Source organism: Lissotriton helveticus, chromosome 12, assembly GCF_964261635.1.
Source record: "Lissotriton helveticus chromosome 12, aLisHel1.1, whole genome shotgun sequence".
NCBI lineage: Eukaryota > Metazoa > Chordata > Amphibia > Caudata > Salamandridae > Lissotriton > Lissotriton helveticus.
The window spans coordinates 773,882,035-774,170,392 of NC_136073.1; the positions used below are offsets into that span (position 1 = coordinate 773,882,035).

The window sequence follows — 288,358 nt, forward strand, 5'->3', positions numbered from 1 at the left end:
TATGGCACTTTCACATCTACTTATAGTTAGCTGGAGAAACAATTAACAAGTCAGCTGCTCTATCCGTATTTTGTCTGTATACTTTTAATCCTGACGACGATGAATGAATTTGTAATTTCAAATGTAAGATGGCCGCCAAATTAGACTACGCTCACCAACTGCCATCGGTTGTAAGCAAACATGCCGGACTCCATTATGTGGGGCTGCTTTCTCGCAACGATAAACTTGAGAAACCTTAATTTAGAAGTCTAGAATTAATAACTTTGTTGAAAAAAACGAATATTGACGAAATAATCAAATTCAATTATTTCAAATATATTTCACTTTGACGAGCTATACCAGACATTTCAGAATACACAACACTGACATTTAAATATACTGAAATAAACGTATGGGGTGCGTAGTTTTATATTGCGTCTTTTAAGAAAAAGAGCAAAGTTTAAATTGTACAGGTTCTAGTAAAATTGCTACCGTTCAACTCGTGTAGTCCGTCTTTCATTTCCATGCCCACTTCCGTCTTGGCTAGTGCGTCATTGGCGTCGCACCGGATCTTCGCTCTGTAGCGTGTGTGGGATTGTCGCTAGCAGAGCCCTGTTGCCGGCACCTGGGCAGGGGAAACGGACAAAGGCGAGCCACTGTCTTCGGTTCCGGCCACGGCGAGAGGAGGGGGCAGCGGCGCCGCGGACTGGGTGAGCAGGGAGAGGGGGGGCCGAAAGGCGCGTGCACGAAAAGACCGCGGCAACGAGGGCACAGCGTATTCTAGAGGAAGCTGCAGGTGAAAATGGAGCGAAAGCCCCGTGTCGTAACCTCCAATCCCCATTGTTGTTCCGGGTCAGCTATCAATGTGTGCTCCGTCTCACACTAGCTGTAACGGGCACACTGCGACGCCCTAATCACAACTGCTTTGCTCAGATCATCAACGCTGCGGAAATGTGACCAACGTGACGACTTTTACCTCATACTTTCAAGACGCATGGCCTGTGAACGCCATTTATGTTACACTGGTAGCGAGTAAGACGTTTCCGTCAGTTATTGGGGCGTCTCGGAGAGCTGGGGGTGGCAAGAAAAGAGTGGGAAGGAAGGATGGGAAGACAGACAAGTGAACACTGCAGTGGGATCGAGGCCGGACGTTGGGAATAGAATTAACGTCCCCAAAATGGTCCTATCTTTCATATTGTTGCGTTGAGTCTTTTTCTTCCCTATCAGGCGTGATCATTGGGCTACAGGGGTTTTGCGTGTACGAGACAGGTAATTTACTAACTTCAGTTCGGGAATATTTGGTAGAAATTAAACCTCCCCCTGGCAATTGACGGCTTATTTACTATTCTTATTTCAGTGCAGGTGTATTTTGAAAACATGTAACCATTCCTCGAATAATGTAAACAGGCATTGCATTTCACATCTCCGCTCAATCCCAGGAGCTGCTTCATTTAATGCAGCAATGGAAATGAAAAATAACAAGTTGTGGCTATGTTAACAACAATTAAACATCCAAATTCCGTACTCTCTTTAGTGAATTTGTAACACACAATATATATTAATGTACGGTAAAAGCTGCTACAGTGCACACCCTGCCACCAAATGGTGTCTATCTGCCTAAGACAAATGTCCTTGGCGTCGATTATACAGTGTACTAAATACCAGAGCACATTCATGAAGTCCGAAAATAGATAAAGTAATCCAAAAGTACAGTCCATCAAGTTCTTGGTCCTTATTGTTGTACTGTGCCATTATTCCATTTGGAGATTCACAAATTCTTTTTTTTTTTTTTTAATTTTTTTACAAGCAGCCGACCTGTTTCGTCTGTTGTACTTCAAGGCTGTATGTCCCGCAGGGAGGACAAAATTGGAAAAAAACGTAATCTTGTCGGAATCTTAATCGCGTATGTGAAATAAGGAAATCTCTATTTCTTCCAAGTATAGCTTAAAGTAAGGTTTGTATTACATCCTCGGCAGCCAGTCTGACTAACTTAAAGGGTTCTGTCCTTTTGGTACGTGAAAACTTGTCTGAACCCACAAATGCACATACCTAACTAGTGTGTCCAAATGTATTTCCATAATGCTGGACTTTGTTAAAGTAACCAATTGCTGTGATTTATCTGCCATTGACTCTCAATAATATATGAAATCCTATATATATAGAGAGAATCCAATTTATGAGATCCTGCCTATAGCATCTTATGGGCTGAATGTGCAACTACTGTTGTGTGGCTAACACCAACTACACAATAGAAGCTCTGTCCCATTGACTTAAATCATGGCATGGCTCCAAATTCTTAAATCATGGAGAAAGCTAAAATAGGACCATTACTAACTTCGAGTGTTCTCCGCCTGTTGCCTGGTCTGACTAGTAGACACATGATCAGAATCGATAATGGTGCCGATTTTTAAAAAAGGCGACAGGCAAAACCCGGCATGCTACCGTCTCGTTTCCCTGTGGGATTCGGTGGGAAAAGTGTCTGGTCGTATTGTCCTTAACAGACTCCAACAGTGGGCCGCTGATAACAATGTATTGTCAGTTACAATTTTTCTTTAGGGAGGGTTTAGGTTCCCCAGAACAGGTCCTCAATCTAACCATTCTTGTGGGTAAGTATACAAAGGCAAGAGAGGGAAAAATCTATCTTGCCTTGGTTGATCTTTCTTCCTCTTCTGATTGCGTGTGCCATCAAAAGTTATGGATTATATCAGAGGAAATGGGGGTTGAGGTTCGTTTAATTCATTTTTTAAGAGCACTCTTTACAAATGCAAGAACCCGGGTACTTTGAGCTGATCAAAATTTACCAAGCCAAATGTGTCGGCACAGCCATTTATGGGGCTGCTATATGGGGGTACTGTAATGTCACTGAAATACTAAAGGTTGAGAACGCATTTTTAAGATAATTTTTGGCTGTTCCCCGATCAACATCAACCTATGTTTGCCATACTGAGCTGGGCCTCCCATATATTACAGATACAATAAAGGTACAACCAGTTTTATTGTGTCATCGGGTCTGGACCTCCCCAAAAACTACATTTAATCGACACATGCTTTGTGATAGCCTAAAGTTAGATTATCCCTTGGAGATTAGGTGGCTGAAATGCATCAAAGGATTTATAACCGATTTGGGCAAATCTGAATATTATTCTGATCCTACTGTGTTGGGCACAGTTTCAAGAAAGGTTTTTTAAAAATAATGCATGTCCCACATTGGGGAAAATAGATTTGCCAATGAGGCCTCCAGACCAACTGTTCAAATGAACCAGCTGATGTGCTCTACCTCCGCCATTCAACCATATTTAACATACACAATAAGAGGGTATGATAGATTTAGTTCTTACACTCCTCAAACTTGATGTATTTCATCGCTTGGTGAATCTTCCGACCATAAATGATTGGTCGAAGACCTTACCTAATTGTCCTTGCGATGGAGTATCATTACAATCAACTATACACGTAGTCCTGTTCTGTAAATATTATTCAGAGCAGCGGAGGAGGTGGATTAGACCCATCTTAAAAATATGGGGCTTGAGGCAATGCCGACCAGCTTATCTTGCTTTGCAATTTCTTGATATATGCATTGCAAGAAGTATAGCCACTTTCCCGAAATGTACGATTAGACATAGGAAACATCTCGAACTGTGTTTTTTTCTTGATAACATGGTTTTAGTCTAAAACTTCTGATCTGCAAAGGAGTCGTCTAAATATCTTTTAAAAGGCTGTTTTTATACAAAACTTTATAACTTTTATAATATATGTAATATGAAATTTTATAATACATGTAACATGCAATGTCAAAATTGTGCTTTTGTTTTTTTTTCTTGTTCCAAATTGAAAACCGAATAAAGCTAATTTTTCAATTTGAAATAGGGCTCTAAAATGTAATATTAAAGGGTGACTCTGAATCTGGTGTGTGGTGGAAACTATGTGGAAGATAACCACCATCATTAAAGCCAGGCCATAAACTATATAAGTCCAGTTATGCTCACAATTCTACAATCTAATACAACTATGGAAAAAGATTACAAAAGCAAATAAAGCTCAAAATACAATTTTACGTTAAAAGTATGGGTTGGAAAACCTAAAATAATACCGAAATTAAAATTGTTACTCTCCTGTTGTAAGAATTATCAAAAGTAGTATTGGGGATTAACGCTCCCAATCAACACTAGACACCATTTCTGATTAAACAGGATACAGTAACATAAATATGAGAAGTATCATCTTAACCATTGCCTCTACAGCCCCCAAAAAGCTCCCAATAATTTTAAGACAGTGCCACAGTTTGTTACTTCTCTCAAATTGACAGCATTTATTTTAATCATCGTACTTCAAAATGTTAGTTATTGTTTCCTGCGGACAGAAAAAAGGTCAGCATTATTTAGGTTTGTCAACAATTGTTTGCCAAAAGCTAGAATTGAATAGGTTTATTGTAAGAATCTGGGCATGAGAAAAAAATAGTTTCGATAGGAAACTTAAATGGTTTGCTAACTAATACTATTGTCAGCATAGCCCGTCATCCTTGATATTCTGTAAGCCCCCGCAACCTATCCTTGCCTTCTAAAAACGAGACACACATTATTTTTCTCAATAGTATTTTGAAAGGGGTGCTTGAGTGTTAAAGGAAAAATGGGCTCTGACACCTAGATGAGTGTTTCCTCTATTTTTCTAAATACCTTTACAATGTGGAATATGGATCTCTGCTCTTAAAGGATCAAATATTCGCTTCAAGTAATCCCTTCCTTGCATTCCTTAACCAGTTAAAATATTTTATAAGTAGGGCTTCAAGATTTCTGATATTTATTTTTGTAGACATTTCTGTCTGTAACTAAACACATCTGTATGTAATTTGCATTTTGTATAACAATTGACCCAAAACAAATATATTTCCACATTTATTCAACCAAAGTATATTTCCAAAGTATATTTCCAATGTAATTCCTCAAAGGCTTTTACCTCTATAAGAAGCTATATATAACACATCGCTCATATTCAATACACTGTTATAAATAACATTTACCACAATGCACATCTGCAACTGATTTTGGTTTGGTTTGCTTTTCTTTTTGTCTTTTTTACTACCCTGCTTGTGAGTCCACACAGCTGTTGGCCTAGTTGTAAAGATTGATACTATCAAAGATCTCTCAAAATACATATTTTCCTACATTTTTCATGTTTACAAATACGTGCAGACAGAAGTTGATAGTTTTCTACCTGTAACTTTAAAACTGAAAAACTGGGACTCTTGTTTGTAAGCCACATCTATTGACATTGGTATCTTAAGTATTGCAAACTCCATCCTTAGTTAACATTGTGTGGTACATTGGAGTTAAGAAAATAACTGTCTTAATGCTCTACAAATGAAGGTATGATCACAATGCATTAATCGCCCACAGCACGCCTACTTCTTCTACCACTCGTTGGCTACATGCTTGTATATATATTTGGCACACGTGGCCGAAAGACAGCAGGCACTCCAGTTCCTGTGCAACATATTTTATTTAATTGTAGCATCCAGTTTCCAGCCTCTGACTCATTTCGGCTTACACAGAAGCCTTTTAAAGTGTATATATTTACATACACACACAACTATCATAAGACCACGTTTGACATATTATCATCAGAGCTTCGTGCAATATTATTATTTCGGGTTTTGATTTTAATACCTTCAAAACAGTGTTACTATGGGTCAGGCCATTCTAGTCAATAAGACCCAAGTGCATAAATTGTAGTACAAAGTTCTAAATTTCATCAAATTATTGTACGCTTTATAAGCTGCTTTAACTTTCTGCAAAACCCCACATAGTTTTACGTGTTCACGTTCACTAAGATGTTATCGCTCATTGTCTACGTATAATGCCATGGGCTTCTTTTCTATTCAAGAATCTTAGGTTTGCCAAAGCTCACACTCTAACTGTTTTATCTAATAATAGGCATCCAGCACTACTAGAGCTCTCTGTAGGCACATGGCGTTTGGAGGTCTACCGTTCCGTCATTGGCATTTTAGAACAGGGGTATGTGTTGTGTTTTCCCAAGTCATGCCTCGCATTGTTTTCCCTGCCCTTTTCCACCAGTCTCCGCTGTGCCGAAACAGGAATCGATTCGCCTGTTCCCAGCAAAACATAACTGAAGCAATTTTCCCATTGAGCTCTTGTGTGGATGAAGCGTGCACTGCAGGTGCCTTTGCTGTACCTGTTATGTTTGTACCACTCTGCCCTGCTGTAACACTTCTTCTGTCTGTCTCGCTGAAGGTTCAGAAAACATTTTCTGCATACAAAGAAACAAATGGATTGGCATTGTCAATACTTGTGTTTGTTTGGCAGGCATCACACTCTCCATTTCTGATTTTATTTCAGTTATTTATGAAAGTGAAAAAGTGTTCTAGTCTAAAGCTAAGAGAACATACTTTTATATTTGCAATTTTTAAATAAATCGGTGGACATTGTACAACAGCCACGTTATTGCAGCCTCGCTAAGATATCTGTATTTTGCTCGTGGCTTTACATAGGAAAGATCATCCACGTACCTTTGTGTACATAGTACTTCCGATTCGAATATAGCGAGTACAGCTTGCATCCTGTTTCACTGTGCATCTTGCTGTGTTGCCAAACCGCTAAATTTGCTCTTCTCTGCTTATTCTTTATGCTCTACATGTTGAGAGCTGCTCCCATATCACCAGTCAGTGTAAGAACAGTGAAAAAGCAGGGCAGTTGATCGCAACAAGGTTTTCAGTGTAGAATAGAGGCAATCAGATGTGATTTGATGCTTGAAATATTTGGAGTTAAGGTTGGTATGATAGATTGTGGGTTAAGTATTACTAAAGCTTCCAGTTAGTTACTTTACAGATTTTGAAACCCAAATACACACAGAAAACAATCTGTTTAACTATGTTTACTCTTAAAAACAGACATTCATAATTTCAAACATTGTCTGAGACTCCGGGCATTTTATTGCGGCGTTTCTTTACAGCATTATGTTACCAATATTGAGGATCTCTAAGTGGGAGATTGGGTTGGACCCAATCCTCAAGTGCAAGAATGGATAGGTGTCCGTTGCGGTGTTACTGGAAGTGTAAAGTTTTCATGTAGTGTGTGTTCCAGGCTTATGCATTTTGTCAGTGCTGTACTCTTGACTCAGTGTGTGAGGGCTGGCGTAGCAGACTCTAGCCATTTGAGGTGATCTCTCACAGTTGGGGAGAGCCCCCTCAGTGCAGCTCACAAACACTAGGTGACTGAATGTTTGTATAATATCTTATTTAAAATAGGAAATAGAATATATTATTTATAAAGCTAAATGATTTCAGTGCTAACAAAGATAAAGAGGTATAAATAAACAGTTGACAAGTTCTGTGTGTCTTCTCTTCTTTTTTTATTTTTGTGTTTTGCAGTAATTCTTCCTAAAAGCCAACACGTGTTTCGTCTTTGGTGGTAATATACCACAGTCTTCAGGGCTAAACCAAGTTTTAGGTCTTAGTCTTGTAACCCAGGTAATAGCGTGCTTAAATGTACGATCTCAATAGCTCAAAATTGTATCTCTCCGGCTCCATACCACTGCAAATGGTCGCCAGTTTTCCGTTCTATACGAGACAATACTCTGTCTGCCGGAAGAACATATAATTACTCCTCACACTTGAGTTTGGCCTTTGATTTTGATTTGCAGTGGTATGGAGCCGGAGAGATAGGGCATGCCGCTACAGGTCAAATTCCACAGTCTGTCTTCGTCTCTCCTGGGAGGCAGATGGGTGGGGGGTTGCTGCAAGCACACTAGGCATTTTTTTGTAAATGTATACCGTGGTGGGAGCTGCCCAAATGGGCACCCCAAAACAAATCCAGTCTTTCTCCGCCCCCATACCCCCCCCGAGCAGATGGGGACGATAGCCCCTCGCTTGCCCCCGATGGTGGGGGCTGCCCAGAATGGGCATGCCAATGCCCCCACACCCAATATGTGTTGTCTCAAATCCAGTGAGAGTTTGTGGGTGTGTAAACTGGAGTTTGGTTGGCATTTGGCTGGTGGTGAGTGTGGACCTGCACTTGGCTAATGGTGTGGAGTGGGTAGACTCACGCTTGATGACTGTTTTAGATACATAAAAGCAAAGGTGCACAACACAATTCTTAAACTACAGTTCTAATAATCACAGACGTAGATTTTCTTGGTTGTGATTTTCTTTATTCCAAAAGGGTGTACAATCAAAACACTGGTTTTTGCAGCCGACGCGTTTCGTCCACTGGGGACTTCTTCAGGGTTAATTCTTTGGATCATAGACAGTCGTCGTACTGGATAAATATTTTCTTTGGATTACTTAAGTTCTTTGATGAACTAGCACTGTGACAGTGGGTGTCAGCCAGTGTGCACACACTTCGCCCATACAAACTATTGGGGGCAACTTACAATTGGGAGTGACTTGGGTTAGGTGCTATGAGTCAGGAAGGTTCCACTGTCTCCCTCTCGTTTTGAAGACTGTGTGTTTTAGATTGGTGCTTGCCTTGTGGTGTGCCCGGAGTGGGGCTTGGCTGGCGGTTTATGTAGAATGGTGCTTGGCTGGCGGTGTGTGTGGAATGGTGCTTGGCTTACACAGAATCTCCTGCAAACCTCAACGTTTCTTACAAAGTCACATTTTCCGTACATTTCTGTGTGGATAAGGTATAGGATCACCGCACATGCGCACATTTCCTACCACCCAGCATTCCCCTTGGTCTACTGAGAAAAATGATACCTCACGTGTGTGCCAAAATTAGTGTCAGCCTAAAACGTTTTTGGGCCAGGCTCCGCTTCCATTTAGGATAAGCATTGGCATAGCCAATAGGTCTCGCCTTTGGGACCTTATAAGTGTTTAGCCATGCAACAGTTGATGTTGTTGCACCAAGGATATTGTGCTGGATAACTAAACACTTATATGGTCCCACAGGCGAGACCTAATGGCTATGCTAAAGCTTGTTATAAATTGTTTGTGGGATTTTCGTTGTGTGGTGTTTTGACGTTATAACTATTTTGTTACTGATAAATACTTTACACATAATCCTGCATTAAGCCTGTGTGCTCTGTGCCATGGATATCTTGGAGTTTAGCCCAGGTTTAACTCACTGAACTGTGTTTTAACTTATCAAGTATGTAACCTTATTCTTTGGCACACTCCCACCCATCCCAAGTATTAGGCAACACACTTATAGTGGCCTTTTAGATATCACCCTAGTTTCCCAATTCAACTCCCTGCCTTTGTCAGCACAGAGTGGCCCATAAAAGATGTTTGAGTAAACACAGGAGTAAAGAGATGTAAAGATATCTGCACAATGGCTGTCTGGTCGTATTAAAAAAACGTATAAGACTGCACGAGGATGGAACAAACGCCCGGAACGTGATCTGATTTCTCTCTCCTACTGTCAAATAGAAGCACAAAATATCCACTGACCACTTTTACCCATTAATTTGTGGGGTCCGACTGAACAAGACGCAGCAATTTGGGGCCCTCTATGTCCTCATTAGAATTCCCTCCGATTAGAGGCTCATGCAGCCTGAGTTGGTGGGAGGGAAGTGTTAAACGTTGTTTATAGATTTTTGCATTTATCACTAAAAATTAAGCATTTAAAAAATAAATTACTCAGTAATAAAAATGGACAGATTATCTGAAAGGTGGAAAAGACGTTTTGAGATTCATGGTTTTTGAAGCTGCGAAATACACAAGGATATTCTCTAACAGTCAACTTTCTTAATTTCATTTCCACGTTTCAAATTAAGGATTTGTTGGAAGGAGTATCAGTGTAAACTACAATCCCTATTTCTTATAGTATATGCTTGGTTGGAAACTAGAAAAAGTGCAGAGTTATGTATCCTTCACAAAACCTTGCTGCCACAGATCAATTCTTAATTAGTATTTGAGTTTTGCTATACTTTCAGGTTTACTTAGGGTTAATAATGAAATGCCTGAATTCACTGTAGCGGATAACCGTGAGCCAATTCATGCATTGTTTTATAATCTGGTCAATGCGTTCGTACCCACCCCCACTGCCATAATTACCACAGGAGTAAAACACTGGACAGAACGCAACCAACACAGAAAAAGCAATATAGTGAAGCTTCATTTTAAAAGGACATCCGCTATTTCAAATAGGAGCAATAGAACGCGTCAGGCTCGTATGTAATACGCCGGCCTCATTTCTCTCTTATATGCCCGGTACCTTTTTCTGAAGAGCATTGCTAGGAATGAGATAAGCAAACAGTTACGCTCACGGTAACAGCAGGGTAATTATGTATTTTGCTGTTCGGGTTTCATTTGTTTTTTGTTGCTCATTTGGAGGTTAATGGTGACCCCCGGAAGAGGTGACTGCAGCAGCGCTGCGTAGGCGAGACCTAAAAAAAAACCTACCACGCTCAGACATTTTTGAAAATTGGACGCCCAGGGGGGTGTGACTTGCGTGGGTCAACCATTTTCCTACCCAGAATCCCCTGCAAACCTTAAATATAACTTTTTTATAAAAATCAAATTTTCCTCACTTTTCTGTGTGGGAAAGTTGTGGGATCACTGGGCTGCCGCACATTTCAGACCACCCAGCGTTCCCCCTGGTCTCCGATAAAAATGATACCTCATTTGTGTGGGTCGGCATAGTGCCCGCAAAAGTAAATGGCCCAAACGTATTGTGGATACATCAAAACAACCTATCCCAAAATGACCTGAGTTGGCAAGGGAGGGTCACCTGGGTTTTTGCCCCTGGGCTCTGCGGCCATCTATGGAAACCTACCAAACCCAGAAATTCCTGAAAACCAGACACCCAGGGGAGTACAGGTAATGGCTTGCGTGGATCCCCAACATTTCCTACCCAGGATCCTGTGTAAACCTCCAAATTTAGCTGGAAAAAAATCAAATTTTCCTCACATTTCTGGCTGGGGTCACATTCCCCGGGATGTCTAGTTTTCAGAAATTTCTGGGTTTGGTAGGTTTCCCAAGATGGCTGGCGAGCCCGGGTCCAAAAACGCAAGTGCCCGGGTCATTTTGATGTCTCCACAATATGTTTTGGGCCTTTCTCACCCACACAAGTGAGGTACCATTTTTATTGGGAGACTTTGGATGATTGGTGGGTGGAAGTTTGTGGATTTACAGAGATTCCAGAACTTTCCATCACAGAAATGTGAGGAAAATGTTATTTTTGACAAAGTTTGAGGTTTGCAGGGATTCTGGGTAACAGAACCTGGTGAGAGCTACACAAGTCCCACCATCCTGGATTCCCCTGGGTGTCTAGTTTTTAACAAGCATTTACAATGCAACGGTTTTGCCTTTGGAAAAGTTAGAGCTATTGGCATTGTAAATGACAATTTTTTATTTTTATTTTTTAAAACCGATAAATAAATGGCATTGTCATTTACAATGCCAATAGCTTAATCTCTCGCAAATGCCACACACACCCACACCGAGCCCCCCCCACACAGAGCCCCCCCACACAGAGCCCCCCCACACACACAGAGCCCCCCCACACACACAGGGCCCCCCACACACACACAGAGCCCCCCACACACACACCCACACAGAGCCCCCCCACTCACACCCACACAGAGCCCCCCCACTCACACCCACACAGAGCCCCCCCACCCACACAGAGCCCCCCCACACACCCACACAGAGCCCCCCCACACACCCACACAGAGCCCTCCACACACCCACACAGAGCCCTCCACACACCCACACAGAGCCACTCCACACACCCACACAGAACCCCCCCACACAGAGCCCTCCACACACCCACACAGAGCCCCCCCACACACCAACACAGAGCCCCCCCACACACCAACACAGAGCCCCCCCACACCAACACAGAGCCCCCAACACACCCACACAGAGCCCCCCACACAGAGCCCTCCACACACCCACACAGAGCCCTCCACACACTGCGAGCCCCCCTGTGCAAGTTATACACTGTTAGAGATGAACCGACCGCATAGGTAACCAACAGGTGTAAAAAGGACTTCAAAGGTGACAGACTGGGGAGGGAGATGATGATGTAGGAGTGAGAGAGAGGGATCGTGCAGATAAGAGGAGTGTGAAAAGGGTTGTACACAGCAAGAAGTCTGAGAGAGAGTGTGTAGATAATGGGTAGGTTTGGGTGCGAAAAGTTCTTTGTGTAACATCAGGTGTACAAGGGATTGTACAGGCAACAAACAAGTGTGAAAGGGGCTGCAATGATGTACACTGGTGAAAGGGAGTGCTGCAGACAATAGCGAGGTGTCACAGAGGAACAGCAGACAGTAGGTAGGTGTGAGATAGCTGGACTGTGAAACTAACTCAAAGGTGGGAAAGGGTTCTTCACAGGCAAGAGACAGGTGTCAAAGGGTGTAAAATACTTTTGCACAGAGCAGGCTGTGGGAGATGGGGGAAAGCAAGTCACAATGCACTTTATTTCCAACAGGCTTGTGTTATCTGCAGAAAATGGTCAGCACCAAAGGAGCTCAACATGAGGCCAAGTGAAGGCACCCAAGGGGTGCAGCAGTAGATTAACCACCCAAGAGGGGGATTTAGAAAGTACCACAAAGTCACAGTACATTAAGAGCACAACACAAAGCCTTGTCCGTGCCAGAAAGTAAGGGGTATAACTAAATGCATACGTACCACTAACGTCAATTTCTGTGGCTTAATGTGCAGTTTTCATGCCACAAAAACTATAACTGAGCCCTTTTTTTTAACTCTTTGTTAAACATTTTCTGGACTTTGGGTGAAAAAAAACAGTATTATAATGGACAATGCATCGCTTCCAGTTCACACTGGTCATTGTATAATTATGTAAGGCAGGGTGCCTATTTTGGAGGCGAACGTAGCAGACAATCTGTAACAAAACTATTTTTTAAAAAAAAGACATTTCTCATGTATTTCTTGCCGCTGAGGTATAAAGATGCTTGAAGAACAAGTATTGACAAAACCAACAGAAATGGCCTTTGGGACTCATTGATTTTGCCACTGGTTTTTAGCAATGATCTACAGCATCTCCGGAGCATCACATGGTGGGGGGAGTGGGGAGGGGGGCGGCAAGATTGATGTCACGCGTGAAGAGGAGAATCACAAAGGATGCACATGGATGGAAGCATCACAAAAGGAATTGGGTAGGGTGATACAACATGTAGTGTGCAGGTGGAATGAAGTATCGCAAAGGATGAGGGTGGGGAAACAACACAGAGGGTGCGTGCGGGTGGCAGAAAGTAACATGGAGGTCGGGGTTAGGGGGAAGCAACAGGTGAAAGGTCATGGAGCGGGTGGGGAGGAGCACATGGATTAGAAAGCAACTCTTGGGGGAGACGTACAGGAGGGCAGCATAACATGGACAGGCAGGGGAGAAGCGCACAGGTGACGGGAAACTACGTCCTCCCGGCCCCGCCCACAACCAGGCGGCGGGCCGGACATCATCTTCCGGTGTTTCCTCCGGGCTGCGGCGGAAATCAAAGTGTGACTCTGAATGTGTGTTACCATCGCCCCCTCTCTCCGGGTACCTCTTGCATCTCGCACTGCCATACTCCCGGTCAGTCCCACTGCCTCCCTTGTCTTAGTCCCGGAACTGGAGACTTAGTGGCTGCGCACACTGTAAACAAGCATTTACAAGTGGTGCGGGAACGGGCACATGGAGAGCGGGAGGGGGGGGCGGGAACGGGCACACGGAGAGCGGGAGGGGGGGTCGGGAACGGGATAAAAACAAGTGTTAAAAAATGCTGCTTACCTGATCAGCGGCCTCAGTGCACAGCCCACCCCTGCAAAAGACGGTGAAAATGAAGAAAACATGGCGAGACAAAAAAAAATTGCACACGCCCACCGCCGCAATGACGATCGGAAAGGGGTGGAGAGGGAAGAAATTGCGGGAACGCCCACGAATCTGGTCCGGCCATGTCGGACAGATCTCTGTTCCAATGGCTAGCCTCCATTTATGGAGCTAGCCAATGGAACAGAGGGCGGATTCCCAAGCCACTCTACTGTAAACATAAGGTTTTCGCCTGCGCGAAAAAGCTGCGCAGTGCGTAGCTTTCGCTTAGGCAAAACCTAAAAATGTATAGGTTTGCTAGGTTGCCCAAGTTGCCGGCTGAGCTAGGGTCCAAAATCCATAGCTAGGCACATTACGTAAAAGGGTCAAATTTCCCTGGAAAAATTTGATCTGTTCAGGTTGCGTTTTGGCTGTTTCCTGTCGCAGGCACTAGGCAACCCACACAAGTGAGGTACCATTTGTATCAGACTTGGGGGAACACAGAATTGTAGAACAACTGTTATTACCTATTGACTTTCTATGCATATCTGCTTTCCAAATGTAAGACAATGTGTAAAAAAGTCCCTTTGAAAAATGTCCTATAACTCACATGCTAGTATGGGTGCCCACAATTTCGGAGAATGCAATTAACTACTGCTTCTAAACTATGAATGTTGTTCCCATTTAATAAATACATAGGTGACCTTGATACCTACTTTTCACTTTTTATATCTTACCAAATGAATCGCTATAAACCCGGTACACAATGAAAACCCATTGCAAGACTCAGCTCAGTTATTGGCTCTGGGTTCCTCGGATTCTTGGTGAACCTGCAAGTCCTATAAATCCCCACAACCAGAAGGGTCCAGCGGATGTAACTGTATATTGCTTTAAAAAATCTGTCATACTTAGAAGTTACTGGTGAAAATATTGGTACAAATGGCTGTTTTTTTCCAACCAGTTTTCAATATTTCTTATTTTCAACTGTTAGTTTCTATTAAAAAAAATCCTTGAAGGATCTACACTTGACCCCTTGCTAAATTCCGAAAGGTGTCCTACTTTTCTGAACTCTATAGCTTTCCGGCATTCATTATTGCTTTCACATCCATTTTTACAACTAGCTGGAAGGTGTTTGAAAGCACAATTCTTTATTTAAATAGGCTATGTCCCAGTAAATGCCAAAACTGTGTAGAAAATGTTGTTTTTCTGGTAAGTCTGCCTGTCCCTGAAACCTGGGAAGATGGTGATGTCAGCCCTACAAACCCTTTGTTGATACCATTTGCAGGGTAAAACTAAACGCTTTCTTCTGCAGCTCTTTTCCCCCATTTTTCAAAAAATAAATGTTGCTGTATTTTGGCTAATTTTTGGATCCCCTCAGGGGAATCCACAAACCCTAGGTACCTTTCAAATCCGCGGCCTGTTGGAAGAAAATGATGAAAATTTGGTGTGGAAAAGATACAGGAGCCTAAGCACTAACTACCGCAAAAAGCCTAAAAAAGGATTAGCACAAGGGAGGGGAAATGGCCTAGTAGCGAAAGGGTTTATATGGAAATGTTTTCAAATGTTTGCCCACATATATTGTTGCAGGTTTTGCAATGTAATCTAAGCACCTTTTTTAAGGTTTTGAACAAAGCGTGTTTGCAAAGGGAAACGTCACAACCCCACATTGTCCACACCTCTATACTCCAGTTAGAAGTCCTCTTTAAAGCGAATGCTCTAATTTTCTATTGCATTTATGTGGCCTTCAACATTGAACATAGCAATGAACCACGTGAGGTTACCTTACATTTAACATGTGTCCTACCTAGACATGAGGAATTAGCCAAACACTTTCTCAGCATGGTTTACTCTACTTTTGGTGTTACTAATGATTTAAGTACACACTATGCTTCATTATAATACCCTCTATCGTATCCATTTGGTCTAAAGCTGTTCTCACTGTACCAGCTCTCTTGCATGGAACTTCACCTCAGAATAGAAATTCAAATTTGTCGGGTGACTTTGTTTCACAGGAAACATAGCTTATGTTGCACATTGATGGATGATGCCTGTCACTTTTTTTAGTGTTTTTTTTAATGGTTTGTAGTATTTTGCCTTCAATTCAATCTGAACCTAGACATTAATATTTGCACGAGCATGCTTCTTCAGGCCCGTTTATACACCGCCATGCAGACATGAGTGAAAACCATGAGCCCTTGCTTATCAAATAGAGTAGAAAATAATGGCACCTGATACCTGTTTTGTACATTAAAATACCAATGTTGCGTTCCATTCTGCAGGCGTTCCGATAGCCCCAAAATTAAAAAAAGTTAATATGTCCGTGATGTTTGCTCAGCTCCCGAGGTGGAAGTCCGCTGTATGGATATACACATGGTCGTATGCAATTACCTTTAACTCATGGTGAAAAGGAGGTGGTGGTGAAGAGCTGGCTCACAAGGTGTTTCTTTGTTCTTTTGTGCCCTATTGAATGCTGCGTCAGTGCAGGGGCCTCCTCCTTGCATAGGATGAAAATATATGTTCTTTTGTTTGGTTGATTGACCGGAAAGAGAGCAGGAGGGTAATGGCTGTACGTGAACGTCTAGTGTGTCATGAGCAGCGTGGAACCCATGGGAGGCTGCCATCGCCAAGTACGTTCTAAGGTTATGTTGGGAAAAATATCTTATGGTCTGTAATATGAGCATCCCTCTGGAACGCAAGAGTGTACTTGTTTTTCACCACGCACGAATAAACTAGAATGGTCGGTGACGACTGTCTGCATTATTTGAAACATTTTCTTTTAATGTTGTGATAGCAGTTTACAACGGAAGGACGTGCCTTATTCCACACGGCGCTGCACTAAAGAGTAGGGCATTCCTGTCATGATCCAAACTAATCAGTTCTCTAATTATAACTGTTGAAAAGTTTTGAAAACATTTACTTTGTTTTCTGGTCTCTTTTTGAATGATGATTCTGCCATTTCTGTTTTCAAGCTCTTGGCCATTACAATCCATATGGATTTAGGCATATATTCTGTGAGGCTCATTGTACATCAAGTACACAGTCTTATTTATTGGCAGAAATAATTTCCAGTGGTGAAATCTTAAAATGGAAACTGGGGTCTGTCCTATCAGGAGTTAATGGAGACATACAAAAAATCAATTTACTTACTGTAGTCATTGTCGAGGGTCAGCAGTCCCGGCAGAACTGCTCATGGGATTGTTTTATTGCAACTACAAGAGCACAAATGGCCTTTTGCCCCTGTCTGTGCTGGTTACAGTTTACAACCGGTCTTGGTGCTAAACACAAAAGGGTGTTTTGCCTCCTCTGACCAATAAATACATGTATCTTTAGTGTCCCGATTTTTAGAGAATGGAGATCTAGGAGAGTGCCAGCTGTCCTGTCTCTCTCTATGGTGTTGGGCTTCTGGGGAATAGGGACAGTGGGGGCTTTCGGTGCATGGCACCGACAGGCTGGGTGAGCGCTGGTAGCCATCTTGCTCGTAACGTAAGCTACAAGTGAGTCCCAAGAGGGCGAATTTTGTGCGCAGCGGCTGTATTCTGTTGAGTTTTCACTACTGCCACCTGTGCTGGTCTTATGCTCACTCTACCACCTTGGTGAATCTTGGCATATCATTTTCACAAAGAAAAGTCAAAACGTTTGTTTTTGGGGCCTGGTCGAATTTGATTTGTGCCGTACCATCATTTTGTTAGCGAGGGGCCATTGAGGCCTCTCGGCATAGTTTGAAGATTTTAAAACTGAGACTCGCACTTTCCAGCATACTGCTGCCTTTTCTGTCGTATAAGCGCCAACACGTGTGCGGCGCTGTAGTGAAACTTATGGCTACAAAAACTATAATTTTATTAGGGATGGGATTTTACAGTACGGACGTTGTACTTTCCAGGCTGCTGTGCTAGCGCTTATTTGGAGTGTTGTGCTATTATCTTGGCTCCTATATTTTTTAATGTGAATAGCGCCGCTTCTGGGCAGGTATTTGTTTACTGTTTTATAGAACGAGGACTCGGTCCAAGGGCATCGGCGCGCTTTACACGAGGACCAGTTAAATTACACAAGATCGGGTTATTTATTAGCACCGCGAGGTTGAGTGAGTTGTCCAGAATCACAGGCTGCAGAGCTGACGCCGGGATTCGAACCTGGTTTCCCAGTTCCGATGTCGCCTGTTCTTGCAGTAACGCCACATCCTCTCATATTGGTGCTCGGCACTGCCAGACCCTTTGGCGTAGGTTGCTGTCCTGTTTGGCACCGACTGGCCAGCTTCCAGCTGGAGTCCTGTCGGGCGCCGTTTACAGTTTGCAGTGCACGGGGGAGTTTGCCACTCGCAGCGGACACACCGAGCTGCACATGGCACGTATCCCCTAACTGTTTACGCTCCGTGTGAGTTTTAGATCCCCACGTTACGTTGAGGGATGCTTCCTTATTTGAAACCCGAGACTGCCAGTGAAAACCTCCCCTCTCAAGATGGCATCCGCTGCCGGCCACTGTAACTCCGCCCTGGGTGCACTCTGAGACGAGGAAACGAGAGCAGAGCCGGGAATGGAAACCGAAAGTTATCCGGGGCTGAGTTGTTGCCTGAGCCTCTTGCTGCCTCACTCGATGCAGGCGGGCACAGGGGCCTAAGAAGTCGGGTAATGTTAGTGCTATAGAAAACCGCATTAATTAAAAAAGAAAATAAAAGAATCCATGGCCACCCGATGATTACCTGGGCACAAGCGTCTATGCCCCGGACTTCACCGCGGAAGCCGTGGCCTATCACCAGCCTCCCGCCGACCCACCCGGCCCTGGTGTATGGCTGACATCCGGTTTGGGGAACCGGCAACCGGGTACAGCTTGGCAGTGGCCAGGACAAGCCCCGACTCGGAAGCCGAGAGGAGCACCGGGGCTTGGGTTCCAGCTCCCCGAGGCCTCCTTCATGACTTTCATGCCGTCGCCTCACACGGGAAGAGCTCAACAGGTAACTGGTGGGCGGGAAGTAAACTACGAACACAGAAGGTCCAAAATGGGTAAAATACTGACCACGGCAGTAAATCTATCCTAATGCCAATGCTCGTTTTTGTTGCTGGGTCTACCGTCCTAACGCAGAGAACCCTTGTCATGCAAGTATCTTCAATTGTCGGCTTAATCCTCCCCACCTGACCACCAATATCCATCCACAGTTCATTCACAGCAGTTCTTCTTAACCCATGGACTGTGGATCCCCACTTGTTCACAATTGGAAGTCCCGGACTCCAGCCACAGCAATTTCTACGACTTGATCCTCAAATGCACGAATCTGCAAAAAAAGTATACAACAAGTAAATACCCAAGCTATTAACTGTTTTCTAGAATTCACACACCAAATGACACCAATCGAAATTGTATTTATTGGGTTGGCTGGAGCCAGTATCCTAGGCTCCTAAAAAATGTATTTTGTTTTTTTTACTCCTGGTGCACCCTCTGCTTTTTATTTTTGTATATTCGTGCTTCAATTTAGGCCACAAATCCTCCATACTAATTGCTATGTCGTTCTCCCACAAACCAATCAAACTATGCCAACTTAATTTTTAAACTCCAATTTCACTTGCTTCATATTTGGAGGGCATCATTTCCAATTTTTCTTTTGTGTGTTTATTCTTTATTAATCTGCTAATATTATATAATTGTCTAAACATTCACAGACCCCCAGAGATGAAGTCAAGCACTTGTGGGGTCCACGGATCGTTGGTCAAGAACCACGGGTCAGCAGGAGAGCCTTCAAACCTCATTGTGACCACTTTTACTGGAATTGTAGATAAATTGCACACAGTTGGACATCTGAATTGAAAGTTCCAGCTTACTCCTCTCGCAATGTCTGATCCTGGCATGTTACATGCTATCTTTTTTTATAATCACTTTGCTGTCCAAATTGGGTGTACATACAAACCCATTAATACAAATTTCATGGGCTCTGTAAAAATTTGCAAGAGAGGAAGAAACGCTTGAATTAACATCAGCCTCTAGTGATTACTACATTCCAGACCATTTTTTTCCTCTCACTTTGCCACTCTACAATGTACCTGCTATATGCAAATCAGTCTTGGTCTTGCTCCAATAAGAACAGTCCAGCCTGAACTGCCAGGTAATGTCCCCTCTAGACAGCGGAGAGTAGCAACCAGAGACCGGTTTCTGGAGTGGATCTCACCTGGGAGTTTGGGATGTTTTGTCCCCACCATGAGCGGAGTACGTACCAATTTTCATAAGATAGGGCAGTATCGATAGTAGCAGAGTGGCCGAAAAATGATGACCAGAGTGGTTGCCATTGGTTATAATATTTGCAAGCATTCTCCCAACACCTTTCGTGTGTTTAATGTAAAACAACCACAACCTTTCCCTGATATATTGGTTCCTTTTTACTTTTTCAGCTCTTTACTTTATTATCCCACCTAGTATCATGATATTCATATACCACCTTATCTTTCCTATCATCTTGATTGCTGTGGGAAGTAGCTTTGGTTTTTTGCCTCATGTATGGCGATTTACCATTTTTCCAAATTTAAATACACTTCCTTGTATTCCCATATAACATAGTTTTTATTTGTAAAGCACCAAGTCTGACCAAAAAACTGTTTAAAGCACCGATCAAAAGTGTGTTTTGAGATCAGGCTGTCTGGTTTGAATTTGGTGTATTTTATTGCTCTTCAGCTTACTATGAAGTATTGCCGACTGTAGTTTAGAAAAGCACCGAAAACTAATCTGTGCAGATCTCAAGACTCTACATCAGATTGTGTAAGGAGCAATGGGGTGCCCATTATGTTTCAAAAGAGGAGCAAAGACCAGGTTTTTTTATGGTCTTGGTTGACCCCTTAGCTGTCACCAGACAGTTATGCGAGTATCACTAGAGGGGCTTTGGCTCTGACACATGTGCAGGGATATTTGCGTACGCTTTTCCTCCTGCACCACTCATTCGATAGCTGGTCAGGAAATTCAGGCAAGCATAACTCCTAATGATTCCCACAGTTCCAACATAGGCACAACAGCCATGGTACACAACATTACTAGCACTCCCATGTACATCAGAAGAAACTTCCCAACCTTCCAGATCTTCTCACTCCGCAGCAAGGGCAGAGTCGAGCACCCAAATGCACAACAACTCAACCTTGCAATCTGGATCCTTAGGTTTTAGAGCTTGGGCACTTGCAATTACCACCAGAATGTATGGACATACTAAAGGAAGCCAGGAGACCAACCACACAGGCGTGTTATGCAGCAAAATGGAAACTCTTTCTACACTATTGTCCTGCACACAATATAGACCCTTGCACTCCATGTGAACAGCAACTGATATGTTACTTGTTATCGCTTCAGAAATCACATTAAGCATATACTTCCATAAGACTACATTTAGCAGCAATTGCTGCATATCTGCAAAACGATTAGTCAATCTTTTTTTTGCATACCAGTAGTGAAAGCTTTCATGGAGGGACTCTAGTAATTCCACCTCTTTCACCTCCTGTACAGTCATGGAATTTAAACAGTGTTAAGATTGATGCCCACACCTTTTGAGCCTATGCATAAAAGCCGGTTGCACTTTCTAATATGGAAAGTGGCTTTCCTCATCGCAATTACATCCTTAAGGAGAGAATGAAATACATGCCCTAACTATTGAGAAACTTTATTTCCAGGTTTTCCAAGACAAAATTTGATTACGCATCAACCCAATGTTTCTGCCAAAAGTAATCTCACCTTTTCACTTGAATTGGACACTATATCTACCGGTTTTCTTCTCAAAGCCAAAGACCATTCAAAAAGGGCACCACATACACTTGATGTTAAAAGGGCCCTCATGCTAGATGGAAGGAGCCAAAACGTTTTGATAAACACAATTGTCGCTTTAACAAACCTGAGGACGGGTAATACCATCCCAAAGGCATGAACCGCGAGATGGATTGTTAAATGCATTCAAAATTTGGTACATAAAACCACTTTGGGCTCACTCCACAAGGAAAAAGGCAGTATCAATGGCCGCCTTTGGAATTATCCAGTTATTTGTAAAGTGGCTGAATGATAAACCCACACGATTTTACCAAACACGATTGTGTAGATGTAAAAGCCCGACAACAATCTCTAGTTGGACAAAAAGTTCTGCCGACAATATTTCAAGCAAATAAATACATTATCTGATTCTTAAAGCCACCGTGAGAGGAGTACCCCTTTACAGTCGAAGTATAATGTGTATCTGCACTCAACACATGCTATGAATGGAGTATGTTTCTTACCCTGTAAGCATTTATTCCTAGTGTGTAGCTCATTCACATACACACGCACCCTCCCGCCTCCCCAGCAGGTAATAAATGGCTTCAAATATACACCTAATTCAAGCATGTTAGACGGCAAACTCTACCCAAGCAGAATATGACCTTACTCCCCGCATGGCAGGCGAAAAAACATTGCCATTAAGGAACCATTGGACACGCACATTACCTCTGGGGAGGAGATACATTGCACTACGTTGTCTATAAAAGACTTTCTTGCAAAAAACAAATTGTAGAGACTGGGCGCATCACTATATGCAGGAGTGTGCACAGCATGTGAAACTGCAGCACTACACACTACAAATAGATGATTTTAGGGTAAATAACATGCACTTTAACTAATCATAGCACTTACTCGCCACCCGCACGATACAATGCGTTTTTTTGGAGGGGGTGGGATTTTCTGACCTGGACACCCACGTGTCACAGGGGTGGGGAATTCTTATATCCAGACGCCCGAGACATCTAGATTTCTTACAAGGGCAAGAAGGTTTAAGTTGTATTTTATCCGAAGGACAAGTAAACAGTCTTTTGGTAATTCGATACACAGCTGTTCAACCCTGTTGGGCACAGCCAGTTAATAAGTAGCTCTGAACAGCTTATTGGCAGTGAAAGGGTCAATGCAAAATCTGGGACCTGCACTTTCATTTCCCCATAGCAGAAGAAAAATATGATCGAGCAGAGCTCAAAGTTGCAGCCAGCTCCGTAGGCTCTTTTGTGGCTTCCGAGCCCTCCCTATGGTCCTTTTATTTTCTCCAGCACAAGATGAACATCGAGCTTCTGCAGCTTCAGTACACTCATAGCACTGGCATGTAAAAGGCTCTTGAGTGCCTCTTGGCCCCTGCTCTTACTTGAACCGTATGACACCCCCCAGCCTTTTATTCTCTGCTCCACCCTTGGGCCTCATACTGCCCCTACATCCCTTCACCTCCGGAGCCTACAGTAAAGCACCTTGCTTTCCCTTCTCATGCAGCTCGTGCTACCCACCCCCTTTGCCTTTTCTGTACACATTATTTTTTTTCTTCCATAAGCCTGTATTGAACAGTTGGCATGACACGAACATCATTTTGATCAGACTGCAACCTATTCTATATTCAGAAACTAAATTGACATTGCTATATAGAAGTAAAATAATGCACACCAAACCACAGCATATCAGATGGAGAGGGAAAAAGAGCAGAGGAGTAGTTTGTGTCTGTGGTTTGTGAGTGGTCTATGAAGCGTCCAGAGTGAATAGTGTCGCGAATCCGCATTGGTTGTATGGTTCCGGCAAGGGGAGAACCCTCTGGGGGTATGTCTGGATTGACAAACTGGTGAAGGTAGGATATGTCAGGGGGTCTGTTTGCGGTCAGCATCAGTTCCCAGAATTCACCCAGTAGCGTCTGACACTGGGCAGTGACTTAACCAATGTTTACCAATTATAACAAAAGGGGGGAGAGAGAGACTATTACCTTTAAATGGATTCGTTCTCCCTGGGTTACATTTGCAAACAAGAGGAATCCATTAGGAAGAGGGTCAAAGGTGTCCCTACTGTGGTTGGGAACACACTAGTTGTTTTTGGGTACCCCTCACACACCAACAGGCCCCTTGGTGTCATGCTTCATCATCAGGGTCATCGCATCCCTCTACGGGATGCGGCGTGCTGCGACCGACAAGTGCGTGGGAGCACTTGTTAGACTATGTGTGGTGTTTGTGAGGGATTTTATATGTGAGTGCTGTGGTGGGGTTTAGAAAGTGAGTGGAGTATAAAAAGTGCCTGGCTCGTGGGGTAGCAAAAAAACTTTAATTGGCCCCCGTGCTGGTACTAGTAAAAGGGTATAGGAGGAGGTATTGGCGTAACCTATGTGCGCCACCTCCTATGTGTGTGTCAACATGTTTCGATGTAAAAACATCTTCAGGACTGGGGTACACAAATCCCCACCTTACTCACGTTTTTCTATTTTTTTTTTTATATTTCAAAAAAAAAGTGGTATTTACAAGTGCAGGTATATCAATGTACCTACTGAACAACCGCTATTTAGCTGACTGTTTTGTTAGGAGTTTGTTACTCCATGAGACCGTACTAATGTAGGGGTTACCCGTGCATCCTTGCTGCGGGTCTATGAGGAGAATCCCTCTTCGCTGCCCCTTATGCCGGCTCCGATGGTTGTGAGCCGGCATAAGGGGCAGCGAAGAGGGATTCTCCTAATTGATATACCTGCACTTGTAAATACCACTATTATAGAAATATAAAAACCCCAAAATAGAAAAACGTGAGTACGGTGGTGATTTGTGTACCCCAGTCCTGAAGATGTTTTTACATCGAAACATGTTGACACACACATAGGAGGTGGCGCACATAGGTTATGCCAATACCTCCTCCTATACCCTTTTACTAGTACCAGCCCGGAGGCCAATTAAAGTTTTTTTGCTACCCCACGAGCCAGGCACTTTTTATACTCCACTCACTTTCTAAACCCCACCACAGCACTCACATATAAAAACTCTCGCAAACACCACACATAGTCTAACAAGTGCTCCAACGCACTCGTCGGTCGCAACACGCCGCATCCTGTAGAGGGATGCGATGACCCCGATGATGAAGCATGACACCAAGGGGCCTGTTGGTGAGGGGTACCCAAAAACAACTAGTGTGTTCCCAACCACAGTAGGGACACCTTTGACCCTTAACCAATGTTTAGCCTGAGGTGCCGGTCTGCCGGCCCAGTGAATCGCTACCCGTCTCTTGGCGAACACCAGCGGCATTGCAACAAGCTTGCGATTAGCGTTTGAGATATCTTTGACATGACCCAGAAGGCACAGCAGTGGGTTAGGTACAATGCGTTCCTGAGTGACATGGCTAATTATGAAGCACACTTCTAGCCAAAAGTCTGAAAACTTAGGGCATTACCAGGCGAGATGCTCAAAGTCCGTGCCGGGAGCAGAGCATCTCATCCATCTATCATTATTTATTAGTCCCATCCTATGCAGAGTGGCGGGGGTACGGTATAGTCGATATAAATATTTAACATGAATGAGCCTAAGGTGGTAATTGGGGGGGTGAGGCGTCAAGTTTGATTACAGCAATATTGCTACTGTGCGGGTGAGAGGTCGCCTGCCAGGTCTCTGCTCCATTCATTAAGAGCGCGATCTGTATCTATGGGGGACGCAGCCAGAGTAAGTGCATATAGTCATGTGACTAGTTTGCAAGGGGAGGTGGAGGAGTGCAGGTATTCTAGTGCTGCGCTGGGACGGGGGAGTAAGTGGGAAGGTCAGGTTGTCGTTTTTGCAGGTGGCACAGTCTGGTAATATAGCAATTTGTCTAGTGGTGCAGCGTCTTCAGACAATGCGAAAAAAGGTGTTGCTAGGGTATATGTCAGTGTTAGTGCGGATACTCAGATCTGCCGCCTGGTGGGCCATGCCAGCTGTCTGCAGCGGAGGGAATGCTCGCAAGCTACATTAAAGGTGCGGAAAGTGTTTTGGAGCTAGTGTATCTACGCAGCCCGTCCGAAGACCAGTGCACACACTCCACCTTTATTTCTTCCCAGGGTCTTTTATACAGTAGAAATAGTGCTGTTTGCAGCGGCCAGGGGGAAGCCAGGTCAGCCTCGACAGCGACGTGCGGCTGAAAGGGCATAGGGTGAATCCAAAAATGAAGGAAACTAGCTTGGGCGCAAAACGGAGATCGGGGGCTTCCATTCCACCTCTCGCTAGAGGTAGTGTTAGGAAGTCATAGGTGATGCGGGGCTGGCGTCCTGCCCAGATTAAGATAGCAATGTTAGACATGAAGTTTTTTATTAAAGTGTGAGGTGAGTGGAATGTGGATGTTTTAAACAAGTACAGGAATTTTGGGATCACACATTTTTGTGATGGCAATGGCACCCTGCCAGTGAAAGAGGACGTTAATGCCACATTTGCATTTTATTTCCAGACCGTTCATTTCCTTACCAAAGTTTGATCTCCATAACTCGTCCAAATCCCTGGTCAGCGAGATACCAAGGTATCTTGTAGAACCACCAGCCCAAATGAATGGCTAGTCCGTGGTGAATGGTTGCGTGGCATCTGTAAGGTGGAATAGAACAGACTTGCCCCAGTTAACCTGGACCCCGGATAAGCAGCCAAACCGGATAACCTCCCTGGGCATGGAAGCCAGGTTCTCTTGCAGTTCACAGATATAAAGCGTGAAGTCGTCGGCATACATAGATGTGACCAATGCTCGAGCCAAGAAACCAATGCCTCGCTGAGTGTGGTTCTGGCGTGCTGCCAAAGGCTCCATAGCGATGGCAAATAACATAGGGGACAGAGGGCAGCCCTGCCGTGTGCCCATCGCGATTACTATGGGATCAGTTACCTGCCCGTTGATTCTGATCCGTGCCGTTGGGAGTGTGTAAAGGAGCTCTATTTTCCCAAACAAAATCAACACTAAAGTCCAGGCGAGGAAGGCGGTAGAAAAGGAAGGGCCAATCGAGGGTATCAAATTTCTTGGTGGCGTCCAGGAGGGTGGCTGCCGCAGGCAGAGAGGGGTTGATTTGGTGAAGGACCGAGAAAATGGTGCGCAGATTATGCGAAGTGGCGCGTCCCGGAATGAACCCCGATTGGTCTAGATGAGCTATTAATGGCATCAATGGGAGGAGGCGATTAGCCAGAAGTTTAGCATAGATTTTGTTGTCGCTATTAATTAATGATAGTGGTCGATACGAATCGCAGCACTCTGACTTGTCCGGTTTTAATAAGAGTGCTCGTGGCTTCATGAAGGGAGGGGTGAGGGGAAATCCTACCCAAGGCCATAGATTCGTTCTACATCTCAGCAATGTGCGGGACAAGGAGGGACGTGTACTCTTTATATAAAGCAGGGGTAAGCTCGTCTGAACCTGGGGCCTTGTCACCCGGGAGACCTGCGATAACCGTAGAAATTTCTCTTGAGTTAAAGGTTCATCCAAATATTCCCGATGGCTCTTGCCAACTTCTGAGGGTCTCAAGCTGAAAAAGCACACGCACACCGCGTTGCTTAGGACTTCTCCGGGAACTTTTATGTTCCTGTGTTTCCAAACAGGGAGCCAGCTCACCTCGGGCCCTTGGGGTTAAGGACAAAGGACAGTCTTGTTCAAGAAGGTCGGGACACCACCCACTGCAATGTCCCTTCAGTCTCTTCCTTAGTAAAAGCTACAAACTCCAGGCCAGCCCCAGATCACGAAGCAAGGGTCAGTCCTATCCAGCAGTCTCTTCAGCAACTTCTTCTTTGGCAGAGATTCTTCCTGACCACGAAAGAGGTCAAAGCTTTTGCAGACTCGACCTGTCTATTTCGCCATTCAAAACTACGCCAAATTCTAGGGGGTTCAGTTTTCTTAGTTATACTCCTTCATGTCTTTGAAGTTCTTTGTGCTCAGGGGTCCCTGGCCCCTCCCTAAATCAGTTCTGGGTGTCTCCCTTCCAGTGTCACCTTTTTCCCTTTGGGGTCTGGATCCTTAAATCACTCACTCAGCAAGAGATGGGTGAATTGGTTTATAGCACCAGCCCAATCCTTTTCACATCCAGTGTCCAGTCCCCCCCCCCCCTTAATCTCCAGATGCAGGGCAGCCTGGTGCCATTTCAACCCCTCCCTGGGTCAAGACCTCTCCCAGCTCCTCTCACCTCTTGGATCCAGACAGTCAATCCACATTCAGCAGACACACACAGAAATGCTTAAAGCACAAAACTCAGCCACTTTCTAAAAGAGTGGTTTCTGAACACACCATGACAAACCCACTTTCCCAGAAAGATGTGTTATGACACTGAGTTCGAACATACTAAACTTCACCTCTCCATTTTAAACTGATAGGAAACTAGGCTAACAAACACCCAGCCTAACCCCATTCTGTCCTATGGGTAGGATGGCCTTTTAGCAGTGAAAAACTAAATGGAGTGTTTTTCACTGTCAGGAAATAACGCACACCTTTCTTACTTTTACTTACACTGCACCTTGCCCAGGGGTTACCTGGGACCTACCACATGGGTGCCCAATGTGTATGAAAAATAAAAGTAAGGCCTGACAAGTCGTTGCACTTGTCAGGACAACATGCTAACTTAGCAAGCTGTGGGCAGGCCTAAGTTCCCTTCTCCGCGCGCCTTTGCATACTAGCCCTGGCGCACACAGTGCACATCACTAGTGACTTTAAGGGAAACATACCAATCATGGCCAACCAATTACCATTTCACTTTAAACAGGGAACTCTTGTACTCTGACACTAATCAGCAGTGGCAACGCACCCAAAGCATCTAAAACAAAGGAGATAGAGGCAAAAAGTCAGGGGTAATCACGCCAAGAAATGCCAGGTCTAACCGTTTTTTTCACTTGCTTGGGGGCATAAGAGCTATGGTTCAAAGTGGGGGATATTTTAATTTTTCTTGTTACTCACTTGATCTGCACAATACTTCCTTTACCTGGGGCTTATCAGGTAGGCTTGGTCCTGTTTGCCAGTGCGCTCTTCCTAGAGAGTCCGTTTTTGGTCTCAAAAAGGCCACATTGCTATAGTAACTACTGGCATTGAACAAAACTGCTTTGTGTGCAGATATGTTCCTTGTACAAGAGCAGAATGTTGTCCGACACAGTGAAGCCAGCCAATAGAGAGAGCTAGCATTTTAATAAAAACAAAAGATCTTGGTTAACTCGGATTTAATTAGGGACTCCATTGTTAAAGAAAGTCATTACACCCATGATATATGTCCTTTTATTAATGCATATTTGTTCATGAATTCACATAAATTTCCTTAAGTAGGCCAGGAAACCGTACTCTTAGAAAATATTTGCGAACTGCATTTTAGCATGAGCAAATATGAATGTGTAGTTTTTCCCCTGCAAAAATCTGTTGACTGTTTACAAGTTCACTTTTTCAACAACTACATTTTTGCCAGCCCTTGAAGAAACTTTACTTCTGCTGTTGTCAGAGGTAAAATTCCAACCTTTCTCAGTATGGGAAAAGCTGGTAACCCCCCAGCCCCCCCCCCCATTTAAAAAAAAAAAACTTTTTATAATATTAGTCTTACATAACCAGAGGCTGTTATCCGAGCTCTTCAATAATGAAATTGCTGCCATTATTTGATGGTGCAATATGTGCCACCAAAGGGACAAATGACTTTTGTTACAGGACAAGTAGATTTATGAAGCTACCTGTCTCATGGACATGTAGATATTTTATTAAATGCCACACCCCTGCACATGTACTTGATTGTTGGATCTAATGCTGGCTTGGTCACTCTTAATCCCTTGGTGGTATGGGTGACTATTACAAGTCGTAATTTGTTATCATACCAGTTCTGAATTTTGTTAATCTGTGCCTGGTGCAAAATTCAATTAAAAACAAAGCAGTATTGATGACATTTAAAATCCTGTGCAGGACCTCCTAAGTATTTCACATTCATGTCTGTTTAAAACAGAGCTTCGGTGGTGCTGGTAGGAGCTGATTGCTCTTTCTAATTGTAGTTTACTCTGAGCCACCTTTGGACAATTCACTTCACATAAAGCTTCCATGCACATCTTCGAACCACCGTTTTGGCTTTTGTAGTGTAGAATGTCAGTTTTTAGTGTAAGATGGCACGTGAGGTTGAATGTGCTTGCAGAGGGCACTGGAGTGTCTCTGTGGAGTACATGCCATAACTAGACTGAAATGAGCAACGGTTTTGATACTGTTACAGGTAGTTCGATTGTCCTTGTGAGGATGTTGCACTTTGGAATTGTGATGGGCAGCCTATGCATTCTTTATGCTTATCAACTGTCCGGACTCTGTGCAGGTGCTTTTAATTCTGAACTGAACACTAATGCCTACAGCTCGTTGCACACACATCTATGGTAACAATTGTAGTCTTGCCAGTATTTGCACTATGAACAAGGATTGTGGTGGTCTCTTAGCAGCTGTGCCAAAATCTTCTCTAGCTCCAATTGTAATTCTCAGTTTTCTTTCTCTTGTTCCATAGGGATTCAATTCTGAAGCATTTAAAGCACAACAAAGAAATTTCCTGACTGGGCAAAATACAGGCTTCCCCACTAATCAAGCCGGAGTTTTGAGGCATGTACCTTTGTATAACGAAAGAACCTTCAGACACCCAGCGCCATTTCATTTAGGAAGAACTCGGGCACCTGTTTCCAGGAGTACAGCAACCTTCAACCCACAGGGCTATTACAGTGAAGCCACATCCTATAGGAATCAACAGGCGTATTCCCGCGGTACATCTTCTAGCAGTCCACATAACAACTTTGGAGGCCCAAGAACCAACAGCAGCCACCGGCCACAAACCCAGTATTCTGTGTGTAGGCCGCAGAACATCCAGAGGTGCTCCGAAGAAGCATTTGATAACATTTCACTTCATCTGCAAAACCTTTCTCTAAAGAGTGATCCTGAGAAAGAGATCTTGAATATTTTGCAACGACTTGGCAAAGGCCAATTCCTTTCAGCTCGTGATATTGCACACAAACTTAAAATAAAGAAGAAGGAAGTCAATCATTATATCTACAAGTTGCACCAAGAAGGGAAGCTTCAGAAAAGAGGTGATTCTCCTCCACGTTGGTCTATTGCAGACTCTTCTGTTGGGCACTCACAAGAAATTTATAGTAACATTAAAGGTCAGAACTCCAAGATAAGCACAGAGGAAGAGTCCTCTCAATACAGGGAAAACTCTACACACCATTATCCTGAAATCTCAGCAACTATCCATCAGGTGCAGAAGACTACAGAGGTTGGAAACAAAAGTGAATCCACATACACAGAAAGTTCAACTGACGAAGGAAGCTCTTCTGTAAACTCTGAAGAATTTGATTCTGAAACCATGGTTGTAAACAGGGAACAAATCTGTGAATATCTTTTTGGCGTGGAGCAATCGACTGCAATGAACATTGCAAAAAATATAGGACTTAATAAGGCCAAAGATGTGAACATCACTCTTTATCAAATGGAGAAGCAAGGCGACATTTGCAGGGAGGCCACAACTCCACCCAAGTGGTCCCTCACTGAGAAAAAGCGTGACAGGATGCAGCTGAAGAGAAAGGCTCATGAGGTGCTGGTAGCTGAATCAGTGAAAGAAGAGGATTTGGATCCATCTTCTGATGCATTTGAAGTAGGAGAAGAGGAGTCTGAGAACGTGGGCGCCGGTTTTGGTTCTGACGATATGAATGGAGGAGAAAAAGAAGCATTGAATGACAAAACTCTTGATTTGGATGGATCTTCTGGTGAGCCTCCGAAGAAGCGAATGAAGGATGAGGCACTGAATGGCAGTTTTGCCACAGATGATGTCACAGAGTTTGGAGATAATGTGGGAACACCACTGAATTTTGCAGAACCCCCAGTTGAGCGTATGCCACCGCTGGAGAAGCTGCTGCAGTGTATTGAGAAAAATCCAGTGAGTGGGTTGCTTGAGTACACACAGTTTTTGAATCAGACGTGTGATTTCATCATCTTGCAGCAAACTGGACCATCACATGATCCAAGGTAAATTGAAATAGTGACTACCTTCCTTTGGGGCTGGTTGGGTGAGTTCAGCACTGTCGTTTTCTTTGCATTTGTTATAGCAAAAGAATGAGGTTTGCTTGGTGGCACTAATTTGTTATGACTGCCTGTGTTAGTACTGTGCTTAGGTATGCTTCAGGCTTTGCTTTTAGAGGTGAAGCAGTTTGGAATAGAGTACTTGATGGATAGTACTGTTGGCAATGATACTATAACATAGCAGTAAGAGTGGAACTGTGTCTAACGCAGTTTACCTATACATGGCAAGTCAGTTAAGTGATGATATATCCTTTTAAACTTAGACTTGTTTGTTGTTCTGTTGACTGCTTGAATGGGTAACACGAGCGCAGTATAATAGGTGAGAAGTTTGACATAGTCCCCTGTTTTTAACAGTTTTATTGTTTTTAATACCTGGATTCCAAGACCTGGCTCTGTTTCTGCCATTTTCATTTTGTTTAGGTGCATGTTAGACACAAGTATGGCTTCTTCTTGTTGATTTGGTAACTGGCCTGCATGAGCCCATTCAAATGTAACGTGGCCATTTCTCATCCAGTGTTTGAATTGTTCAATTAGCAGTTTTCAGAGTTGATTCTCATTCATACTTTTTGTTTCTGTGGATGGAATATGGGGTGCAGTGACACAGCATTAGGAGCAGAAATGTTTGCATGCCTGTACACTTTGTGCCTAGTATGGTTTGGATGTTGAATGTCTGTATGGATGACCATAGTGCAGTTTACATGAACAGTAACTGCGTTTCCGATTAGGCAAGGGAAGCACCGAATGCTACAGCTTGCCTAGATGTTGCTCTTTGCAACTTTTGTAGTTGCTGGATGCCAGTACTATCAAGAAACATGCACTTGCCATTGGTGTCTGATACACGATTTTCTTCCTGTGTAGAACCACACTGCACTTTGAAAATTGCCACCCTTTTTACATAGATTTGTTGTCGTGCTTGATTTTATGACTGTCCTGTCATACCAGTTATGACTTTGCTGTTTGCACATACACTGATCGCTTCTTTGTGCCAGAGAGGTGTTTAATCACTGTTAGGTTTGAGATAACTGTTTAACTGCAGCCCAAGTTGTGTCTGAGAAGCTTGGGTTCTGGGATTGTTCAAAAAGGGGCCATAATGGTGGGTGTATTTTTGCTTGCTCTGAATAGAGCATTTATTTTCTAATTTGGCAAGGATGCAGCTAAGATCTGTTTAATGAAAGGCCAAGACCTGCAGTGCCAAAATATTGGATTCCTGTAGACAGATGGTTAATGCCCAGGGCATAATTCAAACAACCAAAGAGTGACTCAGCTAATGGGCACACAGTTTCTGTTGGGGTGTATTTGGACAGTGGACCATGCCCACAAAGTTTGGGCTTGTCTACTCAATATCCAGTAGACCAATATTTGAAACAATTGTAATGGAATATTCACATCTATGCCTTATTTGAGCAGTCAAATATGGTTTTGTTCTGTTTGTGTGTGTTTTTTTGGGGGGAGGGGGGGGTCTGTTTTTTGCATCTGAATTGTATGCCTCTGTTCATCCCTTTCCTTGTATTTTTTTTTAATTACCTACATACTTTCAAGATTTAAAATTCAGGCAGTTATTGAAGGTCGCCAATTTCCAGTGGTTGTAGCGGCAAACAAAAAGTTAGCAAGGAAAGAGGCGGCTGCCTGCACTTTGAAGATCCTGCTGCGTGAGGCACGTGGTGAAGAGGAAACGGAGGAAGCAGAGGAGGCTCCGCAGCCTGAAATGGAACAAGAGAAAATGAAAGTGGTACGTAAACTATTTTAATTTCTGAAATTAATTTTGGGGTTATTCTCCAGTGAGTGACACTGTACAATTATTTGTCACTTTGTGATTATTTACTGAATAAGAAAGAATATTGCCTTTCGAGTCTGAGGCTTTCAGGGCGATGGAGGATTTGATTTGCTATTAGCATATTTTACTGTATATTCACATACTGTGCATTCCTATCTTGTTTTTTCTTTTCCATTTTGAGGCCATCAATGCCTTTTCTCCTTTGTTCAAGAAACAGAGATGGGAAACGACTTTTAAGCTTGAGGGGTAACTCGTTATCTTACAACTGGTCATTTAAAATACTTAAAAAATCTCATTTTGGGCAGACAACAAATATAGACCTACTAGAGGCCCCTGGGAAGTAGCGGGACACTAGGAGAATGTGGTTGGGTGCAAGAATTGTGGTTGAAAGCGATTCCAGCCTCTACAGTGACATGATACTTTTTATTTCTGTTGTGTGTCAAACCCCCAATTTTACAGAATTGTTTGTATTTTATTCCAACAGTCACAACCATTAGCACCATTTCCCGCTGGAAAGAATCCAGTTAGTATTTTAATGGAGACTGCTCAAAAGACTGGTGAAAGCTGTGTGTTTCAGTTACTATCCCATGACGGACCAGCCCATGACCCCAGGTTTGTTCTTACTGTATTTTGTTAATGTGCTTCCGCAACAGATGTTCAAGTAACTTGATTTTGATTAGAACAATAGTGATGCAGAACTCAATCTATCATAGTATAAGGTATCAACTTTTCTGAGGGCAGTCTCCTCAAATGGGGAGAGGCTACATTTCCTACAATCGTAGAATTTATCTTCCACAGATTACTCTGTGATCTTCCACAGGTCTGTACCATTTGAATAATGCCACAAAAAGTAATTAAAATAATATATTATCAATGGTAAAAAAGACAAATGAAAACCTTTAAAAAACATTTTTTTTAAAGTGCGCACAATTCTGAGAGAGGCTTGTCTAGACTTTACGTATGTTTTCTTTGTCATCTAGAGTTGCATTGGCTCACAGAGCTTGGCGTCAAGGAAATCCTTGTAGTTCTTGTTTCTCTGCTGGCTCAGATCATGTCCTTGGAATACTATAAATACTATGCACTGTTTGAGCAATGTTTTTTTACTTCTCTGAGGATTCTTTTTTGTCTTTTGTAGTTTTGACAGCACCCATTTTCATCTGCATGTCACATATTTGATTCCACGAAGGGACCACCTCATCCTGTAACTTTTGGAGTCTTTTAGTTGGGGACCTTAGTGTGTGGGTTCTAGTAATAACTATTGTTTAGAGTCCTGCTAGAAGAGTAATTTTAACAGCCCCAAAGCTGGGTCACTTTCCCACTACTCTCTTCACGTTCAACTACTGAAAGCAGTACTGACGCTGAGCATTCTGTATTCTCTTACTCTCAGATGTTCAACAAAGACCCTTTATCGTCTGGACCTATACTATATTGCTAGTATAACTAGGACAAATACATTCACAATACACAGAAGTTAAATAGAAAATATGGTGGGTATTGTGAAAATCTGGGAGGACTTTGCACTCATCCATTTTTTATTTTAAATTTTTTTTTAGGGGTTGTCAGTTAACAACAAAGACAGTATCGCAGTGTCAATATATTGATAAATGACAGTATAGATGTTGCAGAACAAATATATTCACATACACTGAAGTTAAATAGAAAATATGGCAGCTGTGAAAAGCTGGTAGGATTTTGTACAGGTAGCTTACTGCTCTGTCCATCCATTTTTTAAAAACAATTTTTATAGGGGTCTCCAATTGAGAACAAATATACTATTGTAGTGGCAATACAATAATACAAGACATTATAGAACTTAATCACGATTACATGTTCATCAGAAACATTGGTATTGAATAGGAAGATAGGCGGGGCAGCTGTCCAAGCGTTCGAATTCTGGGTGACTTGTGATGGGGTGTTGCACGACAAGTCGAGATTCTGCCCAATGATGAAAAAATAACCCTGGAAGGGGGAGGGTTTCAGCAGGTGCAGAGTAAGAAAGGCAGAGCAGGTCCATCCCTGGTTGCGCGAGTAGGGACTCTGTTCGGGCAGCGCGCCGGGCACCGCCTTGTATGGGCATTGGCTGAGTTGGTTGAACAGAGTTTGAGCTGGGTGGACTCCCAATATGCCACCTGTGCTGTTTGAGCAGTCTCAAATTTGGGTGCCCAGTTCCGGCTTCAGATCTCTTTAATGGGTAGGGGAGTCTGGCGGGTAGAAATATGTAAATGCCATGGGTGGTTCGAGGAGGTTCACAGGGGTAAGTCATTGATGCAGATGTTTTGCTGGAATTGTTTGAGGAGCGTGTCCCTGGCCTTGGAGATCGGCTGCTTGCGAAGGTGACAAACCTTACTGTAGTGCAAGGACTCGCCCTTTGCCTTCCCCATTTTCTCAGCGCTCCATATCCGGGAGAAATCTGGGGTGCCGGTGCAGCGCTCAATTGCAAGGTCGGAGTTCTCTTGCCCAGCGAAGTATGTCTGCACCTTATGATGTTTCCTGCATTTTAAGATGCAGAGGGCGCAGGCCTTCCACGATTGGAGATCAGTGAGCTCTGTTACCTCCACTAGCACTTCGTAGACTGAGCGCCAATAGCAGGAGAGTGCGGGACAGGACCCCAACATGTGTTGCAGATCAGCTGACGATAAGTGATAGCGTGAGTAGCAGAGCTGTGCATTGGGGCAAAACGATTAAGCTGCTTGGGTGTCAAGTAGGCTCTGTGTAGAATGGAGAACTGAATGTTTTTTAATCGGATGTTTCTAGACGCCTGTTGGGGAACTTCAGTGCCTGTTCCTATTCTGAGTCGCGCAGCACTCAGCTGAAGTCATCCTCCCTCCTATCCCGCAGGGTGACAATTGGAGTACCAGTGTGTTCTCGAATAGCCCTGTAGATCAGTGTTATCATGTGCCGCCCTGCCCCCATGTGTAGGAGTTCATATGACTGGGTGTATTTGAGGTTCCTTGTTGTAGGAAAATGTCCCTTTTTGACATGGTCATCCCCACTTTTTGACTGGTATTTGTTGCAATTTTAACTGGAGTGCACTGGGTTCCTGCTAACCAGGTCTCCAATTGGGTATTAAATGGACACTAAAGAGGATCCCTCAGGGCTGCAGCTTGTTGTGCCACCTTAAGGGACCAACAAAAACTCCTGCAGACTGTCATTGCAGGCTGCTTGAAATGGTGCAAACAAATGTGAAAGCTCAACATAGCGCACACCCTGTGTAAATAAAAATGCCAGCATTTGTAAAGCGCACAGCTACCTCCGGAGAGGTGTCCCGGCGCTGGGAGCCATCGGGAAGATTAAACCAGGTATTGCCCAGAGTCACATGGCGCTGGGCTAAACTGCCGCTGGAGATCAAACCGTGAATCCTGTGGTCCGGAGTCGGCACCGCGGACTCTGCGCCACACCTTCATTCCATGCCCACACACGCACTGCATGAAATATTTGTAAGTCACCCCTACAGAAGATCTCGTATCCCTAAGGCATGGTGCATTATATCGCATTTGAGGACATAGCTGCATGTCCAGATATACCCTGATGCGTTCTAGTTAAATTGCAAGATTGTACCAGTGAACAGGGAAGCTATCTTAAGTATATATACACTGGGCACTGGTCATAACAAAATTCTCAGCTACATGATGGCCTTAACTGACACCGATGGTGTTTGCTATCAAATACCTTGTTTTAACAAATCTGCACCGACACGAGTAGTGAATGTATTAAGACATGGATCCAGAGGGCACCTTAGAGGTGCCCTCTGAAAACCCTACCACTATGTAGTGTGTTGTCTGACTGGCATCATCAAGCCTGCCACCACAGACTAGTTTCTGCCCCTGTGCGCCCCCCCCCCCCTTTTGAGGTAAGAGGCCATGCTCTCTGAGGCCAAAAACAATGTATGCTCCGGAGGAAGGTGTTCACACTACCCCCATGGCTTGTGATTTATCATATCCAGGCCTTCAAAGCCGCTGCTGCCATTTTTGTGTGACCCCGGCTTCCCTAGACCTGCGAAGTGCCACCCCCTGCCCTGAGGCCCATTTGGCACCAGGACAGGTGGGATATTGGCTATGTAAGTAGGCTTGATGAACCACCCGGCAAGTCACACCGCTGTGGTTGGCTGCATGGTGTTCTCCACCAAAGAAGGGTTCCAACATCTTAATTTTGGTGGAATTAGGAATTCTGGAATAGGGTTATGCCCACTCTCCACAGTAAGTGGTCATATAGGCGGTTTTGTGACCCCACTGGTAAGTAACCCATTGGCTACCCCTAAATTCAATATGTAAGTGGCCCCCAGACTCCAGGAACTCTGACTCGCCTGACTAAAGAAGGACCAAGAATAGCCCTAGAAGTGAGAACTGTGGACTTTGGCACCAAAACCTTGCCTGCCTGCTCATGTTCCGACAGTGGTGACAACCAGACTCGTCCTGCAGCTGTTCATTCTCCAAAAGCCTTGGTTGGCTGCCAGCACTTCACCAACCAGCCAGCATCTCCCTTAGGAGCCGCTCCCTGCAGGCACTGACCGCAACATTTGATACACCATTCTGCTGACCACCGGGTCCACCGATGCAGCAGCCACCCAGGAGGAGGTCTGTGTGCTGCAGAGCGTTATATCTGTTGACCCACTAAGTTTGGAGATACCAGTACCTATAGTAGGCCCCCGAAATACGATTGCAAATACTTGTATGCAGGATGCTTCTTTCTCCATAGGAAAGTACTACTGCGTAAAAACGCATGTGTGGGGTTTTTGCTTAACTGTAAACATTGGTAACTTGAAAAGTACTTACCTGATTACGAGCTTCTTGGTGTTCAATATTGTATGAAAACCTGTGTACTTTTTCTAAATTGGTGTAGAGTTTCTTCTTGAATATTCGATAAGCCTAAACTGCTCACCCACTCTACCACTAAAGAGAACATCTGAGATTGTTAATTTAAGCCCAATAAGCCAACAAGGGTCGTCTGGACTTTCTACATAGTGTACCTTATTTTGGTACACTACATAAAAAGCCTGATTCCTACACTTGTCACTTGTGAGAAAGTGACTCTTTTGACATGGTTATCCCCACTATTTGCCTGGTATTTAATGTGGTTTTGATTGTAATTCACAGGGCACCTGCCAACCAGGCCCCCTGTTCCAGTGCTTTTTCCTTAAAAACGACTTCACAATTGCCCCTTCAGGCCTCCTGCAAGTCCCTAGTAAATAGTTCTGGAGTTCAAAGGGCATGGGGACTGAAGAGGGTCTCCTCGCCTAGGCCCTGTAGACTTCCTCTGCAGCATGCATGGCCTGGTGCAGACAAAGACAGCATGGCACACTGCCTGTGTGCCATGCCAGCTTGCCCTGCCTAAGGTATAGGTACATCATCCCTCTAGCAGGCCTTCCAGTCCTAATGCTGGGTGCACTATACCACTGGTTTGGGCATATGTGCACAAGCAGATATGCCCCACCAATATTTAAATCCATTATTAGATATTGTAAGGGCTAGGGAAGCCATGGAGAGTAGAGTGCATGGGCTGGAAACTCAACAACTCTAGTTTTACAGGACCATGATGACTTATCTAAAACCAGGAGTGTTTGGTACCAAACTGCTCCTCTCAGTAAACCCACACCAATGCCAGTGTGTGATTGTGAGAGAGTGGCTCTATATATACTGGACAATAAGGTAGTACAGTGTATAGAGTCCACAAACCCCAAAGGTATAACAGAAGTTGAAGTCAGAACTGACCTTACTCTCCAAAGTGGTAGCTTGGTCGAGCAGTAAGGCAGTACCAGAGGACAGTGTAAAGCATTTGATGTACACACTCAGTCAGCAAAAGGTTTCACACACTCAAGGACTGAACTCCTGGCCAATTGTTTGTATATCCAAAGATATAGTAGTTTTATTTTTAGAACCAACAGTTATAAAAATATACTTTTCAAGCTACGAGTACTCACATAAATACTTTGCAGAGAAGCAAGAAGTTTGTACACACAATAATTACAGGATAGCTAATAAGCAATACAGTTCTGAAAACGCACTCTAGCATTGAGCTCAATGGGTTTTTCATTGGAAAGTACAGTTGATTACTTTATGGATTACTTTGGTAGTTCCAGGACTAGGTCTTCGATTCAGTCCTGGGGTCTAAGCTGAAACCAGATTAGCAAAAACGTTTTAGTTACAGGGATGAATATTCCTGAATATAAAGCTGTTTTAAAAGTTCACACTTAAAAACTTTTCAAGATGATTCTGACCATGTTATCCAATGGGAGGAAATTCAGGTTACAGATAAAGTACGATCGCGTTACTTTGTTAACCCAGCACTAGTCTCCTGGGGCCAGCACTGGGGGCTTAACTTAAAACAGGTAGCTAATTGCGTTTCAGTATTTTGTACGGTTTTTAAAGAATATTTGCAGTTTTCAAAAGTAGACAGAAGAAATTTCATAGAAAATCAGACAATGGGTTCCTATTGAGAAAAATACAGGTTACTAGTATACCTGCTAGGGATTACTTTTGCGGTTCAGTACTGGGCTGGAAGGTACAGTACTGGCTTCTCTCCTGATCACAAGTGAGTATTTTCGAATTCGGTCTTTGGCTGATTTTATAGGAATATTTTCAGTTTTCAAAACTTAAAACTTAAAAAATTTCGAGTCAAAATGGGTCAATGTTATCCAATGGCAGGTAAGTGAATTACCGGCCTTCAGGTGAGTACTTGGTTGGTGAAGGTAAGGTTCTGGGCACAGACTCAGGGTTCCCCCAGGATCAGGTAGGTACAGTTAGTACACCCTCAGCGGCACAGGGGTGGCCAGGTGCAGAGGTAGTTGGGCCCAATGTTAGTCAATGAGAGGCAGGGGGCCTTTGGTTGGTGGCGGCTGGCTAGCAGGCCACGCGGCTGTTGGAGCTGGGCTCCTGGTCACTTGCTCAGGGCAAGGGGGAAGTAGATTAAGACAGAGAGGTCACAGCCAGCGGCACTCGGGCGGCTGGGTGTAGGGTGCTTTTGAGCCGTCGGTCGCTCCATGTTATCCAATGAGGATCTTGTCAAAGGAACAAATGCTGCAGGCTCGGGGACGGCGACTCTCCAGGGCCGACCAGCACTTCGAGAGGTAAGTTGGGATCTTGGAGCACAGGTAGGTACTCCAAAGGGAGGCACAGCGGGCCGCTGGGCGCCGGGTGCAGGGGTGTCCTTGGGGGTCGGGAAATCTTACCCTCGGCTGGTTGCGGTTGGGATGGCCCCTGGTTCTGAGTCTGCAGGCGTCTGCTGGTTCGTCGAGGAGGGTCTTTGGGCACTGGACTTCGGGTCCCAGTCGCCGGGGGGACGTCCTCGTGGTCTTGGTTCGAGTTGGCCCGGCCCGGGCTCGGCTGGTTCAGAGTGGGCTGGTCTGGAGCTTCCTGGTGAGCAACAGGTGGGGTGTTGCAGCAGAGCCTCTGCTGATGGGAGTCCCAATCTTCGAGAGGGTCAAGGCAGGCAGGTCCTCTGGGTGTCCCGAGGTTGCTGTCCGTAGGGGTCGCCGGGATTATGCAGAAGCAGGTTCCTGGATCAACAGGCCGGTAGGGCTGGGGCCAAGTCAGTTGTTAGCAGCTGCGCGGCGGGTCTTCTTCTTCTTGATCTTCTTTCTTCTTTTCTTATCTGGATCTGAGGAAGGAAGGTTCAGGGAGCCCCTAAATACAAAATTTAGGGGCGTTAGGGCAAGGGCAGGGACCAATGGGTCCCTGTCCTGGCGTGAGGACACCCCCTAACCTGCTCCTCTCCTGGGGGAGGGGGCAGGAGCCTAGCTGGTATTGGCAGGGCTCCCCATCTACAAGATGGCCGGAGCCCGGGGTCGTGCTTCACCTCGCCTCCTCCACCTGAGGGGTGGAGTTGGCAGAGGTTGGCACCCCCTCCTTCCTGACGTAGTTTTTCCCGCCAGTCTTCCCGCCAGAGTGGGCGAGAACGGGTGGGGGGGTAATTTGCTGGGTACAGCAAATGGTCTGGAGAAGCTCTCAGAGGCGGTATGCCTTTGAAGCTTCCCCCTGTCCATCCTGGGGGAGGAGACATAGAACCTCGTCCAGGATGTGCATCGTTGCAGGCCCAGGAGAGCGGGGGGGGGGGGAGGCTCTCCACCCAGGGGTCCAGCAACATGTCTGCTGTGTGGCAGCCTCTGCAGCCACTCAGCCCAGACGGGGATTGTAGGTTAGGTTTCAGGGGGCATCTCTAAGATGCCCTCTGTAGTGCATTTTACATTAAATCCCACACTGGCATCAGTGTGGGTTTAATGTGCTGAGAAGTTTGATATCAAACTCGTCAGTCTTCAGTGTAGTCATTATGGTGCTGTGGAGTTCGTAATGACAACCTCCCAGCACCATATACTCTTAATGGCATCACTGTACTTAAAATGCCCAGGAATGGCCCTGGGTACTGTACCCAGCAACTGGCCCCCACCCGTTCTACCCTCACTCTGGCGAGAAAAACAACACCCGGAAGGGGGGTGTGCCAACCTTTGCCAACTCCACCCCTCACGTGGAGGAGGCGAGGTGAAGCATGACCCCGAGCTCCGACCATCTTGTAGATGGGGAGCCCTGCCCAATCCCAGCTAGGCTCCTGCCCCCCTCCAACAGGAGAGGAGCAGGCTGGGGGTGTACTCACCCCAGGACAGGGACCTATTGGTCCCTGCCCTTGCCCTACCTGTAACGCCCCTAAATTTAGTATTTAGGGGCTTCCTGAGCCTTCCTTCCTCAGATCCAGATACCGAAACAAGAAAGAAGATCAAGAAACAAGACCACCTGCCGTGCAGCTGCTAAGAAGAGGAAGACACCAATTGATTTGGCCCTAGCCATACCGGCCTGTCGACCCTCGAACCTGCTCCTGCTAAACCCCGGCGTCTCCAGTGGTCAGCAACCTCAAAAACCCCGGAGGACCTGACTGCCTTGTGACTCTGACTACCTGGGTCTCCCACGAGCAGTGGTACTGCGCAACGCAAGTAACAAGCCTGGGCATCAGCCCGGAACCGCGAACCCTGCACCCTCTGCACCCGCCAAGCCTGGCCTGTGCTGGAGTGAACCAAGACCCTGAGGACATCCCCCCCTGGCGATTCCGACTCTGAATCCAGTGCCCAAGGGATCTCCTCGACGACCCCTGCAGCCTCAGGACAAAAGACTCCTCCGACCGCAACCGGCAGGGGGTACGATCTCCCGACCTCAAAAGACACCACTGCACCCGGCGCTCCACAGCCCCCTGTGCCCAACTCCTGGGTGCCTACCTATCCTCCAAGATCCCAACTTACCCCTCGAAGTGTTGGTCGCTCCTGAAGATCCACCGTCCCCGAGCCTGCAGCCTTTGTTCTCTTTTCAAGATCCTCATTGGATAACATTGAGCGCTCGACGGCTCAAAAGCACCCTGCACCCAGCCGCCGAAGTACCCCTTGCAGTGCAACCTGTACCCTATTCTACTTTCCCCATTTGCCCTGAGCAAGTGACCAGGAGCCCAGCTCCCACAGCCGCGTGGCCTGATAGCCAGTAGCCACCAACCGAAGGCCCCTTGCCTCTCATTGGATAACATTGGGCTTAACTACCTCTGCACCCGGCTGCCCCTGTTCCTCTGAGGGTGTACTAACTATCTACCTGACCCTGAGGGACCCCTGAGTCTATGCCAAGAACCATACCTTCACCAGTCGAGTACTCACCTGGAAACCGATGACTCACTTTCCTGCCCTAGGATAACATTGACTGGTTTGACTCGAAAAATCTTCTAAGTGTGAAGTTTTGAAATGTTAAAATATTCACCTAAAATCAACCGAATATCGAAATCCGAAGTGCTCACCTGTAATCCGGAGAGAAGCCAGTACTGTACCTTGTAGCCCAGTACTGAACCACAAAAGTAATCACAACCGCTATTAATCTAAATTTCTGCCAAAGGAAACCATTGACTGTTTCTCTATGAAATTTCTTCGAAGTGTGAAGTTTTGAAAACGGAAAATATTCATATAAAATCAGCCAAATTCCGAAATAATCACCTGTGATCAGGGGAGAAGTCAGTACTGTACCTTTCAGCCCAGTACTGAACCGTATAAGTAATCCGTACCGGGTTTACTAGTAATCTGCATTTTCTCCGTAGGAACCCATTGTCTGCTTTTCTATGAAATTTCTTCCAAGTGTCTACTTTTGAAAACTTGAAATATTCTTTAAAAATCATAAGAAATACTGAAATGCAATTACCTACCTGTTTTTAAGTTAAGACCCCAGTGCTGGCAAAAGGAGACCAGTGCTGGATTACAAAAGTAACGCGATCGTACTTTACCTGCAACCTGAATTTTCTCCCATTGAATAACATTGTCAGATTTACATTGAAAAGTTTCTAAGTGTGAACTTTTAAAACCGCTTTATATTCATGAAAATTCACTACAGTAACAAACGTTTTTGCTAATCTGGTTTCAGCTTAGACCCCAGAACTGAATCTAGGATCTGGTCCTGGGACTGCTAAAGTAATCTGTATTGTAATCAACTGTACTTGCATGTGGAAAACTCATTGAGCTCAATGCTGTAGTGTGTTTTAGGATTGTGTTGCGTACTGTCAATACTGTATTAATTGTGTGCACAAACTTTATTGCTCCTTTGCAAAGTAATTACACGAGAATACTCATAACGAAAAAAGTATATTTTTATAACTGTTGGTTCTAAAAATAAAACTATATCTGTGGATATAAAAACAATTGGCCTGGAGTTTGGAGGGGTCAGTTCTGACTTTTACCTCGGTTATACCTCTGGGGTTGGTGGACTCTATACACACTGTACTCCATTCTAGTCCAGTATATATAGAGCCACTTTCTCACAACTCATGGCGTGTTCTACGGCATCGTTTGACATCACAACCTCTCAAATGACATCATCCAATGAGCGTGCTAGTTTGTTTTATAGTTTACATACCAGAAGGTAAGTACCATATTGCTTGTCTACCTAATTTTGTACAGCCTGGGTCCAGCTAATGGATTTAAGTTGTAACAAAACACATGTGCTCCTAATGCACTTACCCCGCCCCAGAGCATTTAAAGGCTCCGGGGACCCCATCCCCTGGGGCCGACTTATTTACTGTGTCTTGTCGAGCATGGCCCAGGGGCCGAGTATTTTCAATGCCCTCACTACTGTGGGCACGGAAACATGTTTGTTCTGTTTTCCTGCCTGCACTACTTCAGTACATGTATTGCTAATGCTCAGAAAGCACACTCCCTTCTCCCCTAGAATTGGGGAATTTGGCCCAGAGCCAATTATGGTTTTGGGGTGGGGGTGAGGGGTGCCGGTGCAGCACGCCACCCTCCGCTTAATATATTTGATTTGTCCCAGGAGGATAAGTAAGTAGTAAGCTTATAAAGTGCACGAATGCCGAGGCATCTTGGCGCTGAGGGAGGACACAGGTTTATCACAGGTGAGGGACCTTACTTCTGCTTCGCAAAGAGCCACGTCTTCAGAAACTTCCTGAAACGAGGTCTGGATGTTTGGAGTCTGACATTGTCCAGTAGCTGGTTCTATAGTTTACACGCTCTGTATGTCAGGCTCCTACCCCTTCATCTGGCGCTGTGAATCTGGACTAGACCATTGCTGGCCGATTGAAGGTTACGCTGAGGAGTGTACCGTAGAAACAGTTTCTGTAGATCTGCCGCTCCTTCCCCAAACTGGGTTTTATGTACCAGGCACAGAGCTTTATACTCAGTTTGCTGTTGCACCTGCATTCAGTGGAGGGTTTTAATGCTTCCCGATATATGGTGGAACCTAGGAATATTCAACCGCATTCTAGCTGCAGCATTTTGGATACACTGCAGTTTTGACAGTTGCCGCTTATTAATGCCAATGAAGAGGGCATTAAAATAGTCGCTCCTAGAAAGGATCAAGGCAATGACTACTGTTGTCTGCAATTTAGGAGGAATAAAAGGAAAGATTTTACGGAGGACTTTCAGCTGAAAGAAACATGCTAATGAATGTAAGCTGGTTAATTTAGCCTTGAAAGCTCGGCTGAACGTATATTAACATTCCCAAGTTCCTGACCTTTCCTGCGGGTACAGGGCAATTTCCTCCCTCTGCCGGCCACCAACCCTGGTTCCAGAGTGTTGCACCAGATCAAACTCCATCACTTCTGCTTTCCCGGTGTTAAGTTTGAGATAGTACTAGTGCATCCAGTCAATGATATGTTTTAGACAGCTGTGGAACTTCCCTGCAATAGTGTCAACATTGGAAGAGATGGAAATGACCAGTTTGGTGTCATCAGCCTATGACCCTAACGCTAAACCATGTCCTCTGGTTAACTCAGCCAGAGGTGTCACGTAAATGTTAGAGTTGGGGACAGTGCAGATGAGGGTGAAGCTCTGGTGGTTGCCCCAACAGACCCTTTGTTCCTTATCTGTGAGGAAAGAGGTCTGAAGACTGAGCACCTCGTGGACCGAAGGCCAAGCCTATGCCGTGCACACCAAATGCTGTGTGTGGCGTGGAGTTGACAGCCTGCTGGGGGTTGGCCACAGGGCCTGGCGGCAGGCCAAGCCCTGTGGCCAACCTCACTGCGCATTGGTAAAGGCTGTGCGCAGCGTGAAGTTGGTTGCCTTCAGAAAGTTGGACATGGGGTTGAACTGCAAGCTAGGCCTGGTACCAACTCCATGCACAACCAAAGATTAAACATAAGGTGCTGTTGGCTGCCTCCAGGTGGCTGCCTGCTGGTAGGTGGACCAGGTGGGTTAGACGGGTCCTGTTGCCAACCCCGTGTCGGACGCGGTTGAAGGCTGTGCGTAGCGTACGGTTGGCTGCCTGTACTGTTTGGCTTTACGTATAGGAATAAAATAGAAAGGTTAAAAAAAAAAAGATTCAGTGAAAAAAACAAGTTTCAAAAACTTTCTAGGTAGGTGAAATGTTCAGTAACAGCGTAACCTTTTAAACTCTGAAAACCAAATAACGTCATCAGTTATAATTACCTCAAGTAACTATAACACGTGCCCTACGGTATCTATGACTTGCTCCCTCGCCATGCTCTGCTAATTACCTCATATGGTACATCTTTCATGACATCTTCTCTGACTTTATTAATAGCATCACTGCAACATTTGCACTGAAATTATTGATGAGAAAACTGCATGGATGGGGCGCAGGTTATAGTTACCTTAGTCCACGAGTTATAGTCACTTCAGATAACTAGAACTGATTCATTTCTGTGGTTTTTAGAGTTTAAAATGTTACTTTGTTAATGATCATTTCACCTAACTAGAACTTTACTTTAACCTTTGGTTCTTTTCAGTGACTAATAAATTTACCTGGTGTAATGAAGGCGGTTTCCCATGGTGCAAGGCAGTGTGTGAATTGGCGCAAGGCGGAGTACAGTGCACTAGCGCAGGGATGGAGATACATGGTGCTATCTTACTACTTATGGTGCTGTTCTGTGCTCTATATTTTATGAAATGCAGCACAGCAAGTTTTATTGCTGCTCTAAATCACAGGAATACTTGGTACATTTGGTGCAGACAGTCTTGAAATTCCACATCAAGTATGAGAACATTTTGCTGAATATGGGTTTGCTATGCTAAACATTTTTCAATGTATGACATAAATTGCTTGAAATGTTATAAGGCTTTGCAATAAAAACAGATTGTCAAAGTGAAGTTTAAAAAAAGTTAAATCTTTGCAACATTTTATGACGAGTAGTACAAACCACTGCAATAGTCAATCGATTAATATAAGTAACAAAGCCGACAGTTTTTAGCACATTTCCTTTACCACTGTTTTAACAGACTGCAATGCTTCTCTGCTTTTATTGAGGCTAATGTCAGGAAATTGTGAGATTCAGACTTAACTGCTAATTTTGTGTTTATTCTACAAATCGTGAAAAGCTGGCTGGTCTGTCTAGTATGGCCACTGGAATTGGCCACGTCTTTAGCCTAACTCGTAATCAAAGCTTAAGCGCATGTGTGTTTACACTCTAAAGATTTGGAAAGGTACTGAGTTAGGGTTTGCATATTGAGTTAGTGCATTGAAAATAATGTTCTATTAATGGCAATGGTCGCCATCTGTGGAAATGTAACTGTTTTTGGGGTTAATTCCTCCTTTCGTTTCAAGAGAGGAATCTTGTCTAGGAGTATCAGTCTACCAAAGATAATGCCAGAGAGGCTGATGTTCTAATGAATCACTTTCTCTCCAATGCCTTCGATGTGCTTTCTAGTTAGCGACTCAGTGAATTATTGTAATTAAGTTCAAGTTTGTTTCAGTTAATAAAGACCATAACAATTTTGCATTTTAAAACAATAAAATATTAGTTAATAGCATTATGAAATAATACATCCTAAAAGTGCTGCCAATCATTTTCCCCTAGGATTACATGATTACTGCTACGGTAAATTGTTGTAATTCCTACCCTTTTTCAGTTTTGCACAGTTTTTTTCCTCCTCCTTTGTTTAGGTTTCTCTATTTTCTGATTTAAAACTTTTTGTATCTCTATATTTTAATGTTTATACTTCTCTCTTTACATTTGGCAGGTTCACCTTCAGCGTAAGATTGGGTGAAAAGACTTTTCCAGCTGTAACCGCTAATAGCAAAAAACTAGCAAAACAGCGGGCAGCTGAAGTTGCTGTGATGAAACTCTCTGAAGAGGGCACATTAAAAGTTCCGGAAGTGGTATGTGCCATGTTGTTTCTGTGCTTCCATTAGAAGTCATAGAATCATAACTGTTTTTTTTTGTCAATCTCCTTAATCTCATCCACAGCATCTTAGATTTCTCGGCCTCATAGATAACCTCCAAGTATACACAAATCTCCACAAACTCCTATATATTGGTAATCTCCTTCAACTATTCCTGATGCCCCTGGTGGCCTCTAAGCCACCAGCTTACACTGTAATATGAACATGATGGTGACAAAACGGTTCACTGTTTCTTTAGGTGCCACAGCCAAAACCGCCGGCGGAGAACAACACTTCAAAAGAGGTAGCATCTGAGGTGCCCACACTTAGCCCTGAAGAGCTTAATGCTGCTAAGTCAGCTCATGTTGGTGATCTCATCAAATACCTTAATGCGAATCCTGTCAGTGGACTGCTAGAGTATTCTCGTGCCAACGGCTTTGCTGCTGAATTCAAACTTGTGGACCAGTCTGGACCTCCCCATGATCCAAAGTAAGTCTAAATGTAAGAAGCGTTAAGTAGTGCTTTCTGCAGTGCCACAACCTGGCTGTCCCAGTAGGCTTCTGGTATACGTATTGAACCAGGTGCATTTGGAAATACCAGTGTTAACAGTAGCCTCAAATGGCTTCAGTAGTTTTTCTCTAAATCCAAAAGCGTTGTTTTGGTCTCTGTTTGCATGTTTCAAATACCTTTCAAGCCACAAACTCTAAACGTGCATTGCTCCTTACCTCCGACAATAGAGTAGACCCCCCCAAAAACCCTAAAGGTGGTAGAGTGTTATCGACCAATTTTCATGAATTTGATTGCTGTCCTTAATCTGGTTAAAACAGATGTGCACTGATCACTTGTTTCTTAATATTCTCATGGTAGAAATTTACTTTGTATATAATCGTTAATTGCCTTTGGGCCATTTTGCTGTTTTCTCTAACTGAATTAATGCACTCTGAATCTGGAACTATGCTGAAAACGTGCTCCCTGATTTTTGATCAGTGTTATGGATGTTTAGTGACTGATCAACTACATAAGATTTGTATGCAGTTGAATGCAATACAATAAGCAAATGTTTTTAGTACTTGGCCTCAAATGAACGTAATTGCTATCTGCACTGGACATTTGCACTAATTTTGAACCACAGTTTACACATACATTCACTCTAATCCGAACGGATGACACCATTTGTCCACACATCATACTTTTATATGGATCCAGTAGCATCACAAGTATCACCTCCGAATGCTCTTGTCCTTCAGGTTCGTTTTTCAAGCAAAGGTGGGAGGGCGCTGGTTTCCTGCTGTCACTGCACACAGCAAAAAGCAGGCAAAGCAGGAAGCAGCTGATGCCGCGCTCCGTGTGCTGATTGGTGAGGCAGAAAAAGCAGAGAGGACTGGAGAGCTTCCTTCACAGGTAATGAGCTGCCTTCGTTTTTTTGTCTGTTGGCACTGATGGCCTACGGAAACGACCATGTGCATGCCACCTGTAGTTCTCAAGCTGCAGGAAATGTACACATGTAACCATGCTCATTTGTAGAACAGTGGAAGCGGTGCTACGGATGTGAAACAGAATGTTTTATATTTGTCTCTACTGATTAGCACAAGTGTTGACTAATTATTGAGTATTGCATATATGGGACACATGTCCTCTCATATATACAGATTGCACATATTAATGCTACTTGATAGTATTTTACTCCAGTTCTGTGTGTGTAAAAACGTTTGATTACACAGTGCCCACGGCCACTTCAAGCGGTGGCTCGTTTTTTTGGGTGTGGAACACGGGTTTAATATTGTAAAGCAAGTCTCCTAGTCCAGGGAAGCAAAACACGAGCACAGTCCATTTATTTGGTAGCTGCGGAGCTATCAAATTCACCCCATTTCACTATATGTATGTGTATATATGTATGTGAGCAAAAAATGAAGTACGGAGCACTGGGTGGTTCCCAAATTTTAGAGCCGAGAGCAGCTCCTTTGTATGGAACACTACACTAGCGACGTTGTTTTTCTAGCCAAGATTTATGCATAGAATTAGCAAATGCCATCCACACCAAGCTGAAATGTAATGAAAATATTTTACTGTTCCAGGCATAGAATTAGGACTTTGGATTGGTAAATACCTCCAAAGCCTGACGAAAGTAACCCCGGACACCTGCATTGCTCTTATTGGAGCTCGTCTGAGAGATCTAGCTTTGCCCAGACACAAGGGAGCAACCAATTTAAGTAATCACAATGCCCTGTCTGGCTTACAGTGGCAAAAAAATTATGCAAAAAGAAAGCAGGGAACCATGGGTAGTTCACAAGGTTTAGGTGGAGAGCTGCGCCTTTGTGGCATTTTTTTACCACACCAACACTCCAAATCTGCTAGTCTTATATGTCTGTTTTTCTAGCAAAGATTTTAAGCATAGCATGAGGATTATAACATCTATTGCTCTGAAACGGATCTGTCCACTGAGCATACATTGTGCTGTACATTTACTTTTTTTAACTGGTAAGATTTATTGATCTTTGGAAATTAAAAGTCCAACGCTAGAAATGTGTTCACCGTAAGCAAAGCCCAGTCAAACCGCATTAATCCAGTTTGCAACACAGGTGTTGCTGCTTAAGAGAATTTGAGGAAGTTCTGGTGTTCCTCTGCATCTTTACTCTTGAGTAAACGGGCATCATCCTCCAGCAGACACAAAGTACCATCTCTGCTCTATGCAACCATGTATAGGATGGGCTAATTTGCAGTAAAAAATGTCTGGGGGGAGGGGGTAAAGTGGAGAGCGGAGAAAGACCAGCTTCCACAAAACATCTGAGTTTTAGATTTGCCATCGACAAAGCGCACTACCAGTTCACAGCCCTGTTCTTCGGACTAAAAATCTGCACCAAGGGTCTTCACAAAATGCCTCGCAGCTGGAGTGGCGCATCTACGGAGGGAGGGGATTCATGTATACTCCTACCTCGACGACTGGCTGATACAGGCAAGTTCCTACAAACAATGCCTACTACATGCAAAGTGTGTCACACAGACGCTGACAGAACTGGGATTCTCAATACACTGGGGAAATCCTCAATGGAACCAGAACAGGTGAAGATCTTCCTGGGCGCACAGATCAACACCATTCAGAGGAAGGTGTTCCCCAGCGAGGAGGTAGCGATTATGGCTTCTGGTGTGATTGGTTGCTGGACTGGTTGTGGGACTAAGAGTAGGGTTATGCTTTCTGTTGGAAGTAGGGACAAGGGCTTCCTGTGCCATTTGTTGCTTGGACTGGTTGTGGAACTACTGGTAGGGCTAGGGCCTCTATTGTACGTAGAGATTAGGGTCCTTGAACTGATTGGGTGCTTGGACTAGGGCTAAGATTGGCTGTAAGGTCCTGGTCTCCTATTGGTTCTAGATTTTTAGGGCTAGTGTTGTGAATGGATAGTGTTAGGGCTAGGGTTCCCTTTGGCTGACTGGGTCACCTGATTACTAGGGCTATAAAAGGCCAGTCTTAGGGCGTCTCAGCTAAGGGTGGAGAGGACAAGGGCAGTTGCCTGTTTGAGCCTGTTCGAGACTGACCAGGGCCAGCAATGCTGCCCAATATACATACCTCCATTATACATCTATATACTTTCAATGTACTTATGGATCTATATATTTATCACTTTCTTCTAATTTAGCATTTCCAATGCACATCCCTATTTCTCAGCCTATACTTCTCTCAATATATCCTCTACACCCACTCTCATTTAACGGCAAACCCCACACAACTACTATGATCCCCAAAATAACCCTCTCCTACTCTACCCCTCCTTGCATCATCTTACACCTCTTACTATACCGATCTCCCAAAACAAACCTTTCTAAACTCTTCCCTCTTTTCTACCCCTCCCCAACCCTTCTCAATCTAAATAACTGACTAACCTATCCACCACTAAAATTACTTTCATGTTTCACCATACTAATCCAACACTAATCCTGATGTTTTCCAGAGTAGTGTGCTACTTGCGCTTCAAAACCCCATCAGGCTTAGCAAGCTCTATATAAATACAAACCTCTTTCCCTTCACTATCCCGCCACCTACCCTTCTCTACCCAAATAACTGAATAACCTATCCACTACTCAAATTTCTTCATATTTTACTATTCTAATCTTCAACACCAATCCTTTGAGCTCCGGAGTGGCGTGCTACTCACCCGAAAAGCTCTTCAACATCCATCAGGGGTAACAAGTGCTATATGAATGCAAACCTTTCTTCCCCTTTTATCCCTCCGCTATCCTTCTCACTCCAAATAACTGACTAATATCCACCACTGATATTACTTTCATATTTCACCATATTCACCACTAATCCTTTATGGGCTTCCTGAATAGCAAGTTTCAACACCCCATCAGGGGTAACAAGCGCTATATAAATACAAACCTTTTTTAGGTTTCTCCTGGCCGTAGCACTGCGAAGCAGTGCTCAGCCCAGTCGGAATCTTATGATCCTACAGTATGGGGCTTTGTCCCGCCTCTGTCTTCCATTGGCTAGCTCCATAAATGGAGGCTATCCATTGGAAGAGATTGGCTGTCAATCACTATTTCCCCGTCGGAACGCGATTTGGGGGCGTTTCCGTGTCTTTTTTTAAGTCCCGCCCTCTCCTCTTCCCATTGGCTGGAATTTTACCTTCCAGCCAATGGGAAGGGGAGAGCACGAAAAACACGCCCCCGAATCTGCCGGCCCGGGACACCCCCGTGACGTCATTCCCCGGGCCGCGCTGTGATTGGCTGCCGGCCCGGGACCTGACTTGTTTTTTTACCTAGCACATTTCATCAGTTGAAATTGGTCTCTCTGGAATCAAAGGACAGTATCCTACAAAACCCCCTGCTGACTTTTATATAGGCTGTTTTATTACTCTTTAAGCAGCTCGCTGTAACCTTGTCAAATTTAAAGAGCGTTACTTGAAGTGGCCGAGGATATAAACGAATCAGTAGAGAGTCCTTGCAGCGGGGTGCGGGTGTCCACACGAGCTAGACAGCACTGCAGAGACGTCTCCCCACTTCCTTCAGCTGTCTGCAAGTCTCGCCCGGAAGCGGCGGCTCTGGAGCTGGAAGCTGTTGGCGGCTGCGGTGCACGCTGGGAGTTTGGCACGGGAGTTTTTGTGGCTGGATCGGAGTCCCACTGTGAATGAAGCGAACAAGCGAACACTGCGAGTCTGACTGCCGCCCACTGACAGAGGGGGCCTTAAGCTAAGGCACGAGACCACGCACACTAGCGGAGGCACGAGACCTGACATAGACTCTTAGAGGGGAGACCGAGCTGCCGGCACAAAGTGGCAAGTAGCTCAGCTCCAGCAGCATGTCCCTTCTGAAGATCCCACCCCGCTGGCTCAACTGCCCCCGCCGGGGGCAGCCCGTAGCAGGTACTGGAGGGATAATAATAATAATAATAATAATCCACATTTGTAAAGCGCACAATCACCCGTAAGGGTCTCTAGGCGCTGGGGGCCGTCGGGAAGTTTAAGCAAGCTATTGCCCAGAGTCACATAGTGCTGGGCTAACCTGGCTCCAGAGCCGGGGATCGAACCGTGATCCCCAGATTCCAGTGTTGGCATGCAGGCAGGACATTCCAAGAGTCTGATGCCCTGTTGTCTTTGCATGTGCGGTTTGTCATGTTTCTTGGGTGATTTAAATGTTCAGTTGTTCCCTTCTGCAGTTACCAGGATAATAGATCACTGTGCGTTTTCTACTTTGCTCTGCGAAGTTACCCCTTTTTGTCACGCACGACTCAATTAAACAGAGCTGTTGCGTTATCCACGAGTACCTTGGATAGTAGGACTCGTATCTTCGTTTCTGTTGCAGCTATTGGCTGTACGTTCCAATATGCTACTACTGCTGATTAACAAAAGACTGTCACGCGTCATAGAACTACTTGGCATCTGTGGTGCCTGTTGGTCTCAAGCTCTCACTTTTTATCATCTTAATTTTAAGTTTGCTGGAAACTAACAGTCCGCATTCTCTACAGCTTCGTGTTCAGAGCATCTTTATTTGACTAGAGGTCACCAAAATATTACACTAGAGAACACATTGCATCTTGGACTAAGGATTCGGGTGTCTGTTACCTTACTTCAAAATATTTTGAAGGGGTGAATTGGGGATTGTTTATGTAAACAAACCAACAATACATTTATAAATAGCATTCATTCGCATTTACATTACAAACGCACTACTTACTATCAAATCTTTGTTAAAAGGAACAAGTATGGATTTCAGGGGGGTTCAGAAACTAGTGATGGACGAGGCGAAACATAGCTCAAATTATCAATGCATTTTTCATATCTGTCGTGTATAGTCTTGCATCAACCATCTTTGAATTCTCCTGGGTGACAGGTCAAAGATCTGATTGGACCCTTTCATGACATTATATTGACAAGTTTGGTCCATAGCTTCTATGTATGGAGTTATCTTTGCATTCAACTATTAGACGCTGGCGTGTCCAGAAATTGCCCTTTGACTGCTTCAATCATATTGCACGAAGCTTTTGTAATCTGAAGTGGTTCACTCTTTCTTTAGAGTCTTATTCGTCAGAGCTGTTATGGCCAGTAAGACTTTTGAATACAGTGGCTTCTTATTTGCATAGGATTTTCATTTGGTAAATGGCTGAATTAAACTGTTTTGTTTCTCAGAGTTTGCCTAGTTTAAAATATTGTTTTTCGGAATGCAGATCTTTGTGATTTGAATACCCCACACCCCCACCGCAGGATCCTATCAGATTTGTTTTGGTTGTAAGGTTTATATTTTCCACACGTTAAATCGCGGGATATTTTCCCTGAAGCCTTTTGCTGATAACTACCTCCTCTGAGGGACAGCTGGCAAAGAGCTGCCAATTTGTCAGTCATTTAAATAAAGTGGGTGATTGAGTAAACTCATGCTCCTGATTTACGTGTGATCTGCACTTACACCTTCGAATTCAGGTAAGGCCAACTCGGCCTGTCATCCTTCCGATGTCATTATGCCGTAGTAACTCCTGCTGTCTGATACGCTTATACGCGAGAAACTGTTGCGTTAAGGGGACAAGTTATCAGTGTGTGGGGGCTCTCTGTGTGGCTGTGTGTCTGTGGGGGGGTGCAAATCCAATAGGTCTCGCATTTGCGAGGGATTAAGCTATTGACGTAAATGGCAATGCCATTTATTTATCTTCTTTCAAAACCAACACATAAATAAAAATGTTGTCATTTACAATGCTAATAGCTCTAACTTTGGCAAAGGCGAGACCGTTGCATTGTAAATGCTTGTTCCTCTATCCTTCTGCTATCATTACAAACTCAAATAACTGACTAACCTATCCACCACTTAAAATGTACTTGCATGTTTCACTATACTAATTCCACACTAATCCTCTGTGTCCTGAGTAGCGTGCTACCCACTGAAAAAGCGCTTTGAAGCCTCGTCAGGGGTAGTAAACGCTATATAAATGCAATTACAATACAATACCGGAAGGAGCAAGCTCTGACAGTGAGGGCAGCGAGCAAGCTCATGGAGATGATGGCGTCTTGCAAACACCTAGACCCCAATATACGACTCCACATTAGACCATTCCAGGAATGTCTGCAACAACAATGGTTACAAGCTACAGGGAATTTGGTAGATCTAGTGGTTGTAACGCATGCAGTGCAAGAGGAGATATCGTGGTGGAACAAAGAGAACATAAGGGGGAAGCCTTTAACACCACCAACCCCAACAGTGACCATCACCACAGACGCATCCCAGATGGGATGGGGAGCACACATGAACCAGCTCAAGGTGAGGGGTCCCTGGACTCCCAACAGATGCTATCAGACACATCAACTACCTGGAACTAAAGACTGTTCCTTGCCCTGAAAGCCTTCCAGAAACAACTGTACAGGCAGAGAGTGTTGATACAGAGCAACAACGCAACAACACCACAACGATGTTCTACATCAACAAACAGGGAGGAACACAGTAGCGCTATCCAACCTAGCGCAGGAAGTATGGAGATGGGCCATCCCACTAGGAATAGACCTCCTGGCAAGGACAATGTGGAGGCAGACAAGCTCAGCTGACAGATATCAGCATCCCACGAGTGGTAGCTCAATCCACAGGAAATGCAAAAGCTATTCCAGAAGTGGGGGACCCCAAAAATAGACCTGTTTGCAACACGCCAGAATGCAAAATGCCAATACTTCGCATCCAGACAGCCAGGGGAACAATTCCAGGGAAATGCCCTATGGATAAGCTGGTTGAAGACATTTGCCTACGCTCCCCCCCCCCCCCCCCCCCCCCCCCCCCCCGATACCACTGATGCATAGAGTGCTCAGCAAATGCAGAACCAGCAACATGACACTGACTCTGGTAGCACCACAGTGGGCCAGACAGTCCTGGTTCTCACAAATAGTGGAGATTGCGCAGGGCCCACCTCACAAGTTCGCAAGAAGAAAAGACTTGCTCTCCATGCAAAACGGGGAGGTGCTTCACCCAGAGCCAGAGAGCCTCTGCCTAGCAGCCTGGCTCCTGATGACGTAGAATTTGTGCACCTAAAACTCCCAGAGAGCACACTACGGGTGCTGTGGGAGGCAAGGAGGCCTACCACACGGAGGTGCTATGTAGCAAAATGGAAACGGTTCACACAGTGGTGCATCACAGAAAAGCTACACAAGAAAATCACCAAGGAATCAATAGTGCTAAAATATTTAACACACTTGCTAAAAACAAACCTAATCTGTACCTCGCTGAGAGTACAACTTGCAGCGATAGTCTACACAAGAGGAGACACTGGACAAAGCTGCTTTATATCCCAGGTGGTAAAGAGATTCCTGGAAGGGGCTAAAAGAATCGCCCCCCAAAAAGGATGCCTCCGCCGGCATGGAACCTTAATATAGTTCTAACAGAGCTTATGAAAGCACCTTTTGAACCCATCCACAAGGCCTCACTACTGATGCTCAGAATAAAGACAGCCTTTTTGGTAGCAATCACCTCGCTACGCAGGGTAAGCGAACTGCAAGCGCTAACACTACAAGAACCCTACATTCAAATTCACAGCGACAGGGTGGTAATGAGAACAGACCCACACTTTATGCCAAAGGTGGTGTCAAGGTTCCACATAAACCAAACAATACAGACAGCAAGTTTCTTTCAGAAACAATCCACAAGCTCGGAGAGAGCACTGCACACTCTGAATGCTTGAAGGGCAGTAATGCATTGCATTGAAAGAACTAAAGATCACAGGAAAACAAAGCAGTTCTTTGTGTCCTTTGCAAGCCGTTTCCTGGGAAGACCAGTAACAAAAGGCACCATCGCACAAACTATCCAATCCTGTCACAAGCAGGCAGGACAAGAACTACTAGGAGGGGCACAAGCCTACTCTACCAGAAAAAAAGGAGCAACAATAGCCTTCCTGGCAAACACACCCATCCAAGACATCTGCCTGGCGGCAACATGGGTTTCAGTGCACACGTTCACTAAGCACTACTGTGTGGATATACAGATGAACAAGGAAGCACAAGTAGGATAAAGAGTGCTTCAACATATATTCAACAACCAATGCTAGAAAGTCTATGCACAGCATAGTGAATCCAGAAAGATTCACGCTGCAAAACGAATAGTTTCTTACCTGTCTGTGTAGATTTGCAGCTTGAAGACTTTCTGGATTCACTAGCTAACTCACCCACCTCCGCCAGAAAGATGAGACCGGAGGAAAGACAAATAATATATATATGTGTAATTATAACATATATGTTCGAGGCATATGGGCTGCAGATGGTACATTTATGAATAGATCGCCATCTGGTGTTGGGCTCGGATGATTGCACTTGTTTTTCTTCTGAAGAAGTCTTTGTCGTCATAGATGACTCCTCCTCTTGGTGTTAGTGCGCATGGGCATCGGCTCCAGATTGTTTTTTTCCGCCATCGGGTTCGGATGAGGATCGAAGCGCTCCGGACCGACTTCGATAAAGAAGGCTATATTCGGCGCGTAACCCTTTCCAATTCGACGGTATTGTTATCGAACGCGACTTCACTTCCATACCGACGCGTTTCGAAGGACGACTACGAGAAAATCGACGTAGTCCAGCCCGGGGTCCATGGAAAGGACTCCATTTAAAAAATGTCCAACGTGTGGTGCTAAGTTCCCACACAAGGACCTACACGAGGTGTGCAACCTCTGCTTGTCCCCTGAACACGAATCCAGGGACTGTGAGGCCTGTGCAGCGTTCTCTTCAAAATCGACGATTAGAAACCGTCGAGCCCGAAGACACGAGGTATCGAGAATGCAGTCACAAGCAATCCCGGAGCTGTTTGAGGACCAGCACCCAGAAGAGGAGGAAGAAGAGGCCGACGAGGCGGGGTCTGAAGCGGACGAGTCCGACGTCGAGGAAATCGACGTCCAACAAACCGTGAGTGACGACGTCCCTTTACCAAAGAACAGACCCCGCACGGTGTCGACCCCGCCTTCGAGCCCGGTCAGACAACCGAAAAAAGTTTCCGACGCCCCGCCTTCGAGCCCGGCAACGAAACCGAAACACTCGGTCTCCCATCATGGCGGCTCCGATAAACGGACCACATCGACACCGAAGCTCCAAGTCAAGGAAAGCTCGAAGTCGAAGCAGTCCATGTCGACACCGAAACATGTTTCGACGTCGAAAACACCCTCGACACCGGGGACATCTTCGATACCGAAGACATCGGATCCGAATAAAATCTCGGTGCCGAAAATACAAATGGACAGTCAGAAGAAAAAACACCTTTCGGACCCGAAAACTGCGGTACCGACACAGGAATACAAGACCGATTCTAAACAAAAGACTCTGTTTATTGATCCAAAAACTGGCAAGGTAGTCACAGAACTACCTAAAAAGAGGAAGAATGAACATTCGGACGACAAAACTCATCCGAAGAAGAGAACAATGGGGACAAATACAACTCCTCCCCCTTCTCCAAAACCTAGACACACACCATCTTCTCCTCTTCCTCACAATAGACCAAATATTCCTCCCACACGACCATCTACACCTACAACAGATGTAGAGAGCGACACAGGGGAGGGGGAACATCCTGGGGATGATGAAGACACAATCCCAGAGGAGGCAGACCCATGGGAAGAGTACAATGTAGGGTCAGATAACGATAACGACCCTGAATTGTATCCTTCAAAACCCTCACCTCCTGATGATAATACTGGGTTTGCGCAACTCATTAATAACGCAGCAACATATCACAAGGTAGAACTACACGCAGAACCTCAAATAGAGGATTTCTTATTAGAAACACTACCTACTGCACAAAGGACATCAGGAACACTACCAATGCTTAAGGGCCTTCTCAGTCACACATCAGAGATATTCAAAGACCCAGTGAGGGCTAGGGTACTGAACCCAAGAATCGATAAGAAATATAGGGCAGCTCCAAAAGACCCAATATACATTAAAGGACAAATTCCTCTAGACTCACTAGTGGTCACAAACGCTCGTAAGAGAGCAAACTCTTTATCTACAGGAGAAGCTCCACCTCCTGACAAAGAGTCTAAGCTAATAGATGCCTCTGGCAAGAGAGTAGCATCTCAAGCGGCAAACAGCTGGCGCATAGCTAATACGCAAGCACTACTTGCAAGATATGACAGAGCGCATTATGATGAGTTAGAAAAACTCATCACACATCTCCCTAAAGAACATCAAAAGAGGGCAGATCAACTCATACAAGAAGGGAAGTTAATTACTAACACTTCAATAAAGTGCGCCCTAGACGCGGCAGACACTGCAGCAAGATCTACAAACACAAGCATCATGTTAAGGAGACATGCATGGCTCAGGGTATCGGGGTTCAAACAAGAGGTACAAACATCGTTACTGAACCAACCCTTTGATGGGAAAACACTTTTCGGCACAGGGACAGATGAGGCCTTAGAAAAGATGAAAAAAGATACCGAAACGGCTAAATCAATGGGAGCATTGCAACAGCCAACACAAAGAGGTTCCTTTCGTAGGTCCACCTATAGAGGAGGATCCAAAAATACAGGTACAAGCCAGCAACAAACCTCTTTTACACCTACATCACCCAGAGGTAATTCTAGAGGTGGCTACAGAGGTAACAACAACAACGGTAGAGGTTGCGGAAACAACAACCGCAACTCTCCAACCCCAAAGCAGTGACTTCATACAGCTCCCCCCCGACCATATAACACCGGTCGGGGGACGCCTATCACAGTTCCTACCTGTCTGGGAAAACATCACATCAGACAGGTGGGTGAGACAAATTATCCAACATGGTTATTGCCTGGAACTCACATCTACCCCACCAAACATCCCCCCCCAAACAGCGTCCAATGAAACAAGATCACCTGACACTATTAAAGCAGGAAGTACTATCCCTACTAGGAAAGCATGCCATAGAGAAGGTTCCACAGCACCAACAAGGAACAGGAGTGTTCGAGGCATGTGGGCTGCTAAATTCATATCTTAGCATTAGATCGCCGCCTAGTGTTGGGCTCGGATGATCGCACATTGTTGTCCTGGAAGAGTCTTCGAAGTATCCTGAGATAGGTGGCTCCTCCCCTGGACTACAGTGCGCATGGGCATCGGCTCCATCCCCAGATTGTTTTTTTCCGCCATTGGGTTCGGATGTGGTCTCGACGTCTTACTGTCGGAACCTAGAAAAACTAACTTTTAGCGGCCAAAAGGCCTCGATTTTCTTGCGTCGGTATTGTCTGCGCACGGTCTCGAGTCTTCCGTCTCTTGGAGCCGGAATAAGCGGAGTTTTCTTCGCTCTCGGAACTTTGAGGCCTTCTCATCGCGACACGACTGCAAAACTTTTCAGACATGGAGCGGAGCCCGTTTAAGTACTGCCCGCTCTGTGGGTCCAAGTACCAACACATCGATCTACACCCCGTGTGTAACAAATGCCTTTCGCCTGACCACGACGACGGCAAGTGCAAGTTGTGTGCACAGTTCCGCTCGAAGAAGACTCTCAAGCTTCGGCGCGCGGTGCGCATGGAAGCTAAACAAGCGGCCCCGGATCCGGAGAACATCTTCGGCGACCAGGACGAAGAGGACCAGGGTCATCATCTCCAAATCTCCCCACCCGAGACGGAGGTCGAGGCGGATCCGGGAGACGACGACGGAGTCGCGGGTCAAGGCCTTGAATACGTCGACGAGGTAGGAGACGACGATGAGATTTATGGGGCCGCGGCAGACAGCTCTGGGGACGAGCTCTGCCCCGAAGGTTACGAGGATACCGACCGGGACACGGGATCGCCTGTCGGCCTTACCCAAGACCCGTTGCCGCAAGCCACAGCCCCGCCTTCGGGCCCGGCCACGGACTTACTTGCTGAGCAGACTGTTTCGAAACCGAAACCATCGGGATCGACAACACCTAAAATGGCCGACCCGCAAACGAAAACGAAACTTAAGGACTCGAGTGTCCCTAAGATGGCTGCCGTGCCGGTGCAAACGACGGTGCCCGCTACCCCATCGACTCCGTCGACCTCCGGTCCGCAGAAGTCGAAGAAGTCCGTCGATTCCGATGCTGCAAAATCGAAACCGACGCCAGAGGAGGGGTCCTCCAAAGAAGATGGTCGGCACGGGTCAGCGGCTACGACGCCGTCCAAGCCCGCCAAAGTCGGCTCCAAGGAGGCTACGCAGGCACACGGAAAGAAGTCTGCGCCCCGAACACAGGAATCGGAGGCGGTTAAGACAGGATCCGCGCCCAAAGCGCACAAGGCCCACAAGGACGTCGGTTCCGAGGGAAAGATCAGACCATCCTCGTCAGCGCCGAAACAAACTGTGAGTGAGCCGTCCCTCATAGCCGAATCACTGCAAAGAATCAGGGAGAAGGCCTTTGCCCCGTCGGCTCCGATCCCATCGCCGCAGCCGCAAAAGGACGCTCCAGCGAAGCCTTCTGGGAAACTTCTCTTTATTTTGCCGCCGAAGGAGGCGCCGAAAGCATTTTCAACCAAATCGGCACCGAAACAGGTGATTTCTTCACCGACTGGCCCGCTTCCACGTCGGGTGCTCGAATCAGAGGACGATTCAGAGCATTTCATCGACGCTGACACAGGCAAACTGACCCTCTATAAGAGGAAAATCACTTCGGAGCCAGTGGACTCCTATGTCATCCCACTAAAGAAGAAGAGGGTGCCCCTTGACGCCTCAGGCCTCACGGAACCAATCCAGCCTCCTCCGAGACGGAGCCCTACTCCCTCCCCAGAACACTCTGCGGGTGAGGGGTATAATGAAGTCGAGCAGTACAATTTCCCTATCAATGAACCTGATGCACAACCGGATTCATATGATGACACTGGTGACCAGAACACCCAGGGTGTGGGGCAGGACCCGCAGCTTTTTAATGCACGTGCATCCCCGACTGAGGATTCAGCAGGTTTTCATGCACTACTCGAAAGGGCGGCAGCCAATCATGATGTGGACATGCATGCCGACCCGGTTGAGGAAGACTTCCTTTTCGACACTTTTTCAGTCTCTGAAAGGACAGTAAAGACACTGCCTATGCTTAAAGGAGTCCTCAAGCATGCGGGGGACATATTTAAGGAGCCTACAAGAGCGAGAGTGGTCAACCCTCGCATTGAAAAAAAGTACAGACCTGCGCCTGCGGACCCCGCATACATCCGAGGACAATTGCCACTGGACTCTCTGGTGGTCGCCAATGCCAGGAAACGTGCCAACTCCCAGACAACGGGTGAAGCTCCTCCCCAGGGGGCAAAAGAGTAGCTGCACAGGCATCAAACTTTTGGCGCATCGCCAATACACAGGCACTCTTGGCGCGTTACGATAGGGCGCACTACGACACCCTAGAACAGATTGTACAACACCTGCCTCCACAGTTCCAAGAAGCCACCCAACTGCTCATTGAGGAAGGGAAGCTGATCTCAAACGCAGCCATCAAGTGTGCACTTGACGCTGCGCATACAGCTGCTAGAGCTATCAACACTAGCGTTATGCTGAGACGACAAGCGTGGCTCCGCATCTCAGGGTTTAAACCGGATATTCAGACGACAATCCTTAATCAGCCAGTCAATCCTGAAAGTCTGTTTGGTCCAGATGTTGACACCACCCTAGAGAAAATAAAGAAGGACACAGAAACTGCTAAGTCCATGGGGGCCCTGCAGTCACAACAGTTTCGTGGCAGCAATTTTCGTCGCTCAGGTGCACGTGGAGTCACCAGAGGACAAATGGGTCAACAATCCCCGTTCTCTAAAGGTGGGGCACAATCCTCGTTCACAAAACAGAACAAGGGAGGTTACAGAAATAACAGCAACAGAGGTCGCGGCAGAGGAAACAACAGCTCCCGCTCCTCTGCTCCAAGCAAACAGTGACTCTCTGTCACTGCCCCCCGACCACCTAACACCTGTCGGGGGGAGACTACAGCAGTTCCTGCCCGTCTGGAGAAACATCACCACAGACAGGTGGGTGCGACAACTAGTCCAGTATGGTTATTGCCTAGAGTTGAGGTCCACTCCACCCAACATCCCGCCATGGCAAAGGCCTATGTCCGCAGAGCACTTGCTCTTATTGCAGCAGGAAGTAGTGGTGATGCTGCAAAAGGGAGCAATCGAGCTCGTGCCGGTGGGAGAGGAAGGCACAGGGGTTTATTCCCTGTACTTCCTTATTCCAAAGAAGGACGGATCTCTCAGACCCATTCTAGATCTACGTCCCCTCAACCTGTACATACTGTCAGAACATTTCCACATGCTTACACTGCAACAGATTCTTCCATTGCTAAACCAGGGAGATTTCTTAGCAACCTTAGATCTCAAGGATGCTTATTTCCACATTCCACTACACCCGTCACACAGGAAATACCTCAGGTTCACTATTCAAGGCAGGCACTACCAGTTCAAGGTCCTACCCTTCGGAGTCACCACAGCCCCGAGGGTGTTCACCAAGTGTCTGGCGACAGTAGCGGCGCACCTCAGGAGGCAGAACATCCATGTCTACCCCTACCTAGACGACTGGCTCGTGCAAGCCAAGTCAGAGCAACAGTGCGCCGCAGACATGTCGACTACCATTCACCTTCTTCACGATCTGGGTTTCTCCCTGAACTACCCAAAATCGCATCTTCAGCCGGCACATGTCCGGCAGTTCCTAGGTGCGACGATCAACACCCTGACGGCCATGGCTCAGCCAAACCAAGTCAGGATAGACAGCATGCAGGCTCTGATCCAAAGGTTCAGGCCACAACACTCGCTTCCAGCGAGAGTGTTCATGCAGTTGATAGGCATGATGGCCTCCTGCATCTTCATAGTCCCTCACGCACGGCTACATATGCGTCCGCTCCAGGAGTGCTTAGCGAATCAGTGGACACAGGCTCGTGGGAAATTGACAGACCTAGTGTTGGTTACCAGTCGGGCATACGACTCTCTGCATTGGTGGACTCCACACACCCTTTGCAAGGGCCGACTGTTCCAAGAGCCTGTGCCGCAGATTGTCCTGACAACGGACGCATCTCTCCAGGGATGGGGAGCTCATGTGCTCACTTACACGGTGCAGGGACTATGGACGACGCAGCAACAGAAGATGCACATCAACTATCTGGAACTGATGGCAATCTTCATGGCGCTCAAGTCCTTCATTGTACATCTGTGCAACAAAGTCGTGCTAGTCCGGACGGACAACATGACCGCGATGTACTACATTCAAAAGCAGGGAGGCACCCATTCGCCACAGCTGTCTCATCTGGCTCAGAGCATGTGGAAGTGGGCCATTCAGAGGAACATTTTCCTCATGGCAGAACACCTCCCAGGAAAGGACAATCAGATGGCGGATCTGCTCAGCGGGTACAGCCATCAAATGCACGAGTGGGAGTTACACCCATCTGTCCTCCACCCGTACTTCCAGCAGTGGGGTCATCCGGAGATAGACCTGTTTGCCACAAAAGAGAACGCAAAATGCCAACACTTTGCCGCCAGGTTCCCTCACCCACAGTCGCAGGGGAATGCGATATGGATGAACTGGTCAGGCAAATTTGCGTACGCTTTTCCGCCAGCCCCTCTAATACCGCTGGTCGCAAGAAAGCTAAGGCAGCACGAGCTGACTCTCATCCTAGTTGCTCCAACGTGGGCGCGCCAGGCTTGGTACACCACGTTCCTCGAACTCTCAGTGGTGCCGCATCAAAGACTGCGCCTCACGCCCAGTCTTTTGACGCAGAACCATGGAGAAATTCAGCATCCAGATCCGCAACAGCTCAACCTGGCGATCTGGCTCCTGAAGTCCTAGAGTTTGGATACCTTAACCTACCTCCGGAATGCATGAACATCATCAAGGAGGCGAGGAAACCAACTACTAGAGCATGCTATGCTGCAAAGTGGAAGCGTTTTGTCATTTACTGTACAGCCAATGACATCCACCCGCTAGATGCATCTATCCCCAACATCATCTGCTATCTGTTGCATCTTTACAAGTGCAATCTAGCGTACACTTCCATTCGGATACATCTATCCGCCATAGCGGCTTATCTCCAGAACAGGCAGCACCTCTCTGTCTTCAGAGTGCCCGCCATTAAAGCCTTCCTTGAAGGTCTGAAACGAGTCATTCCCCCAAGAACACCGCCAGCTCCGGTGTGGAACCTCAATGTCGTTCTCACCAGACTGATGGGACCACCATTTGAGCCACTGCACTCGTGTGAACTCCAGTTCCTTACGTGGAAAGTAGCTTTCCTTGTAGCTATTACGTCTCTGAGGCGTGTCAGTGAGCTGCAGGCGCTCACAATCCAAGAGCCATTCATTCAAATTCATCCAAATAGGGTAGTGCTACGCACTAACCCCAAATTCCTTCCGAAGGTGGTGTCACAGTTTCATCTAAACCAAACTATTGACTTACCAGCATTCTTTCAAAACCCGCAAACGGTGGCGGAAAGAATGCTCCATACCTTAGATGTACGGAGGGCGTTGATGTACTACATAGACAGAACACAACCCTTTAGAAAAACAAAACAACTCTTTGTTGCCTTCGCACCACAACACAAAGGCAACCCGATTTCCAAGGCAGGGATAGCCAGATGGATTGTTAAGTGCATCCAGATATGTTATCAAAAAGCCAAGCGCACTTTAACAATACCCCCCAGAGCGCACTCCACACGCAAACTGGGGGCATCCATGGCTTTCCTAGGGAACATTCCTTTAGAGGATATTTGCAGAGCAGCCACGTGGGTTACACCACATACCTTTACAAAACACTACTGTGTTGATGTGCATTCCAAGCAGCAAGCTGCTGTAGGACAGGCTGTTCTGAAGACACTTTTTCAGGTTTCTGCAGCTGGCACGGGCAACCGCCGCTGCTGGAGGGACTGCTATGTATTCTATGCTAAGATATGAATTTAGCAGCCCACATGCCTCGAACTGATTATGCTACTTACCAGTATGCATCTGTTCTTGGCATGTAGGGCTGCTAACATTCATATCGCCCGCCCTCCTCCCCGGTGCCTGTCGCAGCTGCAGATATACTATTGTATTTATTCATTAGCATGGACATCCTTTACACTTTTCACTCCATCTTCTGCCACAATGGCGAAAAACAATCTGGGGATGGAGCCGATGCCCATGCGCACTGTAGTCCAGGGGAGGAGCCACCTATCTCAGGATACTTCGAAGACTCTTCCAGGACAACAATGTGCGATCATCCGAGCCCAACACTAGGCGGCGATCTAATGCTAAGATATGAATGTTAGCAGCCCTACATGCCAAGAACAGATGCATACTGGTAAGTAGCATAATCAATACTCCCTATACTTCCTAATTCCCAAAAAGGATGGGTCTCTAAGGCCAATACTGGACCTAAGACCTCTCAACGCATACATAAATTCGGAACATTTCCACATGGTCACGCTCCAACAGGTACTTCCTTTACTGAAGAAAGGGGACTTTCTTTCTACACTGGATCTAAAAGACGCTTACTTTCATATCCCGATTCACAAAGCCCACAGGAAATACCTCAGGTTTGTGGTAGGACAACATTATCAGTTCAAAGTCCTTCCGTTTGGTGTCACAACGGCACCAAGGGTGTTAACAAAATGCCTGGCAGTGGTGGCAGCTCACCTAAGAAGACAACAAATACATGTCTTCCCGTACTTGGACGACTGGCTAATAAAGGCCAAGTCACAAGAGGAATGTCTTCAAAACACACAAAAGACAATTCAGCTACTACACCAGCTAGGGTTCACGGTGAACTACACAAAGTCACACCTACAACCAAGCAAGGTTCAACAATATCTGGGGGCTACTATAGACACAGAAAAAGCCAAAGTATACCCCAACCCAGTCAGGATCCAAACAATGCTAACAATCATTCAGAGATTCCAACCACAACACTCACTACCAGCAAGAGTGTTCATGCAGCTATTAGGGATGATGTCATCCTGCATACTGCTAATACCATATGCCAAACTACAAATACGTCCGCTACAAGAATGTTTAGCGACACAGTGGAATCAGGCTCAAGGGCAGATTACAGATCTGGTGTTGGTAGACGACCGCACACACCGCTCTCTGAAGTGGTGGAACACAACAAACATTGCCAAGGGACGGTCGTTCCTAGAACCAATTCCACAGGTAACAATAACAGCGGACGCATCGCTCACAGGATGGGGAGCACATATGGAGAAATAGACAGTACAAGGAAGGTGGAGTGTGCAGGAAAGAAGACTGCACATCAATCATCTAGAACTACTAGCAGTGTTTCTAGCATTGAAAGCCTTCCAAATGCATGTTACCAACAAAGCAGTCCTGATCAGAACAGACAACATGACAGCAATGTATTATATTCAAAAACAGGGGGTGACACACTCTCCAACTATCCAGACTAGCACAGGAAATTTGGAGACGGGCCATTCCTCAAAACATCTACCTGTTAGCCGAACACCTACCAGGAGTCCAAAACCAGATAGTAGACATCTTAAGCAGACAGTCGGAACAAATACACGAATGGGAACTGCACCAACAAATACTGCAGCCATTCTTCCAAAGATGGGGCCAACCAGAGATAGACCTCTTTGCCACTCATCAGAACGCAAAATGCCAAAGCTTCGCGTCCAGGTACCCACACCACCTGTCGCAGGGCAATGCGTTATGGATAAATTGGTCCAACAAATTTGCATACGCTTTTCCCCCTCTCCCACTAATCCCATTAGTGGTCAGAAAGCTGCAACAACACTCAATGACCATGATACTAGTGGCACCCACGTGGGCATGACAACCGTGGTTCACCACGCTCCTACAACTCTCACAAGTGCCACATCAAAACCTACGAATTCTACCCATGCACCTTACACAGAACCATGGAGAAATAATGCACCCAGATCCCACACAATTGAACCTAGCGATCTGGCTCCTGAAATCCTAGAATTTGTGTACTTAAATCTACCCCCAAATTGCATGGAGATAATTAAACAAGCAAGACGTCCTACCACCAGAGCGTGCTATGCAGCTAAGTGGAAGAGGTTTGCTATACACTGTACTAACAACAATATCAACCCTCTGGACGTATCAACAAGGGAGATTATTTGCTACTTATTACACTTACAGCAATGTAATCTAGCGTACACATCTATCAGAGTACATCTAGCAGCTATAGCAGCGTACCTACAAAACAGGCAGCACATATCACTGTTCAGAGTACCAGCGATAAAAGCATTTATGGAAGGCCTTAAGAGTCATTCCACCAAGATTACCACCTTCCCCAGTCTGGAACCTCAACGTAGTACTCACCAGACTAATGGGGCCACCTTTCGAACCTATGCATAGGTGTGAAATACAATTCCTTACATGGAAGGTGGCTTTCCTTATAGCCATTACCTCACTTAGGAGAGTAAGTGAATTACAGGCATTGACAATACAAGAACCATTCCTACAGTTACACCAGAATAAAGTGGTTCTTAGAACAAACCCAAAGTTCTTACCTAAAGTAATTTCGGCATTTCACATCAATCCGCCAGTGGAACTACCAGTCTTCTTTCCAAAGCCACAGACGGTGGCAGAAAGGGCTCTACATACACTAGATGTCAAAAGAGCCATTTTGTACTACATAGAAAGAACACAAAACTTCAGGAAAACTAAACAACTATTTGTAGCATTTTCCCCTACACATAAGGGCAATCCTATCTCTAAAGCAGGCATCGCTAGATGGATTGTAAGATGTATACAAATATGTTACATTAAAGCAAAGAGAACATTAACTGTTCCTCCTAGAGCTCATTCTACACGAAAACTAGGAGCATCTATGGCATTCTTAGGGAACATTCCCCTAGATGACATATGTAGAGCAGCAACTTGGTCTACACCACATACATTCACTAAGCACTACTGTGTTGATGTACAGGCTACACAACAAGCCAGAGTGGGCCAAGCTGTATTAAAAACTCTATTTCAAACAGTTGCGACAGACACTGGTGACCACCGCTAGGGAGGTAACTGCTGTACAATCTATTCATAAATGTACCATCTGCAGCCCATATGCCTCGAACAGAATATGCTACTTACCAGTATGCATCTGTTCTTGGCATAGAGGGCTGCAGAGTGGTACATGCCCTCCCTGCCTCCCCGGAAACCTGTGTCTGTCCCAACATTATCTTATTTAGATACACTTACATGGGCATATCTTTATGTATTATACTACACTACTCCATCTAACCCTACTATGGCAAAACAATCTAAGGATGGAGCCGATGCCCATGCGCACTAACACCAAGAGGAGGAGTCATCTATGACGACAAAGACTTCTCCAGAAGAAAAACAAGTGCAATCATCCGAGCCCAACACCAGATGGCGATCTATTCATAAATGTACCACTCTGCAGCCCTCTATGCCAAGAACAGATGCATACTGGTAAGTAGCATATTCCATCTATATATCTATATATATATCTATATATATATCTATATATATATCTTTGAGATAAAATTATAGTTGCTTTAAATGGAAAAAAGACTTGAAAACATTGAAAAAGGATAACCGGGGGAAGCGTGCCGACGTCACAGGAGGACACCAAATGGTAGGACGTCGACGCCCCATTGGGCTATGGGGGAAAACCCCCCAGAAAAATAAGATTCTGGACCCAACCACTAGACCGCGGAATAATGCACAGCATAGTGAATCCAGAAAGTCTTCAAGCTGCAAAACTACACCGACCGGTAAACTATTCATTACTTACCTGTAACTTTGGATCTCCGGTATTGGAAACTTTCATAGATTCCCATGCGACCCACCCTCCTCCCCTGGGAAAGCTCAGCCTTCAGCACAGTCAGTAGTATGGTTAGACAATGGCTACGAAAATCTGAGGCTCTGAGCTTCTCTCAGGAGGGTTCGAAGGGGTGAGGCTGCTCTGATTAGCTTATTTTTTTGGGTCTCTTTTACAAAATGAAGTGGATATGTTACAAAACTAGAATTGGCCTAGGCCTAGTTTCTGTTTTGGTAATGGTTTCTATTTCTATTTTATGGATACCAGGCACTCCCATTCCGACGACGGGGAATGATACAAGCATGGGAATCTATGAAAGTTTCCAATACTGGAGAGCCAAAGTTACAGGTGTGTAACTTGTTTTCTTTCTGTGCACCCCAATGCCGCGCATCAATAATGTGCACCTATGCTGCCACTCTGTATTTCAGCGGATGTACTGCATTTGCCGCTTGTTTTAGAATTTAAATAATAATGCTAACAAAGGCTGCGCACCTAAACGCCAGAGCATTCAGACTGAGCGCCAAAATCTGTCTTCAGTTTAACAATGTTCAGGTCTTGGGTGGGCTACACGGGTTTCCGTGTCTCCCTGTTGCAATGCGCACTGAGTTCAGTAACATGTTTAATTCACAAGAATTTTTGGGAAGAAAACCTTTTACAGCTACAAAACATCTAATCTGGATAACATACAGCATGGAGATTAGGACCGGGTATCATTTCATCTGTGAAAGTTTGTTGGAAACTATTTTGCACACCTATGAAATTCTGTGCAAAAGCAGTTTTAAATGGCTCTCCAGATCAACCTGTAATGTATTCTGATAAAGTGTACATTTTAAAAGGTACAAGCGATTCAAAGGACTACAGGCATCGAAAGTGTGCCTGAAGGATAGTAAAATAATAGACCAGGAGCAATCCAAAAGTAACAGCTGTAGCCCACTATGTAAATGTCCAGTATTTGTAAAGCGCACATCTACCTCCGGAGAGGTGCCCCGGCGCTGGGGGCCGTCTGGAAGATTAAGTGAGCAATTGCCCAGAGTCACATGGTGCTGGGCTGAGCTCCCGATGGTGCTGGGGATCAAACCATGAACCCCAGGGTCCGGAGTCACTCGCCCTGGCCACTGCGCCACACCTCTTCCCTAAGGTGAGAGCTTCCACAAAAGAGGAGAGGTTTACGCTTAGTAATATCACAAAATGTAATCTACACCTGAACCTGCTGATGCGCATGGCCCACACCATGATATGGAGACGACATGCCGAAGATAGACTAGGAAAGAGGGGGCCTGAGGAAGCGAGTGCTGTGGACTGAAATGTAGTCGTTGATGCATAAAAGTTGGGCCGCAGTACCACTGAAGCAAGGCCTGAATATCAGATAGAATGTGATAAAACCCTCCTCTCTCCCTTCCTATAGGGGCAGCTTTACCAACATGGAATGGGCAGTATGCACTAGGCACCACAGCCTACCTCTTTTTAATATAACGCTACCAAAATAGCAAAATCAAAACACCAACCCAGGGAGTACCTGAACCGGACAATTCGGTTGATGTGGGTACAACAGGAAAGCTGGTACGTTAGAAGGCAGCTTAAGTATCCAACCTAAGCCAATGATGATGGCTGTAACAAAACGAGGTGCTTCACTGCATCAAATTCTAGCTGGGTTGGATCTGTGGTGGCACAAAATCAGTTTCAAGGCCTTGCCCCTACCAGGAGGGATAATTATTACAGTAGGAAACAAAACGTCCCTTATGGAGACAACCCATCTGAATGGATGAGCAGCTGTCTGCAGCTGAACTCTGACAAGACAGAGGTCCTCATCCTCTGCTCCACCCCCTCAAGCTGGGACAACTCCTGGTGGCTAACCACCCTGTGAATAGCACCAACGCCCACCGACCACGCACGCAACCTGGGGTTCGTCCTCGACTCAACACTCCATGACCAAGCAAGTCCACGCCGTCTCATCTTCCTGCTTCAACACCCTCCGCATGCTCCGCAGGATGTACAGATGGATCACCACGGACACAAGAAAACTGTTACCCAGGCCCTCGTCAGCAGCAGGCTGGACTACGGAAACGCCCTCTACGCAGGAGCCCCTGCCAAACTACTGCAACACATACAGAACGCCTTGGCACGCCTGATCCTCGACATCCCGTGACACAGCCACATCACACCCCACCTGAGAGACCTGCACTGGCTGCCTGTCAACAAGAGGATAACCTTCAAGCTCCCCACGCACACAAGGCCCTCCACGACACCGGACCAACATACCTCAACAGACGACTCCCCTTCTACACCCTGAACCGCCAGCTCCACTCTGCCGACCACACCCTCGCATCCGAAGAGCAACCTCCGGCGGCAGATAATTCTCCTACCTCGCCGCCAAGACCTGGAACACCCTTCCCATCCTCCTACGGCAGACCCAAGACCTACTAACCTTCAGGAGGCTACTCAAGACCTGGCTGTTCGAGCAATGGCGATAACCATGAGGCACAGGGTCAGACTGATTTGCATATGGCCATGTCTGAGGTGGTGGAGTGAGCTAAAGAATGATGATGGATTAAACCCAGATCATTTGACTGGGGGTGAGTGTTTGATTTGCTCCAACGCTCCATCCATCATCCCCTTTGGTATTGCTTTGTTCGAGCAATAGGAGCATCCCCTCCCCCCTAGCGCCTTGAGACCTTCACGGGTGAGTAGCACACTCTAAACATTCCTTGAGTGATCTGCTTCAGAAACCTTATCTAGATATTTGATGAGTTTTATATAGCGCAGACAATTGTCCCGCAAGAGATGTCAGCGTTTTCTTTTCCAAAGCATAAAATGAAGGGAAAGACCAGCCTTGCTTGGTATGTGATACAGACGTACCTCAAGAGGAAAACTAAAAGCAAAGGTAAAAGTCAGAAAGCACAATTTACTCTTTTTTTGCAGAGGAGTGGACATCTTAAGGTTTTGATTAGTGCTTATGGCATGTCCAGTTGAAATGTAAGTATTTTTGTTTCATGTCTTTACTGACCATTTAAACAAGCATTTGCAATGCAATAGGTCTCGCATTTACTCTAGTTTGAGCTATTGACATTGTAAATGACAATGTCTTTTATGTTTTGATTTTTAAAAACCTGATTAAAAGGCATTGTCATTTACAATGCTAATAACTTAAACTCTCGCAAATGTGAGACCTATTGCATTCCAAATGCTTGTTGGTTTGTGAGGTGTTTCTGGGTACACCCTCCTGCACAGGTTTTTGGGGCCTACAGGGGACACTTTACTTGTATTTTTCTCAGTGGTCCACCACCTTCTCATTGGGGGCTTTTTGGCCTCTTTCTTTTGGTCTCTCCCTCCAAAACCTGTTTTGACACTGGTTCTCGCCCAATGGTCCGCTTTTCTCCCCAACTCCGGGGAAGAGACAGGTCCCAGGTCTACCAGGTATTGATGCAACTTTTCCTGCTCACAATTACTTAACGATGTTCTTTCATTATCAAATTATAAAACCCATCATAATCATGCACATTGTTACCATCTAACCAACATCCTAGTGTTTTCACTGAGTAGTCTATAAAATCTACCCCTGTCTGGCTCTGGGTTTTTTTTAGCCTACCTGAAGCTGATCCTATATTTCTCAGTATTAAATTCAAAGCCCTTAATCAGGGTATCCTGCTTGAGGTCATAGGATGTAGCGTCTTTCTCATGGAGTGACACAAATGTTAGTAATGAAACAACCAGTTTAGAACTCTCTAAAAAGTAAAGCTTTAAGTACATAAGCTATTTAACTTATTGATAATGGCAGATTTGGCTTGCACTTGGTGGATGGGTTACTGTTGTATTGCTGCATTTAAACCATTTATTCAATGTACTGAATATGGTGGGAAAAATAGTACAAAGCATGTGAGGCTGTGATTGGTGCCGATGTTGGAATGCTCTACTTACATGTACGTTTCTTTTCTGGGGTACATAGCTGTCCTTAAAATATTTGAATTCTAGCGGGGTAAATATGGTGCTCTTAAAGAGTTTCCTGAAGTTATTCATTATTTTGAGGCTGACCACCTCCTACCCATTCCGTGAAACACTGGCAGCTCTTTTGCTTGAGTGATAAGAGAACTAAAATTTGCTAGCAAGACTTCTGTTGCAGATTATAGTTTGTTACCTGTGGTTACCTATCTACATACAGACTAAGAAGAGTGCTTTGTATTTTCAGCAGCTACCAGTGTCTGGCAGCACTTTCCATGATCACATTGCAATGCTTAGCCACCAGTGCTTCAATTTCCTTACTTCACGTGTCCAGCATAGTCTTCTTGGCCGGAAGATTCTTGCTGCAATCATCATGAGGAGCTCTGAGGAGGACAATGGCACAGTAATCAGCATTGGAACTGGTAAGATTGCTTCTATGAATTCTTCAAATGGACTTTTACAGATGAATCTCTGGGCCTTGCTGCACAATTTCCTAAAAATAATGTATGTTGTATTTGAAGAGTTGACTGAGGCTGCAAACTCAGATGGGCCATTACATTTCCGAGGAAGCGCGACCGCTCAGCTCTGCTTTTGTTGATATATGCCATACATTCAGGTGCGATAAAGGTTATCTGTTAATCTGGAAAAGTGGGTGATTTTGTTTAGATCATACTTCTGTTTGTGCATTTCTGCTCTGGAGGTTTTGTGCTCTCTCCTATTTACCCCCTTAAACATTAACTTCCCTACAAATTAACTTAAAAAAATATATATATATTTTTTTAAGGGTATTTCTGGGTTTGTTGTTTTTTGTTGTGGGTTTTTTAGATATTGTCTCGTAATGGCTGTTGAACAGCAACTGAGAACTACCCTCTGTTTATGTGCTGTGGCAAACTGTTTGCAAAGGTAGATGATAGCTGGCCAGGCCCTTATCACTTAATTGTTTGGGTGAAGGAAAGTGGCCTGAGACTCCTGACACTTGTATCACGCCTTCATGGAATGCAGGTGGTTCATCCAAGGAGTCCATTTAACTTGTAACTGGCAGAGCACTCTTTGGATATTACGAAGAGTATTGTGCGCCATCAGTTTTGAGTCTTTTTCTTCCACTGGTTGTATGGTGAAGACACTGGCTGATTTTACTTGTGGTCTGTTGCACTGTGTACAGTTCCAAACTGGGCAGCGGTCACCTATGTAAGGCCTTTTGGGTAAAGTAAGATTAGGATTGCTTATTCCTTTGCTTTGTTCCCCAAGACAAACAAGCTAATGAATAAGTTTTCTGGTCTCCTAACTGATGTTATATATCCCTTCTTTTGGGTTATATAACATCTGCTTGTGTGTGTGTGGCGTATATGATTTGAAGCTGTTAGGGTATCTGTTGGTGTGTGTGGGGTCTGAATGTGGGCATCTGACTATCTGAGAGTTTGACTGTGAATGATGGTCGGTCATTGTATGTTGGCATTTGATTGGACATTTGGTGTGTCGGAGCATCTGATTGTGCTTATGTGGTCCTTGGGTGTTTGTGTGGAGGTCTCTGCTGTATGTGTTTGACTGCCTTTGATGTGTGGGTATATGATCGTTTATAGGGACCTGATCACACGGAATGGCGGCTGATGTGCTTGGGAATCTCTTGGTTAGTCTTTTTCAGAAACTATTGCACCAAAATCTCTTACCATGAAACGGAGAATGACTAAGTCCCTGCCCTCATATCATTTAAAAATTGTCGCTTTTGTTTAGCAGATTCAGACTGCTACTACAAAAAAAAATTGTCATGGCAAACTCATTTTAAATTTAAAGTCCTAGGTTTTGCCCAAACATCCCAAAATAAATTGTGAACCATTTGATCTGTCTTCACTTAATTTGGCACACTGATTTCTTCCAAGTATGATGCAAATTTGTCTCCTCATTGGACTTTTTCACCTAGTTGTAGTAATATTTATTTTGCTGGGGGAAGCGGAGGGGGGCCTTGTCGAGTGACTACGTTTCAAGTTGTTTGTAACCTTTCTGTGCTCTAATAGGGTTGAAGTTGTTTTTTGCATGTGTGAGGCGTCTTTCTTGATATATCTTTGTTAATATTGTTGCTTACTAGCTCAAAGATCAGGCTCATCTTGATTTAGCCGCATGTTGAGTGCTTACGTTTCTGCGTTAGTTTGAAAAAGCATTCCACCGGTCATTACAACTTTCCCTACTCCAGCCCAGAGTGTGGCCTTCGCTTCTCCTTTCGGTATCAGGAAACCACCCAAACCTGTAGATATTTAACTTCTATGCAATAGCAAGATTTACAAGGTTCATAAATTATGTGAACGTCTTTTAGAGTGCCCTTGTATTCATGGATTCCTTTTGCCGCTGACATGCCTTGGTCCATACCACTGCACTAGGCAAAGAGTTTTGCTTCACTGTGTTGCTCCCATTTTCTTGCAGGGTCCTGCCAGACACCCATTAAACCCACCACGAGCTGCTGCCATATCAGGACATCTCCTCTTGTGCATAATGCTGCTACCTTTTGGTTATAGTCTACACTACATTCTGTAATTCTTCATAGCTCAGACCATATCTTATTCCAGCAGTGACACTTTACTACAGCACCACATCTCATGTGTAAACACACTTATTCTTAAATTATATCAAATTATCCAGTCCTTTACAGTTGACTTTAATGTCCAGGAAATCAGAATTTTAACTACTGTCTGTCCGAATCGCCTCTTTTGTGCACATTACTGCCACATATTCCATAATGGCATAACTGTTGTGCAGGTATTTATAGAGTTCTTTCCAGTTTTGTTGGGAAGTCTTTTTGAGGTTTGCCTGAAGCATTTTATTTCATTTTAATTCAGAAGATCTCATTTTGAAATCCCATTTCGAAATTCCTGCATGCTGGCTAGCCCTTTTTGGTTTGGCGACCACAGTGATGTTTCTTTTATTGGCTTTCTCTTTCCTTCCTGCAGCGTAGACCATTATAAATTCTGCACAGATTCTGTGTAGCCCACTTTCTGGGTTTAAAGCTGCACTGGGCTGGGTGGATCATGGATCTTTCCCTGTGGTGGTTGAACCTTAGGATTGTGGAGTTAGAAAGTATATCCATAGTAGACTTTGAAAGGCTTGCATGCACCTCTTCTTGCATTGCCTGTGTACCCTCCCCTGTTCCCTGAACCACGTTTCAAAGGAACCTGATTTGCTACTGCATCCGATCGTGTGTGTGTGTGTGTGTAGTTTGCCTTACTGCTGTTCATGGTATATGTTGAATTTGTGTACAATGGAAGCTGACTTCAGCTGTACTGTGTGTGTAATTGACAGATGGATGGAAGATTTAGCAGTTGCTTTGTCGGAGTCAAAAGCGCAGTGCAGCTCAACCTGCTTGTGCCCCATGTGTCTGAAGAAAGCTTACATCTTACCAGCCCACGGTTTCTTTTTGCCTAGGTGTATGAAAGCTTGCACACCCACTTAGGTTAGGCTTGATATAACACTTACACTTGTTACAAGAATCCCTCAGTCACCCAACAAGTGTAAGTCCGCTGCCAGTCTTCCTTTGTTTGCGTCCTTATGTGTTGCACTTCGACCGCCAGATACCCATTATTTGTACATTACCAAAGCTTGGCAACGCCTTTTCATAATTAAAAAAGGCCCACTCTTGTTTTGGTCAATGTTAGTAATCAGTTCTGTTATAGTGCCTTCTCTGGTAGACCCGTTCAATGATGTCCAGTTGGGCCTTCTTCAGTGTCTGTTTTTTTTTCCCCATTAGAAAATCCTCAACATTGTAGCCTATTTTGATTAAGGGATGCAAAGATCAAATCTAACCTGTCCTGCCACACCATGTTTGGTTTCCATTTAATGAGGCAATTCTATATTTGTGTTTTTTTTGCACTCGCCACAGTCCTCCCATAATAAGGATTACACCCTTTTGTTATGCTTTTAAACATTATCGTCTTTGCCTCAGATTGACACTCGGGAACCGTTCAAAGGCCCCTTTCCTCCACATGTTTTAAAGTATCCAGAAAATGATTGCTATACTGGTGCCTGGTATTTCCGATACATCGCATCACCTCGGTGCTAGATTGCGCATCCAAACATACATTTCTGGTGTAGGAGCACACTGCAAATTCAGTTGAGTAAACGGACACTTGTGAAAATATCTTGGGGTGCTTCATCTGCTATTAAGGAGTGTTCTTGTAGTATTCATCTGTAAAGTGCATACTTCATGCTTGGAACCCTGTATTTGCAGGCAAGTATGTTTTTGTTACTTTGAAGACAAGATGGTAGATAAAGACTTGAGTTATTAGCATGTATTATCAGATAATCTTGGACTATTATTTAAAAAAATGTGTTTGCAGGTAACCGGTGTGTGAAAGGTGAAGAGCTCAGTTTGAAGGGTGAGACTGTAAATGATTGTCATGCAGAGGTCATTTCTCGAAGGGGCTTCATCAGGTAAGACCTAAGCTCATTTTCCTTTTCTGTTTCACTGTCTTTGTTCTCTATCTGACTTAGTGCTCAAACTCTACTCTATCTATTTTTTTTGTTGGTTTTTTTTGTCGAAGCTTTTGCATTCCTTTTACCTATACTGTGAACCAGTCCAATATAGTATTAGTTTGCATGGTATCCTGTCTAAATAGAAAGCTTGCACTGTTTTTAATGGTTGAAGTCACATCTCCACCCCTGATTTTGTATTCATGTTTTTAAAACCTTTTGAAAATGTCTGAATGATTATCGTGCTGCCGTCTTTCAGCATCCTTTAGTGAACCAGTGTGATTTTGATGTCTGACGGCTTGTATCGAACAGTAACACATGAACAGCCTTTCATGGCATCTAGTCTTCATGAAAAAGAAACCCAGAAATTAATGCTTTAACCATAGTCTTTTGCCTAGTTAGTTCAGTTTTCCTTTTGCAGGCGGGTTGCTTGTTTTCCTGAAACACTATATTTCTAGCTTTTTTTGAAAGACCCTTTAGGAAGTATAGTATTGCTCTGGGCCAATCAACTGAAAATTAGAGGTATACCGACCTGGGGAAAATTTCTCAAAGCATTATCCGATCTGGTGCAACAAGTTATTTTTCACACTTTTATAAAAGCAGCCCCCAAACAGAGGAATGTCGCTGCTTTTCAGGAAAATGTAATCCCGTTTTACTTAAATCAAATATCTACCGATGTTCTTCCGGTTCATATTCACCTTCCAATTGGTTAATTCATTGTCTGATTACGAGATTGCTCCTGACTTGTCACACACTTCTATCCAGGGGTGAACGTTTTGGTCAAGCTATCATATGCCTCCGGTATCTGAGACCTAAAAGATTTCGGACATCCATAATGCAGCATAGAGCATTTAAACCAGTGGCACTTGCCAAGGTAAATCCTGTCTACTTTCCCGCCCACATACAGTCCGGGATTTTGAGACTGACCCTGAACTCGTTTCTGCTAAACTGATATGTACCCACCATCCACTTCAAGTGCTGGCCCTCTGGGACGATGTTTGACTCTTACTTTAGCTACCTTTTCACAACGGATTTTAATCACATTTACAGCATTTGTCCTTGTATTATTTTCACCCGTTTGTGGAGAGGGACAAACAGTCCTTCCCTTGGTCAGTGAAGAGGCACTGAGTATTTCCAAAATGTTCGTGGCGACATTTTAGCTACATCATCAAAAGATAATTTCCCCATGCCTATAGATTCCTTTTTAAAAGGTATAACTAAACAGAAATATCACATCCACTTTTCTGTAGCTAACTCCCCACTTGTCAGGTTCATAATCAATACAAAGAAAATGTCTATCTTGCAATGACTGCAAATCAGAAGTCTGTAGAAGCCACTCTAATTTGTGAAATGACAGAGAATGTGTTTAATAGGCATAAACCACGTATTCTTGTGATGTGTTCTGGAATCCTACTCCTAAAAGTAGCTGTTTAGGAATTCAGTAGGGGTTCCCAAGATGGAGAACCATAATTTTGCTGACCTTGCCTAGTTTTTTTTTACAGTAAGTTGTGCCCGCCTCAGCTTTGTGTAGCTGGAAGCGGAAAACTTCTGTCCTAATATTTCTCCATTCAGTTTTGTCCTCACGTGGACATGCTTGGTCATGTGCCCTCTGTTCTGCAGTTGCTGTTATCTGTATAACAGATGGTGTCAGGTAATTGTTTTTGTAACTTTCAGGTTCCTGTTCAGTGAACTCATGAAGTATGATCCAGAATCTTCAGAAGGCATTTTTGAAGAGGCAGAAAGTGGAAAGCTGAAAATAAAGGACCATATTACCTTTCACCTCTACATCAGGTACTTACCGATTGTCTCTAGGGACTCCAGGTAATTTTCTTATCCGGTTTTGAATGCCATCCCATTATTGGATCGATCTCTCGACTTATCCCTTACTGCTTAAGAGTCTGCATTGGGTTTTTCTCACATTGTTTGCAGTGAAGCTGAATCTAAAGTATCTCCATTTGGAAAAATACGTTTAATTGTAATTTATTTGCATCTTGTGGCAGGTCAGTTTTGCCCACTATTTTGAAAAGGGCAGTTTGAGGTTTAATCACAAAGTTGAGCTGTTTCACTGTGAGATGCTTACATGTGGTCTCAAGTTTTGAGGTTAGTCCTTTATCTTCTTTTATGGGTACACTAGTCAGTTTAAATATTTTATTTATTTATCGTCCTATGATTTTGTTTAAATTCTAGTACCAAGGAACAGACATTCTGCCTAAAGATTTCTTTGTATAGTGTAATACGTCACTGATCTATACAAAACAGTCCTAGGTGTGTTACCTTTCGCATTGATATTACAAAGACCTTGTGCGTTAGGAATATCATATTTCTTTAATTTATTTAATCAACATAGTAAAGACATAACAAACACAACTTGTTCACGAAATAATACAAAACATCCTAAATTCCACACGCACACTCTTTCAAACAAACAAGCAGACACTGACTCATACGTACTTAGACATTCCATCACAAGAACAATACATAAAAATGTGCCAATCACAGTCTTATGGTACAAAACAGTGTTTACATCACATAGGAGCATCAAACAATGTGGGATGCTATGGAACATCCAGAATTAATTGTAGTTCTACAGCACTAGTACAGTCCATATTCAGGTTGTTTCTCCAAAGAAACAATTGTGAGCATAGTGGCTCCAGAGCTGACGCGTGTTTCGGTGTTAGACCCTTGTTCGGGTCACACCTTCAGGGCGACAAGATCGTGTTCAAGCAAAGGAGGAAAAAAGTGCCTGGGTTACGATGCCAGGACGGCGGCCCCAGTCCTAGAGCAATATTTTATACATAAAAATATATGGACATAGGCTTCAAGATTGCAGTCAGCATGGTGGATACTATCCAGGAGATAGTGGGGCCAGCCATGTCTTCAAAATGCCAGAAGCTCCCCATAGGGGAGATATTTAGACGATGCGGGGCAAGATCGAAAGGTCCCAATGTAGTGGCGTAAAGCTTTCACTATAATGTGATCGGGTCAAATGGGACCAATGGGTGGGTTGACAGCAGTCTCACAGCCTTTGGGAAGAGATGTAAAGTGAGAGCAGTGTAGTTTACCCATGCTGAAATTTGCAAGAAAATAATTGGTTACGTCTAAAGTTTTTGGTCTGATCAAGGTTGGACAGTTCCATTGAAAAACGTCTCCCTTCCAAGCCTTCCATAACACTCCAGAATATATGTGCATTCAGAATGAGCAAGCATGAAATGCTGTTCATTACTAAAAATAAGTGTAGCTTGATTTCTGTATGAGGTTAAGTGAGATGTATTTTGTGTTTTTCTGTAGCACTGCACCTTGTGGGGATGGTGCACTTTTCGATAAGTCTTGCTCTGATCCTCCAGCTGAAGAAGGGAGCACAGATCATCATCCAATCTTTGAGAATCCTAAGCAGGGGAAACTGCGCACTAAAGTGGAGAATGGTGAGTTCAGGTCGAGCAGACTAAACATCCCTTCCCCAATCATTTTTAACATCAGGTGGTAGATGTGGGGTGTTATTCTCTTTTCTAATGATAATGCCTGGTGGATTTTAAGAACCCTTGGAAATGTGATTTGCTCTGCTGTGTTGGAGTAGTGTGTAGTATTCTCATAACCCTGCATGCAGACATGTGGAGAAATAGAGGTTGGGGCTAAGTCTTCCATGAAACCAAAGAGTTGTTTGAAAAATTGTAGTTCTAGGCCAGATTCCCTGGGTCTGGTAACCTCCGTGAGAAGTGAGGCAAGTGGTTGTGGCCCTGGATTTCCTATTTAGTACCCTAAGGAGAGGAATGCTGTTTGGAACCTTTAATTTCCTTGGTTCAATGGACTATGATGCAACAACCAGAAAACAATTTGTTCAAGGCATGTGAGCTGTAGATCACATTCTTTGCATACTCCTGCCTTCTAGTGTTGAGTCCAGATGTTTGAAACAACGACTTAGAAGAAAAACAACTTGCAGTCACGAGGTAGGTGACTCAGTTCGGTGATAGTGCGCATGGGTATTGACTCCTTTTTATTTTTTCCCATCATTGGGTTTGGGTGTGAATTGCTGCGCTCCGGTTTGACAGTTTCTCGGGTATTGTTTTTGAATGCGTATTTCCCTTCTCCGTGTATTTAATAAAAAACCTCTTTTCGATCGGAAAACTCATGGAAGGCTATTTGGCCCTACCCGCGTCGGTCCGCCTCGCAGTCGATGGAACGGACTCTATTCAAATTCTGCCGTCTGTGACATGCGAACTTGCTGCGCACCGACTTGCACGAAGTGTGCAACCTGTGCTTATCTCCGGAGCACAACGAAAAAGACTGCGACGCGTATAAATCTTTCCGCTCTAAGAAACCGCACCACGACGATCGGGCTCCATGTCGCGACAGGCTGAGTCAGAACACCAGCTCCACTTTTGACCTCTTCTGGGAAGATTCTGAACAAGAAACCGACTATGCCATAGGGGGTGAGGAAGAACAAGAGGACTCTGTCTTCGTCTCAGTCAGGCTCCGATGTGGATGAAGATTTTCTGCAAGGTCAGCATATCGTGAGTACCGATCCTCCCTTGCCCCAAGATTCAACTCAGCCGAAGAAAAAGGCTCCGGTTCCACCTCTGCCCTCTGGCCATGGTAGGCACTGAGAACATGTTTCCAACACCCCGCCTTCGGGCTCGGCACCGAAACATAAGTCAAAGCATCCCGGCGTCATCCACACTCGGGCACCAAGCCAAAACCGTTGGACTCAAAGCATGGCCCCTACAGTGCCCAAGTCCATTCTTGGGTATTGTAAGTGCAGTGATGCCATTAAGAGTATATGGTGCTGGGAGTTTGTCATTACGAACTCCACAACACCATAATGGCTACACTGAAAACTGGCAATTTTGGTATCCAACTTCTCAGCACATCAAACCCACACTGATGCCATTGTGGGATTTAATGTAAAATGCACGACAGAGCGCATCTTAGAGATGCCCCCTGAAACTCGACCCACTTCTAGTGTCCCGACTGAGTGGCTGCTTAGGTTGCAGGGGTGTGGAATTTATTAAAATATCTACTTGTCCATGGGGCAGGTTGCTTCATAAATCTACTTGTCCTGTAACAAAATCTACTTGTCCCTTTGGTGCCATGTTGTGTGGGGACAAATTATGGCAGCAATCTCATTATATAAGAGCTCTTACATAGCCTTTCTGATTATGCCAGGGCTCATACCATAGTAGTGTTTGAATACTAGCAATCCCTTTATGTTGCTACGTTTCCGCAGATCTACATACTGGGACTGAAGGTAGTGGCAAACAATAGTTCCAGGGTTGGAATGTCCTTTTGAGTATGTGCAAACCTACTAACTTGCATGTTTTAAGGGTTTTCAACAACTCTTCTCTAATCTTTTCCAATACTGAGAAATGTTGGAAATTTACTCCTGACAATGGCAGATGTAAACCTTCTTCCAGAGTTGGGAAAAAAGTGGTTGGAGGGAAAAATAAACTTGCAAACACTCAGGTGTTCGCATGAGCAAATCTACACATGCATATTTGCTCATGCTAAAATGCAGTTCTCAAATATTTTCTAGGAGTACTATTTCTTGCTCTACTGCTGTAAATTCTTGTGAAATCACGAAAATCATATAGCTGCCCTTAATGCAAGGACATATACCAAGGGTGCACTTTTGAGACTCATTAATAATTGGGCCCCTAATTTGGTCTGCCGTTAACCATGACCTTTGGTGTTTATTAAAATTATTTCTCTGCATCGGCTGGCTTCACAGTGAGTGACCGCATTCTGCTCTTTCACAAGGAGCATATCGGCACACAAAGTAGTTTTGTTCAGTGCCAGTAACTAATGTGGCAGTGTGTGCTTTTTTGAGACCAAAAAACATTTTTGCTTTTGCCAATGTTTGTTATATTAGTGAGGGTCCGGCAGCTCTATCAATAAGGTTTTACAAAAACCATGCCAAAACAAGTCACGCATTGCCAAAACTAAAAAGCTGACTACCATTTCAGACCTACTGGTTTTGCCAATGCTTATTTATTTTTGTTTCCCAAAATCTTATTGAAACTGGTTACCCTGATTTTCTAATATGAATATTCTCTTTTATGCTCGGCACCATTGCAGGCGCAACACTATAAAACGCTATATCATTTATACTATACTCCTGCTAAAATAGCACAATGGGGGCCACTGTGGGTATCACTTGCTATAGGTGTGGAAGCTTGGACGCAGATTTAAAACATGTATTTGCAACATGCCCTAATCTAGATACACTGAAAAAAGAAATAGAAGGTTTTATATATAGCATAATAGGAACTGAAATTGTGCTAACTCCCGGAACTATATTACTAGGAGTGATTATGGAGGAGGAACAACAACTATCAACCGGGAGGGAATTCTTATTTGTAGCACTATCAGTTATGAGACTATGCATAGCCTCTGCATGGATCGATCCTATTCCCCCTACTTTTCATAACTGGTTGGCCAAATTAATAACAACATACAATGTGGAGAAAGAGCTATATGCACGGAAAGGGAAAAGGGGTAGGAAGCTTGGTGAGTTAATCTGGGGCCCTATTACAAGATGGAAAGAGGGTGAAATAGATTAAAAACCTCATCGGAATGATATGAGACTCAGCAAGGACATCATATAGGGTATTAAAGAATATTATTGTATTATTATGAGGGATATAAAAGAGTGAGACTCAATAGAAATGAGCCTGAATAAATGGTATATAAGTAAGAGTATGGAACATTGTAGAACAGAATTTTTTTTTATTTCTGTGATTCTTTAATTAGGAGATTACTCTACTTGTACTTTTGTTTTCTCTCTCAATGTGTTATAAGTTGTTTTTTGTAATAATGCCGTGTCCTGTATGTAACAAAAACTTTTAATAAAAAGAATTAAAAAAAAAATATGAATATTTTGGGGAAATACTAGCATGCATCAACACATTTTATAAAATGATGCTGAAAAGTGGTAACTGAAATTTTACAGTAGTTTGGCAAAAAAATGTTTTTCCTACTTTCATTTTTTAGGAACATTTTATATTGAAAGCAAAGAATCATTAATCTTGCTTTCAAGCTTCTGCACATATTTGCATCTAATCAGAGAGCATTCTGGGAGCATTATGCATAGCCTCATATTGCTAAACTTAGAAACCGTGTGTCCACATTTTTATACTGGAAGCACTGTCAGTAGTGCAGTCAGAACTTACATTTTACTGAGAGGGCTCAGCCTAATAATAAAGGCACTCAATTAATGAACCATAAATACAAGTTTGAACAGCATTAACATATGCACACAAATATTAACTTAACTGCAGGCAGTGCCCTTCCCTGATCCTTAATGTGGTGCTGCAAACTGGCTGCCAAAGGGTTTGCGCTGCAGGGGTTTGGGCCTGCTTGTCCCAAGGACAAAATGCACATTAAAACTTGTTGCCCTTGACCCCAAACAATATGTCCTGGGCGTCGGGCTATAGGAATTCCACATCCCTGGGTTGCCATCAACAGACATGTTTCTGGACCCCTGGGTCGAGCCCCTGCTGCTCTCGGGGGCCTGAAACCAGGCACATCCTGGGACAAGGTGCCAAGCCTCCTCCCCCAGGATGGGCAGGGTTTACGAAGAGGAAGCTTTAGAGGCATACCACCTTCGTTCGGGCTGGACTGTTCCCATTGGGCGCTGGGTCAAGACTGATTTGCATATGGCTGGGTGTAAACTGTAATGGCATGGTGAGAAAAAAAAGATGGTGGTAGGCCCAGATCTCTGTACTGGGGTGAATGTATGACATTGTATTGCATTCTGTCTATCAGTTCTTTTTACCTTTTTGTTTTTAGGTCTCGCCTGTCAATGCACATGCGCATTGAGCGGAGCGAGTCTATAGGGGCTTAAACAGAGTTTAACCAGACTGGCGATTTGATGAAGTGCATGTGCGCTTTTAGCTCAATGCGCAAGCGCAATGAGTTAAAATGCGCGTGCACAGCATCAAATCGCCAGCCATCTGTTGCCCAGCTTGGTGCCGCCAGCAGCTCTTCCCACTCAGCCCCCTGCTGCATCAAAGGCTTTCCCGGCCGGCCGTGCTTTCAGTTTCACGGCCGGCAGGCCGTGTCTCCTTTTCTTTTAACTTGTTCTCTTTCTCTCCACTGACGTGCCGCCTTTCGCTCCGTCTTTCATCCATCTCCGTGTTTCTCGCCCCACCCATTTTTCCCTCTCACAAACTGCCCCTTCTGTCTTTCACTATTTCCTCTGCCTCTCTGTTTGTATATATCTCTACCCACCTCACCGTTACCTCTCGCTGCCTTCCCCTCTGCGTCCTCCTCGTCCCTACATCTTCCAACCGCCCTCTCTTTGTCTCTCCACCCCACCCTGTTTTTTTTCTCAGTCACCCTCTCCCCTCCCTTGCCTTCTCTTACAAAGTCACCGCATGCCTGTGTGGCTCGCTCTCACCCACTCTCTGCCCCTTTCCTTTTCCGTCCCTCTTCTCTTAAAACAAACTGAAAGTGCCTCCCAGCAGAGCACACAGGCATCCCAGCACTTTAAGGTAAGGATGGCGTTTTGAAAGTAGCAAGAACGTGTCTCGCAGGCACCCCTCCCTCCTTGAAAAACACCCAGAACAGCTGCGTTAATCAGCATTTCGCAAATGATGCCACCAGAGTTCACTGCCCAGCAGTATGACACGGAGACATTATGGCTTATTTCAAAGATTACTGCCTCTCTACCCACTTCACCGTTACCTCTCACTGTCTTCCCCTATGCGTCCTCATCCCTACATCTTCCAACCGCCCTCTTTCTGTCTCTCCACCCCACCCCGTTCTCTTCTCTCCATCACCCTCGCTCCTTCCTCGCCCTCTCTTACACAGTCACCGCATGCCTGTGTGTCTCGTTCTGTCTCACCCACTCCTGCTTCTTTCTCTGCCCCCTTTCCTTTTCCGTCCCTCTTCTCTCAACACAAACCGAAAGTGCCTGCCAGCAGAGCACACGGGCTTCCTAGCACTGTAAGGCAAGGATGGCGTTTTGAAAGTAGCAAGAACTTGTCTTGCAGGCACCCCGCCCCCTTAATCTGCATTTCTCCACCTGAGTTCACGGCCCAGCGGTAATGACACACAGACATTACGGCTAATTTCTGAGATTACCGCCTGCGGTAAACGAGCCTGCACGGACGGACGCATTTGTGCATTTTATGCACACTGCATCTGTGGCGTGGTTTTAGGTCACAAAGAAGTATTTTTTTGCTTTGAAGCCAACTGGTTATTTATTTATTTCTTTTGAACCCCGGCAGTGAGGCAGCTTCTGATGCGGAGAGGCGTGGTGTAAAAAGTTCATTTTCCTCCTCTCAGACCCACCCACCGAAAAAAACAGCTTCCCACTTGATTGCAACTATGATTTGACGTGTGATAGATCGCCTGTCACCCGGCTGCCTCTGATCTAGTCAGTCTTGATTGATATCAATAAATCACTCGCCATGGTAACCCAGGCAAGAGTGACAGGGCTCGCCCTCTAGATACTGTGATCCAGACAGGCACAATTATCTTGTTTGGTCTAATGTGGGTATCTTCATTCCTCCGTCTTTATTCCTATCTCGAAAGTTTCTACCTTTCACGCGCTCTGCAGGTCACCATTTGGCAGCAGGCGGCCGCTAGCGCTTTCATCCCTATCACTCCCCCCTCTCCTACTTCCCCTCCCACTTCCCAAACAGCAACGAGCCGTGAAGACTTGAAGGGAATCCGCTCCCCGCCATATGCTTCACGCTTGTTTTCGTTGTTTTTCAGCTCAGCCCGACTCCAGCGCGTGCTCAGTGACACAAAATGGTTTCACTTGTTTTAACTTTTCGATCCAGATAATTTCATAAATCCATGAAAAAATAAATCGCTGTGGAACGCACAAGCTTATCTTTGTGTATTCATTTGCTCTGGACTGAAAGTATTACTGGCCTCACAACTCCATAAAGTTGTTTTTATTTCAGTGAACATGAAAATGCAGTGAGCAGCAGCCAGGGGTTGGCCGCGTGGGGGCTCTGAGTATCCCAAGCAGCAGTAATTACAACTAATCTGCCAGAAATAAAAACAACAAATGATACTTTAGTCCAGGCTCCTGTTTGCAAATGATTGTGAGAGGTCTCGGGGTTTAGCTGCCTCACCTAATCCTACAGCATGTTACATTCCCAAGTTGGAAAAGAGATGGTGTTCTGTAGTAGGGGATCTCTGTGTATAGTCATAATCTAGTGAATAGTCCCGCCCATGTGCGTGGACCCCGGCAATCAAAAATAATCTCTTAAGTTGTCAGAAAATTGCAGAACTGCAAAGACACTTAAGAGAAAATTTAAAGACAAATAATGCAGCCTATATCCACAGGCTACACTGTCCAGTACTTCAACTAGAAATTCCACCAAAAATCCACAAACAGCAAAGCCTGTCCAGATTTCCCTTGCTTTTACTGCAAAACCCCTCAGAAATGATAGAGAGGAAGACCTGGACAGACAAGCCCCATAGGCTGCCATTATGTGGCTTAAATAGGATACTGTGCCTTTAAGAGAACCTTCCAGAACCTTCTCTCAGTATCCCAGAATGCATAGCAGGTCCAACTTACTTTCAGTTCTTTTTTCCGGCTCCTGCTTACAGGACCCTGTGCATTGAGCTCTCCCCTTTTCAGGGGTTTATTGGAGTTTTTTGACACTTTTTGGTTTTAAAAGTGTTCTGCTTTGATTCTTGGTGTTTCCTGTTCACTTCTGTGTGTTTGTTCAGGCTTTTAGGGATCTAAAATGCCTGCCTTGTTCGACAAGTGCCCAGCATGTGGAAGGAAGAAGGCCAAGACTGATCCACACGACGTCTGCATTATTTGCCTCCCTGATGAGCATGTCCCTGAAGGTTGTGACATCTGCCAGGCCTTTTCTACAAGGACCCTGAGGGAAAGACTGAAGATTAGGCTCCAAGGCCTGGAGGAGAGGCGTCTGCAGGCTGCAGGTGGGTCTGGGCAGGCTGGGAAGGCTCCCTCTGCCCCTGCTGAGGCCTCTGGGGGGCTCCCCAGAGGCAGGAAGACCAGCAAAAGATCCCGGTCTCCGTCGACGTCGATAGCATCGACGACGACGTCGAGAGGGATGACGTCGGTGTATTCCCCTTCTCCCCGGGGCTCCGGCTCGAGACAGCGTGGGAAATCGACGTCGAGAGGCCTGGCCAGGCCGCCGTCGAAGTCGTCATCGTCGTCGAGGCATCGCCGTAGACACCGGCGCTCGCCGTCGAAGCGACACCGCCGTCGACAAGTTCGACGTCGAGGGGACCCTCGGCGTCGAGGACAGTGAGGAAGCGGTCTTCGAGAAAGAAGAGTCGACGCTCGCCGTCGAGGTCTGGCCGCTCGTCGTCGAGGGGGCGACGATCGGCGTCGAGGAAGAAACGCTCAACGTCGAGGAGGCGGCGTTCGACGCCAGAGCCTAGAGATAGCCTTTCCACGCATGGGAAACGCTCTACGTCGAGCAGGAAGAGATCAGCGTCTCCTGGGGTCTCAACCTCCTCTGAGAGGCGCAAGAAGGATTCGGGCGCCAGAAGTCACGCCGGATCTGGTGGCGGACGTCGGAGGCGTCGCTCACGCTCGGGAGGGTCTGGCTCACAGGCCCCCTCCTCGAAGAAGTCATCGGGCACAAGGTACTCGGTGGTATATACGCCACCAAGGCCTGTGACCCCTCCTCCTCTACCGAAGGAGGCTCCTCCGGCTAAGCCGCCTCTCCCCTCCCTGCCTCCGCCGTCAACTGAGGGGCAGCCTCTGCCGCCAGTTCCTACTCATAGGCCTCCGAGGTCAGTGTCCCTGCCTCTGCTTCCGACACCTCCTAAGGGTACGCCTACCCCGAAGCCCCGGGACAAATCACGGATGACGCCTCCACAGAAACCGGTGGAGCGCCCACGTGCTGGGAGGTCACGCTCCCGCTCCGGGCGAAGGGAACGTTCGCGTCATAGATCTTCGACGCGATCTAGACGGCGCCACCGGAGACACAGGTCTCGTTCACGGACCAGGTCGTCTGGGACCAGGGACTACTCCCCGACCTTGTCAGATTCGCTGGACACGCGGGTCTCACCGGTCGACGATCTGGTGTCCTTCCAGGACGTGCTGTTACGGGGTGCAGCGAAACTGGGCATTACTTTGACAGTGCCCACTCCGAAGACCTCGGTCATCTTTGAGACGCTCCATCAGAAGCACTTGTCTCGGCCGTTACTGCCACTGGTGCCCGGCCTGGAAGAACCGGCCCTGGATCTTTTCCTTACTCCTGCGGTGACTAAGGCGGCGCCTTCCAGACTGCAGAAGAAGTACCGGGCTCCCGACTCGGACCCAGCCTTTCTGCGGCTGGAGCCCCCTCCAGACTCGGTGATTGGGACGGCGGCGCGCAAACATGCCACCACGCCTTCCTCCACTGTTCCGCCAGACAAGGAATCTAGGTGGTTGGATTCCTCTGGGAGACGAGTTTGTGGGACTTCGGCGACCTCAATGAAGGCGGCTTGTGCCACGGCCTTGCTGGGTCGGTATGACAGAGCCCTCTAAGAATCTCTTCAACAATTTGTGGAACTTCTTCCGCGGGACAAGCGGGAAGACTTCCAGGAGGTGCTTAACGAGGGGATGTTGGTGGCGAATCAGGTCATCAGCGCTGCAGCCGACTCCTCTCTTCTGGCGGCGCATGGTTTCTGCCACGGAATAAACCAGCGACGACATGCCTGGCTCCGCCATACGTCTCTGAAACCGGACGCTCAGCAGAGGGTTGCCAATCTACCATTCTCTGGCGAAACCCTGTTCGGGAAGCACGCTGACGACGAAATGGCCCGCATGAAGGCGGAGGCTGAGACGCTCACAGCGGTGGGTTTGGAGAAGCCCAAGGAGACCAAGAAGACGTACCGTCCGTTCCAACGCCGGTTCGGTGGTCAAGGTAGAGGGTGTGGCCAGTCTTCTGGACAACAGCAGCAACAACAGCAGCAGTTCAGAAGACCATTCCAGAAACGCCAGAGGGGCAGAGGCGGCCATCAGTCGGCACCAGCGACTAAGGGCCAGGCCGGGTCTAGGCCCTGAGCACTTACTTCCCCGTCAACTGTTACCCGCTCCGGTGGGGGGAAGCATTCAATCTTTTCTGGCAGAGTGGAGAAAAATTACTCAGGACAAGTGGGTGCTGAATATTGTTTGCAATGGATACAGTCTTCGGTTCACCAGCCCCCCTCCATCGAGCCCTCCGGTCAGCTCGCAGTATCAGCTGCGCGAGCTCCAGGCGGAGGCCGATATCCTGTTAAGGAAAAGGGCGCTCGAAGTCGTACCTCTGTCTCAAAGGGGAAGAGGTCTGTACTCCCGCTTCTTTCTGGTTCGCAAAAAGGACAAGAACGAGTTCAGGCCCATTCTGGATTTGCGACAAGCAAACAAATGGATTCGCAGAGAAAAGTTTTGCATGCTGTCGTTGCATCAGATTTATCCTCAGCTGCAACGGGGAGACTGGCTGTGTGCCATCGACCTCCAGGATGCTTACTTCCATGTGCCCATTGCACACAAACACAGGAAGTTCCTGCGGTTCCAAGTCGGCGCCAATCACTATCAATACACAGTACTGCCATTCGGACTGAAGTCTGCGCCGAGAACATTCTCAAAGTGCATGGCGGTGGTAGCAGCACACCTAAGGAAGAACAAGGTGTTTGTCTACCCTTACCTGGACGACTGGTTGATCAAGGCCTCCTCCTTCGCGGAAGCGCAAGCACACTTCCAGAAGACGTGCGTTCTCTTGAACAAGCTGGGGTTGCACATCAACATGTCCAAGTCGGTTCTGGAGTTTTTGAACCCGACTATCCTGTTTTCAGATAGCCGACACATCCTCGTGAACTAGTACCGGGAGTTCCTTGCTATCGGCTGGCTACCAACAGTCACGTTTTCTGTAATCTGCATATTTTCATCTGATTCGAACTCCTGGAAAACGACAGATCACCATTTTAAAGTTCCGTTGCCAACCATCTATAAAACATCTGCCTGAGCACAATGTCTGAAATATAATAGATCATCACATCTAAGGTGATCCATAGACAACCAAAGACGCTACAGAACCTTTGCAACATTTCTCTACCAACTATGCTTATGTGAGAAGAAGGTATAAGCATTCAGAGCAATAGACGGTCACCTGAAGAAGGCCACAGAGCCGAAACGCGCGTAGTGTTATCTACCGTATTGCCTTCAACTCATTTGTTGAGTTTTTCAAGTCTATTGAATGTCTTTCTTCTTTTTTTCATATGTTTTTAAAATCTTTATTGAATGTAAATGAATATGTAAATACACGGATTCTATGTACAATATTAGTCACTTTATACGGTGCATTGTTTTTTATAATATATTTCACAAAAAAAGAGAAATATATAAAAGATAAAAAATATATAAACATTTATCAAATGCAAAACATAAATCATCAATAAAATCTAATATCTAACGAGCTATCTTTTGAAGTGTTTTACTACAGTTGGACTATATTTGTCAATATATCCAAACACTTAGATATCACAACAAAAGAGAATTTTTGTTACTTAGCTATAGACCTTTTCCAAATTTCATGTTCTTTCCCTATGTATAGCAAGTAGAACCATATTATATAGGGGTCCCCTTTTTTCAAAATACAAGTCGGTTCCGACTCCAGTCCAGTGCATTCAGTACTTGGGAGCCTCCATCGATACGCTGTCAGCAAGCGTGTCTCCTTCGGAGGAGCGACGATTATCACTACTTCGGAAGGCTCGGGCTCTCATGTCCGCTCCATCCACGACAGTGAGGACGGTGTCTTCTCTGCTGGGATCGATGGCCTCCTGTATCTTCCTGACGCCACATGCACGGCTGCACATGAGACCGTTGCAAGAGTGCTTGGAGGATCAGAGGAGAGGATCTTGGGACGACAAGATACGCCTATCCCTGCATGCTCTTCATTCTCTGAAGTGGTGATGTTCAGCGGAGAATCTCCTCAGAGGGGTTCCCTTCCACAAGGACATTCCCGCTCAGGTTGTCGTGACGGATGCTTCTCTCCAGGGCTGGGGAGCGCATTCTGGAGACCTACAGATTCAAGGGACGTGGTCTCCGGCGGAGTCCACGTACCACATCAATTTCCTGGAACTCAGAGCTGTTCACTTGGCACTGAAGGCCTTTCACCCGTCCTTCCAGACCGACTCTCTCCTTGTGCAGACGGACAATACAACCACAATGTATTACCTCAACAAGCAGGGAGGATCGAGGTCACGCACCCTGTCGCAGGAGGCGCAGGCGATCTGGCGCTGGCTTCTGGCTCGAGGACTGACGATAACGGCTACCCATCTGCCAGGTGTGCAGAATGTTCAGGCAGACGCGCTGAGCAGACTGATTCAGGAAAACCACGAATGGGTCATAAACGACGAAGTACTAGGAGAAGTCTTCGCAAGGTGGGGGACTCCAGACGTAGATCTGTTTGCCACCGCAGAAAACAGCAAATGCCGAGACTTCGCCTCCAGGTACTACCAGCTGGGGACGCTGGGGAATGCGTTAAGGATCAACTGGTCGAACAGCTTTCTGTACGCTTTTCCACCCATTCCCCTGATTCCGACGGTTCTCATCAAGCTGTCCCAGTCCAGGGCGCGGATGATACTGATTGCCCCGGAATGGCCCAGACAGTGGTGGTTCACGGACCTGCTTCACCGGTCTCTCCTTCCTCACATTCGGCTGCCGTGCAGGCCGGACCTTCTCACAAAGTTCGGGGGGCTGATGTTGCACCCCAACCTCTCTTCTTTGAGTTTGGCAGCATGGCTCCTGAGTTAGTGCAATATGGTCATCTGAATCTCCCTGCAGATTGCATGGACATACTGAAGGAGTCTAAGAGACCTTCCACTAGGACTTCCTAGGCTTACAAGTGGAAGAGATTTTGTATCTGGTGCAAGTCTAAGAACTATGATCCGACGACTTGTAAGGAAGATGTCATCCTTCCTTATCTTCTACAGTTGGCGCAGTCTGGCCTTAATGTCCATTCTATTAAGGTTCATCTTGCTGCTTTGACTGCCTACAGGAAATGCCCTTCACAGACTTCCTTTTTCCAGATCCCTGTGATCAAAGATTTTTTGGAAGGCTTGAAGAAAGTGTTCCCTCCTGTCAGGCTTCCTTCGCCTTCATGGGAATTGAATGTGGTGCTGTCCAGATTGATGAAGGAGCCTTTTGAACCTATTCATAAGGCTTCGTTGCAGCACCTGTCCTGGAAGGCGGCGTTCCTCGTGGCCATTACATCGGCCCGCAGGGTGAGAGAAATTCAGGCGTTGTGTTGCCAAGAACCTTATACTGTATTTCATGCTGCTAAGGTTGTTATGCGTACTCACCCTAAATTTCTTCCCAAGGTTATTTCTGATTTTCATGTCAACCAGACCATAACTTTGCCTACGTTTTTTCAGAATCCTTCATCTCCAGCGGAAAGGTCGTTACATTCCCTGGATGTTAGGAGGGTATTGAAGTTTTATCTGGATAAGACCAAAGATATTCGTAGGTCTGACCAATTGTTTATCAATTATGGATCTGTCAGGACGGGTCTTGCGACCTCTAAGCAGTCTATCTCTAGGTGGATTGTGTCCTGCATACAGCTGTGTTACCAAAAAGCTAATAAGACCTTAGGAGGTAAGCCTAAGGCTCATTCCACCAGGGGCAAAGCTGCCACGACAGCTTTGCTCCGTAATGTTCCGATTGCAGAAATCTGCAAGGCGGCCACTTGGAAGTCGGTTCATACCTTTGCTAAGCATTACTGCCTGGACACTGATGCCAGGGCAGACGCTCAGGTTGGGCAGGCTTCGCTGCGAAATCTGTTCGCACAATAGTGGCGTTAATTCTTTTTTCTCCACCGCCGCTTTGATGTGGGGATGGGCTTGCCATTCTATTCACTAGATTAGGACTATACACAGAGATCCCCTACTACTGAAGGAGTAGTTTCTGTCCTGTAACTCCAGTTCTGTAGTAGGGGTATCTCTGTTATAGTCATAAGCGCCCTCCCGCCTCCCCGGTGGAGAGAAATGTTCCTTAAGGAATGCGACAGGTCTGGCGTTTTACGCCTTCAAAAAGAACTGAAAGTAAGTTGGACCTGCTATGCATTCTGGGATACTGAGAGAAGGTTCTGGAAGGTTCTCTTAAAGGCACAGTATCCTATTTAAGCCACATAATGGCAGCCTATGGGGCTTGTCTGTCCAGGTCTTCCTCTCTATCATTTCTGAGGGGTTTTGCAGTAAAAGCAAGGGAAATCTGGACAGGCTTTGCTGTTTGTGGATTTTTGGTGGAATTTCTAGTTGAAGTACTGGACAGTGTAGCCTGTGGATATAGGCTGCATTATTTGTCTTTAAATTTTCTCTTAAGTGTCTTTGCAGTTCTGCAATTTTCTGACAACTTAAGAGATTATTTTTGATTGCCGGGGTCCACGCACATGGGCGGGACTATTCACTAGATTATGACTATAACAGGGATACCCCTACTACAGAACTGGAGTTACAGGACAGAAACTACTCCTTTTTTTACATGTGCATAGATATTAAAGTGAGTTTTTCGAAGAGGCTTAACAGATATCAGAACATTAATCAACCTGTTTGGTTGGACATACACGGCCTTCTGTGCAGGGCTGGTAGAAACATGGCTTCCATACACTGGCTGCCACTGAGCAGAAAGAACTGAAGGGGGGTGTGACAGCACGTGACAGCTACCACTGGTCATAGCAGCAAAAAACAAAGATGGATTCCATACTCCTGCACGTGTCTGCTCTCTTTCTATACCTGCACTAAAAACTGAACGGGGAATCTTATTGCACGTGCTTGCTCGCACTCTTGATTAACGGGAAATATCTAATCAGGGAATTTCGCTCACATATATATGTATGTTAGCAGTCTACACTAGAAGTTAAAAAAATAGACACCCCAGAGCAGCGGTGAACCACATGAAATAGGACTGCACAAGTCTGCTTCCACCTTACAGCATCACTCCGCACCACCACAGCACCACTCAGGGGTACCACAACATCACTATGCTCTACCACAGCATCACTGAACACCACAGCATCACTTGTCGCCACCACAGCATCACTCCGCGCCATCACAGCATCAATCTGTGCAACCATTCAACAACTGGTTCAAATATGTTCTCTCAATGTTTAAAGCTTTATTACAAATGTCACAAAAATGTCAATATTTCACTTCTGTTCTTAGATTTTCGTCACAATAAAAAACACTGAACATAATCTTCACAAAAGTTATTTACAAAAGTTTAAACTATTGCCATTACAAATTAAATAAATTATTTAAGTATTAATTATTTAAAAAAATTAAAAGCCATTGTTTGTAATATCAATACATCTAAGTCACGTAAATACAAAACATGTTGCATTACAAATGCTATAGGTGTCACATTTGCGAAAGTTTTAACTATTGGCATTGTAAATGACAAAGCTATTAATTTAGCTATTTGACAAGACAACACATAAATAAAACAAATGTCATTTATAAGACCAATAGCTCAAACTTTCCTAATGCGAGACCTATTGCATTTCCAATGCGTGTTACCTTTGTGAGCTTCCTCAGACCATTTCCTGCTTTCAGCAACTGGTTCCTACTGTTTTTGCCCCCCACTTTGGGCGGGAGAACCGGCGGGGAAAAGAAGTGAGGGAGAGAGATGTGCCCACCTCTGCCAACTCCACCCCCCAGGTGGGGAGGCGAGGTGAAGCACAACTCCAAGTCCCTGCCATCTTGAGGATGGGGGGACCCAACCAACCAGGGACAGGCCCATGCCCCCCTCCCACTAGAGGGTGAAAAATTGGGATGTACCCACCCCAAGGAAGGGGGGGGAATGCTCCACCTCCAAAGAGTCTTAAGTTGATAGACACCTCTGGGAAAAGAGTAGCCTCCCAAGCTGGAAATTTATGCCGCATTTCTAACACCCAAGCCCTTTTAGCTAGGTTCGATAGGGCGCATTGGGACGAAATGGAGCAATTGCTCCAATTCCTGCTTGATGAGCACAAGTCCAAAGCTCAAGACCTAGTGCAAGAGGGAAAGCTCATCTCTAACAATTCCATTAGGTTTTAGGGTTAGATGCGGCTTAGATGCGGCTGACACTGTGGTTAGAGCCATTAACACCAGTGTGCTACTAAGAAGGCTTGCATGGTTAAGAATTTCTGGGTTTAAACCAAAAGTTCATGCTTCTATTCTTAACACGCCGTTTGACAAACAACACCTCTTTGGTCCTGTTTTAGACACCTCTTTAGAAAAGATGAAAAAGGACACAGAGGTGGCAAAATCTATTGGAGCCCTACAGTCACCTTCTGGCTAGGGTTCCTTTCGACTCTCCTTTCGTGGGGGGTCTAGGAAAACTGCTGTCTTTCACAATTCCTACAAGTCTGGCAATCAAGAACTACAGACAATGGGGTGCTAGGAAAGATCTGTTCTGGTTATTGCCTGGAGCTTACCAACAATCCTCCAAACATCCCACCACGTTCACACAAAATGTCACCAGACCGTTTACACCTCCTCAAACGAGGTTCAATCACTCCTTTTGAAGAGTGCCATAGAGCCCGTACCACTAAAATATCTGGGGTCTGACGTGTACTCCATGCACTTTTTCCTCCTACCCAAAAAAGATGGTTCTCTCAGACATACTTTAGACCTCAGAAAATGAAATCTTTACATAGAATCAAACCACTTTCACATGGTGACGCTTCAAGTGCTCCCACTGTTACAACAGGGCGACTTTGTCTACTCTAGACTTGACTCCTATTTCCACATTCCAATGCATCCCGTTCATCACAAATTTCTCAGATTTGTAGTAGCGGGGCAGCATTACCAGCTCAAAGTACTCCCATTCGGAGTAGCCACTGCTCCCAGAGTATTTACGAAATGTCATCCATGTCTTCACGTACTTGGACAACTGGCTCATCAACGCCAGTACTTAACCACAGTATCTCCAACACACTCCAATAACACTGCACCAACTGGGGTTCACAATCAATGTGTTAAAATCGCATCTTCAGCCTTCCAACACTCAAAACTATCTAGGAGCCACTTTACTCAAAACGCTCTGGCTTTCCCCACTGCAGCTAGAATTCACAATGTTCCGTCTGGTTCTTCAGTTTCACCCCACTCACTACCAGCCTGAGTGTATATGCAGCTGTTGGGAATGATGACATCTTGCATCATGATTGTTTCCCATGCCAGGCTTCACATTCAGACCCTATAGGATTTTGTGTTTTGCCGCGAAATCGGCAATTTTGTAAAAATGCCGCCATTTTTATAAAAGTGCCTGTGAAATTGAAGGGTAGCGGCTGCCGACCCAGGCTGGAGGAAGGGCTATGAATGCTCAGGCTATATGGTTTAACACACAGTATGCCCAATTACAGCGGCTGGATGAAAGAAAATCCCAGCGGGTGACGGTGGTTTATACAGGAAAGAGGACAGCCAGCAGAGCAATGGGCAACATTTCTGGTTGACAGGATGCGGATGAGAGTGAGGCGTGGGCTGTATGGGCAGTTGTGGAGGATGAATGGCGCACTTACACTCCCGGTTCCATGGGCTGGGCATGAGGCAGAGGCCAGTAAGAGATACTTGCGTTTCTGAACATTGTGCGATACTGTAAACCTTATTTCCCTCAGGGTTGGATGGTGACGCTGTGCTACAAGTATTGCCTTAGCAGAAAGAAAACAGACACACTCCAGGATGTTTTGAGTTCTGTTTATACTTTATCACAGAACTATACAACTTAAGCCGGGTTACTGAGTTATCTCCACTCATGTACTAAGAATTTGCGTCGGTACCGTCCTCCGCATGAGCGTCGTCCTGACACTCCCCAACGGAGGGCACTGTGCTAAGAGGTGGCCGACAATGCCATCCGACCCCTCGAACAAATACTGCTTTGCCCCAGAACCGTCCCCCGCAGTGATGCTGGTCCCAGCACCTTCCAACGTGGGGTACAGTACGTCCTCGTGAATAGCACCAAAGACAGTCTATAGTTCTGTTTATAAGGAGTGTTCTTCCCCTAGTGTGTGTGTTCGTTGGCCTAGCCAATGCTTGTTTGTAGTGTGAAGTTCAATGAGCTCAATCCCTAGCAAGTCACACCCTCACCGTGGAATCAGTGTCCTGGGTGCACAGCTTTTAAGAGCTCAGCTCTGGATTGTCCAATGCGGGTAGTACGGCAGGCGTTGCGGTGCGCTAGTGACAGGGTTTCAGCGCGAGCAAATCGTTATTCCAAACAGTTCCCCCCCAGGCTGTAAGAAGTGCTGACATACTACGAGGCACTCTCTCTACGGTTCCGCACTGGGTAAACACGGAGAACAATGAAAGGGGAGCCCCTTACCTCATGGCGTCTCTTCTCCGGAGTTCGTCAATATCCGCTGGGGTTTCCCGGCTCTGCCACTGTTTTTAATCGTCATGAATGTTCGCGCATGCGCGGCGCATGGGCTCACGGGAGTTGTAGTTCCCTAGGCGGCCGATATTGTAGTCCTTTCGTCGTCTGTCTGCCGCGACCTATCTCCTAACTGGAGATCTCTTGGAGACGGAAGCGGAACTTGACAGTTACTTATACCATAACTCAATCTCTTGATTAATTAAGTCTCCAAGTGCTAGCCATGTCCTACTGGAAGGAGTGCGAGTAACACCAACCCCCGTGCTCCTTTCCATGCCCAGCTTTTGGCAGTCATAAATTGAACTGCTCAGAAAAAGGGGTTGCAAAACTAACTTTGCGCGCCGGCCAAAATAAGATAATCCTGGTGGCTTAAAGAAAGATCCACCCCAATCTACAGTGCTCGGAGACTCGTGTGCAAAACCCTTTACTGAGGGTATGGGGGCAGTACAAGAGAGGATCTGAGGGGCTCCCATTCAGGAACCAGCTGTTTTAGTGCACGAATGCTGCTTCCCGGTGCCAGAAGTAAAAGTATTCAATGGTGAGGTGCAACTGCTCCCCCTAGTGGAGATTGGTAGCGTGAGGCGATGGAATAATGACAAAGGCAGACTCTAGCCTGAGAAGAGACTGTAAACCAATAGCATTTGGATTGTTTTTATTTTTTATGCGTTTTTATATAGCGCAGACTTTTACCGAAGGTGTAAGAGCGCTTCACAATAGGAACGTTACTGAAAATTACAAGTGAACCAATTACAAAAGCAAACGTTAAGTTAATGTAAAAGTGACAATTGTGAGCAAACAAAATACAAGAGGTAGCAAACGGTACATTACAGGAGGAAAAAAGTGACGTGTGCAAGTTACAAGGCGTACAAAGTACAAGTAGAGGTATAATACTGCAATAAATGGCAGACACTCAACTTCACAAGTGGTCACAGACCTAGTGACCTCTTTTGGTGGATTTGGTCTGAACGGTTGATTCTCACCAGGATGTGCCTAAACTGTTAGTTGGGATGCAGAGTCAAGAGCGCCCCATTGCGGACTGTGCTGGGTGTGGCAAGGAACAAACTAGCCACTTGTCATGGCAGGGCGGTCATGGTTGGATATAAGATTTTTCATAAAACTTCCAAGTACCATAGAACAGCATTGACTCATAGAAAGCATTAAGGGAGTGTACACTTTAATAACATATCAATGTCATTATTTGGTCCATATTCCAGACAATCAGGCTGGAGCACCCTCTAGAACCTTATCAGAAGCTCAGGACCCCAGATTTTCTACCACACGTCGTGTGAAGGGAGTCTCCTGAGCTCTGCTCAGTTTTTTCTTCAAAATCTTCAACAATAGGTCTTCTTCAAAAAAGTCTTTGTTCCGGCTGTGTGCTGCCTGTGGAAAACTTCACCTTTTTTCTGAGGACCCTCATAAGAAATGCATCTATTGCTTATATCCGGATCATGAGGTGAGGAATTGCAAGTTGTGCAGGACTTTTTCAGCAAAGACTTTAAAGGATAGAGAGGCCCGTCTCCTTCTGTGGCTACAGAAGTTGAAGACTTCAAACAACCCTGTGTCTGACGTGGAGAGTGTCTTCCCACCATTCAAAGGCCTCTCTTAAACGTGGGTGTGAGACTGAGATTCCTTCTCCTTTTTTCAAAAAGAAGCTGTCTGAGGTTCAAAATCCAGTTTCCCCTCAGTCTGCCGGCCTCCACGCCTACGGGACCTAGTTCTCTGGCGTCGCAGACTCCTGCTGTGCCCTTTTCCTCTAAAAAAAGGTGCCAGCCCGTCGACGGGCTCGTCGACATGCCCGACGACGACAAAAATCTTCGAAGCCATCTCCATATCGACCACGACCTGCTCTGTCGACGAATACGCCAACTTCTACCTCGTCGACGACGGTTCTGGAGGTTCGACCAATCTCGTCGACGATAAAGATCACTTCGAAGATAAAGATCACTTCGAAGAAGTCCATGTCGTTGACGTCTCCTCACAAACCTGGCTCGTCGACGAAGGCATCTTCGACGCGTACTTCGTCGTCGATGCTAACATCGTCGTCGGCAGGTGCCTCGTAGTCTGCAGTCTCGTCGGCGGTATCCTTGCCGTCGACTGTGGTGCCGTCGACGTCTAAGACCTCGTTGACGCCAGCACACTTCTTCAACGCCAGCTCTATCGTCGTCGACAAAGACCTCGTTGACATCGACGAGCTCGTCGACTGGACCGTCGGCAGTGCATTTTTCTTTGGAGACTGCAACCACATTCACAGTGGCAACAGCTACGACCACTATCTCTTCCCAGAAACGACGACCAGTACCACTGGTTTTGAGCCCTGTGCAGCATTCCGCAAGGCTGCCTGCTCAACTGTTTGCGTCCGCAGAGGAGGATGCCTCCGATGGATCGGATATAGATGACAACTTTCGGGCTGCAAATAGCCCGTCGGACCTCCATATAAAATGCCAAGACTATGATGATGTTGTTTGATCTGGAGTCCCATGTCTCCATTGCAGATGATAATGATAACGATCAAGGAGTTCCTGTGGCTCAGTTGCCAATTTCATTGATATCAAACCTGCAATATATGCTGGAAGACTATAATCGTCGTTTTCCACCCTCTACGCTGGCCTCTCCACCGCCATCATCGACACCAGTATCCGTTCCGGTTGCACCGGTACAGTCTCCAGTTCATCAGGACCCTGATGAGGATGATCATAATATGGACCAGGATGAGGACACTGTTCTCACAGATTGGGACAATTATCAAGCTCATACTCCGTCCCCTCCTCCCGATTTCCCTCTGGCATCTCCTCCAGTGGATATAGGAGGATTCCACCTCTTGATGGAAAGGGCGGCAAAACGTTTTCACTTACCTTTGGTCACCAGATAAGAGGATTGCTTCCTTTACAATTTCAAGAATCAACCTTTGAAACAAGTGCATGCCATACCAATAATAGACTTTATTTGGCAAGAATGACTAAAACTTATGCAGCGCCCCAATTCAGTTCCGGCCATTTTGCCAGGCCTCGACAAAAAATATAGGGCGCCTGACAATTCTCCTGCCTGCCTAGTTTCCCAACCAAAGCCGGACTCTGTCATTACGCAGGCTGCACAGAAGAGGTCCCGTAATCCAGCTTCTCCATTAACATCCCCGCCTGACCAAGAGGGGCGACGACTGGATACCATAGGGAAAAGGTTTTCCACAATGTCTGCGACTACAGTAAGGGCGGCAAATTCCTTGGCCATCCTTGGCCGGTATGACCGACAGATGTGGTCAGAGATGTCTGCATTTCTTGACCTTATTCCTGAATCATTTAAGGCGGAAGCCCAGAAGATCCTGCAGGAGGGTGAAAAAATGTCAAATTATAGAATGCGTAATTGACATTTCCGCTATAGGATTCAGACAGCTGGCAGGAGCTGCAGTTTTGAGGAGGCAGGGGTGGTTGAAGGCCACATCCTTTCGACCTGAGGTTTAGGCCAGAATACTTAACATGCCTTTTGATGGGGAATCCCTCTTCGGCAAGCATGTAGATGACACCTTGGAGTCCATCAAGAAGGATACGGACACTGCCCGTGCCTTAGGATCTCTCCAATATCAGAAACGGCCTTTTCGTGGTACATTTGGTCGAGGCTCCTCATCTTCCTTTCGTGGTTCTTCCTCTCAATACCGCTCCTACAACGACAACAGACAGCATTACTTGAACCAAAATCTGACAAGACAAACTAATTCTCGACAGTACAGGAGAAAATCGACATACAGGGGAGGCAATCCCTCTAAGAAGCAATGACTTTTTAAAACCCAAGTCTCATCCTACGGTGAAGATTGGAGGTCAAATCTCTCTATACTCCTTCAATTGGTCAAAAATAACGGCAGATCGTTGGGTCTTGGACGTAGTTTCAAAGGGCCACTCACTAGAATTTGTCAAGTTTCCTACCAACCGCCCTCCAAAAGGTCCCCCTCAAGCACATTTGAAGGAACTGTTTGCGCAAATTACTGTTATGATCCAAAAAGGAGCAGTGTAAGTGGTTCCCCGATCACAACAGGGGACAAGTTTTTATTCCCGAATTATTTTTTTTTAAAGAATTTTTTTTTTCTTATCGGAGAGAAATCAGGAGTGGCGCCCGATATTGGACTTAAGAGCACTCAACAAGTACATCAAGTCTCAGAACTTTCGCATGCTGACTCTGACAGAAATCTTACAGTTCCTAAATCCCAGCGAGTTTCTCTCTACATACGACCTCCAATTCACATATTTTCATGTGCCAATACATCAGACACAGAAAATACCTTTGCTTCTAAGTAGGATCAAAACACTTTCAATTCAAGGTCTTACCTTTCTACCTTCGTTCTGCTCCAAGAGTATTTACAAAGATCTCTGCGGTGGCAGCTTATCTACGCCTGCAAGGCATACAAATTTACCCCTACTTAGACGACTGCCTGATGAAGGCTCCAACCTTTCTCGCAGCAAGACAACACACTCAAACTTGCCTGTCAGTCTTCAAAAACTTAGGTCTTTGTATCAATCGCGAAAAATCACAAGTACTTCCGGAACATAAAAAAGTTTTTCTGGGAGCATTGATAGACACAAAACTGGCAAAGGCATTTGTCTCAATACGCATCTCCAAATTGGTGGATCTTCTACGATCAAAAAGGTTGGTTTCAGTCCGAACATTGAAATCCTTTCTGGACATGACCTCATCTTGCATTCCGTTGATCCCCAACTGCAGGTTCCATATGAGAGTAATTCAGGAAGAGTTAGACAAACAATGGCGACAGGTCTCAGGCACGTTCAATGACATCATCTCACTGTCGCCTCAGATACAGGGAGCATTGGACTGGTTGGCTCACTGTCCCAATGTCGCCACAGGACGCTCTCTTCTAGAGACAGCTCCCACACTAACCCTTACAATAGACGCCTTCTTGGAGGGTTGGGGCGCACACCTCCAGGGACTGTCCGTCAACGGCAAATGGACTGCGGTCCAATTTAAGTGGCACATCAACCTTCTAGAGCTCTTGGCCATTTTTCTCGCTCTAAAGTCCTTCCGTCTCCTAGTGGAAGGAGAGTCAGTGTTAGTGCGTACAGACAACACCACCAGTATGCCCTACATAAACATGCAAGGAGGTACGAGAAAACTGCTGCTCTCCAAGCAGGCGCAGCAAATCTGGGAATGGGCAATAAAACATAGAGTCCAGTTGACTGCAGTTCACGTACCAGGCATCTCCAACGCCCTTGCAGACTCTCTCAGCAGAACGACCACCGGCAACCACGAGTGGGAGCTACACCAACCAACCAACTCTAGAGTATGTCTTTCGCCTGTGGGGCCAGCCGTACCTGGATCTTTTTGAGACTCCACTCAATCGCAAATCCCTACACTATGCAAGCTGGCAGCCCCCCAAAAAGGGTCGAGAAGGAATGCTTTTTCGATCAATTGGTTGAGAAAATTTGCATACGCTTTTCCGCCGATCCCTCTTCTGCCTCGCCTCCTGCACAAGATGAGATCACAGCCATGTCACATCCTGCTGATTGTGCCCAGGTGGCCGCGTCTACCATGGTTCACAGACCTCCTTCTCTCTGTGCCCACCAATAACTCTTCGTCCACTGTCAACTTCTCACCATGAACCACGGACGGATTTGCCATCCAGACCCGGCATCTCTCCAGCTCACTGCTTGGAACCTGAGCACCTTGAGTTTGCCCATTTAACTATCGCACCTGACTGTAGGGAGGTCCTAGCTCATGCCTGAGCACTTTCCACCATCAAGACTTATAAATTAAAATGGAAGCGCTTTTGTATTTGGTGCGAATCAGTGAACATTGACCCTATGCTTGCTACCCCTGAGCAAATCCTACCTTTCTTCCTCCTGGCGAGATCAGGCCTTTCTCATTCCACTCTGAAGGTCTTCCTGGCTGCGATTTCTCGCTACCGACACAATGGTTCCACAGCTCCATACTCCTCTCAGATCATTCGCCAGTTCTTTAAAGGATTATTCAGTATGTTTCTGCCCATCCGACGTCCTCCGCCGTCATGGCGCCTGAATCTCTTATCGGCCCAGCTTCACAAGCCTCCATTAGAACCAATCCACTCAGTGGATTTGAAATTCCTTACTTGGAAGGTTTCCCTCCTACCCGCTCTTAGTTCATCTCGGCGAGTGAGTGACATTCAAGCTTTTACCATTCAGCCCCCTTTTCTACAGTTTTCAAAGGACGCTGTCATACTACGTACAAACCCAAAGTTTATACCAAAGGTTTCTTCAGACTTCCATCTTAATGAACCTGTGATACTTAAAACTTTTTTCTCTAACCCTCAGTCTCCTGCTGAGCGTACACTTCATTCGCTTGACCTGAAGAGATGTCTCAAGTTCTATATCCAACGGACTGCGGCATTTCGAAAGTCAGACCAACTCTTCGTGGCATATGTGCGAATGCGCAAGGGACATCCGGTCACCAAGCAGACCATCACCCACTGGATTTCTTCGGCCATTTCCTACTGCCATCAACGGGCTGGCAAGCCTCTTTCTGCTCCAGTGAGAGCACATTCGACGAGAGAAGTAGCGTGCTCTACTGCCCTGTTTGCTGGAGTTCCTCTGCATCAGATCTGCAGGGCGGCAACTTGGTCCAGCAGGCACACGTTCACAAGGCACTACTGTCTGGAGACAGCTACCGCTGCGGACACTGCTGTGGGTCAAGCGATTGCTACGAAATCTCTTCAAGTAAAGGTGAGCCTCTGTTGCTTCCCGCCTCCTGTCATAAAAGTTTTTATATATATATATATATATATGTGTGTGTGTATATATATATATATATATATATATATATATATATATGTGTGTATGTATATGTGTGTGTATTTTTGCAGCATGAATCTTTCTGGATTCACTATGCTGTGCATTATTCCGCGGTCTTGTGGTTGGGTCCGGATTCGTAGTCTTTTCTTTCTTTTCTTTTTTTTTGTATCCCAGGTGGGCGTCTACGTCCCACCTTTTGGTGTATTTCCGGTGACGTCGGCACGCTTCCTGCGGAAGCTCCCACTCTTGGGCACCATCTTCAGATCCTTTTCGCCGCGGTTGGGTCTGGATCGTTCCCGAAAGGGCTCCAGACATTTTGGGAGACAGAAGAAGAAAAATAAGCACCTTTTGCAAGTAAAGATATTGAGAAGACTACATCATCGAAGAGGGCGACGGAGAATGGGAACTTCAATATCTTCAAGAACTTCGACGTCATTCGGAGAATGCAAGCTCAGGGGGCCCCCTAAACGCATGAGATGGACAACACTCCTTTCAAATTCTGCCTTAACTGCCACCGCAAGTACGCGCGGAAGGACCAGCACCTGGTCTGCAACCTTTGCTTACCGGTCGACCACGAGAGCGAGGACTGCAACGCCTGCTCCACCTTCACGCCGAAGACCCTTCGAGTGAGAGAGAGACAGAGGATAGCCAACGCCACCATGCAGGGCAGGGGACAGCCACCGTCCCTTTGACACCTGGGGCTATCATCAGACGAGGAGGACAACGCCGCCGCCGAACACGACTGCTACACTGTCGTAGAGACCGATATTACGAAGACTCCAAAGAAGGTAGGAGACTCTACGGCCCTTAAGGCACCGAGAGACCCAGAGTCTCGAAAAATTGAGAGCAAACCCTCAAGTGCCTACGCCGAAAACTACGGTGTCCGCGGCTGCACCAAGTCACAGCGGATCCTCTGAGAGAGACTCCCAGGCGCCGAGAGCTGGAGAACAGCAGAAGACGTCGAAAATCGCCCCCGAAAAGGCGCGTTCCACGCCGAGGGAAAAGGACCCGAAGGGCGCTCCAGTGCCAACGAAGGACCCGAGAGCCAGCTCGGCACCGAAACCTTAGCCGATGAAAGTCGGCTCGGCGCCGAAAAGAGCGGCCGATCCATTCGACTCAGACCACGCGGCCGAAATGGAGAAAAAGAAAAGACGGCTCGAGGCCGAGATGGAAAACATCCTGCAGCGGAAAAAAGATTTCGACGCCAGGATTAAGGAATACACAATCCTGACGAAACCTAGGCTACAGGTGGTCGAGGAAACGAAGGAGGAGGACTACGACGTCGAAGGACAGTCGGTGGGCGTCGAGACCTTCGACCAAGAAGAGGAGGAGGCCTCCTACTACGAGGATGAAGGAGACGACCGCAGGACACTCCTCGGGTCTGCATCCTCGTAGACTCAGGAAACAGATTGGCAGGACGTCGACACAGAGAGCCCAGAAGAAGCCGTCGACACGTATCCCTAGAGGCCCTCGCCACCGGATGACATCAGAGTCTACAACACAGTCATCAGGAATGCAGCTGCAGTTTTCAAAGTAAAACTCGACGAAGAGAAGCAGAAAGCAGACTTCCTTCTCGAGACGCTGCTCCCTACACAAACAAGGAGCCAGTTCCTGCCCATGCTCGACAGTGTCATGGCACAGGGGAAAGAGGCTTTCAAAGAACCAGCTACATGCAAAGTCGTCACTCCCAGGACGGAGAAAAAGTATAATCATTCCTCCAAGGACCCACCCTACATTCAGGGATCGGTCTCAGCAGACTCCATCATCGCAGCCACGGCAAGAAAGAGGGCCAATGTGCCTACTACTTCTGGGCCATCTCCAGACAAAGAAAGCAAGAGGATGGACCTGGTGGGGAGAAGAATTAAACGGAATGCCACAATGCACTGGCGCATGGCAAATTCCAATGCACTGCTCAACAGGCACCAATACCAGATCCTGGAAGAGCTGGGTCTGTTAATAAAGAACATGCCACAGGAATTCAAGCAAATAGCTGAAAACCTTGTCGAAGAAAGGAAGAATGTAGCCAATTCTTGCCTAAAAACTGCCCTGGACGGAGCAGACACCTCCAGCAGGCTCATGATGGGCATCACGGAAAGAAGGCAGGCCTGGCTCAGAATTTCGGGCTTCAAGCCAGAACTGCAGCACAGCATCCTCAACACACCGTTCAACGGAAAAACGTTTGGGGCCCAGTTGACGAGAAACTCAGGCAACTGAAGTAGAATAACAAGACTGCAAGATCCACGGGGGCATTGCAGTTCAGGGGTACTAAAAGGGGCACCCCGTCACGAAGACCTAACGAGAGGGGAGGAAACCAGCCAGGAACGTCAGGCGTTCCAACAAGCCCACCAAGCAGACACCCAGACAAAGCAGGGGCAGCAAAAGCAGTCCTGGCAGTACCAACCAAGAGGCCAGTCCTTTCGAGGGAGAGGAAATGGACGTGGACAGAATGAGAGGGGGACAGCAACCTGCCTCTAAGTGACTCAATAAAGCTCCATGTGCCTACCCGAGCAAAAACTCCCAGGGTGGAGCACAAAAACACCAGACAGGAGTTATGCGAATTAAGCACCTGCGTACATGTAAGACCACTGGAGGAAGACTGAAACACTTCTTCAGGGAGTGGAAGAGTATAACATCAGACAAATGGGTACTCCACATCATACAGTACGGGTACTGCATAGTTGGAAGGAAAGCCAACGGTCAGAAAGCCAAAAAGAAGGCCACTAGCAAGGAAAGACCTAGAGCTCCTTCGGGAAGAAGCAAGGGAGCTCCTGCAAAAACAAGCCATAGAACCAGTACCTTACAGGGAAAGGAACACGGGCGTATACTCCACATACTTCCTGGTACCAAAGGTGGACGAAACTATGAGACCCATCCTGGACCTAAGATTCTTAAACAAGTTCGTAAGAACGCAAAAGTTCAAGATGACCTCCCTACAGGAGGTACTTCCTCAATTGCAAGGTGGGGACTTCATGGTCACCATAGACCTAAAAGATGCCTACCTGCATATCCCAATGAACGGGGGCCACAAGCACCTCCTCAGATTAATCATCGGAGAAGACCACTACCAGTTCACAACCCTGGCGTTCGGACTCAAATCGGCACCAAGGGTTTTCACAAAGTGCCTCGCAACAGTCGCAGCACACCTACGAAGGGAAGGGATACACGTGTACCCCTACCTGGACGACTGGCTGATCAAAGCAAGCTCATACAAAACGTGCAAGCAGCACGCACAGTGACCAGCACACTGATGAACCTAAGATTCTCCATCCACTGGGGAAAATCCTCCTTGGAACCAGAACAAATAAAAATCTTCCTGGGAGCACAGATCGACACCTTACAGAACAAGGTGTTCCCCAGCGAGAAGAGAACTAGAGCGCTCATGAGGGAGACGCAGCTCTACCAGAAGGGGCAAGCTTGGACAGTGAGTACAGCGAGCAAAATCATGGGCATGATGGCATCATGCATACACCTAATGCCAAACGCACGGCTCCACATGAGACCTTTACAGGAATGGCTACAGGAGCAATGGTCACAAGCTACAGATCGTTGGGAGGATCTAGTGGTTGTAACGCACGCAGTGCAGAAAGAGATGGAATGGTGGAACATGGGGAGCATAACAAGGGGGAAGCCTCTGACGCCAACAGTGACCATCACCACAGACGCATCCCAGAAGGGATGGGGCGCTCACATGAAGGAACTCAAAGTAAGAGGCCTGTGGACACCAGCAGATGCGGTCAGACACATCAATTACCTGGAGTTAAAGACAGTTTTCCTAGCCATAAAGGCCTTCCAGACAAAACTGTACAACCAGAGGGTGTTGATCCAGACAGACAACACAACAGTGATGTTTTACATCAACAAGCAGGATGGGACACAATCAGCCCCGCTTTCAAAGCTAGCGCAGGAGATATGGAGATGGGCAATCCCACTCAAGATAGCCCTGCTAGCCATACATCTACCAGGAAAGGACAATGTAGAAGCAGACTGGCTCAGCAGACAGACATCGGCATCCCACGAGTGGGAACTCAATGCACAAGAAACGAGAAGGCTCTTCGACAGGTGGGGGACACCGTTGGTAGACCGATTTGCAACACGCTAGAATGCAAAATGCCGAAAGTTCGCATCCAGGCAGCCCGGGGAGGGCTCCCTGGGGAATGTCCTATGGATAGACTGGTCCAGGACATTTGCCTACGCTTTTCCCCCGATACCGCTGATGCACAAGGTACTCAGCAAGTGCAGAGCGAGCAACATGACCCTGATACTGGTCGCACCGCAGTGGGCCAGGCATACATGGTATTCGCAGATCATGGCGATGACACAGAGTGCACCCCACATATTCGGGAGAAGGAAAGACCTACTCTCCATGCAAAACGGAGAAGTGCTGCACCCGGAGCCAGAGAGCCTGAGCCTCGTAGCGTGGCTCCTGAGGACATAGGGTGCTTTCTGGCAGTTTCAAATGCGCAAACTCGAAGGGTGCTTCGGGAGGCACGAAGACCCAGCACACGGAAGTGCTACGTAGCGAAATGGAAGAGATTTACACTGTGGTGCAGGAGGGAAAAGCTACACAATAAGATGCAGAAGGACTCGACAGTGCTAAAGTACCTCACGCACCTGCTCGACAAAAATCTAATCTCATCCTCAATGAGGGTTCACTTGCCATAGATAGTCGCTTACACGAGAGGAGAAACGTGCAAGAGTTTCTTCACATCACAAGTTAAGAGATTCCTGGAGGGAGCAAAGAGGATCGCACCACCAAAGAGGGTGCCACCACCTGCATGGAACCTTAACCTAGTCCTAACGGAACTCATGAAGAAACCTTTCGAGCCAATTTACAAGGCCTCCCTAGAAATGCTGACCATGAAAACAGCTTTCCTGGTAGCAATCACTTCACTGCGCAGAGTGAGCGAACTGCAGGCACTAACGCTACAAGAACCCTACATACAGACAAACAACGATAGGGTGGTGATGAGAACAGACCCACACTTCATGCCAAAGGTGGTGTCAAGGGTCCACATGAACCAGACTATTCATATAGAGTTGCTTCCAAAAACCGGCAACAAGAGCTGAAAGAGTGCTGCACACTCTGGGCGCCAGAAGGGCAGTCATGCACTACATTGAGAGAACGAAGGAACACAGTAAAACAAAGCAGTTCTTTGTGCCCTTCGCTAACAGTTCCATGGGGAAACCAGTAACTAAAGGAACAATTGCGCGATGGATCGCCCAAACAATACAGTTCTGCCACAAGCGGGCAGGACAGGACCTAACAGAGGGGACACGTGCCCACTCTACCAGGAAAAAGGGAGCTACAATAGCGTTCCTAGCTAACACACCCATTCAGGACATATGCCTGGCGGCAACATGGGCTTCTGTGCACACGTTCACGAAGCACTGTGCACGGATATACAGACGAAGATGGAAGCTTAAGTCTGACAAAGGGTGCTTCAACACATATTCAATAACCGACGCTCATCTTCCACCCAGCCGCCACAAACATGAGAAACTGCTACAAAGTCTATGCACAGCATAGTGAATCCAGAAAGATTCACGCTGCAAAACGAATAGTTTCTTACCTGTCGGTGTAGTTTTGCAGCTTGAAGATCTTTCTGGATTCACTAGCGAACCCACCCACCTCCGCCAGAAAGATGAGGCTGGAGAGAAAAGGTGGTTGAAACAAGGACAAATACTTGGAAAAGAAACCTTAAAGGTTAAAGCGGTGAAATCACTTTAGTTGAACATTGCCATAACTTCGGTAACAAAACTAACACGAGAAAAAAGAATCTGAAGATGGCGCCCAAGAGTGGGAGCTTCCGCAGGAAGCGTGCCTTGGTCACCGGAAATACACCAAAAGAAAAGACTCCGAATCCGGACCAAACCACAAGACCGCGGAATAATGCCCAGCATAGTGAATCCAGAAAGATCTTCAAGCTGCAAAACTACACCGACAGGTAAACTATTTGTGTGTGTATATGTATGTATGTATATATATATATATATATATATATATATATATATATATATATATGTGTGTGTGTGTGTGTATATATGTGTCATTACAATATATCTCTATATGATTGCATTTTCATGAGTTACCTTTTATGATACTTATGGTTATTGCTTACTGCTTTCTTTTCTTATTCAAGCATGTGAAATCTATGAAAGACACCCTAATACTGGAGAAGAACAAAAGTTACTTACCTGTAAACTGTGGTTCTCCAGTATTGGTGTCTTTCATAGATTCACATGCGACTCACCCTTCCTCCCCTCAGAGGCTCTCTTCTCCTCATGCACTCTGTGGTCACCCTTGTACTACTAAAATCTGAGGGCCTGAGCTTCTGAGGAGAAGGTTCTAGAGGGTGCTACAGCCTGATTGGCTGGAATATGGACCAAATAATGACAATGATGTTACTAAAGTGTACACTCCCTTAATGCTTTCTATGAGTCAATGCTGTTCTATGGTACTTGGAAGTTTTATGAAAAATCTTATATCTTTATGTACATTTTAATGTATATTTTTATTTATACATTTACATATGTATATGTACTTTATGTATATATGTTTTCTTACTACTATTTTATGTACCCTGGGACTCCCACTTTGACAATGGGGAATTATTCAAGCATGTGAATCTATGAAAGACACCAATACTGGAGAACCACAGTTTACAGGTAAGTAGCTTTTGTTCTTCCACATCAAACGCTGCATCTCACATCCAATCTCCTCACACAGAGCCATGGAGAAATCAAACACCCAGATCCCAAAGAACTAAACAAAGCGATCTGGCTCCTGGAATCCTAATTTGGTTATCCGAATCTTCCATCAGACTGTATGAAAATTATCAGAGAGCCCAGAAGACCTACTACAAGAGCTTGTTACGCAGCAAAATGGAAGCATTTAGTTATTGTAATATCAATCCTCTTGATGCTTCCATACAAGATCTTATTTGTTACACTTGCAGCGGTCAGAATCAGCTTACACTTCTATCCATTTACATCTTGCTGCAATAGCTGCTTATCTGCAAAACATGCAACAGTTATCTCTTTAGAGGACCAGTTATTAAAGCTTTTATGGAAGGACTAAAAAGAGTTATACCACCAAGACTTTCACCTGCCCCAGTGTGGAATCTGTGAACTGCAGTTTCTCTTGTGGAAAATCGCTTTCCTCATTGCAATCGCTTCACTGAGGAGAGTGGGTGAGCTACAGGCACTAATCATAAAAGAACTTTTTTTTTTTCAACTTCACAAAGACAAAGTGGTTCTTCGTACCAACCCTAAAGTTCTACCTAAAGTAGTTTCTGCCTTTCACATCAGTCGGTTGAGTTACCGATTTCTTTCGTCAACCAGTTTCAGTGGCAGAACTAGCTCTACAAACTTTAGATTTTTGAAGACCTCGCTTATACTACATAGAAAGAACAAAGTCATTCCGTAATACTAAACAACCTTTTGTTGCTTTTGCTCCACTTCACAAGGCAATCCTGTTTCCAAATCAGGTATTGCCAGGTGGATTGTTACATTTATTCAAACTTGTTATGCAAAAGCAAAACGAACTTGTAACAACACCCTGTAGAGCGCATTCCACTTGCAAAATAGGGGCTACTATGTCTTTCTTTGGAAACATTCCCATAGTTGACATTTGTAAGGCTGCAACATGGTCTACAACCCACACACTCACTAAGCAATATTGTGTAGATGTGTTTGCAAAACAACAAGCTAATGTAGGCCAGGTGGTATTTAGAAAACTTTCAAACAACTTCTACTGGTAAGCCATCACTTGGGAGAATACTGCTATATAGTCTATGCAAAGCATGTGATCTACAACTCGCATGCCTCGAATGGATAATGTTACTTGCCAGTAAGCATCTGTTCTTGGCATGTAGAGCTGTAGATTCACATGCGTTCACCTGCCTTCCCGGGTACCTATGCCTGTAGCAGTTCTCTTGCTTTATATACATACGCATGGACATCTGTTTTACTCTTACTAACTCCATGCTCACTCTCTGCGGGGAAAACAATCTAACAATGGAGTCGATGCCCATGCACACTATCACCAAAAGGAGGAGTCACCTACCTCGTGACTGGAAAGACTTCTTCAAAGAAAAACAACTTGCAAACATCTGGACCCAACACTAGATGGCAGGAGTATGCAAATCATGTGAATCTACAGCTCTATATGCAAAAACAGATGCTTACTGAGTAAGTAACATTATCCTTTCTTTACTTCAAACCTGCAGGTAGTTGTGATCCGGGAGTTCCTACATCTAAGGGATGGAAGTAGCTTTAGTAGGTGGTATTTTGGTGTGTTAGTGGCTGCATGTTTTTAAAGGGTTGGAAAAGGTGTCCTAGCGGTTTGTTGGGAATGAAAATTGAAAATTATTGTGCTGTTTAACACATCTCTTTTATAACTCCTACAGGAGAAGGTACCATTCCTGTCGAGTCTAGTGACATAGTGCCAACATGGGATGGTATTCAGCATGGGGAAAGACTGCGCACCATGTCCTGCAGTGACAAAATTCTACGTTGGAATGTGCTTGGCCTACAGGGGGCGATCCTCTCTCACTTCATGGAGCCAGTATATCTCAACTCCATCACACTTGGTATGATTTGCTGGCAAGCCTAATGTGTCACAAGTGGGACTGGGAAAGGTTTTTGAGAAACTTATCACTTCAGATCTTAAAAAGAATGCTTCTCCGGTTTCATACTGTTGTGCACAAATCACCCCTTGTACACTTACATCACTAACATCACAACAAACTTGTGTTTATCTATACAACTACCTTTGTCTCATCCTTTCTTAAAAAACATTCCCTTCTTTCAATGAATGTTCTTTTAAAAAAAAGAAATTAATTTGGATAAACAAAATTGTCTTTTTTTCCCTCCTACTTTGAAAGTGGTTTCAAAAATCCTAAAAGCAGTGCATCATGTTTAGTGGGTTATTCACCGTTTGACCCTCATTGTTCCTTCATGTGACGTGTTGGGAACTTTGACTGTTGTGCTATCTGTAGAACTTCCATAGAATGAGTTGTGGCCATCAAGCCGTTTTCCGTGCTTGCTAAAGAAGGGTGAAGTGCGAAACATGCCCCTTGTGGCTGTGTCAAGTGTGCTGCCTCTTTCTGCTGCCCTTATCTGGTCTTTTGGGCGGTGTATTTGCCAGGCACTAAAGTATTGCTTGAGTACCTTCTTTATGGAAATATTCTAGGTCAACTAAAGTTGCCCTTCTGTGTAGACTGAAGTTTTTTATCTCCTTCTGTAATTTAGTGAAGGTACCACAGATGGATGCATGGGATTTCCTACGAGTTTGTAAGAGTTGGAGCACTTGAGGGTGGTCACACTTCTAAAGCCAAATTCCCAAGAAAGCTAGATAGGCATTCGATCAAGTTCATTTTCACTGGTTGAGCCAAACTGTTTCCATTGTCCTGTTTTTTACCACGTGTGCTTATGCTTCCCGAATCTAGTGGAGATGTGCAGGGAACCCCAAAAAAGCCCCTGGGAGGCTGGAAATGGGAAAGGCATGGTGTCATAAAAAAAAAATAGTATGCAGACTTGTGGTGCACCCTATCTCAGACAAACTGTATTGTTCTGACTGTTCTAAATACAGAGCGCTAGGGAATAACTATTTAACAAATGGCTGTTCATCATTCACAACTTTAGTGCGAACTTGTAACTAGCTCAGAGATGTCAACTCCATTGGCAATGGCTTAACCTACTGTGTCCAAATTACCAGATAGAGGTCATAATTTGTGCAAGAAATTATCAATTGCAATTCCAATCAGTTGCTCTTGAAAAATGCATTACTCTAAGGAACTCTGGGTAGCCTCCCATTTACTATGACTTAAGTTGATATCTCCAGTTTGCTGAAAGATGCTTAGTAGGGCTCCCTGAAAGCGTGTGCTAGTACGTCAGGAAGAAAATGAAAATACTTCACCTCCAAACCTTCCGCCTTATACACAACATGGCCATATGATCAGGATCCTCCAGAGAAGGAGGTAGGGATCCAGCATACTTCCTTTATCCGATATGCTCTGTATTTATTAAGATGTTTTATGAAGTGTTGTGTGCAACCTTTCAGTTACTACAGGGTGATGAAAGTGGTAATGAAAATTATAGTTCGAAAGAGAATTTTGTTGAAAGTTGGAGTTTGATTCGGTATGTAATTAACCTTGCCTGGTGCTTCTTAGTCCCAATTTATCTTCCTGTGCAGTTCAAATGGAACAAGTGTAAATAGATTCATTTTCAGAAATCTCCTGGACTTCTTGTTTTGCAGTTGGAATCCTTTTCTGGATTCACATGCTGTGCATAATTCCGCCATCTAGTATTTGGGTACAAAATTGTGGTTGGGGAGGGGGGGGGGTGTTATGGTTCAGACATCCAGATCCTCAAATGGGACATTGAGAGGAGGCGTACTGCGAAGAAGACTGCAAAGGACGCAGAGAAAACAAGGTAAAAAAAACCTTCAACCGTTGGAAACCAAGGTCCCCGAAAAGGAGCAAAAGTCAGCCCAAGCGTCTTAAGAAAATGAAAACAGAGGGTCAGCCACGACAGAAAGAGACCCACGGATCCCACCCCGGGGATATCGACTAGGGAAGATCGTCGAAATTGACAAAGGCAGGTGGCGAATATGAGGCTGCAAAGTGTAAACTATACCCTCGGAGACAGAATCCTGCAAACCCAAGAAGAGGATCTCCCTGGCCTCATGTGCCAAAAGGGCCCTCGAGGGTGAGAAAGGAAAGACGCCTGGACGCAGACATGACAGCACTCCTGCAACGAAAGGAGTTCGAGGCGCTGAATGAATTCATAAGTCCAGTGAAACCCTCTGTGGCCGCAGATGCCCAAGAAGAGGAGCATACCCTCGAAGTTCCTACAACCCCCGAACCGCACGAAGAGGACATCAAAGAGGAACTCATCCCTCAAGAAGAGGAAGCCTCTAACTTTCGAGGAAGAATGGAACAACCTCGACACACAAAGCCCAGAAGAGGTATTTAGATCCCTCAAAGGCTTCGCCACCTGACGAAATAGGCTTCTACAACTTCCTCATCAAGTGAGCAGTTGATACCTTTGGGATCCCCTTAGAGGAGGAGAAATAGACTCTTGCTTCCTTCTAGAAACGTTAACTCCATCCAACAAGGGAACACATACCTCCCAATGCTACCAAGCATTCTGGACAAGGGCAAGGAGGCTTTCAAGGAGCCTGCCTCAGCAAATGGGGTAACTTCAAGGTTTGAGAAAAAAACACAAACCCTCATCAAATGACCCATAATACGTTCAGGGGAACACAGTGACAGTCTCTATCATGGTCACCACAGCAAGGAGGAGCTAGGCTCACTCCTCCACTGGCCCACCTCCAGAGAGAAAGTCAAAGAATGGATATGGTGGGGAGAAATAGGCTGCAACGCAATGGCGCATTGCAAACACTAATGCCCTGATCAACAGGTAAGACCACCAACTATGGGACGACATAGAAGAACTGATGTACAAGCTCCCAGAAGAGGATAAGAAAAGAGCAAAATCCATCCTAGAGGATGGAAGAAACATAGCATACGCCTGCCTGAATCTGATCTAGACTCAGCCAGCAGCCAAATGTGCACAGGCACAATGTAACGTTAAGAAGGCATGCCTGGCTTCGAATTTCAGGCTTCAAGCAAGAAGTCTGAACCTCAATAATTAACAAGCCCTGCACAGGAGACGCCCTGTTTAGAAGTAAGGGAAATTAATCCCTTCAACAAATAAAAGAGGACAATGAGACTTCCAGGACTAAGGGATCCCTGCAACAGAGGGACACCTTCAAGAGAGGAGGGTTTAACCTCAGAAAACTCAGAGAGGAATCTTAACAGGTCAACGGCAGCAACATCAAACACAGGAAAGCGGACAGCAGTCAGACCGGCAGTCCGGCTACCAAACATGGCAGCAGCAACCAAAGCAGTCCTTTTGTGGCAGAGTAAAAGCCAGGGGACAACCCTCGAGAGGGAGAGGAGCAAACTCAGTGACTTGCCCACAACAGAAGACCCCCACACAACACCAGTGAGAGGCAGAATAGCGCATCATCTACTTACATGGAAAAACATCACCACAGACAATTTTATTTTAAACGTGGTACGCCACGGCTATTGTATAGAACAAACAAACCCCCACCAAGAAAGAAGAGGTTCCAAGTAACAGAACTCTTACGATTAAGACAGGAAATAACAGAACTCCTACAAAAACAAACAATAGAGAGGATACCAAGGAGGGAACACAACAAAGGAATCTACTCGCCTTACTTTTTGGTACCAAAGCAAGATCTCACTCTAAGACTTATCTTAGACCTTCGATTCATAAACAAACTCATTCGCATGCAGCATTTCAAAATTTCAATACTACAGGAAGTAATCACACAGCTACAGAAAAGGGGTTTCACGGCAACAATAGACTGGCCTCGGGGTCAGTCCTTTCGCGGGGGGGCGAATGGATGAGGGCAAACAAGAAGAGGGGGCCTACAACCCACCTCAAAGTGACTCAGTCATGCAAAGCGTGCCCACCCACATGACCCCTCCAAGGGTGGAGCCCAACAAGGCCAATAAGAGGGGGGTTACACGGACCAAACCTAGACTACCATGTAACACCAGTAGGAGGCAGGCTAAGACACTACTTCCAGGAGTGGAAGAAGATAACTACAGACAAATGGATACTCAACATCATACAGTTCGGATACTTCATAGAACTGGAAAAGAAACCACCAAACAGAAAACCAAAAAGGAAGGTGCATTCAGGAAAAGAACTAGCGCTACTCCTAGAGGAATCACAAGAACTCCTCCGAAAGGAGGCCATCGACCAGTTCCATTTAGAGAAAGGAACAAGGGAGTGTACTCAAACTAGTTCCTAGTTCCAAAAGTGGACGAAACGCTAAGACCTATCCTGGATCTAAGGTTCCTAAACCAATACATAAAGACACAAGTTCAAAATGACATCCCTGCAAGAGGTCATTCCTCCGATAAGGGACGGAGACTTCATATCCATCTTAGACCTCAAAGATGCCTACCTGCACATTCCCATGAACAGGCAGCACAAGCATCTACTAAGATTTACCATCAACAAAGAACACTACCAGTTCACAGCCCTAGCCTTCGGACTAAAGTCCGCACCAAGGGTGTTCACCAAATGTCTAGCAGCAGTGGTAGCGTACCTGCGCAGGTAAGGGATTCATGTATACCCTTACTTCGACGACTGGCTAATAAAAGCAAGTTTATACAAGACATGCAAGGAACACGCACAGCGGATCAGAGACACTGACCGATTTGGGATTCTCCATACACTGGGTAAAGTCCTCAATGAAACCATAGCAAGTGAAGATCTTCCTTGGGGCACAGAACAACACCATACAGCGCAAGGTGTTCCCCAGCGACAAGAGAACACTGGCGCCTTCTGAAGGAGACACGCCGCTACCAGAAGGGGCGAGCTGACAGTGAGGACAGCGAGCAAGATCATGGGGATGATGGCGTCCTGCATACACCTGGTCCCCAATATACGGCTCCACATGAGACCATTCCAGGAGTTGGCTGCAACAACAATGGTCACAAGCTACAGTAAGTTGGGAAGATCTAGTGGTTGTAACGCACGCAGTGCAGGAGGAGATTACATGGTGGAACAGGGAGAACACCACCAACCCCAACGGTGACCACCACCACAGACGCATCCCAGAGGGGATGGGAGCCACACATGAACAAACTCAAAGTGAGGGGTCTGTGGACTCCAGCTGATGCAGTCAGACATATCAACTACCTGGAACTGAAGACAGTGTTCCTCGCCCTGAAGGCAGTCCAAAAACAACTGTACAACCAGAGAGTGTTGATACAAACAGACAACACGACAACGATGTTCTACATCAACCAACTGGGAGGAACACAATCAGTCGCACTATCCAACCTAGCACAGGAAATATGGAGACGGGCCATCCCTCTCAAAATAAACCTGCTAGCCATACACCTACCAGGGATGGACAATGTGGAAGCAGACTGGCTCAGCAGACAGACTTCAGAATCCCACGAGTGGTAGCTCAATACACAGGAAACGTAAAGGCTATTCAGGAGGTGGGGAACACCAACGATAGACCTATTTGCAACACACCAGAATGCAAAATGACGTTACTTCGCATCCAGGCGACCAGAGGAACGATCCCAGGGGAATGCCCTATGGATAAGCGGGTCCAAAACATTTGCCAAAGCTTTTCCCCCGATACCGCAGATAGACAGGGTACTTAACAAGTGCAGAACCAGCAACATGACACTGATCCTGATGGCACCTCAGTGGGACAGGCAGACCTGGTACTCCCAGATAATGGAAATGTCACAGGGACCACCCCACAAGTTCGGGAAAAGAAAAGACTTACTTTCTATGCAAAACAGAGAAGTACTGCACCCAGAGCCAGAGAGCCTCAGCCTAGCGGCATGGCTCCTGAAGACATAGTTTGCACGCCTAAGGTTACCTGAGAGCACCCTGCGGGTGCTATGAGAGGCAAGGAGACCTAGCACACGAAGGTGCTATGTGGCAAAATGGAAGAGGTTCACACAATGGTGCAGCAAGAAGGTACTACACAAGAAGATGACATGGGAATCAACGATGCTAAGATATCTCACACACCTGCTGAAAGCAAAACTAAGCTCATTCCCGCTAAGAGTACACCTAGCAGCGATAGTAGCCTACACTAGAGGAAAGACAGGAAAGAGCTTCCTTACATCACAATAGTAAAGAGATTCCTGGAAGGGGCAAAAAGGATCGCACCACCTAAGAGGATGCCGCCACCGGCATGGAACCTTAATGTTCGAGGCATGTGGGCTGCTGAATTCATATCTATAGCATAGATCGCCGCCTAGTGTTGGGTCCGGATGATTGCACATTGTTGTCCTGGAAGAGTCTTCGAAGTATCACGAGATAGGTGTCTCCTCCCCTGGACTACAGTGCGCATGGACATCGACTCCATCCCCAGATTGTTTTTTTCCGCCATTGGGTTCGGATGCATATTTCATCACTCAAGTTCGGATTCGATAGAAACTTTTCTTTTCGGCCCAAAGGCCCTTCCTATATCTTCTGTATTGTATTGCGTTCGGTGCCCAGCTCTGTTCCGGCTCAGTTCCCGAGTCGGACATCCTGAGGAGTCGCGTGGCTCTTCGGTGCTCGAGGCCCGGTCAACGCAACAGGCCTTATTCGACGACACATCATGGAGCGGAGCCCGTTCAAGAGGTGCCCCGTGTGCAACTCGAAGTATCCCCATATCGACATCCACCCGGTGTGCAACAAGTGCCTGTCGCCGGATCACGATGAAGCCAACTGTATGGCTTGTTTTCGTTTTCGATCCAAGAAGACTATTCGACTTCGGCGCGTGGCGCGCCAGGAGGCCCAGCAGACGGCACCTGACCCGGTGAACATTTTCGATACTGAGGGAGAAGAGGCAGACGAGCAGGAAGATCAAGAGCCGATTTCAAATCCAGCGGCAGAGATCGACTCCAACTACGACGCAGATGTCGAAATGCTCGATACAGAATAAGTCGTCGACTAGGTAGGAGACGACAATGAGGCCTATGGGGCCACGGAAGATAGCTCAGGCGAAGAGCAATGCCCCGTTCGAACAATAACTAAGGCTCAGGTCGAGGGATCGCCACATGGCCTTACCCAAGATCATGCACCTAGATCCACGGTCTCGCCTCCGGGCCCGGCTACGGACACTTCTACGGCGCCGCCATTAGTCGAATCGAAACCGAAAGAGAAAGCTTCGGTCTCGACAGACACTTCTACGGAGCCGCAATTGGTCCAATCGAAACCGAAAGTGAAAGCTTCGGTCTCGACACAACCGAAAGTGATAGAGGCGCCGTCGACACAGAAAGCGCCTGCCCCCTTGGTCGGCTCCACGTCTTCGGACCTGTCGGTGCTGACGAAGCCTAAGAAAGTTGTCGACTCGGTGAAGTCGCTCAAGGGCGTCGAGCCAAAGACTGGGGCACCAAAAGCGCTTGCCAAGGCCGCCGACCCGAAGCCGTCGGCGCCAAAGGCCGTCGACACAGTTAAAGGACTCGGAGCTCCAAAGGCTGTCGATCCTGCATGTCGGCCCGACAAGGCCAAAACTACTGCTTCCCTCGACTCCACACATGGTAGTGGCTCGAGAGCACCTGTTGAGTCGACGAAACCGTCCGCATCCTTCACGAAGCAAGTGTCGGACTCGTTGCAGCGCATTAAGGACAAGGCTTCCGCGGTCGATCCGAAGGATGCTTCCACCCCGAAGCCAGCCGCCAAACTGCAAAAGTCGACGGCGCCGATTCAATTCACGCTGCCGCCGAAAGTGGCGCCCGAGGCGTTCGCGCCAAAGTTCGTCGAGGCGTCCATGCCGGTGTCCACCGGGCCGAAGCCTACCCCTGCAGTTGTAGGCACAAAGCATCGACAACCCCTACTCGAGGAGCAGTCGGACATTTTATCGACGCCAACACCGGGAAACTTTCCATTTACAAGCGAAAGATCACACCAGCACAGCCTATGGAGTCCTATACAATTCCTTTGAAGAAGAAAAAGGATTCCACAGATTCCCCAGTTCTTGTTGAACTGATTAATCCACGTGCTCAGGACACTGCTCCAATCTCGTCCACTTACTCTGATGTGGAGGCTGGGGAAGGTGACTGAGGAATACAACTACCCTGCCGACACTGATCCTGAAGATCAGCATGACACATGGGCAGATGCTGCAGACCCAGGGGATCCACAAACTGCCCCAGACACTCAAGTGTGTGCTGTCAAAACCTCCCCTACTGAAGATTCTGCGGCATTTAATGCGCTTATTGAGAGGGCAGCCAAGAATCATGACGTCCAGCTCCATGCTGACCCTATTGAATTGGACTTTGACACCTTTTCCACCTCTGAAAAAAACGTAAAAACTCTGCCTATGTTGAAGGGTGTCTTAAAACATGCTGCAGACATTTTTAAAGAACCCACACGTGCCAGGGTTCTGAACCCCAGAATTGAAAAAAAGTACAAGCCGGCGCCTGGCGACCCTACCTACATCAAGTGCCAGTTGCCGTTGGACTCTCTGGTTGTTTCTAATGCCCGGAAGAGGGCAAATTCACAGACTACTGGTGATGCTCCTCCCCCTGACAAGGAATCTAAGGTGCTAGAAGCATCGGGCAAGAGGGTGGTGGCCCAAGCAGCCAATATCTGGCGCATTTCTAACACGCAGGCACTCTTGGCTAGATATGACAGGGCACATTATGATACACTTGAAACCCTGTTGCAACACTTGCCAGATGAATATAAGGAGGCAGCGGAGATGCTCATTCAAGAAGGGAAACTCATCTCAAATGCTTCTATTAAATGTGCACTGGAAGCAGCAGACACCGCGGCCAGGGCCATTAACACAAGTGTGATGTTGCGGCATCAAGCCTGGCTCAGAATCTCCGGGTTCAAGCCGGAGATACAAACCACCATCCTAAATCAGCCAGTAAACCCTGATCACTTATTTGGACCTGAGGTGGACACCACTCTGGAAAAGATCAAAAAAGACACCAAGACTGCAAAGTCTATGGAGACTCTCCAGTCCCAGCAGTTCAGGGGTAGTACTTTTCGTCGCTCAAGCAATAGAGGTGTTTCCAGAGGCCAGATGTCCCAGCAAACGCAGTACACAAAAAGTGGTGCACAAACCTCATACAACAAACAAAGTAGAGGTGGCTATCGCGGAAACAGCTCCAAGGGCAGAGGTCGTGGAAACAACAACTCCCGAGCCTCCGCAGCCAACAAACAGTGACGCCTTGTCACTGCCCCCCGACCATACAACACCGGTCGGGGGGAAACTCCAACAGTTCCTGCCAGTCTGGAAATCCATCACCACAGACAGGTGGGTCAGAAAGCTTATCCAGTACGGTTATTGTCTGGAGTTAATATCCACTCCACCCAACATACCTCAAAACACCGTCCTATGTCCACAGAGCATTTGCACTTATTGCAGCAAAAGGTACTAGTCATGCTGCAAAAAGGGGCAATCGAGCTTGTACCAGTGGAACAAAGGCACGGGAGTGTACTCCCTGTACTTCTTAATCCCGAAAAAAGACTGGTCCCTCCGACCCATACTGGACCTCAGGCCCCTAAACCAATACATTCTCTCGGAACACTTTCATATGCTCACGCTTCAGCAGGTTCTTCCGTTGCTCAATCAAGGGGACTTCCTCGCAACATTTGATCTAAAAGATGCATATTTTCACATTCCACTACATCCGTCACACAGAAAATACCTCGGATTCACCATTCAGAATCCGCATTACCAATTCAAAGTCCTCCCTTTCGGAGTGACCACAGCGCCCAGGGTGTTCACGAAGTGCCTGGCAACAGTGGCTGCGCACCTCAGGAAACAAAACGTTCACCCTTACCTGGACGACTGGCTTGTCCAAGCAGTCGGCCCAGCAGTGTGCTGCCAACATGTCCCACACCATTCACCTTCTTCACGATCTGGGATTCTCACTAAATTATCCAAAGTCACACCTTCAGCCAGCCCATGTGCGGCAGTATCTGGGCGCGACCATAGATACTCTGGCGGCCACAGCGCAGCCAAATTCTGTGAGGATCAACAGCATTCAATTGCTAATCCAGAAATTCAGACCGCAACACTCGCTTCCGGCACGAGTGTTCATGCAGTTGATAGGCATGATGGCCTCCTGCATCTTCATAGTCCCGCACGCGAGACTACATATGCGTCCGCTCCAAGAGTGCTTAGCACGTCAGTGGAATCAGGCTCACGGACAGTTAAAAGACCTAGTGTTGGTGACCGGTCTTGCATACAACTCTCTGCATTGGTGGAATCCACACAACCTTTGCAAGGGCTGACCGTTCCAGGAGCCTGTCCCACAAATTATCCTGACAACGGACGCTTCTCTCCAGGGTTGGGGAGCTCATGTGCTCCACTACACAGTGCAGGGGCTATGGACAACGCAGCAAAGGAAGATGCACATCAACCACCTAGAGCTGATGGCAATCTTCATAGCAATGAAGGCTTTCAAAGTGCATCTGTGCAACAAAGTCGTGTTGATCCGGACGGACAACATGACAGCCATGTACTACATTCAGAAGCAAGGAGGTACACACTCTCCACAGTTGTCTCATCTAGCTCAGACCATGTGGAAGTGGGCCATTCAGAGGAACATCTTCCTCATGGCGGAACACCTCCCAGGCAAAGACAATCAGATGGCGGATCTGCTCAGCAGGTACAGCCACCAAATGCACGAGTGGGAGATACATCCATCAGTACTCCACCCGTACTTCCAGCAGTGGGGTCATCCAGAGATAGACCTGTTCGCCACAAGGGAAAACGCCAAATGCCAAAGCTTTGCCCCCAGGTTCCCGCACCCACAGTCGCAGGGCAATGCGATATGGATGAACTGGTCAGGCAAATTTGCGTACGCTTTTCCCCCAGCACCTCTAATACTGCTGGTGGCACGAAAGCTAAAGCAACATTCGATGATGCTCATCCTGGTTGCTCCAACGTTGGCCCGCCAACCATGGTACACCACGTTTCTAGACCTTTCCGTGGTACCGCATCAAAGGCTGCGCCTCACACCCAGACTTTTGACGCAGAGCCATGGCGACATTCAGCACCCAGATCCGCAACAGCTCAATCTGGCTCCTGAAGTCTTAGAGTTTGGCTACCTCAACTTGCCTCCTGACTGCATGGATGTCATACGGGAAGCAAGAAAGCCCACCACCAGAGCATGCTACGCAGCAAAATGGAAGCGGTTTGTCATTTATTGCGTAGACCACAACATTGACCCGCTTGACGCGTCCACGCACGACATCATTTGTTATCTCTTACATCTTTACAAACGCAATCTAGCCTATGCTTCCATTCGGATACATTTATCCGCCATAGCGGCTTTTATCCAAAACAGGCAGCATCTCTCCCTTTTCAGAGTGCCTGCCATTAAAGCTTTTCTTGAGGGGCTCAAACGAGTCATTCCTCCCAGGACACCACCTGCTCCTGAATGGTATCTTAATGTGGTCCTCACCCGACTGATGGGTCCACCTTTTGAGCCTCTGCATTCTTGCGAAATTCAGTTCTTAACATGGAAAGTGGCTTTCCTGATAGCCATTACGTCACTGTGGCGTTAGTGAGCTCCAGACGCTCACTGTACAGGATTCAAACAATTAGAGCCTCACCTAAATGCAACTGCATCCGTATAAAAGACCAACAAGATAGGAATACTTATTATTAATACTCCCCGGAATATGTCCAATAACATAAGTCCTTAGGTCTGGATGCGTTCTTCACCAATATAAAATCACACAGGACCACATACAATTCACCCAGGAAAAAGTGTGAAGAATAGAGAGTGTACCTCACGGTAGAACAACCCGAGGGGGTTCCCGGTAAACAATTGCCGGTGTACCCACTTCTCATCATTGGCCACTCTCTCTATGTGAAAAGACAAACGTGCACTAAAAAGGAAAGTAGTGCGGACATGAGAATAGTGATGGAAAACACATATAGTGACAAACGTATCAACACTGACACCCACTTGTAGTGTGCAGAAACATATAAATAGACCCCTAACCAACCACAAAAAGGTAAATTGTGTGGCAGGGCTTTGCTTGCTTTACCGTTTTATTCTGACGCAGCAAACCCCACTAGTTAAAAAATGGTTACTTGTATACCATCATGATTTATGTCCTCAAGCCGACATGTTTCATCGCTCCTAGTTTTAGCGATTTCATCAGGGCATAAGAGGGGTTGTCTATTCTCAGTCTTCTCAGAAAAGTGTGGACCTTGAGTATGCTATGTCAGCATGTACCAGCACAACTCATTAGGACACCGTGCCAAATATTCACGTGTCCAAAAAGTGACCAGGGATAGTCGCAGCCACTGTTGCCGAGTCCCTCCGGCGCTTCCGACGGTTTGGAGGACCTTGGTCACTTTTTGGACACGTGAATATTTGGCACGGTGTCCTAATGAGTGGTGCTGGTACGTGCTGACATAGCGCACTCAAGGTCCACACTATTCTGAAAAGACTGAGAAAAGACAACCCCTCTTATGCCCTGATGAAATCGCTAAAACTAGGAGCGATGAAACATGTCGGCTTGAGGACATAAATCATGATGGTGACATAAATCATGATGGTATACAAGTAACCATTTTTTAACTAGTGGGGTTTGCTGCGTCAGAATAAAACGGTAAAGCAAGCAAAGCCCTGCCACACAATTTACCTCTTTGTGGTTGGTTAGGGGTCTATTTATATGTTTCTGTACACTACAAGTGGGTGTCAGTGTTGATACGTTTGTCACTATATGTGTTTTCCATCACTATTCTCACGTCCGCACTACTTTCCTTTTTAGTGCACGTTTGTCTTTTCACATAAAGAGAGTGGCCAATGATGAGAAGTGGGTACACCGGCAATTGTTTACCGGGAACCCCCTCGGGTTGTTCTACCGTGAGGTACACTCTCTATTCTTCACACTTTTTCCTGGGTGAATTGTATGTGGTCCTGTGTGATTTTATATTGGTGAAGAACGCATCCAGACCTAAGGACTTATGTTATTGGACATATTCCGGGGAGTATTAATAATAAGTATTCCTATCTTGTTGGTCTTTTATACGGATGCAGTTGCATTTAGGTGAGGCTCTAATTGTTTGAATACTGTGTGAGTGGGGGGCTGCCTCTCCTATTCCCCTCCCCCTCCACCCCTTGAGATTGTGCTCACTGTACAGGAGCCATTCATACAAGTTCACTCCAACCGGGTGGTGCTGCGCACTAACCCTAAATTTCTTCCAAAGGTGGTTTCACAGTTCCATGTCAATCAAACTATTGAACTGCCTGTGTTCTTCCAAAATCCTGAGACAGTGGCAGAAAGAATGCTCCACACTCTTGACGTCAAAAGGGCTTTGATGTACTACATTGATAGGACCAAAGATTTTAGGAAGACCAAACAACTCTTTGTTGCCTTTTCCGCACAACACAAGGGCAACCCCATTTCCAAGTCGGGTATAGCCAGGTGGATCATTAAGTGTATTCAAATTTGCTATCAAAAGGCTAAGCGCACTTTAACGATCCCCCCCAAGAGCCCACTCCACCCGCAAGTTGGGGGCCTCCATGGCTTTCCTTGGAAATATCCCTTTAGAAGACATTTGTAGAGCAGCCACGTGGTCTACCCCACACACATTTACCAAACACTACTGTGTAGATGTGCACTCCAAGCAGCTATAGGGCAGGCTGTTCTAAAAACACTTTTTCAAACGTCTGCAGCTGGCGCAGGCGGCCGCCGCTAATGGAGGGACTGCTATATATTCTATGCTATAGATATGAATTCAGCAGCCCACATGCCTCAAACTGAATATGCTACTTACCAGTATGCATCTGTTCTTGGCATGTAGGGCTGCTGACATTCATATCGCCCATCCTCCTCCCCGGCGCCTGTAGCGTCTGCAGATTTTACACTTACTCTTAGCATGGACATCGCTCACACTGTTACACTCCATCTTCGCCACAATGGCTAAAAACAATCTGGGGATGGAGTCGATGCCCATGCGCACTGTAGTCCAGGGGAGGAGCCACCTATCTCGTGATACTTCGAAGACTTCCAGGACAACAATGTGCAATCATCCGGACCCAACACTAGGCGGCGATCTATGCTATAGATATGAATGTCAGCAGCCCTACATGCCAAGAACAGATGCATACTGGTAAGTAGCATATTCATTAGTCCTAACAGAGCTCATGAAAGCGCCCTTTGAACCCATTCATGAGGCCTCCCTACAAATGCTGACAATTAAAACAGCCTTTCTGGTGGTGGCAATCACCTCGCTGCGCAGGATAAGCGAACTACAAGCGCTTACACTGCAAGAACCCTACATTCAAATACACAATGATAGGGTGGTAATGAGAACTGACCCACACTTTATGCCAAAGGTGTTGTCAAGGTTTCACAAGAACCAAACAATACAGATACCAAGTTTCTTTCAGAAACCATCCAAAAGCGCAGAGGGCACTGCACACTCTGGACGCTAAAAGAGCAGTGATGCATTACATGGAAAGAACTAAGGAGCACAGAAAAACAAAGCAGTTTTTTGTGTCCTTTGCAAGCAGTTTCCTGGGTAGACCAGTAACAAAGGGAACCATTGCACGATGGATCGCACAAATTATACAATTCTGCCACAAACAGCCAGGCCAAGAAATAGCAGAAGGGGCAAAAGCCCACTCTACCAGGAAGACTGGAGCAACAATAGCCTTCCTGGCTAACACACCCATTCAAGACATATGCCTGGCGGCAACATGGGCTTCGCTGCACTCGTTCACTAAGCACTACTGTGTGAATATACAAATGAACAAGGAAGCACAAGTAGGACAGAATGTGCTTCAACATATATTCAACAACGAACGTTCATCTTCCACCCAGCGGCCACAAACATAAACCGCTACAAAGTCTACGCACAGCATAGTGAACCCAGAAAGATTCACGCTGCAGAACGAATAGTTTTGCAGCGTGAATCTTTCTGGATTCACTATGCTGTGCATATTCCGCAATCTGGTGGTTGGGTCTGGAATCGTAGTCTATTTTTTTTTCTCCTTTTTTTTTTTTTTCTTTTCCGTAGCCCAGGTGGGCGTCGACGTCCCACCATTTGGTGTACCTTCGGTGACCTCGGCATGCTTCCGGCAGAAGCTCCCACCCTTGGGCGCCATCTTCAGATTCTTTTTTCCGCCGTTGGGTCTGGATCGTCGCATGAAGCTCCAGAAGTTTTGGAGGAGAAAAGGAGGAAATACAACAACTCTTTGACGGTAAAGACCTGAGAAGACCATCAGAGAGGAGACGACGAAGAAAGGGAAGAACTTCGAGATCTTCGACGTCGTTGGAGGAATGCGCACAGAGGGGGGCCACCTGAGCGCAGGGATGTACAAGACACCCTTTAAATTCTGCAAAAATTGCCACCACAAGTTCGCGCAGAAGGACCAGCACCCGGTCTGCAACCTCTGCCTGACAATCGACCACGAAAGCAGAGACTGCAACTCCTGCTCCGTCTTCAAGCTGAAGACACTCCGAGTTCGAGAGAGACAGAGGACACCTCACCACACGATGCAAGGCAAGGGCCAGGCACCGACGCGTTACGAACTGGGCCTCTTCGACGACGAGGACAACATCGCCGAGGGTCCAGATGACTTCACGGTCGCAGAGACTGATAAGAAAACGCCTGACAAAGTAGGAGAGTCTACGACCCCGAAAACACCCACAGGGCCTCGAAAGCCAGAGGCAGACTCTCGAAAGTCAGAGCCCAGAGCCTCGAAAGGAGCACTGGCGCCGAAAACTTCGATGACCGAAGCTGCATCCTCCGAAAAAGAGCCCAGCGGATCCTTCGAGAAGGACTCCCGGAGGCCGAAGACCGGCGAAAAGCAAAGGTCGTCGAAGCAAGCCCCCGAAAAAGGGTCTACGACTTCGAAAGAAAAGGAGATGGAAAAAACTTCGACGTCGATGACGCCGTCGAAGAGAGCAGCCGAAACGCTCGACGACTAGCAGGCCGCAGAGATGCAAAGAAAGAAAAGAAGGCTTGAGGTCGAGATGGAGAACATCCTTCAGAGAAAGAAAGACTTCGATGAAAAGATGAGAAGTTACAGGATCCCCTCGAAGCCAGCGACGGCCGTCGCTGAGGTGCAGGAGCATGAGGAGTTCGACGTCGAAGAGCCGCCGAAAACTCCGGAGCCATCGGAGCACGAAGAGGAAGAGGACCTCTATTACACAGAAGGGGATTATGGGGAGCAGCAGTCGAACTACGGCTCAGGATCCTCGACGGCCCAAGACCAGGAATGGCAGGACATCGATGCCGAAAACCCGGAGGAGGCTGTGGAGACATACCCCTCGAGGCCTTCGCCGCCGGATGACATTGGGGCATACAATGAGGTCGTCAGGAAGGCAGCAGCAGCTTATGGGGTTAAGCTGGAAGAGAAGCCAAAAGCAGATTTCCTGCTGGAAACATTGCTCCCCACACAGACAAGAAGCCAATTCTTGCCCATGCTCAAAAGTGTCTCAGACCAGGGGAAGGAAGCTTTCAGGGAGCCAGCTACATGCAGATCGATAACGCCGAGGACGGAGAAGAAATACAAATTCTCCTCCCAGGACCCGGCTTACATCAAGCAGATTCAATAATCGCTGCAACGGCCAGAACAAGGGCCAACGTCCCAACATCTGGGCCTCCACCTGACAAGGAAAGCAGGAGGATGGACCTAACGGGCAGGAAAATAGAGGAACGCCGCAACGCACTGGCGGATGGCGAACTCCAACGCCCTCCTGAACAGACATCAATACCAGCATTGGGATGAGATGGGCCAATTGCTCAAGCACCTCCCGGAGCAATACCTTGAGGGCATCGCACCTTGTGGAAGAAGGAAAAAGCATTGCTAACTCATGCCTGAAGACAGCCTTGGATGGGGCTGAAACATCCAGCAGACTGATGGCTATAGGCATCACAGAGAGAAGGCAAGCCTGGCTCAGGATCTCAGGCTTCAAAACTGAGGTCCAGAATAACATCCTGAATACACCCTTCAATGGTGAAACACTGTTCAGAGGCCCAGTTGATGAGAAGCTCACCCAACTGAAGAAGGACAACAAGACGGCAAGGTCCATGGGGGCCCTGCAATTCAGGGTGATGAGAAGGGGCACTCCTACACGGAGGCCGAATGGCAGGGGTGGAAACCAACATGGACAATCGCACCAGGCTTTCCAACGGGGGCAACAGAGTGACAGCCAAAGTCACCAGGGCCAGCAGAGGCAAAACTGGAACTATCAGAACAGGGGCCAGTCCTTTCGATCAAGAGGAAACGGACGGGGCCAGAGAAGGAGAGGCGGTGAACAACCCCCCTCTAAGTGACTGCACACGGGAAAAGGTGCTCACCCACTCGAACCCTCCGGAGGAGGAGCACGGAAAAACAAAGCGGAGAGGGCTACACGGACAAGACACAAAGGAACATGCAACACCAGTAGGAGGCAGGCTAAGATTTTTTTTCTCCAGGAGTGGAGAAAAATAACCACAGACAAGTGGATACTCAACATCATGCAGTTTGGATACTGCATAGAGTTGGAAAAGAGACCACCAAACAGAAAGCCAAAGAAAAGAGAGCACTCTGGAAGAGAGCTGCAGTTGCTCCAAGAGGAGGCTCAAGAACTCCTCAAAGAGGCCATCGAACCGGTCCCATTCAAACAACGGAACAGGGGAGTGTTCTCAAGCTACTTCCTGGTGCCAAAAGTGGACGAAAGCCTAAGACCCATCCTGGATCTACGGTTCCTAAACAAATATGTAAAGACTCAAAAATTCAAGATGACGGCCCTACAAGAGGTCATCCCACAGATAAAGGCCGGGGACTTCTTGTCCACCATAGACCTCAAAGATGCGTACCTGCACATCCCCATGAACAGGCAGCACAAGCACATGCTAAGATTCACAGTAAACAAGGATCACTACCAATTCACAACCCTGGCATTCGGTCTAAAGTCCGCACCAAGGGTGTTCACCAAATGCCTCGCAGCAGTGGCCGCACATCTGCAAAGGAAGGGGATACACGTGTACCCCTACCTCGACGACTGGCTCATAAAGGCAAGCTCTTACAGGACATGCAAGGACCATGCAGAGCAGGTCACAAGAACGCTAACAAGCCTGGGATTCTCCATACACTGGGGAAAATGCTCAAAGGAACCGGAGCAGGTGAAGATCTTCCTGGGAGCTCAAATCGACACCGTCCAATGCAGGGTGTTACCCAGCGAAAAGAGAACACTCAGCCTACTGAGGGAGAAACGTCACTACCAGAAGGGGCGAGCTCTGACAGTGAGGACAGTGAGCAAGATCTTGGGAATGATGGCGCATGCATACACCTGGTCCCCAATGTACGCCTACAAATGAGACCACTCCAAGAGTGGCTGCAACAGCAATGGTCACAAGCTACAGGAAGTTGGGAGGATCTAGTGGTTGTAACGCACAGGGTGTAGGAAGAAATAAGGTGGTGGACCAGAGAAAGGATAACAGTAGGGAAACCTCTAACACCACCGGACCCAACAGTGACCATCACCACAGACTCATCCCAGAAGGGATGGGGCGTACACATGAACAGGCTCAGAGTGAGGGGTCTGTGGAGCCCTACAGATGCAGTCAGACACATCAATTACCTGGAACTGAAAACAGTGTTGCTTGCCCTCAAGGCCTTTCAGAAACACCTGTACAACCAGAAGGTGCTGATACAGACCGACAACACCACAACGATGTTTTACATCAACAAACAGGGGGGAACTCAATCTTTCCCTCTGTCAAGCCTGGCACAGGAAATATGGAGATGGGCAATACCACTCAAAATAGACCTGCTAGCCATACACCTGCCAGGGAAGGACAATGTAGAAGCGGATTGGCTCAGCAGGCAGACTTCAGCATCCCACGAGTGGGAACTCAACATACAGGAAACAGACTATTCAGGAGGTGGGGCACTCCAACCATAGATCTGTTTGCAACACCCCGGAATGCAAAATGCCAATACTTTGCATCCAGGCAACCAGAGGCACTATCACAGGGGAATGCCCTATGGATAAGCTGGTCAAAAACATTTGCCTACACTTTTCCCCCGATACCACTGATCCCCAGGGTTCCCAACAAATGCAGGACGAGCAACATGACGCTCATCCTGGTGGCACCGGAATGGGCCAGGCAGACCTGGTACTCACAGATAATGGAGATGGCACAGGGCCCCTCCACAAGTTCTCGAAAAGAAGAGACCTGCCCTCCATGGAAAACGGAGAAGTTCTACACCCAGAGCCGGAGAGCCTCAACCTCTCAGCCTGGCTCCTGAGGACTTATAGTTCGCACATCTGAAACTACCAGAGAGCACTCTGCGGGTGCTGCGGGAGGCAAGAAGGCCCAGCACACGCAAGTGCTATGGGGAAAAATGGAAAAGATTCACTCAATGGTGCTGCAAGAAGAAGCTCCATAGAAAACTGACCAGGGAATCTACGGTGCAAAGGTACCTCACGCACCTAATAAAAGCTAAGCTCATCCTCACTGAGGGTACACCTGGCAGCGATTGTGGCATACACAAGAGGAGAAACAAGGAGAAGCTTCTTTACATCTCAAGTCGTAAAAAGGTTCCTGGAAGGAGCTAAAAGAATAGCGCGACCAAGAAGAATGCCGCCACCGGCTTGGAACCTGAACGTGGTACTGACGGAGCTCATGAAAGCACCTTTCGAACCCATCCACAAAGCATCACTGCAAATGCTGACCATGAAAGCGGCCTTTCTGATAGCAATCACCTCGCTACGAAGGGTGAGCGAACTGCAGGCACTGACACTACAGGAACCCTACATCCAGATACAGTGACAGGGTCGTGATGAGAACAGATCCGCACTTCATGCCGAAGGTGGTGTCAAGGTTCCACATAAATCAGAGTATTCAGATTCCTAGCTTCTTCCAAAACCCCACGACAAGCGCTGAGAGGGCGCTCCACACTCTAGACGCAAGAAGAGTGGTGATGCACTGCATTGAAAGGACGAAGGGACACAGGAAGACAAAACAGTTCTTCGTATCCTTCGCAAACAGTTACATGGGTAAACCAGTGACTAAAAACACCATAGCTCGATGGATCGCACAGACAATACAATTCTGCCACAAGCAAGCAGGCCAGGAGCTAACTGGAGGGGTACAGGCCCACTCAACCAGGAAGAAAGGAGCAACAATAGCCTTTCTGGCCAACACACCAATTCAAGACATATGCCTGGCGGCAACATGAGCTTCAGTGCACACGTTCACTAAGCACTATTGCGTGGATGTACAAATAAACAAAGAAGCACAAGTAGGACAAAAAGTGCTTCAACATATATTCAACAACCAACGCTCATCTTCCACCCAACCGCCACAAAAGTAACAAAAACCGCTACAAAATCTATGCACAGCATAGTGAATCCAGAAAGATTCACGCTGCAAAACGAATAGTTTCTTACCTGTCGGTGTAATTTTGCAGCTTGAAGATCTTTCTGGATTCACTAGCGAACCCACCCACCTCTGCCAGAAAGAGGAGGCAGGAGAAGGTGGTAATACAAGGACAATTTATTTATTTATTTAAGGAATTTGTATGGTGCAACAGCTACCCGGAGGTTCCCCCCTGGACCTGCACTAACTTAAGGAATAGTCAAAGAAGTTATTGATTAAACAACCAAGTCTTAATGCCTCTTCTAAATTGTACATAGTTCTTTTCAAGTCGGAGCGGAAGGGGTAGCGATTTCCACAGGACAGGAGCCAGTTGAGCGAAATGAGCGGCCACCCATCCGCACTCGTTTGAATCTAGGGACCACAAATTTAGCCTGCTTCAATGAGCGAAGATGACGAGTAGGGATGTATTGTTTGACCAGCTCACAGAGCTAGCTGGGAGCCTTTCCAGTATTGACTCTGAACATGAAGCAGGGGGCTTTGAATTTAGAGCGGTTACCAATCTGGGACGCGATATAGCAGTCTAGCTGCTGCATTTTGGATCCCTTTCAGCCGACGAGTGACCTCTTTATTGGCTCCTAAATATAAGATGTTCCCGAAGTCCAGCCTTGAGATAATAATGGCCTGGACTACTGTCTTGTGCCCCTTCTGGTAGTTGCCAAAGAATTTTCCTCAACCATTTTAAAATGGCAATGCATATTGAGGCAGTCTTAGCTGATTGTTGTTGCATGGACAAATGGTCACCAATAATGATGCCCAGGTTGCGAACAGACTGCGCTGGTTGAGGGGTAGGACCCATTTCGATTGGCCAATGTAAAGGACCCCAGAGCTCCTTCTCTTTGCCAAAGATAAGAAGCTCTGTGTTGCCGCTGTTAGGCTTCAATTTATTGGAGTGCATCCATTCCGCAATCTTTTGGAGTCCTGTAAGAAGGGGTGACACCTCAGCCTGGTCAACCGTCGATAAAAAGAAGACAAGCTGGGTGTGGTCTGTGTAGGAGAATATAGTAAGGCCGTCTTCTTCTGCTATAGTCGCCAAAGGACTTATATACATGTTAAAAAGCAGAGGACTTAAGATAGAGCCTTGAGGCACTCCATAAGGGGAGACCAGAGTGCTGGAACTATTATTCTTGGAGAAGACTTGAAAGGTTCAATTAGATAAGAAGCTCACCAGTCATTCCAGGGCGGAGCCACCAATACCCTTACATTCAAGAGTTTGGACCAGGGTCGCAAGCGAAATGGTATCAAAGGCGGCACTCAAGTCCAATAAGGAGTGCCACCCTTGTCCAGACTGTGGCAAATTGTTTCTGCCACTCCCAGGAGTGTAGACTCCGTTGAATAGCTTGCTCTGAACCCGGATTGAGTCGGGTACAGAAGATTGTTGGAGTTCACAAATTCCGACAATTGATTATTCACATGCTTTTCCAAGATTTTGGAAAAAGCAGGTAGTAGTGAGAAAGGGCGAAAGTCAGAGAAAACTTCTGGTTCCCCGTTCGCTTTCTTCAGTAATGATAGGACCATTGTGTGTTTCCATATGTCAGGCATCACTGCTTCCTCCAATGAGGCATTAAGAAGTTTCCTAATATCGTTTAAGATTTGTGGATCCAATTGTTTTAGAATGTGTACAGGGATGGGGTCTTTCGGGGATCCCAACTTAATGCTCTTTAATATCTCCATAAAGGGTGCCGGATAGAGCAATTGCCAGCTGGTAAGTAGATTCACCGGAGATTCTGCCATCTCCTTGATGGAACTAGAAATAGTTTGAGTGGATACAGGGCTCTGCTCTTCATTTCTCCTAAAGTCGGTATACGTTTTCTCAATTTTATCATTGAAGTAGTTCGTTAGCTGATTGCATTGAGTTACCGACAGTTTAGGGGGTTCAGTTGATGTGCTGCACCCGACAAGTCTTGTACCACCTTAAACAGAAGTTTAGGATTATTTTGTGCAGCGAGGATATTTTTCGTGAATTCCGCCCTTGCCATCTTGCATGATAGGTGGAAGGCTTTAATAGCTTGTTTGTAAGCCAGTTTTTCTGCTGATTCATAATGTTTCCTCCACTGCCTCTCTAGTACCTTACATTTACTTTTTTCAGTTTTAAGTCTCCGAGAACCATGGAGCTGGAGGTCGATGATACCTTTGTTTGTTCTTTGTTAATGGGATGATAGTATCTGCTGCGTCAGTTAGCCAATTATTGATTGTTTGTGTCCGAAATTCTAACCTCTTTTAAGTCTGGCTTAGAGTTAAGTAGGTGAGCGTTTAGGAGGTCCAGGTTAATCCTTTTCCAATTACTGGACCAGATGGCGTCTGCATCTGCCAGTGCTGATTTCTGGGTCATTGCCAGCTTGATCTTAAAGCTAACCAAATAATGGTCTGACCAGAATAGAGGTGTATTAGGCTCACAAGTTAGGTTGTTAACATTGGGAAAAACAGGATCTAACAAGTGTCCTGCTTTATGCGTGGGGCAGGAATTACATAATGGCAAGTTAAGAGTTTCTAGATCTGAGATAAGTCGAACCGGTGGAGCAGTTGTGATCGTCACGATGTAGGTTAATATCTCCTAAAATCGAGAAATTAGTGGCTTCCAGTAAATATGGAGCAATAAAGTCCGGCAGCACGGCAGCCCAGGCTCCTGCTGCTCCCGGGGGGGGCGATAAATCAGCATCCCTCAGAAGGTGAACTGGGGGGGAGAGAGTGTTAGTTTAAATAAGCCAGCTTCACAATTTAGCGGTAGTTCCTCCCATTTACAGATAAATTCCTTTCTAAAAATAATGCCTATGCCTCCACCTATTTTATTCTTACGATCCATCCCAACGATCGTGTAGTTAAGCGGGATTGCAGTGGCTATATCAGGTTCAGAGCTATCATTAAGCCAGGTTTCCGTCAGGAAAATGGCATCAGGTTGGAGGTCACTTATTGAATCATAAATATTGTCTTTGTGTTTAGGCAGCGATCTACAGTTTATACTAAAAAATCGATATTGTTTGGTCATAGAGGTCTTTATGCTTCCCATAAAGAGTAGGATTGTTATACGCCAGAGTATCCACTCTCAACGTTTGTGAGCTCAGAGCGAGGGAGAAATTGCAGCCAGGACAAGGGACCGAAGGATTCTCTAGGTTAATCAGCTTACAATTCTGATGGATGTTTGGTCGTAGTTTAAGATCATCGCGCGTGTATTTAAGGGACAGCGTATTTCAAATAGAGGGGGGTGGCTCCTGGTCCCGGTCGGGCGCAGACGGGCTTGCCTTTGGCGCGCCGCGCACATGAGCTCTCCAAGTACTGAGGCGGTAAGTAGTCCAGTCCTTTAACCCGGAAAAAGATGTCTGTACCGCCTTCACTCTTTCCACAACAACCGGGACAGACCCGTGGTGGACCGGGGAGTTGGTGGACTGAACTGCGGGTGTCCGAGAAGCAGCGGTAAGTCAGAGAAGTAAAAGTAAAATAGTGTGCTCAGAATCAGTGAATTATTAAAAGCAATTCATGTCTTAAAAGCATTTAGAGCAAGTTAGATCAATCAGCGCCCGTACCTATGGCTAGCGCGAGTCCAATGCGCGTCGCCCACAGGAGCTCTCTAAGTACTGAGGCAGTAAGTAGTCACGCCCCCTGTCCTCTAACCCGGAAAAATGTCTGTACCGCCTTCACTCCCTCCACAACAACCGTGAAGACCTGTGGTGGACCGGGGAGTTGGCGGACTGAACTGCGGGTGTCCGAGAAGCAGCAAGCAGTGGTAGGTCAGAGGTAATAGTAAAGTAGTACGCTCAGAACCAGCAAATTATTAAAAACAATTATTCATGTCTTAAAAGCATTTAGAGCAAGTTAGATCAATCGGCGCCCGTACCTATGGCTAGCGCGAGTCCAAGGACAAAATAGAAACGGACACCTTAAGGGACAAAGCGGGAAAAAAAACACTTAAAGAAGAAATAAAAAACATTTCCAAAGGATTCACAAACCGACACAAAAACAAGAAAAAAGAATCCGAAGATGGCGCCCAAAGGTGGGAGCTTCCGCAGGAAGCGTGCCGAAGTCACAGGAAGTACACCAAAAGATGGGACGTCGAGGCCCACCTGGGCTACGAAAAAATAAAAGGAAAGAAAAGACTACGATTCCGGACCCAACCACTAGACCGCGGAATAAAGCACAGCATAGTGAATCAAGAAAGATCTTCAAGCTGCAATACTACACCTACAGGTCGTTTTTCAAACCACTGCAACACCCACTGGTTAGCCACTGCTTTCAGGGGTACTGCTATACAATCTATGCAAAGCAGGTGTAGCTATAGCACACATGCCTCGAACGGATTGTGTTACTTACCCTGTAAGGATCTGTTCTTGTCATGTAGAGCTGTAGATCAACATGACCCATCCCTCCTCCCCAGACACCTATGGTTGTTGCAGTTGTTATTCACATTACATATGCATGGGAATCTCTGTACTACACTTACTCCATTCTCACCCTCTTGTGGGAAAATAATTGACCAATGGAATCAATGCCCATTCGCACTATCACAGAGCAGATGAGTCACCTTACCTCCTGACTGGAAAAGGCTTCTTCAAAGAAGCAGGAGTATGCAAAGCATGCAAATCTACTGCTCTGCATCCCAAGAACAGATGTTTACAGGGTAAGTAACATAATCCTTTTAGCTGCTTTTATTATTTGGCGCTGTTTTGGGATAAGCTTGGTGTTCTGGCTTACATTTGAGATCCAATGATACAGAAAGAAATGGTACTTTAAAGGCTAGTTCTGAATCATAGGGATCTTTACAGAAGTTATCAATAACCCATCCTCCATCCCGGCTGTTAATTATTCAAACAGCAAATTAAAGTGCTAGTTCAAATATTTTGTGCAACTCCTTCGAATAGAACGTAGGTTGTGAGGCAAACTTCAAGTGCACTGCATGCTGGGAGATGTCATCTGCTTGCTTTTTTTTGTGTTTAGTTATTTATTTTTTCTTTTGAAAGTTTTTCTTGAACATTTGGCACAGAACAATCAGTAGGCGATACAATAATGGAAGAGTTTTTGCATACATCAGTGATAGTCCAGGAGAATTCAGATATGACATAGGAGTGTGTATAAAAATTCCAACTACCTCAACCCCTCCATGTCGCATGGGTGAGCAGAGTGTGGCTGACCCTGCCTTAGTGTGATATGTACGTCAGTCACTATCGTCTGATTTTTACTCCAGCAGGGGAGGTTTGCATGTGTCACTCCGGAAGTGATTCCACTTGCCCCAGATTCGCGTCCATTTCTTTGGACAGCCTCTGTGTATGTAGACAGACTTCTCCGTTACCATTGTGTGGTCCATATCTCGACACCACTGCTGCGGCATCAGGGACTGATCCGAACCCCATCGCTGCGCTATGTTTCGTTTGGCTAGTGTTATCCCCAGTGTTACCCAGGCTTGGTCTGTGCGGTTAAGATCTGTGGGTTCCCAGATGTTGAGTAGGCAGCATTTGGGCCCGGTTGGACAACCACGCCGGAGACCCGGGACATGGTGCGCAGAACTGAAGTCCAAAGGGAAGCAAACCTCGGACATTCTCAGAGTGTGTGCCAGAAAGTCTCCTCGGTCTCACAATTACGTAGGCAGTAGGGAGTGTCAGTTTTTCCTATTTTATATAGCAATGGCTGTGTGTAATAAATTCTGTGTAGAATTTTTAGTTTGAATAACCTGAGGGTAGAGGGTATTGCGACCTCCCTAGGGGACTTCAGGGCCATTTGCCAGTCTTCCCCATCTAAGTCTACCATCTCTGCTTCCCATCGTTGCTTCAGGACTGCTTTTGGGTCTGGTAGATTTTGTTATTTTCTGGTAGGTCAATGAAATGGCTTTCATTTGAAGATGGTCCGTCAGTAATCTGTCCTCTAACGGCGAGGAGTCGGGCAGTTGTGTACTTACTGGGATTGCCGCTTGTAGTGCGTGACGTATTTGAGCGTACCTGTAAATTTCAGTGTGTCAGTCCGTGAGTTTCTTGCAACTGAGCAAAGGACACCATTCCCCCTTCTACCACAAATCTCCATCTGATTGCTTTTTAAAGGAGAAGTGTAGTTTTTTCAGCCTTGTTGACTTTTCTGCAGACTGGTTCCTTTTCCTTCATGTTTGTCTTTCATCAATGGGTTTCAAGGACTTCACTTAGTTTCTACTAAATCCTTCAATGTTATTTAAAATGGTTTTACTTGAGAGAAACCTGACCTTGTTCTGTGTAGGTAGGGCCTGCACCATTGAAAATAGCAGCTTTTACCTCCATTTCAAGACATGAATGAGGTTTGTTACTTTAGGAAGGGGAAAAAAGTGGTTCGAGGCATGTGGGCTGCTGAATTCATATCTGTGCATAGATCGCCGCCTAGTGTTGGGTCCGGATGATTGCACATTGTTGTCCTGGAAGAGTCTTCGAAGTATCACGAGATAGGTGGCTCCTCCCTCGGACTACAGTGCGCATGGGCATCCTCTCCATCCCCAGATTGTTTTTCTCCACCATTGGGTTCGGATGTACTTTCCTACTCTCCAAGTTCGGAATCGAAAAAACTTCTCAAAAGGCCTTCGGATCAGTCGGTATTGTTCAAGCGCTCTGTGCCGATACATCTTCTACTACTCGGTTGCACTCCAGTCGTCGACTCTGGCCTTGAGGCCTTCTCGACACCACGTGGACCGACCGTCGATGGAACAAAGTCCATTAAAGTACTGCCCTCAGTGCAACTCGAAATTCCCGCACACAGACAAGCATCCAGTGTGCAACAAATGCCTATCTCCAGATCACAATGAAGATAGTTGCCTAGCCTGTGCCCAGTTCCGATCCAAAAAGACTATTCGGAATCGACGGGCGGCGAGGCAAGAAATGCGACTGGCGGCGCCAGAGCCCGATAACATCTTCGGGGATGACGAAGATCTAGCGAGCGCCAAAAACTCTGATCGAGACTCCGTACAATACTCTGAGCACGACTCCGAATATTACCCCGAAGAGGGAGAACTGATAGTCGATCTCGATGAATATGAACAGGACATCGTAGCAGTTGAAGACAACTCCGATGACGCCGAGGGGCGAACCGTGAGTACACCACCCCATATAGACACTACACCTCTATCAGAGACTCGGGTCGAGGCATCGCCAGCAGGCCTTAGCCGAGACCAACAACCTCGTTCTACAGCCCCGCCATCACGCCCGGCTAAGAACATATCGAGAGAGCCCTCTGAGACACGTCACACCACATCGGTTCCATCGAAACCGAAACTTGTCGACAATACTGTCTTCGGACCGAATTACGTCGACCCGAAGGTATCGAAACCAAAAGGCATCGACCAGAAGGCCACAGTACCACTGCAACCTTCGAAACCATAGCAGTCGAGTCGAGCTCCAAGTCGAAGGCAGTCGAGTCCACCTCGAAGCCAAAACACGTCGATTCGACACCAAAACAAAAGCACGTCGAATTGAGAAAATCAGCCTCCGGTATCGACAAGGGGAAGAAACAAGTTGACGACAGAACAAGGCCTACGCCCAAACCTGCCGTCGAACCGAAACAGAAACCAAAGGTAGACGAGAAAAGAACAGTCGAGCCGAAGCCCATCGACCCGAAGAAGGGCGTTGACCCGAAACAGCAGGCTCCAAGACAACATAAAGAGACTGTCGAACCGACAAACCCGCTCGGTCCGAAAAAAGTTGTAAAGCCAGCAAAAGACGTTCAACAAACAAAACCTGTTAAAAAGCAACCGAAATTGATACAGCCACCAAAAGCGGTCGAGGCACCAAAACCCATCAACCCAAACAAACAAAAAGCAAAGGTTGTAACACCAAAACCAAGGACTGTAGAAGAGGAACTTCTACACCCAGATCCCTCCACAGATAACCAGTCAAAAATCTACATTGATCCTAACACTGGTAAAGTGACTGTCTACATTAAAAAGAAAAGGCCTCTACCGGCTGAAGACCTTCCCAGGATACCCCTAAAAAAGAAGAGACTGTGCTACCTCTCCTATACTATTTGAACCTATCACTCCTGCTATGCCTACCACTCCTTATACCCCAACCTCACCAACACGCTCTGACTACAACCCTGATGAAGATCAGGACACAGATGTAGGGTTTGGTTATCCACAAAACCCACATACAGAGCCAGACACACAGCCATGGGGCGGAGGAAGGGAACCTGACAATGAAGGGATTCTGCCTATTACAGAACCTGCAGTATACCCTACTAAGCCATCACCCACAGAGGATACAGTTGCATGTAATTCTCTGTTAGAGCAGCAACCTACCACAATGTAGAGATGCACTCTGATGCTATTGAGGAAGACTTCCTCTTTGATACACTCACTACATCCGAAAGACACATTGAAACACTCCCAATGCTAAAAGGGGTGTTAAAACACGCAGGTGACATTTTTAAGGACACTGCTAGAGCCCGGGTCATAAACCCTAGAATTAAGAAGAAATACAGAGCTGCACCTATAGATCCTACATACATCAAAGGACAGCTACCCCTAGATTCCTTAGTGGTATAAAACACACATAAGCGTGCAAACTCTGACTACTGGTGAGGCTGCACCTCCGGACAAGGAATCTAAAATATTTGAGGCATCAGGCAAAAGAGTGGCGGCTCAGGCAGCAAACTCCTGGCGCATAGCCAATACACAGGCCTTGCTAGCCAGATATGATAGGGCGCACTACCACAGTTTGGAAGAAATTATCCAACACTTACCTGATCCCTACAAACAACAAGCAGATTAACTTATACAAGAGGGAAAGCTCATCACCAATGCATCCATTAAGTGTGCACTAGACGCGGCAGACACAGCTGCCAGATACATCAATACCAGCATGCTCATAAGGCGACATGCATGGCTTTGTATATCAGGCTTTAAGAATGAAGTCCAATCTAGAATTCTTAATCAGCCAATCAACCCCGACTTTTTGTTTGGTCCAGCAGTTGATTGTATTCTGGACAAAATGAAAAAAGATGCAGAAACTGCAAAATCAATGGGATCCCTTCAGTCCCAACAACACCGGGGCTCCTTTCGTCGCTCCAGTTATAGGGGAGGAGCGCGAGTAACATCGCAGCAATCCTCCAACTACAAGGGTAACACACAAACCACATATAACAAAAACAACAGCAGGGGTGGTTATAGAGGAAACAATACCAAGGGCAGAGGTCGTGGAGGCAATGCAAATAGATCCTCCACTAACACAAAGCAGTGACTTCTTGACACTCCCCCCAGACCATATAACACCAGTCTGGGGAAGAATACAACAATTTCAACAAGTCTGGTTAAATATCACCACAGACAAGTGGGTCAGGCAAATTATCCAACATGGCTATTGCCTAGAGCTCACCTCAACTCCACCCAACATACCACCCATGCACCGTCCTATGTCACAGGAACATATAACGTTACTTCAGCAAGAGGTCGTCAGTATGCTGCAAAAGGGGGCCGTAGAACCAGTCCCACTGCAATACCAGGGAACAGGAGTATACTCGCTATACTTCCTAATTCCAAAGGAGGACGGGTCTCTCAGACCAATATTAGACCTCAGGCCCCTCAACCTTTACATTCTGTCAGAGCATTTTCACATGCTCACTCCAACAAGTCTTACCACTGCTTCGCCAGGGAGACTTCCTAGCAACTTTAGACCTCAAAGATGCATATTTTCATATACCAATACACCCTGCTCACAGAAAGTATTTGAGGTTCACCATTCAAGGGCAGCACTACCAATTCAAGGTCCTGCCATTTGGGGTGACAACAGCTCCAAGAGTGTTCACCAAATGTCTAGCTACAGTAGCAGCACATCTCAGAAGGCAACACATACATGTGTACCCTTATCTGGACGACTGGCTAATACACGTGCCAACAGCCCAGCAATGTGCAAACATGTCAAAGACCATACACCTACTGCACAGTTTAGGATTCTCACTAAACTACCCAAAGTCACAACTACAAGCCTCCCACGTCCAACAGTACCTGGGAGCGACAATAGATGCACTGTCAGCAAAAGCATATCCCAACACAGCACGAGTCCAGGGAATGCAAACGCTAATACAAAAGTTCAAACCCCAACACTCACTACCAGCTCGAGTGTTTATGCAGCTAATAGGCATGATGGCATCCTGCATATTCATAGTCCCTCACGCCAGACTACGTATGCGCCCGCTAAAAGAATGCCTAGCAAGGCAGTGGAACCAGGCTCACGGGCAATTAAAGGACCTAGTGTTGGTGACCAGTCGGGCATGCAACTCTCTGCATTGGTGGAATCCACAAAACCTTTGCAAAGGTCGACTGTTCCAAGAGCCTGTCCCACAAATAGTGTTAACAGCGGACGCATCCCTACTAGGATGGGGAGCCCATGTCCTACACTACACAGTGCAGGGACTCTGGACTGTACAGCAAAAGAAAATGCATATCAACCTCCTAGAGTTGATGCCGATCTTTCTAGCCCTAAAAGCTTTCACGACACACTTACGCAACAAGGCTGTGTTGATCCGGACGGACAACATGACAGCTATGTATTACATTCAAAAACAGGGAAGAGAACACTCGCCACAGCTGTCGCACCTAGCTCAAGCAATGTGGAAATGGGCCATTCAAAGGAACATTTTTCTCATGGCAGAACACCTCCCAGGCAAAGACAACCAAGTGGCCGACCTCCTAAGCAGGCACAGCCAACAATGGGGAAATTCACCCCAAAGTGCTCCAACCATTCTTCCGGAAGTAGGGACACCCGGAAATAGATCTGTTTGCCACAAGCGAAAACGCAAAACGCCAGTACTTTGCCGCCAGATTCCCACATCCGCAGTTGCAAGGCAATGCAATATGGATGAACTGGTCAGACAAATTTGCGTACGCTTTTCCCCCAGCTCCACTAATACCGCTGGTGGCACGCAAAATGTGCCAACATTCGCTGACACTAATCCTAGTTGCTCCCACGTGGGCGAGGCAACCTTGGTATACAACGTTCCTAGAACTGTCAGTGGTGCCTCATCAAAGACTGCGACTAACACCCAGTCTTCTAACGCAGAACCATGGCGAAATCCACACCCAGATCCCCAACAGCTGAACCTAACGATCTGGCTCCTGAAATCCTAGAATTTGTATACCTCAACTTGCCTCCAGACTGCATGAATATTATCAGAGGCAAGAAAACCCACTACCAGAGCATGCTATGCAGCAAAGTGGAAGCGTTTCGTCATTTATTGTAATAACAATGACATTAACCCTCTTGATGCTTCCACTCAAAACATAATTTGCTACCTATTGCACCTCCAACGCTGCAATTTAGCTTTTTCTTCCATCATAATACACCTAGCTGCGTTAGCAGCATATCTGCAAAACAGGCAACACCTTTCATTATTTAGGGTGCCAGCAATTAAAGCATTTATGGAAGGACTCAAACGCGTAATTCCTCCAAGGCACCCACCTTCACCAGCCTGGAATCCAAACGTTGTTTTAACCAGACTAATGGGACCACCCTTTGAGCCATTGCACTCATGTGAACTACAATTTCCTACTTGGAAAGTGGCTTTCCTTGTTGCTATTACTTCGCTTCGAAGAGTTAGTGAGCTGCAAGCCCTAACTATTCAAGAGCCATTCATTCAAGTACATGCAAATAGAGTAGTTCTTAGAACAAACCCTAAGTTCATGCCAAAGGTGGTATCCCATTTCCATATAAAGCAGACTATAGACCTGCCAGTGTTTTCAGAACCCACAAACAGTAGCTGAAAGGGCCTTGAATACCCTTGATGTCAAAAGAGCTCTGCTATATTACATAGACAGAACTAAAACATTTCGCAAGACAAAACAATTTTGTTGCCTTCTCACCACAACACAAGGGTAACCCTATTTCAAAATCAGGTATAGCCAGATGGATAGTTAAGTGCATACAAATGTTATTTGAAGGCAAAACGCACCTTAACAGTCCCCCCTAGTGCGCATTCCACACGTAAGCTAGGGGCGTCCATGGCTTTCCTGGGAAATATTCTTTTACACGAAATTTGCAGAGCAGCCACATGGTCAACAACACATACATTTTCAAAACACTTTTGTGTAGATGTACATTCAAAACAGCAAGCTGCTGTAGGACAGGCTGTTCTCAAAACTCTTTTCCAGACTGCTGCAGCTGGCACAGGTAGCCACCGCTAAGGGAGATACTGCTATACATTCTATGCACAGATATGAATTCAGCAGCCCACCTGCCTCGAACGGAATATGCTACTTACCAGTATGCATCTGTTCTTGGCATGTAGGGCTGCTGACATTCATATCGCCCACCCGCCTCCCCGGTGCCTGTCGCAGCTGCAGCATTCACTCTTTGCATGGACATCTCTTACTGTACTATACTCCATCTCTGCCACAATGACGAAAAACAATCTGGGGATGGAGAGGATGCCCATGCGCACTGTAGTCCGAGGGAGGAGCCACCTATCTCGTGATACTTCGAAGACTCTCCCAGGACAACAATGTGCAATCATCGGACCCAACACTAGGCGGCAATCTATGCACAGATATGAATGTCAGCAGCCCTACATGCCAAGAACAGATGCATACTGGTAAGTAGCATATTCCTTATTTTCTCCTTCATAAGTAACTTCGACACTCTGAGCCTTAAATGTTTTTTGTAAGTAATCACAATCCTCACATATAAAAAGTAACTAGTCCTAGCTTTTCAGATTTTGAGAAGTCAGCCTGATGGTGGTGCATGCAAGGGTGAGAGTTCAGTAATGTAAATGTATCAAAGGCATGCACGCACTATCCCTTCTGCATTTTTTTTTTGATGATTGACCTGTTCATAACTTTGTGGAACTGTTTCCTTGCATTGCTAATGAATAAATTAAGGTTTCTTGTAGAGATGTTTACAAAAAAATCTGTTTAATAAAATGTATTTAGGTGGAAATTAATAATGTGATATAGAGCTGTCTATTATTTTAAATGCCATGAAGCACCAAACAAAATGTCTTTTTCTGTAGTAGGGGATCTCTGTGTATAGTCATAATCTGTGAATAGTCCCGCCCGTGGACCCCGGAGCAATCAAAATAGTGTAACTTTCTATATTATTTGGCTATCCTTTTTCACTTCAGTAGGAAGTGCTGGCCAGTGTAGCCTTGTTAATATCAGGCTGCATTATTTGTCCTTAATTTTCTCTTAAGTGTCTAAGCAGGACTGCAGAAGAGGACAATTTAAGAGACTATTTTAATTGCTCCGGGGTCCATGCACATGGGCGGGACTATTCAGATTATGACTATCACAGAGATGCCCCTCCTACAGAACTGGAGTTACAGGTGAGAAACTACTCTATTAGGGAAGCAGACAAACTAATCTGTATCGGATATCTCTTCTCTATAATCTCCTGTTACGCAGTGACTGAAGAATATATTTGACAAAATGATTTCTAAAGCTGCCACTTTATTTTCTTAATTCGACAGAGCTGTACCTTTTGTTACTTGTTTTCTCTGATTGTAGTTTATTTTTATTTCTTAGGTTACTTGTACAGCCAGGGTCACTTGACACGAGCGGTCTGCTGCCGCTTGTCGAAAAATGGAGATGCTTTCCAGGAAGGGCTTACAGCTCCATTCATTCTTAACCATCCTATGGTAAGGTTACTTGCTTTGGCGCATGCGTGCATTCAATATTGTAGCTACATTGCTGCGGTTGCATCTTAAGTCTTTTTTTTTTTTTTAAATGCTAAGGTGAGAATTGAGGCGGGTGATTGATAAACCAACTGATGCCTCGCACTCATTTAGTAAAATGAGTTGTGCAATTAATAGAATTTTCTGCACAGCATTAGTGATTGGAAAAGAAAGATGACTAGGAACCATAAGTCTGTTTCATAACAATGTTGCATTGGCTACAGACAGTATAATTTACTTTTTAATTGTTCTTTCTTTAATAGAAAGGTGATTGGGGGCCCAATGACTAAGAGCAACGGCTGAGCTTGAAATGGAATGGGAAACATATTTATAGGACAATGCATCAGTGAGAACTGCAAAAAAAATCTGCAATATTGATGAGAATTCAAATGGCTTTAGCTTGTCACTAAATTAGCGTATTTGAATATTGTAGGAAGCTGGCATGTATATACTAAACCAAAGTAAGGTATAGGGTACCCAGAGTCCAATGGAACCCCTAAGGTAGGCAGCGGTAAAAGTAGATAATACCTTACTCTCTATTTGTTGTAGTGTGAGCGAGCAGTGAGGCTTTATCAGAGGGTAGTGCTAAGCATTTATTGTACACATTCTGGCACTCAAAGACTGAACTCAGACCAATTTTGGTTGTATAAAAATATTTAGTTATTTTATTTCTAGAACCAAGTCAGGCCTGTTGCAGGTAAGTGAAATAATAGTTTGCAAGATTTTTGCAGTACATTACAGTTGAATGCAGTTGGTTCATTTACAGGTAAGTTACTAATCAGAATTACTTTTCAGTTACTTTGTAGATTACAATACACACTACTTCTTGGATTACTTTTAAAGTTATTTTTGCTAATCAGTATGATATGCCTAGATATCACACTGAGACCTCTCCTAGACAAAAGGTAAGTAATTCACTTTTTTCATGTATTCAGTTTTTCAAGGTTCGAGGCATGTGGGCTGCTAAATTCATATCTTAGCATTAGATCGCCGCCTAGTGTTGGGCTCGGATGATTGCACATTGTTGTCCTGGAAGAGTCTTCGAAGTATCCTGAGATAGGTGGCTCCTCCCCTGGACTACAGTGCGCATGGGCATCGGCTCCTTCCCCAGATTGTTTTTTTCCGCCATTGGGTTCGGATGTGGTCTCGACGTCTTACTGTCGGAACCAAGTAACACTATCTTTTACCGGCCAAAAGGCCTCGATTTTCTTGCGTCGGTATTGTCTGCGCTCGGTCTCGAGTCTTCCGTCTCTTGAAGCCGGAATAAGCGGAGTTTTCTTCGCTTTCTAAACTTTGAGGCCTTCTCATCGCGACACGACAGCAAGCCTTTACGGACATGGAGCGGAGCCCGTTTAAGTACTGCCCGCTCTGTGGGTCCAAGTACCCACACATCGATCTACACCCCGTGTGTAACAAGTGCCTTTCACCGGACCACGACGACGGCAAGTGCAAGGCCTGTGCACAGTTCCGCTCCAAGAAAACTCTCAAGCTTCGGCGCGCGGTGCGCTTGGAAGCTAGGCAAGCGGCCCCAGATCCGGAGAACATCTTCGGCGACCCGGAAGAAGAGGTCCAGGGTCACCTTCTACAAATCTCCCCATCACAGACGGAGGTCGAGGCGGATCCGGGAGACGACGACTGAGTCGCGGGTCAGGTCCTCGAATACGTCGAAGAGGTAGGAGACGACGATGAGATTTATGGGGCCGCGGCGGATAGCTCTGCGGACGAGCTCTGCCCCGAAGGTTACGAGGATACCGACCGGGACACGGGATCGCCTGTCGGCCTTACCCAGGACCCGTTGCCGCAAGCCACAGCCCCGCCTTCGGGCCCGGCTACGGACTCACTTGCTGGGCACGCTGTTTCGAAACCGAAACTGAAACCGTCGGGGTCGTCAACACCTAAAATGGCCGACCCGAAATCGAAACTGAAACCAAAGGACTCGAGTGTCCCTAAGATGGCTGCCGTGCCTGTGAAGAAGTCGGTGCCCGTCACCCCGTCGGCTCCGTCGACCTCCGGTCCGCAGAAGCCGAGGAAGTCTGTCGATTCCGATGCTCCGAAATCGAAACCGACGCCCGAGGAAGGGGCCCCCAAGAAAGATGGTCGGCACGGATCAGCGGCTCCGGCGCCGTCCAAGCCCGCCAAGGTCGGCTCCAAAGAGGCTACGCCCAAGAAGTCTGCGCCCCGGCCTCAAGATTCGGAGGTGCCGAAGACGGTTTCCGCGCCCAAAACGCACAAGGCCCGCGAGGACGTCGGATCCGAGGGACCGCTCAAAGCATCCTTGTCGGCGACGAAACCCACTGGCAGTGTACCGTCCCCCATTGCGGAGTCACTGCAGAGAATCAGGGAGAAAGCCTTTGCTCCATCGGCTCCGATGCCATCACCGCAGCCGCAAAAGGACGCTCCGGCTAAGCCTTCTGGGAAACTCCTTTTTCTCTTGCCACCTAAGGAGGCGCCGAAAGCGTTTTCGACGAAATCGGCTCCGAAACAGGGTTCCTCGCTGCCTGACCCTCTTCCACGTCGTGTACTCGAATCGGAAGACGATTCAGAGCATTTCATCGATGCTGCCACCGGCAAGCTGACACTCTATAAACGGAAGATCACTTCGGAGCCGGTGGACCCCTACGTCATCCCGTTGAAAAAGAAGAGGGTGCCCCTTGACGCCTCAGGCCTCACGGAACCGATTCAGCCTCCTCCAAGACGGAGCCCTACTCCCTCCCCAGAACACTCTGTGGGTGAGGAATATGATGAGGATGAACAGTACAATTTCCCTGTCGATGGACCTGATGTACAACCAGATTCTTACGACGACACTGGTGACCAGAACACCCAAGGTGTGGGCCAAGACCCGCAGACCTTTAATGCACGTGCATCCCCGACTGAGGACTCAGCAGGATTTCATGCACTAATTGAACGGGCGGCAGCCAATCATGATGTGGACATGCATGCCGACCCGGTTGAGGAAGACTTCCTTTTTGACACCTTTGCCATATCTGAAAGGACAGTAAAGACACTTCCTATGCTGAAAGGTGTTCTCAAACATGCTGGGGACATTTTTAAGGAGCCTACGAGGGAGAGAGTGGTCAACCCTCGCATTGAAAAGAAGTACAGGCCTGCACCTGCGGACCCCGTCTACATCCAGGGACAATTGCCACTGGACTCTCTTGTGGTTGCCAATGCCAGGAAACGTGCCAACTCCCAGACAACGGGTGAAGCTCCTCCCCCGGATAAGGAGTCCAAAGTGCTTGAGGCAGGAGGCAAAAGAGTGGCTGCACAGGCGGCAAACTTTTGGCGCATCGCAAATACACAGGCGCTCCTGGCGCGTTATGATAGGGCGCACTACGACACCCTAGAACAGGTTATACAACACCTGCCCCCACAGTTCCAAGAAGGCACCAAAATGCTTATTGAGGAAGGAAAGCTAATATCAAACGCAGCCATCAAGTGTGCACTTGACGCTGCGGACACAGCTGCTAGGGCTATCAACACTAGCGTTATGCTGAGAAGACAAGCCTGGCTCCGCATCTCAGGGTTTAAGCAGGATATTCAGACAACAATTCTGAATCAGCCAGTCAATCCTGATAGTCTGTTTGGTCCGGATGTTGACACCACCCTAGAGAAAATAAAGAAGGACACGGAAACTGCTAAGTCTATGGGGGCCCTGCAGTCCCAACAGTTTCGTGGCAGCAATTTTCGTCGCTCAGGTGCACGTGGAGTCACCAGAGGACAGATGGGTCAACAATCCCAGTTCTCCAAAGGTGGGACGCAATCCTCGTTCACTAAACAGAACAAGGGAGGTTATAGGAATAACAGCAACAGAGGTCGCGGCAGAGGAAACAACAGCTCCCGCACCTCTACTCCAAGCAAACAGTGACTTTCTGTCACTGCCCCCCGACCACCTAACACCTGTCGGGGGGAGACTGCAGCAGTTCCTGCCCGTCTGGAGAAACATCACCACAGACAGGTGGGTGCGACAACTAATCCAGTATGGTTATTGCCTAGAGCTGAAATCCACTCCACCCAACATCCCACCGAGGCAAAGGCCTATGTCCGCAGAGCACTTGCACTTATTGCAGCAGGAAGTGGTGGCGATGCTGCAAAAAGGCGCAATCGAGCTCGTGCCGGTGGGGGAGGAAGGCACAGGGGTATATTCCCTGTACTTCCTTATTCCAAAGAAGGACGGTTCTCTCAGGCCCATTCTCGATCTACGTCCCCTCAACCTGTACATACTGTCAGAGCATTTCCATATGCTTACACTGCAGCAGATTCTTCCCTTGCTAAACCAGGGAGATTTCTTAGCGACCTTAGATCTCAAGGATGCTTATTTCCACATTCCACTACACCCGTCACACAGGAAATACCTGAGGTTCACTATTCAAGGCAGGCACTACCAGTTCAAAGTCCTACCCTTCGGAGTCACTACGGCCCCGAGGGTGTTCACCAAGTGTTCACCAAGTGTCTAGCGACAGTGGCGGCGCACCTCAGGAGGCAGAATATCCATGTCTACCCCTACCTAGACGACTGGCTCGTACAAGCCAAGTCAGAGCAACAGTGCGCCGCAGACATGTCGACTACAATTCACCTTCTTCACGATCTGGGTTTCTCCCTAAATTACCCAAAATCGCATCTTCAGCCGGCACATGTCCGGCAGTTCCTGGGTGCTACGATCAACACCCTGACAGCCATGGCTCAGCCAAACCAAGTCAGAATCGACAGCATTCAGTCACTGATCCAACGATTCCGACCAAGACACTCCCTGCCAGCGAGAGTGTTCATGCAGTTGATTGGCATGATGGCCTCCTGCATCTTCATAGTCCCTCACGCACGGTTACATATGCGCCCGCTCCAGGAGTGCTTAGCGAATCAGTGGACACAGGCTCGTGGGCAATTGACAGACCTAGTGTTGGTTACCAGTCGGGCATACGACTCTCTGCATTGGTGGACTCCACACAACCTTTGCAAGGGCCGACTGTTCCACGAGCCCGTGCCGCAGATTGTCCTGACGACGGACGCATCTCTCCAGGGCTGGGGAGCACATGTGCTCACTTACACAGTGCAGGGACTATGGACGACGCAGCAACAGAAGATGCACATCAACTATCTGGAACTGATGGCAATCTTCATGGCGCTCAAGTCCTTCATTGTACATCTGAGCAACAAGGTCGTGCTAGTCCGGACGGACAACATGACCGCGATGTACTACATTCAGAAACAGGGGGGCACCCACTCGCCACAGCTGTCTCATCTGGCTCAGAGCATGTGGAAGTGGGCCATTCAGAGGAACATTTTCCTCATGGCAGAACACCTCCCGGGCAAGGACAATCAGATGGCGGATCTGCTCAGCAGATACAGCCATCAGATGCACGAGTGGGAGATACACCCTTCTGTTCTCCACCCGTTCTTCCAGCAGTGGGGTCATCCGGAGATAGACCTGTTCGCAACAAAGGAGAACGCAAAATGCCGACTCTTTGCCGCCAGGTTCCCTCACCCACAGTCGCAGGGGAATGCGATATGGATGAACTGGTCAGGCAAATTTGCATACGCTTTTCCGCCAGCCCCTCTAATACCGCTGGTCGCAAGAAAGCTAAGGCAGCACTCCATGACTCTCGTCCTGGTTGCTCCAACGTGGGCACGACAAGCTTGGTACACCACGTTCCTCGAACTCTCAGTGGTGCCGCATCAAAGACTGCGCCTCACGCCCAGTCTTTTGACGCAGAACCATGGAGACATTCAGCATCCAGATCCACGACAGCTCAACCTGGCGATCTGGCTCCTGAAGTCCTAGAGTTTGGATACCTTAACCTACCTCCAGAATGCATGAGTATCATCAAGGAGGCGAGGAAACCAACTACTAGAGCATGCTATGCTGCTAAGTGGAAGCGTTTTGTCATCTACTGTACGTCCAATGACATCAACCCACTAGATGCATCTATTCCCAACATCATCTGCTATCTGTTACATCTCTACAAGTGCAATCTGGCGTACACTTCCATTAGGATACATCTCTCAGCCATAGCGGCTTATCTTCAGAACAGGCAGCACCTCTCTGTCTTCAGAGTGCCCGCCATTAAAGCCTTCCTTGAAGGTCTGAAGAGAGTCATTCCCCCAAGAACACCACCAGCTCCGGTGTGGAACCTAAACGTCGTTCTCACCAGACTGATGGGGCCACCATTTGAGCCACTGCACTCGTGTGAGCTCCAATTCCTTACGTGGAAAGTGGCCTTTCTGATAGCTATTACGTCTCTGAGGCGTGTCAGTGAGCTGCAAGCGCTCACCATACAAGAGCCGTTCATTCAAATTCACCCAAATAGGGTAGTGCTACGCACTAACCCTAAATTCCTTCCTAAGGTGGTGTCACAGTTTCATCTTAACCAAACTATTGACTTACCAGCATTCTTTCAAAACCCGCAAACGGTGGCGGAAAGAATGCTCCATACCTTAGATGTACGGAGGGCGTTGATGTACTACATAGACAGAACACAACCCTTTAGAAAGACAAAACAACTCTTTGTTGCCTTCGCACCACAACACAAAGGCAACCCAATTTCCAAAGCAGGGATAGCCAGGTGGATTGTTAAGTGCATCCAGATATGTTATCAAAAAGCCAAGCGCACTTTAACAATACCCCCCAGAGCGCACTCCACACGCAAACTGGGGGCATCCATGGCTTTCCTAGGGAACATTCCTTTAGAGGATATTTGCAGAGCAGCCACGTGGGTCACACCACATACCTTCACAAAACACTACTGTGTTGATGTGCATTCCAAGCAGCAAGCAGCTGTAGGACAGGCTGTTCTCAAGACACTTTTTCAGGTTTCTGCAGCTGGCACGGGCAACCGCCGCTGATGGAGGGACTGCTATGTATTCTATGCTAAGATATGAATTTAGCAGCCCACATGCCTCGAACTGAATATGCTACTTACCAGTATGCATCTGTTCTTGGCATGTAGGGCTGCTAACATTCATATCGCCCGCCCTCCTCCCCGGTGCCTGTCGCAGCTGCAGATATACTATTGTATTTATTCGTTAGCATGGACATCCTTTACACTTTCACTCCATCTCCTGCCACAATGGCGAAAAACAATCTGGGGATGGAGCCGATGCCCATGCGCACTGTAGTCCAGGGGAGGAGCCACCTATCTCAGGATACTTCGAAGACTCTTCCAGGACAACAATGTGCAATCATCCGAGCCCAACACTAGGCGGCGATCTAATGCTAAGATATGAATGTTAGCAGCCCTACATGCCAAGAACAGATGCATACTGGTAAGTAGCATATTCATTTTGCAGCGTGAATCTTTCTGGATTCACTATGCTGTGCATTATTCCGCGGTCTTGTGGTTGGGTCCGGATTCGTAGTCTTTTCTTTGTTTTTTTTTTTTGTTTTTTGTAGCCCAGGTGGGCGTTGGCGTCACTCCCCTTTGGGTGTATTTCCGGTGATGTCGGCATGCTTCCTGCGGAAGCTCCCACTCTTGGGCACCATCTTCAGATTCTTTTTTTCCGCGGTCGGGTCTGGATCGTTCCCGTTTGGGCTCCAGACATTTTTGGAGAAAGAAGAAAGAAAATACAGAAAAGACGAGGAGAAGTCATCTGAAGACTACAGGGGACTTCATCGACGAAAAACCGGCGAGGAGAAGGCATTTTTCATCGATCATCGACGACCGTCGACGAACACGCGACCAGAGAGGCCCTGGACGCTCGATGATGGACAACACGCCGTTCAAGTTCTGCCGTAACTGCCACCACAAGTACGCGCAGAAGGACCAGCACCCGGTATGCAACCTTTGCCTACCGGTGGACCACGAAAGCGGAGACTGCAACGCCTGTTCCGCCTTCGCCCCGAAGACCCTTCGTGTGAGAGAGAGGCAGAGGGTAGCACACGCCACCTTGCAGGGGAAGGCCCCCACTCCGTCCCTCTACGAGCTGTGGATGTCCTCCGAGGAAGAAGACAACGCTGCCGCCGAAGACGACAGCTACACGGTCGTAGAGACCGATTACACGAAGACTTCTGACAAGGTAGGAGACTCTTCGGCCCCCAAGAACCCGAGAGACTCTGAGTCTAGAAAAATCGAGGGCAAGACCCCGAAATCGCCGACGCCAAAAAAGGCGGCGTCCGCGACTACTCCCAGGCCCAGCGGATCTTCCGAGAAGGAGTCCCCGGCGCCGAGGGCTGCTGATCAGCAGAAAACGTTGAAAATCGTCCCCGAAAAGGATCGATCGACGCAGAGGGAGAAAGACCCGAAACTGACGACGACGACCAGAGACCCAAGATCCAGTCCGACGTCGACGTCGAAAACTTCGACGCCGAAAGGTACGGCGACGAACCATCCGCCGAAAAGAACGGCCGACCCATCCGACGCGGAACACGCGGCAGAGATGGAGAAGAAGAGAAGGCGCCTCGAGGCCGAAATGGAGAACATCATGCAGCGGAAGAAAGATTTCGATGCAAAGATGAAGGCCTTCACGATCCCTCACAAGACCAAGCCACCGGTGGTGGAGGCAGTCGAGGAGGAGGAAGAGATCGCCGAAGTCGTCGAGGAACAAGACCAGGACGTCGAGGTGATCGACGACCAGGAGGAGTACGAGAATCCCTACGATAGTTACAACTATGGGGAGGAGGAGGAGAGCAGGACAGACGCAGACTCGACACCCTCTGACCTACAGGAGGTAGATTACATAGATGTCGACACCGACAGCCTGGAGGAGGTGGTCGACACTTACCCCTCGAGGCCCTCGCCGCCGGACGACATCGGGGCCTACAACTCGGTGATACAGGCTGCCGCAGCAGCTTTCAAGCTCGACGAAGAGAAGCAGAAAGCAGACTTCCTTCTAGAAACATTGCTCCCAACACAAACGAGGAGCCAGTTCCTTCCAATGCTCGAGAGCGTCTTGGCTCAGGGGAAGGAAGCTTTCAGGGAGCCCGCAACATGCAAGGCAGTAACTCCCAGAACTGAGAAGAAGTACAAGCATGCCACTAAGGACCCGGCCTACATTCAGGGCACGGTCTCCGCAGACTCCATTATCACGGCCACAGCAAGGAGGAGGGCTAACGTACCCACTACCTCGGGCCCACCACCGGATAAGGAGAGCAAAAGGATGGATCTGGTGGGCAGAAGGATCGAACGGAATGCCGCGACCCACTGGCGCATGGCTAATTCCAACGCCCTGATAAACAGGCACATGTACCAAATCATGGAGGGACTGGGGCAGTTGGTGAAGGACTTGCCCCAGGATGCCAGACAGAAAGCCGAAAAGCTGGTTGAAGAGGGAAAAAACGCGGCAAACTCTTGCCTTAAGACGGCCCTGGATGGGGCAGACACCGCCAGCAGGCTCATGATGATGGGCGTCACGGAAAGGAGGCACGCCTGGCTCAGGATATCCGGTTTCAAACCGGAGGTGCAACACAGCATCCTGAACACACCGTTCAACGGCAGCACGCTTTTCGGATCAACAGTTGATGAAACGCTCAGCCAACTGAAGAAAGATAACGAAACAGCAAGATCCATGGGAGCATTGCAGTTCAGAGGGAACAAGAGGGGCACCCCGTCACGGAGGCCCGGCGGGAGAGGCGGAAACCAGCCAGGTACATCACACCAGGCTTTCCAGCAAACGCACCAGGCAGACTCGCAGACTCAGCAGGGTCATCAGAAGCAGTCCTGGCAGTACCAACAAAGAGGCCAGTCCTTTCGAGGGAGAAATGGACGGGGACAAAATAGAAGAGGGGGGCAGCAGCCCACCTCCAAGTGACTTCAAAAAAAATCTGTGTGCCCGCCCACAAAAAAGACCCCAGGGGGCAGCACGTACAGATGGGTCAAGACAAACTAGACACCTACGACCACATGACACCAGTGGGAGGAAGATTAAGATTCCACCTCCAAGAGTGGAGAGAAATCACATCAGACAAATGGATCCTCAACATTATCCAATTCGGATACTGCATAGAGTTGGAGGGGAGGCCAACAAGCAGAAAACCAAAAAGAAAGCCACTAGCAAGCAAGCAGCTGCAGTGCCTTCAGGAAGAAGCAAAAGAACTCCTGCAGAAGCAGGCCATAGAACGGGTACCCTTCAAGGAAAGAAACACAGGAGTATACTCAACGTACTTCCTGGTACCAAAAGTAGACGAAACAATGAGACCCATTCTCGATTTACGGTTCATGAACAAATTCATAACGCAAAAATGCAAAATGACCTCCCTGCAAGAGGTGCTCCCACAATTGCAGATCGGGGACTTCATGGTCACAATAGACCTCAAAGACGCATACCTGCACATTTCAATGAACAGAAAGCACATGCTCAGGTTCACCGTCGGAGAAAGCCACTACCAGTCACGACACTGGCCTTCGGTCTAAAATCAGCACCAAGAGTTTTCACAAAGTGCCTCGCAGCAGTCGCAGCGCACCTAAGAAGGCAGGGGATACACGTATACCCTTACCTGGACGACTGGCTGGTGAAAGCAAACTCATACCAGAAATGCAAGCTGCACGCACATACAGTGACAAGCACGCTCATAAGCCTGGGGTTCTCCATCCATTGGAAGAAATCATCAATGGAGCCAGAACAAGTGAAGATCTTCCTGGGAGCACAGATCAACACCTTACAGGGCAAGGTGTTCCCCAGCGAGAAGAGGGCGGGGGCGCTGGTGAAGGAAACTCGCCTCTACCGGAAGGGACAAGCTCGGACAGTGAGGACTGCGAGCAAGATCATGGGGATGATGGCATCATGCATCCACCTGGTACCGAATGTACGACTCCACATGAGACCCATTCAAGAATGGCTACAGGAGCAATGGTCACAAGCTACAGGCAGTTGGGAGGATCTAGTGGTTGTAACGCACGCAGTGCAGAAGGAGATGACATGGTGGACCATGGAGAACATAGCAAGGGGAAAGCCTCTAACGCCCCCAACGCCAACAGTGACCATCACCACAGACGCATCCCTGAAGGGATGGGGCGCTCACATGGAGGAGCTCAAGGTGAGGGGTCTGTGGACACCAACAGATGCGACAAAGCACATCAATTACTTAGAATTGAAGACAATCTTCCTTGCACTGAAAGCCTTTCAAACAAGACTGTACAAACACAAGGTGTTGATACAAACAGACAATACCACTGCGATGTTCTACATCAACAAGCAGGGGGGCACACAGTCAGCCCCGCTTTCAACGCTGGCGCAGGAGATATGGAGATGGGCCATCCCTCTCAAGATAGACCTGCTAGCCATACACCTGCCAGGGAAGGACAACATACAAGCAGACTGGCTCAGCAGGCAGACATCGGCATCCCACGAGTGGGAGCTCAATGCTCAGGAGACAAGGCGCCTATTCGACAGGTGGGGAACTCCATCGGTGGACCTGTTTGCCACACGCCAGAATGCAAAATGCCAAAACTTCGCATCCAGGCAGCCCGAGGAAGGATCACTAGGGAATGCCCTATGGATAGATTGGTCCAGGACATTTGCCTACGCCTTTCCCCCGATACCACTGATGCACAGAGTACTGAGCAAATGCAGAGCGAGCAACATGACACTGATACTGGTCGCACCACAGTGGGCGAGGCAGACATGGTATTCGCAGATCATGGAGATGACAGTGTGCACCCCACAGATTCAGCAGGAGGAAAGACTTACTCTCCATGCAGAACGGAGAGGTGCTCCACCCAGAGCCAGAGAACATGAGCCTAGTAGCGTGGCTCCTGAGGACATAGAGTTCGCACATTTTAGACTGCCAGAAAGTACCATGAGGGTACTTCGGGAGGCAAGAAGACCTAGCACTCGGAAGTGCTATGTTGCGAAATGGAAAAGGTTCACAATATGGTGCAGACAAGAAAGACTTCACAATAAAATGAAGGACTCCACAGTGCTAAAGTACCTGACGCACTTGCTAGAGAAGAACCTTAGCTCATCCTCCTTGAGAGTTCACTTGGCAGCGATAGTCGCCTACACAAGGGGAGAAACTTGCAGGAGTTTCTTCACATCACAGGTGGTGAAGAGATTCCTAGAAGGAGCGAAAAGGATCGCACCACCCATGCGGGTGCCGCCACCTGCATGGAACTTAAACGTAGTCCTAACAGAACTCATGAAGGAGCCCTTTGAACCAATCCACAAGGCGTCCTTAAAGATGCTAACTATGAAAACAGCTTTCCTAGTTGCAATAACGTCCTTACGCAGAGTAAGCGAGCTTCAGGCTCTGACGCTACAAGAGCCCTACATACAAATACACAATGATAGAGTTGTGATGAGGACCGACCCACACTTCATGCCGAAGGTGGTATCTAAATTTCACATGAACCAGTCTATACAGATACCGAGTTTTTTCCAAAAACCGACAACTGCTGCAGAGCGAGCTCTGCACACCCTGGACGCCAGAAGGGCAGTCATGCACTACATTGAGAGGACGAAGGGACACAGGAAAACAAAACAGTTCTTTGTGTCATTCGCCAACAGTTACATGGGAAAGGCAGTAACCAAAAAGACCATTGCACGATGGATCGCACAGACAATTCAACTCTGCCACAAGCGTGCAGGACAAGAGCTAGCAGAGGGGACACGTGCCCACTCCACTAGGAAAAAGGGGGCTACAATAGCCTTCCTGGCTAACACACCCATACAAGACATATGCCTGGCGGCAACATGGGCTTCGGTGCACACGTTCACGAAGCACTACTGTGTGGACATACAGATGAACAAGGAAGCTCAAGTTGGACAGAAGGTGCTACAGCACATATTCAATACCCAACGCTCATCTTCCACCCAACCGCCACAGAGATGAGAAACCGCTACAAAATCTATGCACAGCATAGTGAATCCAGAAAGATTCACGCTGCAAAACGAATAGTTTTCTTACCTGTCTGTGTAGTTTTGCAGCTTGAAGATCTTTCTGGATTCACTAGCGAACCCACCCACCTCCGCCAGAAAGATGAGGCTGAAGAGAGAAGAGGTGGAAATAGAAAAGTGGAAAAGACTTTGAAGGTACAAAGCGGTAAAATATCACCTGAATAGAACATTGCCATTACTTCGGAAACGAAAGAAACACGGAAAAAAAGAACCCGAAGATGGCGCCCAAGAGTGGGAGCTTCCGCAGGAATTATGCCGACGTCACCGGAAATACACCCAAAGGGGAGTGACGCCGACGCCCACCTGGGCTACAAAAAAAAAAAAAAAGGAAAAGACTACGAATCCGGAACCAACCACAAGACCGCGGAATAATGCACAGCATAGTGAATCCAGAAAGATCTTCAAGCTGCAAAACTACACCGACAGGTAAGAAAACTATTCGTTTTCATACAAACCAACTCCATACCTGAAAGATTTTTCAAGGAAAAGCAGTCAATCCTATGGGAGGAAATGAAGTTATCGATTTGCAGGTAAGTACTTTGTTGTGGGTGTTGGGCTTCTGGGGTTAGAACTAGGGCTCCCCCTGGGTCGAGAATGCACTCTCAGGGGCACTAGGGCGGCTGGGTGCAGAGTGCTGAGGCCCAGTGTTATCCAATGGGGGATAGAGGGCGTCCAGTTGGTGGCTGTTCATGGGCGGGCCACAAGGTTGTGGGAGCAGAGCTCCTGGTGTTAGGCTCAGGGCAAAGGGGGATCTGGTGTAGCACAAAAAGTGCACCCGCAGTGGCACAGGGGCGGCTGGGTGCAGGGTGCTGTTTTGGCGTTGGGTGCCCTGTGATTTTAATGGTGATTCTCCGGTTGCAGAAACACTGCAGGCTCGGGAACAAAGATCTTCTGGAGGCGTCCACTGTTTGGAGAGGTAAATTGGGATGCTGGGACACTGTTGGTTGGGCCACACAAGGCTGTGGGACGTCTGGTGCAGGGGTATCTTTAGGTGTTGGGTTTTTCTTACCGGCTCTGGTCAAGGTCAGGGGAATCCTCTAGAAAGTGGCTGCAGGCGTCGACTGGAGATTCGAGGCAGGTCAGAGATCACCAGATCTCAGGTTAGGATTACCAGGGAGACCTCCTCGTGGTGTTGGGCCACTCTAACTCTGGCCGTGGGTGCCTGGTACAAACTTGCAGATTTGGCCAGAGCCAGCGTCTGTGGGTGAGCAAATCCGGTGCTCACAGGAGAGTTTTGGTTTAGGAAGGCAAGGCAGGTCCTTTGGGTTCTTGGGGGCTGCTGGCTGCAGAACATGCTGGAATTTTGCTGGAGCAGGTTTGCAGTTGGGACAGGCCGTTAGGGCTGGAGCTAAGTCAGTGGGCGTCCTCTCTTACTTCAGCACAGCTTCTTCAGTCCTTCTCTCTCCTTGTCAGACCTGGTCTGAGGAGGCAAGGTTTGGGATTGCCCTGAAATACAGGATTTAGAGGCGTTACAGGTAGGTAAAGGTCTGGACCAATGGATCCCTTCCTTGGGGTGGGTACACGCACTGTTATGCCACCCTCCAGTGAAAGGGGGCATATGCCGCACTCTGGTTGGCTGGGTTCCCCCATCTGCAAGATGGCAGAGACTGAGGGTTATGCTTCAACTCGCCTCCCTCACCAGAGGGGTGGGGTTGGCAAAAGTGGGCACACCTCTCCTCCTAACCTGGTTTATCCGCCGATTCTCCTGCCCAAAGTGGGGGTCAGAACAGTGGGGGCCAGTTGCTTCTCCTTTGTGAACCCTGCCCATCCTAGGGGAGGCAGCTTGGCACCTCGTCCCAGGACGTGCATTTATTTATTTATTTTATTTTCAAAGTTTTATATAGCGCGAACAAGATCTTCACAGATATCAGAGCGCTTTACATAGAGGGGTACATGAGGGAACATAGTCAAACAATAAATCAATAGATCATACAGTACAGATAGGTGGCTGCAAAGCCCATCACGTGAGTAATAGGACAACTCATACAAATAAGTAAATGGGTCAAGCATGTAGTACAAATCGGTGCAGGGTGTTAACAGAGTTCGAGATAATAGATCAAGTGTATTTAGCCATGAGGATAGCTTTTACTTCTTTTTTAAAGAGTGTAGTGGAAGAGATAAGCCTGGTTTCGGGAGGGAGTGAGTTCCAAATCCTAGGCGCCAATCCTGAGAAGGAGCGCTTGTATGTTTTTTCCTTCCTGAAACTTCGAGATTTCAGCAGAAGATTGTTTGTGCCTCTTGTGTTTCTAATTCCCCCAGAGATTGTCAGTTTCTGAGCGAGGTAGCCGGGTGAGTTTAGGTGTACCGCCTTGTGTGTCATGCAGGCGATTTTCAGATGTATTCTGGCTTCAAAAGGCAGCCAATTCATGGATTTCAAGTCAGGGGTAATATGGGAGTGCTTTTTTGACCCAGTGATGAGTCTCGCTGCAGCATTCAGAGAAGCTCTTAGTGGTGCGGTAGTAGTTAGGGGGAGTCCGCAGAGGGCGGTGCTGCCGTATTCAATACGTGGGATGACTAGTGCTTGTACTGCTGTTTGGACCCATTGTTTCAGGACCCCGAGGGTGGCAGGCTCTCGACCCAGGGGGGTCCAAAAACTTGTCTGGTGGTGGCAGCTAACGAGCAGCCACTCAGTCAGGGACTTGAGTTTGGTCGCTTTTCATGGGGCATCTCTGATGACCTTTTGAGTGCATTTTTCATTAAATCCAACACTGGCATCGGTGTGGGTTTAATGTACTGAGAAGTTTGATACCAAACTTTGCAGTTTTCTCTAAAGCCATCATGGTGCTGTGTGGTTCATGACAAACTCCCAGCACCATATACTGCACTTACAATGTCTAAAAATTTGCTCAGACACTGTAGGCGTACAGGGCTCATGCACCTGTACCCTCACCACTGGTATAGTGTACCCGCTAGAGGGGTGGCTTACCTATGCCAGGGCAGTGGCTTGTAGATATGGCACACAGGGATGTGTCACAAAAAGGGGGTGTACAAGTGCACACCTGCTTCTGTATCTTTCACAGTTTTCAATTGCATTGTAATTAACTACACGTGGCTTTTGGGCAGACCACGACACGGGCTGCACACAAACAAGTTTAAAATTGAAAACTGTGAAAGATACTGCAGCAGGTGTGCATTTGGACACCCCCTTTTTGTGATGTATTACTTCTCTGCCCTAAGGACAAGTTGCACCCACCGAAAGAATCTATGGCTAATATTTGATCAAAACTATTTGTCACGTGAGAGACCATGTCACCTCCTGGATTTGGGCTTGTGAACTGCTCTAAGAAAAACGACACGACGGATGATTTTTGTTTCAAATTATGCATCATTGTATTCGTTATATTACTCGAGGTTGCTCATTACATTTTGAAAAATTGTGCAGTTTAACAATAGCCTTATGTTTTAAATCACTCACATGATACACTTTTAATAATTGACGTTTAGGATAACATTTGCAGGTGGGCGGGGTAATCGTGTAAGTTGCCTGGGGAGGTTTCAATTACAGGGATGGAACGAGCGGAAAGCTAGATGGATTTACAGCTTATGAGGCAATTGAACAGGTGGCGTTTGGGAGTTGTAGGCATAAAGAGAGCGTGGGTTCTCGTAAGTGGTTAATGGGAGAGGGCGGGATCACAGGTCGAGAGTAGAAAAAGGGAACAGCTGACAAGGAGCAGATGACTGCTTGATACGATAGGAACCGTATGAGAAGAAGAGTATGCTGATTGAGGCAGAAGGTATGTAGGAATGATGTTGACAGCTCGTTTTATGGGGACAGGTTAGCACTGCCTAGTGATATGAGTTTAAGGAACTTAACGCTGAGACTTTGTATAAAAGCGTAGCTGAGTGGATTGGTCAGAATTGTTTGGGAAGGTGAAACGAACAGACTGAGCCAGCGATACAACTAATGTACCACATAATGTTCCACACATTGGGCGAGGTTAAGAGAGGAAGATGAATTAGGGTATGTTTATCTAGTGGAGTAGAAGCTAGTTTGGGCACTTTTTAGATGGCGTGCAGTTACACTAGTAGAGGGAAAACGTCAATCAAGTGGGGACTGTTACAATAGATACGAACAGTGAGAGGTAATGTTGATTGCACTTGTTACAAGGGACTTGCATGTGGCCAAAGAATGCCAGCTGGGTTTTTCATCAGTACAGTTTTGGGAAAGAACATAAGCCCTGGGTACCTGGTTGGCAGAAACCCAGGTCACACTCAGTCAAAGTACATAAACAGTTTAGGGAAAAAGTGGGTTCAACCATGCAAAGAGGGGCTCTAACCTTTCCCTAGAGAGTCGTCATTGTCTAAGTGGAAGAACCTGGAAAGTCCATCTGCATTGGCATGGGCTGTCCCAGGTCTATTTTCCACTGTAAAGTTAATTCCCTGTAGGGAGATGGACCACCTCAAAAGTTTAGAATTTTCACCTTTTGCATTAGCCATTTGAGATGTCTGTGGTCAGTTTGAACAGTGAAGTGAGTACCAAACAAGTATGACTTCAGCTTCTTCAGGGACCAAACCACAGCAAAGGCCTTCCTCTCAATGGCACTCCAGCGCTGCTCCCTGGGAAGTAACGTCCTGCTTATAAAAGTAACAGGTTGGTCTTGGCCTTCATCATTGGTCTGGGATAGGACCCCTCATATCCCAAGGCATCCGTCTGCACAAAGAACTGCTTGGTATAGTCTGGAGCTTTGAGAATTGGTGCTGAGCACGTTGCCTTTTTCAGGGTGTCAAAAGCCTTTTGACAGCTAACTGTCTAGTTTACCTTTTTGGGCATCTTCTTGGAGGTAAGTTCTGTGAAGGGTGTCCCAATGGACCCATACCCTTTAACAAACCACCTGTAGTTCCAAGTCAAGCCAAGGAATGTCCTGACTTGGGTCTGGGTTGTTGGAGCTTCCCAGTCCAGGATGGCCTGGATCGTGGGTTGTAAAGGTTGCACTTGCCTCCACCAACAAGGTGGCCCAAGTATACAACTCTTCACTGCCCTATCTGGCATTTGGATGCCTTGATAATTAGGCCTGCAGTTTGCAGTACTTTTACAACCTTCCCCAGGTGGATCAGGTGATCCTGCCAGGTGGAGCTAAAGATTGCAAGATCGTCTAGGTATGCTGCACTAAAGGCCTCCAATTCAGCAAGGATTTAGTTCACCAACCTTTGGAAGGTGGCAGGGACATTCTTTAAACCAAAGGGCACAACAGTAAACTGATAATGCCCATCAGGTGTAGAGAATGCTTTTTTTTCTTTGGCTCCTGGTTCCATGCCAATTTGCCAGAGCCCTGCAGTTAAGTCAAAGGTACTTAGAAATGTGGTTGCACCCAATTTGTCTATCAACTCATCAGCTCTTGGAATAGGGTGAGCATCTGTCTTGGTGACAGTGTTGAGCCCTCTATAGTCCACACAGAACCCCATTTCTCTCTTTCCGCCATGTGGATGAGGTTTGGGGGACTAGAACCACAGGACGGGCCCAGGGGCTCTCAGAGGGTTCAATAACCCCTAACTCCAGCATCTTGCTGACTTGAGCTCTGATGCTCTCCTTAACTTGATCAGACTGTCAATAGGTCTTATTTTTCACCGTTACACTGTACCCTTTGTCCACATCAAGGGTACATCAGTTTTTCTGACCAGGGGTTAAGGAAAAAAGCTTAGCATACTGCTGCAAGACATGCTTGCAGTCAGCCTGCTGTTGGGTTGCGAGGGTGTCTGAATAGACCACTCCATCCACTGACCCATTCATGGGGCTGTGAGAGGACGTCAGGGCGAGGTTCACTCTATCTCCTGATCCTCACCAGTCACCATCAGCATGGTGATGTCAGCCCTGTCATGGGAAAGTTTAAGGCGGTTCACACATCATTCTTTTAGGGGTCCTGCTTTCGCCCAGGTCTATCAAGTCAGAGACCTCACTTTTCTTTCCCAAGATGGGGTAAGGGCAACTCCATTTGTCCTGATGGGGCACTTGATCCTACAGGCTCCAGAACCCACACCTTTAGCCCTGGTTGAAAGTCTACCAGTTCAGCTTTTTGGTCATACCAGTGCTTCTGGAGCTCCTGGCTGGCCTCAAGAGTTTTGGAAGCTTTTTCCATGTACTCCGCCATTCTGGACCTTCGGCCTTGTACAAAGTCCACAATATCCTGTTTGGATTCTTTGAGAGGCTTCTCTCATCCCTCTGTAACAAGACAGAGTAGTCCCCTAACAGGATGGCCAAACAAGTTAAAAGGGGGGAAAACCCTAATCCCTTCTGAGGCACCTCTGTAGGCGAAAAGCAAGCATGGCAAGAGGATATCCCATCTCCTATTGAGTTTTTCAGGGAGCTCCATGATCATGCTCTTCAATGTATTGTTGAACCTTTCAACAAGACCATTGGTTTGTGGGTGATGGGGTGTAGTAAACTTGTACTGGACTCCTCACTCTTTCCATGTGTTTGAGGTATGCACGCCAGGGGACGGAGCCACACGACCTCGCCCTGACGTCCACGTACGAGACACCAGCGAGGTCATACAAGTCCCTCTAGTCGCGCTGACGTCAGTTTCCTTTTCCGTGTGCCACGCGGATCCGCAGTAAGCGGTTCCTCTGGCCTATTTTCAGGCCTTTTTTTTTACGCTTCGTGTCTAGAACAGTGTGCGATGCCTTTGGGCTTTAAAACGTGTACCTCCTGTTAGCGGCAAATGTCCACGACGGCCCCACACCTTATCTGTATGTGGGCAAACACCATGACTCGACGGATTGCGACGCCTGCGTATATGCAGAATAGGCAACATTTATCACTTTTCAGAATGCCCGTAATCCAAGCTTTCATGGAATTCATACCACCAAGACTTCCGCCATACCCCAGTGTGGAATCTTAACATAGTCCTCACAAGGTTAATCGGCCGACCTTTTGAACATATGCATAAATGTGAGCCACAGTTTCTCTCTTGGAAAACTACTTTTTTCATTGCAATCACTTCACTGAGGAGAGAGAGTGAACTACAGGCGCTAACTATAGAAGAACCTTTTTTTCCAGTTACACAGACAGTGATTGTTTGTACTAACCCCAAATTTCTACCTAATATAGTATCTACCTTTCACATCAATAAGTCGGTTGAATTACCAGTATTCTTTCCTCAACCTGATTCTACATACCTTAGATGTCAGAAGAGCCCTTTTATATTTTATTGAAAGAACAAAATCATTTCGCAAAACCAAACAACTTTTTGTTGCTTTTCCACCACCACACAGGGGGGGGCAATCCTATCTCCAAGTTGGGTATTGCACGATGGATTGTTAAATGTATTTAAATTTGTTACGCAGAAGCAAAAATAACTAACTGTACCCCCTAGAGCGCATGCCACTTGCAAAATAGGGTCTACTATGGCTTTCTTAGGAAACATCCCCATAGTTGACATTTGTAAAGCTGCAACATGGTCTACACCGCACACATTAATCAAGCACTATTGTTAGCAAGACAACAAGCTAATGTGGCCAAGCAGTACTTAGAACACTTTTTCAGACAACTCCAACAGCTACAGGTTAGCCACCGCTTTAAGAGAATACTGCTGTATAAGCTCTGCAAAGCATGTGATCTACAGCTCACATGCCTCGACCGGATAATGTTAGTAAACATCTTTTCTTGGCGTGTCAAATGTAAATGTCAAAGGTTCTTATATAGCGCCTTATCACCGCAAGGTCTCAAGGCGCTTGCTTTGGGAACCCGTCCTGGCTTTTCCCTGTGAGATAACCCCTACTGGGCATCCCCAAGGTGAAAGCCAAGCATCCCGCCGCGGGGGGGGGGGGGGGGGGGCCGTAGTGGAGATTAAGCAAGCTATTGCCCAGAGTTGCAGAGTGTGAACCCGTGATTCGAGTAGGCACCGAAGCGAGAATTATCGAGTCCGTGGACATTTTGGGCTCAAGACCCTGCCGTGTCGGGAATTGAACCCTGGTCCCGGGTCAGACCTCTGCTTCAGGGTCTGCCTCCTCTAACCAGTGAGCCACACTTCTCCTGTACAGCTGTAGTATAGTTCCTATATTCCCAATAGGCTCTGCGCATTGGAATAATATAAACAGCAGTGTAGACGTAGGACTGAGGTCGACTAGGTCTCTACTGACTATATTAGACTTAATTAGTTTTGCCAGCTAGCTCAGAGGTCACTAGAAACTTTCTTGAATAAACAAGGAGGAGTTTAACTTCCCTGGATAGACAAGAAGGGATTAGCTTCTGACAACCATAAAACGTGACAACTTTGCTCCCTCAGAATAAGAGTGTATCTCTAGAGTCGTGTGAAAACAATAGTTATTTTACTCAGTCAATCGTGCATACTTAGTTTCACCAGAGTGCAGAGAATAGAGAGACGGGCGTTTTCAATAAAAGGTGTTATTTATTGAGCAGTCTTCTTTCTCATGCAAGAGAAATGAATTGCCACAATTGCAATACTTAGTATAAAGTCAAGTGCGTACAGTAAAGGGAGTATTATAAAATAATACTGGAAAAGCATTGATATGGTTTCTTAGCCATATGATGCTTTAAAATAGATAAAATATATACATACATAAATACATTGACTAACGTACTCAACTGGTGCTTCTAAATACGCCTACCCCGGTGTACCTGACCTAAGCCTAATACGTGGGAAGGAGTAAGTAAGTAGCAGTTTAAGTTAAGTTGGTTTTGCCAAGAATCTGAATCAAGAATTCTCTTTAAGGATTTAGTCAGCTCCGTACCTGGGTAATAGAAAGCAGGAGGTCTGGTATCTCTCTCTCAGGACTCGATATCCCAGCAACCCGCAAGGGCGGCTGAAAACACCGGAGCTGGATTTTCTCGGCTGGAGAAAAAGACAGCGTCTTTCTCAGTGCGTCAAAAGGGAGGGGCGGCGTCCGTGGGCTCTCGCATCAGCTGGGCTCTTAGGCAACAGATAGCCGCTCTGCTCCAAACCACCGTGTGTTTGCTTAAGGCAACGTTGGTATATTTATACCTGAAAGGTGCCGGGTTTGACGTAAGGTTGGACATAAGACGTCAATAAAGATGTCAATAAGAACTGGCCGTTCTTTCAGTGCTCACAGGAGTTCTTGGACGAATCAAAACAAAAGCAAGGGGAATTCCCAGGTTACTGGAGGTTTGGTTTGTTTAAAGAACGCGTTGTACTTTCTAGGAGTCTAGGGGAGTAGCCTTGCCGTATTTGGACTGCATGGGCTATTACTAAATATGGATATGATTCTTATGCCTTTATAAGGATATTATTTATTATAGCCATACAAGGGCATAAATTAGGAATATTGATTAGGGTCCTAGATAGAAATACAACACCCACTCCACGATCTAATGCCCCTCATTACTAAAACTAAGCAATAGTAAACATATAATGGTGCATGTGTTTTCCAACCCACCCCAAAATACATATTTTGCATTTGAAATGGTATATGGTAAATACACGAAAAATGAGTATTGGTACTGTACGCTTTTCAAGCAGTGGTATCATTCAGTTAAAAAATGCATATATATATATATATGTATCGGCTGAATGAATTGCGAAATTTACACATGAAATGGCTCTGAATACAGAAAAGAAGGTCGAGACCATTCCATCACATATTTATACAAGTGCTGTACATGTGCTAGAGGCGGAGGTAAAATATTGTCTCTAGAGTTCCTAAAAATAGAAGCTCTGTTCTCTGAGAATAGTTCTACTTTAAGCAGAGTACATGTGCCTGAAAAAGGTGAATATTTTGGAAATGAGGAAAAAAAATGTTTTCGCTCTCAGGGGGAAAAATAGTTCCAATTGTTTTCAGTAGCTTTTGTTTTTCAAAGCTGAAGGCCGAATTCAAAGTTCAGGGAACGCTGTGTGCTTGTTGCTTAAAAAGTTATTCTTTCTGTTCAGGAGAGAACATAATTTCAGACACTCGCAAAAAATTGGTCTACGACATCAGGTGAAAGTTCGACCAAGTTTGAAAATGCCGCAACAGTACAGTCGTGAGAATAATTGCGATGTCATCGATGTCAGGATCAGCAATGCTCACAGAAGGTTATACCTGGGTGATGCTGCTCTCATCTCGTACTCCACTGCCACATATTCGTAGTGGTGAAGTCTCAACGAATGCCGTCAGAATAGGTAGCCGCTGGGGACAACACGATGCATGAGCCGTTACAGGACCTAGCAAGGTATCTGTATCCATTGGTACTGCTGATGGTAGTGTAAGGCAGACGTCCAACACGCATTCTTCTCCGCATAGCATACATCGAAGCACAGGTAAGATGCAATTTTGCCAGATTGGTCTGAATGAAAGAAACCAGGTCATATTCAGATCTCTTAGCCGGGCTAATCCAAGGACTTTAGTTATGCGGTCCCGGTAGTGCATTGCTAGGATCGTTTCTTCCATCGTTGCTGGAGTCTTGTCTGCGGCTTGGCTTGCCATATCAGAGCAGAAGAATCAAAAATAAAATTCCTGCTACGAGTCCCAAAAGTAGAGGTAGGCCGCCAAAGACGGAATGGACAAAATTGGGAAAAATGCCCAGAACTGTTTCGTAAGGTGTTAACAGTCCCGAAAAAATTGTCTTAAATACATGTGCGATGCCACTGGTATCTGACATGTTTAGGATTTGGCTTAACATTTCTACGAAATGCACGGGGCAATTTGTTGATTAAAGTGAATGTATCTATGCCGTTGTCCTTGCAACTTGCAGATCATACGTTTCCTTGGACGAGGTCAAAGGCACAGTTGTCTGTGAAAGAATAGACTTCATTCTGCTTAAAGTATCAATTCGATTAGAAGAGATATTCAAATAAGGCCAAATTGCCGCCTCCATGTCTGGAGTGCTGTTTGGATACAATACTTGCATACAGCAAGTGACCATGGAACTCACGCTTACGAGATAGGCTTTCCCTGTAACCATGCCACAACAGCTGTGGTCATTTATTAGAATATAGCTCCCGTTAGAAAGCTGTCTAAAGAATGGCTCTATCTGTGTTGCAGGAGTGCCGTGCAGGTGACAAAGGTTATTCGAAGACCCTTTGCAGGCTCCATGCAGGTTAATGCCTTGACACAGGAGTGTACCGCTTAGTGATCTTTTACAATTTTTGCCACTAAGAAATACATCCTTTCTTTTCACTGTAACATTTGTGTGTATAAGGTAATTTCCATGTTGACTTGATGTACCCTTTACCCAACCTTTCATACTGGCCCGCTGGTATATACTCTTGGCAATATTTAAATTGGAAAGTTGTTATCGGGATTGTAATTATTCCGTGTATTATCCATTCAATGACAGGTCTCTCTGACATTGTCAATGGTAATCTCTCAAGTTTTTCTATGCTCCGAATCGTATAGTCTGCTCCTTTTTGTGCCAAACTGATTTGTTTATTAGTAAGGTTAAAGATAGAGAATAATGACGTTGTGTTGATTAAACGCCATGGTACGTAGCCTGAACGCAGATATCTGAAAGAAACAGGTTAGTATTAGATTCCTTACCTTAGAATATCCCCAGGCGTCAGTCTGGATCCGGAAACTTTTGCGTAGCAGTACCCCTGCGCGTCGGTAGGCGTCGTCTGCAGGCGTCCCCTGCGGCTCCGCGTCGTCGGCGTCGTGCGCCGTGATGACGTCGCTGGAGTATATAGACGCCGCCTCCGCGCGCTGACGTCAGTTCTTCTTTTTTCCGCGCCAGTTAGCGCAGATCCGAAGAGCAGTACTCCGGTCTTTTGACCAAGTTTTTTGTGATTGATCTTTACGGTGCCGGTAGGATGCCCGGTTTCAAGAGTTGTGACGAGTGCGACCGCATGATGTCGGTCACCGACCACCATCGACTCTGCCTCCGGTGTCTGGGCGCGGACCACGACGTGGAGTCCTGCGTCGACTGTCGGGCCTTGACTGGAAAAGCTAGGCGGGAGCGGTCCCGCAAGCTTCTCGAACTCCGGTTGTCGGCCCCGCGTCGAGAGCGGTCCCGGTCCGGTCGGAGGTCGAGGGAGCGGTCGAGGGAGCGGTCGCGGAGCCGCCATGGGCGCTCCGGGAGTCGCCACCATTCCTCCGGCTCGTCAGGTAAGCACAAGAAGTCGGGGCGTCGCCATCGCACCCCCGACTCCCCCCGACGCCCGCGTGCCGCGGCCGGGGGCTCGGGTGGCCCCACCCCCGCGGTCCCGCATGGGTCGCCGACGCCGTCTGCCCCACACCTGTCGGTCCCTGGGGAAGGCGCGTCGCGTGAGGAGATCGAGGCCTTCCTCATTGCTATGAGGGCGAGGTCTTCTCCGGCGGGGCCTTCGGCGCCTGCGGGCCCGTCGGTCCCGTCTGGGGGCCCGAGCGGTTCGGGTGCTCCTGCCCCGGCGCCGCCGGTGGCTCCGGCCCCGGCGCCGCTGGTTCCCTCTGGTTCGTCGCCGGCTGGTCTCCCGGCCTCTCCGGCGTCGGTTCCTGTGGGCCAGCCCATGGTACCGCCCCCGCGTGGTGCAGCGACTCCGCCGTCGGCTCCGGCCGGCGTCGGGTCCCCGGCACCGACGCCGCGCGGCGCCACCCCCCTTTCCTCCCCGACTCCGGACTCGGAGCCGGACCGGCGTCGGCCGACGCCGGACCCGACGCCGATGGGGCCTGTTGACCCCGATGTCTATATCGTCGACCCAGAATATGGGTATGACGAGGAGGAGTATGGAGAGGGTTGGGAGGGGTCTGAGGACCCTCTATCCCGTGCCTGCCAGTACGATGTGGACTGGGTAGGTGATCTGGGTGATGCCAGTGGCCTGGACGAGTCGCCCAACCCTGGGTTTGTCTCTCCGTCCCCTGTGGCGTCCGAGGCGGGTGCTGCCTATTCGGTGGTCCTGATGAGGGCTGCCAAGGCCTTACACCTTGAGCTCCCCGTCGCGAAGGTCAAACCGAATATCCTGACGGAAGTTTTTAAACCGCAGTCATGCCCCCAGGAGCCTCTGCTGCCGTTTAATGAGGCCCTGACGGATGTCCTTCTGGGCACCTGGTCCAGGCCCGCCTCTGGTGCGCCGGTTGACCGGAACGTTGCCAGGCGTCACCGTCCCTGCGCGGACGACCCTGCCTTCCTGTCCACCCATCCCTCCCCGGAGAGTCTGGTGATCCAGGCCTCCACTTCGCAGTCCGCATTTCCGTCGGCTCCGCCCGACCGGGAATCAAAGAGGTACGACCAATTCGGAAAGAAAGTGTTTTCCTCTTTGAGTGCTGGGCTGCGGTCTTGTAACACCGCGTGCCTCTTGGGCCGCTACACCCACTCCCTGTGGGATACGGTCGAGGAGTGTTTGCCGCAATGCCCCCAGGAAGTGCGGGTCAAGCTCACCCGGGCCTTTGTTGAAGGCCGGGATGCGGCGCGGTACTCGATCCGTTGTGGTCTGGACACCACGGACTCACTGGGACGGGCCATGTCCACTACGGTGGCGATTCGTCGCCATGCCTGGCTGAGATCTGCCAACTTCTCACCAGACGTCCAAAATACGCTTATGGACATGCCATTTGATGGCAGTCGCCTATTTGGTGACAAAGCGGACCACGCGCTGGAGCGCTTCAAGGACTCCAGGGTCACGGCCAAGTCCTTGGGTCTCTCGACCCAGACCCAGCGCCAGCAGACGGGTTCGTTTCGGCCCTTTCGTGGCCAAGGGAGAGGAGGTCCCACACGTGCTGCCAGCCACGCGGCGCAGAGCGCTCCCCAGCGCGGTGGCGCCCGTGGTTTCCGCCGTGGTGGCGGTAGAGGCCAGCGTCGTGGTCAGTCCACGCCTCCCTCCGCTGCGGCATCCAAGCCTTCCTAGTCCGAGCTTTCGGGCTCACGTGACGCCAGTGGGTGGCAGGGTTCGCCATCACCACTCCCGCTGGCGCGCGATAACATCGGACAGGTGGGTGCTGCAGCTTGTCCGAAGGGGCTATGCCCTCCCCTTCGAGTCCACTCCTCCAGCCATGCCACCGCAGAACCACCGTGTGTCGGGGGACCACTTGACACTTCTGCAGGAGGAAGTTACGGCCCTCTTGGCCAAGGGGGCCATCGAGCGCGTTCCTGGGCCAGAAGTAGGGTGTGGTTGCTACTCCCACTACTTTCTGGTACCCAAGAAGGACAAGGGAGGCCTGCGTCCTATCTTGGATCTACGGAACGTCAACGGCTTCCTCCGGAAGGAGAAGTTCAAGATGTTGACTTTGGCTCAGGTCTTGGCTGCTCTAGACCCACAAGACTGGATGGTAGCGTTGGACTTGCAGGATGCGTACTTTCACATCCCCGTCCTGCCGGCCCACCGGCGTTACCTGCGGTTCACGGTAGGCCACGAGCATTTTCAGTTTATCGTGCTCCCATTCGGCCTTACCAGCGCCCCACGGGTGTTCACGAAAGTGATGGCGGTGGTCGCAGCTCATCTGCGCCGGTTAGGGGTTTCAGTCTTCCCCTACCTCGACGACTGGCTGTTGAAGGCGGGCTCGCCCCAGACAGTCGTCCACCACCTTCAGATGACGGCAGACCTCCTGCACGAGTTGGGGTTTTCCATCAATGTGCCGAAATCACACCTGTGTCCCTCTCAAAAGCTCCTTTTCATCGGAGCGGTTCTCGACTCGGCGCAGTTTCGGGTTTATCCCCCGGAACGGCGGGTCCGGGATATTCAGGCTCTGATTCCCATCTTTCAGCCGTTATCCCGGGTTTCGGTCAGGTTGACGCTGCGGCTTCTGGGGCTGATGGCCTCCTGCATCCTTCTGGTGCATCACGCCAGATGGCGGATGCGGGCTCTGCAGTGGGACCTGAAGTTTCAGTGGGCCCAGCATCAGGGCAACCTATCCGACCATGTCCTGATCTCGGAGGGCACTGCGAGACAGTTGCAGTGGTGGCTTACAGACCGCGATTGGGTCAGGGGCAGATCCCTCTCCCTTCCCCAGCCGGAGCACGTGGTTGTGACGGACGCGTCCCTCCAAGGCTGGGGTGGCCACTTGGGAGAGGCGGAGATCAGAGGCCTCTGGTCTCCGGCGGAGTCCCGGCTCCATATCAACATGTTGGAGCTGCGGGCGATTCGCCTGGCACTGAAGGCATTCCTCCCCTTTGTCAACGGGAGTGTAGTGCAGGTGTTCACGGACAACACCACCGCCATGTGGTACTGCAACAAACAGGGCGGTGTGGGGTCGTGGACCCTTTGCCAAGAGGCTCTGCGCCTCTGGCAATGGCTGGAACGTCAGGGCGTGACTCTGTCGGTTCAACACCTGGCAGGTTCTCTGAACGCCAGGGCGGACGAACTCAGCCGTCGGTGCTCGGTGGATCACGAATGGCGTCTGAACTCGGATGTGGCGAGAGGCCTCTTTCAGCAATGGGGAGAGCCTTGGTTAGATCTATTCGCCACAGAAGAGAACGCGCAATGTCATCAGTTCTGCGCGTTGGAGTTTCCAAGACGGCACTCGCTCGGCGACGCCTTTCGGCGCGAGTGGAGTTGCGGTCTGTTGTACGCCTTTCCGCCTATACCACTTCTGCCCAGAGTGCTGAAGAAGATCAGGCGCGACCGGGCCCAAGTTATCCTTGTGGCTCCGGACTGGGCTCGTAGGTACTGGTATCCCGAGCTACTCAGCATGACAGTCGGTCCCTCGATCCGCCTGCCCCTTCAGGAGGACCTTCTGTCGCAGCAGCAGGGGACGGTCCTCCACCCGAACCTGTCCAGTCTCCACCTCCATGCGTGGAGATTGAGCGGCGACAGTTGAGGCCATTTGACTTGCCTCCTGAAGTCTGTGATGTCATTCTGGCAGCCAGGCGTCCCTCCACAAAGTCGGTATACGCCTGCCGGTGGAACAGATTTGTGGCATGGTGCACAGCAAAGGCTGTGGATCCCCTTTCTGCCCCTCTGTCTGAGGTTCTCCTCTTCCTCCTTTCCCTTGCCCAGCAGGGCTCTGCCCTGGGCACTATCAAGGGCTATCTTTCTGCCCTTTCCGCCTTCTTGAGGCTACCTGATCAGCCATCTTTGTTCAAGTCCCCTATTGTGTTAAGATTCTTAAAGGGCATCACGCACATGTATCCTCCAACTCCGTTCGTGATGCCTCAGTGGGACTTGAACCTGGTTTTGACTTTCCTGATGTGCGCTCCCTTTGAGCCCCTTCATTCCTGTCCTCTCCGTCTTCTCACCTTAAAGACGGCCTTCCTGGTAGCCATCACCTCTGCCAGGAGAGTGAGTGAGCTCCAGGCTCTTTCTATTCAACCTCCTTTCTTGTCTGTTCATCCTGATAAGGTGGTTCTTCGGACTAGACCTTCTTTCCTGCCCAAGGTAGTCTCTGCTTTTCACATTGGGCAGTCCATCACCTTGCCCTCCTTCTTCCCGCCTCCGCATCCTTCAAAGGATGAAGAGCGGCTCCATCGTCTGGACCCAAAACGTGCGCTTTCATTCTATATGGATCGCACACGCCAGTTCCGGGTGGATGACCAACTGTTTGTTGGCTACGTGGGTGAGAAGAAGGGAAGGGCGGTACAGAAACGGACCATCTCTCGGTGGGTCGTCCTGTGCATCAAAGCATGCTACTCTTTGGCTCGGAAGGAGCCTCCTGTTGGGCTGCGGGCCCATTCCACTCGGGCCACGGCGGCTACTACTGCCCTGGGCCGGGGAGTCCCTTTGCAGGACATTTGCCAGGCGGCCACGTGGGCCTCGCTGCACACCTTTGCGAGGCACTACTGCCTGGACAGTCAAGTCCGGAGGGATGGCTTCTTTGGCCGTTCGGTCCTCCAGGACTTTCTGGTGTAGGTTGTATTGGTTCGCAGACCCACCACCGGGGTTGGTATTGCTGGGGTATCTATTCTAAGGTAAGGAATCTAATACTAACCTGTTTCTTTCAGATGAACAAGTTACTTACCTTCGGTAACGATATATCTGTAAGAAACAGTAGTTAGTATTAGATTCCTTACCGCCCCGCCCGTCCTCCCCGTTCTGCGAACTGATACCTAGGGTTAAGGACATCCCTTTCAGGGCCCTAGTTTCACATGGCACCAGTGTTGGTTCTCACATGGCTCTGCGTGTTCTGGCGCGGAAAAGCTGTGTGCAAAGAACTGACGTCAGCGCGCGGAGGCGGCGTCTATATACTCCAGCGACGTCATCACGGCGCACGACGCCGACGACGCGGAGCCGCAGGGGACGCCTGCAGACGACGCCTACCGACGCGCAGGGGTACTGCTACGCAAAAGTTTCCGGATCCAGACTGACGCCTGGGGATATTCTAAGGTAAGGAATCTAATACTAACTACTGTTTCTTACAGATATATCGTTACCGAAGGTAAGTAACTTGTTCTTTGCAACGTCCAGCCAAGCTGTACAATAGAACGTAATTGGGACTGACCATGTTGTAACTTTAGTAAGTCCTGCTCTATTATATCAATATCAGATGATACAATACTGTCCAGTGAATATATTCTGGAGGACAGAGTCGTTAACCCATTGCCCACAACAGAAAGTGATTTTTCCAAATGAATACGATCAATTTCTCGTATTTTTTCTGCTGTTTCAATTTGCATTACTTTCCAAGCTTCGTTGTATGCAGCGTATATACCGGCCGCTATGAAACGTTTTTGACGCAGTTTAAGTGGTCCCAGAATGAAATCACGCAAGTCAGCACCGTCTTTAAGTAAAGTCAAGTGTTGCTTAATTTCTGCCAGTGTGGATTTTTGTAGCCATTCGAGGCAGAGTTTCCCTACACTGTATGTTGTAACTATCCCTGGATGTTGTCTCTGGGAGTATCTTGGGTCTGGCCTGGTCATTTTGAACCCCTGTATTTTGTTCAGGAATCTATCTTGACAGTTATTTGTGTCTGTGGGCCAGATCAACCATTTTTTCCAAACAGGATGTGTTCTGTTTTGGTATAAGATGTTGGATACGTCTATATCCATATCAGTAGTGCTATTACTATCAGGTATGGGCTTTGGAATAGACTGTTTGTTTAAGTCTTTAATCTTGGCTAGGCCAAGACAGGTTGTCTGTTGAATGGTGTCATTCAAGAATATTTGTTCTGGGATCATGCAGGCTCTAAACAATGCTTCTAAACCTTGGACCTGCCATTCTTTTGTACCCCAGATGGTTTTTGTTTCAATGTTGTTTTTCCAGAATTAAAAACCAAATGTAATCATTTTTTCATAAAATGTTTCAGAATAGATTAATTTAGTATGTCAGCATTGTTTTCATTCCTGTCTTATTTAACATTTTAAAATAAAACGTTTCTGCATCACTTGTGTTAAACCCCGAGAAGTATGGGAATTTTTCAGAAAATGTTTTTGAGCTGCTTTTCGGTGGTGTTGCACAATGTTCCCATTGATTATAATTAAAAACATTTCTAGGCTGTGCAGATTTATTCAAATAGTGATGACCAAAATGATTGTAGCAATACATTTCTTCATAATTTGATGAACCCTGTAAATAATCATGTTCTGTGAATTTTGCTGACATTACTAAACCTGACATCATATTATTTATATTTTCAAAGTCCCAATCATCAGAAAAAGTACTTGGTTTTACAAAGTCACTTAATAAAACCTTGAATTGATGTGGATATTTCAAGAGCTCAATCGGGCCAAAAATGTAAAATTCAGTTCTGTCCCATGCTACCCCACCGGGTATTGGCTGTGACGTTCACTGATAGTTCTCTTTTCTCGATGTGAGATGACTTGTGAGGCTTTAGGACCAAGTTGATGTTCTGACCTGCTGTGTCCATTGTATTGTATTTTCCTTCAATGAATTTTCCCAAACAAAGAACCATGATGAGCCAAAGCAGGAGGAAAAGTACACCTAACACAATCCAAAATTCAATCCATGGAGAAATCGGATAGGTTTCTTTGAGTTGATGAAAGAGTTCAGTTACTTTATCTTTGAAAGTTATGGTTGCTGGCGTTTCTTCATGTTCACTTGGATCATCAGAAAAGTCATCGAAATTGATGAAGTAGTCGGATGCAGTTCTGTCAATTGTTGGAATTGCTTCCGGATTTTCATTTGCATTTGGATTTTTCTTTGTTTCATTAGCATAGTCTGAGGCTACATCGTTGTAGACTGGTGTTTCTTGACGAACTGTTGCAATTTGGGTTTCAAGAGGCACAAGTTCCATGGCTTTATTGCATAGTCCTTTTTTATTAACTGCAGGTTTATCAAAGGTGATTAGTCTCAGTTTGAACCTCTTGGATTGTAGCAAGATTTGGTCTTCTGCTACATCTTGGGAGTCCACTGGGCCTACTACTTATTATTGGCCACATGATTGTGGTTTTACCAGGTCGATGGATACAACTCGGTTCTCCTTTTTACCAGCAAGGGGCGGTAGTACAACTGATCTTGTTTCGCTGACAGCTAAGACAGGTACTGCTTTTCTGTAAGAAGGCCCAAATTCCTTCTTTACCGCGATCTCTCTGACCAGAACCCCAATCTTTGGAATCCAGACAGGTCTTGCTGGGACAGGTGGTTTTTCTTCAGTGGCTGTTGGCTGCTGCTTTAACTTTGTTGCTCAAGTTTCGTCTTGTTTCATTTAAGTCCTGTAAAACAGCCAAACGGTCTTTAATATCAAAGCATTTCTCTTCTACCACTGAAGTACGACTATCAAGGTCCTGAATGTGCATTCTAGTACCGAACAATAGTTCGTACGGACTGAGACCTTTTAGAGAATTTCTTGGCAGATTATTAAGACTACGTTGGACACTTGTTAAATGTTGGACCCATCCATCACCCGAACCTAATACCCTCGCCGTTATAGATTGCTTTATGTCCCGGTTTTTTCTTTCCACTACCGTATTTCCCTCAGGATGGAATGGACAAGAGTACCGCAATGCAATGCCCATGCTGGTCATGCCTCCTTATAAGCCCGAGAGCTAAAAGCAGGACCCTGGTCAGAATGTAGCATGCCAATTGCGTATGTGCCAATAAAGACTCGCAAATCTTTTATAACAGTTCTGGCGTCAGCCGAGCGCTGGTGTCTACATTTTAAGTGAATCTAGTCTTAAATATAAATGGAACGCATTTCTTTTACTGGATTTCTGCGTATAGATAGCCTTATGCTTTCTAAAAGAAGGGTCCTGGCATTACCCTGGTCGGTTCGCGACTGCGATCTCTGTTGCAGTTTGGACAGCCCATTGCAAATTTGTTATGTTGCAGGCTCATCCCCGGCCACCAGTATTCTGATTGTAATTCTTTTAGAGATTTTAAAATCTCTTGATGCCTTAGACCTAATCCCATATGTGCGTCTGCTATTAAAAAGACTCTCCTGTTCGTGTTTGGAATTACTCTATCCCCCACTCCAGGGATTTAAGCAAAAGGAACGGAGTTTGCATCAATTATGTATGTATAAGTGAGTGGATAGTTCAGCGGTAATGCTGCATAGTCGCCTTTTAAAGACGCTATTACAGCCAGCATAGTTTCTCCGTCTATGTATTTTTTTGAACGCTTTTTTGTGGCTACGGAACCCGGTTGAGCTGCTTCCGCTGTGGCTCTGAGCCAATGAATTCCCTGCAACGTGAACGCCATCACGTTGACGACTCAGTGTATGTATCACGTGAGTCTTTTGTAGTTCTTTCTGTAAAAGAACTACCTGTTCCCAAAGCTTTTTATGCTTTATTGTGGCACCTGTGTCATCTTTGTAATCGTTTTGAACCCAGTTCTGCAAGTCATTGTAAGATAATGCGAATCGCACACTATTAGTGTGGGGAATTCGCGATCGGCATTTTCAAGCGCCATCTTTAAAGATCTTATTTCAGCTCGCTGAGTTAAACAGTTTCTGAGTGATTCAGTTTTGGTAATTAATGGTCTGAATTTACCAAAGCGCCAGCGACCTTTAACAATCGCGCACGCTTCGTTGTAGGATTTTTTCTCTACATCATAGTGTTGTGCAAATCTGTCCATGTAGATTACACATGTGTATTGTTCGAGAGGCAGAATTTCGATTGGCAGAGGATATTCTTCTTCATAATCTAGATTTTCTAGTTTTTTCATTTTCGGTTCAAAATAGTATTTCACGTCTTCTGCAGCAAGAGAATTTTCCCATTGTATCCATTTTGGATCTAATGCCACGGTAGTCAAATTGCGTGGGCTTGTTAACGCCTCAAGGGCTGATTCTGCTGTTAAGACAGTTCTCCTTCTGCCTTGGGCTAGGGCTCTTTCTTTTGCTACAGCAGTTTGAACCGCTATTAGAATTTTTTCAGTTAAACTGAATTTCATTTCAGCTTGTGTGTACAAGTGTGATTTGTAAGCTATTAGTACCGTTTCTCCCTCATTAGAGGTCAGGTACGTGAATCCGCATCTTCCTGGGATGACTCGGATTACAAGGTTGCGTATGTTTTCGCGTGTTTGCAATTTTGTTTTTGCTAACATGTCTGTAATCTTAAAATTTGTGTGTTTCTGAGTCCAATTGATTGGTTTGAAATCAGGTTTTATTAATTCATAGAGAGGTTTAACCCTCTCTGCATAATTTAGAATGTATGTTCTTCCGAAATTCAGGAAACCTAGTATTGATTGTAAGTTCTTCAGCGTTTTAGGTGCTTGGAGTACAGCGCACTTCTCTAAGAAGTTGTCTGCTAGGCTTTTGCCTTCATTTGATAATTCATATCCTAAAAACAGGACAGTTAGATGGGCAATTTTGCAGCGTGAATCTTTCTGGATTCACTATGCTGTGCATTATTCCGCGGTCTTGTGGTTGGGTCCGGATTCGTAGTCTTTTCTTTGTTTTTTTTTTTTTTCTTTCTCTTTGCCCAGGTGGGCGTCGGCGTCACACCCCCTTTGGGTGTATTTCCGGTGACGTCGGCATGCTTCCTGCGGAAGCTCCCACTCTTGGGCGCCATCTTCGGATTCTTTTTTTCCGCGGTCGGGTCTGGATCGTTCCCGTTTGGGCTCCAGACATTTTTGGAGAAAGAAGAAAGAAAATACAGAAAAGACGAGGAGAAGTCATCTGAAGACTCCAGGGGACTTCACCGACGAAAGACAAGCAAAGATAAGGCGTTTTCCATCCAGATCTTCGACGACCGTCGACGAACACGCGACCAGAGAGGCCCTGGACGCTCGAGGATGGACAACACGCCGAACAACCCAAGTATTATGGTGTTCACTCTTTTCAAGTGAGTCTCCAGGTAATCATCTGTTAGATAGATGTCATCGCCATAGGATAATGCTTCATCATCATATATTTGTAGTAACTCTGTTACTCTTGCTGAGAATAATCCTGGGAGTCGACGAAGTGTTTTTGCTACCCCATTATTGAGAAAGCGGTCAAATACCTGCTTTCAGGTGCAATGTTTTGACAAAAGCATCCATTAGAGATGTCTAATGTCGTTTTATATTTTTTGCGCACGATGTTATTCATTAGTGCTGCACTGTGTGTTTTGTACTGCAAATGTTTTGCAACATGAGTTAAGGTGTCTGTAGTCCAAAACTAGACTATATGAATCGTCTGGCTTGGAGACAGGAAACAAAGGATAGTTCATTTGTGAGGTGCATGTTTCAATCACCCCCTGGTATTCAAGTTGATCTAACATCTCCCTGACTTGCTTTTTAGCTTCTTGTTTAACTGGGTACTGCCTTTGTGCAGTGGGTTGACATTTTAACTGGATTTTTTGAGGAGGAGAGTCCTCATCCCATCCTACATGATTTTTATATAAAGCAGGAGCTTGGGCTATTGCCCATTTTCTCGCATATGTGGATTTTTTATGAGTTGAAATATGATTTGAGAAGGCAGGCATAATCATTTCTTCGCCATGAGGGCACTCCCTGACAAACTCTGGTGGCCAGTCCTTCTCAGCTAAAAGGATGTCATAGCCTTTCGAAAGGTTATCCCAAAAGAGACCCCTTACTTTCCTAGTCTTGTCCCCCTCTATACGTAATGTTATTTCGTGTATGCAGTTCCCACCTGAATGTATTCATTTGTGTCCACTGTCTCCAGAAGATTCATCAGGATCTTGCGAGCTATGGTCACTTCTGCTGCGCTGTCTAGCATTGTCTGGGCCCACTCTCCGTTTTTCAGTTGTGTCCTCAGTATCCTCGGCATGTTTTATTATTTTAATACTGGCTACCTTCTTTCTTGGAAATTGTAATTTTTTACTTTGAGCAGGTTCCTTGTCTTTGGACTTGACGTGCTCTTCTTTGTGTTCTGACTGTCCTTCTTTCCGATTTCTGTGAGGAAGTCTGAAAAGATTGAGAGGGACGTTTATCAATATCTTTCTGTCAGGTTTTCTCAATTTATCCCTCTCTCTAAGGTTGTAGCTTTTCTCAGAGAGCTCCCTCTGGGGAGACTTGTCACCTCGTTCTGGAGATCTATCTCTTCGTTGAGGAGACCTTCCTCTGGACTGGAATCGTTTTTCTCTGGGAGTGGATTGTTTATTTCCATCCCAACTTCTTTTTGGAGTGTTTAGATTATTTTTAATGAATGTTTTTTCAGGATTTTCAGTTAGTTGGGGTTTTACTGGTTTCCCACCCAAACTATCTCTTCCTAGTTCTTCATATGATTTTTCTATGTTTCTGGCAAGTTCAAATGGTTGTTATGCTATATCTGTTTCTTTCAATTTCTGGAGGTATGTTATATCCTCCATTGCCAATTGAACTAATTCTCTATATGCCTTTGTTAATTCTTTTATTTTAACTAAAAGTTCTTCACTTGACATTTTTCCAATGTCAGGATTTGGTGTGTAGCTGGCTAGAACCGGCCACGTTGCTCCTGGTCTACCTAGTGGACCGAGCCTGGTGATGTGATTTTGATGTTTTAGGGCGCCTTTAAATCAGAGCAGGTGCTCTTGGTAATTTAGTGGGATTTCAACATCCTCGAAAGGAGTGTATTCATCCGGAGGTTCCTCTATTTTGTAATAGTGGAATTAGTGTGTTACAGCGTTTGCTGCTGGAAAGTTTATCCATGAGTAGAATACCTGTCTGCCGATATTCATGGGCCTCTACCACGAATATGACTGTACCACCTCGTGATGTCGGTCCATTTTCTATAAGTTTAATAGTTATAGTTTTTCTTACATTTACCGGAATGATTATAACATTCGGGTCATTTTCTTGGAGACTTGTGTCATCCGCTAGGAGTTGAGCTGCTATTCTAGCTGTCTCCCTTTCGTCTTCACTTTCCGTTATTTTTACTAACCGCTTTTTGTTGCAGATCAAGTTTCAAGGAAAACAAAGATTAGGTGCACAATATTTTGGAACACTGTATCCTTCAACGTTGACTAAACCAAAACTATACATAGGATTCTCATCCTACTAAGTTCCGGCGGATTTTAACATTTTACCCACTCCAGACGTCTTTTGGAGTATTTACGGGAAAAAGGGGTCTGTGTGAAAAAGCACGACTGAGTTACTCTAATGTCTTGCGTTAGATTATCGCCTTACCAAACGTTGGGCGCCATGTATTGTAGTTCCTATTTTCCCAATAGGTTCTGCGCATTGGAATAATATAAACAGCAGTGTAGACGTAGGACTGAGGTCGACTAGGTCTCTACTGACTATATTAGACTTAATTAGTTTTCCCAGCTAGCTCAGAGGTCACTAGAAACTTTCTCGAATAAACAAGGAGGAGTTTAACTTCCCTGGATAGACAAGAAGGGATTAGCTTCTGACAACCATAAAACATGACAACTTTGCTCCCTCAGAATAAGAGTGTATCTCTAGAGTTGTGTGAAAACAATAGACAGTTATTTTACTCAGTCAATCGTGCATACTTAGTTTCACCAGAGTGCAGAGAATAGAGAGACTGGCGGTTTCAATAAAAGGTGTTATTTATTGAGCAGTCTTTCTCATGCAAGAGAAATGAATTGCCACAATTGCAATACTTAGTATAAAGTAAAGTGCGTACAGTAAAAGGAGTATTATAAAATAATACTGTAAAAGCATTGATATGGTTTCTTAGCCATTTGATGCTTTAAAATAGGTAAAATATATACATACATAAATACATTGACTAACGTACTCAACTGGTGCTTCTAAATAGGCCTACCCCGGTGTACCTGACCTAAGCCTAATACGTGGGAAGGAGTAAGTAAGTAGCAGTTTAAGTTAAGTTGGTTTTGCCAAGAATCTGAATCAAGAATTCTCTTTAAGGATTTAGTCAGCTCCGTACCTGGGTAATAGAAAGCAGGAGGTCTGGTATCTCTCTCTCAGGACTCGATATCCCAGCAACCCGCAAGGGCGGCTGAAAACACCGGAGCTGGATTTTCTCGGCTGGAGAAAAAGACAGCGTCTTTCTCAGTGCGTCAAAAGGGAGGGGCGGCGTCCGTGGGCTCTCGCATCAGCTGGGCTCTCGGGCAAGTAGATAGCCGCTCTGCTCCAAACCACCGTGTTTGCTTAAGGCAATGTTGGTATATTTATACCTGAAAGGTGCCGGGTTTGACGTAAGGTTGGACATAAGACGTCAATAAAGATGTCACTAAGAACTGGCCGTTCTTTCAGTGCTCACAGGAGTTCTTGGACGAATCAAAACAAAAGCAAGATGAATTCCCAGGTTGCTGGAGGTTTGGTTTGTTTAAAGAACGCGTTGTACTTTGTAGGAGTCTAGGGGAGTAGCCTTGCCGTATTTGGACTGCATGGGCTATTACTAAATATGGATATGATTCTTATGCCTTTGTAAGGATATTATTTATTATAGCCATACAAGGGCATAAATTAGGAATATTGATTAGGGTCCTAGATAGGAATACAACACAGCTGTAGATTCACATGCGTCCGATCGGACCCATTCCCCCCCTCCCTGGTACCTGTAGTTGCTGCAGTTCTCTTGTTATACATACATGCATACGCATGGACATCTCTATTCTTTACTACTAACTCCATTGTCCCCCACTGCGGGAAAACAATCTAACAATGGAGTTGATGCCCATGCGCTCTATCACCGAAATGAGGACCCAACTCTAGATGGTAGGAGTTTGCAAAGCATGTGAATTTACAGCTGTACATGTCAAGGACAGATGTTTACTGAGTAAGTAACATTATCCTTCTTGCTGAACAAGTACATATATTTTACATAGGAAAGGGATTTAAAGATGGTAGCCACTCGTAGACTTGTGGTTGATGTCATTAGGGTCATACAAGCTTCGTATGTGTTTAATGCTGAAAATTACACTTCTGTTTCCAACAGAAAACATCTGTCATAAACCACTAAATGGTGGATTAACACACAGATTGTCAAGAGGAATTTCAGCCGCAAACACTTAAGTTACTAGTTTCGTCAGTCCCAGATGGACCAGAAAATAACTGTTCTTCACACCCCGGTATAGGTTGTACTGGCTGGAGTAGGCTGCACTGATTGTGTGATTGTTTGACCTATTTTTTTGTAGAACTGATAGATCACTGGTTGAAGCTGCAGTCGCACAATTTTTTTTAAATGTCCTATTTGATTGGACATTATTTTTTGGGCATTTTATGTCTACATTTTTGGGACTCCACCTCATATTCTGGCCTGTGACAGTTTTTTTTATGTTGGTCCCCTTTTAGTCAACCTTGTAGTATTAGAGAGCGGTCCACGGTCTCCTTTGCCCACCATTACAGCCCTTTGTCGCAGTTTAGCTTTGTCTAAGAACCATAAACCTCAATGCTTCAGAAGATCCCCAACAAAGCCCTGTTACTTAACACTGGACTTGAAGAAAACAGCAGTTTGATTTTAGTGCTAAGGAGGCATTAAGTGGGCGGTGGTAGAGCCCAGAAGCGGCTGATGCTATTGAGACCCTCAGACTCGTGATTTTAACTAGCTAACATTGCACTTTGCTTTAAAACTTGCTCATTTGTTTTAATTTCTGTGACCATAACGTGCCTGGGGCCAGAAGGTTGCCAGTGGGAGGGGGGGCTGACAGGACGATTCGGGGGCCTTTGCTCAACAATCCCTCCTTCCCACCTCGGTCCGACGCGGCGAATAGCGCTGTTGCGCGGAGGGCGTGGAAGGGAGAGCTCAGGCACTTCCGGTGGCGGTCAGCGCTCTAGACGTTGCAGCAGAGGATAAAGGGCACATGCGTGAGCGGCTGTGCAGCGGCTGGTCAAATTACTGCTAGAGTCCAGTGGAGCCTTAGTCAACTCTATGAACTCTGCCCCAAGATATCTAGTGCGTGTAGCCATAGCATGAAGGTAGACCGTGATGTGGGATGTGCACATTGTTTATTTAGCTACAGCGCTGTAGGTAAGATAAAGCGAGGGGCAACAAGGCTTTCTTGCGGCCTGCTGAATTGTAGATCGATGTGCAAACATAAACTAGACATTTTTGATCTACTCACAGATAAAAAGCTTGACCTTTTATTCCTCACTGAGACATGGCTGGACTCCAATTCCGAGCCAGAAATTATCGAGGCCCTTCCCCCGGGGTACATGATTGTTAGGTTGGATAGGACGTCTGGTAGAGGTGGTGGGATAGCCATTGTTTTCAAACATCCATTAAGATGCCAACTGGAACCGATGACCATAGCTGATAGTGAGGCAGGTGCATTTATAATGTGTCAGTCCTCACCTTACAGTGAAAGGACTCCTGGTCTATAGACCTCCTGGCCCACATGCATGCTTTGTCTCCAGCCTGTTGGAAGGTATTACGGAATCAGCTCAACGGAACGACAAATTTCTACTGCTGGGGGACCTTAATATTCACCTGGAGAATTCCCTCGATAGGGGGGCTGTAGATCTATGTTAGGAACTACAGTCACTGCAATTAGGCCTGAATTCCAAGGCCCCTACCCATCAGCTTGGCCATTTATTGGATCCAGTATTTGCTAATTGGGGGGGAAGTTGAAGTGAGTACACCCATTTCTATCCCCTGGTCCGACCACTTCTTTGTTCCCTTTGCGGTAAAGATCCCAGAACCTAGAGCCCCATGGCAACCGGTGCTAAACCACCCGTGTCGCAAATGGGTTGGATTCTCACAGTTGAAGTTCAACGAAGCTCTGATCAAAGGACGGCAGCCGGGGGGGGGGGGGGGGGTACCGATGTTGAAACTGCTTGCTGTAATCTAGAAAGACGTATAAGAGAAGCCCTAGACAGTGTAGCCCGCTACTTCTGAATAAAACAGTGAATAGACCACAGAAATCTGAACTGTGGTACAACGACGATTTGCACCTAGCTAGGACAGAATGCAAACATCTAGAGAGGCAATGGAGGATAGCCTTTCTTAGTCAGGCCTAGTTGGAGTATCAAAAAAAACGGAGAAACTACCATGGGCTTATTAGACGGGCCAAGGCCACATACTATGCTGAGAGAATTGGGGCAGCAGAAAATTCCACTAAGGAGTTATTCAAGATCTATAAGGAGATTTCCTCACTTGCATCGTCTGCTATCCCCACGGAAAGTTCTGGGGAATCCTGCGACTGTATCTTGGGTTTTGCAGCGTGAATCTTTCTGGATTCACTATGCTGTGCATATTCCGCCATCTTGTGGTTGGAGTCGGAAAGTGCTTTGTATTTTTTTTTTTTTTTTTTTGGGGGAGGTTGCGAACCTGACCTCCCTGGTGAGGCTACAACCCCCATCGTGTGTGTGCAGGCTCTCAGATTATTTTTTCCGCCATGGAGATCGGAGGTGCGCTGAAGACCTCTCCGATGGGACAGCAGCAGAGGCTGGCAAGAAAGGAGAGCCCACCAGAAAACCCTCGAGAGGGGGGGGTACCAGAGCAAGTACTGTGTTCGCTGCCAGAATGCAGTCTCCAGGTATTTGGGGGGGGGATTCTCCACAGGGAGCCGATTGTTCATCCGGCCATGAGGTAAAAATGTGCTCCTTTTATTAATTAGACTAGGAGCAAAACACGGATGAATTGCTCGGGGTACCAGCATGATTAATTAAACTATGAGCAAACCACGGATGATTTGCTCCACGTATCAGCAGAGAGCATTAAATAAAGCACTGGCACTCCTTTTATTTTCAAGGTTGGTTTTTCCAACACAGCTACTGTGTAGTGCCTAAGGCAGTGTGCCATTGTGCTGTTTAATTGTACGATTCATTACTGAACCATACTTCTCAGTTGTGCTAGGTTGGAGACACACAACAAACACATGCAGCAACCTCTGGTAATGGGCATGGGGCTGGTTGCACATTATGTGCGTGTCTTTCACTACTTTACCATATTAATTCCAATCGTGGGAAAGAGGTGGAAACGCACAACTGTGCCGCTTCCACACAGCACAACAACTCTGGGAACCATTCATTTCAAAATTAAAAGCCCTGTTCAGAGCATAGTACTGTGTAAAATTAGCGCGCAATGCCTACAGGCACGGAACCGAACAGAGCCCCTGGGGTAGGGGCCAAAGGTGTTTCTTAAAATGTTCAACAGCCACTAAGGAGTTATTCGAGATCTACAAGGAGATTTCCTCACTTGCATAGTCTGCTATCCCCACGGAAAGTTCTGGGGAATCCTGCGACTGTATCTTGGGTTTCTTCTTAGAGAAAGTCGAAAAAATATACTCTTCCTTTCCGGGAGCCAAAAAAACGGGTGAAGAGTTTGTGGAGCCAATCGGAGGTGTTGGGGGAAATCAGAGGCTGGATAGTTTTATCACCCCTCCCCCCGAGTCGCACTGCAGAATCGGTAGTTCTATAAAGTCTGGTTCACCCAGGGATCTGCCTCCCCAAAAGTGCTTGGGGAGAGTATTGCCACTCTTGAGCCTTATATCAGGCATCTTCTAGATGTATCATTTAGTATGCACACGGTGCCTGATAGTTGGAAGCAGGCTGTGGTACTTCCACTTCAGAAGAAGCCGAACATCAGCATTGAGAAATTGGATAACCTCCGCCCTATCTCGCTGCTACCCTACTTTGCAAAAGTGGCCGACAAGGCTGTAAACTTACAACTCATAGCCCATGTGGAAGAAGCCAACCTTCTCCATCCCTCGCAGTTTGGATTTCGGTCACTTCACTCTGCGGAGTCAGCTCTACTTATGGCCACGGAGGCCATTAGGCAGGGAGCAGATGAGGGGCAGACAATGGCTCTCATCCTTTTGGACCTGAGCGCCGCCTTTGACACTGTAGCACATTACACCTTGCTGCAGTGTCTGAATAAGGGCGGTGTCTCAGGCGCGGCGCTGAAATGGTTACAATAATTTCTGACTGGAACAGAGTTTCCAGGTCAGACAAGGCGCCTACTATTCTAGAGCTGTGAAACTGGATCAGGGTGTGCCCCAGAGCTCCGCCCTGAGCCCCACCCTATTTAATCTTTATGCATCCCCAGTGGACAGTATAGTGGAGGGTTTTAGAATCCGGATTGTGTCATATGCCGATGACACGCAGCTGGTTATCTCGCTATCACGGGCACCGGATCTGGCTGCATCCAACTTCAGAGCATGCATGCAGGAGCTTGCCTCCTGGATGGCCAACAACTGCCTGAAGTTTAACGGTAGCAAGACACAGGTGCTCGTGGTGGGGGGGCCCGTCTGTGTGGTCATCGGCATGGTGGCTGTCCTGCTTAGGCCCAACCCCTATGCTGTGCTTCCAGGCTAAGAACCTCGGTGTATGGGTAGATTCGAATCTTACATTCGAACCTCAGATCAGACGTGTGGTGGGGACCTGTTTTGGTGTCCTCAAAGGTCTACGCAAAACTATGGACCTTCTTCCTGTAGAAGCTAGGAGGACGCTGGTGCATGCACTTGTCACCTCGCGATTAGATTATGGCAATGTACTGTATCTGGGTGCCACGGTCAAGAGTCTTGACCGGCTTCAGGTGTGTCAAAATGCGGCGGCTCGGTTGGTCCTTAGGCTTCCAAGAAGGGCTGCGTCCAAAAGGGCCTTGGACGCTCTTCACTGGCTTCCTGTCAGGAAGAGAATTGTGTTTAAGGCCCTCTGTACGTGCCACCGTATCACCCAAGGCATTGGGCCTAGGTACTTGCAGAATCTCATCACTGTTTACAGGCCCGCCCGGTCCCTTAGATCCACAGGGACTGGCCTGATGGTGATCCCTAAAGTCAAGAAGGCCCGAATGGGTGTTAGATCATTCCGGCTCTTGGCGGCCAGGAGCTGGAATAAACTCCCTCTTGAGCTTCGGTTGGAACCTTCTGAGACAAGGTTCAGAAGAGAGCTTAAAACACACTTGTTCCTTCATTAATGGGCCTGGGCGCCATAGCCTGGGGGCTCTAGGATCTCTCACTTACTGCAGCGCGGGGACACGCCGGTGGGCGTAACCAGGCGCTTTACAAGCTTCCTTATTTTCATCATTATTATTATTATTATTATTATTATTAATAAGATGTTTGGGTTGTATCTCTGCCCTAAAAGATGCTAATCCTCCATATGCACTTTTGACAAATAGGTCTCTGTATTGTCTTCTTGACAAATTGCCAGAGGATTGTTGAGATCATGGCAAATATGTATTGAAAAATAGTCAGCTAATCACCTCAACACTTGTGTAGATGCAGTCATCACTTATTAGGTGGCCAACCAATGGATCTTCTATGAGAATGTACAGATGGTTATCAGTCCATGCTCCAGGCCAGAGCTATAATCCTTTATTCAGGATATGTTGGTTGATGAGAAAATCGAGTTTTGTTGAAACCTAGATGACACTTGGTTGACTTCGAAATAGCAAAGTGTTTTAGATCCTTTAAAAGAACAGTGCCAAAATGCGAGGAGAATGCCTATATGCTCTACTATGTTCTTTATTTCTTGACTACATATTAATGGGCTTTTGGACAGTTTCACATTTTTGATTATAGTTTATTCAAAAAGACCCTATTTTTTTTTTAAAGAACATTTTCCAACATAAAGATTATATGTTGAAAAATGAGTTCCAAGATCTTGCATTTAACCCATGATATTCTTATGTTTATGACTACACAGAAGGTACCCATTATGGCAAACGTGTTGCTAGTTAATAATTTTACGTTGTGGTGTACTTTGTTTTTTTGTGCTAACCTGAATCTTTCTGTCAATCTTGGTGTTTTTAATCATTGTAAAGCAGCAGTGAAGCAATAATGTAGGCAATAAATACTGTTTTTTCCTTTTACCATTATTCAGGTCGGCCGAGTTAGTGTGTATGACTCTACGCGGCAAACTGGGAAGACCAAGGAGTCAAGTGTGAATTGGTGTTTGGCCGATGACACTTCTGTGGAAATCCTGGATGGAACAAAGGGCAAAGTAGATGGGTAAGTTTTCTCTACCAATAAAACATTTATCGAGGTTTCTATTATGGTCACCTCAGGCAATTTACTGTATTGGATCATTATTCATTGCTTTTAGGCCATCAGCTGCATCTTAAAGGGTGGCAAACCTGTTATATGAGGAACTTTTTGTATATTTGACAATGCTTTGTTCTTTCCTCTAGACCAAAACTTGAAGTTTCAAGGGTATCCAAGCAAAATATTTACCAGTTGTACCAAGAGCTCTGCAGAAAGACAAGTCGTGACGACCTGCTGTCTTTTACCTCCTACAGTGATGTCAAAGAAGCCGCTCTGGACTATAATGCCAACAAAGAACACTTTGTTCGATCTTTGGCAGACCTAGGGTATGGCAACTGGATCTGTAAACCACAGGAGGAGAAGAGCTTTACTGTCACTGTTGACTAATATGTCATTGTTTCTCGATGTTTTCTTTTTTACAATGAACCAGGATTGTTATCTAGACATGAGGGATATTACAATGCTGAGATTTTAAATATTTTTTGCCTGTCCTCCATGACAAAATAAGTGGGATTAGGACTTTGCAACATAACTTCATTTCTGATGTTTCTCAATTGACGGTCTGCTGCTCCTGATCAAATTTGGACAGATTTGAAACAAGTATGTTATAAATTGAAAAGCGATGTCCTGTTTTCCAAAGTAAACACTGCTATCTAGGTCAAAATATAATTTTAATCAGTTTTAAAAAGTTTTTGCCTGCTATTTTTCTTTTTAGATTGTGGTCATACATTTTTACTTTAATGTAACTTTACCATTTTGGATACTGGAGCACTATTGCGGTCATTATTTTTTTATTTTCATGCAATTTTACCATTTTGAAAACTGGGCGCTGTCAGTAGCATTGTGAAAGTCTTTATTCTCCTGTTCTCTAGGCGCCATTCATAGGTTAACATGTTTAGAAGTGACTTAAACCCAACATATTAGTGATTTGGAAAAAAGGTGGTACAGAAAAGTACTGCAGTTGTAACATGGCCATGACATTAACTATTTCTTTTGATGCTGACGTGGTCTGAGTAAAAGGTATTTATGAAATGCATTCCTTGCAAGTGTCTTGGTTATATCCCGTCATGGGTGGAAATCATAATGTTTGTCAATAGTAATGTTGTAGTACGGTTGTCCTCATGTGATACCTTCCTTTAACTGGCCTGGATAGATTCTACTTCCACAGTCTTTGAAGGCATTCTCACCTTATTTTGTGCAGTTGCCAGAGGAGGAGACCGGTAGTTGAATTCATCCTTGACATGATGGTAGAGTAGTAAGTCCTTAGTGTCCGATTTTAAGCTGTCTTTTAGTTTGTTGAAGGGGTTTGCAGTCAAGGAAATTAAATCAGTACTGCAGTTAAGACGGAACTCTCTGAAGCGGACTGCTGTGAGATGCTCTTGGTAAAGGAATTTTTATTTCCAGGGCAGATTAAGTCTAGCGTGTAAGGTATACTCTGTTTTTTCGACTGTGAAACTTTTAGATCTCTGCTGACCTATGCATGTACTGTTTCTTCTGTCACAATCATGTTTGCATGGAGTCCTACAAACCGCACACTCAGACCTTCTGAGAGTTGCTGCTCCTAATGCTTTAAACCGGCCAATTTATTTAAATATTTTAGGCGCGGATGGCTGGACGTGATGCATTATCCTAAGATCACAACAATCAAAAGAATGCAGGGTCTAAAGCTGTGGTGTTGCTTGTTTGGTTCAACCTATTTTGATAGAACAATCCCTTGTGGTTGAAAAGACTGGGATGGAGAAAAGCTTTAAAGAAGACATGCTCTTTAGAAAAAATAAATTGCGTTATTTCTTACTGTATTACCTTTTGTGGACTTAATAAGCTTTTTTTCTTTATTCTCCATGTTAAACTCTTAACTTTTAATGCTGGAAATGAATTCAGGAGACTGGAAGTACAATCTTCATAGCCATTGTAGCAGCGTGGATAGCAAATAAAACGTTGCATTTTCTTGATCGAAAATACAAAGAAAATGCAACCTTTTATCTTGATAGATGCATATTTTTCAGCAGATCCCAAAAGACAATGCCAAGCACTCATGGATATGCACCATTTATTTGAACGTGTGTGTATATGTGTATATATATATATATATATATATATATATATATATATATATATATATATATATATATATATATATATACACATATACATATACACACACACATGTCTCCAAACAAATGTGTACCTGATTGAAATGCAATTTGGTCCGCGGCGTGTCTGTTCGAAAGAACTGTGTACAGATTCAACAGAAGCAAAACGGTGGAGATATATATATATATATATATATATATATATATATATATATATATATATATATATACAGATAACGGCTTTGCCGACTCCAACCTCCGTGGGGCGATGATGAAAGGCACGAACTCCTCATTTTGGTTTGGCGAGTTTTAATAAATAAAGTAGTACTTATACTTTACTCCGAAGTCATTTCTTGTTTCAAAGGTTGAAGTTGGCTGTCAAAATGGAGGGTGTTCTTAGTAATTAAGAGACTTCCCAAAAGGTTAGGAAGATGTTTTTCCATTGACAAATGTGACAGTAGTTAAAGCATTCATAGTAAAGCACACCTCTTTTTGTTCATGAGAAAGGTGTATGAACTCTATAGTTTTATTGACAATGTAGGTCAGCAAATACTGGAATCCTCCTGGTTGGTTGGTTTGGGAGATCAAAGGTTTTTTGAAGACTGACATTGGGATCAGTGCTCCATATGAACTAACAATTCAAGACATCGAAGGAAACTTTAAAGGATCTGAACCAGGCTGCACATGGAAATAATGCTTGTTTTCTTTTAAGCTTGGCAATGGAAACCTGAAGTATATTTTTTTCTCTGTTGGTTTGTTCTGCTCGTTAGATTTTAATTTTGAAAATTGACTTAATGTGCCACTAAGAGAATTAGACGAGGCCTGTAATTTAAATTTTTGTGAACAGTGGGGTGGAAGTTTGTTTCGGTTTTCACCTCTCATAATGTATACAAAGTAGAGGCATTGGAGTGAGATCTGTTCCGCTCACTGTCAATGAAGGAAGCAGTTATGTTTTGTCCTTAGATTCATTTCTGTTTATACACTCTGGCTATGGAGAGCAGTGGTCCCTTCCCTGGCTCGTCAGCTCATGGTGGTAAGTCAGACTGTATGCTGACAGGGATTTTGTCATAGTAATTTGCCAGTGGGTTAATATGAGTTGCTATAAACTAAGGAAAAGCACGAGTGCCCATGATGTTTAAGTAATGTTTATTCTGCGCTAGGTAACCAACCACACCTTGAGACTTCCAGGCCAGCCTCAATCTCCATTATGGCCACAATATAACATTCCTCTGTTTAAATAAACTGAACATGTTTTTCTGTACTTAGTTGTGTGTTCTTTCAGTCATGGAAATATCGTCGAACAAAGGTGTAGCTGACTGAAGTATCTTGATAGAAGGCAAACATAAAAACTGGTTTGCTCAGCTTCATTAATAAGGAGAGTTTTTGCATCAAATTATTTCCTCGCAGATCACTGATATGCATATGCCAAATTTCTTTCCAAACGGGACAGCTTAGTGAGGTTTTGTTTTTTAATGGTTATTTTATTATAGTTTGTGTGATTATGTTGAACAGCATAAATAAATGTTTTACAAAGATTTCTAGTTCATTTTAACCATTCCATTTGAGCTAGAATGCTAAGTTTGCGTTTTTCAAGTGAATGATTATGCTCTAATGAAGGGTTCACTTACTTTTTTGTTAGGTCACTCTAGTGGTTCCTTCTCTTGAAATTAACACTCCATCAGTTGCTAAAATATTCTAGTTCAGGATCAGTGCAACTTGATAGCCATTGATCAGTTTCATAATGCAATTGTTAATGATAGATCATATTGATACCCATCAGTCCAAACTCTCTGCAGTCAGAGGATTTGGAACCTGCTTCTTCACTAGTTTGTATTCCGGCAATAAAAGTAGCCCTGTCTTTACACTTCTAGAGAATTTCTTTCCCTCCCTGCGAATCAAGCAGTCGACTCCTCCAAAAGCTTATCTTCCTGGATAAATTGAACTCCGAATCATTGGAATTCATAGAAGTAATGATGTTACTGTGGACCACAACAATTAAAATAAAAACTTTAACAATGGATTCTCTTTTCAAGATTATCATTGACATGTCAATTTCATGCCTTTTTATCAAGAGTTATAGTGAACTTAAATTAGGAATTTATGTTAATATATTGTTAAAGCATCCTTGCTTTTATGGGGGCTGTAAAGGTCATCTAGCACAATATTATTGATGCCATCCTTTGCATTTTTGACTACTGGGGTACAGGATGGTGACTACACTCTAGCCACCAAGAATGGAGGTTTGGCCTCACTTGACAACAGCCTCTCCTCCTTGGTCTACTCACTTGCCCATGGCCTTCAACATGGACAAACGTACTTCTTGGATGTCTCTTGCCCATGGTGTAGGTATGTCAGTTTGCGTGACTGGTTTAACATTTTCCTCATTAATGACTCTTGCATCCAATCCCCTTTTGTTCCAGACTCCGTGGATATTCTCCGCATAGGGCCAAAATGTGTGTTCGTGGCATATGAGCTGCAGAGTGTACACTTCGCATTAGATCGCCACCTGGTGTTGGACTCGGATGATTGCAGGTTGTTGTCTTCTTGGAAGAAGTCTTTGTAGTCACTAGATAGGTGACTCCTCCCTTGGACAATACTGCGCATGGTCATCGACTCCATCCTCAGATTGTTTTTTTCTGCCACTGGGTTCGGATGAAAGTTCTCCGCTCCGGCTAGAAAAACTTTTCCAGCAACTTCGAAGCGTAAAAACTTTATACAAACAATATCGACATCGAATATACTACTTTCGAGACCATCAGCTCCATTCCGGTGCGTCGACGCGGGCCGTTGGGCCAATCGGTGCCGTGCGGCCTACACCTCATGGACAGGACTCCGTTCAAGAGATGCCTGGTATGTCAAACAAAATTCCCTCATAGCGATCATCACAAGGTCTGCAACCTCTGTCTATCGCCAGATCACGACGAGTCGACCTGCACAGCTTATGCATCCTTCCATTCAAAAAAGACCATACGGGATCGGAGGGCCCGTCGACACGAGATGAGATCAGCCCCAGCACCGGAGGACATCTTCGATGACGAGGTTCCACTCGTCCCAGAAGAAGATTCGCCTGATCTCCAGATCGTATCCGAGGCAGAGGACTCCGATGACTCGATTCCATCTTGTCAACCCGTGAGTACTCTTGCCCCTGCTCCATAGACACTGCCCAAGCCAAAGGCAACGGTCAGCACTCCGCCCAAGGGGCCCAGTCGAGCCCGAAATATTCCCTCAAACGCCCCGCCTTCAGACTCTGCTCCGAGGAAAACGATTACGCCTTCCAGTGCCTCGGCACCGAGCAAACGACACGTGCCCATTCCTCCTCTTCCATCGGCACCGAAGCACAATCATCATTCCACACCGAAGGATTCTTCGACACCGAAGCCAAAACACCCTTCGGTACCAAAAGACAAAGATCCTTCGGCGCCCACGCCTAAAGACGCACCGGTACCGAAGCCAAAAATTGTACCGGATCCAAAATAAGCTCCGGCTCCGAAACCGTCCGGTTCCAAAAATAAAGATGGAAAACCAGAGTCCGACGCCTCGAGACCTGCTTCCACTCCAAGGACTCCATCCTCGGTACCGAAGACTGTAAGGCCTGATTCAGAGTCCCCTAAACCCTCAAATAAGCCTACTAAACCAAAACCAGCTGCGACACCAAAAAATTTGCCACAGGACACTAACGCCTCCTAAAGCAAAAGACACAAAAAAAAACTCTTTCGGCACAGAAAAAACCAACGCCAAAGAATGTTGTGGAGGAATAACTGTTTAGACCAGATCCTAAACAAAAGGTGTATATCAACCCAAAAACTGGACATGTGGAAGAACTGTTTAGACCAGATCCTAAACAAAAGGTGTATATCAACCCAAAAACTGGACATGTGGAAGCTATTCCTCACAAAAAGAGACCAGCAGAAACACCACTTCTACCTGTGGTTCCTGCCAAAAAGGATTGTGCAACTTCTCCAATGCACCCTTCCTCTCCTTTACCTTCTTCCTCTCCTATCCCTCCTTACATTTCACCTACAGTTTCTCCTGTACAATCTCCTGCATCATCACACCACACTGATGAGTATGATCTAGGTGGGGGGGGATAACATACCAGAGCCACATGCATACGATGAAGATATCAATCCAGATACATATCCTACAGATGACGATATGAGTTCCCACCACACAATGTACCCGACATTCCTGATCCTCAGTCCTAACCAACAAAACCTTCCCCTCCGGAAGATTGGGTTTAATCACCTCTTAAATAGAGCTGCCCTTTACCACGGGTTTCAATGCACTCGGATGCCATTGAGGATTTTTTACTGGATACATTTGAGCAGTCACAAAGGTATACGCAAATACTACCCATATTCAAAGGAGTCATTAAACATGCTCCAGAAATATTTAAAGACCCTGTACGTTGGTGGGAGAGGTGTGGCGCCGCGGCCAGGGCGACTGACGCTGGAAGCTGGGGGTCAGGGTTCGATCCCCAGCTCCGGCGGCAGGTTAGCCCAGCACCATGCGACTCTGGGCAATAGCTTGCTTAATCTTCCCGACGGCCCCCCAGCGCCTAGAGACCCTAACGGGTGATTGTGCGCTATACAAATGTGGATTATTATTATTACGTTGTAGAGTGTTAAATCCAAGAATAGAAAAGAAATATAGACCAGCACCATCTGATCCAGTCTATATTAAGGGACATGTGCTACTAGACTCTTTAATGTCCAATGCTCAGAAAAGAGCTGATTCCCAGACTTCTGGTGACACGCCCCCACCTGACAAAGAATCCAAGGTTATTGATGAGTCAGGTTAACTTATTGCTGCGCAAGCTACAAATATATGACGCATAGCAAATACACAAGCCCTTCTCTCACGTTATGACAGAGCTCACTACGATCAATTGGAAAAACTATTACAGCACCTCCAGATCAATTCAAAGATCAGGCAACAGACCTCATACAAGAAGGCAAATTAATATCCAAATGCCTCAATAAAATGTGCACTAGATGTAGCTGACACAGCATCGAGAGCAGTCAATACTAGTGTCATACTCAGACGACATGCGTGGTTACGCATTTCCAGGTTTAAGGCGGAGGTGCAGACTACCATCTTAAACCAGCCTTTCAATCAGAACCAATTGTTTGGGCCTGAAGTAGAGATTACACTACAAAAAATAAAAAAGGACACAGACACAGCTAAGTCTATGGGAGGGTTACAATCCACACAGACTAGTTCTTTTCGTCGCTCCTTTTATAGAGGAGGCTCCAAGCAAACTGGAACAGATACATCATCTTTCAAAACGCACACACAAACCTCCTCTAACAAAGGCTACTTTAGAGGAGGATACAGAGGCAATAATAATAAGGGAAGAGGTAGAGGCAACAACAACCGCTCCTCTTCCACTCCAAAACAGTGCCTTCCCTCTGCTCCCCCAACAGCATTCCACTCCTGTAGGGGGCAGATTATCACAGTTCCTACCTGTCTGGAACTCCACAACAGACAGGTGGGTGAGACAGATTATCCAACATGGCTACTGCCTAGAACTCACAGCAACCCCCCAAACATACCACCCAGGCAGCGTCCAATGTCTACAGACCATCTGACTCTGCTTCAACAGGAAGTTCTAGCGCTTCTACAAAAGGATGCTATTTATTTGGTTCCTTTAGAAGAAAAAGGAACAGGAGTTTACTCCCTGTACTTTCTAATCCCCAAAAAGGACGGGACACTGAGACCAATTCTCGACCTCAGGCCCCTCAACCATTACATACAATCAGATCATTTTCACATGATCACTCTGCAACAAGTACTCCCACTGCTGCAACAAGGCGATTTTCTTTCAACACTAGACCTAAAAGACGCCTATCTTCACATTCCTATACATCCTGCTCACAGGAAGTATTTAAGGTTTGTAATACAAGGACAGCACTACCAGTTCAAAGTACTTCCATTTGGGGTCACAACAGCACCACAAGTGTTCACAAAGTGCTTAGCAATAGTAGCGGCACATCTCAGAAGACAACAGATACATGTCTTCCCTTACCTCGATGATTGGCTCATAAAAGCCAAATCATTCAGTCAATGTGTCTAACACACAAATCAGACAATTCAAACGTTGCACAACTTGGGGTTCACAATAAACTACACCAAGTCGCATCTGCAGCCTTCGCATGTTCATCAGTATCTAGGAGCTACCTAAACACATCTACATCTCGAGCGTATCCCAGTCCAGCCAGGTTACACAGCATTCAGGCCTTAGTCTCCATTATTCAACACCAGCAGTCTCTCCAAGCCAAAGTGTTCATGAGACTAATAGGCACGATGGCATCTTGCATCTTCATAGTTCCACATGCAAGACTGCAAATGCGGCCATTACAAGAATGTCTAGCACAACAGTGGAATCCGGCTCAAGGTCAGCTCACAGACCTGGTGTTGGTAGACTGCCGTACGTATCGCTCTCTGCAATGGTGGAACACCAAAAACTTGACAAAAGGACGGCCGTTCCTCGACCCGGTTCCAAAAATAGTGCTCACGACAGACTCATCCCTCACAGGATGGGGAGCCCATCTCTTACATTATACCACACAAGACCAATGGAACAACCAACAAAAACTGTTCCATATCAACAATCCAGAGCTGCTAGCAATATTCTTAGCACTCAAAATGTTTCATTCTGATAGATACATCTGCCGTGTGGATTCCTCACCTTGTGAATATCCCCTTGCGTCAGCAACATTCGGAAATTATTTTTGTAGCTTCGCGCCGACGTGGACCTAGACGTCATAGAGGCACGGCACCGCACGCGACTCCGCTGACGTCACCGACGCCTATAACAGGCCCACGCCGGCGTGATGACATCAGTTCCCTTTTTTCCGCGTCGTCGACGCTAACGGTTTTCTGGGATCGTACTGTAGCTTTACAGTAACTTTGTTACTATTATCCTATTACTTTGTCTATCTTTATATTCTTCGAAATGTCGTCGAAGAAAACTGGATTTAAGGCTTGCGGTGAATGTGGCAAGACTATGTCTATCACCGATCCTCATGAATGCTGTGTCTGGTGCTTAAGTTCCGACCATGACGTCGAGGATTGTCCTTGTTGCAAGAAGATGACTCTGAAGGCTTTAAGAGAGGGAGAGAGACGAAACTCCTCGTGGCAAAACTTAAAAATAAGAAGGTTAAAAAGTCTTCGAAATCTCGATCTCGACGGTCGAGGTCTCGTTCGAGGTCACGCTCGGAGTCGTCTTCGGCTCACGCTTCGAAGTCTTCGAGGAAGAAGCACAAGAAGAGGAGCCATGAGTCACGTCATCACTCTGAAAAGGACTCTAGTTCAAGACCGAAGTCCCAAGTTAAGCTTCCGAGTAAGGAAGTGGAAGTTTCAGAGTCAGAAGATCATAACTCTGTTGGTGAGGCTTCACATCCGAATTCACCCGAATCTCAGAAGCAGGTCCATTCTCCGGTTCCATCCAATCCTTCTGTTCAGGAGGATGAAGGTGAGGAGCAGGGGGCTGGTGAAGTCGAAGTTCCGGTGCCTGCGGGTTCGTCGACCCCGGTTCCTGGACTCGATGAAGAGGTCGACGTCGTATCGACTCCGCCTCCTCAGGAACAACCCAGAGGTCCATATCCTGATTTTCCAACTCCAGGTCAGGATCCTTCTCAGTTCCTGAACGCCATGTTTGGTGTCTATTCCAGGGCAATGTTCCCGTCTGGTGCACCTGTTGGTCCCAGGGGTCCTATGGCTTTTAACTTGGGTGTTCTCCAGGCTTATGCCCCTGCGCCCTTCATGCCTTTTATGCCGGCTATACCACCGCATTGGCATTTTCCGGCACCTCCGGTGTCGTCGACGCCGAAGCGCACGACGCCAATTCCATCGACGCCGATACCTACGACTCCGAGACAGGATTCTGCTCGACCTCGAGTGAAACGAACTCATCAGACTTCGGGATCGACGCCGGTCCCAACTCCGTCGAAGTCGATTGCGAATCCTTCGACTTCTATCATGAAGAGAAGCTCAGACTTCTAGAGGAAGAAAGATACCAGTATACAGATACTGAGGAAGGAGAGTTGCAGGATTCTGAAGATCCTTTTGAGGAATTGGGTGAAGCCAGTGGACTTGAACTGTCCCCTGAGTGGGATTTGGCTTCAGTTTCAAATGTTCCTTCGAAAGATGTGGTTCCTTATCACACCGTTATTAAAAAAGCAGCGAGTTTATTGAACATTACTCTGCCCACTGCTGATTATAAACCAAATATTTTAACTGAGGTTCTTCATTCACCCTCTTCTGTTATTGAACCTATGTTACCCTTCAATGATGCCTTATCTGAGCCCATCTATGAAGTATGGAAGAAACCTTTGTCTGCTCCTGCAGTTTCTAGGACAGTGGCGAGGAGGTACAGAGTTCCTCCGGGTGACCCTGAATTCTTGTCAACACACCCCCTACCTGAGAGTTTACTTGTTCAGGCTGCCTGCTCGAAGAGGTCTGCTGGGGCTTTTCCGCAGGTTCCTGGGGATAAGGAATCCAGGAAGCAGGATCAAACTGCTAAGAAAGTCTTCTCTTCAGCCAGTATGGCGCTTAAATCAACTAATGCAATTATTTACAACAAGGGGTGGTGATGGACAGAGTCTCTGAATTAAGCAGAGTACTCTCACCCAGTCAAGAGATCAGGGCTAGATCCAACACCGTTTTTTAGCTCATTGCACCATCCCAGTTTCAGAACCTGGCTGTATGCAAATTAGTCTGTCCCTGGCCCAGTGCATCATGGGAACAGGGCAGACCAGACTACAAAAGCCAATTCTTACACTGGGAAGGAAACAAGCTTCCGGGGACCGGTTTCTGCCATTTCAGGCGTCTTCGGCCCGGCTTGCTTGAATCCTGATGGTGCAATGAGCAAGGGACTCACATCTGAGTATACCCTTCCACGCTTAGGGTGGACACAATTATTTACAACAAGGGGTGGTGATGGACAGAGTCTCTGAATTAAGCAGAGTACTCTCACCCAGTCAAGAGATCAGGGCTAGATCCAACACCGTTTTTTAGCTCATTGCACCATCCCAGTTTCAGAACCTGGCTGTATGCAAATTAGTCTGTCCCTGGCCCAGTGCATCATGGGAACAGGGCAGACCAGACTACAAAAGCCAATTCTTACACTGGGAAGGAAACAAGCTTCCGGGGACCGGTTTCTGCCATTTCAGGCGTCTTCGGCCCGGCTTGCTTGAATCCTGATGGTGCAATGAGCAAGGGACTCACATCTGAGTATACCCTTCCACGCTTAGGGTGGACACAATTATTTACAACAAGGGGTGGTGATGGACAGAGTCTCTGAATTAAGCAGAGTACTCTCACCCAGTCAAGAGATCAGGGCTAGATCCAACACCGTTTTTTAGCTCATTGCACCATCCCAGTTTCAGAACCTGGCTGTATGCAAATTAGTCTGTCCCTGGCCCAGTGCATCATGGGAACAGGGCAGACCAGACTACAAAAGCCAATTCTTACACTGGGAAGGAAACAAGCTTCCGGGGACCGGTTTCTGCCATTTCAGGCGTCTTCGGCCCGGCTTGCTTGAATCCTGATGGTGCAATGAGCAAGGGACTCACATCTGAGTATACCCTTCCACGCTTAGGGTGGACACAATTATTTACAACAAGGGGTGGTGATGGACAGAGTCTCTGAATTAAGCAGAGAACTCTCACCCAGTCAAGAGATCAGGGCTAGATCCAACACCGTTTTTTAGCTCATTGCACCATCCCAGTTTCAGAACCTGGCTGTATGCAAATTAGTCTGTCCCTGGCCCAGTGCATCATGGGAACAGGGCAGACCAGACTACAAAAGCCAATTCTTACACTGGGAAGGAAACAAGCTTCCGGGGACCGGTTTCTGCCATTTCAGGCGTCTTCGGCCCGGCTTGCTTGAATCCTGATGGTGCAATGAGCAAGGGACATGAGTCCCTTTCTCACTGCTCCATCAGGATTCAAGCAAGCCGGGCCGAAGAGGCTGAAATGCCAGAAACCGGTCCCCGGTAGCTTGTCTCCTTTCTGGTGAAGAATTGGCTTGGTAGTTTGGTCTGCCCTGTTCCCATGATGCACTGGGCCAGGGACAGACTAATTTGCATATAGCCAGGTTCTGAGCTGGGATGGGGCAGTGAGATAAATAACGGTGATGGATCAAGCCCTGATCTTTGGACTGGGTAAGAGTGGTCTGCTTAATTCAGACACTCTGTTCATCACCACCCCCTTTTCTGAATCGTAAATCAACTAATGCAACTTGTCTGATGGGGAGGTATATTCATGCCTTGATGGATTCTGTCTAGCAATTGGTGCCGAAAATCCCTGAGGAACAGAGGAAAGATTTTCAGGAGGTAATATCGGACACTCAGGCAGCTGCGAGGCAAGTAATCCAGAGTGGTCTGGACACTGCTGATTCGGTGGCAAGGGTCATGGGCTCATCCGTGGCCACTAGGAGGGCTGCCTGGCTTAAAACTTCAGAGTTCTCTGCGGACGTCCAGTCTGTTTTGATGGACTTGCCTTTTGATGGCTCGGGATTGTTTGGCAAGAAGGCTGATACTGCCTTGGAACGTTTTAAGGACAGTAGAGCTACTGCGAAATCTTTGGGTCTCCAGTCCAGGGGTACTACTGGAAGACGCTTCAGAGGGTTTGGTAGATCTTCCTTTCGTTCTTACAGACCTTTTCAGCAGCAGCCACAACAGCAGCAGAATACGCTGTACAAGTCGTACAGAGGCAGGCAAAAATCCCGCCCCAGAGGTCGTCAAGCTTCCTCCTCCTCTTCCTCCTCCCTCCTCCTCTTCCTCCTCCCCTTCCCAACCCCCTGCCAATGCAGCAAAGCAGCCCTAGATCCGCCATTCCGGATCATGTGGGTCCAGTGGGGGGTCGGCTTACACATTTTCTACAAGATTGGGAATTAATAACATCGGATCTTTGGGTTCTCAATCTTGTAGAGAATGGGTATGCACTTCCTTTCCACGAATTCCCTCCCAATTACCCTCCTTGCCAGGGTTATTGTTCGGAGGACCACCTGCTTCTCCTGCAGGAAGAAGTCCTGGCTTTGTTCCGAAAAGGTGCGATAGAGGTGGTTCCAGAGCAGGAAAGGGGTCAGGGGTGTTACTCCCGGTATTTCCTGATCCCCAAGAAAGATGGCAGGCTTCAGCCAATCCTGGACCTCAGGATTTTGAACCTTTACCTGAAACAGGAAAAGTTCAAGATGCTCACTCTTGCGCAGGTTCTTCAAGCGCTGCTAGAAGAAGACTGGATGGTGTCGATCGACTTGCAGGATGCGTATTTTTATATTCCCATCTTGAAGTCGCACAGACCGTATCTCCGTTTTACGGTTGGGTCACAACACTACCAGTTTGTGGTCCTTCCGTTTGGTCTTACTACTGCGCCTCGAGTCTTCACCAAGGTGATGGCAGTGGTGGCAACTCATCTCAGGAGAACGGGGATACATGTGTTTCCGTATCTAGACGACTGGCTGATCAAAGCGGAGTCGCAGGAGAAGGGGCTCCATCTGCAAGAGACAACTCAGTTGTTACACAGGTTGGATTTTTCGATAAATGTACCCAAGTCTCACCTGGTGCCCTCCCAGCGCAACCTGTTCATAGGTGCGGTACTGGACACTACTGTGTGTCGTGCATTCCCTCCTCCTCAAAGGATTCGCGACATACAGGAAATGATTCCTTTGTTCTGCAATGGAGCGGTCGTTCCAGTCCTGAAGGTTCTTCGCCTGCTCGGTCTGATGGCTTCTTGCATTCTGTTGGTCAACCATGCACGCTGGCACATGAGGGCACTCACTCCAGTGGTGCCTCCGCAGGCAGTGGTATCAGCACAACGGAGATCTCAGGGAGTCAGTGAGGATCTCCAGAGAAACTGCAGCGGATCTGTCTTGGTGGAGTGTGGAAGGCAATCTGTCTCAAGGGAAGCCTTTCCAGTTTCCTCCATCGGTTGCCACTGTGATATCGGATGCGTCCACTCTCGGGTGGGGTGCTCATCTGGGGGACCTGGAGGTCAAGGGTCTTTGGTCTCCAGAGGAAAGGTTGCTTCACATCAACCTTTCAGAATTGCGGGCGATACGTTTGGCGCTCAAGGCCTTCCTCCCTTCCCTTCGCGGTCAGTCGGTTCAGGTCCTGACGGACAACACGACCGCAATGTGGTACATCAACAAACAGGGAGGAGTAGGGTCGCAGTGTCTCTGCAGAGAGGCTCTGCGTCTCTGGTCCTGGGTTCAGGACCATCAGATTTGCCTGATGGCAAATCATCTGGCCGGGGTTCAGAACGTTCATGCGGACAGTCTCAGTCGGCAGTTCTCGGCCGATCACGAGTGGAGGCTCCATCCAGAGGTAGTTCGCGACATCTTTCGGATGTGGGGGGCTCCTCGGGTGGACCTATTTGCCACTCGCGAGAATGCTCACTGCCTGTCATTCTGCAGTCTCCGGTATCCGTTGCAAGGAGCCTTGGGGGACGCATTTCAGTTGAGTTGGGGAGATCAACTCCTTTACGCGTTTCCCCCCCATACCTTTGATTCCTCGGGTTCTGAGGAAAATTCGCCAAGACTGGGCCCAAGTCATATTGATTGCCCCGGATTGGCCAAGAAGGGTGTGGTACTCAGACCTTCTCCACCTCTCCTCTCACCCGCCGCTCCGTCTCCCTCACAGGGTAGATCTCCTCTCTCAGATGGAGGGGCAGGTTCTATACCCCCACCTCCAGACCTTACACCTTCATGCCTGGAGATTGAACGGGGCAACCTGATTTCTTTTTCTCTCCCTCACGATGTGGTGGATGTCAATCTTGTCAGCCAGGCGTGACTCCACTAAGTCCATCTAATCTTATAGGTGGTCGAAATTTGCTAATTGATGCAGGGAGAGGTCTTTATACCCTTTGAGGGCCCATTTATCTGATGTTCTCCAGTTTGCCCTTTCTTTGGCACAGCAGGGTCTTGCTGTTGCCACGGTGAAGGGTTGCCTTTCTGCGCTGTCGGCTTTTATCTGTTTGCCTGACCAGCCATCTCTTTTTAAATCTCCTATAGTTTTGAGGTTTTTGAAGGGCCTCACAAATAAGTTCCCTCCCTCCTCCTTTTATTGTGCCTCAGTGGGACTTAAATCTTGTATTGACATTTTTAATGGGTGCTCCTTTTGAGCCTCTTCACAAATGTCCTATGAGGCTTCTGACTTTCAAAATGGTTTTCCTCGTTCCAATAACCTCGGCAAGGAGGGTAAGTGAGCTTCAAGCTCTTTGTCACAAGCCCCCTTTCTTGACCATTCATGCTGATCGAATGGTTCTTAGGACCAGGGCTGCTTTTCTGCCAAAGGTGGTGACTCCTTTCCACCTTGGTCAATCCATTACCCTTCCTACCTTTTTATCCTCCCCCACACCCTTCCAAGGAGGAGGAGAGACTACACGGTCTTGACCCCAGGAGGGCGGTGTCTTTTTACTTGGACAGAACTAAGGACTGTCGTTTGGATGACCAGCTCTTTGTTGGCTTTGCTGGCTGCAAGAAAGGAAGAGCGGTCCATAAGGACGTTATCAAGATGGATCGTCCTCTGCATCAAGATCTGCTACTCTTTGGCTGGTAAGGAACCTCCAGAGGGTATAATGGCTCATTCTACAAGAGCTAAGTCTTCAACCTCGGCATTGGCCAGAGGTGTTCCTGTAGAGGATATTTGTAGAGCGGCAACTTGGTCTTCCCTCCACACTTTCGCGAAGCATTACTGCTTGGATTCCGAAGTGAGGAGGGACGGTCACTTCGCGCGCTCTGTCCTCCAGGATTTCCTGGTCTAGAAGAGTGGACACCCTCCTCCGGGAGTGGGGACTGCTGTGGGACTATTCACAAGGTGAGGAATCCACACGGCAGATGTATCTATCAGAAGAACAAGTTACTTACCTTCGGTAACGCTTTTTCTGGTAGATACTATATCTGCCTGTGGATTCCTCACTGACCCACCCGCCTCCCCGTTGTCCACTCTTCTATGCCAGGTGTTTCTATTATGTATTTGTTTATTTCAAATGTTTTGTTGCATTTGCTTCACACTGTGTGTGTTACTCTGATATGTGTACTGCGTATGCTATGTATATATCTACTGTCATCGGTCCGTCTGTGTGCCTCGAAGGCACGGAAAAAAGGGCGGAACTGATGTCATCACGCTGGCGTGGGCCTGTTATAGGCGTCGGTGACGTCAGCGGAGTCGCGTGCGGTGCCGTGCCTCTATGACGTCTAGGTCCACGTCGGCGCAAAGCTACAAAAAGAATTTCCAAATGTTGCTGAAGCAAGGGGATATTCACAAGGTGAGGAATCCACAGGCAGATATAGTATCTACCAGAAAAAGCGTTACCGAAGGTAAGTAACTTGTTCATTACAAGTACAAAACAAAGCTGTCTTAATCCGGTCGGACAATATGACAGCCATGTACTATATACAAAAACGGGGGGGGACACGCTCTCTGCAACTGTCCCAGCTCGCACAGAACATTTGGAGATGGGCCATTCCTCAAAACATACATCTGGCAGCAGAACACCTTCCGGGAGTTCACAATCAGATAGCAGATCTGTTGAGTCGGCAGTCACAACAAATTCACTAATGGGAAATACATCCACAAGTTCTTCAGCCGTTCTTCCAAATATGGGGGCATCCACAAATAGATCTGTTTGCCACCCACGAAAATGAAAAATGCCCAACCTTTGCCGCCAGGTTTCCACACCCACGGTCCGAAGGCAATGCGATATGGATGAATTGGTCAGGCAGATTTGCGTACGCTTTTTCGCCTCTCCCACTCATTCCACTAGTAGTGCGCAAGCTCAGACAACAGTCTCTCAAGCTAATACTAGTAGCTCCCACATGGGCACGCCAGCCGTGGTTCACCACACTACTAGATCTCTCGCTGGTTCCACATCAAAAGCTACAGCTCACACCCTCCCTGTTAACACAGAACCATGGAGAAATAAGACACCCAGAACCAAGCCAACTGAATTTGGCGATCTGGCTCCTGAAGTCTTAGTTTGGTTACTTAAACCTACCACCAGACTGTATGAACATTATTAAGGAAGCTAGAAAACCCACTACCAGAGCGTGTTATGCTGCTAAATGGAAAAGATTTGCCATATATTGCAAAAATAATCACATTGATCCACTGGATGCTTCCATCCAAAATATCATTTGTTACCTTTTACATCTACAAATGTCCAATTTGGCCTATTCTTCCATACGCCTGCATCTTGCAGCAATTGCAGCCGATTTACAAAATAGGCAACATCTATCTCTCTTCAGAGTACCTGCAATCAAAGCATTCATGGAAGGATTGAAACTAATAATCCCACCCAGGTTACCACCTGCTCCTGTATGGAACCTAAACGTTGTCCTTACAAGACTCATGGGACACCCTTTCGAGCCTTTACACAAATGTGAATTGCAATTTCTAACATGGAAAACTGCTTTTCTTGTTGCCATCACCTCTCTCAGTAGTTAGTGAAATACAAGCATTCACAATATAAGAACCATTTTTTCAAATACATCCTAATAAAGTGGTTCTTGGATCTAATCCTAAATTTCTACCAAAGGTGATCACTCCTTTTCATCTAAACCAATCTGTAGAGCTACCTGTGTTTTTCCAAAACCCAGACTCTGTGGCAGAAAGGGTCTTACACACCTTAGATGTTAAAAGAACTCTGTTATACTATACAGACAGGACTAAATCCTTTAGAAAGACAAAACCATTATTTGTATCTTTCTCTCATCCACACAAGGGCAACCCCATCTCTAAGGGGGGGATTGCCAGGTGGATTGTAAAGTGTATACAAATATGCTATCAAACGGCAAAACGTACACTAACAGTTTTGCAGCGTGAATCTTTCTGGATTCACTATGCTGTGAATATTCCGCAATCTGGTGGTTGGGTCCGGAATCGTAGTCTTTTTTTTTTCTCTTTTTTTTCGTAGCCCAGGTGGGCGTCGACGTCCCACCATTTGGTGTCCCTTCGGTGACGTCGGCGTGCTTCCGGCGGAAGCTACCCCCCTTGGGCGCCATCTTCAGATTCTTTTTTCCGCAGTCTGAATCGTCGCGTGAAGCTCCAGAAGTTTTGGAGGAGAAATGGAGGAAATACAGCATCTCTTCAACGGTGAAGACCTGAGAAGATCGAGAGAAGAGGACCATTAGAGAAGAGACGACGAAGAAAGGAGAGAACTTCAAAATCTTCGACGTCCTTGGAGGAATGCGCACACAGGGGGCCCCCTGAGCGCAGGGATGTGTAAGACACCCTTTAAATTCTGCAAGAACTGCCACCACAAGTTCGCACAGAAGGACCAGCACCCGGTCTGCAACCTCTGCCTGCCAATCGACCACGAGAGCAGAGACTGCAACGCCTGCTCCGTCTTCAAGCCGAAGACACTCCGAGTTCGAGAAAGACGGAGGACGGCTCAGCACACGATGCAGGGCAAGGGCCAGGCCCCGATGCTTTATGAACTTGGCCTCTCCACCGACGATGAGGACAACATTGCCGAAGGCCCAGATGACTTCACGGTCGCTGAGACCGATAAGAAAACACCTGATAAGGTAGGAGAGTCTACGACCCCGAAAACTCCCACAGGGCCTCGAAAACCAGAGGCAGACTCTCGAAAGTCTGAGCCCAGAGCCTCGAAAGGAGCACCGGCGCCGAACAAATCGATGACCGAAGCTGCATCCTCTGAAAAAGAGCCCAGCGGATCCTCCGAGAAGGACTCCCGGAGGCCGAAGACCAGCGAAAAGCAAAGGTCATCGAAGCAAGCCCCCGAAAAAGGGCCTTCGACTTCAAAAGAAAAGGAGGCGAAAAAAGTTTCGACGACGCCGCCGAAAAGAGCGGCCGAAACGCTCGACGACGAACAGGCTGCAGAGAAAGAGAAGAAAGCTCGAGGCCGAAATGGAGAACATCCTTCAGAGAAAGAAAGACTTCGATGAAAAAATGAGAAGTTACAAGATCCCCTCGAAGCCGACACAGACCGTCGCTGAGGTACAGCAGCTTGAGGAGTTCGACGCCGAGGAGCCGCCGAAAACTCCGGAACCCTCGGAGCACGAAGAGGAGGAAGACCTCTACTACACAGAAGGGGATTACGGGGAGCAGCAGTCAAGCTACGGCTCAGGTTCCTCGACGGCCCAAGACCAGGAAGCAGGACATCGAGGCCGAAAACTTGGAGGAGGCGGTGGAAACATACCCCTCGAGGACTTCGCCACCGGATGACATTGGGGCATACAATGAGGTGGTCAGAAAGGCGGCAGCAGCAGCTTATGGAGTTAAGCTGGAAGAGGAGAAGCAGAAAGCATGCTTCCATGTCATCGGGCTTCTCAGGAGAGTATTCCCCCTGCTACCAGATACCACCAGGAGAACGTTGGTCCAGTCCCTAGTTTTAAGCAGGCTGGACTACTGCAACGGGTTAATGCTAGCTGCCAATGAGGGCATCTTTGCTAGACTGCAGGTTGTGCAAAACACGGCTGCACGACTGGTACTGAATGTCCCGCCCCGCACTCCCTCAAAACCACTGTTGGCCAAATTGCACTGGCTTCCGGTTAGGCAGAGGGTGATGTTTAAGATCTGCTGCGTCATCCACAAATGCCTAACTGGAACTGGTCCCGGTTACCTCACTGAGAAATTTATCCCCTATGTGCCGTCCAGATTCCTGAGATCGGGAGATCAGGAACTATTACGTGTTCCTAGGGCCATGAAGGCAAGAAAGGGGGAAAGAGCCCTATCGGTAGCAGGTCCAAAGCTGTGGAACCTACTCCCAAAGGAAATCAGAGTATGTAGGGAACATTTCCCTTTTAGGAAAAAGCTGAAAACATTCCTCTTCAAATCCCTAACTGACTGATCTCCTGCCTAGTTCATTAAAATGTTGACGAGTCTTTTCTGTTCTTTGGTTGTGCCAAAGGCGCGGAGATATTCCTTCGGGAATCGATTCATAGCGCCATACAAACCTGGAAATAAATAAATAAATAAATAAATAGACATTGCTCCCCATACAGACAAGAAGCCAGTTCTTGCCCATGCTCAAGAGTATCACAGACCAGGGGAAGGAAGCCTTCGAGGACCCGGCTACATGCAGATCAGTAACGCCGAGGACGGAGAAGAAATACAAATTCTCCTCCCAAGACCCAGCTTACATCAAGGGATCAGTCACAGCAGATTCTATAATCGCTGCAACGGCCAGGAAAAGGGCAAACGTCTCAACAACGTCTGGACCTCCACCTGACAAGGAAAGCAGGAGGATGGATCTAACTGGCAGGAAGATTGAGAGGAACGCCGCAACGCACTGGCGGATGGCCAACTCCAACGCCCTCCTGAATAGACATCAATACCAGCACTGGGTTGAGATGGGACAGTTGCTCAAGCACCTCCCGGGACAATACCGTGAGAGGGCATCACACCTTGTGGAAGAGGGGAAGAGCATCGCCAATTCGTGCCTGAAGACAGCCTTGGATGGGGCAGAAACATCCAGCAGACTGATAGCTATAGGCATCACAGAGAGAAGGCAAGCCTGGCTCAGGATCTCAGGCTTCAAGGCTGAGGTTCAGAACAACATCCTGAACACACCCTTCAACGGTGAAGCACTATTCGGAGCCCCAGTTGATGAGAAGCTCACCCAACTGAAGAAGGACAACGAGACGGCAAGGTCCATGGGGTTCCTGCAGTTCAGGGGGATGAGAAGGGGCACTCCTACACAGAGGCCGAACGGCAGAGGTGGAAGTCAGCGAGGAGATTCTCACCAGAGTTTCCACCAGGGGCAACAGAGTGACAACCAAGGCCACCAGGGCCAGCAGAGGCAAAGCTGGAACTACCAAAGCAGGGGCCAGTCCTTTCGGTCAAGAGGAAATGGACGGGGCCCGAGAAGGAGAGGCGGTGAACAACCCCCCTCTAAGTGACTTCACACGGAAGAAGGTGCTCCCCCACCCAAACCCTCCGGGGGAGGAGCACGGAAAAACAAAGAGGAGAGGGCTACACGGACAAGTCACAGAGGAACATGTAACGCCGGTAGGAGGAAGATTGAGATTTTTTCTTCAGGAGTGGAGAAAAATAACAGACAAGTGGATACTCAATATTATGCAGTTCGGATACTGCATAGAGTTGGAAAAGAGACCACCAAACAGAAAACCAAAGAAAAGACAGCACTCGGGAAGAGAGCTGCAACTACTGCAAGAGGAAGCCCAAGAACTCCTCCTCAAAGCGGCCATCGAACGAGTTCCTTTCAAAGAACGCAACAAGGGAGTGTACTCAAACTACTTCCTGGTGCCAAAAGTGGACGAAAGTCTAAGACCCATCCTGGACCTACGATTCCTAAACAAATACGTCAAAACTCAAAAATTCAAAATGACGTCCCTACAAGATGTCATCCCACAGATAAAGGCCGGGGATTTCTTGTCCACCATAGACCTCAAAGATGCGTACCTGCACATCCCCATGAACAGGCAGCACAAGCACATGCTAAGGTTCACAGTAAACAAGGATCACTACCAATTCACGACCCTGGCTTTCGGCCTAAAGTCCGCATCAAGGGTGTTCACCAAATGCCTCGCGGCAGTGGCCGCACACCTAAGAAGAAAGGGGATACACGTGTACCCCTACCTCGACGACTGGCTAGTAAAGGCAAGCTCTTACAGGACATGCAAAGAGCATGCAGAACAGGTGACAAGAACGCTAGCAAGCCTGGGTTCCTCCATACACTGGGGCAAATGCTCGATGGAACCAGAGCAAGTGAAGATCTTCCTGGGAGCCCAGATCGACACCGTCCAATGCAGGGTCTTACCGAGCGAAAAGAGAACGCTCAGCCTACTGAGGGAGAAACGTCACTACCAGAAGGGGCGAGCTCTGACAGTGAGGACTGTGAGCAATATCTTGGGGATGATGGCATCATGCATACACCTGGTCCCCAATGTACGCCTACAAATGAGACCACTCCAAGAGTGGCTGCAACAGCAATGGTCACAAGCTACAGGAAGTTGGGAGGATCTAGTGGTTGTAACGCACAGGGTGCAGGAAGAGATAAGGTGGTGGACCAAGGAGAGAATAACAGAAGGGAAACCTCTAACACCACCGGACCCAACAGTGACCATCACCACAGACGCATCCCAGAAGGGGTGGGGTGCGCACATGAGCAGGCTCAGAGTGAGGGGTCTGTGGAGCCCTACAGATGCAGTCAGGCACATCAATTACCTGGAACTGAAAACTGTGTTGCTAGCCCTCAAGGCTTTTCAGAAACATCTGTACAGCCAGAAGGTGCGAATACAAACAGACAACATCACAACGATGTTTTACATAAACAGGGGGGAACTCAATCGTTCCCTCTGTCAAGCTTGGCACAGGAGATCTGGAAATGGGCTATACCACTAAAAATAGACCTGCTAGCCATACACCTGCCAGGGAAGGACAATGTAGAAGCGGATTGGCTCAGCAGGCAGACTTCAGCGTCCCACGAGTGGGAACTCAACAGTCGGGAAACAGAGAGACTATTCAGGAAATGGGGCACGCCAACAATAGACCTATTTGCAACACACCGGAATGCAAAATAGCAATACTTTGCATCCAGGCAACCAGAGGCACTGTCCCAGGGGAATGCCCTATGGATAAGCTGGTCAAAAACATTTGCCTACGCTTTTCCCCCGATATCACTGATCCCCAGGGTTCTCAACAAATGCATGAAGAGCAACATGACGCTCATCCTTGTGGCACCACAATGGGCCAGACAGACCTGGTATTCTCAGATAATGGAGATGGCGCAGGGGCCACCCCACAAGTTCTCAAAAAGAAGAGACCTACTTTCCATGGGAAAACGGAGAAGTTCTACACCCAGAGCCAGAGAGCCTCAACCTCTCAGCCTGGCTCCTGAATTGGCACACCTAAAACTACCAGAGAGCACCCTGCGGGTGCTGCGAGAGGCAAGAAGGCCCAGCACACGCAAGTGCTATGGGGAAAAATGGAAAAAGATTCACTCAATGGTGTTGCAAGAAACAGCTCCAGAGGAAACTGACCAAGGAATCCACGGTGCTAAGGTACCTCACGCACCTAATTAAGGCTAAGCTAAGCTCATCCTAGCTGAGGGTACACCTGGCAGCGATTGTGGCATACACAAGAGGAGAAACAGGGAGAAGCTTCTTTACATCCCAAGTTGTAAAAAGATTCCTAGAAGGAGCTAAAAGAATAGCGCCGCCAAAGAGAATGCCGCCACCGGCCTGGAACCTAAATGTGGTACTGACGGAGCTCATGAAAGCACCTTTCGAACCCATCCACAAAGCATCACTGCAAATGTTAACGATGAAGACGGCCTTTCTGATAGCAATCACCTCGCTACGAAGGGTGAGCGAACTGCAGGAACCCTACATCCAGATACAGTCGTGATGAGAACGGACCCACACTTCATGCCAAAGGTGGTGTCAAGGTTCCACATGAATCAGAGTATTCAGATCCCTAGCTTCTTCCAAAACCCCACTACAAGCGCTGAGAGGTCGCTCCACACCCTAGACGCAAGGAGGGCTGTGATGCACTACATTGAAAGAACGAAGGAACACAGGAAAACAAAACAGTTCTTCGTATCCTTCGCAAACCGTTACATGGGCAAACCAGTGATTAAAAACACCATAGCTCGATGGATCGCACAGACAATACAATTCTGCCACAAACAAGCTGGCCAGGAGCTAACACGAGGGGCACAGGCCCACTCCACCAGGAAGAAAGGAGCAACAATTGCCTTTCCGGCCAACACACCAATTCAGGACATATGCCTGGCGGCAACATGGGCTTCAGTGCACACTTTCACTAAGCACTATTGCGTGGATGTACAGATGAACAAAGAAGCACAAGTAGGACAAAAGGTGCTTCAACATATATTCAACAACCAACGCTCATCTTCCACCCACCGCCACAAAAGTAACGAAAACCGCTACAAAATCTATGCACAGCATAGTGAATCCAGAAAGATTCACGCTGCAAAACGAATAGTTTCTTACCTGTCGGTGTAGTTTTGCAGCTTGAAGATCTTTCTGGATTCACTAGCGAACCCACCCGCCTCCGCCAGAAAGATGAGGCTGGAGAAGAGGGTGGAAACACATAGAAAAAAAAGCAAGTTGAAGCTTACGAGATACGTGAAAAGAAATACGTTGAAAAAACGATTAACAAACATAACCATGGATTCACTACAAAGACAGAGAAGAAAAAGACAGAAAAAAGAATCCGAAGATGGCGCCCAAGGGGGGTAGCTTCCGCCGGAAGCAAGCCGACGTCACCGAAGGGACACCAAATGGTGGGACGTCGACGCCCACCTGGGCTACGGGGAAAAAAAAGACTACGATTCCGGACCCAACCACCAGATTGCGGAATATGCACAGCATAGTGAATCTAGAAAGATCTTCAAGCTGCAAAACTACACCGACAGGTAAGAAACTATTCGTTCCTCCTAGAACGCACTCCACTCGCAAACTAGGAGCCTCTATGGCTTTCTTAGGAAATATACCACTAGAGGACATATGCAAGGCAGCAACATGGTCTACACCACACACATTCACTAAACACTATTGTGTTGATGTGCAAGCCAAGCAGCAAGCTGCAGTGGGCCAAGCTGTCCTAAGAACACTTTTTCAAGCTACTACAACGAATACAAGCGACCACCGCTAGGGGAGACACTGCTGCACAATCGATGCTTAGTGTACACTCTGCAGCTCATATGCCTCGAATGGAAAATGCTACTTTCCAGTATGCATCTGTTCTTGGCATGTAGAGCTGCAGAGTCGTACACGCCCACCCGCCTCCCCGGGACTTGTATCCGTTCCAGTTCTCATGTTACTTAGATGCACACGCATGGACATCCTTTCTCTTTACTTCTACTAACTCCATCATTTCCCATCATGGCGAAAAAACAATCGGAGGATGGAGTCGATGACCATGCGCAGTATTGTCCAAGGGAGGAGTCACCTATTTCGTGACTATAAAGACTTCTTCCAAGAAGACAACCTGCAATCATCTGAGCCCAACACCAGGTGGCGATCTAATGCTAAGTGTACGACTCTGCAGCTCTACATGCCAAGAACAGATGCATACTGGTAAGTAGCATTTTCCGTTAATTCTTACCAAGCATAAATGTAGTAAAAACATTTGAGGGTATACCCCAGCTGTAGGAAGGTGTCCCTTTTTTGGTCGAGCTGGCGTATGCAGCGCAAAGCGCTGCTGTCTCCAGTGAGCTCTAGTGTCAGGGACTTGCTTTGGAAGTGGGGCAGGAGATGGGCACGCGCATTGCGATTTGAGCAGGTGTACGCACACGTACACCCACGCGCTGTGCACATCTCCTGTCCTGCTTCCGAGGCAAGTCAGCCTTCTGCAATCAATTACACACAGGCGCGCGCGCACACGCGTGCACGCAGATATACATACACTCGTGCACACACACCGCCCCCACTGTACAACTAAGCCCCACTCACCGCATCGGCAGCCTCAGCCGCCACTCCTGACTTCTAACTTCTGCAGCCACCGCGGGGCTCTCCCTCAGGCATGGGAGCCCCGCGTCACCACTGCTCCTCTGGGCCAGCCACTCCGTGAGCGCGGGCTTCCCGCAGAAGACAGAAGTCCTGCCCCACGACAGGTGTGACGCTCCCGAACTTCCGGTTTTCGCCCACAGGAGATGCTGTACGCGGTCAATCACGGGTATTTCAGATTTCTTTCTTACGGTGATTGACGGCCTCTTTTGATTTACAAGTTAAAAGGGTTTGTGGTGTAATTACACCCATCTCTCGTTCAGAGGCTTTCAATTTAAATGTCCTTTTAAAAAGTGAGAGGCTCTCCTACCTGAAGAGTGGGGGTTGCTTTGTTGGGGTGTCAGGGAATATCGCTTCCATTAGCCTGAGGACCCATCTCAATTAAAATAAATGGCCCTCCGTGCCATTTCGCTGTTATTCTGAATGTGGGGCGATGGGGGTGATTTACCGGCGCCTAGCGCGGTTTACGTCTTTGTCTTGGCAGGCGGGTGTGCACAGATCTATGCCGGGAAATTAGATACCTGTTCATTGACTACATTCATTTGTCCGATGTGAGACTTTGAACAAAGTGTACTTCCGTTTACTGACTATTAGGCTACTGACCAAATACCTAATAAATGCGAAAGGCAAATCCGTGCCCATGAGCGGCTGACCCCCGACCTAGCATCCCTGGAAGGCAGGGTGTGCGCAGAGTGTACTTCCCTTGTTCATAGTGTGCCAGGGGTGCTGTAGTGGGCAGTGGTGGTGTCAGACCTGACCCCTGCTTCGTGCCATGGGTTCATTGATACATGTTTTTTAGTGTCTTGCAAACTGTTTAAGCCGATGCCTGGCAGACCTATGCATGGTGGCTGAACACGGGGGGGGGGCAGGCCCTGGTTTTTGTGGGAAAGGTAATCCAGAATACATACAAGCCAAAAATTATGAAAGAATACACCATTTCTCCATTATTGGGGTGTCTTTCATAGATTCACATGCTTGAATATTCCCCGTCGTCGAAGTGGGAGTCACACAGTAAATATCATAGCAATAAGATGCTAATAACATAAGTATGTAAAAACATAACACATAAAAATACACAGTAGAAATGCATAGAAATACCAAGACATAATTCCTACATAGGAATACATGGCAGAGAGAAAACACTTGCACATATCCATGTCATTATGTTAGTCCAAACTGCAGCCAATCAGGCGTAAGCACCCCTCCAGAACCTTCTCAGAGATCAGTCCCTCAGATTGAGCTCTGCTCAGTTTTTCTCAACGTTTTTTCTGGATTCCAGTGTTTGACACGTCTTCAAGTAAGAAGTCTTTATTTAGACCCTGTTCTTCCTGTGGGAAGCTTCGCTTATACTCTGAAGATCCCCACAGCAAGTATATATATTGTCTTTACCTGGACCATGAGGTGGGCAAATGTAAGTTTTGCAGGACCTTTTCTACTAAGACCCTTAAGGACAGGGAAGGTTGTCTCCTCCTCTGGTTGCAGAGACTTAAGGACAAGGCTAACCCTCTTTCTAACGCTGACAGCCTTATGTCTAGTACTTCTAAAGCAGCCAGTAAGCGTAGCAGTGTGCAGGACTTGCCTTCTCCATTTCAAAAGAAAAACTCTCTTTCTGTGGCTCCTGCAGTGCCTTCACCTCCTCCTGCTTCGCCCACGAGATAAGACTCTCAGGCGTTCTGCTTCTTCCAGTCATGTTTCCACCAAGAAACATGGTAAATCGTCGACTGGAGTGTCGACTATCGTCCCGACGACGAGATCTGCCGGCTCGTCGACGGCGACGACTTCTGCTGCTGGCTCGTCGACGTCCTCTGTCGACTAAGGTATCTATGGGCTCTAGACCTGTCTCGTCGACGATACCTATCCTCTCGTCGACGAAAAAGAAAGTCCTCTCGTCGTCGACGAAATCTTCATCGACTAAAGTTGTTAAATCGACGGGATCGACGAGTGCTTCGTCGACGGCAGTATCTTCATCATCGCCGACGGCCACTTCGTCGTTGACGTTGAAGACCTCGTCGACGACAGCAACGTCGATGGTGGCACCGTCGACGGCGGAATCCTCATCTGCCTCTTGGTCGACGCCTCTGCTGTCGTCATCAGCTAAGTCGACGACGACTTCGTCGACGGTGACTACCTCCTCTTTTGCTTCGTTGCCATTGCTGCCACTTCCAACGTCAGGTTCTGGTCTTTCCAACGTCGGCCCACTACACCAACGTCGGCCCACTACACCAACGTCGCCAGGTTCAGGTAGACCAGTTGTCTATTCCAGATGACAAGCAGCCACCTTCGCCATTGTTTGCCACTGGCTCTGAAGAGGACTCTGGTTCAGAAGAGGAAGACGGTGTCCCTTTTGGGGCGGCAACCAGTCTTTCGGAATTAGTCATGAAGTGCCAAGACTATGGTGAGGAACCTGAAGAGAATTATTTTCAGGATGAACAACAAGCGGTGCAGGTTCCAACAGCGACACTGCCTCCGTCTCTCCTTTCCAACCTACAACATATGTTGGAGGATTATAACAGGCAATTTCCCCCATCACATCAGGGTTCGCCAGTACCAGCAGCACCTGTGCCTATAGTACCTCCTCCTGTAGATCTGCTACCACCACCTTCTGCAACGTCCCTGCAAGTCCAGACGTCAGTCCGGATACACAGTACTGTGTATGCTGATGATGAGGATGACGTTCGCCCTGATCGTGAAGAGGGCGAAGACCAGGATGATGACGACGACGACAACACCATGGCCGATTGGGACGACTACCAAATCAAGACGCCGTCCCCTCCTCCAGTGACACCTGGGGATTCCCAGCCAGTGGACATTGCCAGCTTCCATCAGTTAATGGACAGAGCGGCTCAACGCTTTAAACTGCCAAGAGTCCAAAGAGAAGAGGACTGTTTTCTTTATGATTTTAAGAATCAACCATTTAAGCAGGTCCATACAGTCTCCATTATTGATTTAATATGGAACGAAGGGTTGAAACTTATGCAGACACCAAATACCATCCCTGCACAAATGCCTCGCCAGAAAATAAATAAGGCACCCATTGGTTCCCCTGTGTGCCTGATTTCACAGCCAAAGCCAGATTCGGTGGTCACTCAAGCTGCTCAGCGACGATCAAGGAACCCAGCATCACCTATTACAGCTCCTCCAGATCTGGAGGGTCGTCTCCTGGATGCCATTGGGCAGAAATGTTCATCAATGGCCTCTACCACGGTGAGAGCAGCGAATGCTTTAGCTATTCTAGGGCGATACGATCGTCAGATGTGGTCTGACATGGCTGCCCTTGTAGCCCTCATCCCGGAGCCCTCCAGGGCTGAAGCCTTGAAAATTCTGCAGGACGGAGAGAGAGCGGCTGAGGAGATCATAGACTGCTCAGTAGACATCGCATCGACTGGTTTCCGACAGCTTGCAGGGCCAGCTGTTTTGCGGCGACAGGGATGGCTCCACTCCACCTTGTGTCGTCGAGGTACAGGCAAAGATCCTTGATATGCCGTACGATGGAGCACATGTTGATGAGGCTCTCCAAGCCATTAAAAAGGACACCGACACTGCTCGCTCTTTAGGGACCTTACAGTTCCGAAAACAACCTTTTCGTGGCGCACGTGAATGCGGCACCAACTCCAATTTTCGTGGAGGATCTCATCAAACATACCGCTCCTATAACCAGGGTAATCAGCGCTACTCTTCCCAGCAGCAGCAGTCCTCCCGTCAGCAGTCCTCCAAATCCTATCAAGGAAAGTCTGCATATAGAGGATCTACCTCTAAACGACTATGACTTGCCTTCCCCCCCAAAAGTTGGAGGTTGAATCTCCCTGTTCTCTTCTCAATGGTCCTCCATCACCTCCGACCGTTGGGTTCTGGACATTGTAGCAAAGGGCCATGCTTTGGAGTTCGTCAAGATTCCTCCTCCCACTCCTTCATCTGGCCCGCCTCCACCCCACCTCAAGGAGTTGTTCCAACAAATTCGGATTATGATTACGATGGGCGCCATCGAAGTGGTTCCAAAGTCTCAGAGGAAGGGGGTTCTATTCATGTTTTTTCCTTATCCTCAAGAAATCAGGAGACTGGCGTCCGATTCTGGAGTTACGAGCGCTGAACAAATATCTCAAATCCCAATCCTTTCGTATGCTCACGCTCATGGAGATTTTGCGTCTTCTCTGCCAAGACGACTACATGACCACCATCGACCTCCAGGACGCTTACTTTCATGTGCCAATTATTCCACTTCATTGAAAGTACTTGCTCTTCCGAGTGGGATGGAGAGACTTCCATTTCCGGGTGCTGCCTTTCGGCCTACGCTCCGCCCCTCGTGTCTTCACAAAAGTGTTGGCTCCTGTGATCGCCTACCTGCGGCTCCAGGGCGTCCAAATTTTTCCATACCTGGACAATTGCCTTCTTAAGTCTCAATCTCGCAGCCAGTTGGTTTGGGACACTCAACGCTGTCAGGAGGTCTTTCGCTCCCTTGGCCTCTCCATCAATGTCGAAGTCCCAGTTTGTCCCAGCTCTCTCCAGAACCTTTCTGGGCGCTACCCTGGACACATCCGTAGCCAAAGGGTTCGCGTCTCACTAGTGTCTGCTGAAGATACTCTGCCTCGTGGCTCGTATTTGCGCAAAACAGTCCGTTTCAGTCCGGATCTTGAAGTCCTTTCTGGGGATGGCATCATGCATTTCTCTGATCCCGAATTGCAGATTGAAAACTCGCCCTATTCAGGCAGAACTGGACGGGCAATGGCGTCAGGTCACCGGATCCTTCAACGACATGGTCTGTGTCACCGCTCGCATGAAAGCGGCTCTCCAGTGGTGGGCGCAACAGTCCAACATCGCGGCAGGGGTTACTTTCCTCACCACCGCTCCGGAACTCATGCTGACGACGGACGCATCCTTAGAAGGGTGGGGTGCTCACCTTCAAGGTCTGTCGATCAAAGGCAAATGGACTCTGCCTCAGCGCTCTTGGCACATCAACCGGCTGGAATTGATGGCCATCTTTCTAGCACTCAAGTCGTTCAATCCTTTGATCAAGAGAGAGTCAGTCCTCATCCAAACGGACAACATGACCAGCATGCACCCTGTCAACAAACAGGGCGGAACCAAATCTCCTCTCTTGTGTCGTCTGGCACAGTCGATCTGGGATTGGGCAATCAGTCACCACGTCACCCTGACTGCTGTTCATCTGCCAGGAGTCTCCAACATCCTAGCGGATTCCCTCAGCAGATCCACGCCTTCCACACACGATTGGCAGTTTCACCAACCAACATTCGACCTAGTCTTTCGACGGTGGGGTCATTCACCCTTGGATCTCTTTGCAACAGGGGAGAACCGGAAATGCCCATCTTACGCAAGTTGGCATCCCCACCCTGGATCGTGCGGGAATGCCCTTTTGATGAGCAGGTGCGATCTATTCGCCTACGCTTTTCCTCCGATTCCACTAGTTCCTTGCGTGCTGTGGAAGATGCGGAGACAACCTTGCCACATCCTCCTGATCGCTCCCAGATGACCTCGACAAGCATGGTTCTCGGAGCTGCTTCTCCTCTCCCAGTGCGAGCCCATACTTCTGCATCCTCGAGCGGATCTCCTCACGATGGACGGGGGTCAAGTATGCCATCCGAACCCCTCGTCTCTGAAATTATCGGCCTGGAACCTGAGCACCTTGAATTTGCCCTTTTAAATATTTCACCAGCATGCAGGGACATTTTTGCTTAGGCAAGAGCTCAGTCTACAGTCAAAACCTACAAACTCAAGTGGAAGAGGTTTTGTCATTGATGCGCAGATGCCAATATTCATCCTCTTCATTCCACTCCGGATCAGCTTCTTCCGTTCTTTCTGCAACTGGCTCAATCAGGACTTTCACATTCCACTTTGAGAGTCTTCTTGGCGGCGATTTACTGCTACCGTCAAGATGGTTCCACCTCGCTCTGCTCCTCCAGAGTCATTCGCCAGTTTTTCAAAGGATTGTTCCGGAAGTTCCTGCCCATTCGGCGGCGTCATCCCACTTGGCTCCCACTTAATGTCGTACTGGCTCAACTAATGAAAGCACCATTCGAGCCCATCCACAGAACGGACTTAACATTTCTCACCTGGAAGGTAGCCCTTTTCCTTGCTCTGACATCCTCTCGAAGAGTAAGCAATATTCACGCTTTCACGATTAAACCTCCATTTCTCCAATTCAAATCTGACTGTGTAGTGCTTCGCACCACCCTACTTTCCTTCCTAAAGTACCTACTGACTTGCACATTAACGAACCTGTTTTCTTAAAAAAATTCTTTGCCAATTCTCAATCTCCGGCAGAGCAACGCCTACATTCCTTGGACATTAAAAGATGTCTTAAATTTTACATCAATAGGATGGCACCTTTGCGCAAGTCTGATCAACTATTCATTGCCTATGGACGCGTGCGCAAGGGACGTCCTGTTACCAAGCCAACTATTGCATGTTGGATTTCTTCAGCAATGGCTTTCTGCCATCAGCAAGCCGGCAAGCCTCTTCGGTCTTCCGTGAGGGCCCATTCCACCAGAGCGATGTCATCTTCTACTGCCCTGTTTGCCGGTGTGCCGCTTCATCAAATCTGCAGAGCGGCCACGTGGTCCAGCAGGCATACTTTCACAAGACACTATTGCCTGGATGCCATCAATGACGCAGATACGGCAGTGGGACAGGCAGTGCTTCGCAATCTTTTTAACTAAGGTGAGCCTCTGTCTTCCCTCCTCCATTATGGTTATTTTGCTTATGGTTATTACTTGCAATACTTTATTATAGTCTATGGAGTTTTCTTCCATGTTGTTGCATGGTTTCTTCGAGCCTGTTTCGGCTACTACTGCTCACTATTCTATTCAAGCATGTGAATTTATGAAAGACACCCCAATACTGGAGAAGAACAATTGTTACTTACCTGTAAACAGGTGGTTCTTCAGTATTGGTGTCTTTCATAGATTCACATGCGACCCACCCTCCTCCCCTCAGAGGCTCGCTTCTCCTCATAGACTCCATTGTCACTCCTGTGCTACGAAAATCTGAGGGACTGAGCTCTGAGGAGAAGGTTCTGGAGGGGTGCTTGCGCCTGATTGGCTGCAGTTTGGACTAACATAATGACATGGATATGTTGCAAGTGTTTTTTCTCTCTGCTATGTATTCCTATGTAGGAATTATGTCTTGGTATTTCTATGCATTTCTACTGTGTATTTTTATGTGTTATGTTTTTACATACTTATGTCATTAGCATCTTATTGCTATGATATTTACCGTGGGACTCCCACTTCGACGAAGGGGAATATTCAAGCATGTGAATCTAGGAAAGACACCAATACTGGAGAACCACCTGTTTACAGGTAAGTAACAATTGTTCTTATTCAGTTAGGTGTTGCAGGTCAGGCATCCAGTTACAAAATCCATCCCCCAATGTTATCCACAACCCGACTCCCGATATTCCAAACAATAACATTCTTCTCCCCACTCTCTCAACGAGGCATCATGCTCATGCCCTCGAGAACAGAGTAAGCATAAAAGGTGCCCACGAGCACACAACAGTTTTTATAGTCCTGAATTCGCGGTAGCAGGACAAAGACACCCCCTGCCATGGCTTACACCCACAAAAAGATGTATTTCGCCCCCATCATTCGCTCACTGACCTTGACTTGCTTGATTCACGTCGCTCTTCTTTATAGGACTAGAAGTCTAACAGGAACTATCAGTACTGTATTTAAACGTCCTCTAGGGCATCAAGGTGTCTTCTCACAGTACCAGTACTCAACGAAACACACTTTGATAACCGAAGAAAAATGTTATTCCTTTATCTCATCAGGCTTGTGAAACAGTCCTCCTCCCTCCCCGGGGCCCTGTTCTGAATAAATCACGCACTCTGTTGTCAGACATTCCTTTCAGGTTAGATGCGTTATTCAGAATAACAATCTCAACCTTTGTTTTCTTTTAGTAACTCAGCTCTGCGAGGATGATAACCCCTCCTCTCTGATCTCGCTCCTGATGGCTATCTTGTCCTTCTGTCAGGGGGTGAGGGTGGGGGCAGTGCAGAGATGGGGCTGGTATTGACTGACTTTTCGAGCATGTCGTTATATTATTTTTATATAGGTTTTGCACTGAAACTTCTGTAAAAGCAAAATTAAGTTCATTTCTGAATACTTTTCTCTCTAATGGTGTGTCTAGGCTCTCTGACAGTGTTCAGTGACGTCTCCTTACACGGTACACCCCCCCCAATCCCCATTACTCATCTCAATCCATCTCTTACTGCTGTGATAAAAAAAATAACACTTTCAAGGCCTTCTCTCTCTCCCCTGTCCTTTTCAATCCAACTAACAGATTCACATTTCCACTGCTTAAATTAATTTCATATCTCCCTATACTGATTCACCACTAATCCTCTTCGTTCTGGAGTAGCATTCTACTTGCCGAAAAACGCTTTGACCCCTCGTCAGGCGTAGTAAGCGCTATATAAATGAAATTACAATTACTTCAGTTGCAGTGGTACCCTGGCCTAAGTGTGTTTGTGTGACTCACTGCACCCAGCATATGAACATCTTTGCCCAGCACCTGACCTTTCTTAAAAAATTACTGCAATTATTTTTATAGGTCTAATGTTATCCAAGACCTTTTCATTTAACTTAAATTATATACAAAATATACTTTCTTATTAGGGCTTTCGTCCAGTGCGCTCCATCCACTGGTCTGTTGTTGTTTCAGTTAGATGTCTCTTCTGCCCATTATAGCATGGGACATGTTGCAGTGGGTCAGGTCAGACCTTATCAGCAATTTGCTAACTTTACTGTGTGTGACTGCTTTTTGCTCTTTACCAAGGATTACATCTTGCACTGAGCCGTTCTTAGACTGTGAGTTGTTAATCCACCCTGATTCTTTCCCCCCTCTCACTTACCGCTTAATTATGAGACACGTCGAACCTTTCAACCCCAGAACATTGCTTTTAACACCTGTGTTCCAAGTTGAAATAACCACTCTAAAATTCTCCAAAACAAATGCAGAAAGGGAAATGTGTCTACTTAAAAAAGCCTTGGCATCTTTGTTAAAGCAACGTCCCTGAAATACCAATTAAATGAAGCAGGTCAACAATTCCTATACAAATAGTGTACATTGTAGAACACCCACCCATCCTTTTCATGATCCTATTCCCATGGAAAAAGTTGGAATTTACCTACTCAAATCTATCGCCCGCCCTCCCTCCCTCCCTCTATCGCCCTCCCTCCCTCTATCGCCCTCCCTCCCTCTATCGCCCTCCCTCCCTCTACCGCCCTCCCTCCCTCCCTCTACCACTCTCCCTCCCTCTACCGCCCTCCCTCCCTCTATCTCCCTCCATCACCCTCCCCCTATTGCCCTCCCCCTATTGCATCACCGAATCACTATGCGCTACCAAAGCATCACTCGTTGCCACCACATCACTCCGCGCCACCACAGCATCAATCTGTGCAACCATTCAACAACAACTGGTTCAAATATGTTCTCTCAATGTTTCAAGCTTTATTACAAATGTCACAAAAAGATGTTCATATTTCACTACTGTTCTTGGATTTTCGTCACAATAAAATACACAACATAATCTCCACAAAAGTTATTTACAAAAGTTTAAGCTTTTGCCATTATAAATTACAATAGCGTTTATTTAAGTATTAAAAACAATTAAAAGCCATTATTATTTGTAATATCAATACATCTAAGTCATGTAAATACAACACATATTGCATTACAAATGCTATAGGTGTCACATTTGCGAAAGTTAAAACTATAGGCATTGTAAATGACAAAGCTATTAATTTAGCTATTTTCAAAACCAACACATAAATAAAGAAAATTGTCATTTACAATGCCAATAGCTCAAGCGTTCCTAATGCGAGACCTATTGCATTGCAAATGCTTGTTGACTAGGTCACCCCCACGTTTTGCCTGGTGTCTAATGCAGTTTTGACAGAAGTACACTGGGTTCCTGGTATCCAGGTCCCCAGTGCCAGATCGTTCCTTAAAACTGTACAATTGTTCCTTCAATTGGCAATAACATTGGCACCCCTTGTAAATCCCTAGTAAATTGTACCTAGGTTGAGGAGGCTAAAGAGGGCCCATAAGGGCTGCAGCATGTATTGTGCAACCTTAAGGGACCCCTCAGCACCAACATGAAACTGCCATTGCAGGCTACGTGCCATGGTGCAGAGAAAAGTGAAGAAACGACATAGCACACCTTCTGTGTACAAGCCTGCAGATACTGCATGCAGTATAGGTAAGTTACCCCTACAGCAGGCCTTATAGTTGCCCTAGGGTGCACTATACTAAATGTGTGAACATATCTGCTATAGCAGATATGCCCCTGTGATGTCAAAGTCGATTCTTAGGTATTACAAATGAAACGGGAAGCCATTTTGAGAACGTGCTGTACACTGGTATTTAAGAGTTCCCCAGCTACATAACGGCTTCACTGAAACTAGAGATGTTGGGTATCCAACATCGTGTATTAATAAACTCACACTGATTCTAGTGATGGATTTGTTAATATATGTACCCCGGGGGAACCTTGGAGGTTTCCCCTGAACACCTACCGACTACTGTGGAGAAGTGTGGCTCAATGGTTAGAGCGGCAGACCCTGATGCAGAGGTCTAGCCCGGGACCAGGGTTCAATTCCCGCCTCGGCGGATCTTGGGCTCAATTTCCTCGGACCTGATCATTCTCGCCTCGGTGCCTATTCTAATCATGGGTCCCACTCTGCAACTCTGGGCAATAGCTTGCTTAATCTCCACAACGGCCCCCACAATGCTAGGATGCCTGGCTTCACTTTGGGGGTGCCCAGGAGTGGGCACTTCACAGGGAAAAGCCAGGAAGGGTTCCACAGCGGTATTCGTAAAAAAAGCGCCGAGATACGCCAGCTGGGGTCGATTTGTGCGCTATACAAGTACACTACATTTACATTTACTAGTGTACTGGCTGACTAACGCTGACCAGCCTTCCACCACAGACCGGTTTCTGACCCCTTGACAATCGTGACCAGTGACGCATCCTGCAGCGGACCAGCTTTCAAGAAACCCCAGTAGACTGCCAGCCCTTCCCAAATTGCTAGCAATCTCCTTTGGAGTAGAGGAGCTGCTCCCCTGCAGGCTTTTTGCACCGAAAATGCAAAGTCTGGTTCACCACTTTGCCACTTCCCAGCCATCCTGACACAGCAACCTCCTAGGAAGAGGACCCAGTGCCCCAGAAGGTCAGACCTGTTTAAGTGATCCATTTAGTTAACTGTAGAAGTTCATATTTAAGCAAATACTTGATAACTAAGTTCTTGGTATACAACAAATGCTTAGCACCATCGGATAAGCCTAACATGCTCGTCCACACTACCACAAAGGAGAGCAATTTGTGTTCTCATTTTTGCCTCTGTAAACCAATAAGGGTTGCCTGGACTCTTTACACAGTGTGTCTCGTTTTGGTCTACTATATAAAGCTCTAGCTTCCTACACTAGACAGTACTCAAACCGTTCCTCTGATAGATTCACCCATTTTCTTGACTTTATTAAGTGGGTGTAATTTTAATCGGGATCAGGTGTCTTTGTTTTTTAAAGCTAGTTGCTCACACAGATTGTTTACATTAGCCTTCTCCTTAGACCAGTTCCATACGATTTCAGCCTTCACTGTTCTTGGGTACATATTCATGGTGCTTGATGTTGAATGTGGTTCTGCACAGCTTCCCTGGACAACAGTTTCTCTACTGTTTCAGATACCTTCAAGGGTTAAGGACACAAAAGGCTGAATAAAATGTAAATTAATAAATAACCATCTTAACAAACCGCTGTAAAATAAATTGCCATATCCTCAGAATAGGAGTGGTAATTGCAGCTCCATCAAACAGAACTTTACTGATAGTAAGTCGTTTTTTCTTTTAATACTTGCAGAGTCCTTTAATAGCAAAGTTGTAAAGCATCCTTCATAGGAGTAGGGCGACCGGCCAGCCTTAATGTGTTCAAATCCTGTTGCCCTGAAGTATCGCTTTTCCAAATTGAAACTGAACACATCTGGACAGTATGTTTAGCAAAAGAGTACATAGAGCTGGACAGTTGCCAAATTAACTAAGTCAGAAGACCGATCTGGAGAGCAGACAAAGCTGCCTTTCCCCTTGAAGAACTGGCCCTACACCTCTGTCCTATGAACTAATGGCATGGCCAGGAGTAGACATCAATAGTCTTTTCTGTACCAATTTTTGTCTGTTCTCGCAACATGTTGAATTAACTAGTTTTTTTAATCATAATTCTATAACTTAGTTGAGAAGTTAAAATATACATACTTAATAATTTTGACGTACATAGAAACCATTCATTGTTAGGCCACATGAATCCTAAAGTGGCACAAGGAAAGTAAGATTAAAACCCCCACTTTTTTTAATTAAAAAAAACACACCTTGAGCAGTACAAGCGTGCACACACACGCACCCAACTAAACCATGCAGCCCACCCCCTGACTCAGTTGAGTCCCCTCTTCGATCCCTGTTTAGCTCAGCTTGGAGAATATCGAAGTGAAGACTGATGGAACGCATACTATTCTAATTTTGTTCAAGATGCAACTTTCAATATCAGTGGGCAGACCAGCACAGTGTTTGCTCACTCTGTCGTGAGTCATCCTGTAAATTCTGCCTCTGCTCGTGTGTAAAAGATTTTGAGTTACCGAAGGGAAAGGCTTTGGGCTCACTAGAAATTGCTGCAAGAATTATCTTCCGAGTTTTCCGACATCGTTAGGGAGCAGGACCACCTCGGCATCAAGGAGTAAGAGGGGGGGGGCTTCTCTGACATCCCAGTACCCCAGCTGATGCCCATCCTAAGAACATTGTCCTCCGCAACCTACGAGGAAGTTTATCAAGACAGGGGCATCTTCAGAGTTGGCACCAACAATGCCATGCGTGAAGAAGACATGGGGGGTGGGGGGGGGCATGATTACTACCCTGCTGCTGTAGCCTAAGGCTAAGGCCCACTCCCAAATACCCTTATGCCAAGCTCTGCTCTCACAGAAGTTGGACATCGAGCCCTGAGCAGGGTAGGAAAAAAAATGAACTGCTGTCCATGTTTGCTCTCGGGGGGACGAGTGGGCACTTTGGGCACTGAGAAAAGGCTTTGAAACAGAGCAAGCTCCCAGCAAAGGGTGTTGTTGACAGCAGTAAGAATACTCTGGGGGCTGCGATTACTACCCTGCAGCCGAGCCATGGGGAGAAGGCCCACTCATCCAAATACCCTTATGCTGAGCTGCTCCCCCACAGGAGCTGGATGAGCACTGAGCCGGCCAGTATAAGAGGCTCTGAGCTGCCGGGCCATGCGTCTCCACAGGCTCTAGTCAGCATTGAGGAAAGGCATTGGAGCGGAGCAAGCTCCCAACAAAGGGTCTTGAGCTATGATACACTTAAACATAGTCTCGCCTGAAGGGCAACCAGTTTCCCACTTGAAATCGACACAGGCTCTTTGAAATTGAGTGCCAAGTCGAAGCTGAGATCAGAGAAGCACAAGCACGTAGAGAGACTGGCTGAGGAACTCCATGCAAGGCAAAAGAGGCTATTAATTCTCTGAGAGACTGGCGAGATTTCTGCCAAAACCGCTTTCTAGGAAATCATTGACCAAGCTGCTTCCAGTTCTTAAGAAACTCAGATTAACTTAGGACGAGGAGTGTACCTTCGATGTTTCAGAAAGCGATACCAAAGGGGATGATGGACGGAGCGCATGAGCAAATCAAACATTCTCCCCCAGTCAACCGATCTGGGTTTAATCCATCATCATTCATTAGCTCACTCCACCACCCCAGTTCAGACATGGCCATATGCAGATCAGTCTGACCCTCTTCCTCATGGGAACAGTCAAGCCCAAACTGCCAAGCCATGTCTTCCCTGGACTGGAAACAAGCATCCTGGGACCGGTTTCGTTTTCATAACCCTCATCAGCCAGGCTATCTTGAATCCAGTGGCAAAGTGAGCAAGGGACCCACGTCTGGGCATACCCTGCCAACTTAGGGCGAACAAAGCGATACCAAAGGGGATGCTGGACGGAGAGCTTGAGCAAATCAAACACTCGCCCCCATTCAACTGATCTGGGTTTAATCATTCATTATTCTTTAGCTCACTCCACCACCCCAGTTTAGGCATGGCCATATGCAAATCAGTCTGACCCTGTGCCTCATGGGAACATTTAGCCCGAACTGCCAAGCCATGTCTTCCCTGGACCGGAAACAAGCATCCTGGGACAGGTTTCGGGTTCATAACCCTCATCAGCCAGGCTATCTTTAATCCAGTGGCTAAGTGAGCAAGGGAGCCACGTGTGGGCATACCCTGCCAACTTAGGGCGAACAAAGCGATCACTATAAATGCAAAGAAGTCTCACCTTAAAACCCAAAGAGATCCAAACCTTTCTGGGCTTGGCATGAAATACTGTCTCTGGGGGAGCCTATACAACCAACAGAGGGTGATTGCATTTTAACAACTGCTGCCTCTTTTTCAATCCATGTAACCAACTGTGACACAATACTGAAGATCTTGGGTATAAAGTTATCCTGTATAACAATTGTGCTGCATGCCTGGCACTAATTATTCTACTTCTCATGTTTCTCAAAAGACAAGAGACAAAGAAGGGTCCGTTGGAAGATTTAGTGTTTAAAAAGACGAGCATTTAACACACTCTGTAATGGTGGAACAGCAACCACTTGTTACTTTGCTGGTCTTTCTTGGTTCCTCTTATGGCAGCTACCATGACTCATCGCTCACTGGGTCGGGTGTGTATCTTGGCAACATGGTTGTGGAAGGCACCTGCATTCCTCCAGGATGGACAAATCGACTACCTAGAGTTGATATCTGACCACCTAGCCCTCGAAGGTTTTGACAAGCTTGTCCACTGCAAGCTGGTCCACATATTGATACCAACATGATGGCCATGTGTCACGTAGAAATGGAGATACGGTGCAGTGGCACTGGGCAATCCGCAACAAGATCCATCTGCTAGCGGAACACCCGTTGGTGGTGGACAAAGACTTTCGAGGACCTGTTAAGAAAGGTGAATCAATAAGTCCACGAGTGAGGACACCATCCACAAATCGACATAGGTCCTTCCAACGGTGGGGAATTCCACCTGTTGACCTCTGCCACCCTAGAAAACACAAAATGCTTAAGCTTCGCCTCCAATCATCCACAGCAACAATCCATGGGCAATGCACTATGGATTAACTGGCCATGGGTATTTGCTTATGCTTTTCCACCTATCCCACTCATCCCATAAGTGATGACCTTTATCCCAGTGGTCCCAACTTTGCTCAGGCAACCAAGCTACTCCATGCTCCTGTAGATGTCCTTCTGTACCCACAAGAAGCTGTTGATCTGGGTGGACCTTTTCACACCCCAACCTGGCCAGATCAGGCACATGGATTCCAAACACCTCAATCCAACAGCCTGACACCTTGGATCCTAGTGTTTGGCTACTTAAACCTCTGTGAGCTGTGTATCACTACATTGCAAGGGCATGTAGATCTAGTCACATATATGTTTTTTTGTAAACAAATTTTATTGTAATTTGCCAACAAACAAGCATCATATACAATAATACTTCATGTCGCTTTAGCAACAAGCTACCCAACAGTCAATGATACTAGGCACATACATGTTATTCAGACAATTCGAAGAGAATTGCCCACTTATGCATCTCTTAAGCACCTAGACCCTTTCATAGTCAAGGTTCAAGAAATCTGTTAACTCATACACTTACGGAATACAGGCATTGCATGCACCTCAATACACCTTCAGTTAGCAGCATACATGCACAACAGGCCTATTGTGGTTGGTCTTCGTGAAGGGCCTCAAAGGGGTGATTGTCAAAAACCCCTTCAGCTCTGGAACTTGAACAAGACTGCCTTTTGAATGCCTTAGTTCTTATAGCTTGCAGTTTCCTTCTTGGAAGGTGGCTTTCCACATGTAACTTCACTCCAGCACATCAGTGAGTTACATTCCCCTTTCAAGAACCATTCATACAGGTACTGGGTAAACCTTAGAGCCAACCCTGAATCCATACGCAAGACTGTCTCACCTTCCATATTAACCAAACCATAATGCTGCTTGTGTTATTTCTACACCTTATTCTGTAGCTCAAAGGCCGCTACAGAAATTTGGCCTCTCTTGTACAATACAGTGATGGCACTAAGTAATTTTACAAGACTAATCAGCTCTTTGTAGACTTGGCCAACCCCCACGCGGGTCTTTCTATTTCCAAGACAGGCATTTCAAAATTAAGTGCATACAAACGTGCTACACCAATCCTAAACCTGATCTCAAAGCATCTCCCTGAGTGATGAGGAAATACTGGCATCCACCCAGGAGCAAATGAATGAAACTCGCCAGACATAGCAGGTTTGCTCAGAAACCGAGTGGAATTTATTTATTGGTACCAAAAGCATGCATCATTGCTAATTAGCAAGGAATAAGTCAGATCTGCCACCTTAGGGGCTCTCAGACTGCTTCTTCCCAGAGTGACAAGTTTCTAGGTGTTTTGAAATGCCATTCAGCAGAACTAGAATAAGGCACCAAGCCAAATATGGCTAACCTGGATGTGCAATGTCTGCACCATGCAAATTATAAACAGTCATGTATGGGCAGACCAGAAAGGCTGGCTCGGCACTGTGTAAGCAACTTGCACAACCAGATTAAGAAGTATCATGTAGTCAGGACAAGCAAAGTGACCTCTACGGGGGTACAGAATACCTTGTTGAAGCTTGTCCAGTCAAGGTCAGATAGGAAGCCCTTTTGAGCTCCAGGCCTCATGTTAATGTGAAATATCTAATCATGATATCTTTTAAAGTGCATACACATGAATTTGTATGTATATTCATATATATTTTGCTACACTGAGGGCACACTACATACAAGAATGAGCCATCATGGCTTTCTTGGGTAACCTCCTCATCAGTTGTCATCTGTAAAGCAATTAGAGACACTGTCACAAAGTATTACTGCCTGGACATATTAGCAGTTTAGGATAGTTTGCTAGACAGCTTTTATCAAATATCTGTATCATCTTCTTGATAGCCATTGCTTTGGGGAATATGCAGTCTATACTGAGCACTTTGATCTACAGCCACACATGCTGCAAATAGAAATATATATATATTATGTATATGTGTGTGTCCCCCTCAAACAAATGCCTTCCTTACAATCAAGAATGCTAAGGCACTCTCGTGCAGTTAATATCAGAGATTTATTCAATGCATATACAGAAAAGCAGCATCAACGCGTTTTGGTGCCCTATGGCACCTTAGTCATAACACTGACAGTCTAAGACAATCACCATTTAAACATAAAGGAAGGACACACTCTTTGCATTGATGAGCCACAACATCTAGTAACTCCTACTAATTCAGCAAAACCTTGCAACTTATTGTGGTTGCACATTTCTGGACAACATTTTACTATTTGTTTACACCCCAAATTTCAATCGATTGAACTTCATGTTTGAAAATGTTTACCTCCCATTTGTTGGAAAATATGCCAGACTTATCTGACCTACAAATCCACATGGAACTATGGTCACCATCTTAGAATGGTCTACAATTAGGTTGTAGTATCCCCTAGTGGGTAATTCATCAATAATGTCAGCAGTTTGACCAATTCACAACCCAGTCTTAATGTTTGTTCTGCCCAAGTGTACTCCCTACACCTAACATTTCTGCCCAGTACGGCATTAATAACATTACATTCGCATACATCAATCAGTTTTCAAAAGGCACTTTTCGTGAGCAAATAATATTGAATTATAATATTAATGAAACCAGCACAGTTGCTGTGACTTTATTCTCTGAGATGTGACAGAACCAGAGTTGTCTCTGCTGTTACAAAACCCTCTATGCTGCAGTCATTTCAAGCTTGCGTTTCTGTAAAAACACACATTATATACACAAAATGAAAGATTTAAAAAAATTATTGAAACATCCTGGAATGAAAATATGGGGCTAGACATGCCCATACAGTTCTTCGTCCTTGTTCAAACCTAGTGGCTCTTTACAATCTATTTCTAGAGTATACCTTGATTCAAGCCTTCTAATCTTTCTCTTGGTCAACACACCCCAAACCCCCCCCCGGTCCCGGGTTTCTTCAGCATTCCATCACACTGTCAGAGAGGAACCTATGGTCACCTCCTTGCTATTTTTTTCTGAAAGTGTAGTGCTACAGGATAAGGGAGATAAGGGTCAGTATTCTTTATAGCACGTAGGTTTTGGAGGATGCGCTTGTGCACCTGTAAAATAGTCCTTCCTATGTACCATTTAGAAAATGGACAGGATAATGCATACACTGTGTAATCGGTTTTGCATGTCAGACTCTTTCTTACTCTTATCTTATGGTGTCAAGTTCAGTTATGTTTTTGCCGTTAGTGCAGACCTTGCATTTAGAATTTTTTTTAAACTTGGGCTAAGTTTCAGCAAGATTTTTTTTGTGGTGGAAACTTCACTTCTTACCAAAAAGATCTTCACTGGCCTCTCATTCTGAAAGTGATCTGGTCTGGGGTCTTCTAGTGACACTACTGAAACCAGGAGTCATGTGTGGCTGTATATACACTTGCTTAGCATATGTCTGCCATCTAGTGTTGGGATCGGAAGTGTACAAGTTGTTTTTCTTGAAACAAGTCTTTCAAGTCATGAGGTATAGTAACTCCTCCTCTTGCTTATTGTGGACATGGTCCTCTACGCCATTGTTAGAGTGTTTTTTTCCACCATCGGGGTCAGACGTGTGTTGTTCTGCTTCATCTCAGTACTATCGTCTCTACTTAGAGGTCTTAGTCGTCTGTATTGTATTGATCGATGTTTATTTAACATCCCTATGGGTCACTCGTTGACACTGTTCCGGATGAGTGAGTCCCTTCAAGGCAAAAAATTACTTTTTGACATCCCGTCCACGACATATGCAGCTGGTAATGGAATGGACCCCATTTCGATTCTGCCCACACTGCCACATTAAGTTCCTACATACTGACCAACTTCTGGTGTGTAACATTTGCCTTTCACCAGACTATCAAGATCCGTGTGAGGTGTGGCAGTCATTTCGATCCACAAAGACGCTGCTCAATCGGCACGCAAGAAGAGCCAAGATGTCTTGACGCAACATCGTAGAGACTCATTCAACAAAGGAGCCAAAGAGGGAAATTTTGCGACAGGGACAGGCCGCCCCCCACTCATAACACTGTCAACAACAATGGCCTTCCCAATAGTTCTATGGGATAGATCCCTAGATGAATAATTTCATTACTATTGACAGACAACCCAGGGTCAACTGCCCCCTTAGAACCTGCTGCGCTGCTAGTAGTCGCATAAACTGTGCTATCTTCTATTTAAAAATATGTGTGTGCGTGTTTGTGTGGATGCCCCAGTGGGTTCCAACAGGTTACTCCACCCTCCAACTGTGAAAAAAGGGGGAGGGGAGGTTGACAGGGCCTCACGGGAGCAACACCTGGGGGGGAATATTACAGACTGGTACTCGCCTGTGTCCCCACTTCTCATCATCAGCGCCTGTCAACCCAAACAGAAAGGGGATAAAGGTAGTGTGCAACAAAAAACCAACTGTGTGACTAAGTTTAGAATGACCCTTTTAAAATTAAAAAGAGCTGTGCTGAACTAGCAGTTATGTCTTTATTCTTTGCTGTTCGCTCACTCTAATAAAAACCAAAAACCGACCTGTTTCATCACCACTCTTACTTTGCTGGTGATTTCTTCAGGGTTTTGTTCGGGTCAGCGTATGTTAAACACCTTTTGGATTCTCCATGTATTGTACCTGCATGGGGTGAAAGAACAGACACAAACACACACACACTATATTCGCTGTGTCACTCTGTCTGCACTGTGCGCACATTAAAAGTAAAACCACTTGGGAGCCAATGGTATCCCTCAAGTGTCTTAATGACTATCTTGATACTTTACCAGGTGGCCCCTCGTTTCCTGGCCTACCGGCCCCCGTTGAAGAATCTATGTTTTGGGGAGTTCCCCTCACTTGTTAGCGGGTCCCTTATACCGCCAGAAGGTCAGTATCTGTGGAAAAAAGACGTGCCGGTAAACTCAATACAACTCGTACTCCCCATTTTGTTTTGTTTAGATTAGACTAACAACTAGTTTTGTCTTTGATTACTTATTCAGTGTTTCGCTGATTTTTAATCAATACCGGGGAGTTTTTAGGCCACAGCTCTCCTCATTTGCTTTTGGAGGAACTGCCCCCATTGCGCGTTTAGTCCGGCATTGCCGAACATAAACCCCGGAAATCATATGTTAAGTCTGATAAGCACACAGTCTACGGTGTCTGGGAAGCCGTTATAGTGGCCTCGTTTTGCCTGCACTAGTCAGACTCACCCACCCTCATTATCTCCTTACCGGTGTTCTCTCGTGGTGTGGCTTCCGCTCACCCTCCGTGTATCTGGGCGTGATGGTTGACTTGATTTGATATCCCAGGTCTGGTCACGTGTTTGCTACGCTGCGTGGCTTGCGTGCAGGGCGTGCCTCATTTCACTGTGATTATGGCCGCCATCTTAGAGCGGGTAATGTATGTATATTCTGTGTCTTGGTGGCTCATTGTTTTCTATTCACTTATCAATTTATAAATTTTCAGCCCACATTATGCATTCCAATCCTGACGATACTAGGCCTAAGCTGGGCTTCTATGACTGGACTCGCTCCGTTGGAGTACTGGAGCCTCTTGGTCACATCGTATTTTCTGGAAGCTGTTCTAAACTGGAGGGCGTCTTAATCAATAGTTAATGTGACCTCAGCTGTTCATAGTGCCCCTCAAATTAAATCTGGCCTTGAGTTTTCTTGGCCTACGGTGCGTTTCATGTAATAACGTCGTGGCGTACCCTTATGTGTCACTCAATCCCGGCCTATGGACCATCAGATGTTATGCCTGGATCAATCATGTGGCAAGTGGAGTGACCCACCAGGTAAACACCCTCTATGGTTGTGACATGCGATTCCATTCAATAATTTCATTTAGGCCTCGCTGGTCTGTGCCCTCTTCATAGATCCAGCGTGCCTCTTTCCTGAGTAGCCTGATACCCATGTTGTGCTGGTCTCCCTTAACACTTTCTATTACCACCCAGCGTAGATCTCTGGGTTGATGTTTCACCTCAATGAAGTGTTGCACCAGTTTGGTTGTAAGTTTGGCTGTTTTTAAAGTGCTAAGATGTTCTTGAATTCTGGTTTTTACTTTTCTTGTAGTTAAGCCAATATAGTGAAGGTCACATGGGCATGTCAGTCTATAAATTACATTGCCCGTATTGCAGTTACTAAATTTGTTTAGATGCCATGTCCTCCCATTGGTCCTAGTTACCACGCCAGTTTTCTTCGTGAGGGCGCATACATTGCAACTCCCGCAAGGGTAATGGCCAGATGGAACTGTGGATTCAGTTGGTGTAGATTGTGCACGTGAATGGACCAGCCGGTCCCTCAAACTCGATGAACGCTTGAATGCAAAGCGAGGCTGTGGCATTCGCATCTTGCTAGTGCTGAGTAAATGCCAGTGTTTGCGGATTATTTGGCGGATTTGGGTAGAGTGGGGACCAAAGGTGGTGACTACTGGAATGCAGTCATTGTGTTTTTTTGGTCTCCGGTCCAAGAGGGCTTCTCTAGGAGTGTTGAGTGCCCGTTTCTTAGCTTGCTTGACAATTTTGTACGGGTAGGCCCTGGCGGCCAGTTTGCCCGTCAAATCCTCCGTCTGCTGTAAGAATGTTTACTGTGGAGCAGTTCCTGCGGTATCTCATAAATTGCCCAACAGGCAAGTTGTCCCTCAAGGCCCGCGGATGGAATGATTCATAATGCAGTAATGAATTTTTATCCGTGGGCTTCTGGTGAACTGTGGTGAGGAGAACATTGTCTTTCGCCTCTATATACAGGTCTAGATATGTGGCCTTGTGCCGGTCCACCGTCCATGTGAATTTGAGGCATCGGTCCAGGTTATTAAGCCAAGACAGAAATTGATCAAGCCTATCGGCAGACCCTCTCCAAATACATAGGATGTCATCTATGTATCTCTTCCAGAGGACAATGTTCCCCTGGAAGAGATTGGATTCATGGTAGATATGGTATGTTTCAAAATGCCCCACGTATATACAGGCCAGGCTCGGGGCAAATGTAGCCCCCATTGAAGTCCCAGATGTCTGTAGATACAGCTGTTCCTTGTAGGCAAAAAAGTTTCTTGTCAATGCTATTTCAATGCATTGCAACACAAACGTCCTGGCTGTATCGTAGAACCACTCACACTCCTCCAGGGAGCGAGCTGCTGCCACCAGCGTCGCCTCCTGGGTATATTTGTGTAGAGGGACTCTATGTCGATGGTCACTAAGAATTGCTCTGCCGGATCATATGTTACTGTCCGTAACTGTCTGAGAATGTCAGTTGTATCCTGCACAAACGAAGGTTGTGTTACCACACATTCTCTTAAAAAGAAATCGGAAAATTGTGACAAGGGCTCCAGTAAAGAATTGATACCAGAGACTATTGGCCGACCTGGTGGGGGCCGTTGTGCTTTATGAATTTTAGGCACAATGTAGAACGCCGGTATCCTCGGGGTGGGGTTTATAAGGAATTCGGCCTCCTTGTTGGTAAGCCACTTCTTTTCCCGTGCTTCTGCAACCATCGTTTGTATCATGATTTTCAGTTCATCTGTTGGATCTCTTGTCAGAGGTTGATAGTGTTCCCTCACGCTCAGTAGTCTGTGTATTTCATTTTCATAATCGAGGGTATTCATCACCACCACCGCCCCGCCTTTATCAGCCGGTTTGATGGTGATGGATCTATTGTCTTGAAGGGCTTTCACCGCTAGCCAGTCAGCTTTGGACATGTTACTGTGTTTGGGAGTCTGTTGTTTTTGTTCTAACTGCTGGATGTCTTGTAGGACTTTTTGTTCAAAAACCCCCACCTCAGGACCCACTTGATGGTTCAGGGGTGTGAAGGTAGAGGGACGGCGTAGGTCCGTGCAGTACATTGTCTCCGCAGACGGTTTATCTTTTCCCTCAAAAAATTTACATAGTTTGATTTTTCTAAAAACCCCGTAGAGTTCTCCTCTTAGTTGGAAGCTGTCATGTCTGGGGGTGGGGACATATCCCAAGCCTTTATTTAATACTGCACTCTCAGTGGGTGTGAGCTGGTGATCCGAGAGGTTCACCACTATGTTGTTTAGTGGGCTTATATTGGCATCCGGCCCCTGCTGCGTGTAATTCTAGGGGAGTAGGCTTGTTGGTTTGTGTTTGTAAACTGCCGAGCCCGGCCCCTGCCTCTGCCCCTGGTGTTGGCCCCTCTCTGATCTGCTTGATGTTGACCTAAAAAAATTCTAAATAGAGCTCCCAGATCCTGATCAGTACTAGTCTGGGCATTGAACCGTACTCGCGGATTGCCCTGAGGTGGTTGTGCAGTCTGTTCCTCATCCTCGCTACTGGTGTTGTCGAAGGCCCAGTTGTTCGGAGTGCGCCTAGATGGAGTCCGACCACCCCTGCCTCGCTGTGGTTGTTGGTTAGTGTTCCCCCCTTGTTGATAATATTGGTCCTCAGTATAGGGGAATGCCCATTCATGGCTAAATCTGTCTAGATTGCGTCTTAGGCCTTTGATTTTCTGATTGACCTTGTATGCTTGATATTCACCCAGATCAAGTTGGATTTTAGACAGTTGTTCCTTCGTGTCAAGAATGGTGGAATCATTTTTTATACTGTTTTCTAATTCCAGTATTCCTGTGAGAAGTTCTTCGCTGAGACGTTTAGCAGTGTTGATAATCAATATCAACCAGTCCCGGGTGCACTTGTTAGCTATATAGCTCCAGTCCACCCGGAACTGTTTGTCTTCCAAAAATATCTTCGGTTCTAATCTCACTAGAAGGCTGGCAGGCGCCGCCCCGGCCCTAAGGTACTCGGTCATGAGTGCCCCGTGAAGGGCAATCCTGATCTGTCGTTTCCGGAGTGTCGAGAGATTCTCCCACTCATCACGTGCCGTGTTGGTGTTCCCTAGTGGTGTATCTGGTAGTAGGGACGGGCCCGCTAAGATGTTCGCTATATGGTCATCAGTGAATGCCAAGCAGAAATTGGCCATGGTGAGCGTCTAAAATTACGTCCTCAGTGCACTAGAACGGTGAGGTGACACAAACGAGTTAATGTGTATTAAAAGACCCCCAGTGCCAAGATCCTTTGTCTTAGCGCACTGTAATCTACTTGGGAACTAAAATTCTTTGAAGTCGCTGGCTCTCACGGCTAAGCTGCCGTACTCAACACTCATTCAACAAAGGAGCCAAAGAGGGAAATTTTGCGACAGGGACAGGCCGCCCCCCACTCATAACACTGTCAACAACAATGGCCTTCCCTATAGTTCTATTGGATAGATATCCCTAGATGAATAATTTCATTACTATTGACAGACAACCCAGGGTCAACTGCCCCCTTAGAGCCTGCTGCGCTGCTAGTAGTCGCATAAACTGTGCTATCTTATATTTAAAAATATGTGTGTGCGTGTTTGTGTGGATGCCCCAGTGGGTTCCAACAGGTTACTCCACCCTCCCAACTGTGAAAAAAGGGGGAGGGGAGGTTGACAGGGCCTCACGGGAGCAACACCCGGGGGGGGGAATATTACAGACTGGTACTCGCCTGTGTCCCCACTTCTCATCATCAGCGCCTGTCAACCCAAACAGAAAGGGGATAAAGGTAGTGTGCAACAAAAAACCAACTGTGTGACAAAGTTTAGAATGACACTTTTAAAATTAAAAAGAGCTGTGCTGAACTAGCAGTTATGTCTTTATTCTTTGCTGTTCGCTCACTCTAATAAAAACCAAAAACCGACATGTTTCATCACCACTCTTACTTTGCTGGTGATTTCTTCAGGGTTTTGTTCGGTTCGGGTCAGCGTATGTTAAACACCTTTTGGATTCTCCAGCTTAGGCCTAGTATCGTCAGGATTGGAATGCATAATGTGGGCTGAAAATTTATAAATTGATAAGTGAATAGAAAACAATGAGCCACCAAGACACAGAATATACATACATTACCCGCTCTAAGATGGCGGCCATAATCACAGTGAAATGAGGCACGCAAGCCACGCAGCGTAGCAAACACGTGACCAGACCTGGGATATCAAATCAAGTCAACCATCACGCCCAGATACACGGAGGGTGAGCGGAAGCCACACCACGAGAGAACACCGGTAAGGAGATAATGAGGGTGGGTGAGTCTGACTAGTGCGGGCAAAACGAGGCCACTATAACGGCTTCCCACAGACACCGTAGACTGTGTGCTTATCAGACTTAACATATGATTTCCGGGGTTTATGTTCGGCAATGCCGGACTAAACGCGCAATGGGGGCAGTTCCTCCAAAAGCAAATGAGGAGAGCTGTGGCCTAAAAACTCCCCGGTATTGATTAAAAATCGGCGAAACACTGAATAAGTAATCAAAGACAAAACTAGTTGTTAGTCTAATCTAAACAAAACAAAATGGGGAGTACGAGTTGTATTGAGTTCACCGGCACGTCTTTTTTCCACAGATACTGACCTTCTGGCAGTATAAGGGACCCGCTAACAAGTGACGGGAACTCCCCAAAACATAGATTCTTCTACGGGGGCCGGTAGGCCAGGAAACGAGGGGCCACCTGGTAAAGTATCAAGATAGTCATTAAGACACTTGAGGGATACCATTGGCTCCTAAGTGGTTTTACTTTTAATGTGCGCACAGTGCAGACAGAGTGACACAGCGAATATAGTGTGTGTGTGTGTTTGTGTCTGTTCTTTCACCCCATGCAGGTACAATACATGGAGAATCCAAAAGGTGTTTAACATACGCTGACCCGAACAAAACCCTGAAGAAATCACCAGCAAACTAAGAGTGGTGATGAAACATGTCGGTTTTTGGTTTTTATTAGAGTGAGCGAACAGCAAAGAATAAAGACATAACTGCTAGTTCAGCACAGCTCTTTTTAGTTTTAAAAGGGTCATTCTAAACTTTGTCACACAGTTGGTTTTTTGTTGCACACTACCTTTATCCCCTTTCTGTTTGGGTTGACAGGCGCTGATGATGAGAAGTGGGGACACAGGCGAGTACCAGTCTGTAATATTCCCCCCCCGGGTGTTGCTCCCGTGAGGCCCTGTCAACCTCCCCTCCCCCTTTTTTCACAGTTGGAGGGTGGAGTAACCTGTTGGAACCCACTGGGGCATCCACACAAACACGCACACACATATTTTTAAATATAAGATAGCACAGTTTATGCGACTACCAGCAGCGCAGCAGGCTCTAAGGGGGCAGTTGACCCTGGGTTGTCTGTCAATAGTAATGAAATTATTAATCTAGGGATATCTATCCCATAGAACTATAGGGAAGGCCATTGTTGTTGACAGTGTTATGAGTGGGGGGCGGCCTGTCCCTGTCGCAAAATTTCCCTCTTTGGCTCCTTTGTTGAATGAGTGTTGAGTGCGGCAGCTTAGCCGTGAGAGCCAGCGACTTCAAAGAATTTTAGTTCCCAAGTAGATTACAGTGCGCAAAGACAAAGGATCTTGGCACTGGGGGTCTTTTAATACACATTAACTCGTTTGTGTCACCTCACCGTTCTAGTGCACTGAGGACGTCATTTTAGACGCTCACCATGGCCAATTTCTGCTTGGCATTCACTGATGACCATATAGCGAACATCTTAGCGGGCCCGTCCCTACTACCAGATACACCACTAGGGAACACCAACACGGCACGTGATGAGTGGGAGAAACTCTCGACACTACGGAAACGCCAGATCAGGATTGCCCTTCACGGGGCACTCATGACCGAGTACCTTAGGGCCGGGGCGGCGCCTGCCAGCCTTCTAGTGAGATTAGAACCGAAGATATTTTTGGAAGACAAACAGTTCCGGGTTGACTGGAGCTATATAGCTAACAAGTGCACCCGGGACTGGTTGATATTGATTATCAACACTGCTAAACGTCTCAGCGAAGAACTTCTCACAGAAATACTGGAATTAGAAAACAGTATAAAAAATGATTCCACCATTCTTGACACGAAGGAACAACTGTCTAAAATCCAACTTGATCTGTGTGAATATCAAGCATACATGGTCAATCAGAAAATCAAAGGCCTAAGACGCAATCTAGACAGGTTTAGCCATGAATGGGCATTCCCCTATACTGAGGACCAATATTATCAACAAGGGGGGAACACTAACCAACAACCACAGCGAGGCAGGGGTGGTCGGACTCCATCTAGGCGCACTCCGAACAACTGGGCCTTCGACAACACCAGTAGCGAGGATGAGGAACAGACTGCACAACCACCTCAGGGCAATCCGCGAGTACGGTTCAATGCCCAGACTAGTACTGATCAGGATATGGGAGCTCTATTTAGAATTTTTTTAGGTCAACATCAAGCAGATCAGAGAGGGGCCAACACCAGGGGCAGAGGCAGGGGCCGGGCTCGGCAGTTTACAAACACAAACCAACAAGCCTACTCCCCCAGAATTACACGCAGCAGGGGCCGGATGCCAATATAAGCCCACTAAACAACATAGTGGTGAACCTCTCGGATCACCAGCTCACACCCACTGAGAGTGCAGTATTGAATAAAGGCTTGGGATATGTCCCCACCCCCAGACATGACAGCTTCCAACGAAGAGGAGAACTCTACGGGGTTTTTAGAAAAATCAAACTATATAAATTTTTTGAGGGAAAAGATAAACCGTCTGCGGAGACAATGTACTGCACGGACCTACGCCGTCCCTCTACCTTCACACCCCTGAACCATCAAGTGGGTCCTGGTGGGGGTTTTTGAACAAAAAGTCCTACAAGACATCCAGCAGTTAGAACAAAAACAACAGACTCCCAAACACAGTAACATGTCCAAAGCTGACTGGCTAGCGGTGAAAACCCTTCAAGACAATAGATCCATCCCCATCAAACCGGCTGATAAAGGCGGGGCGGTGGTTGTGATGAATACCCTCGATTATGAAAATGAAATACACAGACTACTGAGCGTGAGGGAACACTATCAACCTCTGACAAGAGATCCAACAGATGAACTGAAAATCATGATACAAACGATGGTTGCAGAAGCACGGGAAAAGAAGTGGCTTACCAACAAGGAGGCCGAATTCCTTATAAATCCCCACCCCGAGGATACCGGCGTTCTACATTGTGCCTAAAATTCATAAAGCACAACGGCCCCCACCAGGTCGGCCAATAGTCTCTGGTATCAATTCTTTACTGGAGCCCTTGTCACAATTTTCCGATTTCCTTTTAAGAGAATGTGTGGTAACACAACCTTCGTTTGTGCAGGATACAACTGACATTCTCAGACAGTTACAGACAGTAACATATGATCCGGCAGAGCAATTCTTAGTGACCATCGACATAGAGTCCCTCTACACAAATATACCCCAGGAGGCGACGCTGGTGGCAGCAGCTCGCTCCCTGGAGGAGTGTGAGTGGTTCTACGATACAACCAGGACGTTTGTGTTGCAATGCATTGAAATAGCATTGACAAGAAACTTTTTTGCCTACAAGGAACAACTGTATCTACAGACATCTGGGACTTCAATGGGGGCTACATTTGCCCCGAGCCTGGCCTGTATATACGTGGGGCATTTTGAAACATACCATATCTACCATGAATCCAATCTCTTCCAGGGGAACATTGTCCTCTGGAAGAGATACATAGATGACATCCTATGTATTTGGAGAGGGTCTGCCGATAGGCTTGATCAATTTCTGTCTTGGCTTAATAACCTGGACCGATGCCTCAAATTCACATGGACGGTGGACCGGCACAAGGCCACATATCTAGACCTGGATATAGAGGCGAAAGACAATGTTCTCCTCACCACAGTTCACCAGAAGCCCACGGATAAAAATTCATTACTGCATTATGAATCATTCCATCCGCGGGCCTTGAGGGACAACTTGCCTGTTGGGCAATTTATGAGATACCGCCGGAACTGCTCCACAGTACAAACATTCTTACAGCAGACGGAGGATTTGACGGGCAAACTGGTCGCCAGGGCCTACCCGTACAAAATTGTCAAGCAAGCTAAGAAACGGGCACTCAACACTCCTAGAGAAGCCCTCTTGGACCGGAGACCAAAAAAACACAATGACTGCATTCCAGTAGTCACCACCTTTGGTCCCCACTCTACCCAAATCCGCCAAATAATCCGCAAACACTGGCATTTACTCAGCACTAGCTCGATGCGAATGCCACAGCCTCGCTTTGCATTGAAGCGTTCATCGAGTTTGAGGGACCGGCTGGTCCATTCACGTGCACAATCTACACCAACTGAATCCACAGTTCCATCTGGCCACTACCCTTGCGGGAGTTGCAATGTATGCGCCCTCACGAAGAAAACTGGCGTGGTAACTAGGACCAATGGGAGGACATGGCATCTAAACAAATTCAGTAACTGCAATACGGGCAATGTAATTTATAGACTGACATGCCCATGTGACCTTCACTATATTGGCTTAACTACAAGAAAAGTAAAAACCAGAATTCAAGAACATCTTAGCACTTTAAAAACAGCCAAACTTACAACCAAACTGGTGAAACACTTCATTGAGGTGAAACATCAACCCAGAGATCTACGCTGGGTGGTAATAGAAAGTGTTAAGGGAGACCAGCACAACATGGGTATCAGGCTACTCAGGAAAGAGGCATGCTGGATCTATGAAGAGGGCACAGACCAGCGAGGCCTAAATGAAATTATTGAATGGAATCGCATGTCACAACCATAGAGGGTGTTTACCTGGTGGGTCACTCCACTTGCCACATGATTGATCCAGGCATAACATCTGATGGTCCATAGGCCGGGATTGAGTGACACATAAGGGTACGCCACGACGTTATTACATGAAACGCACCGTAGGCCATGAAAACTCAAGGCCAGGATTAATTTATGGGGCACTATGAACAGCTGAGGTCACATTAACTATTGATTAAGACGCCCTCCAGTTTAGAACAGCTTCCAGAAAATACGATGTGACCAAGAGGCTCCAGTACACCAACGGAGCGAGTCCAGTCATAGAAGCCCAGCTTAGGCCTAGTATCGTCAGGATTGGAATGCATAATGTGGGCGGAAAATGTATAAATTGATAAGTGAATAGAAAACAATGAGCCACCAAGACACAGAATATACATACATTACCCGCTCTAAGATGGCGACACAGCGAATATAGTGTGTGTGTGTTTGTGTCTGTTCTTTCACCCCATGCAGGTACAATACATGGAGAATCCAAAAGGTGTTTAACATACGCTGACCCGAACAAAACCCTGAAGAAATCACCAGCAAAGTAAGAGTGGTGATGAAACATGTCGGTTTTTGGTTTTTATTAGAGTGAGCGAACAGCAAAGAATAAAGACATAACTGCTAGTTCAGCACAGCTCTTTTTAATTTTAAAAGGGTCATTCTAAACTTTGTCACACAGTTGGTTTTTTGTTGCACACTACCTTTATCCCCTTTCTGTTTGGGTTGACAGGCGCTGATGATGAGAAGTGGGGACACAGGCGAGTACCAGTCTGTAATATTCCCCCCCCCGGGTGTTGCTCCCGTGAGGCCCTGTCAACCTCCCTCCCCCTTTTTTCACAGTTGGAGGGTGGAGTAACCTGTTGGAACCCACTGGGGCATCCACACAAACACGCATACACATATTTTTAAATATAAGATAGCACAGTTTATGCGACTACTAGCAGCGCAGCAGGCTCTAAGGGGGCAGTTGACCCTGGGTTGTCTGTCAATAGTAATGAAATTATCTATCCCATAGAACTATAGGGAAGGCCATTGTTGTTGACAGCAACATTGTAGAGACTCCAGACATCTGTGGGACCGAAGGGTCTCAACAGCAGGCACAAGTCCATGGGTCGACAGTGGATGAGGGGAACTTCTCTCAGGACGAGAGCTCTGGATCTGAGCTCGAGATACTAGACTTGCCTGTAGGGCAAACTGTGAGTACTGCGCACCAACAAGACCACACTCACAATTAAATATTCTAAAAGGTTGACTTAACACCTCAGACAGAACAAAGTCTTTCCACAGGCCATAGTCTGCACTGAACTGCTAAATCAGACATGCCCAGTCCCTGCTCGGCGTTGAAAGAACAGAGAAAAGCTGCTGGCCACCATTCCTCAAGCTGAGACTCTCAATGAAACTCTGGTGCCAAAGCGCAACCCATCTTTGGTTTCCTAATCAAGCGCATCCGCATCGAACATTATTGCACCGAAACCTTCCACATTGTAAGCAGTTTTGCAGCTCGAAAAAAACATGGCAGCGCAAAACACAGACTACACCCAAACTGTTGAATCTGTACTCCAGCACTTGCAGCATAATTTCGAGGCAAAAGCAACTCCACATCCATCCAGACATTGGCTGCACCACCTCAAACTATAGACAAGCCTGCCAAAGGCATTTGAGCTTTGAGGAGACGATACTGCCTCCATGCCCCCCAAAGCACACCAAAAGAGTGGATAAGGCTACTAGCCCTCCACCTGCTACTCCATCACTACCACCACTGATAGTTCCACAACCATTTTCACCACCACCCTCTCCTCCTGCAGAGACGCATTACTCAACTCGGGGGTCAATACATTCCTTCCATGGACAAGGAGACGATCATGATGATAACTGGGACGATGTGATACAGATCCTCATAGACACTGACCCTGATCTGTACCCAGCTAAGCCCTCTCCTCCTGATGATACTACTTTGTATCACAATATTCTACACTGGGCTGCTAACTACAACAAGGTTCCACTACATACTGAACCTTTGAAAAACAACTTCCGTATTGAAACATTATCATCCTCACAAAGATCAGCCTAATATTTACCCATGATAAAGGACATGTTTAGACATACCCTAGAACTTTTTGAAGATCCAGTCATGGTAAGGATAATAACACCAAGGGTTGACAAGAAATACAAGGCTTCTTACAGTCCCTACATACATACATACAGACTCCTTGGTAGTTGCCACTGCAAGAAAGTGAGAAAAATTCCTAACAATTTGGGGAGGCATCCCCCACCGCACCTCCCCAAACAAGGAAAGCGGGAAAAGGTGAAGCAGTGCAACCTGCAAATCATTGGAGAATTGCTAACTGCTTTGTGCTCCTCTTTTGCTACGACAGGGCACATTGGGTCAAGATAGGGGGGCTTCTCCAACACCTCGTGGTCCAATATTAAAAGAGGGTCTTTGAAATTGCCTCCGAAGACAAATGAATTGGCAACATTTCAATCCGATACACTCTGGATGTAGCTGACACCGCTGGCAGGGGAATTCACACTAGTGTGTTAATTAGGTGCCATGCCTGGCTTAAAGTTTCAGGGTTCAAGCCGGAGGTGCAACTAAACATACTTCCATTCCCATTTGATGGAGAGAACCTTTTTGGTCCACAAGTAGACAACAAAATAGCTAAGGCCATGGGGGTGTTACAAACCTCAACACAAAGGGGTACTTTTCATCGCTCACCATACAGTGGAGCAGCAATACCCTCCTCCACAGACACCTACATCTGTCCAACGCCCACAATCCCAAACATCTTTACTTAGGGGATTTATTAGAGGATCTTACAGGTTTTCCAAGCTCCCTACCACCACCACAAAGCCATGACCTGCCCACCATTTCCTCCGATCACACAACACCTGTGGGGGGACGACTTCAGCATTTTCTTCCCGATTGGCGGACCATCACCTCCAACCAGTGGGTGTTGGATATTATCCAGCATGGTTATTGCCTGGCGCTCACGTCAACACCTCCAAATACTCCACCTCACAATCACAAACTACCCACAGATCATCATCTGCTTAAACAGGATATACAGGCTCTCCTACAAAGAGGAGCAATATAACCTGTACCTACACAACATCAAGGCACGAGTATATTCACAATTGTTTCTAAAATCCAAAAAAGACAAGTCTCTAAGGCCAATCCTGCACTTAAGACCCCTAAACAGGTACATCCTGTCTGAGCATTTCCATACGGTCGCTCTGCAAAATGTCATCCCACTACTTCAACAGGGCAACTTTATGGCAGCACTAGACCTGAAGGATGCCTATTTTCAAATACCAATTCATCCAGCACATCGCAAATACCTTTGGTCTACATTTCAGGTTCAGCAATTTCAATTCAAAGTGCTTCGATTTGAGGTAACTACAGCTCCAAGGGTATTCACAAGATTTGTAGCAGTAGTAGCATCTCACCTAAGAAGACAAAACGTACATGTTTTCCCGTATCTAGATGACTGGTATAAAGCAAAGACTATTGCAGTTGTTTTTGACACACTGAAACAGTAATCGACCTTCACAAAACTAGGTTTCACAGTCAACACAATCAAATCTCACCTGCAACCTTAACAAATACAGTCTTACTTTGGTGCTATCCTCAATTCACAAACCGGATTAACGTACACAAATGCAGCAAATAATTCAATCCTTCAAAACAGTCATCCTGCTGTTCATCAAACAAACAGCTACCAGCAGGACTGCTATTAGTCTACTAGGAACTGCGGCATCATGCATAGCAATCGTACTACATGCCAGACTCAATATGTGACCATTACAATAATGCCTTGCCAATCAATGTTCTCAAGCAGGGGGGTTAGTCAGTCAGTCAGTCAGAATATCTTTATTCGACTTATTCCAAGTCATACAAAGAAACGAAAAACACTGAAAACATGATGTGCGATACATATTCATACAATTTCCTAAAAAGCCACCATCTAAATACACATTAAAAAGCTATATACATAATTAAAAAACAGATTTACATTTCATTTATAAAAGGACATGATAATACCATGAATTTTAAGACAAAATTTGACCAGCTGCTTTCGCCCTAGCGGCGGCCACCAGAAAGTTAGCAGTGCAGAAAGCAATGCGAGGATTTGACAAGAGTTGTAGAAAGAGCAACGCCGGACGCACCTGTGTGAAACCCGCTTCTTTCAGGATGGGGAGCAAGTATTTTTTCCTCTGCTCGTGATATAAACTACAAAACATGACAAAAGGCATTGTATCCTGCACGGAGAAATGGTCGCAGCTGCAAGGAGGGGCTAGGTCTGGCTTCTGCCAGCACTTAAAAGAACCTAAATAAAAATGTAACAGGTTGAACCTAAACTTAGTTAATAAAAACCTATGATAAGGGAATGTGACGAAGCTTAGATAAGGTGCGAGTAAAGGTGCGCTAACCAAGAGGCTATGAGCCCTTACTGCTGGTTTCAGCAGTTCTTGTTCCTCACGGCTCGATTCCTTCCTTTCCCTAAATGACTTTTTTATGTAGTCCAAATCCTGGGCCCTAATTTTCTCTGGGCATAAGAAAAGTTCCGGGCGGCCCAAGTCTGTAAATGATTTAGCTAAATAGGCCAACCATGGAATACTGCTATATTTGTCAAGTGATAAAACATCGTATAAAATTTTATGGTTCAAAGGGAGATCTTCTTTCAACCACATTTTCAGCCACAGAGTCAGGGGAGCTAGACTCAATGTATCTGATATATAGGGTAAGCCCACCTCTTTGTGAATAGAATAGGTTGGGGTTGACTGCGGTACGGAGAGAAGAGATCTAATAAATCTATTTTCAGCTCTCTGAATAGGGTCAAGATTTACATACCCCCACAAAGGGGACCCATATAGTGCGATAGCCACGGGCTTGCACTTATAGATTTTTAAGAGGGCTTCCATCGGCCTTGCTCCTAACTTGCCAGCAAAACCCAAGAGCGCGGAGGAAGATCTAATTACGGCCAGCCTCTTTGCTCTTATCTGTGGGCCCCATGATCCTTTTTGGTCGAACAGTACGCCCAAGTAGGGGAATGTAGTTACCCTAGAGACAGGGACCCCACTGCAGAAAAATGATTTGTGCCTTTTTTTTAGTACACTCACGCCCCATTACCATCGTGTGTGACTTAGAGGCATTGACCTTAAGGTCCAGATTTTCCATAAAAGAACCGAAAGCGTCTAGGAGGAGCTGGAGGCCGACGCCAGTACGAGCAATCAAGACGGCGTCATCCGCGTACAGGAGTGCAGGGATTTGGGCACCTCCTGCACGGGGGACGTCCGCTTCCTGGCCTCGCAGGTGTGCCCCCAGGCCATTAATGTAGATGGTAAAAAGCGAGGGGGCTAAAATACAACCTTGCCGTACCCCCTTTAGGGATTTAAACAGTGGGGTACATCTGCCATTAATTGACACTCGGACGGCAGCGAAAAGCTCCTGATGCAGAGTGGCCATGAACGCAACCAAAGCTTCATCAATACCCATCTCCAACATGATCAACCATAGTTTTGACCTATTGACCAGGTCGAAGGCCGAGGAGAGGTCCATAAATGCGAGAAACACGGAACCCTCCTTGGCCACAGTGTATTTTGAGATGAGTAAATGCAGATTAATACATTGTTCAATGGTCCCTTTTCTCTCTCTAAAACCATATTGCAGTTCAGACAGCCCACCGCAACCCTCAACGTTCTCCCTCAATCTGGCTAAGAGTACTCTCCCCAAATTTTTTATAGTTGAGTCCAATAAGGATATGGGCCTATAATACACAGGGTCGTCCCGCTGACCTTTGTTTTTAAAAATCGGGACAATGGTGGATATGGCCCACGAGGCGGGGGCTGGGTTACCATTGACTGCGTTAAACACGTTTGACATGACCTCAGCCCACAGTTTCGGTGAATTCATAAAAAAGTCAGCAGGTACTCCATCGGGGCCAGGAGCCTTGTGTTTTGTGGTTGCCAAAAGCGCTTTTTCCTCTTCTTGGGGATTAAAGATGATAGGGTGTGCAACTGCGAAGGGTAGTGGGGCTTTTTTGGATCCTTCTTCGTCGCCCCATAGACGTTTTTGAAATGGGACAGCCACTTTTCATCGGAAATCACGCAATCCATGGGTGCATTTTTATCTTCAGAGAATAGGGGCTGTTTGATGATCTCCCAAAATCTCCTACTGTCCTTCAGCACTGCCGCTGAAAGGAGATTTTCCCATGTTTCGTGTTTGATGGTGTCCTTGCGATTCTTTATGGCTGCCTTATAAGTTTTTCTTAGTCTAGAAATATCATCTTTAACCCTAGGCACATCTTTTAGGGCAACCAACAGTTCTCTGTGAGCCTTCGAGCATGCAGAGTCAAACCAACGCTTTTGTCCTGGGACACCCTTTATAGGTTTGGCTAGAAGATCCTTTGACACCTGAACGCATATAGCCTCATATGCTGCAACTATTCTTTTCCCTTGGGCGCCAGATATTTTACAAATCTCTACATTGTCTTTAATTTTTGGGAAGTTTTTACCATAGAAGTTTTCCGGTATCACTTTAGCCCACTTCACTCGTCTGTCTTGGTCAGTGGTCCTCAGGGGGTGTGCAGGTTTTACAGTAAGTGGTGATGCCCCCATCTGAGCTCCCCAGGCCACTTCAAGTAATACGGGGTTATGGTCGCTATAATGTGTTAGAACTGTGCGATAGTCCATGATCCGATTTAGAATGCCTAATGAAACAAAAATGTAATCGATCACTGTCCCGTGTTGAGTACCAGTAAAAGTTGGCATTCTCGGGCCACATTCAGGTTCATACAGGTCATAATTAGCGAGTAGTTCTTCAAGCTCCTGCCCCTGTGCGGAGTGTACAAAGTGGGGTCCCTGTAAAGCTGCCTCATCAGCCTCATTTTCACTATTTCCCTTACAGGCTAAGTTACATAAGTGGATGTTAAAATCGCCTAATAAAATAAACTCAAAAACAAACTTGATATTCTGAGATACTGTGTTTAAAATACTATCTAGGTTAGCGATGTTACATCCTCTATACTCGCTGTTCCCAGAGTTATAAAAATTGACAAATAAGGTCCTGCTACTATTATTAAACACCCTTTCAACAATTAAAATATTGTCAGAGTCAGTAATAATCTGCCTGTAGCTTCCTTTTAATTCCAGAGAAAACAAAATTACTAGGCCACCTTTAGCTCTCCCCGCTCTGCTGGGGACTGCAGGTTTAGTGAAACTAGTGAACCCATCCCACCATAGATTGGCTGATGTGTCCCAAGTTTCTTGCAGGGCTATGATGTGGTGGTTTGAGACAAAGCTCAACCAAGCATTGTCCTGACGTTTTGCATTTAAGCCTGCTACGTTCCAGCTTAGAATCTTACAGGAGTCAGTGGGTGTCCTACTCTCGTTTGCCCCCTCCACAACTCCTTCAACTATGTGCTGCGTTAATAATCCCTCATTATGTACTACTTTAGAAAAGGTCTGTGTATCCTCACTAATCATACTCGGCTTAGCACAAGCCTCCAAACGATGTAAAATCGGAAAATAGTCAGGATTTGAGGTCTCTTGGGGCTCTGATACTTCCATGTGAGTAAGATCACTAAAGTGTTCGATAATATTTAGATGGCCGCTTTGTAGAGTTGAATTATTATTCGACCCTAACCTTTCATGATCGACTCCACCTTTAAGTCAATCATATGTGTTTAAATCAGATAAGGGACCAAACCTATTTCTTGTTCCAAATCCCCACTCAAAGGGAGTGGCTACCTGACCCTGTCCGTAAAGCGCTGAATTCCACATAGGTTGTGGAGTATTTGGACGTGTGAAAAGCTGATCGTTTCTAAACCAGTTAGTGTACCTATTGCCCTGACCACTATGACCGTAACCCGGGAGGCCAGAACCCCAACCATGTGATCTTGTCTCCTGTGCCAAGGCAGGCCTGATGTTTGGCTCATTTAGGTAGTTAAATCTTCCTGACTCAGGGTCTGTTATGGGCTGAAAACGATCGATGGAATATCGGGGTCTGATGCCCCCTCCCCAGCTACTGAAATTGGTGTGTCTCTTATATCTAGGGATATTGGAAAAGGTGGGAAACTGAGTCTCGTTATAAAAGAATTTAAGGGTAAGGGGAATTATGGAGCCGCTACGGCGTTGGGGTGGGAAAATATTGTTCAAGATATCTGGAAGAACCTCCGCATTGCCGAAATTTAGAATTACACAATCCCCTTTAAACTTTTTTGGTTTGGTCCCAATCCAAGATACCCTCCTAGTCATGACGATATCTTCTGCCAGTTTATCGAGCCCTTGATGTGCCATGTGCATGTTGTTAGTGAGCCAATGTAATGCTTTATCTTTCAGACCCTGGTTGGACTCAGTTTTGTCATGTGATAGAACAGGGACGTTTGCCAATACCAGTACTACTGGAGAGGCTTCCAAAATAAATTGGGCTGAGACATCCTCCTGTTGTGGTTCCACTATTACAGCGGTTGTACTAATGTGGGGGTCTCTCGCATCTACTTCCTGACTAAATACAGGTAATGATGGAGATGGTGGCAATGGCAGCGGCCCTTGATGGATTGGCTGTGGATTGCTTTCGATTGGAGTAACCTCCACATCCGTGACCGCTAAGTTTGTAACAAGGGAGGATAGATTCTCTACCTCTTCGGCCAACTTGCCGTGTACCCCACCCAACTTTTTAACCTCAGATGTTAGTTTATCCAGTTTCCCGATCAAGGGCTTAATTATAGTCCTGATTTTAATGTCTATCATATCTTGAATCCTATTAAATAGGTCATCATCGATAATGCGTCTTGACTCTATATCAATGTCAAGCTCCGCATATTTCCCTTCACGTCTTGGGGGTGGGGTGATAGGCTTTTCCCTACTTTGTTGTTGTTTCCCCTCCCCGCTTAGCTTGGGATTTTCTGCAGGCTCTAACAGCCCGTGTTGCAGGCTGCAGTGGTAATTGGGTTTCATCTGTTGTGGCTAACTGGTGGTTGGGATCAGGATCAGCAGCAATGTTATCTGATAAATCTATTAGATCCGTTAATGGATCTGAGTCATCCGCCTCGCTACCATTCTCTCGAAGAGTAGGATCTACTAGGTTTGTAAGGGGATTTTCTTGCAGTATGTCCAATGTCGCTGTGCTCAACACACTTGTAGAAGGGCTTTCTGGAGCCAAAATAGGCGATTGGCTCAAACCAAGAGATTGCCTTCTCTTATTGTTAATGCTGCTAACCACTTGTACTAGATAAGAGTCTAAGGTGTTCAATGGCTCAGTGGGGGCAGGTACCAATTTCTTCCCCATATTTGCAACAAACTGTTAAAGGTTATCTGGGGCTGGACAAATATTCAGAGCTTAACTCGAATGAGTTCAATAGTGGCAATACTATGGGGTATGAATCTCAAACAGCTACGGTGGTATAACGGGCCAGTGTCATCAGCACAATATTATATGTATTGATGTCAAAGCTGAAACAGTACCTTATTGTCTCCACCCAAAGGTGTCAGGGGGGTGGCCTTGCCTGGCCTGTTCGTGCCTCTGAGGGCCACAGAGGGCCCGCCCTTTGCCCGGGCTTAGCCCCGGGCGCTCCCGCGCGCTCCCGCGACGCGGGGATCCGTCGGCTTTTGTCCTGGCTGTTGGCGCTCTCTGGCGCTTGCTGCGTCACCTGCACGCGCCGCCGCGTTGCCTGCCGGGTGTTGTGGTCTCCCGGAGCGGCGGCGCGGAGTCTAATGCCCTCGTGACTCTTGGTGGTGGCGGCTGGGGCTTTAGCTGGATTCTAGTAGCCAGGTAAGGACTCTCGGCGGTGTCGGCGTTGCGGTGCTCTCCCCCGCTCTGCCGGGATCCGTCGGCTTTTGTCCTGGCTGTTGGCGCTCTCTGGCGCTTGCTGCGTCACCTGCACGCGCCGCCGCGTTGCCTGCCGGGTGTTGTGGTCTCCCGGAGCGGCAGCGCGGAGTCTAATGCCCTCGTGACTCTTGGCGGTGGCGGCTGGGGCTTTAGCTGGATTCTAGTAGCCAGGTAAGGACTCTCGGCGGTGTCGGCGTTGCGGTGCTCTCCCCGGCTCTGCCGGGATCCGTCGGCTTTTGTCCTGGCTGTTGGCGCTCTCTGGCGCTTGCTGCGTCACCTGCACGCGCCGCCGCATTGCCTGCCGGGTGTTGTGGTCTCCCGGAGCGGCGGCGCGGAGTCTAATGCCCTCGTGACTCTTGGCGGTGGCGGCTGGGGCTTTAGCTGGATTCTAGTAGCCAGGTAAGGACTCTCGGCGGTGTCGGCGTTGCGGTGCTCTCCCCAGTCAACACAATCAAATCTCACCTGCAACCTTAACAAATACAGTCTTACTTTGGTGCTATCCTCAATTCACAAACCGGATTAACGTACACAAATGCAGCAAATAATTCAATCCTTCAAAACAGTCATCCTGCTGTTCATCAAACAAACAGCTACCAGCAGGACTGCTATTAGTCTACTAGGAACTGCGGCATCATGCATAGCAATCGTACTACATGCCAGACTCAATATGTGACCATTACAATAATGCCTTGCCAATCAATGTTCTCAAGCAGGGGGGTCAGCTAGAGGATCTGGTGCTGATCAGCCGTCGAGCTTGCCACTCTGCAGGGTTGGATATAGGAAGCTGGCTCTTTATGTAATATACCAAAAAGAGGTGTATTGTGTAGAGAGTACATGTATCCCTTATGAGTGTACAGGGCATGCTTTCATAATCCAAAGGTACTATTTTTGTGGTAGTGTGGTCAATCAGCCTTAGGCTTATCAAGGAGGAATTGTAGACATTTGTTGCATACACACGGTCAATAAATAACACATACTCAATAGGGAGATCCACTCCAATTTAGAAAGATAGCACGTATTTTTATATATGAAAGCACAAAAATGGAAAGGAACGACTTATAGTAATGTCCATATCAACAATGTGTTATTGTATTTCTTCAGCAAACAGTCAGCAGGCCAAGTTCCAATGAAATATTCCAATTTTGTTTCCAAAATTGTTGCAGATGAATCAATATGTCACATATTCATGAAGTCCCGCAGGAATTATCGGACCGGCTGTTCATGGAGGAGGCTTATCACAGCCTTAGCTGATAATGCAATACGTAGGAACGAATAGATACCGCGGAAAGCTACTTGCGAAGACCGAATATTTATGTGTATATGTTAAGGGTCTTTGGACTTGAATACCAAGGAAGCTGAAATAGTGTGTAAGCTAATACTGCTATTCATAAGAATGAAATATTAATGTGGCTAGAATTGTCTGGAGAGCCAGAAGAGGTTGACCGAATAATCAAAGATTAATATATATATAATTAGAATTGTTCATCATTTGGACTTAATTGAATGGAGTACAAGAAGAAGAAACCAACTGAATAATGCACAAAGAGTCTGTGGGTGGTGGCTGGAAGTTCAGTCTGGGCAAACCCAAGGTGGGGTTCGAATCTGGCGGATCTCAGACTGTTGTTGCCCACTTCGACTCGGGCGGGGTGGGGCACGGGAACAGTGGTGCTTTCTGGTGTCTGGTATTCGCGTTCCCGAGTTCTCACGGTTCTTAGCTGCCTGCTGGGTGCTACTCCACAAGAGATGCTGGTTGCTCCTTGAAGGGCTTGCAGTCCTCCCAGGCTTTTGGAGGTAGAGCAGCTGAAGGAAGAGTCATCTTTTTTGCAATTGTCGGTGACCGCAGGCAGGCCGGCAGGGTTGGTGCCAAGTCAGGTGCTGCTCCTCGGTTCTTGCTCTTCGTGGTCCTTCTTAGGTCAACAAAATCTGCTTTCCTTGTACCAGGAGCTCCCCTAAATACTAGATTATGGAGTGTTAAGGGGAATGAAGGGTGGTAACCAATGGGGTACTTACCCTTGGGGTCACTACACCCCATATATGACCACTTCCTATGGAAAGTGGGCATACCCCGTCCCAGAGTTCCTACTTCTGCTGTTACAAAGATGGCTCAATCTTCTTAAAGAGGGGCACATGAGGCAGCTCACCTTAGGGGTGGGACTGGACTGGATTGGTAGTGCACCACACCTCCCTGCATATCTAATTTGCTGCCTGTCCTGGTGCCAAATGGACCCAGGGCAGAGGGTTGGCATTTCCCTTCTCTGAGGAAGCCGTGGTCACATATGAAAGGAAGCAGAGACCTTTGATTACTATCCGGCTTGGAGGAATTGACAACACCTTCGGCCGGAGCAGGCATTGTTTCTGCCCTCAGAGTGCAGGCTCGCACCTACAGGGGGGGGGTCAGTAACCTGTCTGTGATGGCAGGCTGATCTACAGGAGTGAGCCAGCACACTAGAGGCTGGTAGGTACCCGATCCTCCTCATAAGACCGATGTGCACGCGAGCACAGCAAGAGACTCGGTGAGATTGCCGGTGTGCCGCGTGTTGATGATGTTTTAATTTTTATTCTTTTTTAAGCTTAAACAAGCTTTTAAAAAACTGCACTGACCTTTTGTACTTTGCACATTCCAACTTTGCACATTTCAACTTCCTCCTTCGCCCGCCCTGGTCCACCCCGGCTGTGTGGCATTTGCGTGGAGGGCAGGGCTAAGTTCCACAGTACTTCCCTTCCGGTCGGGGAGGCGGGACTTGATACCCAATACTCCTCAAAAGACCGATGCGAACGCGCAGCCAAAGGCAAGCCCGTCTGCGCCCGTCCGCGCACCAGCAGCGCACACTGCCAGAAATGCTGCAGGTTTATGTAAAGGAGTGCTGGACAACAATAGCTGCAGATACTCCAGGGAACAATTATACGAGATAGGCAAATGTGTAAGCGTGCTAGGCAAACCGCCACTAGACAACGCGATAGGGACTGCGCTTGGTTTTTTGAAAAATGATGGATTAAACTGTGGTCTGCTTAATGTAAGATCACTTCTGTAGTAGGGGATCTCTGTGTATAGTCATAATCTAGTGAATAGTCCCGCCCATGTGCGTGGACCCCGGAGCAATCAAAAATAATCTCTTACAGTGTCAAAAAATGCAGAAATGCATAGACACTTAAGAGAGAATTTAAAGACAGATAATGCAGCCAAAAAAGGCTACACTGTCCAGTACTTCAACTAGAAATTCCACCACAAAATCCACAAAACAGCAAACGCCTGTACAGATTTCCCTTGCTTAACAGCAAAATCCCTCAGGAATGATAGAGAGAAGAACCTGGACAGACAAGCCCCATAGGCTGCCATTATGTGGCTTAAATAGGATACTGTGCCTTTAAGGAACCTTCCAGAACCTTCTCCCAGTATCCCAGAATGCATAGCAGGTCCAACTTAGTTTCAGTTCTTTTTTCCGGCTCCTGCAAGCAGGACCCTGGAGCATTGAGCTCTCCCTTTCCAAGGGTTTTGTTGGTGTTTTTACACTAAATTCGATTTTTGGTGCTTTTAAAGTACTTTAGTGACTTTCCTCTTGGGTTCCTGCACTTCTTTATTGTCCATAATGCCAGCATTATTTGACAAATGCCCGGAGTGCTCCAGGAAGAAGGCCAAGTCAGACCCCCATGAGGTCTGTATCCTCTGCCTTCCCTCTTCCCACATCCCTGAGGACTGTGTGATCTGTAGAGGCTTCTCTGGAAGGACCCTGAAGGACAGGAGAAAAATCAGACTTCAGGGACTTGAAGAAGGAAGATTAAAGGCACGAGGTGGGTCAGGAGGGGCTCCTTCTGCCCATGCTGAGGCCTCTGGGGGGCTCCCCAGGGGCAGGAAGTCCAGCCCGCGCCCAAGATCTCCGTCTGGGTCAGTTGCGATGACCACGACGTCGAGAGGGAGGTCCACGGCCAGTTCCCGGTCTCCCCAGGGCTCTGGGTTGAGAAAACGTCGCCCGTGTTCCGGCCGCCGTCGAAGCCGGTGTCGATCTCCTCGTCGTCGCCGTCGGCGTCGAGTGGTCGACATCGGAGGACCCGGCGTCGGCGCTCGCCGTCGAGGCGACACCGCCCTTCGCCGTCAAGGACATCGTCGTCGAGGGGATCCTCGTCGTCGAGACCGCCGTCGAGACGGGGGAAGTCTCCGGCGCCGAAGACGTCGACGTCGAGACATTCAACGTCTAGACGTTCCAAGAGGTCGACGTCGAGACGATCCAAGAGGTCGACGTCGAGACGTACGAAGAGGTCGAGGTCGCCGTCGAGGCACCATCGCCCGTCGTCGAGATTCCGTGGCTCGTCCATCTGGTCGGGGTCGACGTCGAGACGTCGACACCGTTCGACGTCGAGGAGTGAGAAACGGTCGACGCCGAAGGGCCGCTCGACGTCGAGGGACCCAGGCTCGCCGTCTGGGCACCGATCTTCGGCGTCTGGAGGTCGAAAAGACAGGCCCAGGACTGTGGGGGGCTCCCCACAATCCGGACAGGATGATGGCTCGCCGGGAACGGCGTATTCCGAGGTATATACCCCGAAGAAGCCTTCAGCGCCTCCTTCTCTGCCTCCTTTACCAAGGGGTCCGCCTCCGAAGGCTCCGACCCCCCCTCCATTGCCTGCTCGACCGGCTCCGCAGGCCCCGCTTCCAGTGACTCCCCCACCCCCGGTTCCACCGCGGGCGGTGTCGATACCCAAGTCTCCGCCGCCGCCGAAGAAGACTCCTAAATCGAAACCGAAGCCTAGGACTCCGGAACCGGGGAGGCCAGCGGACCGTCCCAGGCCCAAGAGATCGAGGTCTCGCTCGGGGAGACGGGACAAGTCTAGGAGTGGACGCGGATCTTCATCGAGATCCAGGCATCGCCATAGGAGGCGTCGGTCCAGGTCTCGCTCATCTGGGACCCGTTCTTACTCGCCCACGCTGTCTGATTCGCCGGAGACTAGGGTGTCCCCGATAGACAATATCGGCACATTCCAAGAGGTTCTCCTGCGCGGAGCGGCGAAGTTGGGGATCAAAGTTGAAGCGCCTACACCTTCGACTTCTGTCATCTTTGAGACGTTACACAAGAAACACATGTCTCGCCCCCTACTGCCTTTGGTGCCGGGGCTCCTCCAGCCGGCTGAACAGCTTTTCCTGATGCCGGCGGTTGTGAAGTCTGCGCCTTCCAGGCTCCTCAAGAAATACAGAGCTCCGGACTCGGACCCAGCCTTCTTGAGAAAGGACCCGGCGCCGGATTCGGTCATTGTGACTGCGGCCCGGAAGCTTCATGCCACCTCCCCTGCATCCACGGTGCCTCCGGACAAGGAGAGCCGCTGGATCGACTCTGCTGGGCGAAAAGCGTGTGGTACATCCTCCTCGTCAATGAAGGCTGCCAGTGACTCGGCGTTGTTGGGACGATACGACCGTGCACTGTGGGACTCGATGGAGCAGTTTGCGGACCTCGTTCCTCGAGACCGCAAAGAAGACTTCATGGAGATCGTCCAGGAGGGGATGCTGGTCTCTAACCAGGCCATTAGCGCCGCGGCGGATATCTCCTTGCTGTCTGCGCACGGATACTGCCACGGGATTAACCAGAGGCGCCATGCTTGGCTCCGGTTGACGTCTCTTAAGCCAGAAGCACAACAGCGTGTGGCGAATCTCCCGTTTTCCGGAGATACACTCTTCGGAAAACACGCGGATGACGAGATGGCCAGGATGAAGGCCGAGGCAGAGACCCTGACGGCGGTGGGCTTGGAGAAGCCCAAAGAGAAGAAACCCTACCGCCAGTTCCAACGGCGGTTCGGGTCGCAGGGTCGTGGAAGGGGGCAGTCTGCCGGACAACATCAGCAGCAGCAACAGCAGCAGTACAGGAGGCCCTTCCAGAAACGCCAGGGGGGTAGAGGTAGACAGCAGTCCTCTACCGCTTCCAAGGGCCCGGCCGGGTCTCGACCCTGAGCAGTTACTTCCCCCTCGTCCGTTACCCGCTCCGGTGGGGGGAAGCGTTCAATTTTTTCTGGCAGAGTGGAGAAAAATTACTCAGAACAAGTGGGTGCTGAATATTGTTTGCAATGGATACAGTCTGCGTTTCACCAGCCCTCCCCCATCGATTCCTCCCGTCAGCTCGCAGTATCAACTGCGCGAGCTTCAGGCGGAGGCAGACATTCTGCTAAGGAAAAGGGCGATAGAAGACGTACCTCTGTCTCAAAGAGGAAGAGGTCTTTACTCTCGGTTCTTTCTTGTCCGCAAGAAGGACAAAAACGAGTTCAGGCCCATTCTGGATTTACGACAGGCAAACAAGTGGATTCGCAGAGAAAAGTTTTGCATGCTGTCGTTGCATCAGATCTACCCTCAGTTGCAACGAGGAGATTGGATGTGTGCCATAGATCTACAGGACCCATACTTCCACGTGCCAATTGCATGCAAACACAGAAAGTTTCTGCTCTTTCAAGTCGGCACCAATCACTATCAGTACACGGTGCTGCCCTTCGGGCTGAAGTCTGCACCCAGGACATTCTCGAAATGCATGGCAGTGGTAGCGGCACACCTGCGGAAGAACAAGGTGTTTGTCTACCCGTACCTGGACGATTGGTTGATCAAGGCCTCCTTGTGAGAAGTTGGCCTGATGTGCAGTGTTCACTATTCTAGTGATCACTATATATCAGTCCAAACAACCCTTATTGATGATTGGTTGTAAGTCAACCTTATAGACCAGCTATCCTAGTAGCATGGATACGAGCAGTCTAAGGCTAAGACTCTAGAGGGCGTGTTAAGCCAGCTGTTTTACCATCACATTACCCCTTGAACACCCAGTGAAAGGACACCACACAAGTGTTATGAAAATAAACAATGTATTTATTAGAATCACAACAACCCTGTACTCTTTATGAGGACAGGGTGCTAAGCACACAACAAAACTCTTATGAAAATACTTAAGTTAGCACGTTATACACAAATGCCCGAGGGGCACGAAAAACCATATACTTAAAAAGTGGAATGCGAAATTACTAGCAGGTAAGTACAGTACTAATAGGCTTTGGAATCGCTAGGACTTGACTATAGAATCGTTAGATTACTTCTAGGAGGCCTAGGGGACTCGGGTGCAGAGTGTGCACTCTCACGCGGGATGCGGGACAAAGTCTATGGAAGCTAGTAAAGGCAAAGTTAGTGTTCACGGGCGAACCCGACCTGGTAGGGAGAAAACGACAGTGGATCCTGACCCTAGGATAGTGAGGCTATGCTGGGACACCGAAGTGCCGAAGTTACCTAGCCCAGGGGCTGCAGCTGCATAGGTCTGAAAAGACGTCGGGGATCTCGTTGCCGGACCAGGAGCCTGGAAGAAGGAAGTTGCTGGCAGGCGACCAGTGAAGGAAAGTTCGTTGGATCCAAGCCTGGATCGAGGAAGAAGAAACCTGAAAGCAGAGGGGACCAAGTTCTTGAATCACTAGCCAGTGATTAAGTGGGCACCAGGATGGCACCGGGCGAAGTCACCTCGACTAGGTGAGTGGGCGACGCTGGCTCTGCAGATCTTCACGGACCAGGAGGCGTTGTCGGCGACCAGGATGGAGAGGCGAGCTGTCCCACGATGGATGAAGCTGTCGGCGTCGAAGTTACCCAGGACTGGGCAACAAGCCTTGGCTAATTCAAGCCCACGCGGTGGACTCAAAATGGCGTCTTGAGTGGACCAGGAGGGTCCGGGGGGCTCCTCTTTTGGAAGGGAGCAAGGGCCAGCCTGGAGCAACCAGACCAGCAGCAGAAATGTCGTCGGGCGTCGTTCAGAAGGCCACAAGCCAGCGGCTAGTAGCCAAACAACGCGGTGAGCAGCAAAAAGCAGAAGGGCCCCACGCAGATCGTGGAGATGCTGGGAGGCTGCACTTCGGTGCTGGAGCTGCTCAGGGTCGGGGCTTCTCGGACCCCAAAGCACTCACCAGGAAATTACTCGGCGGGCTTGCTGGAAAGAAGTCGTGCAGTCTTGAAGATGGCCGGTCCCTCGAGGTCTCGTCACACCCACGAATCTCAGCGTGACTGATGATGCAGGTAGAGGTCAGAGGTGCCAGGGAAGCCGGTTCTCGTCGAGCTGGGCAGTCTTGATCCGGAGGAGAGACTTGCAACAGACCGCAGTGTTCTTAAGGTGGTGCCTGCGGATGCAGGGTGACTACTCCTTAGTCACAAGGGAGAAATCTTAGGAAGAAGTCTTGAGTTCCTTTCGTGGAAAGTAGTTTCAGGATTCAAAGATGATCTGATTTGGAAGGGGGCCAGTTCCTACCTTTATCCTGTAAAAAGGGGCTGGCACGCGACTAAGTCCTGCCCTAGGGGTGGGACCAGGAGGGGGGTGGTTACACCCACTTCCTTGGCGGGCTTTTCCCCAGCACAGGGTCTGGAGTGACCCTGGAACTGGTTCCAGCCAGCCTATGCACAGTGAGCACCGGGGTGCCACGTGCAGTCACCTTCCTCTAAAGCCCTGCCTACCTACAATACACAAAACCCTGTCTGGGACGGTGCTGGCACCGCCCCTGGCAGGAAACCCTTTGTCCTTATCTCCTGCTCTGGGAGGACTCCCAGCAGCAGGAGGGCAGACTTGTGTCTCGGTGGCAGCATCCATTTTGTGGAGCTGAGGCTCTGTTTGACTTTAACCGGGGTTAGGGGTTACATACATGTCGTGTCCCTCTAGAAGGGTGGAATGCTAACCCCGTCGCCAGAATTGGCGAGGGGTTAGTATTCCAATTCGTATGACACCTTACTCGACATGTTTTGATAAAGCGATACCAGAGTTGGCATATAACCGCGAGGATTAGAATGCACTTAAGAGTATATGGTATGCGATATCATGGAAACGGCTAAGGGATGGATCCCGAAAGCTGCAGACAGGCTCAGCTCATGCCAGAGCACCATCTCACACGATTCCAAGCACTCTGCCTTCAGGATTGTTAAGGCCTGCCATAGGAGTGACTGATAGGAGATCTGTGTGTCCATTTTAGGGTTAGATATAGGTATACTATATCTAAAGCAAGGGGTGAGTACACCACCTTGCCCCAGCTGTCGTGCAGCCAGTTGTGTCAGTTTAGTTAGTCAGCCCAGGGGTGGCATAATACATGCTTCAGCCCCTGGGAGACTTCTGGGTACCTCAGCCCTGGGTACAGGGACTTAGAGAGGGCCCAGTGCCAATTCAGTACCTGAGTACAATTTGGATAGAGAGAACAGCTAGGCTGTGGGTCTGATTAGCAGGCCCACAGCCAGGGAAAGTCGTAAACCAGTGCAGCAAAAAGCAAAAATCTGGGTGATCATAGGATTGCAGACCCTACTCTCCTACATGACCCCCCCCCAAACTTTGGGACAATAAACTAACCTTGACCAGGTGAGTCTTCTTGCTCTAAGTGGAAATACCTGGAGAGCCCATCAGCATTGCTGTGATCAGTACCAGGTCTATGCTCCACTGTAAAATCCATCCCCTGTAGGGAAATGGACCACCTAAGCAGTTTGGGGTTTTCACCCTTCATCTGATTTAGCCACAAGAGGGGCTTATGGTCTGTCTGAATGGTGAAGTGAGTGCCAAACAAGTAGGCCCTCAGCTTCTTCAGGGCCCAGACCACAGCAAAGGCCTCCCTCTCAATAGCTGACCAATTTTTCTCTCTGGGTATCAACCTCCTACTAATGAAAGCAATAGGCTGATCATTACCATCAAAATTCAGTTGAGACAGAACAGCCCCCACACCCAACTCAGAAGCATCTGTTTGGACAATGAATGGCTTGGAGTAATCTGGACTCTTTAGGATAGGTGCTGTGCACATGGCCTGCTTTAGGTCATTGAATGCTTTCTGACAGCTTGCTGTCCACTGAACTTTCTTTGGCATCTTTTTGCTTGTCAGGTCATTAAGAGGGGTCACTATGGACCCATAATTTCTGACAAACTTCCTATAGTACCCAGTCAGGCCCAAGAAAGCTCGAACCTGAGTCTGGGTGATTGGAGGAGTCCAGTCCTTGATGGCCTGTATCTTACTCTCCAGTGGCTGAACCTGGCCTCCACCTACAAGGTGGCCCAGGTATACAACCTGTGTCTGCCCTATCTGGCACTTTGTGGCCTTGATAGTGAGGCCTGCCTTTTGCAGAGCCTCTAACACTTTCCTCAGGTGGACCAGGTGATCCTCCCAGGTGGAGCTAAAGACAGCAATATCATCAAGATAAGCTGCACAGAAGTCATCCAGCCCAGTGAGGACTTGATTCACCAACCTTTGGAAGGTGGCAGGTGCATTTTTCAGTCCAAAGGGCATTACCACAAATTGATAATGCCCTCCAGGGGTAGAAAATGCTGTCTTGGGTTTGGCCTCCTCAGCTAACCTGATTTGCCAATACCCAGCTGTCAAATCAAATGTACTTAAGAAGTTGGCAGAAGCCAATTTATCTATAAGTTCATCTGCTCTTGGTATTGGTGGGCATCAGTCTTAGTGACTGCATTGAGGCCTCTGTAGTCTACGCAAAACCTCATCTCTTTCTTACCACCCTGGGTGTGAGGCTTTGGCACTAGAACTACTGGGCTAGCCCAAGGGCTATCTGAGGGCTCAATGACTCCCAGCTCCAACATTTTCTGCACTTCAGTTTTGATGCAGTCTCTAACATGATCAGGCTGTCTGTAGATTTTACTCTTGACAGGCAGACTGTCTCCAGTGTCAACATCATGGGTACACCAATCAGTTTGGCTGGGTGTCAGAGAGAACATATGTCTGAAGGATTGCAAGACTTGCCTGCAATCCTGTTGCTGATGTTCAGTGAGGCTGCCACAAAAGACAACACCATCAACTGATCCATCATCAGGATTCTGAGTGAGCAGGTCTGGGAGAGGGTCACTCTCTTCCTCCTGTCCCTCATCTGTGGCCATGAGCAAGCTCATGTCCTTCCTGTCAACATATGCCTTGAGCCTGTTAACATGGAGCACTCTGAGAGGGCTCCTGGGAGTTCCAAGGTCCACCAAGTAGGTAACCTCTCCCTTTTGCTCAATGATGGTGTGGGGCCCAGACCATTTGTCTTTCAGAGCTGCTGGGGCCACTGGCTCCAGCACCCACACCTTCTGTCCTGGCTGGTACACAGTCAGAACAGCCTTTTGGTCATGCCAAGCTTTTTGAAGTTCTTGGCTGGCCTCAAGGTTTTTGGATGCCTTTTCCATATACTCAGCCATCCTGGAGCGGAGACCAAGTACATAGTCCACTATGTTGGTTGCAGGCTTTTTGAGAGGTCTCTCCCATCCTTCCTTCACCAAACACAGGGGTCCTCTTACAGGATGCCCATACAGAAGCTCAAAAGGGCTGTAGCCAACCCCCTTCTGTGGGACCTCTCTGCAAGCAAACAAGAGGCAGGGGATCAGGACATCCCATCTTCTCCTAAGAGTTTCAGGTAGTCCATGAATCATCCCTTTCAGGGTCCTGTTGAATCTCTCAACAAGCCCATTGCATTGTGGGTGGTAGGGTGTGGTGAACTTGTAGTTCACACCACACTCCTTCCACATTGCAGTCAGATATCCTGACATGAAGTTTGTACCTTTGTCAGAAACGACCTCCTTAGGGAAACCCACTCTGGAGAACACTCCAACTAGGGCTCTTGCCACTACAGGGGCTGTAGTGGTCCTAAGGGGAATAGCTTCAGGATACCTGGTGGCATGATCCACTACCACCAGTATAAACTTGTGCCCTGATGCTGTCTGGGGTTCCATTGGACCAACAATGTCAATCCCCACTCTTTCAAAGGGAACCCCCACCACAGGTAGTGGTATGAGGGGGGCCTTTGTTGTGCCACCTGACTTACCACTGGCTTGGCAAGTGACACAGGAGCGACAAAACTCCTTGGTATTCTCATTCATATGGGGCCAGTGAAAGTGTGAGACAAGCCTGTCCCAAGTCTTTGTCTGACCTAAGTGACCTGCAAGGGGAATTTCATGGGCCAAGGTGAGAAGGAAACCTCTCAGAGACAAGGGGATGACCAGCCTCCTGGTTGCACCAGGCTTGGGGTCTCTTGACTCAGAGTACAGGAGTCCATCTTCCCAGTATACCCTGTGGGCACCTGTGGCATTCCCTGCAGCCTCAGCAGCAGCCTGCTGTCTGAGGGGTTCAAGGGAAGGGCAGCTCAACTGTTCCTTCCCCAGGTCTGCTCTGGAGGGTCCCCCTGAGCCCAGAAACTCAACTTGATCAAGTTCAAGCTCTTTAGGCTCAGTTTCCCTCAGCTCTTCCAGATCAGCCTCCTCAGAGACTTGATCCTCAACCTGGGGCAAGGGGGAAGGCAAAGCCTTACCCTTACTGCTCTTCTTCTTGGAAGGTGTCTGGTCCATAATTTCAGGATCCAGCACCTGTTCAGTGGGGCATTTTCTGGCCTGTGACCTAGTCACAGCAAGCACATGTGCTGGCAAGCCTAACATTTCCATGTGAGTCCTCTGCTCCACTTCTGACCATTGTGATGACTCCAAATCATTGCCCAACAAACAATCAACTGGGAGGTCTGAACTGACTACAACTTTCTTTTGTCCCTTCACTCCACCCCAGGAGAAAGCCACAATTGCCACACTATGACTAGTAGTGACATTGCTGGCATTGGTCACCAGGAAATCAGTACCTGGCATGATCTGTCCAGGGTCCACAAAGTTAGGTGTCACCATGGTGACACTGGCACAAGTGTCCCTATAGGCCTGAGCCATTTTGCCATTAATCAAAGGTGTCTGCCTGTATTTGCCCAAAGTATTGGGACTTATCTCAGGGGATATATCCATATCCCCTGTACAGACAAGGACAGCCTGAGTGAGGGTGCCAACTAAGTTGTCAGACCCCTCAGTTCCCAAGGTTAACCCAACTAATGCCTTGGGAGGTACACTACCACTACTGACTGTACTAGGGGGTGCAGTTGCCTTAGGGGCTGTAGTGGCAGGAGTTTGTCCTCCTCTTTTGGTGCACTCACTAAACCAGTGAGATTTACTTTTACAGTACTGGCACCACCTTTTCGACTGGCCTTCTTGAGTCTTCTTCTTCTGGGAAGCCTGACCCCCACCCTCTTTGGTTTGTTGGGGACCTGGTGAAGACTTCTGGTCATTTTGCTCATTCTTAACATTACCCTTCTGGTCTGCTTTCTTCTGACCACCCTGGTTCTGGTTCTGGTTCTGCTTGATCCTTGTCCTGACCCATTTGTCTGCCTTCTTTCCCAATTCTTGGGGAGAGGTCAGATCTGAATCAACAAGGTGCTGGTGCAACAACTGGTTCTGACAATTGTTTAAAATTTGTTCTCTCATCATTAGATTATACAATCCTGTGTAATCTGTAACCTTGCTACCCAGCAACCAGCCCTCCAAAGCCTTAGTGGCACAATCCACAAAGTCAGACCAGTCCTGAGACTGAGTTTTCTGGGTGTCTCTGAACAGCAACCTGTACTGCTCAGTGGTTAAACCAAACCCATCAACCAGTGTATTCTTCAGGACCTGGTAATTGTTAGCATCCTCTACTCTTGTAGTGAGGAGCTTATCTCTACCTTTACCATCAAAGGAGAGCCACAGTATAGCCGCCCACTGACTCTGGGGAATGCACTGCACAGTGCAGGCCCTCTCCAGAGCAGCCATCCATTTCTGGATATCATCCCCTTGCTTAAAGGGGGGCACTATTTTAGTCAGGTGTTTAGTATCTAAACCCTTCTCTCTATCTCTTGGGAGATTGCTGCCACCAGTGGGAGCTAGCCCACTCATCTGCTGCTCTCTAGCAAAGGCAAGCTTCTCTTTGGCCAGGGCAAGTTCTTCCCTTTCAATCCTCAGTTCAGCTTGTCTCATTCTAGCTTCATGCTCTTTTCTCTGAGGGGAAGTAAATCTCCTCTGTGGAGGATTCCTTCTCCCCTGAGAAGAGGCATTAGAGTGCAGAGATCTATTGGAGTCCCTAGAAAGAGATCTATCTCTCCTAACTCCAAGGTTAGGCCCACTTCGGGTTAGTACTGGGGGTCCCCCAGATCCTAGCCCAAGTAAGTCTAAGTTGGTCCTGGTTAGCCTTCTGACTACCTCAAGACCTTTGTCTACCTCATCCCCAGAGAGTTCCTCCTGATCCTCCTCCTCCTCAACTGCAGTAGCAGTGTTGGGGAGGTCTGGATCCCCAGAGGTTCCCTCTAAGGCTGGCATGTTCTCATGTAACTGAGAAAGCTTTCTGGCATCATATGTCTCTAAGAGACCTATCAGAAAGGGAATGGTGGGGTTAGACCCCTGCTTCAGTTTTCTGGAGACACAGATCTGTCTCATCTCCTGGAAACTGAGAGCTGCATATCTTGAAGTGACCTGTGGAGGGTCAACACTGACCAGGGGAGTCTCAGTAGAATCTCCCTGGGTAGACATGCTTTTCTAGTGAGGTGTAAGTGGTGTACTTACCTACACTATATGTTTGCCTACTGATCCCTTGCTAGAGTTGTAGTTTAGGGTGTGCTAGGCCCTAGGAGCTACAACAGCTGGTTCCGTAGAACTCAGAGTATTCTAAGCTAAGTTATATGTACCTTTAGTACTTATGTGATCTTTCACAAGATATTCTTAGGGCATGTGTGGTAAAACAACAGCAAGCTCAAATCCCAACCGCTGCTCACCAATGTGAGAAGTTGGCCTGATGTGCAGTGTTCACTATTCTAGTGATCACTATATATCAGTCCAAACAACCCTTATTGATGATTGGTTGTAAGTCAACCTTATAGACCAGCTATCCTAGTAGCATGGATACGAGCAGTCTAAGGCTAAGACTCTAGAGGGCGTGTTAAGCCAGCTGTTTTACCATCACATTACCCCTTGAACACCCAGTGAAAGGACACCACACAAGTGTTATGAAAATAAACAATGTATTTATTAGAATCACAACAACCCTGTACTCTTTATGAGGACAGGGTGCTAAGCACACAACAAAACTCTTATGAAAATACTTAAGTTAGCACGTTATACACAAATGCCCGAGGGGCACGAAAAACCATATACTTAAAAAGTGGAATGCGAAATTACTAGCAGGTAAGTACAGTACTAATAGGCTTTGGAATCGCTAGGACTTGACTATAGAATCGTTAGATTACTTCTAGGAGGCCTAGGGGACTCGGGTGCAGAGTGTGCACTCTCACGCGGGATGCGGGACAAAGTCTATGGAAGCTAGTAAAGGCAAAGTTAGTGTTCACGGGCGAACCCGACCTGGTAGGGAGAAAACGACAGTGGATCCTGACCCTAGGATAGTGAGGCTATGCTGGGACACCGAAGTGCCGAAGTTACCTAGCCCAGGGGCTGCAGCTGCATAGGTCTGAAAAGACGTCGGGGATCTCGTTGCCGGACCAGGAGCCTGGAAGAAGGAAGTTGCTGGCAGGCGACCAGTGAAGGAAAGTTCGTTGGATCCAAGCCTGGATCGAGGAAGAAGAAACCTGAAAGCAGAGGGGACCAAGTTCTTGAATCACTAGCCAGTGATTAAGTGGGCACCAGGATGGCACCGGGCGAAGTCACCTCGACTAGGTGAGTGGGCGACGCTGGCTCTGCAGATCTTCACGGACCAGGAGGCGTTGTCGGCGACCAGGATGGAGAGGCGAGCTGTCCCACGATGGATGAAGCTGTCGGCGTCGAAGTTACCCAGGACTGGGCAACAAGCCTTGGCTAATTCAAGCCCACGCGGTGGACTCAAAATGGCGTCTTGAGTGGACCAGGAGGGTCCGGGGGGCTCCTCTTTTGGAAGGGAGCAAGGGCCAGCCTGGAGCAACCAGACCAGCAGCAGAAATGTCGTCGGGCGTCGTTCAGAAGGCCACAAGCCAGCGGCTAGTAGCCAAACAACGCGGTGAGCAGCAAAAAGCAGAAGGGCCCCACGCAGATCGTGGAGATGCTGGGAGGCTGCACTTCGGTGCTGGAGCTGCTCAGGGTCGGGGCTTCTCGGACCCCAAAGCACTCACCAGGAAATTACTCGGCGGGCTTGCTGGAAAGAAGTCGTGCAGTCTTGAAGATGGCCGGTCCCTCGAGGTCTCGTCACACCCACGAATCTTAGCGTGACTGATGATGCAGGTAGAGGTCAGAGGTGCCAGGGAAGCCGGTTCTCGTCGAGCTGGGCAGTCTTGATCCGGAGGAGAGACTTGCAGCAGACCGCAGTGTTCTTAAGGTGGTGCCTGCGGATGCAGGGTGACTACTCCTTAGTCACAAGGGAGAAATCTTAGGAAGAAGTCTTGAGTTCCTTTCGTGGAAAGTAGTTTCAGGATTCAAAGATGATCTGATTTGGAAGGGGGCCAGTTCCTACCTTTATCCTGTAAAAAGGGGCTGGCACGCGACTAAGTCCTGCCCTAGGGGTGGGACCAGGAGGGGGGTGGTTACACCCACTTCCTTGGCGGGCTTTTCCCCAGCACAGGGTCTGGAGTGACCCTGGAACTGGTTCCAGCCAGCCTATGCACAGTGAGCACCGGGGTGCCACATGCAGTCACCTTCCTCTAAAGCCCTGCCTACCTACAATACACAAAACCCTGTCTGGGACGGTGCTGGCACCGCCCCTGGCAGGAAACCCTTTGTCCTTATCTCCTGCTCTGGGAGGACTCCCAGCAGCAGGAGGGCAGACTTGTGTCTCGGTGGCAGCATCCATTTTGTGGAGCTGAGGCTCTGTTTGACTTTAACTGGGGTTAGGGGTTACATACATGTCGTGTCCCTCTAGAAGGGTGGAATGCTAACCCCGTCGCCAGAATTGGCGAGGGGTTAGTATTCCAATTCGTATGACACCTTACTCGACATGTTTTGATAAAGCGATACCAGAGTTGGCATATAACCGCAAGGATTAGAATGCACTTAAGAGTATATGGTATGCGATATCATGGAAACGGCTAAGGGATGGATCCCGAAAGCTGCAGACAGGCTCAGCTCATGCCAGAGCACCATCTCACACGATTCCAAGCACTCTGCCTTCAGGATTGTTAAGGCCTGCCATAGGAGTGACTGATAGGAGATCTGTGTGTCCATTTTAGGGTTAGATATAGGTATACTATATCTAAAGAAAGGGGTGAGTACACCACCTTGCCCCAGCTGTCGTGCAGCCAGTTGTGTCAGTTTAGTTAGTCAGCCCAGGGGTGGCATAATACATGCTTCAGCCCCTGGGAGACTTCTGGGTACCTCAGCCCTGGGTACAGGGACTTAGAGAGGGCCCAGTGCCAATTCAGTACCTGAGTACAATTTGGATAGAGAGAACAGCTAGGCTGTGGGTCTGATTAGCAGGCCCACAGCCAGGGAAAGTCGTAAACCAGTGCAGCAAAAAGCAAAAATCTGGGTGATCATAGGATTGCAGACCCTACTCTCCTACACTCCTCCTTCTCGGAAGCTCAAGCACACTTCCAGAAGACGTGCGTTCTCTTGAACAAGCTGGGGTTGCACATCAACATGTCCAAGTCGGTCCCGATTCCGGTCCAGCGCATCCAGTACTTGGGAGCCTCCATCAATACGCTGTCAGCAAGCGTGTCTCCTTCGGAAGAGCGACGTTTATCACTCCTTCGGAAGGCTCAGGCTCTCATGTCTACTCCATCCACGACAGTGCGGACGGTGTCTTCTCTGCTGGGATCGATGGCCTTGTGTATCTTCCTGACGCCACATGCGCGGCTGCACATGAGACCGCTGCAGGAGTGCTTGGAGGATCAATGGGACCAGAGGAGAGGATCTTGGGACGACAAGATACGACTGTCTCTGCATGCTCTTCAGTCTCTGAAGTGGTGGTGCTCGAAGGAGAATCTCCTCAGAGGGGTTCCCTTCCACAAGGACATTCCCACACAGACTATCGTGATGGATGCTTCTCTCCAGGGCTGGGGAGCGCACTCCGGAGACCTACAGATTCAAGGGACGTGGTCCCTGATGGAGTCCACGTACCACATCAATTTCCTGGAACTCAGGGCTCTGCACTTGGCACTGAAGGCTTTTCACCCGTCCTTTCAGACCAACTCTCTGCTTGTTCAGACAGACAACATGACAACGATGTATTACCTCAACAAGCAGGGGGGCTCGAGATCGCGTACTCTGTCGCAGGAGGCGCAGACGATCTGGCACTGGCTTCTGGCTCGAGGACTGTCGATAACGGCCACCCATCTGCCAGGTGTGCAGAATGTTCAGGCAGACGAACTGAGCAGACTCATTCAGGAAAACCACGAATGGGTCATAAACGACGAAGTACTAGGAGAAGTCTTCGTAAGGTGGGGTACTCCAGACATGGATCTGTTCGCCACCGCCGAAAACAGCAAATGCCGAGGCTTCGCCTCCAGGTACTACCAGCCGGGGACGCTGGGGAATGCGTTATGGATCAACTGGTCGAACAGCTTTCTGTACGCTTTTCCACCAATTCCCCTGATTCCGGCGGTTCTCATCAAGCGGTCCCAATCCAGGGCGAGAATGATTCTGATTGCCCCGGAATGGCCCAGACAGTGGTGGTTCACGGACCTACTTCACCGCTCTCTCCTTCCTCACATGAAGCTGCCGTGCAGGCCGGACCTTCTCACGAAGTTCGGGGGGCGGATGGTTCACCCCAACCTCTCGTCTTTGAGTTTGGCGGCATGGCTCCTGAAATAGTGCAATATGGCCATCTGAATCTCCCAGAGGATTGTATGGACATACTGAAGGAGGCTAAGCGACCTTCCACTAGGACTTCTTATGCTTACAAGTGGAAGAGGTTTTGCATCTGGTGCAAGTCTAAGAACTATGACCCTACGACATGCAAGGAAGATGTCATCCTTCCATATCTGCTACATCTGGCGCAGTCGGGCCTTAATGTCCATTCCATTAAGGTTCATCTGGCTGCTTTGACTGCCTACAGGAAAGGTCCTTCACAGACTTCCTTCTTCCAGATCCCTGTGATCAAAGATTTTTTGGAAGGCTTGAAGAAAGTGTTCCCTCCTGTCAGGCTTCCTTCGCCTTCGTGGGACTTGAATGTGGTGCTGTCCAGATTGATGAAGGAGCCTTTTGAACCCATTCATAAGGCTTCGTTACAGCACCTGTCCTGGAAGGCGGCATTCCTCGTGGCCATTACATCGGCCCGCAGGGTGAGTGAGATTCAGGCGTTGTGTTGCCAAGAACCTTATACTGTATTTCATGCTGCTAAGGTTGTTATGCGTACTCACCCTAAATTTCTTCCCAAGGTTGTTTCTGATTTTCATATCAATCAGACTATCACTTTGCCTACGTTCTTTCAGAATCCGTCATCTCCAGCGGAAAGGTCTTTACATTCCCTGTATGTGGGGAGGGTGCTGAAGTTTTATCTTGATAAGACTAAAGATATTCGTAGGTCAGACCAATTGTTCGTTAATTATGGCTCAGTCAGGACAGGTCTTGCTACCTCTAAACAGTCCATCTCGAGGTGAATTATGTCCTGCATACAATTGTGTTACTGCAAAGCTAATAAGACCTTAGGGGGTAAACCTAAGGCTCATTCCACCAGAGGCAAAGCTGCCACGACAGCTATGCTTCGTAATGTTCCCTTTGCAGAGATCTGCAAGGCGGCCACTTGGAAGTCGGTCCATACCTTTGCTAAGCATTACTGCCTGGACACTGATGCCAGGGCAGACGCTCAGGTTGGGCAGGCTTCGCTGCGGAATTTGTTCGCACAATAGTGGCGTAATTTCATATTCTCCACCGCCGCTTGATGTGGGGATGGGCTTGCCATTCTATTCACTAGATTATGACTATACACAGAGATCCCCTACTACAGAAGGAGTAGTTTCTGTCCTGTAACTCCAGTTCTGTAGTAGGGGTATCTCTGTTATAGTCATAAGCGCCCTCCCTCCTCCCCGGTGGAGATTTGTTCAGGTACATAATGCTACAGGTCTGGCGTTTTTTTACGCCTTCAAAAAGAACTGAAACTAAGTTGGACCTGCTATGCATTCTGGGATACTGGGAGAAGGTTCTGGAAGGTTCCTTAAAGGCACAGTATCCTATTTAAGCCACATAATGGCAGCCTATGGGGCTTGTCTGTCCAGGTTCTTCTCTCTAACATTCCTGAGGGATTTTGCTGTTAAGCAAGGGAAATCTGTACAGGCTTTGCTGTTTTGTGGATTTTGTGGTGGAATTTCTAGTTGAAGTACTGGACAGTGTAGCCTTTTTTGGCTGCATTATCTGTCTTTAAATTCTCTCTTAAGTGTCTATGCATTTCTGCATTTTTTGACACTGTAAGAGATTATTTTTGATTGCTCCGGGGTCCACGCACATGGGCGGGACTATTCACTAGATTATGACTATAACAGAGATACCCCTACTACAGAACTGGAGTTACAGGACAGAAACTACTCCTTTCTAAGCACTCCACAGAGATACACAAGCTTGATGATCTGTTCATGACAGAGACATAGACCACGGCAGGGCTGGAGTTAGAGTTGGAACCGGCCTGCCCAACGGGATATAAGGCCTTCCATAAACCAAGATCCAGGGGGTGGGGGGAGGGCGGGATCGGAATTATTTTTAAAGAGGCCCTGAATATTATCCCACTGGATATAGATGAAATCACCTGCGTGGAAATATTGGGCTTCCCCGTTAAGGATCAAATGGGATACTCTCTCACGGGTAATGTCTGATAACAGGCCACCGGGGCAGCTAAAGCACAACAACAGCAGGAATTGATTGAGGTAATTAATAACAGGGCCCTTACCCACACCAGGCTTTTAGTCTTGGGAGACTTCAATCTGTGGGCTAATGGAAAAATGGACACAGCATTTAACAACCTCATTCAGTCCTGGGCAACCTGAGCCTGATACAATGGATGACAGAACCACTGCACATAGAAGACCATATCCTAGATATATTTGCTGAGGGAGGCCTTATCACTATGGGGAAAATTCTGCCGGTGGGGTGGTCGGACCACTATCTGGCCAACTTCAGCATATCACTTATAAGTAAGATGAGGCCCCTGAACAGGGAAGAAAGGGCCTATCGTGGTAGGGACTGGAAAGGAATATTAAGAAAGGCAAAAACGGGGCCTCTATTTCAGACAGGGACCCTGTTTAATCCTGAGAAACAGGTAACCGAGAACTACACAGCCCTCTGCGAGCACTTAACTAGGCAGATTGACCAGTGGTACACAGAGACATTAAGGAATCTTAAGTTGGTCTGCAAAATGGCAGAAAGAAAGTGGAGAATGGACTACGCAGAAAACGATAGTCAGTTGGAGGCTTACCCTAATAAAATACAAAATAGAAATAGCAATCGCTAAAACAGAATATTTTGCCTCCACCATCCTTAAATCATACAATAAATCCAGGGACTTCTTCAGCATAGTAAGAGACATGACCCACCTTGACTGTATAAACAGTAAAATCCCACCCACTCAGGAGCTGTGCAATGAGTTGGCTTTCTTCTTCCAAGAAAAAATTAATAAGATCGTGGAAGGCATGAAAGATGTGACCCCATCTGGTCCTCTAGATCAGGAAAAGGGTGAGACATCTAAGAACAACCTCAACTGGGATAACAATTCTAACTCCGCTATCCCCAAGCTCACTATGAATGAATTCAAGATGCCCTCGGAAGAGGAGTTTGCCCAAGTGGCCCTAGGAATCTCCTCAGGGTCACCCTTGGATCCTATCCCCCACAAGATAGTGAAAGAACTCTGATCAGAAATCTTTCCCCATCCTACGTCAGCTGTCCTGCCAGTCCCTCAATAGTGGAGTGATGCCACCCAGCTGGAAGCAGGCTATTATTGTTCCGCTCCTGAAAAAACCCACACTGGACCCAGGTTGCCATTAGAACTACAGGCCAATTTCCCTCTTACCATACGCAGGTAAGATCTTGGAATGTTTGGTAAGTAGGGCATTGTCCATCTTTCTGGAGACAAACAATAAACTGGAAGATGAGCCATTTGGGTTCAGGCCTGGTCACGGAACGGAGAGAGCCTTGGTGACCGTCTTAGATAATCTCCGAATGCAGGCGTACAGGGGACAATCGGCAACCTTAACCGCTTCCGCGAATTCCCGCTGTGCGCTGGAATTTCAAAAATGCGCGGGCTATGACAAAGCCAGCTCGTCATCCGCGTACGCAGGTAACGCCCATGACGAGCTGGCTTTGTCATTAGCGCGGAAGGGGTTAATATTGCTAGACCTGTCCGCCGCATTCGATACGGTCATTCACGCTATTCTCCTCTCGAGGCTGGAAACTTTGGGAGTGACAGGTGTAGCACTGAGATGGATGCACTCTTACCTATCTGATAGATGGCAACCGGTAGCACTCCCCCCGTATCAATCTGAGTTTGTAGAAAATGAACACGGGGTACCTCAGGGGTCCTCAATCAGCCCCTATTCTGCTCAATGCATATATGCGACCACTGTTGGAGATTGTGAAAACATACAAAATTAGCGTGGTCAACTATGCCGATGACACCCAGCTTATGGTGTCCTTGGACGGCGACCATACGGATTCCCAGGAAAGCTTTCATGCACGTATGCTTGAAATGGTGAAATGGTTGAGGGACAACTCGCTTCAATTCAACAGCGAGAAAACAGAGATTCTACATTGTAAGGTGGGTGGGATCCCTCGACGACTACCAGCTGTTTTTTGGCCAATAACCACAGATGGCCCTCTGACACCAGTGAGCACAGTACGCAATCTGGGGGTCAGTCTTAATGAAAAGTTGAATCTGGAGTCCCACGTCAACAAACTAGTGGGAGGTTGTTATACTCTCATCCGAGGACTCCGGAAAGTGCTACCATTACTGCCAGCCCAGGCAAGAACCACGGTAGTAAGGAGCATTATACTGAGCCGCCTGGATTACTGTAATGCCCTGCTTTTAGAGTCTCCGGGATACCTGATTCCTAGACTCCAGAGTATCCAGGCGGCAGCAGCTAAGCTTGCTCTGACTTGAGTACGCTGCTCCTCGACGACACAAGCGCTGGCGGAGCTGCACTGGCTTCCAGTGACTCAAAGGTTTCTGTCCAAATCCATATGTATAGTGTTCAAGGCACTTCATGGACAGGGGCCAAAACTGCTCCAAGACAGGTTCCAATGGTATGAACCTGCGCGCAACCTTCGCTCATCCTCTGCCAGCCTTGCCAAGATTCCCAGGATAAAGAAAGCTACCCTGGGTGGGGGTAGAGCTTTCGGCGTGGCAGCTGCCCACCTTTGGAACAGTCTTCCACTGGAAATTAGGAGTATACAGAACCGAATGCTGTTCCGTAAGAGAGTCCAGACATAGATCTTCCCCAAAGTATGACCCTCTGACCTAGCCATGTAATCCTCCCCATCAGCCTCCTCTCCCTATGTCTCAGCACCAGGATGCCCGTAGGGGTGCAGTGCACTCTACAAATGCTAAAAATAAATAGGTTTTTAGGGGGCACCTCTAAGGTACCCTCTGGGTGAATCTACTCATAAATCCGCCACTGGAATCCATCATGTAGCTAGGGAATTCATTTTGCCAGTATCCAACACGTGCTTAAAATAATGGCTTCCCTGTTCACTTGTGATATCTAAGAATTGACCTGGATATCACAAGGGCATACTTGCTCAGGCAAATATGCCCACACATGTAGTATAGTGCACCCTGTCTTAAGAGCTGTTAGGCCTTCTGTAGGGGTGGCTTTCCTGCACTGCATGCATGGCATGCAGGGCTGTGTGCCATGTCATGTTTTCACTTGTATCTGCACCAAGACATGCAGCCGGAAATGGCAGTCTGTATGAGTTAGGTGAGGAGTCCCTTAGGGTGCCACAATACATGCTGCAGTCCTTGGGGACCCACTCAAGTTCCCATGCACTGGGTACTCGAGGTACAATTTACTAGGGACTTACATGGGTGCTAAAGTTATGGCCAATTGGGGAAACAATTGTACAGTGTTTAGGGAAAGAGATCTAGCACGGGGGCCCTGAATAGCAGGAACCCTGTGCACTTTCTGTCAAAATGTCATTGAGTACCAGGCAAAACGTGTAGTTCCCACAATCTCCTAAAGGGACAGCTGTTTCTAGACCCAGTTCTGCAGAGGACCTTAACAACGACACACCACTTACTGGCTGGGGAGCAACTCCGGAATTGACTGTCCAGGCACACTGGACACCCAATCAAACTCTTCTGCACATCAGTCACATAGAGCTGCTAGCTGTTCATCTACCTTTGAAAGCATTCCTCCCTCACCGTGTAGGTAAGGGGATTTTATTCAAAACAGACAACATGACTAGCCTCCATGTATTATCTGCAAAAACAGGGTGGCACCAAATCACTTAAACTATCTCATCTAGCTCAAAACATTTGGACATGCGTTGTCCAGCGCAACATTCCCCTTTTAGTGGAGTACAACCGGGAGTGGATAATCAGCTTGTAGGTCTCCTCAGCAGGAGACAACTTTACGAGTGGGGGATCAACCCATGTGTACTGTTCTTCCAACAATGGGGTCACTCACACGTAGACCTGTTCAGAACCGTAGAAAACGCAAAATACCTAAACTTTACCTCCAGATTCCAACACCCTCAATTCAAGAGCAATGCACTATGGATGAGTTGGTCAGGGATATTTGCATATGCTTTTTTCACCCCTCCCTTCAGTTTGTGGATCGCAAACTTCGACAGATATCTTTAACACTCATCCTGGTTGCTCCCACATTGGCCGAACAACCATAGTTCACTACCCTACTGGAGCTATCAGTAGTCCCACATCAGGTACTTCCCAATTGGCAGGACCTTCTAGCACAGAATCAGAGAATGGTGAGACATCCAAATCCCAAGTCGCTCAATCTTGAAATTTGGCGCCTGAGGTCTAAGAATTTGAATACTTACATTTACCTCAGCCATGTGTGGATATTCTAAAAGAATCCAGATGAGCTACAACTAGAGCCTGCTACGCAGCAAAGTGGAAACGTTTTGTCCACTATTGCCATTCAAAGAATATTGACCCATTAACAGGGCAACCTCAAGATATTATTTGTTAACTGTTTCAAACATCAGGGTTAGATTTCCCTTCCATTAAATGCATCTCACTGTAGTTGATGTACAGCTACAAAATAGAGAGCACACCTCTATATTCAGGATTCAAGCAATCAAAGCTTTTCTACAGGGTCTCAAACAAGTCATACTGCCTAGATCTCACTGACTTCAGTTTGAAATGTCAACATTGTTTTAACTAGGTTAAAGGCCCCCCCCCCATTTGAATCTCTACATAAATGCACCCTCCAATACCTCTCATGGAAGGTTACATTCCTCATTGCAATCTCTTCACTCAGGCACGTTATTGAGCTTCAGGCGTTAACTTTAGAAGAAGCATTGTTTCAGCTTCACAAGGACAAAGATGTACTATGTACCAACCCAAAACTTCCAAAGGTGGTAACCCAGTTCCATCTAAACTATTCTATTGAGTTGCCTGTATTCTTCCCTCAACCAGATTCAGTTGCGGAAAGGGCGTTACACACACTAGATGTAACAAGCATTGGCATAGCCAATAGGTCTCGCCTTTGGGACCTTATTTGTCTTTAGTTATCCAGCACAATATCCTTGGTGCAACAACCTCAACTGTTGCATGGCTAAACACTTATAGGGTCCCAAAGGCGAGTCCTATTGGCTATGCCAATGCTTTTTCTTCTCATGAAGTAGAGCGAATGAAAATTGCTAGAAACCAAGAGAAGAATTATATTGAACACTTTATTAATGATTGTTTTAGGGTAGATGGTTGAAGTGGAAAAGGGAGAGAAGGGAAGATGAAGCAAGCAGTAAGATGAAGAGGGAGGTTACGCCTGTAAGGAAAAATGCAGGGGGAAAAAAGAAACAAAGAAAGGCAAAAAGCAGGGGATGCATGGAAAATACCACATTGAATATTAAACATGCACCATTTAGAAGAGAAAAAAGTTGAAGAGAAATTAAGTAAAATGAAAAGTAGTAAAAACTGCAGATTTTAACAAATTCTAGGTATATAATTCTAGTTTCATGAGGTACAGTCAGTGAGAGAACTGACCTTGACCAGGCAGCTCTCTGAGCAGCTCACACCCAGGCTCTATCTCCTCTGCATGCCGAACTGAGATGGGCCACCCAAGGCTGTGCTGGTACTGTGTAGCCAGCAGTCTTTACTGCCGCAGGTGGAAAAAGGGTTTTTGCAGAACAAACTTTAAGGTTGCATTTGTTACCTAAGTAACCAAGGCCGGACTGGTCATACCGGGCATTGGTGTTTCTCCGGCGAGGCTGGTAGGGTGAGGGGTCGGTTTTGTAGCAGTGCAGCAGTTTTAAAACCACTGCAAAGTTCTTGTATATCCAGCAGTTCTCGGGCAACAATAAATGTGTCAAAATAACTCTGGTGACTAATGCACCTTTGGACAGAGATGAGAGTTTTTGCTAGTGGCAGTTTTTACTCCTCTAAGGTATCGCATAGGGTTAATATGCCTGCTGCAAGAACGTCTATCATGCATGTCAAAGAAGAGTATTTTAGGTGCATAGCATGGTGGGTTACTGCTTTTGTCAGAGATTGTTCGCTATTGTGCAGTTCATAAGTTATAATTGTAATCTAGCCAAGTTAACTGTGAACTGCCATCAAAGAGCTGCATGGTACAGGTAAAGTTTTGTTTTTTCCCCAGTCTTTCATTATCCTTATGTTGCCTAAAAAAAGGTTTGTTTGGATAGAAATCAATTCTTATTAATACAGTCAACACTAATCACTGTGTACGCTGGGGGCGTGGCCACAGCGGCGGGCGGAATGGCTGCTCCGCAGTGAAGCTCCTCCGAGCGGGCGCCCGAAGACGGCAAACGGAGATGTGAACTGGCGCTCCTGACCACACCACAGGCCAGTACCTGCCTCCGGATGACTGCGGGCCGCCGATGAGCTATTTCCGAGTCGCGGGAGCGGCCGGACGCAGAGACCACGGCGGAGGGGATCTGAGGCCTCCGGGCGTCGGCGCCATCTTCCCTCTGCGCTGGAGCGCGGGGTGAGTCCTGCTCTGCCTTGTCGGCTGCGACCCCATCCCCCTCTGCTGCACTCCCTGCTGGGCTGTTGAGGGCGCCGCTGCTGCTGCGCGGTCCCCGTTTCCCGGGTTCCCCGGCCCCCGTCTGTGGTTGGGGCCTCCGGCCCGGACGTGTGGGGGAGCCGGGGCCTGGAGTACGGGCTTGCGCGGATCTGGGGTGGTGCCTGCGGGGCCCTGCTGGGGGTGGGGGGGTGGGTCGCGCGGCTGCTGGGGGGTCTGGGAGCATTGTCCGGCGCTACTTAGCAGCCCCGCCGTGCCTCTGTGATACATGCAACCGCGCTGCCGCGTGGAGCTGCATCGCACTTCTACGGTGCACACCCGCGATTGAGGTGGCGACGTCTAGCATGTGGAGACGACCCGGTGGCGCTCTGTTGAGCTAACTGTGTCTGGCCCACGTATCATCGAACTGACTCTCCTGGTCTGTGGCCACATCATTTGCCTGTCGCACTTTCTCTACTGCATTTGCCCTGGTGAGGGTCGTCATCGACTGCCTGCCCTATCAATGATCCCTGCTCTCCACCACTGTCGCTGCGTCTGCGGCCCCGCCTCACACCTGCAGCGATGGGGAAAAAAGACCCGGCCCAGAGGACGCTTAACTTTGATAAACCACCACTGCCTGCCGCTGATCCTCCTCCGGGTGCGGCTCCTGGTGCACAGGGGGCGCCTGAAGGTGGCGACGCAACTTCCATGATGGCCGCCTTGATGGGGGAGATGCGTGCCGGCTTTAAGGCGCTAGACACCCGCTTTGACAGTCTGGAGAAAAAACTGTCTGACATCGGCTCCACGGTGCAGGCTCACGACCGGCGCCTGGACTTGGCGGAGTCCAGGATCTCTGATCTGGAAGACGGGTCCTCCAAGGCTCTGAAAAGGCTGGAACGGGTCGAGAAGATTCTTAAGGACGTGGCCATTAAGAATGAAGATTTAGAAGCGCGGAGCCGGCGTAATAACATTCGAATTCTTGGCTTGGCGTGGCGGAGACAACTGCCACCGGCCGGTTCGACACCTTTGTGGAGAAGCTCCTCATTGAACTGTTCGGCAAGGACACTTTCACGGCTGGCTTCGTGGTGGAACGGGCCCATAGGGCCTTGGGGCCTAAGCCAAACCCGGGGCTGCCGCCTCGGCCCATCATCGCCAGGATCATGAACTTTTGAGACCACGATGCTGCCCTCCGGGCTGCACGTGAGATGGGTGAAGTGCAGTGGCAGGGGAGCAAGCTATCCTTTTTCCCTGACTACACTTTGATGGTGCAGGAAGCGCGATGGAAGTACACCAGTGTCAAGGCGGCTCTCCGTAATCTCGGCCTGAAATACAGCATGCTTTACCCTGCCCGTCTGAAAGTGGACATTAATGGCAGATTCCGCATTTTTGATTCCCCGGCTGTGGCTCGGGACTTCTGCCGCTCTTACAAACAGGGTCCTGGTTCGGCCTCTGGCTCCAGGCCTACATCTCCACAGCAGCCGGACACACAAGCTAGCACTGACTTATTTGCTGACTCTGGCCGGGGCTGATTGCCTGTGATACTGTGTCTGTGGTTGCATGTTTGTTGGATGGGGTGTGTCATTACATCCGGATTTACATGCTTGCTATAAGCTCCGATTCCGATTTTGTGCTGTTGGGTTGCCCGCTCGGGGGATGGCGTTGCTTCCCCCCATGGCATATGCCTATGTGTTTTGCTCTTTTTTCTGGGGCGTGTCACGCTTCAATTTGCAGAAATTTCCAGATGCTCTGTCTCACTGTTCATTGTTGTTCTGCACTGTTGCTCAGAAACTAGTTGGGTTCTGCCTCTCTTGGGGTGCGGGGTGGCTGGGTGGTGGTTGGGGAGGGGATGTGGGAGTTTTTTTTGGTTCCCTTTTATTTTCCCATTGTCGTTTGTTTGCGAGTCACTTGCTATTGGCTTGTTGAATGACCGCTTATTGCTCATACCTCTTGATCTGACGCTATGGCCCGGATAGGTTTGCAGGTTGGTCCATCGAGTTTGACGCTGATGACATGGAATGTTCGTGGGCTGAACTCTACCCGTAAACGGAAACAGGTCCTGCAATACGCTGAGAGGCATAAGACTGATGTCCTTTTTATACAGGAGACTCACATGGTTCAGGCAGATTCTGCCTCCTTTGCTAGGAGCTGGGGTTCTCACAGAGTGTTTTCATGCTACAGTAGATATGCGCGTGGGGTAGCGATTCTAATACACAAGCGGATTCCGTTTGTCTTCATGAATAGTAAGGTTGATGGCGAGGGCAGGTATGCTCTGCTCGCTGGGCTGGTGTATGGCCATAAAATTGCTTTTGTGGTGGTCTACGGTCCGAATGTTGACTCCCCGGCCTGTTTTGAAGACCTGTACCTCTCACTTTTACACTCTGACATAGACATGCTAGCGATAGGGGGCGATTTCAATATGCTGATGGACGCCAGTAGGGATAGCACGTCCCCTTCCCCGGATCGCAAGCCACTCTCCCGCGCCGCGGTGGCGTCCATATGCTCCCATTTTTCACTTCTGGACATAGAGGCCAAGTTACACTCTGCCGCTCCTACTTTCACGCATCATTCCAGCTACCACAACACCAGCACCAGAATAGATTACTGGCTACTTTCTCCGGGTTTGGCGGCCTGGGTCGCGGGTCATTGCACTCTTCCCCGTACTCTTTCAGACCATTCCCTGGTAGTCCTGTCCCTCGCAGTCCCTCGACTGGGCGGCTACGAACGGCAGTGGAGGTTTCCTGGGAGGC

General features: G+C 47.0%; 1 protein-coding gene across 4 annotated transcripts; it reads left to right on the plus strand.

The window, feature by feature from the left end:
- The first annotated feature begins 507 nt into the window (after positions 1 to 507).
- ADAR (adenosine deaminase RNA specific) lies at positions 508 to 197,047 on the plus strand. 4 transcript variants are annotated; one of them, XM_078670228.1, is made up of 15 exons: positions 508 to 689; positions 29,876 to 31,383; positions 32,977 to 33,166; positions 33,696 to 33,823; positions 47,649 to 47,787; positions 48,050 to 48,279; positions 49,038 to 49,191; positions 74,101 to 74,275; positions 78,176 to 78,269; positions 79,983 to 80,099; positions 81,597 to 81,730; positions 114,785 to 114,967; positions 148,754 to 148,866; positions 193,533 to 193,660; positions 193,840 to 197,047. In XM_078670228.1, exons 2-15 carry the CDS (start codon positions 30,725 to 30,727, stop codon positions 194,078 to 194,080), a joined length of 2,685 nt encoding a protein of 894 aa, XP_078526354.1. In that variant the 5' UTR covers positions 508 to 689; positions 29,876 to 30,724; the 3' UTR covers positions 194,081 to 197,047. The 4 variants fall into 4 exon arrangements, with proteins under 4 accessions (XP_078526354.1, XP_078526355.1, XP_078526352.1 ...); XM_078670229.1 differs by having other exon boundaries at positions 535 to 689; positions 74,104 to 74,275; XM_078670226.1 differs by lacking the exon at positions 508 to 689 and adding an exon at positions 18,186 to 18,630.
- Positions 197,048 to 288,358: the final 91,311 nt, after the last annotated feature.

Bases quoted from the DNA above. Each gene is read 5' to 3' on its own strand.
- ADAR (XM_078670226.1), top strand. From the start codon at position 18,589: ATGACTTTCATGCCGTCGCCTCACACGGGAAGAGCTCAACAG. The intron at 33,167-33,695 runs GTACGTAAACTA...TTATTCCAACAG, and splicing joins AACAAGAGAAAATGAAAGTG to TCACAACCATTAGCACCATT. The intron at 33,824-47,648 runs GTTTGTTCTTAC...TACATTTGGCAG, and splicing joins GGACCAGCCCATGACCCCAG to GTTCACCTTCAGCGTAAGAT.